Genomic DNA, 251,709 nt, shown 5'->3' on the forward strand with positions numbered 1-251,709 from the left:
AAGAGCGTCTGCTAAATGACTTAAATGTAAATGTAAATGTTATTGCTTTTGTTGCCGAAATGAGGAGCTTTGAGCAGCACAGTAAAACCTTTTTTAAGGTACATATTGTGCTCTTCTATTGTGCGTGCAATTATGTCCAAGATGAAAAAACTGTGTTTGTTGTTTGCAGTAACTTCTTTGTTGTTGTTGTCAGGGTTTGGTAGGTAACTTTCTAAATGTAAACCATTTTAATTACTAGTTACCTGTCCAAAAATGTAATCAGTAACGTAACTTTTGGATCACCCAAAGTCAGTAATGTAGGCCTAATCTGATTACTTTCAGTTACTTTTAAATTACTTTCCTTAATAGGCACAGGTTACGCTTTTCATCATGAATCTTGTTGAAGCAGCTCTGCAGAGTTGTCACTAGCTGGCACAGCGACAAAATCTTATTTTAAACCTAACCCTAACCACACTGCTCACCCTAATGCCTAACCTTAAATTAAGACCAAAAAACATATTTTAGTTTTCAGAAAGTTTTACAATATAGCGGAAGTCGCTCATTTCTGCCTTAAGGAGAAGACTCATCGCAATAAACGTCAACCTGCTTAAAACGCATTAGAAGAAGACAAAAAATGAATACTACCAATTGAAGAACATCTATTTCAGGACACCTCTTCAAATGAGTGGATTCTGCTATTTCAGCCACATTTGTTGCTGACGGGTGTATAAAATCAAGAACACACATACAATCTCCATAGACAAACATTGGCAGTATAAAGGCCTGTACTTAAGAGCTCAGTGACTCTCAACATGGTACTGTCATAGGATGCCACCTTTCCAATACGTCAGTTCGTCAGTTCACTAGAGCTTCCCAAGTCAACTTTATGTGCCGTAATTGTGAAATGGATTCGTCTATGAGCAACAACGACTCAGCCACGAAGTGGTAGGCCACACAAGCTCACAGAACGGGACCGCCGAGTGCTGAAGCGTGTAGCGCGTAAAAATTGTCTGTTTACTCAGTTGCAACACTCACTACCAAGTTCCAAACTGCCTCTGGAAGCAACGTCAGTACAAGAAGCACGTCGGGAGCTTCGTGAAATGGGTTTCCATGGCCGAGTAGCTGCACACAAGCCTAAGATCACCATGCGTAATGCCAAGCGTCGACTGGACTAAAGCTCGCTGACATTGTTTACTCAAGTGTTTCCTTAATTTTGCCAGTTACCGGTATGCCTACAGTCAGGAAGGCCACAGTTTGGGCAGCATGTGTGCCAAATATAGGCTACAGCTTGTTGTGTTGTGGCCATAGCCACATAATCCATAAAGGGTTTTGTAACATTTTACCCTGGCAATTTGACTGTTAAACTCAAGGGTACACTAGCAATGGATGCCAGCCCCAGGGCCTATGATTTCTTAATAGGGCCCTGCACAGGGGAGTTTAGAAGGGAGGAATTCCCTCACATTTTTATTCCATGGGCAGGAATCCACACTATGCAGCTGTTGCAAGAGTGGATTTTATACTCTTATATTCTTAAACGGCAGCAAACAGAACAAAATGGGGCTGGACCTACCTGAATATGTCCAATAGAAACTCTTGTTTAGCTCTATTTGCTTCCATTTGGTTCTTAAACGGTAAACGGTTTACTTAATGAATACACCCCTGGTCGCAAAAACAATAATTGATAGGCTGCTTAAACTTCTTCAATTCAACCATTATTGGGCTAAAATATACATATACATTTGTGAACAGCTATCCACAACAACCACAATTCGTAAGGCGCAAATATAGGTAAATGAGAGAGCAGCAACGTGCCTCGATTTCAATGCACTATGTAGCCTAGATATCAATAATAAGTGATATCCATATTGCCCGTTGTCACGTTCTGAGCAGTAAAGGGGTTCTTTGTTATTGTAGTTTGGTCAGGACGTGGCAGGGGGTGTTTGTTTTATGTGGTTCGGGGTTTGTTGGGCTATGTGTGTATGTAGAGGGGTGTTTGTTTAGAGTGTTCCGGGGTTTTGGTTAATGTTCTATGTTCTAGTCTAGTTTCTGTTTCTATGTTTAGTTGATGGGGTTGACCTTCAATTGGAAGCAGCTGCTTTTCATTGCTTCTAATTGAAGGTCTTATTTAAGAAGGGTGTTTTTGTCATGGGATTTGTGGGTAGTTGTCTCCTTGTTTAGTGTCTGAATACATGACATGACAGTTAGTGTCATTTGTTGTGTTTGTATACGTGTTTTGTTTGTTTTTTCCTTCTTTTTACCAATTAAAGAAGATGAGTATACACATTCCCGCTGCACCTTGGTCCAATCATTACGACACTCGTTACACCCATAGGCTACACCACATTCGTAAAGAGGGAACGCCAATGCCCCCTCAGGAGACTGAAAAGATGTGGCATGGGTCCTCATATCCTCAAAAAGTTATTCATCCTGACTGGTTGCATCACTGCCAGGTATGGCAACTGCTCAGCATCCAACCGCAAGGCACTACAGAGGGTAGTGCGTACGGCCCAGTCCATCACTGGGGCCAAACTTCCTGCCATCCAGGACCTCTATACCAGTCGGTGTCAGAGGAAGGCCCTAAAAGTTGCCAAAGACTCCAGCCACCCTAGTCAAAGACTGTTCTCTCTGCTAGCGCACGGCAAGCAGTACCGGAGCCCCAAGTCTAGGTCCATAAGACTCCTGAACAGCTAATCAAATGGCTACCTGGACTATTTGCATTGTCCCCCCCATTTTTTTATGCTGCTGTTACTCTCTGTTTATTGTCTATGAATAGTCACTTTACCTCTACCTACATGTACATATTACCTCAATTACCTCAACTAACCCATGCCCCCGTATATTGACCCCCTATATATTGTATACAGCCTCGCTACTGTTATTTTATTGTTGCTCTTTAATTATTTGTTATTTTGTTATTTTTCTATTTTCTTATTTGTATTTATTTATTTTTTACTTCAGTTTATTCTAGTAAATACTTTCTTAACACTTCTTTTTCTTAAAACTGCATTGTTGGTTAAAGGCTTGAAAGTAAGCGTTTCACTGTAAGGTCTACTATACCTGTTGTATTGGGCGCATGTGACAAATAATTTTTTTTATTTGATATGTTCTGGGATTCATCCAATGGCATTGAGGAGTTTACCACATCATTCACCAGCTTCATTAATAAGTTCTTCGACAATGTTGTCCCCACAGTGACCGTACCGTACGTACATATCCCAACCAGAAGCAATGGATTACAGGCAACATCCGCACTGAGCTAAAGGCTAGAGCTGCCACTTTCAAGGAGCAGGACACTAATCCGGACGCTTATAAGAAATCCCGCGACGCCCTTCGACGAACCATCAAACAGGAAAAGTGTCAATATAGGACTAAGATCAAATCTTACAAAACCGGCTCTGACTCTCGTCAGATGTGGTAGGGCTTGAAAACTATCACGGATTACAAAAGGAAACCCAACTGAGAGCTGCCCAGTGACACAAGCCTACAAGACAAGCTAAATGCCTTCTATGCTCGCTTCGAGGCAAGCAACACTGAACTATGCATGAGAGCACCAGCTTTTCCAGACGACTGTATGATCACGCTCTCCGTAGCGAATGTGAGTAAGAACTTTAAACAGATTAACATTCACAAGGCCGCCAGACGGAGTACCAAGACACATACTCAAAGCATGTGCTGACTAGCTTGGAAGTGTCTTCACTGATATTTTCAACCTTTCTCTAACCCAGTCTGTAATACATACATGTTTTAAGCAAACCACCATAGTCCCTGTGCCTAAGAATGCCAAGGTAACCTGTCTAAATGACTACCGCTCCGTAGCACTCACATCTGTAGCCATGAAATGCTAACACCATCATCCCAGAAACCCTGGACCCACTCCAATTCGTATACCGCCCCAATAGCTCCACAGATGGCGCAATCTCTATTGCACTCCACACTGCCATGTCCCACCTGGACAAAAGGAACCCCCTATGTGAGAATGCTGTTCATTTACTACAGCTCAGCATTCAACACAATTTTGCCCTCCAAGCTCATCACTAAGCTAAGGATCCTGGGATTGAACATCTCCCTCTGCAACTGGATTCTGGACTTCCTGACAGGCCGGTCCCAGCTGGTGAGGGTAGGCAACAACACATCCGCCACACTGACCCTCAACATGGGGGCCCCACAGGGGTGCGTGCTCTGTCCACTCCTGTACTCCCTGTTCACCTATGACTTGGTGGCCACGCATGACTCCAACACCATCACACAGCGGTCTAAGGCATTGCATCTCAGTGCTAGAGGCATCACTACCGTCACCCTGGTTCAAATCCAGGCTGTATTACAACCAGCCATGATTGGGAGTCCCATAGGGCGGCACACAATTGGCCCAGCGTCGTATGGGTTTGGCCGGTGTAGGTGTCATTGTAAATAAGAATTTGTTCATAACTGACTTGCCTAGTTAAATAAAAATGAAATACATTTTAAAAAGTTTGCCGACAACACAACGGTGGTAGGCCTGATCACCAATGACGATGAGACAGCCTATAGGGAGGAGGTCAGAGACCTGGCAGTGTGGTTCCAGGACAACAACCTCTCATTCAACGTGGGCAAGACAAAGGAGCTTATCATGGACTCCTGAAACAGATAGCCAAACACGCCCCCATTCACATCGTTGGAGCTGTAGTGGAGCGGGTCGAGACCTTCAAGTTCCTCAGTGTCCACATCACTAAGGACCTATCATGGTCCAAACACACCAACACAGTCGTGAAGAGGGCACGACATCACCTGCCGCTCGGGAGGCTGAAAAGATTTGTCATGGGCAATCAGATCTTCAAAAGGTTCTACACCTGCACCATTGACACTGGCTGCATCACTGGCTGCATCACCGTTTGGTATGGCAACAGAGGATAGTGCGTACGGCCCAATACATCACTGGAGTCGAACTAGCTGCCATCCAGAACCTTTTTACCATGCGGTGTCAGGAAGACCCTAAACATTCTCAACGACTCCAGCCACCCAAGTTATAGACTGTTCTCTCTGCTACCACACAGCTAACGGTACCAGAGCGCCAGTTCTGTGACCATAAGGCACCTGAACACCCCCAAGCCATAAGACTGCTGAATAGTTAATCAAATGGCTTCCCTGACTATTTACATTGACCCTGTTTATTATTTATTTATTTCTCCCTGGCACTGGCTCTATGCACACTCACTAGACTCTACCCACACACTCACTCATACTACACTGACACTCCAACTCACACACACACATACACACACACTCACTACATATGCTCGCACCCACACAAAACACACACACTCACACATAGACACACTTTCACACTCTTCCCATATGCTGATCAGTGGAGGCTGCTGAGGGGAGGACGGCTCATAATAATGTTTGGAGAGGAGCCAATGGAATGGCATCAAACACATGGAACCCATGTGTTTGATGTATTTGATACCATTCCACATATTCCGCTCCAGCCATTAATAGGAGCCTGTCCTCCCCAATTAAGGTGCAACCAACCTCCTGTGTGATATGCTAAGTCACTTTTACCCCTACCCACATGTACATACTGTATTACCTAAAATACTTCAACTACCTTGTACCCCTGCACATTGACTCGGTACTGGTACTCCTTGTATATAGCCTCGTTATTGTTTTTATTGTGTTACTATTTCCTTTTAATTTAGCTAATATTTGTCAACTTTTTTTATTCGGTGCAAGTGACCAATAAGTTTGATTTGATTTATGATCTCTAACTTTAGTCTTTTCAGATCTGACCCTCATCAATCCGTCAGTCTCATCTGCCCTCACTGTTTCACTGTCTCCATTTTGGAACATGAAGACCTTTCTAAGATATCAACTCATACAGACGTGTGTATGTTAACGCATGCACCACGTCTGCTCTAGCATCAGTGTTTTTACAATTATATTTGATTGTGTTAAACTTTGCATGATGTCTATTTTTGTACTGTCTGTGTGTGTGTGTGTGTGTGTGTGTGTGTGTGTGTGTGTGTGTGTGTGTGTGTGTGTGTGTGTGTGTGTGTGTGTGTGTGTGTGTGTGTGTGTGTGTGTGTGCGTGCGCACGTGTGTCGTCCCCCCGTCTCGCTCCACCGGCCCTCAGAATCGTTCATTACCCACACTCCAGTGGGGCGCTGTGTTTGGACAGTGGTATCTCCCTGATGGCCAGGGACGTCTGTTGGGCTCATCAAAACCCCAACACCACATATCTCCCTCCAAGTGCCTTCAACAGGTCCAGAGCCAAAGACAAGAGGTAGGAGAAACAACTTTTACTAGGTGTCTGGCTCAAATGGTGCTCTATTCCCTATGTAGTGCACTACTTTTTATATATATATATATATATATATATATATATATATATATATATATATATATATAGTGCACTACATAGGGAATAGGGTGCTATTTGGGACTTAGCCTAAGAATGTCAGACTCTAAATGGTATAGGTGCTATTGCTGCTGATGCTCAGTGTTGTTGGTCAATTCCTATTCAATTCAGGTGGAAGTGCATCAAAAATCGCTTTGTGTGTCCACGAGACTTTGAATTCATCCCCTGAATTGAAATGGAATTTACCCCTACCCTACTCCCAGTTGAGGCTGCTGAGGGGAGGATGGCTCATAGTAATGGCTGGAACAGAGCGAATGGAATGGCATCAAACATATGAAAACCATGTGTTTGATGTATTTAATACCATTTCACTAATACCGCTCCAGCCGTTACCACTAGCCCATCCTCCCAAATTAAGGTGCCACCAACCTCCTGTGCCTGCTGCAACTTTCTTTCTCCAAATGAGATGAAAATGTTGCTTTTGTCTGAAGTTTACTAGATCTGCGGGGACTTGTCATCTTAGCAAAGATCTTTATGTACAGTTATGGATTGCCTTTGTCTTATTTATGACTCCTTCCATCTGGTCAGGTCTCTCCAGTCTACTTGGAGGAAGGAGAGTTATGATTCTCTTACATCTTCCTTCATCCTCTCCTCCATCAATATTTTGATGGCAAACTCTAATTCTTGGCTTAGTTGCGCCAGAGGCAGAGTGCCCTGTTAAACTGTCATCGATGAGGAAAACAGTTGTTCTTCCCGTAACATACACATTACACCTTTCACATGCACATACTGCACACACACACACGCACTACATACACACAAAATGAACACGCACACAAAACCAACACACACACAGACATATACACGCACAGTGGTTGATTGGCTAGTGGAGTGTGCTTGGCTGCATTACATAGCAAAAGTCGGAAAAGAGGAATTTATTGGGGCTTTTAAATGTACAGTATTACGGCCATTGGTATTCCGAGGACCTATACTTATGGAACAACGTGCCTGAAGGCTGCTTTGTGAAGAGGGTATTACTGGAATTATGAGGAGCTGGAATTCCATGATTTTACACTGTATATTTAGATGACATAATCGGAGAGAGACAGACAGATGGACAGACACAGACAGACAGACAGACAGACAGACAGACAGACAGACAGACAGACAGACAGACAGACAGACAGACAGACAGACAGACAGACAGACAGACAGACAGACAGACAGACAGACAGACAGACAGACAGAGTGACAGTGAGGGAGAGAGATTGCAAACGGCGATACATTTGCATATGTTACGGCATGGTAGCAAATGTCTGATACAAAAATAACATCTCTGAATCAACATCAGGCTGTTTTCATTGTGTCAGAGAGAGAAAGGAAGAGAAAGGGAGAGAGAAAAAAGCCTTTGGTACTGCATGCATACCCTTTACAGTTGTGTGTGTGTGTGTGTGTGTGTGTGTGTGTGTGTGTGTGTGTGTGTGTGTGTGTGTGTGTGTGTGTGTGTGTGTGTGTGTGTGTGTGTGTGTGTGTGTGTGTGTGTGTGTGTGTGTGTGTGTGTGTGTGTGTCACTGACTGAGGTGACTATGTAGCCAGTCTACAGTGGAGCATTTGTATAATGGTCTGGTGCCATGTTAGTCTGTCTACATCACTAATGAAGGCTTATGGACAGAAACACCTGGCTGGCTGCCTTGGGCTGGCAGTGAGCACTGAGTGACTAAACAACACTTACAGTAAGAGGAGGGAGGGAGGAGGAGGGATATAGTGTGTGATCCACCATGATTACACCAGGCAGACAGTTATAGCAGACAGACAGCAGACGATCTTTAATCCTTACAGACAAAAACATCCCATCCCACCATCGCATCATATTGCCTGAGGGCTCAGTTATAGGACTCAACAAAACCCCCCTGGTATCCACCTCAGTACCCAACACCAGGACTACTGTAGTGTACCAACCTTGAAGGCCACCTTTTCCAGCAAGATGAATCAAAAGTAATGAGTCATTTATGTTTTCACCAGCCTTACATTATGGTATAGTCACATACATGTAACGCTGCATGTAGCAAAGTAAACACTGAGGTAACTGAAGAATGTCTGGGAAAGAAACCACCTGCTGCCTCTGGGGTTAAGAGGTCATAGTGTGTGTGTGTGTGTGTGTGTGTGTGTGTGTGTGTGTGTGTGTGTGTGTGTGTGTGTGTGTGTGTGTGTGTGTGTGTGTGTGTGTGTGTGTGTGTGTGTGTGCCTGCGTCGCGTCTACCTCACCCTGCATACTGAAATCATATCAAATTTTATTAGTCAGATGCGCTGAATACAACAGGTGTAGACCTTACAGTGAAATGCTTACTTACGAGCCCCTAACCAACAGTGCAGTTTCAATATTTGCATTGCAAATAGTCTGGGTAGCCATTTGACTAGATGTTCGAGAGTCTTATGGCTTGGGGGTAGAAGCTGTTTAGAAGCCTCTTGGACCTAGACTTGGCACTCCAGTACCGCTTGCCGTGTGGTAGCAGAGAGAACAGTCTATGACTAGGGTGGCTGGAGTCTTTGACAATTTTTAGGGCCTTCCTCTGACACCGCCTGGTATAGAGGTCCTGGATGGCAGGAAGCTTGGCCCCAGTGATGTACTGGGCTGTTCGCACTACACTTTGTAGTGCCTTGCGGTCGGAGGCCGAGCAGTTGCCATACCAGGCAGTGATGCAACAAGTCAGGATGCTCTCGATGGTGCAGCTGTAGAACCTTTTGAGGATCTGTGGACCCATGCCAAATACAACAGACCAATCATACCACCAACCAATCACCTGTTGTTGAAAAAACGTAACTGCTATGGCTTTTCAACCCCTGCCATGTCGTGGATTCAGAGCTTTCTGTCTAATAGAACTCAAAGGGTTTTCTTTAATGGAAGCGTCTCTAATGTCAAACATGTAAAGTGTGGTGTACCGCAGGGCAGCTCTCTAGGCCCTCTACTCTTTTTACCAATGACCTGCCACTGGCATTAAACAAAGCATATGTGTCCATGTATACTGATGATTCAACCATATACATATCAGCAACCACAGCTAATGAAGTCACTGAAACCCTTAACCTCTCTAGGGTAGGGGGCAGTATTTTCACATCCGGATAAAAAACGTACCCGATTTAATCTGGTTATTACTACTGCCCGGAAACTAGAATATGCATATAATTGTTTGATTTGGATAGAAAACACCATAAAGTTTCTAAAACTGTTTGAATGGTGTCTGTGAGTATAACAGAACTCATATGGCAGGCCAAAACCTGAGAAGATTCTGTACAGGAAGTGCCCTCTCTGACCATTTCTTGGCCTTCTATACCCTCTTTATCGAAAACAGAGGATCTCTGCTGTAACGTGACACTTTCCCTTCTGAGAGCCCATAGAACATTGAATGATGACTTTGCAGCCCCTGGCTGAAAAACAGTAGCACATTTGGATAGTGGTCGATCTGAGAACAATGAGACGGGTGCGCGCGTGCACGCGAAGAGTCCATTTTACATTTTCAGTCTTTGAACGAAAAAGACGTCTCCCGGTCGGAATATTATCGCTATTTTACGAGAAAAATTGCATAAAAATTGATTTTAAACAGCGTATGACATGCTTCGAAGTACGGTAATGGAATATTTTGAATTTTTTTGTCACGACATGCGTCCGCGCGTCACCGTTCGGATAGTGTCCTGAACGCACAAACAAAACAGAGGATATTTGAACATAACTATGGATTATTTTGAACCAAAACAACATTTGTGGATGAAGTAGAAGTCCTGGGAGTGCATTCTGATGAAGAACAGCAAAGGTAATCCAATTTTTCTTATAGTAATTCTGAGTTTAGTGAACGCCAAACTTGGTGGGTGTCAAATTAGCTAGCCCGTGATGGCGAGCTATCTACTCAGAATATTGCAAAATGTGCTTTTGCCGAAAAGCTATTTTAAAATCTGACACCGTGATTGCATAAAGGAGTTCTGTATCTATAATTCTTTAAATAATTGTTATATTTTTTGTGAACGTTTATCATGAGTAATTTAGTAAATTCACCGGAAGTTTTCGGTATGTTTGCTAGTTCTGAACGTCACATGCTAATGTAAAAAGCTGGTTTTTGATATAAATATGAACTTGATTGAACAAAACATGCATGTATTGTATAACATAATGTCCTAGGAGTGTCATCTGATGAAGATCATCAAAGGTTAGTGCTGCATTTAGCTATGGTTTTGGTTTTTGTGACATTATATGCTAGCTTGAAAAATGGGTGTGTGATTATTTCTGGCTGGGTACTCTCCTGACATAATCTAATGCTTTGCTTTCGCTGTAAAGCCTTTTTGAAATCGGACAATGTGGTTAGATAAAGGAGCGTCTTGTCTTTAAAATGGTGTAAAATAGTCATATGTTTGAGAAATTGAAGTAATAGCATTTTTAAGGTATTTGAATATCGCGCCACTCGATTCCACTGGCTGTTGACTAGGTGAGACGATTTCGTCCCACATACCCCAAAGAGTTGCAGTCTGTTTTAGAATGGGTGGCCAGTAATAAACTGGTCCTGAACATCTCTAAAACTAAGTGCATTGTATTTGGTACAAATCATTCCTTAAGTGCTATACCTCAGCTGAATCTTGTAATGAATGGTGTGGCTGTTGAACAAGTTGAGGAGACTAAATTACTTGGCGTTACCTTTGATTGTAAACTGTCATGTTCAAAACATATAGATTCAGTGGTTGCAAAGATGGGAAGAGGTCTAGCCGTAATAAAGAGATGCTCTGCTATTTTGACACCATACTCCAAAAAGCAAGTTCTGCAGGCTCTAGTTTTGTCTAATCTTGATTATTGTCCAGTCGTGTGGTCCAGTGCTGCAAGGAAAGACCTAGTTAAGCTGCAGCTGGCCCAGAACAGAGCGGCACGTTTTTCTCTTAATTGTAATCAGAGGGCTGATATAAATACTATGCATGCCAGTCCCTCTTGGCTTAGAGTTGAAGAGAGACTGACTGCATCACTTCTTCTTTTTATAAGAAACATTAATGCGTTGAAAATCCCAAATTGTTTGCATAGTCAACTTACACACAGCTCTGACACACCCACTTTCCCACCAGACATGCCACCAGGGGTCTTTTTATAGTCCCCAAATTCAAGAAAACATACAGTATTATGTAGAGCCCTTATTGCATGGAACTTCCTTCCATCTCATATTGCTCAAATAAACAGCAAACCTGGTTTAAAAAAAACAGATAAAGCAACACCTCGCGGCACAACGCCTCTCCCCTATTTGACCGAGATAGTTTGTGTATATGCATTGATATGTAGGCTACGTGTGCCTTTTTAAAAATGTATGTAGTTCTGTCCTTGAGCTGTTCTTGTCTAATGATCTGTATTATGTCATTCTATATTATGTTTCATGTTTTGTGTGGACCCCAGGAAGAGTAGCTGCTGCTTGTGCAACAACTAATGGGGATCCTAATAAAAGACCAAAATACCAATCACCACAATATAAATGACCCTTTACCCCACAATGCGTGGGCTAATGAGTGTGTTGGCCTCCACAAAATGAGAAAATTCATAATTCTTTCTGAAACAAAATGTTTTGCCTCTCACCAGAGGCAGATCTGTTGTTTCCCAACCCTCAAGGCTGTTGGTAAGGCTGTTGAAATTACCGATTTGAAGTTGATTAGTCTGAGTAACTAATGTTGTCTGTTTGTAACTAATGTTGTCTGTTTGTCTGTTTGTCTGTTGACAGGCTGGCAACTTATTCCAGGTACCAGAAGTTATTTCCACAGTCCTTTTACTGTCCTGGATCACCACTTCAACTGTTTCTCTCTTTATCCCTTATGTTTGTCATGCGGGATCAGATGCATCGTCAACTTCCATGTCCCACTTCACTAATACTTCTCAAAATGTCTCAAGCTTCTGGATCCATCTTCTGGATTTTTTTATGTCATTTTCCTTTCCTTTCTGAGGGGGGAATTATGGTATTATTATTTAACTCAATGTATCTGTAACATAAGCCTTCCCTTTGGTATTCAGGAGTGGAAATTTGAAGTTGTTGCCAAGGATGCTGCTGGTATTGTACCTTCAGGGTTTCTGTGGAATCTTAAAGAAAAACTGGTCTAAACTGGTCCAAGAGGAGTTTTCAGTCTCAGTTTATTTTCTGAGTCTCTGCCAGGATGGTCATCCTCCTTGCTATTATTTTCTTCACTCTTTACTCCATCTGATGTACAGTATCTGTCCATTTATTCTCCTAGAAAATCTGACATGCACAACTCTTACAAAGATATTGTCAAGGCTGTGGGTAACTGGTGAAAGGAGTCAGGCACAGGAGAGCTGAGATGCGTGGACAAGGTATTTAATACAAGAAAACACCAGTATTAACACAATACTATGGTGCTAGAAAAATACCGGTACCACGAAATAAACGGGCGTAATAACAAAACCCGGTAACAATATACCAGCCGTCAGATACAGCCTTACAATAAAACAAACACGCACACAAACATGGGGGAAACCAGAGGGTTAAATAATGAACCTGTAATGGGGAATAGAAACCAGGTGTGTAAAAAACAAAGACAAAACAAATGGAAAATGAAAAGTGGATCGGTGATGGCTAGAAAGCCGGTGACGTCGACCACCGAACGCCGCTCGAACAAGGAGAGGGACCGACTCCGGCGAAAGTCGTGACAGATATTCTTCCTTCAGAAAGTATTCACACACCTTTTCCTAATTTTGTTGTGTTACAGCCTGAATTTAAAATGAATTAGAGATTTGGTGTCACTTGCATACATACAATACCCCATAATGTCAAAGTGGAATTATGTTTTGAACATTTTTACAAATTAATAAAAAATGAAAAGCTGAAATGTCTTGAGTCAATAAGCATTCAACCCCTTTGTTATGGCAAGCCTAAATAAGTTCAGGAGTAAAAATGTGCTTAACAAGTCACATAATAAGTTGCAAGGACTCACTCTGTGTGCAATAATAGTGTTGAACATTATTTTTTTTATAACTATATAAGGGCTCAGGGCCAGACCCAGATGCAGACACTGGAGGCAGATGGTTTGAATATTTGATATTTATTAGTTCCAAAAGGGTAGGCAAGAGAATGGTCGTGGGCAGGCAAAAGGTCAAAACCAGATCAGAGTCCAGAAGGTACAGAGTGGCAGGCAGGCTCGAGGTCAGGGCAGGCAGACCTGTCAGGCAGGCGGGTACGGAGTCCAGAAAACAAGCAAGGGTCAAAACCGGGAGGACTAGCAAAAGAGAGAATAGCAAAAGTAGGAGCACGGGAAAAACACGCTGGTTGACTTGAAACAGATAAGACGAACTGGCACAGAGAGACAGGAAACAGGGATAAATACACTGGGGAAAATAAGCGACACCTGGAGGGGGTGGAGACAATCACAAGGACAGGTGAAACAGATCAGGGCGTGAACGACTACCTAATTTCTGTATCCCACACATATAACTATCTGTACGGTTCCTCAGTCGAGCAGTGAATATAAAAAACAGATTCAACCACAAAGACCAAGTAGGTTTTCCAATGCCTCACAAAGAAGGGCACCTATTTGTAGATGGGTAACAAAAAAATGCAGACATTGAATATCCCTTTGAGCATGGTGACGTTATTAATTACACTCTCGATGGTGTATCGATACACCCAGTCACTACAAAGATACAGGGGTCCTTCCTAACTCAGTTGCTGGAGAGGAAGGAAACCACTCAGGGATTTCATCATGAGGCCAAAGGTGACTTTAAAACAGTTGCAGAGTTTAATAATAGCTGTTATAGGAGAAAACTGAGGATGGATCAACGACATTGTAGTTATTCCACAATACTAACTGAAATGACAGAGTGAAAAGAAGGAAGCAAATATTCAAAAACATGCATCCTGTTTACAGTAAGGCACTAAAGTAAAACTACAAAAAATGTGCCAAAGAAATTATCTTTATGTTTTGAAAACAAAGCGTTATGTTTGGGGCAAATCCAACTGAGTACCACTCTTCATATTTTAAAGCATGTTGGTGGCTGCATCATGTTATGGGTATGCTTGTTATCAACAAGGACTAGGGAGTTTTCTTTAGGATAAAAGAAACAGAATAGAGCTAAGCACAGGCAAAATCCTGGAGGAAAACCTGGTTCAGTGTGCTTTCCAACAGACACTGGGAAACTAATTTACCTTTCAGCAGGACAATAACCTAAAACACAAGGCCAAAAATACACTGGAGTTGCTTACCAAGACGACACTGAATGTTCCTGAGTGGCCTAGTTACAGTTTTGACAAATCGGCTTGAAAATCTATGGCAAGACTTGAAAATGGCTGTCTAGCACTGATCAACAATCAACTTGACAGACTTTGAAGAATGTTTTAAAGAATAATTTGCAAATATTGTACCATCTAGGTATGTAAAGCTCTTAGAAATGTACCCAGAAACACTCAGAGCTGTAATCCCTGCCAAAGGTGATTCTAACATGTATTGACTCAGGGGTGTGAATATGAGATATTTCTGTACTTAATTTTCAATACATTTGAAAAAATGTGTAAAAACATGTTTTCTTTTTGTCATTATGTCTTATTGTGTGTAGGTGGTTGAGAAAAAAGTATTTTATCAATTTTGAATTCAGGCTGTAACACAACAAAATGTGGAATAAGTCAAGAGGTGTGAATACTTTCTAAAGGCCCTGTACACTCTGGGTGCTGTAGCCCAGCAGTAGTCAAACCACTTGGGCTGCTGATAAATCTAAAGAAATAACATTATCTGCTTTTTGTGGTCTGTCTTTTTTATTGAAAAAATACTAAATAAGCCATCCTAATTAAGTGCATGGCAGAGGCATCAGGAGTTTGTTTTAAGCAGCAGTCTGGTGTCTCATTGGACTAAGGGACCACAAACACCACACTGACTGTTGATCTGCCATTCATCTGCCATTCATTCGGTGAGGTGTGTTTTAGGGACCCACCGACTGGTGGACCAATATTTTTGCGCGATTCTACATGTAGAATTGGTTTGCACTCAGTTACAAATGACAGGCGGCACTCTGTTCAGAGGTGCTAAGTACTCTTGGCCGGCAAATGCTACCGGTGTGTCCGTGCCCAAACAGTCCTGGCCCCTCACTGAGAGACTGCAGCTGACCGCCTGTAGACTGCCTGTATTTTCTCTGTGGCCACTATGAGGCAGGGGGCCAGGGGCCATGGACAGGGCTGGAGAAAAATAGGATGCCTGAGGCCTCGTAACTTTATGTCAGAAAAAAACATTGGAGAGGTGAACGAACGTACGGTGGAAACACTGCTGGAGATTCCACAGTGAAACATGAAGTATATCCTGTTGAGCCAACCAGGGGAGTTTGAGTTTGATATTGTGGAACAAACACTTTTTAGTGAGTATGTGGTGAATTTGAGTTGGAAGCATAGGGGTGGATGACTGGGAAGGCGGGAGGGAATAGAAAATAAATCATCACTCAAGCAATGTTTTGAATTTGAGTCGACCGTAGCTGTGCCAAGAGTAAATATGCAAAAACCATTACTCCGTTCCCCCGAGGGGAGGGGGAGAGGAGATGGAGCGTCTGTTATTATCTTAGTGATTCTCCCTGCTACCTCTCATCTACAGATCCTCCATTCTCCCTATCATTAGTTTTTTTCTTTAATCGACTATCGTGTCTGAGCCATGTGGTTCCAACCTGCTCCCCTGTCCCTTCCCTCAGTCATAAACACGTGTGTGTGTGTTCGCACTTCACAAAACTGGCCCCCAAAACAAACTGACAGACAGAGGCAAGACATGTGGAATGTTCACCTGGTACAAAACAAGGTTCGTTTTTTTTCCAGATCACCATATCAAACCAAAGGACATGATCCCCTTTAGGGCTGCTCCCCCAGGGTCCAGATCCCAAGCTGGTAGCAGGCCAGGGAGAGGGAAGAGTAGAGTGGATGGCTAGCCAGAAGTTGAGCGGGAAAAGAGAGGGTGGTTAGCCAGAGGGAGAGAGGTTGGAGGAGAGGGGGAGAGGGAGAAAAGAGAGGGTGGCTAGCCAGAAGGAGGAGGGAGAAGAGGGTGGCTAGCCAGGGGGAGAGCAGTGGGAGGAGAGGGAGGCATGGAGAGAAGAGAAGTGGGAGGTGGGGACTCCTGTAAAACCCTGTCCCAACGTTCTGATATGAATCACGTTGTAATGAAAGCTTTCTGTTACACAAGAGTGGGATGATGTCCAGTCAAATATTCCCTAATCATCCCCATCCTTTAGCTAGATTTATGATGCCAGAGTGAAGCAGCCAGATAAAGAAAACTACGGGTTAGGGAGGAAGGATGGACCGTCTGCGTTCACCACATTCCTAATCCTAACCACCCTCCAGACATCCTGCCCTGGCAGAGCAGAGTGTCAGACTGCCCTCAGGTGTACAGGTGAACTGGTTTTCCCTTAGATCTGGGACCAGGCTAAACTGGGTTGGCCTGTTGTGGGGGGCAAAGGGTGGACGGCAGCTGGACATCCCAGACCTGTTTAGACTAAGGCAAGCAGACAGGATGCAATGGTGCATTCGCTGAACCTTAGCCCAGAGCTTACCTGTACTTCACACCTAATATGCAGGTGTATAGGAAAGCTACCTAACTGGTGATAAATCCAAGAGATATTGGACATTGTGTCTGGGGAGAGTTTAATCATATGGTGATTTCATTATATAAGTATCGGGTATAAAGGAAGTAAACACTGAGTAGCCATCGTTACTATGATAAAAAGGGGATCAGACAGACAGACACAAAGACGTTCAGTATAGACAAATACAACCTATGTTTTGATAAATAACTGCAGACAAACAACTATTACAGACAGACACAATAAAACATAGACAGAAAAAAACTAACTGTGTTAAATTCACTCTCCATCTTTGAACACATGGTGTCACACCCCCTAGCTACCCCCCCCCCCCATGCCCCATCAGATGTGCAGCCATGATCCTTGTCCCCTCCTACACTATGCTAGTTGACTGTATAAATATCCCACTTGCAGCGCGTTCTAACTCAGAGAACAACAGACAGTGACAAAAGACCAGAGAGACCTGAAAGGTTCCATCACAGGTCCTCTGATCCATCAGAAAGAAAGAAAGAAAGAAAGAAAGAAAGAAAGAAAGAAAGAAAGAAAGAAAGAAAGAAAGAAAGAGAAAGAAAGAAAGAAAGAAAGAAAGAAAGAAAGAAAGAAAGAAAGAAAGAAAGAAAGAAAGAAAGAAAGAAAGAAAGAAAGAAAGAAAGAAAGAAAGAAAGAAAGGAAGAGAACAACTCCTGAAGGACCAAGAGAGTGATCCTCCAGAATGTGGCTCCAGGTAGCCTTGTGTCTGACCTGCCTGGTTCTGAGCTCCCAGAGCCAGGACAGAGCCTCCCTGAGACGCTCCAATGACCACACCGGGCGCTGTCAGTACACCTTCACCGTGGACAACCCTGCCGAGGCGAGCTGCTCCGGGACCAGCGGAGGACCAGATATGGAGGGGGTGAAATCTCGTCTCACCCTGCTGGAGGCCCTGGTCAGCAGGCTGCTGGGGGGCAAGGTAGCCGGGGGAGAGGGTCCAGGGGCTGGGGGTGACAAGACCATCCAGGAAGCATACTCCCAGGCCATGAGAGATAAGAGCCAGCTGCAGGGGGACAAGGAGCAGCTGAACAGGCAGGTGCAGGGGCTCCAGAGGAGGGTGGACGAACTGAGTGCGGAGGCTGAGACACTGCGACAGAGACCCTGCCACCAGCACCAAGCCGCTGGAGCAGGACTCCCACTTCACAAGCTCAACCAGAGACCAGCCAGCGGTGAGTCTCTACTGTCTCACTTCATCACTTATAACCCACCCCTGAACTGTGTGAAAATGCATTATTATATATCATTTTAGAGAAAATAGTTCCTAAAGGGTTCCTCAGCTGTCCCCATAGGAGCCCTTTTTGGTTCCTGATAGAACCATCTGTAGAAAGCATTCTTCATGGAACCCAAAAGGGTTCTACCTGGAACCAAAAAGTGTTCTTCAAAAGGTTATCGTATGGGGGCAGCTGAAGAACCCTTTAAGGTTCTAGATAGCACCTTTTTTTCTAGGAGTGTATGTGAGTTAGGATCTGTGGAAGGTGAGTGTTTGTTTATCTGATCTGGTCAAAATCAAAGTGTTATAATGTAAACTGAGTGGAGTACAGGTCAGGTTTCAGTATGCACTGCTTGGTTGCATTAGCGGAATGGTATTTACCACACGGATGCTCCTTTTACAACTCTGTCACTTGTGCGTGTTGCATGTTAGTTTAAGTGTCTGAGATCCTTTGGGGAATGCAATAACTCTGTTAAATAGGGGGCCGCGCTGTATGTCAAATGACTGGGGCACATATCAAGATGCCTTCATGTTGTCAGTGTGTCATCTTTGAATGTGTTCAGGATTATTGATGCTGTATGTTTTGAGTTATTTAAGACTTCAGCCACCAAATAAACCATTGAAAAAAAATGTTATTTCTCTCTCTCTCGTCCTCTTAGACTCTCTCTATCAGGAGATGAAGGCAGAGGTGACTGAGGTCCCAGCATCACATCTCATTCAAGACGCTGGGCAGAACCACACAGGTCGTTTTTTGGGATTGTTTTTGTTTTTGGGAACAAAACATTTAGAATACAGATTATTGTATGGGACAATATACAAAGAAATGTTGAGAAATACATTTTTTATTGAGTAAATATATTTATTGGTTTCTTTTCATTGTGAAGAGAGATATGGAAAATGTAATGAATTGAATGTTATTTGTTGATGTAAAAATCTAAATGTACAGATTTTAAGGTTAGATTTGGGGTGGCGTCGACAGAAATTCCGGCAAAACAATGGGGTCCCTGTAAAAAAAGTTTGAAAACCACTGCTCTAACTTGTATCTATCTCCCCCTAGTGGCTTCTTAAAGTCACTATACACCAACTATACTGAACAAAAATATAAATGCAACACGCAACAATATCAAAGATTTTACTGTTACAGTTCATATGAGGAAATCAGTCTATTTAAATAAATGTATTAGGCCCTAATCTATGGATTTCACATGACTGGGAATACAGATATGCATCGGTTGGTCACAGATACAGTATCTTAAACAAAATGGGCCTCACAACGGGCCTCAGGATCTCATCAAGGTATTTCTGTACATTCAAATAGCCATCGATAAAATGCAATTGTGTTCATTTTCCATAGCTTATGCCTGCCCATAACAGAACCCCACTGACCAACACGGAACACTCTGTTCACAATGTTGACATCAGCAAACCGCTCGCCCACACAACGCCGTACACGTTTTCTGCGGTTGTGAGGCCGGTCGGGCATACTGCTAAATTCTCTAAAACTGCACGCTCCCTCAAAACTTGAGACATATGTGGCATTGTGTTGTGTGACAAAACTGCATAATGATCATGCTGTTTAATCAGCTTCTTGATATGCCACACCTGTCAGGTGGATAGATTGTCTTGGTGAAGAGAAATATTCACTAACGGGGATGTAAACAAATTTGTTCACAACATTTGAGAGAAATAAGCTTTTTGTACATATGGACTATTTCAGGGATCGTTTATTTCAGCTCATTAAACATGGGACTAACAGTTTACATGTTGTGCTTCTATTTTTATTCAGTGTAGAATGTATATGCACGTCACATCTAAAAACTAAAATAAATGAGAGATGATCATAAAGGTAGTGATCGTGATAATGAAATTTGAGAAAAATGTACTGTATATTTCACAAAGCACATATTCCAATTTACTTGGCATAATTCCCTTGTGGAGACAAAGATTGAATTTAATGTAACTACCCTCTATCTGTGTCCAGGCTGTGGTGAGCTGGTGTCTGTGGGAGAGCCCGTCCTGCACCGAAAGGCTGACAGCATCACAGGGAAGTACGGGGTGTGGCTGCAGGACCCTGAGCCCATGGCCTCTCCATACGGAAACAAGACGGTGTGGCGCATCGACACAGTGGGCACGGACGTCCGCCAGCTGTTCGCCTATGAGGACATGGAGCAGTTTGCCAAGGGCTTCCCCATGAAGGTTATGGTGCTGCCAGAGCCCGTGGAGAGCACAGGGGCCACCCTGTTCCGCGGCTCCCTCTACTACCAGCGCCGACGCAGCCGCACCCTGCTCCGCTACGACCTTGCCTACGAGAGCCTGGCGGCACGCCTGGACCTCCCCCACGCTGGCTTCCACGGCCAGCACCCCTACTCCTGGGGCGGCTACACAGACATCGACCTGGCGGTGGACGAGCAGGGCCTGTGGGCCATCTACAGCACCAGCAAGGCCAAGGGAGCCATCGTGGTGTCCCAGCTGGACCCTGAGAGCCTGGAGGTGAAGAGGAGCTGGGAGACCAACATCAGGAAGAACACAGTGGCTAACTCCTTCATGATCTGTGGTCGGCTCTACACGGTAGCCAGCTACATCACCCCAGACACCACCGTCAACCACGTGTTCGACACGGCCACCGGCCAGGGCCGAGGCATGGCGGTGCCCTTTAAGAACCACTACCGCTACAACAGCATGGTGGACTACAACCACGCCCAGAGGAAGCTCTACGCCTGGGACAACTTCCACATGATCACCTACGACGTCAGCTTGGGGAGACCCAGCAGAAGCAGCCAATAAGAGGAGGCTGGGCAGAGATGATGGACTGGTGTGGCGTGAACTCATACGCTGTTACTAGAATATTATCAACCAACAACATTACTAACAGCTTTATAATTAGATCACAGCGAGGCCTGTGCTACTCTGTCTACTAGAACGCATTTTTTCTACTAATGTAAATAAGTGAATGAATGAATGAATCTTACAATAAAATGAATGGCAGGAGATTCACTAAGGTGGAACTCCATGTAAACAATCTGAGATATGCTCTTCCTGTATTATATACGATGTATTTTACTTATTTTAATTTTAAAATGTACTGTACTGTCCATGTTGAGTCTATATTCAAGTTGTATCTTCACTATTGTGTATTATATGTGCTCCAATTACCATTTCTATGTAATTTTATCTCTCAATAAATATTAAAATGATAGAGATCCCTAAAGAGTTGTTCAGTCCAGTGGCACGCCCCCTCAGAGAGAGAGACACAGCTGCATGTGAGCTCTCACATTTTTCAACATTTGTTTTTATAAAAGGATAGATTTGGAGTTAGATAAACTTGGATTTTTCGGCAGGTACATATGCAGGATGCTACCCTCCACAGCATGGCCTTCGCTCCAGATCAAAACTCCAAATCTACAACCTAATTTTGACCAAAATTAACCCTAGAGATTACTGCTTCCAAGGTTTTTCTTTTTCCAAGCTATACGGAGGGTGCTCTAGCCAACAAACAGCAGAGACCTGAGGACAGCATCCAACCTGGAACTGAGTGAGTAGTGTTTGACCTGATGCTATTTTGAAAGCCAAGAATAAAAAGAAAAATGAAAAAATGAAACAAAGTACATTACAATGATATATTTGACTTTATGGGGACTGAATGCTGAGTTAAGGCTCCCAGGCTTGCAAGGACAGACCAGATACAAATTCAATTAGCACTAATGTGTGAAGTAAAAGGTGTCGAGGCCTTTGGGCCCAACAAGTGTCAGGAGTCTTTGAAACATCCTCTGAAGCCCCCTCCTGATGTTCAAAGACCATTCACTGGCATTTTCTACAAGAAATCTGCCTCCAGAAATAAAAGCTTCTCCAAGTGGGTGTGACACCTACTCCCGTTGCCTGCTGCACTGCTGCTTGGATTCCACCTGGCGATCTGTTCACCGTCTGCCCTGGCCGAATCTCCCCCTGTCTGGTACAGGTACCTCCACCACACGCACCCCTCTCTCCCAAGATTTTGCTCGCCTTCAGCACATACGCACTGTTGTGACGAGTGACTCTGAACTTACAATGGCTAGCCCCAAGTCATTATATATTTTATTTTTTTCTTGTGCATTTTGCTATTTTGCTATTTGCCTCATGACTCCTGCATACTTTGTTGACTACAAACTTTCTTTACCCAACCGTGGGACAGACTGTTCCCACACTCGGGACTCTGACTCTCTATTGGTTACACTGACTTTTGGCCTCCCATCCTATTCTAACCACCTCTCGCCGGCTTTGTATTCATGTTACCTGATGAAATTGCTGTATAATATGATCTTGTTGCCATCTGATGCACATTCAGATGTCATAAATCAGCACTGCAGAGCTCCCCTCTCCTATGCCATGCCTTGATTGTATTACTGCTGATGATATCTGGAAATGTGCATGTACATTCTGGCCCATCTACTGTTGCTGGTCCCAATTCTGACTTGTGCTCTGATATCTGCTTCACTGATTTCTGCTCTCGTAAAAGCCTGTGTTTTCTGCACATTAACAATAGAAGCTTAATACCTAAAATGGATCAAATGAAGGTGTGTGTTCACAGCTCCAATCCAGATGTGTTGGTCATTACTGAGACGTGGTTAAGGTAGAGTGTTTTGAATACTGATGTTAACTTTTCTGGTTATAACCTTTTTCGACAAGACAGATCTTCCAAAGGTGGGGGAATAGCAATCTTTACCAAGGATCACCTTCAGCGCTCGGTTGTCTCCACCAAGTCCGTCCCCAAACAATTTGATTTGCTGGTTTTAAGCATTAAACTTTCAAATAGCTCTTTGTTGACTGTTGCTGGGTGCTATCGTCCTCCACCAGCACCGGCCTGTACCCTACCTTCCCTTAGCTCTCTCCTGGCCCCTTACACTAAGTCTGAATTTGTCCTGCTTGGTGACCTAAACTGGGACATGCTTAAACCACCTGACCAAGTCCTAAAGCAATGGGACTCCCTAAGTCTTTCTCAGATTATTACCAATCCCACAAGGTATGACTCCAAACACCCAGAAAAGGCTACTCTCCTCGATGTTATCCTCACAAATAATCCTGATAGGTATCAGTCTGGTGTTTTCTGTAATGACCTTAGTGATCACTGTTTTACAGCCTGTGTTCGTAATGGTAGCTCAATGAAACGACCTGTCCTTTAATGAGCAAGCCTTCATGAACTGGCCTCTGTAAATGGTATAGAATCAGCTCTGTCGAAGATGCTTGGACCTTATTTTTTGATATTTTCAATGGTATTGTTAACAAACACGCCCCCATAAAGAAAATGAGAATTAAAAACAGGTTTAGCCCCTGGTTCGACCGTGATCTTGAAGAGTTCAAGAATTCCATTTGGCGAAAGGCTCGGCACACGCATACTCAGGCTGACTGGCTATCGTTTAGGCAAATGAGAAATAAGTGCACTCAGGCAATCCGGAAGGTCAAAGTTAGTTACTTTAAGGAGCAGTTCTCACTCTGGGGGTCTAACCCCAAGAAGTTCTGGAAAACTGTTAAAGACCTGGAGAATAAACCCTCTTCCTCATAGCTGCCCATGTCCCTAAATGTTGATGATGTGGTTGTTACTGACAAGAAGCACATGGCTGAGCGCTTTAATCACCACTTCATTTAGTCAGGATTCCTATTTGACTCAGCCATGCCTCCTTGCCCGTCCAACATTTCCTCATCTCCCACCCCTTCTAATGCGACTATCCCCGATGCTTCTCCCTCTTTTTCCGCTGCTCCGTTACAAAGTTTCTCCCTGCAGGCAGTCACTAAGTCCGAGGTGACTCAGTGACTTGACCCCAAAAACCCATCTAGGTCAGATGGTTTAGACTCTTTCTTCTTTAAGGTTGCTGCCCCTATCATCACCAAGCCTCTCTCCAACCTTTTTAACCTGTCTCTCCTTTCTTGGAAGGTTCCCATTGCTTGGAAGGCAGCCACAGTTCATCCTTATTTAAAGGGGGAGATCAAACTGATCCTAACTGTTATAGGCCTATTTCTATTGTGCCCTGTTTACCAAAAGTGGCTTTCTTGATGTCTATAGTATTCTTTTGGGTATGCAATCTGGTTTCTGCTCAGGTTATGGATGTGTCACTGCAACCTTAAAGGTCCTCAATGATGTCACCATTGCCCTTGGTTCTAAGCAATATTGTGCTGCTATTTTTATTGACTTGGCCAAAGCTTTTGATACGGTAGACCATTCCATTCTTTTGGGCCGGCTAAGGATTATTGGTGTCTCTGAGGGGTCTTTTGTCACGTCCTGACCAGAAAAGGGGGCATTTTCTTATTGTAGTTGGTCAGGACGTGACAGGGGTGTATTTGTTTTGTGTGTTTCGTTTTTTGTGGGGTTATGTTCTATGTTAATATAGTTCTATGTTTGTTCTAGTTCTTATATTTCTATATTTAGTTTATTGGGCTGACCTTCAATTGGAGGCAGCTGTTCCTCGTTGCCTCTAATTGAAGGTCCTATTTAGTTGGGGGTGTTTTTCCATGGGTTTTGTGGGTAGTTGTTCCGTGTATAGCTGTGTTAGCCTTACAGGACTGTTTTCGTCGTCGTTGTCGTCGTCGTCGTCGTCGTCGTCGTCGTTGTTTATTATTTTTGTTAAGTGTTCACGTTTTTCCAAATAAATAAGGAAGATGAGCATTCACGTACCCGCTGCGTTTTGGTCCACTTTTTACGACGCACCTGACATCTTTGGGCTGGTTGGCTAACTACCTCTCTCAAAGAGTGTAGTGTATAAAGTCAAAATATCTGCTGTCTCTGCCACTGCCTGTCACCAAGGGAGTACCCACGCTCTTCTCAATTTACATCAACAACATAGTTCAGACAGTAGGAAGCTCTCTCATCCATTTATATGCAGATGATATAGTCTTATACTCAGCTGTCCCATCCCTGGATTTTGTGTTAAATGCTCTACAACAAAGCTTTCTTAGTGTCCAACAAGCTTTCTCTACCCTTAACCTTGTTCTGAATACCTCCAAAACAAAGGTCATGTGGTTTGGTAAGAAGAATGCCCCTCTTCCCACAGGTGTTATTACTACCTCTGAGGGTTTAGAGCTTGAGGTAGTCACCTCATACAAGTACTTGGGAGTATGGCTAGACGGTGCACTGTCCTTCTCTCAGCACATATCAAAGCTGCAGGTTAAAGTTAAATCTAGACTTGGTTTCCTCTATCGTAATCGCTACTCTTTCACCCCAGCTGCCAAACTAAACCTGATTCAGATGACCATCCTACCCATGCTAGACTACGGAGACATCATTTATAGGTCGGCAGGTAAGGGTGCTCTCGAGCGGCTAGATGTTCTTTACCATTCGGCCATCAGATTTGCCACCAATGCTCCTTATAGGACACATCACTGCACTCTATACTCCTCATCTCTGTATACCCGTCGCAAGACCCACTGGTTGATGCTTATTTATAAAACCCTCTTAGACCTCAGTCCCCCCTATCTGAGATATCTACTGCAGCCCTCATCCTCAACATACAACAACCGTTCTGCCAGTCACATTCTGTTAAAGGTCCCCAAAGCACACACATCCCTGGGTCGCTCCTCTTTTCAGTTTGCTGCAGCTAGCGACTGGAATGAGCTGCAACAAACACTCAAACTGGACAGTTTTATCGCAATCTCTTCATTCAAAGACTCAATCGTGGACACTCTTACTGACAGTTGTGGCTGCTTTGTGGGATGTATTGTTGTCTCTACCTTCTTGCCCTTTGGGCTGTTGTCTGTGCTCAATGTTTGTACCAAGTTGTGTTTATACCATGCTGTGTTGTCATGTGTTGCTGCCTTGCTATGTTGTTGTCTTAGGTCTCTCTTTATGTAGTGTTGTCTCTGTTGTTGTGATATGTGTTTTGTCCTATATTTATATTGTATTTATTTTTTTCTTTTTAATCCCAGGCCCCTGTCCCCGCAGGAGGCCTTTTGCCTTTTGTTAGGCCGTCATGGTAAATAAGAATTTGTTCTTAACTGGCTTGCTTAGTTAAATAAAGGTTAAATACAAAATAAATTAAAAAAATTAAATTACATTTGAACAATTTGCACTGAGAATTTTCATGACCACACATCCAATACTAAAACTTGAGTATATAACTGCATGCTGAAAAAGCCACCAAAGCCTTGACATGCACAGTGAACTACAGAATATACCAGAGTACACAAAGAGCTAAGCGTTTCAGAAGAGACGATGCAGGTTTGTTTTTAACCGGTCATGTGGTGCCATCTGCTGGCCAGTAGTTGACATGTCTAGTATCATTTCAATGAGTTCTAAGAAATTAGCTATGTAGCCTGGAATCTGCATTGAGCCATATTCAGTGTGGATTCCAGGCTAACAACTACGTGCCTATAGAATAGTCCGTAGGTCTATAGCTTAGGTGCTGATTACTTCATCAACCTAGCCTGGAATCCATGTGCTTCATCAACACATTGCCACTTCATCAACATAGCAACCGGAACTATCGGACCGAGCTAGCTAGTATCTAATTCTGACCTCCATAATGGCTTGAACCAAGTGTTATGTAAACTGTTAACCCCTAGAGACATTTACGTTAGGATGGGGGGGGGGGTTCTACAGAATGTTGGCATGGGTGGGCATTCAACAACAATGGGGAGGGTAGATATTGCTAGGGTGTTACCACCGTGTGTGTGTGTGTGGTAACACTGTAAGGAGACTAATAATGACAGCAGCTGCTGTGCACACTAATGGAACTTTGCTTGGGGTGGGAATGGTACCATTTCACCCCCACACAGACAGAAACATACACGACAATAGGGCAATACCACAGCATCCTACTGTATATGGAAAGGGTCTCTTAACCAGGAACCATGCATGATTTTTATGTCTCTCATTCTCACGGTTTTACCAACATAATTTCACTTCCTCTCTGAAATAAATTATGTTGTTCGATACTTCCCTTCGTTTTATCCTATTTCAGTGTGAAAGTCATAGGTTGTCATTATCTAACACTGTCTGTCACTTACCATTTGAACCTGTGACACACAATTAAAACAATATATCGTTAATTCTTGCCCACACATCAAAAATATATATATTTTTCAAACGACAATAGCTATGGGGGCTATGTAAAGTAAATATACAGAAAAATAAATAGAGTGACAAAATGCACTATTAGGCTTTACATTTTCATCAACTGTAACTGAATGCCACTTGGCAATTCATAGAACAGATCGAAATACTGTAAATGCATTGCATACCACAACAAACATATATAAGGAGAAAATGGTAGTGGGGGGGCGTCACCACCAGCTGGGCCAGCAGGAAGTGGGCGAACATGGCAGCCAGCGTGGCGTGGCCAGATGTGTAACGACTTGTCTACACTAGCGCACGGTAAATGGATGCGTGCGGTTTAGGCCGCCCAGAGTAGCTCGCTTGTGGGTGTGCTGGAAGCATATGGCAGCAAGTTCGATTGTGCGTCAAGAATTCATCATAGCAAGTTTGTATGAAGGTCTGGTTATTAAATGGGTAAATACTTTAATCCATTCTCCTTTTCATTATGTTATTCACAGGTACATTTAAAGATGCTCTAAAACTCTCTGGTGACAAAAACGTTTCTTCCCTGTTTCCAATCGTCCACATGGCTGGGATAACCTATTCAAGTAAGTTAAGTAAATAACGTTGCATTTCGAAAATGTAAAAACAAAACATGTATTATTAGCTAACTAGCTACAGTGCAGGCTAACTCAAATGAGCTACTAATGTAGCTAGCTAACGTTAGCTATCTAGCCAACTTTACATACGTATAGATCGCTAGCTAAGTGAATTAAATATCACCTGCTACCTAACATCGTATTAGCTAGCTATCTTGATGTATTTATCACTGTAAAAAAACACTCAAAATGCATTTGTAGGTAGGTAGCTAGCTAACAGCCATGGAGAAGGGTGAACAGATAGCAGCTCCAACTGTCAAAGTGAGAGAGTAGGCTATTCTGGATAGGATATGGAGTTTTCTAGTTCCAGTCCCAATAAGTGAGGACAGTGATAATAGTAACATAATATTCAGTGCAGGTTAATTTTAGTATAATGAAGTCTGTTTCTTGTGAGGTTTTCTGTCCTCAGATACAGAAGCCTGTCTGCAGATGAAGAGGTCCCAATGACGAGCAGTGGTTCTCAGTCCTGGTCCTGGGAACTCAAAGGGGTGCACATTTATGTTTCAGCCTTAGCACTACACAGCTGATTCAAATGATCAACTCATCAAGTGGTATTTATGTATTCATTTGTGATGCTATCCTTGATATGATCCTGCTATTGTCACATGCTACACATGCATATATCTCTCCAATGTTATCATGATTTGTTATAAGGGATATTATACTTTAGTAATCCACAATGACCTGGTGATGTGAAAGTTTAATAATGACATTATCTTCCATATTCCTACAGATACCTTGTAACAGGACATTCTTTCAAAACGATTGCCTACAGTTACCGTGTAGGGCACTGCTCGGTTGGGTGACCAGGGCCATCTGGGACTGCCTCCTGGGGGAATTCAGGCGTGTGAAGGCTACTTGTGTCCTGCATAACATAATGGACACGAGGACCAGGAGGGGATCTGCAACCCACCGCCATGTGCCATAGGAGAAGTCTGCTGCTCTTCAGGATGTTTCAATGATGGGGTCCAACAACGCAGCAAGAGGCGAGAGAGCTTCACCTCCTACTTCTTTGAAGAGTGTGCTGTTCCCTGGCAACACCATAGACTGCACTATGCACAACCAAAGGCTCTTTTAAGAGCCATCCACATTGCAATAAGAGTATTCTTCCATTTACTTAGCTATGTCAACTGCAGTTATTCAATTCCCAGTTTCTCTCCTTTTAATTTCTACTTCTCAGGTGAAGGTGCCGTTTAGGTAAGGGTGTGATGTCTGTACAAAAACAAAACAGGCTATTTAAGTCTCCCATATTGAAAAAATGTAGAACAATTAGACACCCTATAACCTACACCTTCACACTCATGTATCTATCTGATTCATGGGTTGTGCAGTAAGCAGGCTCAGGTGTATAACTGTGGCTCCTTCCACCTTCAATGAATAGGCAAGAGGGCCAACCATGGAGAATAGTAAGACACTTCATTATTTCTATAACTGCGTTATATTGTTTGTCCTCGTAAGTCTGTGCATGTTTTTCCAGCATACATTAACTCTGCAGCCACTTAGTGGTGTGGACACCAGGTGAGGCCACACACACAGATTCCTGTTGAACACTGTCTCTTTAACTACCTTATTTTCTCTAAAAGTCTCTCCTTCACTACATCCATCTCTCCCCTTCTCCCTAAGTCCTCTAGGTTATATCAGCATGTGAACTGGCTACATAGAGGGCACAGCATGATCAGAGGTGAGAGGTCACTTGGTCGGGTCAACAGGAAGTATTATTAAAGAGATGCTTTACATTGAAATACAGATAGAGACGTAGTAGTCCCAGAGTTAATGATCCAAGGTCAGTTTAGCATTTTACCTTCTGATGATTAGGATGGCTGTTAGAATATATATGTTAAACATGCTATCGCCATCTGTCTCTTGTCTGCATGTATGTTTTGATGTGAGAGAGGATGCCAACCCCCGGTCCCATCATCACCACCTCACCTGCACTGAAGATAACTTTCGGGCCGACTGGGAGCCCAAGGCTGGTTAGGAGACACCACTAGAGACACTATGTTATTGTGATGAACTGAGTGATTATTAGGGTAGCACTGTGATTCATTAATCATATACTGTCTTCCCTGCTCCTCTGTTCTTACCTCTTTCCCTTTGTCTGTTACAGCTCTCTCGCCACCTCTTTCCTCCTGTTTTTATAATGCACAACAGATGTGCATTGAAGTACAGATTGAACTTGTATTTATAATATTACAATTATATTTATAATGCATGTTTTATGTATTTAACATTTGGATAATTAACTTCTTTCAATAAAGCATTTCACATTCTCTACTGGTTGAAATAAAGTCTCATTTGATGAAATACTCCACGAAGAAGGTAGGGGACATGTTGGAGCGGTTCTGGGCGGGAGGCCTCTGACAATGGAACAAAGTCTTCACAATCTGGACCAGGAGTAGAGCTGATAAGGGGAGGGGGAAGAGAGAAACAGAGTGAGCAAGGAAGAGTTGTTCAGTCAACAGGGTGTTTCAAGTCACCATACCACAAAAGTCATTACGGTAAAATATTGCCCCATACAAGGTTCTAAAGTCTTAAAAAGCAATTGATAGAAGGCCATCAATTGCCCATCCTGGGAACTCTTCCACTAGGAAAATATGACAAACCCTTGAACTCTAATCAACAACCCAAATGCAGTGCTATGTAAACGCATTGATACTGTTATAATCGTGAACAGCCGCTTCTGTATTTCCTTTGACTCTGCAGAGGTGACACTGTAAATCGTCAGGTTAAAGGCAGGGAACTTTCCATGGGCCCTGGTATTTGGCGCAGGCCCACCGCCATGCCAGCTACTACAGACCGACTCGATGATGGAGCCACGATTAAAATGGATACTGCTCTTTACCTACCACAGAACGCAAAATTAATTGGCAGGTATTATAAAGGATATTAATGCAATATCAGACACTTTTGTGAATTGATGAGCTTTTAGCCAATTATGCAGCTCTGTGTGTGACATTGTCCAGACCATAACCTAATGCAGCTTTAAAGGGATGGTTTCATTGCGGAGTAGACAGTATAAGGTGCTGATGAACTAGGGCACGGTGTCACGTCTGTTTGAAGGAGCGGACCAAAATGCAGCGTGTTCGTAGTTCAACATATTTATTAAATATGAAACTGAAATGCAATACACTTAAATTACTTGAAAACACAAAACAACAAACCGTGACGCAGAGAGGAAAACACACTAAAAAAATAATAACCCACAAACAACAATGAGAAAAACCCCTACTTAAATATGATCTCTAATCAGAGGCAATGAGGATCAGCTGCCTCCAATTAGAGATCAACCCCAAACAATCCCAACATAGAAATAGACAAACGGAACTTAAACATAGAAATAGAAAACATAGAACAACCCAAAACACCCCTTGTCACACCCTGCCCTACTCTACTATAGAAAATGACATCTTACTAGGGTCAGGACGTGACACACGGAGTGACCAGTGATCTCCACCTGCCTCACCAGGGGCAGAATGCTGCCACTGGAGGAGTCCTCAGAGACGCACACCCCTAGCCGCTTGGAGAGCCGCAGGTTGATGGCTAATAACAACCAGTATGTCCCCGGGGCTCGGCTCACCCAGTCTCTGGGTTAGAGCGTTCTAATCACCTGTAAAAGTACACTGGACAGGTATATAGAACATGTGAAAAAATGACCATAACAATCGTTCTAATCACCTGTAAATGCAGACTGGACAGGTGTAAAGAACACGTGTAAAATGTACTATTGACACTTGAAAAAGCAAGTGAAAAATGATAACGCGTCCAAATCACCTGTAAACGCTTTTTATAAATAGTTTTAGAATTTGTATCACCTGTAAACACACACTGGACAAGTGAAAAAAATCACGTCTACAAAAAAAATGACATTTGACACTTGAAAAATGATAATTATAAGTGTTAAAACCTGTTCCGGGTTAGACGATTTGAACCTGCTTTCATTAGTATGCTGCTACTGGTGCGCGGGTCTTCATTGCGACCATGCCAGGACTACTGCTAGGAGATGTGTTTCCAAATTTTGAGGCCGAAACCACTAAGGGCAAAATTAAATTCCATGATTTTTTGGGTGACTCGTAAGTAATTTTAAAGGCTGATATGACATTAAATATGCCATCGATTGAAATCACGTGTTGGAATTTTGGAATATACTACCTGAGATTCCAGTTTTCCGTTATATAATTTATGTTCTCTTTTCGATTTCACTATATCATTTGCATTCATTAAGGCACCTGTTTCTAAAGACATTAGGCCTAAATCATTCACATGTAAAAATAAAGGTTTAGTATAGTTTGGCAAAAGTCGTAAGGTTGATTATGCTGATAGCTGTCATATCCTACTGTACTCTCAAACTGTGTTGGTGTGAATTTTAATCTGATACCTAACGTTATTGGGTATAGCGAGGATGTGTTGGCATCCGGATTTGTTTCGTAGATATAATAATAAACAGCTATTCTTCCCCTATTTGAATAATATTTAGACATGTATCTTTACTCATGGTCTGTGGTTTTATTTGATCTAGGCCAGTTGGTTGTGTCAGTCTAACTAGGTTGAGACGTCAGAAAAAAACTGCTTGCTTGCAGCTCAAATCATTTGTTCTCTGAGCCCCCTCAATGAAAACGCTGACAACACTGAAATGTCAGTTGCTGCAACAAGACAAGATCTCTGTGGGCACACTTGAGGCCGTCTATATTTTTCTTCCTGGTTCTTTACATGATCAAATAAATCTTTAGGCTGCTTGGCATAATCGGGGTTAATATCAACATGTTTTATTAAATTGTATTAAACATTTCATTATTTCTTACCCTGATCTATTAAACATTTCATTATTTCTTACCCTAAAAAACAATAGTGCTCAAATAATATATGTAATGCAAAGACAAACTGTATTAAAAATCCTGTATTTTACAATTGGCTCAACAAGCAGCCAGGGCCAGGCGTATAGTGATGCGTAGAAAGGGTGTGTGTTGAGTACAGCACCAAAATAGTAGGGTGGTTAAGCTGATAAATCGTTCACTTTTTGATAAAAGCACCACATTTGGCAGAAATGCAGATTTATGTACCCTGAAAATGTGATGGACAGAGGAAGAGAGAGGAAGATATGGAGAGATTAGTAGGGGCCTAGCATAGGAATGTCAGCCTTTCTGTCCCGCTGCTCCTGTTTCTGTTTTACTGGAGCGGCTAAGCTGTAAAATTTGACTCAATCGTTCACTTTGTGATAAAAGCACCACATTTGCCACAGAGCTAGATTTATGGACCCTGGAAAGATTTAGATATGGAGTCACCACAGATTTAGGCCCCAGGGAGCTGTGGCAGCCATCTTACTAAATGACAACAGACTGAACCACTATTTCACAAACCTTCCATCTACAGTGCATTCAGAAAGTATTCAGACCACTTTACTTTTTCCACATTTTGTTACATTACAGCCTTATTCTAAATTGGATTAAATCGTTTTTTCCCTCATCAATCTACACACAATACCCCATAATGACAAAGCAAAAGCAGGTTATTAGACATTTTTGCAAATGTATAAAAAATAAAAAAAATGAAATATCACATTTACTGACGTATTCAGATCCTTTACTCAGTATTTTGTTGTAGCAGCTTTGGCAGCGATTACAGCCTTGATTATTGATAGGTTGTCACAACTTCTGCTGAAGTCGGTTCCTCTCCTTGTTCGGGCGGTGTTCGGCGGTCGACGTCACCAGTCTTCTCGCCATCGCCGATCCATTTTTCATTTTCCATTTGTTTTGTCTTGTTTTCCCACACATCTGGTTTTCATTCCCTCATTACGTGTTGTGTATTTAACCCTCTGTTCCCCCCATATCTTTGTGCGTTATTGTTTGTTGTAAGTGCTTGTGCACATTGTTTTCTGGTGCGCGACGGGTTTTGTACCCATATGTTGTTATTCTGGATGCCGGTGGTTTTGTTTACTAAACTGCTCCGGTTATTACCCAGTTCTGCTCTCCTGCGTCTGACTTCTCTGCCACCAGTTACACACCCCTTACTAGGTATGACGCTACAAGCTTGGCACACCTGTATTTGGGGAGTTTCTTCCATTCTTTGCAGATCCTCTCAAGCCCTGTCAGGTTGGATGGGGAGCGTCTCACTGTCAACTGCGTTTATTTTCAGCAAACTTAACATGTGTAAATATTAGTATGAACATAACAAGATTCAACAACTGAGACATAAACTGAACAAGTTCCACAGACTTGTGACTAACAGAAATGAAATAATGTGTCCCTGAACAAAGGGGGGGGGTCAAAAAAGTAACAGTCAGTATCTGGTGTGGCCAACCGGCTGCATTAAGTACTGCAGTGCATCTCCTCCTCATGGACTGCACAAGATTTGCCAGTTCTTGCTGTGAGATGTTACCCCACTCTTCCACCAAGGCACCTGCAAGTTCCCGGACATTTCTGGGGGGAATGGCCCTAGCCCTCACCCTCCGATCCAACAGGTCCCAGACTTGCTCAATGGGATTGAGATCCGGGCTCTTCGCTGGCCATGGCAGAACACTGGCATTCCTCTCTTGCAGGAAATCATTCACAGAACGAGCAGTATGGCTGGTGACATTGTCATGCTTGAGGGTCATGTCAGGATGAGCCTGCAGGAAGGGTACCACATGAGGGAGGAGGATGTCTTCCCTGTAATGCACAGCGTTGAGATTGCCTGCAATGACAACAATCTCAGTCCGATGATGCTGTGACACACCGCCCCAGACCATGACGGACCCTCCACCTCCAAATCGATCCCGCTCCAGAGTACAGGCCTCGGTCTAACGCTCATTCCTTCGACGATAAACGCGAATCCGACCATCACCCCTAGTGAGACAAAACCGCGACTCGTCATTGAAGAGCACTTTTTGCCAGTCCTGTCTGGTCCAGCGACGGTGGGTTTGTGCCCATAGGCCTGATTGGTAGCGTGCTGCAGAGATTGTCCTTCTGGAAGGTTCTCCCATCTCCACAGAGGAACTCTTGAGCGCTGTCATAGTGACCATCAGGTTCTTTGTCACCTCTCTGACCCAGGCCCTTCTCCCCCGATTGCTCAGTTTGGCTGGGCGGCCAGCTCTAGGAAGAATCTTGGTGGTTCCAAAGGCCAGCATCCCAGAGTTGCCTCTTCACTGTTGAAGTTGATACTGGTGTTTTGCGGGTACTTTTTAAGGAAGCTGCCAGTTGAGGACTTGTGAGGTGTCTGTTTCTCAAACTAGACACTCTAATGTCCTCTTGCTCAATTGTGCACCGGGGCCTCCCACTCCTCTTTCTGTACTGGTTAGAGCCAGTTTGCACTGTTCTGTGAAGGGAGTAGTACACAGCGTTGTACGAGATCTTCAGTTTCTTTGCAATTTCTCGCGTGGAATAGTCTTCATTTCTCAGAACAAGAATAGACTGACAAGTTTCAGAAGAAAGGTCTTTGTTTCTGGACATTTTGAGCCTGTAATTGAACCCACAAATGCTGATGCTCCAGATACTCATCTAGTCTAAAGAAGGCCAGTTTTATTACTTCTTAAATCAGGACAACAGTTTTCAGCTGTGCTAACATAATTGCAAAAGGGTTTTCTCATGATCAATTAGTCTTTTAAAATGATAAACTTGGATTAGCTAACACAACGTGCCATTGGAATACAGGAGTGATGGTTGCTGATAATGGGCCTCTGTACGCCTATGTAGATATTCCATAAACAATCAGCCGTTTCCAGCTACAATAGTCATTTACAACATTAACAATGTCTACACTGTATTTCTGATCAATTTGATGTTATTTTAATGGACAAAAAAATTGTTTTTCTTTCAAAAACAAGAACATTTCTAAGTGACCCCAAACTTTTGAACGGTAGTGCATGTAAATAAGGTATTTCTTTAATAAATGTAAAAATATTTCCCAAAAAATGTAACATGTAACATAACAACATGTGGAAAAAGAGAAGACGTCTGAATACTTTCCAAATGCACTGTATATAAAGTCATGGCTTATACTTCTTTAACTTTTGTAAAAGTCATGGCCTATACTTATTGGCCTGGATCTGTTTAAAATGTTTAACACAGAACAATACAATGAGTAGATAGGGAAATACAGCAGTTATTTTTGTAGGAAAACTAATATTTCTCAGACTGTGTGTATCGGAGGTGAGTTAGAACGCTCTATAGATGAGGTAGCCCTGCCTGCGACTTACAACCAGCTTCGGCCCAGAACAGAATATTATTTTGGTCTACTGATTAAGACGTTGGGTTCCAGAGAAAATAGCTACTAAAGCTACTTTGCAATGCAAGGAGCAAATACACTAACTTCAGCTGTACCTAGGAAAATACCCCAGCCATTGAGTTGGAATAGTTCACAATTGCTGTGGACAACAAATCTCTCAAGCTGTAATATTTTTTTTTTCAACCAGTTTCATGATCAAAAGTATGACCCACTAGTTTTTCTACTTGCATTTGAATATGTTCTGCTATTTCAACAAAGTAAAGGCTATGCCACAGTTCGGTATGCCATGGACTTTTGGTGGTGACTGAGGCAGCATCGGGTAAATGTGTACTTACTGCTCCCTAAGGGACCTCTAAAAGTGATAGGGTGTGCTATCTAAATATTTTCAGGATATATAAATCGAACTCTTTGCCAAATTTGGTGTTTATCAACAACAACAAAAAAATGACTGTGACTGCAATATTGTGTTACCAATAGTGGCCATTTTGTAAGATACCTGCCTTGGCCCCCAGGGGCCAAATCTGTGGTGGCTCCATATCTTAATCTTTTCAGTGTCAATAAGTCTAGCACCGTGACTAATTTATTGCCTTTTCGTCAAAGCAGTCCTTCTGAATTGTAACATAGTGTTAGAGTCGAGGGCCATTTTGAAAAAGGGCTGCCACGCCCCCAGGAGGCAAATATGTGGTGACTCCATATCTATATATTTTCAAGGTACCTAAATCTACCTCTGTACCAAATGTGGTACGTTTATCACAAAGTGAACGACTGAGTCAAATTTTACAGCTTAGCCGCTCCACAAAAACAGAAACACAGGAGCAGGGAGACAGAAAGGCTGACATTCCTATGCTAGGCCCCTACTAATCTCTCCATATCTTCCTGCCTCTCCCTCTGTCCATCATTCCCCCCCTCTCTCTCTGTAGCTGGGGTATCCTGTTCTCCCACCCCAGTGACTACACCCCTGTCTGCACCACAGAGCTGGGCCGAGCAGCCAAACTCAGCGACGAGTTCAGCAGGCGGAACGTGAAGATGATTGCCCTGTCCATTGACAGTCTGGAGGATCACCATGGCTGGACCAAGGTATAGGCTGTTCCCAAATGGCACCCTATTCCCTTTATAAGGCACTACTTTTGACCAGGTCAAAAGGGAATAGGGTGCCATTTGTGACACCCAGTTTTGAGTGTGTAAACCAATGACCAGTGTTTAGTAATGGACGGCTGTGCTGTGGTCCTGTAGGACATCTTGGCCTACAACAATGAGGAGTCTGGCTGTGCGTTCCCCTTCCCCATCATAGCAGACAATCAGAGGGAGCTGGCAGTGGCCCTGGGCATGCTGGACCCAAATGAGAAGGACAAGGACGGCATGCCCCTCACTGCCCGCTGTGTGAGTGTCAAAACATGCATACTCACACTCTCAGCCACACTTTCTCTCGCTTTCTTCCTGTTAGTATCTCTCTCTACTGGTTGTCAGTTTCCGGTAAGTCATTGCCCACCATGAGATCGTCCTCCTCTTTCTGGTGCTCTATTTTCCATAAACATTACTTATTCATGCTGATGCAAGCAGCCTACCTTCACTGGCTAGTATGAGTTAACTACCCCTCCCCCCAAGCCCCACCACCCCATCTGGCAAAAACACTCACTACCAAGGCCCCTTGCTGCATGATGTTATCTTTTTATATGAATCAATGAGGGTGATATCACCGCATGATGGCTGCCTGTTAGTGAACACAGCCCTTATCTGCTACACTCTCTCGCTCTATCACACCATACACACACTTTCTCTCGCCCGCTAACCATTTGCCATGTGAGTAAATGCATCCCCAGTGGTGTGAAGTACTTATGTAAAAATACTTGAAAGTACTACTTAAGTAGTTTTTTGGGGTATCTGTACTTTACTATTTATAATTTTTGACTACTTTTACTTCACTACATTCCTAAAGAAAATAATACATTTTTTACTCCATACATTTTCCCCGACACCCAAAAGTACTTGTTATATGATGATTGCTTGCCTAATGCCATCCCACCAAAGTGTGACATGTTTTTATGTCTCAGGTTTTTGTGATTGGCCAAGACAAGAAGCTGAAGCTGTCCCTGCTCTACCCTGCCACAACGGGGCGTAACTTTGATGAGATCCTGAGAGTGGTCGACTCCCTGCAGCTCACAGCAAAGAACCGGGTGGCCACCCCTGCTGATTGGCAGGTCAGTCAGCCAATCCCTGTCAAGCTCTATAACCTGACAGTAGAATTTGCAGCATCCTTCAGGAAGTATTATCAGTCAAATATAAATGGCAGCTTGAGTGACCCAATAGACAATAAGTTAACATCATCATTCATCACACAACTTGTTTTATTGTTCTCCAAATACTTAGAATCTATTGTCAGTCCAATATCAATTGGCATGCCACTTATGCCCATTTCTATTTTTTCTGCTAACTCCCCTTCTCATTCCCTCTCTCTGTCCAGCCTGGCGAGCGCGTGATGGTTCCTCCTAACATCCCTGAGGAGGAGGCAGCAGCCATGTTCCCTGCAGGGGTCTACACCAAAGAGCTACCCTCAGAAAGGAAGTACCTGCGCTACACACCTCAGCCATGAGGGGCAGCAGAGGATCACACCTATAGCACACAGCCTCCCACACAACCACAGAAGGAGATGATGAGGACAATTAATGAAATTGCCATTCTCCTTACGATGGTGGAGTGCTGATCATATCACAGATTGACTGGTAGCATTTTGCTGATAATATGGTGTCAGGACGCGTTCATGTTGCATTTGTTGTAGTACTCGCATCTTCAAAGACACATAGCTGACAACTCAATTTATTGAGTTGAATGTGTAGTTATCAGGTTTATGGACAGGTGTGCTGCCTTACTTCTAATTGCGAGACGATTAATAAAACGCCTTCAACAGCAACACAGCCTTTAGTTTCACTTCAGTGTTACTTATTGCAGTCAATAAAGCAACCGTAACCCGACACCTACCAACCTTGTCCGGAGGATCGGATCTCATGGTGTAACGGCTAAGGTGTTGGGTTCGAGGCCCGGTTGGAGTTAAACCTGAATTTGCTAAAATAACAGTCTCAGCCTGCCGCCATGAGAGACTATATGTAACATAGCTGGACAGAAATCAAATACAGGTCTGGTTGGTGCAAGATGTTCTGCCATTGGGTCTGGACGTGAACCAGTCCTGTTAACTCAGCTGTGTGGGATTTGAGCATTCCTCTGTGTCACCAGGACAACATCAGAGGAGATTATGGTCTTTGATCCTGTACAGCACAGGGAACTGGAACACACATTCCTCTATGGCCTGCTTGGACCGCAGGAGACAGAGAGGTTAGAGATGAGATCAGAGGTTAGAGATGTGATAAGAGGACATCAGAGAAATAATGTGTGTGATAGAGAGATCAAAGAGAGGACATGAGATAGGGATTCATGATAGCAAATAGGCCTAGGTGTGAAAAAGTGACATTGGGCACAATTTCAAATACTTATAAACTTGCATAATATTTGAAGATGACTGTTTTATTGCTTTTCACAGGTTGACTTTCTGTCAGTGCCTTTTGAACTCTTATCAGTGTACTGTGGATGGAACTGTAGGCCATATTAGATTTTCAGGCCAGGACTTCACATCTTATATACTGGAATATTGCATTCATTTCCTACATCTTCCCCCATGCGTCAACTCAAGATGGATAGTGTCACCACCATTTTGCATTTGATAAGTCACGTTCTAATTCAGACTCTTTTCTCCTAATAGGTGTATTGGGTAACTGTGTCCAGCTGATTTTCGGAATCAACTAATTTGGGGTGTCTGATATCATAGTTGTATCCACAGTCTCTACTTGATATTGCATTCAGTCTAATCCAACCTCGGTGTTGGGATTACTGTCTGCTATTTCAACAGGTTGGACAGTAGCACCTCTTGGTTCTCAGTCAGTCATTCATAAGGGCCATGTACTCCCTCTGGTGGACATGGAGGCGCAGGAACACAGAGTGCTTCTTCCTGTAAAAGCTAAGAGAGAGAACACAGTTCCTCTAGTCAGATACTAGAACATTATACAAACATTATTAGAATGACATCATTAGAACAAAATTACAAACTGACCTGATAACAAATATACTTTCATATATCAGTAGTGATGTTTCCAACATTAATGTTAATTCATCATTGTACCCAGCACATGCCTCCAGCACAACCCACAGATGTTTGACCAATGAAACCCAACACTGATGCAGGCCAGTCTCTCGTCTCACCTCCAGAGCTCGTGGTCAGGCTGAACAACTTTTCCCACTTTGGCCATTTTCTCCATCGCCTCCTAAAACATGCATTCATAAACCAAGCCGTGATCAATAAATTATACACATTGAGTTTTGATCTGGAGGGGTGAGGTTGAGAACAGCCCATGACCTCGTTTGAAAAGGGAAGGTTCAACTGTCTATGAAGTTTGTGACATACAGTACGTAGGAAGTAGAATTCTCCTTTCCTGGCCTTATAGTTATCCTTCTGTATAAGCTCTTTGGTTCACACTGCCCTGTCATCCCTAGTCTGTCATCCCTAGCTCAAATCCTCAGACAGCACCAACTGCATGAGCAGTTATGACTCCAAATGAGGGGACAGGTGCGACCCAGTCCAAACAATAATACACATTCTTATTTTTAGCACGTCTGGCTTACGGGGTGGGCCACTACCCGGTGTTCAGAGGTATGCTGCTGAATGCCAGAGAGACACCCCCAGAGCCCTCTCTTTAGATAGCTATCTAGCCACCTCCATGTCATCTCACCAGACTTTGCACAAGTCTCCTCCTTGAGACACAGCAAGGGAATCCGTGCATTTCTCCTTTACCTTAGTTCCTCTCCAGTAGATGGTAGTATGGAGTCAGGAATGAGCTGCTATGATGTCGAACTAAATATTCTACTGCTGTGTTTATTGTGTATGTGTGTGTTCTGCACTCACCAGTATGGAGCTATAATCATGGGAAGCACAGGCACCTAGGACTGCTGCTCCCACCAACACAGCCTCAGTCTGGGCAGGAAGCACCAAGGGCAACCCTGAGTTGACAACACGCAGTATTGTTAGATCCCTTCATAAGCACTCAAGTTATTTTACAAATAAGGAATTAATAGGAGTGTTTAACTCACTCTCTTCATAATGAGAAATATACATTTCTAAATAGTAATTCAGAACCTCAACTGAAATAATCTAGGTTAGTTTTCAGTGTGGGTGTTTCCCAAGTTCAGGTTACGTAGTACTTCCCGTTTCACATGTTTTACAGCGGCTGGACACAGACTAGATCACCCTCCATCACACACCTGTGGCATTGGCGTGAATCTGCACATAAAGAGGATTCTTACTCAACCCCCCACACAGGAAGAGGGTTGTGATGTCATGTCCTGCCTGTGTCATGGCCTCTAGGATATGCTGGGTGCCTAGCTGAAAGGAGAGAGGCAGGAGGGGATTGTTGCGATATAAAACCAACCAATCAATCTAATTAGTTTATAAAGCCCTTTTTACAACTTACAGGGAGGACGTACTCCTCTGGCTATCATAACAACACACAATCATTTAGGATAGGATAATCTAGGTACATATTTCAAGTAATGTCTGACATGTTTATATTAAAATGTAGTATTCAAGCTTTTTGGGGTTTCAGAAAAGCGCTATGGATTATTAGTAGTGAAACTCACAGCCAGTGCCTGTACAGTAGCAAGGTAAAGCAGGGCCAGGTCATCCAGGGTCTGGGACAATGGCAGCCCAACCACCTGTACACACACAGAGCACCTTCAGTACCACTTAGAAAAGCTTTGTTGGGCATTCATAAAGGATTCATAACAACTAAATAGATGCTTCACAAATCATTTATAAGCAAAGTCATACAGTTCTGGCATTTGACACTTTGGCTTAAAACCCTTCATTGGCTTTTATATAGTGTGATGACATTTGTTTCTGAATGATTTCCCAGCTCAGAGGGTCAGAGCCCTAGCCTGGTCCCAGATCGGTTTGTGCTGTCTTCAAATCAGATACTAATAAAATAAAAAGTATTTGTCAACGGATGTTTTCTTTACCGTGAAATACTTGCTTACAAGCCCTTCCCAACGATGCAGAGTTTTAAAAAATATTATAAAAAATAATAATAATTCACAGGTATGAAGCTATCTATATACAGGTATTACCAGTACCAGATCAATGTGTAGGGGTTCCAGGTATTACCAGTACCAGATCAATGTGTAGGGGTTCCAGGTATTACCAGATCAATGTGTAGGGGTTCCAGGTATTACCAGTACCAGATCAATGTGTAGGGGTTCCAGGTATTACCAGTACCAGATCAATGTGTAGGGGTTCCAGGTATTACCAGATCAATGTGTAGGGGTTCCAGGTATTACCAGTACCAGATCAATGTGTAGGGGTTCCAGGTATTACCAGTACCAGATCAATGTGTAGGGGTTCCAGGTATTACCAGTACCAGATCAATGTGTAGGGGTTCCAGGTATTACCAGTACCAGATCAATGTGTAGGGGTTCCAGGTATTACCAGATCAATGTGTAGGGGTTCCAGGTATTACAGTACCAGATAAATGTGTAGGGGTTCCAGGTATTACCAGATCAATGTGTAGGGGTTCCAGGTATTACCAGTACCAGATCAATGTGTAGGGGTTCCAGGTATTACCAGATCAATGTGTAGGGGGTTCCAGGTATTACCAGTACCAGATCAATGTGTAGGGGTTCCAGGTATTACCAGATCAATGTGTAGGGGTTCCAGGTATTACCAGATCAATGTGTAGGGGTTCCAGGTATTACCAGATCAATGTGTAGGGGTTCCAGGTATTACCAGATCAATGTGTAGGGGTTCCAGGTATTACCAGATCAATGTGTAGGGGTTCCAGGTATTACCAGTACCAGATCAATGTGTAGGGGTTCCAGGTATTACCAGTACCAGATCAATGTGTAGGGGTTCCAGGTATTACCAGATCAATGTGTAGGGGTTCCAGGTATTACCAGTACCAGATCAATGTGTAGGGGTTCCAGGTATTACCAGATCAATGTGTAGGGGTTCCAGGTATTACCAGTACCAGATCAATGTGTAGGGGTTCCAGGTATTACAGTACCAGATCAATGTGTAGGGGTTCCAGGTATTACCAGTACCAGATCAATGTGTAGGGGTTCCAGGTATTACCAGATCAATGTGTAGGGGTTCCAGGTATTACCAGTACCAGATCAATGTGTAGGGGTTCCAGGTATTACCAGTACCAGATCAATGTGTAGGGGTTCCAGGTATTACCAGTACCAGATCAATGTGTAGGGGTTCCAGCTATTTGAGGTAAATATGTACATAAAAGGCAGGGTGACTAGGCATCAGAATAAATAATAATAGCAGTAAAAAAAAAAGCCTAGAGTAGTGGCAGCATATGATGTGTGTGAAAGTGTGTATGTGTGTGTTGCCAACTCCTATTGTCATTGTCCTTGCCAAATGATGATAAGACTAGGCAAGATAGCATAAACAGATCTGGGAGCAGTCTATCAGAGCCCTGAGCCAGAGGCGGTCTCTCCTCACCGCGCCCCTCAGAGTGGGGTCTGCCAGGGGGGAGCGGTTGCCATGAAAGTCTGGCCAGACGTGGAGGCTGGAGGCCAACAGCTCCAGGGGAGCCCCCAGGTCTTTAGCCATGGAGGACAGGTGTCTGTTCAGGTAACTGTAGATATGCTCCCCACTGCAGGGAAATATAGGTGACATGTTACACTTTTTGAAACCTACTTTTTATTATGTTGCTGATTGACAGTTCTTTGTGTAGGAAGGTGGTTTCTCATTGGGAATCTATTTTGTAAAGTGTATCAAGTAATTGACTTCTCAGCTGCTATTGGAACTATGTAATGCCTTCGAGCAATAGTAAATCAATCATTTTCTCACAACAGAAGACGGGACAAAAATGTAAAAAATGTTTACGAGCGAGAGAAACTGTTTTTCCTATTGCCCAAGAAGTTTGTCAATTGACATGCCAGAACAGGTGATAACAGACAGTTACACCGTGCTCTTAGTAGGTTAGTGGGTTCAGATGGATTCTGAGCATTCTGGGCCTACATATCTGGATAGAGTATGCCGTTCATGTTAAATGTGTATTCTGTACTATTCCATGTGAAATGTATGTTGTTGTTTTAATGGATATGATTTTGCTGTAAATAGCTGACCCTTTCACCGCCTGCTCCTGTAGCTGAGGGTAGGCTACATGACCTTTCACCACATGGTCAATCTGAGGTAGGAGAAAAAATATACATTATGGTTTTGTGGATCTGGTTTGAGCAACCCTAGTCATCGAGGCTTACTGTGTCAGACAGTTCTCAGTGTATAATGCATATGTAGCAGATTACTGCAGGTCACAGTTCACACATGGACAAAGTCACAATTACAGGGTTGAGGCAATGCTGGTTTTCTTTCTCTCCTTCTGAGCAGGAGACTGAGACACCAGGTGTATGGGTTCTTGGGCCAATCGGTGACATGAATTGATCAATGAACTACTGGGTAGAGAAGGAAAAGCAGCAGTTCTGCAGGGCCATAGACCAGTAGTTGAATAGGCCTGGTCTAGTAGAGTAGGACCCAGGGGAGCAGAGCTGAACTGACCAGACTTCCAGTAGCACTCTGTCCTCCCTCGTTGAGCCACAACTCAGGCACCATGCCGGACAGGTACGGTCCCCACACACCCGGTACAAACAGGGGCCCCTGGCTGATCTGAACACATGGGGACAGAATAACACATAGAGGCTTCAACACAGCTATGGGCTTCAACACAGCATCAGGCCCCCTCACCTCCCCCTACTAGAGCTAGATTTTAAAGCTCATGACACTAGACTCCAGCTGAAGGAATGAAGAGGTTGCAGCAGGTCAGGGTCTACCCCTCATGATTGGTCACCAGGAAGGACTGCTGACGAATGGCATTGCAATACTATTCGCCATGCTAGATAAACATACCTGGCTAAGATGCAACCTGGGTTGTGGGTTGGATTCCTGCATGGGCCCCACATACTGAATATGTCTGTCACTGTCAATGTTCTGTAAGTCACTTTAAATCAAATTTGCTAAGTGGCACATATTATATTATATGACAACAGGAGCTGTTTAAGTCTAACCAACTCACCGCCATGTGACATGAAGATGTTCCACAGATCATGGCCATGCGCGACGTGATTGGCTGGTCCTCACAGGGCAGGGAGAACCCCCTCACGTCTGCACCAATCACACCTGGAACCACAAAACACACCATATTCTCATTATTTACATGGTTAAAAATGCGGGTAGGTCGTGTACCAAGAACATTTGTACATTTACATTTCTGTCAAGTACAGTATGTTGTGGAAAAAAATGTATTTCTCATTCCCCTGCCTACTTGACATTTCCACTACGTTTTGACCTTTTGCAAAGTTCACTGAGAATACCCAAAACACATGTATAAAAACAAAATAAAAAAATGATTCTAAGTTGTTCCTGCCATAACCTGCCCGTTGGAAGCTGTGCACAAGGCTTCTACTTATTCTCTTTTTATCACTAAGAACACATTTGTTTGACAAGCAGAATAAAACATCCTTTATGATTCCAAAACATGGGTTTTATAATAGCCCATGGGGAGACTGGGCCACAAAATGGAGGATTGTTAAATCAGTATCTTCACTCTTTGAAGTGAGTCTGTAACCTCCATGGTGGAATATAGTGTTGACATTTACTGCTGGGATAATGTTTGCCAAGCTGGTTCTAGTTTTAAATGTGGGAGGAGGTGGGGAAGAGGAGGCACACAGAGGTGAAGGAGCAGAGTGCATGTACATGTCTGACATGTACAAAAGTTTAGAACAGCACGGAGTGCTTTAAACTTTCACGTTTGACCCCATGCAATTGTAATCAGCAGAGGTCCCAGCAGGAGTCAAAAGTCGAAGTTCATGAGCAGTTTAACTGCCTAAACGAAACCAGATGACCAAGGTCTGGTTAGGTGACTGATCCAGGTGATGATAATAAACTCAAACAAACTGAGCTGCTCACAAAAACTTCTTCAGTTGTAATCTACATGTTTATTATATTCTCATCTATAAATTGTTAGCGGCAATATGAAGCACCAGTGGTATACGCAAAAACTACACATTTTAAAAAACAGGAGGCCCTTGGAATGAGTGTCTACCTAGGCCTCCAGCGTGGGCATCGATGAGGGAGGCTCCCACTGCGGTGCCCGTGTCCAGCCCCAGTTCGGCTGCAGCTTCTTGGGTAAGGCCTTCTCCCACTGGGCTCCCTGGACAGCAGGTCACATTGCCTAGGTGGGTGTGGAGAAACACACATTGGCTGCAGAGAACAACCACAGGTAGGTACTCCCATTGAGAAACCAAAACCAACCTGTACTGAGTTTGATATTTCTTATTTATCTGTAATTTATCCAGGAAAACTCCATTGATGTTGAAAACCGGTTTACTCTGCTCACCTATTTTGGAATGGTCGTTTTCCAGTAAGTCCTCCAAACCAATGGCTGTCCAGAAGCTGGTGTCCCATTTTTCTGTGGGGCAATAGGTCCACTTACAGACCACAGTACATAAGGACCTGAAGGATAAGGGAGAATCTGTCTGATACACACACTGAGACTGGTCAAGATACACAAACACACACACACACAAACCCCTCCTACCCCTCTCTCCTTCTGTTCTAAAGCTCACCTGGCCAGAGAAGCTGTGGCTTTCCAGGACAGGAAGTCAGGGAGGTCCAGAAAGTGGGCAGCGTCCCTCCAGCATGTCGCTCTCAGGTTCTGACCAAAGAATTATGGGTAGGGGGAAAATTACATAAAAACAGGGCAATAAACCTCAGCACTAGCCAATCAGCGGTGTCCAACAATAAAACTGTCTGTTGACTTATAGTGGGTGACCTCTAACCTCTTTCAGCCAGAGCAGCTTGGGGGGCTGCATCTCCGGTGACATTACCCCTCCCACCCTGCTCAGGACCCTGTGGCCAGTGCTGGTGATGCGTGCAGCCTGCTCTGCAGCGCGATGGTCCATCCACATCACCACGTTCCTCTCAGCCTCACCTACACACAGGGCAACAGAGAGGGGAGGAGACATTTTGACAAATACGTAGTTGAAACGTTGGACTCAATAAAACTGTGAGCATTCAACAGTGTTAGAGTATTCTATCTATTTTTAATAATTCTCTCACTCACCATCCAGGTTGACAGCTACAGGCTGAAAGTTCTGGTCCAGGACCACTAGGGAACAGGTGGCATCAAAACCCACCCCTCTGACCTGATTCCTCTGCACTCCCTGGGTCACTTTCTGTCATAGGAATATGGTGTTGGTTACATGTTGATGTTTATGTTTTGTATTGCTGCTAAATATGAGAAAACATTGCAAAACTGCAAAAAGTATTCAAAAAGGTCTTGGAGTTAGACATCATACTAATCTACGCCAATAATTAAAGACATTCCAAGAGAGTACATCACTTTGCAGAGCACTTTAGTCACATCTGAACAGAGTCTCTAACACCTACCCGGACTGTGCTACAGCACTTAGCCCAAATGTCAATGGATGACTGGACATAATGGTCTGAGTGAGGTTTCCAGATGGTGACCATCTCCTCTGCAGTGGTCTTTACTTGGCCCTCCCTGGTGACTAGAGCAGCCCTCACACTGGTTGTCCCCACGTCCACCCCCACATAGTACCACTCTACTGGGTCCGACCCAGCCATTTAAAACACCTGCAGGACAGAGAGAGCAGAATCATTAAAAATAGATCACTGGTGAAGAAGGTTTTCATGGCATGTCTAGAGATCTGTTTTTAGACATGCATATAGGTTATGGTCTAAAAGATTAAATCAAAACATACAAACCTATTGTGTTTCTTTAAAAAAAGATATAAGAAATAGTCAGGGTTGGGTATGTAATCCGTTACAGTTACATGTCCAAAATTGTAATCAGTAATGTCACTTTTGGATTACCCAAAATCAGTAACGTAATCTAATTACATTCCGTTACTTTTAGATTACTTTCCCCTTAAGAGGTATTAGAAGAAGACTAAAATGTATGTTACCAATTGAATGACATCTATTGCAGGATAAATCAATGTTAAAGTTTACATAGCTGGCCATATATGGATGTTAAATTTTACTTTATGGGTTGGTTATGTAGGCTTCTTCTAACCCATCACTTTCTACTACATATAATAATACGATTAAATTATGTCTTTACATTAAAAAACCAAAGTCTATCAGAATTCCAGTCATCCCAATGAATGTTATATCCCTTGATCTTCAAGAATAGGACTTGCACACTTAACCAGCGTGGCTACCACAGCATTTTGCAGCGATACGCCATTCCACCTGGTTTGCGCTTAGTGGGACTATCAGTTGTTTTTTAACAGGACAATGATCCAACACACCTCCAGGCTGTGTAAGGGCTATTTCACCAAGAAGGAGAGTGATGGAGGTGTGTTGGATGGTGGAAGAACATCACAGGGTCACCCGACCTCAACCCAATTGCGATGGTTTGGGATGAGTTGGACCACAGTGAAGGAAAAGCAGCCAACAAGTGCTCAGCATATGTGGGAACTCCTTCAAGACTGTTAGAAAAGCATTCCAGGTGAAGCTGGTTGAGAGAATGCCAAGCATGTTCAAAGCTGTCATCAAGGCAAAAGGTGGCTACTTTGAGGAATCTAAAATATATTTTGATTTGTTAACACTTTTTTGGTTACTACATGATTCCATATGTGTTATTTCATAGTCTTGATGGCTTCACTATTATTCAACAATGTAGAAAATAGCAAAAATAAAGAAAAACTCTTTAATGAGTAGGTGTGTCCAATCTTTTGACTGGTACTGTTATATATATATATATATATATATATATATATATATATATATATATATATATATAATTTATGAGTCCAAAATTGGATGTAGCAAAGTGCAGATTGCCCCTTAAGTCTATAAAAAGTGTCCAAGTTTGAGCATGTGTCCATTAGGATTATGTTTTTTGTTTGTCAGCATGAATTAGATTGAGCAATAAAAGCCCCACTTATATTCCATAGGCTGGGATCCCCACTATGCAGCTGTTGCATGAGCGCATTTTTCACAGTCTGTCCACTGGCTTCAAAAACGATGATTGATAGGCAGCTTAAACTTCTTGAATTCAACCATTATTGGGTTCAAATACACATTTAGATTTGTGAACAGCCATCCACAACAACCAGAATCCGTAAGGCGCAAATAGCTAAATGAGAGAGCAGGATTCACATCAATGCACTATGTAGATATCAATAATAAGTGGCATCCGTATCGCCGTAGACTACACCACTGCTGTCATCCTTCCCTCCAAGCGTTTATTCAAGTTGGATCATCTTTGGGTGCCGACAGCAGTCGCACCACTGGAAGACATAGCTTGGACTGTAGCCTACAAAAACCTATTCCTGCTCTTTTCCCGCGATCCATCAAACCCATTTGGCGTGTCATCATAGTTTCTCTGACTTCTGTTCAGACTCGCTCAACTGGAACAAATTTACATTTGCGCCTTTTTTCAATGCTGATTTGAATGTCATTGAGAAAACGGAGAAGTGTGATTTTTTGGTCGCAAACATCCTTTCTGAATTTAAATGTAATCCTCGAAGTAATCCTCGTTTTTCAAAAGTATCTAACCTGATTACAATATTTTTGCTGGTAATGTAACGGATTACAGTTACCATTTTGTAATCCTTTACATGTAACAGATTATATGTAATTCGTTACTCCCCAACCCTGGAAATAGCGTACTACGCATAAAACAGTATCGATAGATATTCACTAGCAACGGGATCATGTCGCCTACCTGTTGATAGAGTGTGAAAGTACTACAAGTATTGCACTATGCGTGAGTGATTGTTGACGTGATACAATGTTGCTTTTATATTTTTTTGGAATCAATTTGTTATATATAATTCCGGTCTCGGTTCAGTCTGCTACATTCGACAATTCATGGTGTAAAAAGCGACTCCCTAAACATTTGATTTAAACAGGGTCAACCCGACACGAAACTTTAACAACTTGCTCGATACATTACCTGACCTCGAAGATCACAATTTATGTCAATAACTTCCACGAAATCACTCTTTGATGATTAGCGAAATGTACTTTGATTTCCAACGGAACGCGTTAGTGACCAAAAATGGTAAGTCGTTGTGGTCTCGCATAGCAGGCCAGCTATGCGAGGGGATCTCGGTTTGGTTTGGTCAACTGAGAGTTTGTAACACTGGCAGCTCGTCATTGTACACACAAAAATCTGAATTTACACTAGCCACTAAATCAGATTTACAATTTTAGTTTAATTTCTAAAGTGAGGATATCAAGAAACCCCTATTTTATTACAGAGGGAGAATAGAGGAAGGAGAGGACAGAGAAACAGAGCAGCAGGACAGGAAGAAACGGATGGTTCTTAACAAACACTGTAGACATGTTTAACACACACGGGTGAGTGAGTAATCTAACTTTCCTGTTTATGATCAACACATGCTAAGTGAACTCTCCACATTTTGGTCTGAGCAGAGCACAGACAGGAAGAGTGTTTTCATGTACGAAGGGTCCATCGCTACAACAAAGGACAGCTTGTAGCAGCTGGGCCGGGTTCTAAACTAAACTCTTGATTAGAAACCTCCATGCAGTGGAAGCAGCTGGCTGAGCCAGGGGAGGAAGGTGGTGTTATCTAGAGGTTACCCATCAGGCCACTGGACAGGAAACAGGGACAGAGAAACAGGAAGTATGGCCGGGTCAGCGGTAGGTTGATAGAAAAATTCCCCGCTACAGTTATAAACACAGGTGCGTGCTGGGGGAAATGTGTAAACCTCTTTTATCTTCTATAGGGAGCTGCTGCTGAGGGACTGCTGTGAAACTAGTCTCAAGTACTACTTGCTTCATACAGAGAATGCATGAGTGTGTGAGGGAGGGAGGGCGAGAAAGAGAGAGAGAGCATGCGCACATGTTTTTGTTTTTTGGCCTGGTGTGTTCACCTGGTGTGTCCCTGTGACTGTGTACATGCTTGTGGGATTGGAACGTTGTCATTGAACCCATTTGTTGTTAGTATCATTATTGTGACAGGAGGAACAGACTTTCCTAAATATTCCAATCTGGAATTCCAAGTGAAGGTGTCAAATACCTCCAAATGCTGGTGGTTGTTGTGCCGTCAAGGCAACCTGAGGGAAAGCATGTCACTTCAGGGTTAACCTCAGTTTGTGGCCTGTGGCCGAGGTCTGTCCACTTATTTATAGTCAGGGTTAAATAGAATGTGTTGAATATTGCAAGGAGTGAGCAGACAGAGTTAAAGCTCACGGCAAGGCCCGAGCAGAGACACAATACCAGCACTATCAGTCAGACAGTTTGCTTGAGACTGAGGAGCACCACTTTGAAGCCCATTGAGCTCTACTGTAACGAGTTTCTCCACATATTGCAAGTCATAAATATAATAAACCATAGACTACATCTATTTGGGGAAATATATAATGAAAAATAAAGTTACAGAGTTGGCTCCACTTTACATTCAGTAATGGTAATACCTAGGCTATGTAGTTGCATGGTAGTAACCTTGTAATTACAGTGTAGGAAGGAACACATTGTTGCTACGGTTGCTTATTTGTTATACCTATACTCTGTACTCTAAACACCCCTTAAAATGTGAGGCACAAAGTTCCATTTGATATTCACTTGAACATGATCATTCCCCTTCATAACCAATGCATAAAGTATCACCTGAAAAACAAAACAACCCCCCCTGCCCACCATCACTCTGTCACACGCACCAGAAGTATATCACATTTCCATGCTTTCACCCACAAAGTCAAAGAGCAAAAGAAAGAAAGCAAATATTGTGAAAACTGATTTTAAAAGGTAATCTGGTCAACCTGACTGAGATTGGGTAACAAAATAAAGCGGGTAAGAAGATATTCAAAAACAAAACGTAATCCCAGAGGACAACGTTCCTTTTACTGCATTACCTAATCCCATCAGCCTTTGCGGGAGGCGGGAATATGGCTGGTTGTCAACGCAACGTGCATGTCATTAAAAAAGTAACGCCCATCACATCATCTCAAACCAATAGGAAGCCTGATACATGACATCATTGTTATTTTCAGTATAGCAGCAGCTTAGAAGTGGATAAAGTTCGTCTCCACGTTGGAAGTGGTAGAAACTACATTGTGTCGAGTCAGACACAGTATCTGCTTAGAGAAGAAAAACCTTATTTCAATAGGCGAATCGAATATTTTTTAAATCCTAATTGAAACAAAGACGCCTATCGATTGAGGAAGTAAAGTTATTTTCTTTGTTTGATACTATTATTTTATAAAGTCTCAAGAAAAGTTTCCACATCGGACATCAGGAGTTGTCCTCCGAGTTGAAATTCGAAAATTACTTGGCCGAAGATTGTAAAAAGATTGGGGACATCAGATTGCAATTTATCACTCCATATTGTTTATTGTAATTTCGACCTTTGATGTTTGGATTTTTATTCCAGCAATTATATTAGCGATAAAGACCCGTCAATTGATGCCCACCAAGATGGAAGCTACATTATATGACGAATCTGTAAATGGTCAGCAAGGCGCAGTGGGCGGATATCGTGGGTTTAACCCGAAAACCCTGAAGCAGAGCATGACACTCAACCTCAACGACCCTAAAATGTTTAAACCTCATCTGCGGGCGAAAGCTATCGACATCCTGACATCCCCTGATGTGGGATTATTAAAACTGGCTTCCCCTGAATTGGAAAGGCTTATCATCCAGTCCTGCAATGGGCTGACGACACCGACCCCAACTCAGTTTCTCTGTCCCAAGAACATCACCGACGAGCAAGAGGGTTTTGCCGAGGGATTCGTAAAGGCGCTCGCGGAGCTTCATTATCAACAGCATATGCCCAATGGCAGCTCTGACGCTCAAGCCAATGCTGCCAACGACATGGCACCCTCATCTACTGTGTCGGACAGTCCTATACCCTACAGCTGCACCGTGCGCCCCGAGCCACCTGAATACACAAACTTGGGCACTTTCAGTCGGGCTGTCAGCTCTGCGTCGTCACTTAACGGCGACAGACACTCCTCCACTAGTTACACGGCCGTCCCGTCCCAAATCCACATCGAGCCCCAGCGGCCATCCCAGCATCCACGGCTACAGCATGCTCGGCTACAGTCATTCAAAGAGGAGCCCCAGACGGTGCCCGAGATGAGCGGCGATACCCCTCCGCTGTCTCCTATCGACATGGAGAGCCAGGAGCGGATAAAAGCCGAGCGAAAGCGCTTGAGAAACAGGGTGGCTGCGTCCAAATGCCGGAAAAGGAAGCTGGAGAGGATCTCGAGGCTGGAGGACAGGGTCAAAAACCTGAAGACCCAACACACAGAGTTGGTCTCCTCTGCCAACGTGCTCCGGGACGAACTGGCACTGCTAAAACAGAAGGTCATGGACCACGTTAACAGCGGGTGCCAACTCATATTGACGCAACAGCTCCAGGCGTTCTGAACGGCCAAAGACTGCGCTTTGCGCGAGAGACATTTCAATATGGGACCAAACGCAGCTCCTAAAGGCATTACTTCGTCTTTGCGCCTGACAGAGTGGGGACAATCTAAACTTATTCGTGGAATAATTAGGCTAGTGGTGGCCAAGGCCAACAAACAGTGCCAGTGCCTGTTGCCCTATGAATTGTCTAGTATGTAAATAGCCCAAGTCTAGCACTGAGTTTTCTCACCAGCAACAAGTTGTACAATGTAACACTATATGAGACATTGCATTATTGACACACCTTGTGAAAGGACTGACTCACAGGTGTGTGTAGGCTAGGCTACTAGGACTGACACAACTTCCTTACTTTCTTAACATTTACACATTAATACCATTTTGTGAAAGGGGTATAACAAATGTTAGATCTGAATTAATACTTTATCATAACTGTTTTTATGCTTTTTATCCGAAATGTATGTATAAACGACAAATATGTGGAATAAAACTTCTCATTAAGAATATTGTCGCGGTTATAATTATTCAGAATGGGGTTTTCAATGTCGTTTTATTGACAGGGAAATAGGTCAATAGTTCAGCCTAGGATGAACAGTGAATTAATTCAATGTTTGTTGACAGTGAAATATGGACAGAGAGACCATTGAGTCACTTCTGTATAGTGTAATCGCTTGGTAGTGGACCGTACTCCTCGACAAACGATTGGACGACATCGTGTCGGAAATGAGCAGCAAGCAAGCCAAATATGGCAAGAGAGCTCTGTGAGCAGCTACCTTGTCTATGACGGGTGGGTGTTGGAAACACTCTTTTCACGGCACTTTGATACCCAAGTTACTTTTTCGTTGCAGGTTAGGAGAATTAACGTAGCAAGTTAAGGTTAGGAAAAGAGGTAGGATTCGCGAAAGTGTGCCTAAAATACGGTGTCCTGTTGAAAATGCTGGTCGGTAGTACACCTAGTAGTCGTACCAAAGATGGTGGATAAATTAAGATCGTTTACCATTGAATTTTTTTTTTGAGCATTATTAATTGCATTTTTTTGTAGGCAGAAACTCCGCTATGGTTCGTTGAACAAAGCCTACGGGAAAAGTGAGTTTTTGGATAAAAGCTTAAAATAAGGTGGGGTAAACACAGGTTTAGGGGAGCTTATACATTTTGTTCTATGAGATCTTCATCAGCTAACGTCGCTTTTTTACACTTTGAAGCATTTATGTAAGACCAAACCCACATAAAGGCTTCATAGTTCATAAAGGTCATGTTAACCTACGAACTATTCTTTCCCCATTAATTTTGCCCAAGGCTGAACAACCAGAGGTAAATCATTAGTTTTTTAGGACTACAAGCTCAATAGCAGCTGGGTCTGGCCTACTAAGTTAATTGAACCGAAAAAAAAACAAGACTGGAGTGTAGCACTTCCTCTTCAGTCTCTGGAGCTCAAGTGCACATGAGTAATGAGGGGAAACATGCTACACACCTATTCCCAAAGATGACACTTTCTATTCCACCATAGAAATAGATACTTTACACGATTTCATTATTTTACACCTTTAACTAGGCAAGTCAGTTAAGAACAAATTCTTATTTTCAATGATGGCCTAGGAACAGTGGGTTAACTGCCTTGTTCATGCAACCTTTTGGTTACTAGTCCAACACTAACCACTAGGCTACGCTGCCGCCCCATTGATAGAAATTACAATGGAAGATTATTTAGTAATCTATTTTAATTGAAGATTAAAATGGGCAAATTATGAACATGTAATAGGAAAAAATTTATTCAATAAAACTTGTGTTAACAGAAGTGTAATATTTTATTTTATTTCATTTTGCCATTTTTGACTTTGATATTAAAAACAATTGTTGGTGAAAAAAATACAAAATCATATATACATATTTGCATACATACTGTGATGCATGCGTCGCTGTGACAAATTACAGTAAACAAGGACCCAAGTGTAGTTCAGGCATAATTCTGCAAGAGCATGTCAATATCAAAATAAAAGGGGCCGCAATATTTGTTCAGAGGTATGGGAAATACAACAAAAGTTACTGACAAATTAACTGACAAAATAACAAACTCACCCGAAGGTCAGAAATGCACCCAAACTTGTTAACAGTGCACTTAAAAAAAAACAGTCAGAGGTTATGGGAGATATAGCTCTGTGTGTGCGCGTGTGTAGACATGTTAGTGCCTTAACAAGCCATGTCTGTGACCATACCACAACACTGGGACTTCCTTTCTTTCTCTACATTAGAGCACAGATCTGTGAGTCTTCCACACCGATATGCATCTAAGGCTGGGTTTACACTCCACCAAGCGTTCTAAAACGTTGACACTAGTGTAAAGTTGTGTTGCGTGGTGAATTGGTTGCAAAGCCCCCCTAGTGGAGTGTTAATCCAGTCTTAGAGATCATCCTCTCCCTCTCGCTCTGCTTCAAGGCAGGGTATAGGGCCCACATAGGTGCCTCAACACTGTTTTCATCTGTCCATTTGTCTCTGCCCTACCCAACCACGACCTGTCTGCGTGTCCACCTGACCGTCTGTGTGTGTCTCAGCTGACAAGCAGGCCGTCCTTCCCTGCGTGGCGTTGGCGGTGCACATGGTCCTGCTCCAGCTCCTCGTGACTTGGGTGCCACAGCCGGGAGAGGATACGCTCCATGTTCAGGGCATACATGGTGTGAGAGGGCATCACACCCCGGTGGACCTACATCAAGAAAAAACATATACATTAGCAATAAAGTAGTTTCAGTTTACATTTACGTCATTTAGCAGACGCTCTTATCCAGAGCGACTTACAAATTGGTGCATTCACCTTATGATATCCAGTGGAACAACCACTGTACAATAGTACATCTATATCTTTTTGGGGGGGGGTGGGTAGAAGGATTAGTTTCTTTTTTATTTCACATACATTTACATAAATACCTTCTGTTCAGCTTTGCCTTTTGACTAGACATAATAATGAGTTTGTTGAATGCAAGTGAAAAGGAAATCAATTAAAATGTAAATGTTTTTGGTTATAGGTATATCATGTGATGGTACAGCCAATTGAAGCTGCAATCTCCTCACCTGTAACGCTTCCAAGAGATCAAACATGCTGATAGGAGGGAGGGGTGCAGGGAGACTGTCACCAGAACAGGCCAATAGGAGAGCAGCCTGCTGCTCAGTATTGTCTGGTGACACCTGAGGGGGTGGACCCGCCGGGAGAGACGCACTGGGAGGTGGGCTGGGGGACAAGGAGAAAGACAGCGGGTCAGTACGGACATTGACTCAAGAGCATAAAGGTAATCTATTAGTAAAGGGGACTACTGCCTGGCCCCAACACCGCAAAGGAGTTCGAGGAATAATAAGAAAACCTTACAGAATGGTGCAAGAAGTATGCACTACGTTGCCCTTTTTGCACCTTGCCATTTGTAAATTAAAAATATGTATTTGACGGACCTATATCCAGTTATCCTTTTTGCAGGGTGCTGAACTGGCAGCTCTCCTGCCTCACCTAACTGTTACTACTGCTTCTTCATGCACATACAGCACAATAAGCTAGCTAAATGGCCCTTCAAGTTGATCCTGGAAGTTTACTTGGAACAGAACAATTGGTTACACTTTATTCTACAGTCGGCTGCTTACCAGGATGTCATTTTCTAATAATAGCATTGTAATTACGTTTCAGTTTCTTTGCAATTCATTGACACAAATAGTTAGATATTTAATTTAACATTCTTCTAGTTGATGTGAGGTAGATGACAGTGGAGAGCTGCAGACAGTTGTCCTCTGACTTCCTTACCATTCGGTGACGATTTGGTAGGCAGCCAGGCTATTCTTCAAGTAGGGCTGTGGGGTGACATGACTGCCGAAGGCGTAGGGGAAGTGTCCGTCACGCAGCCGGTAGGCCTTCCTCCTGGACACCACGGCAGTCAGCACATCCTTCAGGTGGTTCTGTGGTAGTGGAGGGGCAACAGGTTACTTACAGTAGTAACCTAGAGAATCCTGAGTGGACTGCTGATGTTGGAGGGGGGTACAAAGGGGGAAGACAAAGCATGTATCAAAGCATAAAATAATCTGTCCTAGGTTCAATCCCAATACACCCCCCCCACAAGTTTTGCACGATCCCGTGAGCCCCAGAGTCAGAGTGGTAACCCAATTCAACTTTGAGCGAGGCGTAGTGCCTCTTCAGCCCTCCAGTTGGCCTTCCAAACAAAGCGAAGAGAGATGCAGACTTCCTATCAAGTCACAGACCGAGAGGTTCCCAAAACTCCCAAGAAGTTCCCAAGGCTGGAGAGTTGCTTCCAAAAAAATTAAAAAAATAATTAATAAATAAATACTAGGATGGAAGCAAATGTAAGTAATCATAACAAATCATGCAAAAAAATTTTGTTAAGAGGAATATATTAGTTAATGTAGAAACAAACGACTATGCATATTTTTGTCAAAGTTAACTTGTGAAAATTGCTATTTATCAAGCTACAGTGCATTCGTAATGTATTCAGACCCCTTCCCCTTTTCCAAATTGTTACATTACAGCCTTATTCTAAAATGGATTAAATAAAAAACAAATCTCAATCTACACACAATACCCCATAATGACAAAGCAACAACAGGTTAAGAAATGTTTGCTAATTTAATAAAAAACTGAAATACCTTATTTAAATAAGTATTCAGACCCTTTGCCATGAGACTCGAAATTGAGCTCAGGTACATCCTGTTTCAACTGATCATCCTTGAGATGTTTCTACAACTTGGTTGGAGTCTACCTACGGTAAATTCAATTGATTGGACGTGATTTGCAAAGGTACACACCTGTCTATACAAGGTCCCACAGTTGACAGTGCATGTCAGAGCAAAAACCAAGCCATGAGCTTTGAGACAGGATTGTGTCAAGGCACAGATCTGAGGAAGGGTACCAAACATATCTGCAGCATTGAAGATCCCCAAGAACACAGTGGCCTCCATCATTCTAAAATGGAAGAAGTTCGGAACCACCAAGACTTTTCCTAGATCTGGTCGCACTGCCAAACTGAGCAATCGGTAGGAGAAGGGCCTTGGTCAGGGAGGTGACCAAGAACCCAATGGTCTCTCTGACAGAGCTCTAGAGTTCCTCTGTGGAGATGTGAGGACGTTCCAGAAGGACAACCAACTCTGCAGCACTCCACCAATCAGGCCTTTATAGTTGAGTGGCCAGTCGGAAGGCACTCCTCAGTTAAAGGCACATGACGGGGGGGGGCAGGTAGCCTAGTGGTTAGAGCGTTGGACCAGTAACCGAAAGGTTGCTAGATCGAATCTCCGAGATGACAAGGTAAAAATCTGTCATTGTGCCCCTGAGCAAGACAGTTAACCCACTGTTCCTAGGCCGCCATTGTAAATAAGAATTTGTTCTTAACTGACTTGCCTAGTTAAATAAAGGTTAAATGGATAAAATTAAATGACAGCCCGCTTGGAGTTTGCCAAAAGCACCTAAAAGACTCAGACCATGAGAAGCAAGATTCTCTGGCCTGATGAAACTAAAATTGAACTCTTTGACCTGAATGCCAAGCGTCACGTCTGGAGGAAATCTCGCACCATCCCTACGGTGTTTTTCAGTGGCTGGGACTAGTCAGGATCGAGGGAAAGATGAACGGAGCAAAGTACAGAGAGCTCCTTGATGAAAAGCGCTATGGAGCAGGTTAGGACCTCAGACTGGAGCAAAGGTACACCTTCCAACAGGACAATGACCCTAAGCACACAGCCAAGAGAAGGAGTGGCTTCGGGACAAGTCTCTGAATGTCCTTGAGTGGCCCAGCCAAAGCCCGGACTTGAACCCGACTGAACATCTCTGGAGAGTAGAGGTCGACCGATGATTTTTCAACGCCGATACCGATTATTAGAGGACCCCCCCCCCAAAAAACGATACCGATTAATCGGTCGATTATTTTTTATTTATTGTAATAATGACAATTACAACAATACTGAATGAACACTTATTTTAACTTAATACATCAATAAAATCAATTTAGCTTCAAATAAATAATGAAACGTTCAATTTGGTTTAAATAATGCAAAAACAAAGTGTTGGAGAAGAAAGCAAAAGTGCAATATGTGCCATGTAAGAAAGCTAACGTTTAAGTGCCTTGCTCAGAACATATGAAAGCCGGTGGTTCCTTTTAACATGAGTCTTCAATATTCCCAGGTATTAGATGTTTTGGGTTGTAGTTATTATAAGAATTATAGGACTATTTCTCTCTATACGATTTGTATTTCATATACCTTTGACTATTGGATGTTCTTATAGGCACTTTAGTATTGCCAGTGTAACAGTATAGCTCCTACCTGGGCTCGAACCAGGAACACATCGACAACAGCCACTCTCGAAGCAGCGTTACCCATGCAGAGCAAGGGGAACACCTACTCCAAGTCTCAGAGCGAGTGACTTTTGAAACGCTATTAGCGCGCACCCCGCTAACTAGCTAGCCATTTCGCATCAGTTACACCAGCCTAATCTTGGGAGTTGATAAACAGCGCAATGCTTGAAGCATTGCGAAGAGCTGCTGGCAAAACGCAAGAAAGTTCTGTTTGAATGAATGCTTACGAGCCTGCTGGTGCCTACCACCGCTCAGTCAGACTGCTCTATCAAATCATAGACTTAATTATAATATAACAAACACACAGAAATACAAGCCTTAGGTCATTAATATGGTCGAATCTGGAAACTATCATCTCGAAAAGAAAACTTTTTTTTCTTTCAGTGAAATACGGAACCGTTCCGTATTTTATCTAACGGGTGGCATCCCTAAGTCTAAATATTCCTGTTACATTGCACAACCTTCAATGTTATGTCATAATTACGTAAACTTTTGGCAAATTAGATCGCAACGAGCTAGACGAAAATACAGATTGTTATGAAAACTTGAAATCGGCCATTCCGATTAAAATCGGTCGACCTCTACTGGAGAGACCTGAAAATAGCTGTGCAGCGACGACACACACCCCCCCCCCATCCAACCTGACAGAGCTTGAGGGGATCTGCAGGGAAGAATGGGAGAAACTATAGCTAGCTATATGGTGTTTGACATGTGTATGAATGTAATTCATGGTGTTTAATGCGTTAGGGACTCCTGAGCAAACCAGGTTGTCACCTTGTGAAATCCGGTGGATGTGAAGAATCCAGCTAAAGCATTTACTGCAAATTGAATTAACAATTTTTGTAAGCTTGCCTTGGTCATTAAAAAAACAAAAAGTTTCAAATTCAAATCATTGATCTTCCTCGTAGTAAAGTTCGAGATTGACGATATTTGTCATGCAATGTAGCTGAAGTAACATAGCCAACTTCTCTTATGTGTAGAGCAGGATACAAAATATTACCTGTATTCTATGCATGTGAAGCTTTGTAGCCAATCTGTATATGGACACTAAAATGTTTGGTATAAATATTAATTCAGAACAGTAGTTTTAATTACTTCCACTGGTTAACCATTAATCCCCAAGAAATTGCAGAAAATGACAGTGAAGAAAATGCGACTGTTACTTGTCAAACTGTCATTATGGAATTAAAGTCCTACCACACTGAACCAAAGCCAGAAGATATGTACATTAGGGCACATTGTTGTTTTGCAGTTCTTTCATTTGTTGCTCATATGGTAAGAACATATGTTGCATGAGAAATATAAAAAAAGCAATTTTCTTTTATTTAACCAGGCAAGTCAGTTAACTAACTGCCCCTGAACAACTATCTTGCTCAGGGGCAGAACGACAGATTTTTACCTTGTCAGCTCGGGGATTCGATCCAGCAACCTTTCGGTTACTGGCCCAATGCTCTAACCACTAGGCTACCTGCCGCCAGTACAGGCATTGTGATAAACAAGGCACGACGTCAATGAATTGTGTGGTAAACAATCCTTTGCCGGTTTCTGCTGTGCGCCAACGATGAAAAGATGTCCCATTTCCTAGGGTTATGATCTCTCCCTACCACTAGTTTCTCCGTTTGAAGGATACTCCCCCACCGAGGGACACCTAAACGATGGGGAGGGGGGGGAAAATTGGGATTAAGCCCTAGACTGAAAACATGAACTCTACACCCCTTCTCATATCTTGTACCAGTATCGCCCACACATACCTCCACAGCGTGGATCATGGTGCTGACAGCGTCCTCCATGACATTGTCCAGGCCCAGCTCGAAGGCGGTGACCATCATGCGGGCCTCCAGCTGGCCACGGGTGGGCAGCAGCAAGGTATGGGCACTAAGTTTCAGTTCGTCCTCCTCACCCCCCGCCTCCCGTGGGCTAAAGGGCTGGGCCGCACTCAGAGGGTTCTGGGGCTGGAAACGATGCTGAAGATACAACGGGTCACACACAGCATTATACTTCAACAGAAAGATTATCTAAACCATATATTATTGTCACCTTCCATTATGCAAGGGCAACAATATTCTTTAAACACAACGGAAGAAAATTAGGAAGTATGATCACATTTGTTACACGTGTGTTAAGGATTCTGATAAACAAAAAACAAAAAAGTCTGCCCATATCAACACCATTCGTGCTGATCTCCACTGGCTACCTGTTCCTCAAAGAATTTACTATAAAATGATCCTCGTCTACAAAGCCCTAAATGACATCAGACCCGCCTACCTGTCTGACCTACTCTCCCCCTATGAACCTCCACGCACCCTACGTTCTAGCCACAAACTACTCCTGTGGCCTTTCCTCCCACGCCTATGGAACTCCCAGATAATCTTAGGGCTGTTCAGGGGGTGGGTATAATTTGTGGAACTTTCCAACGGGAATCTGTTCCAAAAACTTCATAAATAACAAGGTTGCCAACAAATAATGCATATAAAGTTGTATAGCGGCAGAATATGATACCGGGTAGGAAGTGGGCTAATTAATTACGTTTTTCACTCAGCATGTTTATTCCGAAAAATGTCTGTCCTCACTCTGGTAGCCAATTGACAAACATTAAGAATAAGCTACGCAATGTGTTGATGCCTATTCGGCAGCTATTTAGCTAACGTTAGGTGAATTGATCATGTTACTTTATATGCATTTGTTGGCAACCTTGTACTTTAGGAAGTTTTTGGAACAGATTCCTGTTGGAACGTTTCAAATTATACCCACCCGTTCAGACTGCTTTTAACCTCTCTTGGGTAGGGGGCAGTATTTTCACGGCCGGATGAAAAATGTACCCAAATTAAACGGCCTACTACTCGGGCCCAGAAACTAGAATATGCATATTATTAGTAGATTTGGATAGAAAACACTGAAGTTTCTAAAACTGTTTGAATGATGTATGTGTATAACAGAACTCATATGGCAGGCAAAAACCTGAGAAAAATCCAACCAGGAAGTGGGAAATCTGATGCTTGTAGTCTTTTCAAGTCATTGGCTATCTAACACACAGTGACTTAGGGTTCATTTTGCACTTCCTAAGGCTTCCACTAGATGTCAACAGTCGTTAGAACCTAGTTTCAGGCTTTTGCAGTAAACAGAGAGCGAACAAGAAGGCCAGGAAGTTGGTGACTCAGAAAATGACATGAGTTTTGTGGCACGCGTTCACGTGATGAGGTAGCTGTGTTCCATAACGTTTTTCAAGACATTGGAATCGTCCGGTTGGAATATTATTGAAGTTTTATGTTAAAAAGGCCCTAAAGATTGATGCTATAGAACAGTTGACATGTTTCAACGAACGTAAATAGAACTTTTTTTGACTTTTCGTCGTGAAATTTTTGCCAACATTTGGAATAGCTTACTGAATGCGCTAACAGCAAGGAGGTATTTGGACATAAATTATGGACTTTATCGAACAAAAACAACATTTATTCTGGACCTGGGATTCCTGGAAGTGCCTTCTGATAAAGATCAAAGGTAAGTGAATATTTATAATGCCATTTATGATTTTAGATGACTGAAATGGCAGGTATCTGTATTGCCTGGTGTATTTTTCTGAGCGCTGTACTCAGATTATTGCAAAGTGTGCTTTCCCCGTGAAGCTTTTCTGAAATCTGTCACAGCGGTTGCATAAAGGTGATGGTTTTCTTTGAATAAAAGTTTAATATTTTATCAACGTTTATGATGAGTATTTTTGTAAATTGTTGTGCTGATTCACCGGCAGTATTGGAGGCAAAATATTTTCTGAACATCACGCGCCAATGTAAAATGCTGATTTTGGATATACATATGAACTTTATCAAACAAAACATACATGTATTGTCTAACATTGAGTCCTAGGAGTGTCATCTGATGAAGATCGTCAAAGGTTAGTGCTTAATTTTAGCTGAATTTCTGGTTTTTGTGACCCCTCTCCTGCTTGGAAACTGGCTGTGTGGTTTTTCTTGTGTTGTCCCTGTCCTAACAATCTAACTTTATGCTTTCACCGTAAAGCCTTTTTGAAATCGGACAATGTGGTTACATTAAAGAGAAGTGTATGTTTGAGAACTTTGAATTATGACATTTTGTTGTTTTGAATTTGGCGCTCTGATTTTTCACTGGCTGTTGAATAGTGTGAACCGTGGGTGGAACGGTAGCGTCCCACCTGACCAAGAGAGGTTAAAGCAAGCCTTAAGACTAATCTCTATCGGCTGGCCTACCGTTCTTCCTAGACTGATTGTTGCTTTCATTAGAGATATCTATTTTTTTCTACCCTATTCTATTTTATGCACTGAGATTATTCTAGATAATGAAAAGCACTTTACAAAATTAATACATTATTATTATTAACAACTCACATCAAATTTCTGTCTGGAGGAGAACTTCTTCTTTCCTTTGGCGGGCTTGCCAGGCTTGGAGGCTGAGCCACCTGCCCATTGCAAAGATCCAGCACCCTCTGGAAAAGAGGATGAGGTTGCAGTCAGGTTTGTGGTCAAGACAGGGAGCCTAGTGATTACAGTGTTGGACTAGTAACCCGAAAGGTTGCAAGATCAAATCCCTGAGCTAACAAGGTACAAATCTGTTGTTTCTGCCCCTGAACAGGGAGTTAACCCACTGTTCCTAGGCCGTCATTTAAAACAAGAATTTGTTCTTAACTGACTTGCCTAGTTAAATAAAGGTAAAATAAAAAAATAAATACTGATGTGAGGAAACTGTATTAAGATATTGATACATTCTACATAGGAAAACCTACCTGGTGTGGAGATGATGATCTGACAGCGAGTGAGAATGGCCAGGAGAAAGTCATTGTGGACATGAACTGAGAGGGGGGGAAAATTGGTTGTTAGCTTTGAAATTGTATCTTTTTTTTGTTGCATTGAACTGTAGCTCTGGTCCATGCACATGGCTTTCACTTGCTGTTTCTTGGACATTAAAAGCATTTATAATTATTTAAAACCTTTCCTTGTGGTTGATCCATACTTGTATAGAGTGTAGGAAAATAGTCGTTGTGCAGACGCATGGCTAGTGGCGGTAAATAAAGTGCTCACATTACGTATTTTGGACTAACGAAACGACAGCTCACTAATTCAGAGAAAAGTTCATCAGCACTCTAGTAACATCTTTACTTTTATGAGTAACAAAAGTATAATGAAGCCAGTCAATAAAAATGTGGTTAATGGAAAGATGCAGGGCTCCACGGACCAGCTAGGTCCAACACACAGAAACAGAGAATGTCGAATAATATCTGCACTAACCGTTGTCTTGTGCCAAAAGGCGACGAGCCTCGATGTCAAACTCTTCCTTGCTTATCTTCTGTTTGAACCACAGTTTCAAGTTCGCCCAGTAACTTTAAAAGATATGCAATTGAGGAAATAAACATTTAGTAAGCTAGTTAAGGTTACACTGGTCACTGCATAGCCGTTTGCAGACAGCTAGCTAGCTATCTATTTGTAGACGTTTAAACCAACTTCCGAAATAGGAAAGTAAAACAAACATACCGTGTAAGGACAACATCAACCAACGGTAGCATACTTACTGTTTGACATTATCACCAATTGCTTCTGTTAAATTTTTCTTAGCAATTTCAAGCTCACTAGCATGGGCTGCCATAACGACTATAATTGTGTGACGCACTCAGATGTGTATAATGCCGCGTTCACAGAAACTCGGAAATCTGTGACTTCAGTGCGTTCAAAACAACTGGGAACTCGGGAAAACGATCTCCGACTGTGGAAAATAAATGTAAACAGTCATCAAATTCGGAATTCCAACTCCGGAACTCTGGCCTCTTTCTAGTGTTCCGACTTGAATATCACAGAAGTCATGATTTGACCACGTATTTTTCCCAATTCCCAGTTGTTTTGAACGCAGCATTGCTAACCCTGTGACGTAGTTATTCCGCTCATGCGCTGCATCTTCTTCTTCTTCTATACTCGGAAGTGTGTGCGTTAGCTAAAATTGTAACAGTACCACCTATGAACTTGGAATATAAGCAAACACACACCTGCAATTAGCCTTTTTTGCCAGCAGAGAGCACACGTGCCTCAGGAGACAGTGCTGTGTATTAATTATATCCCTCAGTGGCTGTGTATGAGCAGATATGATTTAGGTTTTACAGTCCAACATTGAACATAGCTATAGGTGCAATTTAGGTGGACCCATGTGCACGTTGCCATTAGGCACAGATCAAGAATCAGCTAAACTTACTTTATTTTAGTGTGGGACAATTTCCTCATTCTCAATTGATTGTTATTGGGTTAAATATTGCACTTTGTGATTCAATATGTGCCTGTTAGACAAATATACATATTTTCAATCCTGTGTATTATGTACAAAAGTTACCTTGGGAAAGACCATCTTTTCACCACTAAAAAATATGAAAATCTCAAGACAACGAGACATGATTAATACCCATTCTTGCACTCATAGAAGATCACTCAGTTTGGCTTTCACTTGCTGTTTCTTGGACATTAAAAGCATTTATAATTATTTAAAACCTTTTCTTGTGGTTGATCCATACTTGTATAGACTGGAGGAAAAGGGTCTATAAAGAAGCAAAATAAAATTCAGATGTACCTCTGGATCACTAGCCTACAGTATCACATCTAGGCTGTATCACATCCTGCCGTGTTTGGGAGTCCCATAGGGTGGTGCACAAGGCCGTCATTGTAAATAAGAATTTGTTCTTAACTGACTTGTCTAGTTAATTAAAGGTTAAATAAAACTATAAAATACAATTTAAAAAAAATACAGTGTCTAAATCCGACAGAGCAACACAATTATTTATAGGGCAATAAAAACTATTTAATTGACTATAATTCCTGACTACTTTTTTTATTGAGGACTATGGAACAATAATAAAATATAATCTGTGCATGTGATTTGTAACAGGTTCCTTAAAGAGTTTTGAGGGGTGGAGAAAGCATGAAATCATTTGCTAGGCTGTATCACAACCGGCCGTGATTGGGAGTCCCATAGGGCGACGTACAATTGGCCCAGCATCGTCCGGGTTTGGCCGGAGAAGGCCGTCATTGTAAATAATAATTTGTTCTTAACTGACTTGCCTAGTTAAATAAAACTAAAAATATAATAAATAAATGCTACATTCTTCATGTGTGTCCTTCACTTTCATAAGGGACCTTTTCTCCAGAGTTAAGTCCTTCTACATTCTGATATAATTTATTTAGAGACCTCTTTTTATATTCAAATGACCACCTTTGAGAGAAACTAAAACATATAAACACACACACACACACACACACACACACACACACACACACACACACACACACACACACACACACACACACACACACACACACACACACACACACACACACACACACACACACACACACACACACACACCGCAGTCAAGAAAGTTTAATAGTCCCCCATCCCAGTATCTTCCAAGTGATACCCTTCTCCCACACTCAAAATGATTTCCTCCCTTGGGATTTACGTCCCAAACATTTTGTCTAAAGACGTCTTTGTCTGCTAAGACCTCCACATGTTGTGTCCGTAGCCAAATAAACACAGCTGCCAATAGCCCTAAGATCAGGAGTTCTTCTAACAGGACTTCCAGGACCAGTGTTTTTGACAGAGATGGACTATGTATGAGAGAGAAATGTTCAAAGAGCCTTGCTAAAATAAAATTGATTGAGAGTTGTTAATAACAAGCGTGTGTATGGCGTATATGGGAAAGTTTCCTAGTTTAACCACAGATTGAATGTTTATGCCTGACTGAGAGAGAGTTGGTGTGAGTGAGACATATTCCATGCTCTAAGCTGCGATGGCAAGAGTGAGTATGTGTGTGTGATCCTGAGCGGGTGTCATCACCACACACCAATTCCAGGCACCCAGGCTTAGTGGATTTTGCTATTTCCTTTTTTTCTTTCCCTCCTTCCTTTCTTCCTTTCATTAGCAATTGAAACCTTATAATAGGAGGAGTTCTGTTATTCTTTAGGAGCACTATGACAGAGGTAGTAGGCAGGACAACCTACCACTCCAGAGGGAAAAACTCACCATCCCCCCAGGCTAGCTCAAACTTTCTGGACCAGCCTCCATCCTACTGTGTGTGTGTGTGTGTGTGTGTGTGTGTCTGCATGTATGTGTGTGTGTGAATGCCACAGACATTCACTAACCAGTTTGTGAGGCCAGAGAGCGAGAGAGACAGAGAGACCAGTACTAAGGAGAAGGCAGGAGAGTGAAGAGCATGCTGCTATACAGGAGCCACAACTGAGACTGAGACATCGGCCCCCACAAGCCTCTGACAAGCACCAGCAGAAGAAGCAAACAACGTTGAGACACACAGGCTGTCTTCACACATAGCTACAGGTGTGTACACACTTTTCTTTCCTGTGGCCTATCCTATCCTGTCCTGTCTGTCTTTTCTTAAACTTTGTTCAACAGATGCCTCAATGGCAAATTCCAGCTCCGGTATTGTTCAGACCAGAGATAGTTTGTAGATCTGTCATCTCCATGGATACGTGGTTGTTTATTTTCTGTGATTGCCAAATTGGGGTCTATTATATTTAAGTAATTTATTTTGTAGAAATGTCATTACAAAGGGCTTGTACTTTAATAGAAGCCTACCAGAACTGGCACCATTCACCACAATGAATTGTTCATTTATTTATTGTATTACACTCGTGTGAACATTTATTTTCTGTTTATTACCTCTTTAGTAGCTGCTATTAAAGGTGCATTAACTGTTATCAATGGTTTATTAACTTACAAACGTCAGCCATTAGACAGACACTAGGTAGGGAAAAAAAGACCGAGCAAACATCACCCCTGGGCCTGCCAGTGAATGGACAGACACACTTGAGTCACAACAGAACAGCCAGTGACCCACTGGCATTGGAGGGCATTCACCCCAAAGACTGGCACTGTCCTCTGCTAGCCTACTGTACTGTAGAACAGTCACCGCAAGTTTGACCTGTCTGGATGCAAACCGCCCCATTAATATTGATGAGCTATTGGTCTGGCTCTGCCTGAGTAGGAAAATGTACTTTGGATACTTTTTTTTATAAGTCAATTAAAAATGTAATGCTCTGACTGTGGCTGACTTGATGAAGACCAGCAGGCCTAGGGTGTTAGCGACAGACACATATAGCAGTAATAACACACTGTTAGATTAATAGTCCTATGATTCTCATACTGAGCCTTTTGTGTAAACATTGTCACTTATCTGAGTCTGTAATTGGGGTTTGGGACTAACTTTTAAGAAGGGTCAATCACTGAACCCAAATTATTGAGAGTGATTATGAATTAGTGTTTTTACTAAAAGAAGGAGAGAGACAGAGAGAGCTGATGGCTTATGTTCAAGAACCAAGTCTCAAATTCTAATATCACTTTCTAAATCTCTCCTCCAACTTTCCTTAAAACTATTCTTCATCTGTTAGTCTGTATTTGGGTGTTTTTGATTTGATTTGTCTGAAAGCCTGACACAAAGGAAATTAATGGATTTCCAGTGCTGTACTGGTAATGATAAATAACTAAATCAATAGTACATAAATCAAGAAAATGTTATGTTGTCTACTGCTCAAAGTCAGGCAGTAAAACAATGTTTCTCTCTCTTGACAGTGATAAAGGGAACAATTTTGTCACCACAGCCATTTTGGTTTAGGTAATGCTACCCCCATCCCCCTATTAAGTATTGTTGGAACGGGACCCTTCAATGCAGCTTAGAATATTTCATGAAAGACCGCAGGCAGAAATGATTGAGTGCCCCCACTGCTTTTTCCATCCAAGAGACAGTGAGTCCTTGCTTCCTCAGTATGTTTGAATCCAGGGGATTTGTTTTGATGGGTAGCCTATTGATGTGAAGTAGGTCATAATGTGCGCCTGTCAAAAGTGTTGGATGGTTGAGGGTTATTTAACCTTTTTGGCCCACATTCTCTGCAGACTCCATTCTAGTTGTGGTTTGGCTGAAATGCAACATCAGTCTAACGTTTGGCCTGCTGTTAGCAATCTGAATGCCCGGAGGCAAGCCAGGCTAACTATTGAAAAGGAGGGGTCTTTCACTTAACATGCATTTTTTAACAGCACCCCTCCCTGCTCTCCATTCGTTGCGCTGTCAAGACCAATAAGTTCAAAATGTGAGCCTCTCCTCTTAAAATAGATTCCCAGAAAACATTACTCATAAACCAGGAGATTCATGCTCACAGTCTCACACATCCAGCTATTTAATTCTGTACCAAATTCAGCCGGTGCCAAATGTCTGCATATTTAGGCCAGCCAGGAGAAATAGGATGAGAGTAAAATGGGTCAGTCTGAAACAATCATTGTCCTCCAACTGGTGCCCAAAAGGTGCACAGGTCTTTACGAGACTTTTTTATTTTATTTATAGTTGGGGCTACATGTTTGCCTTCCTTTAATGCCAAACAAAAATTCTCTTTTATGGAAGAGTACAGACTTTTTCTAACAGTATCCCTCCACATAATAATAATAATACAAAGGTTTTCTATAGCCCTTTTCTCAAATCTAAAGATACAACCTGGAAGCTTTTGGAGAAGCTTGATTAAGCAGGGGAGATGAGAACAGGAGCTAACCGAACACACCCAGACGTGATATAGCCTGGTTAGGCGCAGTAGCATGAAGGAACACCCAAGAGTAAGTGAACTGAAGCCAGAATTGGAGCTGTGATAACATATTTCTGCATGCCTGCTCTGCAGTGCACACACCACTGCTAAGAATTCAACCCCATATTGCCCCGCTTTACTGTCTGTGTTTTAGGTGCAACAGTGACACAGCCGTCAGCTGCAGATGAGCAGAAGAAGAGAAGAGTAACCAAGAGACTGACCATGGGGCCCAGAGCTTTATGCCTGTTTGTCCTGCTTGGGCTGTCTGTCTGGGGCAGCAGTGAGGGCCTCAGATCCCCCATCCTGACCCGGAGACGGAGGGCCCCAGAGGCCACGGGAGAACCACCCAAAAAGTGCTCGTACACCTTCCTGGTCCCTGAGCAGAAGATCACAGGGCCCATCTGCGCCAGCCGGGGCCTACACACGGACAAGGATCGCGTGACCCGTCTGGACGTGGCGGCAGTGAGGGACCTGCTCTCCAAACAGAGACGGGAGATGGACAACCTGAAGCTGGTGGTGGATGTGGATGGAAACATGGTGAATGAGATGAAGCTGCTGAGGAAGGAGAGCAGGAACATGAACTCCAGGGTGACCCAGCTCTACATGCAGCTGCTTCATGAGATCATCAGGAAGAGAGACAACTCTCTGGAGCTGGCTCAGCTGGAGGGACGCATTCTCAACGCCACAGCAGAGTCCCTACGCCTGGCTGCCCGCTACCGCGACCTGGAGGTCCGCTACGCCACGCTCTCCGCCATGGTCAACAACCAGTCGGTTCTGATTGGTGCCCTGGAGGAGCGCTGTCTACAGGTGTACGGCCGGCTGCAGGAGCAGCCTCCTCAGGGCCCACCGCTGGTACAGGTAGTGCCGGAGAACATACCGGTTAGCATCCCAAGGTTCACCAATGAGATCCAGAGGGACCATAGCCGGGCGTTCCCCAGAGACAGGGTCTCCCGAGTGGGACCGGCACCCACAGGAGGCACCCTGGAGCTCCGGACGGCTCCGCAGGGCAACTTCAGCACAGAGGGTGAGGCAACTGATTGATTGAGTCATTTGATAGATTGGTTGGTTAGTGGGTTGGGTGGTTGGTGGGATGGGTGGGTGGGTGGGTGGGTGGGTGGGTGGGTGGGTGATTGGTACCAAGGGTAAAACAGGTATTTCTAAATGAACCTCACAACCTCAGGCCAATGGGTGTATGAATGGAATAACCGCAGGTTCATTTTCTTCTTAGACTGAGTATTTATTATGAAACATTTGCATATCAGCTGGAACTAGGTTCAGCTGGAACTAGGTTTGGTACTGCTCACCAGAAAGAAAGACCTCGATGGAAATAAAAATGTTGTCTTGTCTGAAATCAGAAGAAAGAAAAGAGAAAGGAAATGCCTGTGCGATTCTACTCATCAACCAAAATTCCTGACACATTTAGAATAATAAAGCATGTGTGATTTGAAGGCAGCTCTGTATGAAAGCGAACCCTCTCCAGGACTGCTCCCTCGCATGCTAAGCATGGACAGAAGCCAGGCTGGAATGACATGGTTTCCTTCCCCTAACCACAAAGTAGCAGCACTTCTGGTTTACTTCACCACTGCTTGCTCAGGCTAATACAGACTAATACAGTAGCTACCCTCCTCTATAAACTAGGAAAAGATTAATCTCACATTAAACAATTTACCCACTGGGCAAAAACTGGTTGAATCAACACCGTTTCCACGTCATTTCAAGAAAAAAATTCAAGGTGATGTTGAATTAACGTGGAAAACTGATTGGATTTGCAAAAAGTCATCAACATAAAGGAACTTTGTATTTTTTCCACCCAAAGTTTAAACTAAATCCTGATGAAATGTTTTGACTGATTTCACGTTGAATTCACGTTAATTGACAACTCAACCAAATGTAAATCAAAACTAGACGTTGAAATGACATCTGCACCCAGTGAGTCACTGTTTTTAACTGTCCACATCTTCTCTAAGACAAATGTATAACAAATGAACTGTAGTAAGAGGTAAACTAGAATAATCAATGGGTTCTAAACAAAGTCACTGGTTTAGCTGCCTACATCTGGTTGGTGATTAAAAGTCTGTAACAGATACATCCCTCCATCACTTCCTCTGTTCCTTCATCCCTCCATCCCTCCATCTCTGCTTCCATCTCTCCCTTCATCCCTCCATCCATCCTGTCCCAGGTCCTTTCAGGGACTGTCTTCAGGCGCAGGAGGCTGGCCATAGCACCAGCGGTATGTACCTGCTGAAACCTGACGAGGCAGAGAGGCCCATGCAGGTGTGGTGTGAGCAGGGCCTGGACAACGGAGGCTGGACTGTCATCCAGAGCAGGAGGGATGGCTCCGTCAACTTCTTCAGGAACTGGGACGCCTACAAGGTGACAATGACAAAGACACCTCTGGCTGTCCAACCACTTCTTCCAAAACCTTTAAGCCAGAGACAACAATGGTGCCGTTATATGACCTATCCAAAGGAACTCATCTGGTCTGGTGTCTCGGGATCCTTTCCAAGGCCTGGACCCCTTGTGTTTTCACTTATGATATAATATAATGTGTGTTTCAGCATATACATGCTGAAGAGATTAAGTTTGAGATTGCCACTATGAAACATAGGAAGACCCAGCAGGAAGGTATGTTCCACCGCTCAATCTCCAACATTTACGTTCCAAACCACCACAGCTCTGCTAGCTACATCCATCCAGTACATCTTAAGGATGAACTGTATCTGTGTTGGCCTTGCTTCTTGCTTGATGATTTGATTCAGCGTTCCATGTAGCTCTGCCAGGCTAGCTAGCTTATGTTTAACTGGAACTTAATAACTCTCCTCGACATTGATTCACAACCACTCATCTATCTCCCACCACCAATCCACCACATATAAACACATACCCTAGCATACACATGCGAACACACAGACACACACACACACACACACACACACACACACACACACACACACACACACACACACACACACACACACACACACACACACACACACACACACACACACACACACACACACACACACACACACACACACACACACACACAGAGCACCAGTGGAGGCCCAGGACAATCATCATTCCTGGCTGGACTACTTAATTCACAATCAGAAACCAAATCAGACCACAGCCATTTAGTGTTGAAGTGCTCTGAGGAGAACAGCCAGATACAGATTGGTCATGGTTTTTCAGCACACACAGGGGGGCCAGTGTCATCACCATTAGCAGGGATTACAACTGTTGTTTGGGGTTGAAATATGAACAATGAAAGCCCCCATTTCTAAGATTGATGCTTATTATTTTCCAGTATGGATTCCACAATGTCTTTAGTTTCATCTGTATAGCCAATTTTAATTACAGTACAGTAATTCAATGTGAATATCAAATTATTGTTTGTCTTATATATTATTATGTCCAAAGAAGATTAATACTAACTTGCAGGATAATCAAAAAGTAAATTAGATGATTGGCTAAGATTACTGGTCTTGTCTTCCAAATGTACTTTTTGACAAAAGTTGATTTACAGTATTCCTTATTTTAACATTCCTCTTTTTAAACCACTCTGACTACAAAACCAATGGCTCATTTTTTATCTCTGTCCCCTCCTTTCTCAGAATGGATTTGGCAACATAGACGGTGAGTACTGGATGGGGTTGCTTGGGATCTACAACTTAGGGAAGCAGTCTGACTACAGACTTCTAGTGGAGCTGGAGGACTGGGTGGGGAAGAAGGTGTATGCTGAGTACAGCAGCTTTCACCTGGAGCCTGAGAGCGAGGGCTACCGCCTGAGGCTGGGCACCTATCAGGGAAACGCTGGTGACTCACTCAGCAGCCACAACGGCAAGCAGTTCACCACACTGGACCAAGACAAGGACGCCTTCTCAGGTGGGTCAATCAATCAATTGATATACTGTTGGCTAAACACCTAAGACATCCAGTAGGTCCTTAAGAACGCATATGAGCCAAACTCAATGGGATTCTTTTAATGGACTATTTATATTCTCTTGATGCAGGTAACTGTGCACACTTCCATAAGGGAGGCTGGTGGTACAACTCCTGTGGCCAGGCCAATCTGAACGGTGTTTGGTACTCCGGTGGGGTCTACCGCAGCAAGTTTCAGGATGGAATCTTCTGGGCGGACTATGGCGGAGGATTCTACTCTATGAAGGGAGTCCGCATGATGGTCAGACCCATAGACTGAGACTAGAGAGGGAGAACCATGACCATCCTAACCCTCAACCAACACATGTACAGTACTGCCTATCTCAACCCCACTCACAGACATTGACTACAAACATTGTGTGACCTCATTGTGTGAGGTGGCATAGTATTTCACATGTGAAGCTAATTTGCAGGCAGACGACAGGTTTTTCCTGCAGGCCTAGAGACCCTCAGCACTTCCTTTAGAAACTACTAATATCCAGGCATCACTGGCAGCACTAGAATTAGAGCAAGGAGTACCAGACATATCAGTTACAATGGAGAAGAAATCAAAACAACTGACCTATGGCATTGATACTGTATATCCATTCTAGACACTAGAGGTAAAATGTTGCCTATTTTAGAGGTGTGTAAATATCTTTAGTTATAATAACATCTTAAGAAAGCATTCAATCTACTTTGTTCCAACTTCTCCATCTTCTGATGCTTTTATGATTTATGTACCTTAAGATATTTTTTATATGTTTGAAATAAACCAGGCGCCAAGGTGAAGCTGTAACTCATTCAACAGAAAACATTGGGTTTTCTATTCACTATATTTGTGCATCATGCATCATGTATTGCGCTTTCACAGCTGACTTATGTACTCCAGGCTGTGTGGATGTTTTTCTAATTTTGCTGTTGATCAAATTTCAATACGAGCCAGAGTTAAAACAAGTATTAATGGAAAAAAGAAAAGGAATTATGGTTTGTTTTGTGTGGTTTTGGAGACATAAAAAATGCAGACGAAGCAGAGAGTTAGTGATAGGCATTGGAACAGCCAGCGAGAAACGCATTGCTGAAAGCCATACAGGACAGAGAGAAGGGAAGAAGAGAAGGAGAGGGGGAGGGAAGGTTGGGGGAGAGGGAAAGAGAAAGAAAAGTGGGAGAGAGGGGGAGGGGGGAACTGGAATGGAATCTGTCCAAATTTCCAAGGGATCTTTTTTTCCTTTACAGAGAAATGTACATTCTTTCCATATAAAAGTGCTTGGGCTATATGTTTTGGAATATATTTCATTGAAAAAGTCACGACTCCCTGTGGTCTGTAATCACCGGTAGAACAGGCTGTATCTGGAGGGAAACCGATCCCAGAAGAGGAGACCAGCTTGTTCCTCTCACTGATTGGTCTGCAACACACGGCACACTACATACACATCCATGTCACAAAACTTGAAAGTCAGTGGGAATTAATAAAAGGGACTGACTCATGACTGAAAAAAAGTATTATCATGAGTTTTGATGCTGCCTGAACAGCCCATTATCAGCCTGAAAACGTCATCCAAAGGCCACGGTAGCTGACGTTTTTCTCAATACATTGCATTCAATGAAAAAGATGAGTGTCACAGGGTTGTCGTTTATGTCAATACATTGGAGTAAACTGGGAAAGATAAGTGTCTACCAATTCAATCTGATGTCAATAAATTGCAGTCAATGGGAAAAGGTGAGTGTCACAGTGTTGACACGTGTGTCAATACATTGCAGTCAATGGGAAAAAAATAAGTGTCACAAATGAATACATCATGTTCAATGGGGGAAGATTAGCATCACAATATGGATACATAGAGCAATGCATCACAGACATGACACCCTCCTCTCTCTCTCCCTCCCTCATCTCTTTCTCAGACAGACATATCCACTCACAGACAGAGAGAGAGAGAGAGAAAGAGACAGACGGACGGACAGGCAAACGGACAGGCAGGGGGACAGGCAGGGGGACAGGCAGGGAGACAGACAGACAAACTTTAAACTCAACCGTAAACCTAACCATAGCTTCATGTCCACATCCCGGCTCAACCCAAATCTAGCCATAACTCTAGCCCTTCACATCTTGGCTCGGAGATGTGGACAAGAAGTTAGGGTTAGGGTTATGGCGAGGGTTAGGTTTGAGCCAAGATGTGGAAACGATGCGAGGGTTAGGATTAGGGTTGAGGGTAGGTTTAGTATAAGCTAGAGTTAGAGATGAAGCGAGGGTTAGGGTTGAGGCTAGATTTAGTATAAGCTAGAGTTAGAGATGAAGCTAGGGTTAGGGTTGCAGCTAGGTTTAGTATAAGCTATAGTTAGAGATGAAGCGAGGGTTGAGGCTAGGTTTAGTATAAGCTAGAGTTAGAGATGAAGCGAGGGTTAGGGTTAGGTTTGAGTCTAGGTTTAGTATGAGCTAGATTTAGAGATGAAGCGAGGGTTAGGGTTAGGGCTAGGTTTAGTATAAGCTAGAGTTAGAGATGAAGCGAGGGTTAGGGTTAGGTTTGAGTCTAGGTTTAGTATAAGCTAGAGTTAGAGATGAAGCGAGGGTTAGGGTTAGGGCTAGGTTTAGTATAAGCTAGAGTTAGAGATGAAGCGAGGGTTAGGGTTAGGTTTGAGTCTAGGTTTAGTATGAGCTAGATTTAGAGATGAAGCGAGGGTTAGGGTTAGGGCTAGGTTTAGTATAAGCTAGAGTTAGAGATGAAGCGAGGGTTAGGGTTAGGGCTAGGTTTAGTATAAGCTAGAGTTAGAGATGAAGCGATGGTTAGGGTTAGGGCTAGGTTTAGTATAAGCTAGAGTTAGAGATGAAGCGAGGGTTAGGGTTAGGGCTAGGTTTAGTATAAGATAGTTAGAGATGAAGCGAGGGTTAGGGTTAGGTTTGAGTCTAGGTTTAGTATGAGCTAGATTTAGAGATGAAGCAAGGGTTAGGGCTAGGTTTAGTATAAGCTAGAGTTAGAGATGAAGCGAGGGTTAGGGTTAGGGCTAGGTTTAGTATAAGCTAGAGTTAGAGATGAAGCGAGGGTTAGGGTTAGGGCTAGGTTTAGTATAAGCTAGAGTTAGAGATGAAGCGAGGGTTAGGGTTAGGGCTAGGTTTAGTATAAGCTAGAGTTAGAGATGAAGCGAAGGTTAGGGTTAGGGCTAGGTTTAGTATAAGCTAGAGTTAGAGATGATGCGAGGGTTAGGGTTAGGGCTAGGTTTAGTATAAGATAGTTAGAGATGAAGCGAGGGTTAGGGCCTCAATCCTTGACATAACCCTAGCCTTAATCCTCTGAACAATTTATACATCCCCCCACTACATGGCAGACAAGTAGGCCCCACTTGAAGCCCGACCTTGAGTTAATGTGCTTTCGAGGCTACAAACAAAATTTACTCATGGGATCGTTCAACAGACACTCCCAAAATGCAAGCCTACATCTGACCAGGTGAACTTAACTCTTCACAGTGAAAACTTGGTTTCATAGAGAACAAGGCTGTTCTTCTATAGAAAAGCATTACCTACAGCCCTCACATAACCATGACGCCCCCGTGATTGAGCTAGCTAACTGTCTTTGCACACAACCAATCGTGACCTTATAGAGATGCCCTGTGTTGAGGTTCAGCTTCCTGTGGCAACAGGGAGTGTCTTAATTAATCCTCAACATTGTCCTTTATTCTCTTCCTGCAGTTACACAAAAACACTGTCTTCCATCCTCTAGAACGTTCTATTCTTAATGTAAAGATTTGCATTGTTAAGGAAGGTCCCTAGGGGCCATACATTAAATTTCAGATTTGACAGAAAGTTACTTAATTGGGGTCTTATGGGCGGTTTAATCTTCCCAAATTGTAGATCATTTGTGACCGCGGGACCCGGCCTATGAACTTTGAAGTTAATAGACCCAAAAGCATTTTTGACCTCCATTGAACACAATGGTCTTGCAGTTCTAGAAACTAAGAGCCTTGTTATGAATTCTTGAATTCATTCTTATTCATTTGAAACTGTCTGTATCTGCCTGCAAGTCTGTCTGCATGTCTGTGGCTGTTTGTCGGAGTATGTCTGTCTGTTTGTGGGAGTGAGGGAGAGAGAGAGAGATGAGAGCAGGGGGAGGCAGAGAAAGAAGGGGGAGAGCGAAAGGAGGGGGGAGGAGAGAGAGAAAAGGGGGAGAGTGAGGAAGGGGGGAAAGAGGGGGAGAGAGAGAGAGAGAGAGGGGTGAAGGAGGGATGGGGAGGGAGGAGGGAGAGAGAGAGGGGATAGATAGAGTAGAGGAGGGGGAGGCAGGGAAAGAAGGAGGTAGAGAGAATGGAGGGAGGAAGGACAGAGAGAAGGGGGAGAGTGAGGCAAGGGGAGAGAGAGGGGGAGAGGGTGAAGGAGGGACGAGGAGAGAGAGGAAGGAGAGAGAAGGGAGAGGGAGAAAGAGATGAGAGGAGGTGGAGGAAGGTAAAGAAGGAGGGGGAGAGTGAGCGATGGAGAGAGAGAGACAGAGAGGGTGAAAGAGAAGGAAAGGGGGTGAAAGAAGTAGAGAGAAAGAAGAGAATGAGGGGGATAAAGAAGAGAGTGAGAGAGAGACAGACAAGAGATCAACCCTGTGACACTAATCTTTTCCCATTGACTCCAATGTATGGAGAAAAACATCAACCCTGTGGCACATCTATTCACATTGACTGCAATGTACTTAGAAAAACATCAAACCCATGACACACATATTTTCTCATTGATTGCATTGTATTGAGAAAAACATCAGCTACTGTGACATTTTACCTTTTTGCTAACACTTGCCAGGATGACATTTTCCTATGATATCACGTTGGTCTGAAGAATCATTGATACATAGTATTATATAACTACTATACACTACAGCCAGAGACTAAACAGCACACGCCCAATCATCAGGGTTTAATATAAAAGTGACATAAAGAAACCAGTTGGAAGAAACAAAACACAACTCTATTTACTGTTTTAAAGGCATGTTTATAAAACTGAGCCAATTAAACATGTTCACACACACACTAACTATTACAACAATTACTGAGACCTTAAAAGCCTATTGGAACAATTGACTTTGGACACTTTGCTTGTAATGGGCAAAATTGAACAATTCAGCAGCTTATTAACTAGGGAGACAACTAGGGAGAGGACGGCAAAAAGAGGTCATCCAAGGTCATTCTCTTTATGTGAGAAAAGGAAAGATGTCAGTGGTCTATATGTATAAGCCGATTGAGAATTAATATGATCTAGCATACATTCATTAGTATGAGACTTTCTGTCCCTCAACTGATTTGCATGGCTTGAGTCTTTTTGTGGGCCGTGTGCTATGTTATGGTACAGTGGGGAAGAGAGAAAGAGTTTTCCACCGGAGGCCTGAGGTACATTCTTTACAGATTCTCTAATATTTGCATTGGATGGCGCTGGGGCCTCTCTTAAAGGTGTGTAACTATGTATGAAGGAGGGTGGTGGAGAGAGATGGACCGACCACATAGAGCTCTTTCTGCAGCTGTTAAAATGCTCTGATTCCCCTGCCTACACTACTATTAAAATCACTGTATTACATTTGTGTGTGTGTGTGTGTGTGTGTGTGTGTGTGTGTGTGTGTGTGTGTGTGTGTGTGTGTGTGTGTGTGTGTGTGTGTGTGTGTGTGTGTGTGTGTGTGTGTGTGTGTGTGTGTGTGCGTGTGTGTGTGTGTGTGTGCTCACGTCCGCCATTTATGTAAAACAGACGCAGTGGATCCACCCTGAGTCTTCCCGTCACTCTGTCTGCACTATAAACCCTCAAACTTTACATAGCCAGTTAGCCACACACCTGCCGCCCTCCGACAAGAGAGCCACCAATGCAGGAGCTGGAAGGGAGAAGGTGAGATCTTTGGCCCCAGTGAGGAGACCACACTCAGGCACTGGCCACAGCCTGGCTCTGGGGACGGCTGGTGGTCCTCTGTGGGATCATCAGGGGTGAAAGGAGTCTTTGACCACCATGACGGTGCTAAACTCGGAAGACTTTCGGAAAAAATGTGTGGAACCTTCAACCACCAGGTTCCTGATGACGACAATTGCTCAGAGAGACATACACTGTTGGGAATCTCCATAGAGGTCCATTTATCTATCCCTACCAACGCAGTCCTCAAACGTGTCACAACACACCCACAACCAGCTAATGATATTAACCAGGGATGCAAATCCATACAGATGAGAAGAAAATAACCCTGAATAAAAATAGAACCATTTAGCTAATAGAGCTCATGTCTGTCTGGAGTCTGAACTGAGCCAGTTGAGATAAGTAACTCCTCCACTAAGACATAACGTTTTTAGATTGATCGTCACCAGTGAGAGCTGTAAAGTCTCACTGGATCAAAGGCAGCTGGAGGAGTTTGCCTCTCTCATTCAAATAACTCTAAAACGTGGTATGGTATTTCAGTGAGACGTGGAACACAGGAGCCTTTGCCAAGGCTTAATGAAATGTATTTTAATAGCACACAAGAGCAAATCTGAGCACAGAAAACGAATCCAGGGATAACAAATAAAAGCGAGACTTGAGCCATGAAAAGAGCTGTCTTAAATCTTAAAACCAAGTTTCAGCTGTAGTTTAGCAGGTATTTAGTCTATTAGACGTCTATTAGCTGTCCTTCAGAGGATATCAGTTGTCAGCAAGAGCTTTCCACAGTCCCTATGTCCTTAAACATAGGTATTGTGTTTGCTCCCTCATCAACCAAAGTGTGGCATGCATTTGTAGATGATTCTAGATTCTAGATAGATAAATCATTTTTCTCTCTTTTGCCAATCCCCCCCACCAAACCATTACTTTTATGGAGCCAGCTTTGTCACTTGGGAGTGGCTTATGTGTCTGCCTGCCCCAAATGTGACTACTTAATGTGTGACATAATAGGAAGGACTCAAATTTGGGGCAAGATGTCTGTTTGGCCCCTGGTAATAGACCCAATACTGCCCTCCTGCTCAGCGCTCAGCTGATTTTATGGACTAGTTAAGTCTGGAAAACAACAGTGTGGGCCTTATGGGCCAGCCCTGGCCTGGAGAGGAAAACTCATGAGCTAATGTGCTGAATTAGGGGTTAGGCTACTGCTGCTGCTGGAGTTGAAAGTAAAGGGAACAGTACCAAAGGGTTTAAGGGGAGCCATAGAAAAATCTAATTGTATAATTATTTTATGAGAAGTGATATTATAGTAAACTGACATCCCCACCCAGTGCATATATTCATCCAACCACCTTGGAACACTTAAATCTAAATTATTTGATATAATATTCTAAACCCAACACAATTAAAGGATGCGGGAGAGTATTTCTAGATGTAATATTGTTCATTTAAAATCTTCAACAAAGAGACAGTTCTTGAAGTTATGTATTGGGAGCAACTGAGCATCTTTTTGCAGTCATGAAGGGGAATCAACAGTAGTTTACCGGTAATATTTTTCCCGAGGCCAGTGGCCCCTCCTTGTGGCAAAACTAGTTACTAATCCCTTCTTCAAAAAATGTAAAAGATTGCTACAAACTAAGTTAAATGTACTAAAATGTCAAAGACTAAATTATTGTGCATTTCATTATCGAATGCAAATCAAATGCCATTTAATCGATCATGATGTAACATAGAACGTTATAGGGGAATAGCACCTGCTTGAAAGAGAAGTTGCCATTGGATGACATTTGACTTCTGCCGACCAATTACAAAGTGGTATTACAGTACGACGGCTAGTGGATCAACTATTTCTATGGGTCTACATCGTGGAGGTCTGGAGTTACACACCGTTAACTATCGATCAACTGCTGTCGCTGTAGCAACAGTAATTTGACTAGCAGTAGACACTGTACTTTGTAGCTTGATTTTACCAATGTCAACTGACGGAAAAAGAACGGAAGATACATGTGCATATCCACGACAGAAGATAGTCTTGCAATTTGAACCACAATGCTTGTTCTGAAAGTCATTTGATATTGCAAAGTGATGGGAAATATTTGTATTTAAAAAAAAAATGGTGAGTGAGTTATTAGGCTACCCCCTTCCCAGTTCCTTTTCGTATTGCCTTGCTGTCTCTGTCAAATAGTAAAATAGCAAGGGCATTGCTTTTGTTCACCTTGGTTGGTCAAGAGATCTGTAGGATTAGAGGGTGATTTAAAAGGACTAACTAATGCGCCATTACTCTATTCTGGTTAAATTTAGAAACAAGCCATGTCGCAATCGCATATCCTACTGTGTCACTCACAGTGTCATTGGCTCTGAACGTACTCTCGTTGTTTCGACATGAGAAAGTCATAACTAAGTACTTGTTGAATATATATATATATATATATATATATATATATATTTACACATTTTACAAGTTTTGAGTTATCAAATATTGATTGAGTAAAAGGTTTATTCTGAAAACTATTTAGCTTACAAAACACTTCAAACAGAGTGACAGATTCAGGTACCTAAAAGCCTAATCATTTTTCATCCATTTATCATTGCTGTATGGAAATGAAACATACCAAGTATCCATTCATGTCAAATGTGGTTGCATCAGGTGCAATGTCATGCACTGCAGAACCAAAGCCAGCTGTGTTTGACTGCAGGCTGAGGAGTCCTGTCCCGTGGCCCTGTCTGAGCTGTGTCTGGCCCAGGTGTGTCTCAGCCTGGACTCCCTCTGCAGTAAGCAACCAGATGGCTCCCTGAGGCTCAGCTGGGCCCCACTGCTCCCACAGGAAATGGCTGATCAGCTACTGCACAAGATGGCTGCCCAGGGTGAGTAGGGAGGGAGGGCGCCAGAGAATGTTCAACAACAAAACACACACAAATGGAATTAAATAAATGTAATGGTTAACAAACCTTTTATGGGTTTAAAGAAGGGAATTTCTATACAATGGGTTGATTTTACGTAATTTTTTAAAGCAAGATATTGTTGTGTCAACCTCCTGGTCATCACTGTTCTTGTCCACATTTCAGCCTTACCTCAAATTTTCACGTCTTTTTTCATCCCCTAGGCACGCTAAACGACAGAACAGTCGGTATCTTCCGCAGCTGTGAACAACTTCGTCTGCGCAGAGCTTGTGTCCGCTCCTCCCCCCTCTCTGCAGAGGCCTTCCGTCTGGCTCTCTGCCCTCACCGGCTGCAGGAGCTGGATGCTTCCGGGGTCCCTGGGGGCCTCACTGGTGCCCACATCCTCTCAGGCCTGGCCTCCAACCCGGAGTGCAGAGCCAGCCTGCAGAGGCTCACACTGAGCAGGCTCCAGTTGGGCTGGACGTCCCTGGAGGTGGAGGAAGAGCAGGTGGGCTTCAGCTCTCTGCAGGGCCTGAGGACACTCAACCTGGCCAACACAGACCTCACAGACCCCTTCCTCGAGGACATCTGTACTCTCCCACGGCTAGAGGTCCTGGACATCTCCAGCACCCCCGTCACGGAGCTGAGCGCCCTGCTGGGTTGCCGGCTTACCCTGAGATCCCTGACTGCCCACGGGCTGAGGCAGCTGGACATGTCACCCGCCAGGGTGATCTCCATCCTTAGCCAGCTCCACGCCCTCAGGCACCTGGACCTCTCTGACGACCGCTTCGCCTCTGTACCGCCATCCGCAGAGAATGACGAAGGGGGGGAGGGGGATGAAGCGGTGAGGCTGCTTCTGGAGGGGGGTTCTGGGATTCTCCCAGCACTTGTGTCTCTGGATGTGTCTGGAAGGAAGAAGGTGACTGAAGGGGCGGTCACAGCCTTCGTCGAGGGGAGGAGAGGGCTTTTGTTCCTGGGGCTTCTGGCTACTGGGGCTGGCTCCTGTGACGTTCTGTCTGGGAAGGACAACTTAATGGTGAGGTGACCGCCTGGGGGGGATTTTATTGTTAATTACAAAAAATGCCTCCTACTTCCTGCTGTCATTTACTTGCTTTGGTGGATCTGAGACAGCTGTGAAGGTGTAAGCAGTAGTTTCAGCTATGACCTATCCAGGCCTATCAGATATGTGCAGAGGAATGAGGAGTAAGTGACTGACGAATAATCTTCTTGTGTTTGTCTTCCAGGTGACCGGCGAGGCCAATGAGAAACAGATCTGTGAATCTCTGAGGAGGTACAGAGAGAGAGAGTGTTTCACACGCGAGGCCCTGGTCCATCTCTACCAGCTAACTAACGACATGTACGACCAGACCAGACCAGACATCCTGAAGGTAACGATCGGAATATGTCTGCATATGAAATGGCTGAAATTGTGGTTGTTGACATAAGCATTTATACAAAAAGCTTATGTACTGCTTATACATGTGTTATGTATGGGTCAGGAATGTGTTATGAAGTCCTTATGTAGGTACCCTTCTCTCCTTTCTGTAGCTGGTGTTGGGAGGGATGCAGAACTACTCAGAGTCTCTCCATGTCCAGCTGGTGGCCTCAGCCTGCGTCTTCAACCTGACCAATCAGGACATGGCTGTGGGCATGCCCCACCCCCTGCTCAGCGCAGTTGTGCATCAGGTGCTGGAAGCCATGAGAAGCTTCCCCAGCCACCAACAGGTACACACACACACACACACACACACACACTTTAACATGCATTACATGACCAAAAGTATGTGGAGACCTGCTCGTCGAACATCTCATTCCAAAATCATGGGCATTAATATGGAGTTGGTCCCCCCCTTTGCTGCTTTAACAGCCTTCACTCTTCTGGGAAGGCTATCCACTAGATGTTGGAACATTGCTGTGGGGACTTGCTTCCATTCAGCCAAAAGAGCATTAGTGAGGTTGAGTACTGATGTTGGATGACTAGGTCTGGCTTGCAGTCAGTGTTCCAATTCATCCCAAAGGTGTTCGATGGGGTTGATGTCAGGGCTATATGCAGGCCAGTCATTTATATATGGACCTTTCTTTGTGCATGGGGTTTTGTCATGATCTATGAGCAGAATAACTGTATTACCTCAAGGCCAGCCCCCTAGCAATTTGAGTTCCAGTCGATGAGCTTCAGCCTCTCTTCATTTGAGTAACAGCTAGCATGATGCACACACAGCAGAGGGAGAGAGCAATGACGTGGTGCACATATCTGCACATATGTGATGTAGTACACCATTTTCGGGGACCACTTTTGGCTTGTGAGCTCTACTTTAAGAACTACTGGCTAAAAAGTATACAAAAGTACAGGAGAATCCATGTAAGGGACAGGTCTCTTTAAGGGACAATTAAAAACATTCTAAACCACCACTGAAATCCTTTAGGCTTACTCATGACGCTGAAATCAACCAAACACAGCAACGTGAAGGAAGCTGTGCATATCTCCAACCATTAGAAAATTACTTGAAAAAATAATAACTAATAAATAACAAATACTGGGCTAATCTTAAAGCATAAAACACAAATTATTACACAGAGTTGGCTACTCTCTCTCCTGTACCCATAAAAAAAATCTAAGCCAAATACAATATAAAGTAATACTCTACTGTGTACCGGACGGCAGTAAGGATTGCCACCGAGCTCACATACCCACTCAACCAGGAGTACCCTACCAGCTCTGACTTTTTTTTACCAGGTAAGTTGACTTGAGAACACATTCTCATTTACAGCAATGACATGGGGAACAGTTATAGGAGGGGGGATGAATGAGCCAATTGTAAACTTGGGATGATTAGGTGACTGTGATGGTATGAGAGCCAGATTGGGAATTTAGCCAGGACACCGGGGTTAACACCCCTACTCTTACAATAAGTGCCATGGGATCTTTTAGTGACCACAAAGAGTCAGGACAACCGTTTAACGTCCCATCCAAAAGACAGCACACTACACATGGAAATGTCCCCAATCACTGCCCTGGGGCATTGGGATATCTTTTTAGACCAGACGAAAGGGTGCGGCCTACTGGCCCTCCAACACCACTTCCAGCAGCATCTGGTCTCCCATCCAGGACCAACCCTGCTTAGCTTCAGAAGCAAGCCAGCAGTGGGATGCAGGCCACGATACAGATCTTATGTACAGAAAACCTGCCAGAGCCCAGAAATCATTTGTCCCCACCAGTATCAGACAGTTAAACAAATAACTCTGCTCAACCCCCCCCCCCACTCTCATTTATCTGAACTGTATGAAATGTTCCTCATCCAATGGATTGTACAGTACGTACAGAGCCCTTGACTTTTTCCAAATGTTACGTTACAGCCTTATTGTAAAATTGTTTAAATCGTTTTTTCCCCTCATCAATATACACACCATACCCCATAATGACAAAGCAAAAACATGTTCTTAGAGATTTTAGCAAATGTATTCAAAATGAAAAACTTAAATATCACATTTATTGTGTATTGTGTGTCGATTGAGGAAACAATTTAATTTAATCAATTTTAGAATAAGGCTATAACATAACAAAATGTGGAAAAAGTCAAGGGGTCTAAATAATTTCCGTCTAAATAGTTTCCTGAATGCGCTCGTCCCCAATAGTTGTTTCTTGTTGTATTGCTTGTGATTTACATTGTTTTGTTGTTACAGGTTTGGGTTTTTCCATTTATGTTTTGAGGTTGGACTTTTAGCACATATAGCTCATTAGCACGTAGGGCGCAACAATTGGTGTCACCTCGTTAGTCAGTATGTGTTATTCCTGGGCTGGTTGCCATCTCAATAGTGGGAAGGTGTTTCACCTGTGCTGGCCCAGATGCTATTTAAGAGTGGCTGGCCCAGTTCTCCAGTTGTCTTGATAGATGCGGAGGGTTAACACCTTTAGTTGGCTCGCCCTATTTAGATTTCTAGACAAGCAAATACTTTTTCTGATTTTGTTTTGCTCCACCATTTTGGTTTGCTTCCTGTCTTTAAGTTTGGTGTGGGGTTTTCTTTTGTTTGCTTCTTAGTGGGAAAATTTAGTGGGCACTCACGGGGGGTGTCTTTTAGGTTCCAGTTGTTGTTGCTACAGTAGTCAACTTTCAGTGGACACCCCCATGAGTGTCTTTTAGAACCCCTCCTAAAACCCCAACTGTGACTCTTCGTTAGTTCCCCCTTCAGTTTGAGCAACATTATTTGGTTTTCTAGCTGGGGAACATAACAAAATGGGGGCTCATCCGGGACCTTGTTTCCCATGAGTATGTGCTGTGCCCAGATATTTGAGTGTTCAAAATACACTTTTGTGGTAGAGTTTCTACCCAGAGGAGTTATAAGATTGGTGGAATCATTTTGATAGTTGAATAAAAGCACAGGCTTGTAAAATAAACATAAAGCCATGGACTTTAAGCTGGAAGCATTTGTGGAAAACCCTACATGGGAGATGCTAGATAAATGTACAAAGCCGAATCTGACAGTCCAAAAGCAGTAGTCAGAGTTTATTGGTACTGCTGTGGTGGAGGAGGAAATCCTCTTGGAGAGAGAGGCTGATGAAAAGGGAGCTATGGGTAGTAGAGTACATCCCGTCGAGGTGCAACTAAGGGAGTTAGAACTAATGGCAAAGTTGGAGCAACAAAGATTTGAGCTTGAACAACAGAAATTAAAGTTGGAGCACAGGGAAAGACAAAATGAGCGTGCAGCCAAACAACAAGAATGAGAACGTGCAACCAGACTAGAACAAGAATAACATGCGCATGCCATTTGATTAAAAGAGATGGAGCTGGCAGCGCGACAAAGGGAGATGGATCTGGAAGCACTCCAAATCCATTCAGGCCATCCTGCACCCTCAACAGAGTTTGATCTTGGTCGAAACAGCCGACTTGTACCGCCTTTCAACGAAAAGGAGGTGGATGTGTATTTTACTCTGTTTGAGCTGATTGCCACATCCCTAAAATGGCTGTGAGATATTTGGTCACTGCTCCTCCAATGTGTTCTTTTGGGGAAAGCTCCGCAAGTGTACGCCGCTTTAATTCTTGACCAGAGTTCAGATTATGACAGTGTTAAAGCTGCTTTCCTTCGGGCTTACGAGTTGGTAACAGAGGCATACAGACAACGGTTCTGTAAATGACTAAAGACAGAATCACAAAGCCATGTTGAGTTTGCAAGGGAAGAAGCATGTCTTTTTGATTATCAAATCAAATTGTATTTGTCACATGCCCCGAATACAACAGGTACCTTCCCGTGAAATGCTTACTTACAAGCCCTTAACCAACAATGCAGTTTTAAGAAAATAGAGTTAAGGAAATATTTACTAAATAAACTAAAGTAAAAAATATAAATAAAGTTACACAATAAAATAACAATAATTAGGCTATATACAGGGGGTACCGGTAATGAGTCAATGTGAGGGGGTACAGGTTAGTCGAGGTAATTTGTACATATAGGTAGGGGTAAAGTGACTATGCATAGATAATAAACAGCGAGTAAAATCTTCAACATAGAAATGCTACTAAAAAGAGTTTACTGAAACTTGTTACAAATGACAGTCACCTATGATTCACCAAATTATATTTTGAAAGAGGAAGTAAAGTACTATAAGCATATGTTTTCGTTTGTCTCCTCCATCTCCTCTAACTGAAGCTAATTGTATGGATTTTTTTCTATAAATAATGTAAAATGAACAGCCATACAGAAAGACACATGTGAAGGTGAAATTACAGAGGAGGAACTTCTTGATGAAATTAAAGCCTTTAAGTCCAGGAAAACTCCAGCGCTGGATGGCATACCAATTTTTTATATACTCAGAGGACCGTTATTAGCATGTTTTAACCACTCCTATGTAAATGGTAGATTATCAGACACTCAACAAGAAGGTCTGATTCCATTATTACTGAAACAGGATACAAGTGGGAAATATAAAGAATTGGAGGCCCCTTAAACTTCAATGTGTGATGCAAAAATTCTCGCAAAATGTATAGCGCATAGAATTAAAAAGGTATTGTCTGACATTATTCATTCTAATCAGACAGGTTTTTTACATGGACGATACATTGGAGATAATATAAGGGAAGTACTGGAAACAATATAACACTATGAAAAATCTGGGAAAGCAGGCCTGCTATTCATAGCGGACTTTGAAAAGGCTTCTGATAAAGTACAACTGGAGTTTATGTATAAATGCCTGGAACATTTCAATTTTGGAGAATCTCTTATAAAAATGGGTTAAAATAATGTATAGTAACCCTAGGTGTAAAATTGTAATTAATGGCTACTTCTCAGAAAGTTTTAAACTGTCAAGAGGAGTAAAGCAAGGTTATCCACTATCGGCATATCTATTTATTATGGCCATCGAAATATTAGCTATTAAAATCAGATCCAACAATAATATCAATGGATTAGAAGTACAGGGCTTAAAAACTAAGGTGTCATTGTACACGGGTGATTCATGTTTTCTTTTAAATCCACAACTTGGATCCCTCCACAGCCAGATAATTTTTCTAACCTCTCTGGATTACAACCAAATTATGATGTGTGTAACGGTCGTCGTATATAGTAGACCAAGGCGCAGCGGGTTGAGTGCTCATTTTAACGTTTATTAGAACACTTAAATGACAAAACAAGAAAACGAACGAACGCACAGTATTGCAGGCTAAACACAGCAGTGCAAAAACAACTTCCCACAAAACCCATTACAAAACACCCCTCTATATAGGACCTTCAATCAGAGGCAACGAGGAACAGCTGCCTCCAATTGAAGGTCCATCCAATAACCCTAAACATAGAACTAAAAAGACTAGACCAGAACATAGAAATATACTAACATAAAACATAACCAAAAACCCCGGAACAATCTAAACAAACACAACTCTACCTAAACACATAGCTCAACAAACCCCGAAACACTCTAAACAAATACCCCCTGCCACGTCCTGACCAAACTACAATAACAAATAACCCCTTATACTGGTCAGGACGTGACAATGTGTACTATATTACGTATTTGATCACAAAAAAACTTTTACTTTACCATGTAGTTTACCAATAAAATGGTCTAATAGTGATGTGGATATACTCGGTATACATATCCTGAAAGAAAGAAATGATTTCACGCCAATACATTTTTATAGAAAGTTAGCAAAAATAGATCTTGCTACCATGGAAAGGTAAATACCTTTCTATTTGTGGAAAAATCACCCTGATTAACTCTTTAGTCATATTCCAGTTTACCTATTTGCTTATGGTCTTGCAAATAAGTAACCTAGCAAACCGTTTTTTGTATTATATGAGAAAATATAACATTTTATTTTGGAATGGCAAGCGAGCCAAAATTTAACAGGCCTATTTATATAATGAATATGAATTTGGAGGGCAGAAATTATTAAATATTAAAACATTAGACCTCTCACTATAGGTTTCAGTCATTCAAAAGTTAAACTTAAATCCAAGCTGGTTCTCTAGCGGATTAGTAAAAATGTTTCACCCTATGTTGAAGAAAGGCCTTTTTCCCTTTAGTCAGATTACAACCTTTCACTTTCAGTTATTTGAAAAGGAAATAATCTCCCAAATATCGCTATTTTTAAAGCAAGCCATAGAAAGTTGGTTGCAATTTCAATTTAATCCACCAGAAAAGACAGAACAAATAATACAATAAATATTGTGGTTAAACTCAAATATGCTAATTGATAAAAAAAAACATTATTTTTTAAATATATACACTGCTCAAAAAAATAAAGGGAACACTAAAATAACACATCCTAGATCTGAATGAATGAAATAATCTTATTAAATACTTTTTTCTTTACATAGTTGAATGTGCTGACAACAAAATCACACAAAAATAATCAATGGAAATCCAATTTATCAACCCATGGAGGTCTGGATTTGGAGTCACACTCAAAATTAAAGTGGAAAACCACACTACAGGCTGATGAACTTTGATGTCCTTAAAACAAGTCAAAATGAAGCTCAGTAGTGTGTGTGGCCTCCACGTGCCTGTATGACCTCCCTACAATGCCTGGGCATTCTCCTGATGAGGTGGCGGATGGTCTCCTGAGGGATCTCCTCCCAGACCTGGACTAAAGTATCTGCCAACTCCTGGACAGTCTTTGGTGCAACGTGGCGTTGGTGGATGGAGCGAGACATGATGTCCCAGATGTGCTCAATTGGATTCAGGTCTGGGGAACGGGTGGGCCAGTCCATAGCATCAATGCCTTCCTCTTGCAGGAACTGCTGACACACTCCAGCCACATTGTCTTGCATTAGGAGGAACCCAGGGCCAACCGCACCAGCATATGGTCTCACAAGGGGTCTGAGGATCTCATCTCAGTACCTAATGGCAGTCAGGCTACCTCTGGCGAGCACATGGAGGGCTGTGCGGCCCCCCAAAGAAATGCCACCCCACACCATGACTGACCCACCGCCAAACCGGTCATGCTGGAGGATGTTGCAGGCAGCAGAACGTTCTCCACGGCATCTCCAGACTCTGTCACGTCTGTCACATGTGCTCAGTGTGAACCTGCTTTCATCTGTGAAGAGCACAGAGCGCCAGTGGCGAATTTGCCAATCTTGGTGTTCTCTGGCAAATGCCAAACGTCCTCCACGGTGTTGGGCTGTAAGCACAACCCCCACCTGTGGACGTCGGGCCCTCATACCACCCTCATGGAGTCTGTTTCTGACCGTTTGAGCAGACACATGCACATTTGTGGCCTGCTGGAGGTCATTTTGCAGGGCTCTGGCAGTGCTCCTCCTGCTCCTCCTTGCACAAAGGCGGAAGTAGCGGTCCTGCTGCTGGGTTGTTGCCCTCCTACGGCCTCCTCCACGTCTCCTGATGTACTGGCCTGTCTCCTGGTAGAGCCTCCATGCTCTGGACACTACGCTGACAGACACAGCAAACCTTCTTGCCACAGTTCGCATTGATGTGCCATCCTGGATGAGCTGCACTACCTGAGCCACTTGTGTGGGTTGTAGAATCCGTCTCATGCTACCACTAGAGTGAAAGCACCGCCAGCATTCAAAAGTGACCAAAGCATCAGCCAGGAAGCATAGGAACTGAGAAGTGGTCTGTGGTCACCACCTGCAGAACCACTCCTTTATTGGGGGTGTCTTGCTAATTGACTATAATTTCCACCTGTTGTCTATTCCATTTGCACAACAGCATGTGAAATGTATTGTCAATCAGTGTTGCTTCCTAAGTGGACAGTTTGATTTCACAGAAGTGTGATTGACTTGGAGTTACATTGTGTTGTTTAAGTGTTCCCTTTATTTTTTTGAGCAGTGTATAAAAAAAGGTATAATCTTCGTAAATGATATCATAAATACCACTGGTGGAGTTATGTCATACATGCAGCTAACTAAAACATATGGAAATGTCTGCTGTAAAAAATTATTTTCAATTTACAGTCTGTAGAAAGAATGAGAATAGAAAGGTTCAGAACTTTTGTGAAACATCTCAGCACAGTTGAAAAATATATGGCAAATAGAAATCCAATATGGATGGTGTTAAGAGATAGATGGGAGGGGTTGAATGGAGCTGAAAGTTGGGACAAATAACAACAAGATAACTAAAACATACTGTGCCGTAAAACGTATATAGGTTAAGAACTTTTTTGAAAGAGCACAGTTTGAAAGATATGACAAATAGAAATCAAACCAGATGGACATCATAAATGTATGGGAGAGGTTGAGGGTAGAGGAAGGACAAGAGTTAAAAACAAACAAAATAAATCTATTGTAAAATAGACTGTGTCCATAACATTTATATAGTATGTATAAGCTGGAAATACAGGCCTAAGCGTTGTTGTTCACTAGATTGCTCCAATTGGGGGAGGGGTGGTAGGGTTGGAGGGTAATAAAGGAAATATATTTTTTTAAAGATGCGTATGTATGTGTATGTATGTATGTATGTATGTATGTATGTATGTATGTATGTATGTATGTATGACTGTGTCTTTAAACAGCTTGGAAAATTACCGAAAATGATGTCATGGCTTTAGAAGCTTCTGATAGGCTAATTGACATAATTTGAGTCAATTGGAGGTGTACCTGTGGATGTATTTCAAGGCCTACCTTCAAACTCAGTGCCTATTTGCTTGACATCAAAAGAAATCAGCCAAGACCTCAGAAAAAACATTGGAGACCTCCACAAGTCTGGTTCATCCTTGGGAGCAATTTCCAAATGCCTGAAGTTACCACGTTCATTTGTACAAACAATAGTACGCAAGTATAAACCCCATGGGATCATGCAGCCGTCATACTGCTCAGGAAGGAGACGCATTCTGTCTCCTAGAGATGAATGTACTTTGGTGCGAAAAGTGCAAATCAATCCCAGAACAACAGCAAAGGACCTTGTGAATATGCTGGAGGAAACGGGTACGAAAGTATCTATATCCACAGTAAAACGAGTCCTATATCGACATAACCTGAAAGGCCGCTCAGCAAGGAAGAAGCCACTGCTCCAAAACCGCCATAAAAAGCCAGACTACGGTTTGCAACTGCACATGGGGACCAAGATCATACTTCAAACCTGACTCAGTTACACCAGCTCTGTCAGGAGGAATGGGCCAAAATTCACCCAACTTATTGAGGGAAGCTTGTGGTAGGCTACCTGAAACGTTTGACCCAAGTTAAACAATTTAAAGGCAATGCTATCAAATACTAATTGAGTGTATGTAAGCTGAAATAAATTATTCTCTCCACTATTATTCTGACATTTCACATTCTGAAAATGAAGTGGTGATCCTACCTGCCCTAAGACAGGGAATCTTTACTAGGATTAAAAGTCAGGAGTTGTGAAAAACTGAGTTTAAATGTATTTGGCTAAGGTGTATGTAAAACTTCCGACTTCAACTGTACATGCATACATATACACGTGTATTGCAAAAAATATATACACTACAGTTCATAAGTTTGGGCTCACTTAGAAATGTCCTTGTTTTTTAAAGAAAAGCACTTTTTTGTCTATTAAAAATAACAACAAATTGATCAGAAATACAGTGTAGGCATTGTTCATGTTGTAAATGACTATTGTAGCTGAAACCGGTAGTTTTTTATGGAATATCTACGTAGGCATACAGAGGCCATTATCAGAAACCATCACTCTTGTGTTCCAATGGCACGTTGTGTTAGCTAATCCAAGTTTATCATTTTAAAAGGCTAATTGATCATTACAAAACCCTTTTGCAATTATGTTAGCACAGCTGAAAACTGTTGTGCTGATTTCAGAAGCAATAAAACAGCGCAAACTGGCTCTAACCAGAATAGAAAGGAGTGGGAGGCCCCTGTGCACAACTGAGCAAGTGGACAAGTACATTAGTGTCTAGTTTAAGAAACAGACGCCTCACAAGTCCTCAAATGGCAGCTACATTAAATAGTACCCGCAAAACACCAGTCTCAACGTCAACAGTGAAGAGGCGACTCAGGGATGCTGGCCTTCTAGGCAGAGTTGGGGAAAAAAAGCCATATTTCAGACTGGCCAATAAAAAGAAAAGATTAAGATGGGCAAAAGACCACAGACACTGGACAGAGGAATTCTGCCTAGAAGGCCAGCATCCTGGAGTCGCCTCTTCACTGCTGATGTTGAGACTGGTGTTTTGCAGGTACTATTTAATGAAGCTGCCAGTTGTGTACTTGTGATGCCTCTGTTTTTCAAACTAAACCCTCTAATTTACTTGTCCTCCTACTCAGTTGTGCACCGAGGCTTCCCACTCCTCTTTCTATTCTGGTTAGAGCCAGTTTGCGCTGTTGTGTGAAGGGAGTAGTACACAGTGTTGTACGATATCTTCAGTTTCTTGGCAATTTTTCGTATGGAATAGCCTTCATTTTTCAGAACAAGAATAGATTGATAAGTTTCAGAAGAAAGTCCTTTGTTTCTGGCCATTTTGAGCCTGTAATGGAACCGACAAGTGCTGATGCTCCAGATACTCAACTACTCTAAAGAAGGCCAGTTTTATTGATTCTTTAATCAGAACAACAGTTTTAAGCTGTGCTAACATAATTGCAAAAGGGTTTTATAATGATCAATTAGCCTTTTTAAATTGATAACCTTAGATTAGCTTACACAACGTACCCTGAATCTATTCTACCACGGCCAGAAATCTGCTCCTTTTATTCTCTGTCCCCAACGCACTAGACAACCAGTTTTTTTAGCCTACTCCTACTCCTCTTCTGTTCCTCGGGGGATGTAGAGGTTAACCCAGGCCCTGTGTGTCCCCAGGCACTCTCATTTGTTGACTTCTGTAACCGTAAAAGCGTTGGTTTCATGCATGTTAATATCAGAAGCCTCCTCCCTAAGTTTGTTTTACTCACTGCTTTAGCACACTCCGCCAACCCTGATGTCCTAGCCGTGTCTGAATCCTGGCTTAGGAAGGCTACCAAAAATTCAGAGATTTCCATCCCCAACTACAACATTTTCCATCAAGATGGAACTGCCAAAGGGGGAGGAGTTAGCCTGCAAAGTTCTGTCATACTTTCCAGGTCTATGCCCAAACAGTTCAAGCTTCTAATTTTTTTTATTAATCTCTCCAGAAATAAGTCTCTCACTGTTGCCACCCGTTATAGACCCCCCCTGTGTGCCCAGCTGTGCCCTGGACACCATATGTGAATTGATTGCCCCCCATTTATCTTCAGAGTTCGTTCTGCTAGGTGACCTATACTGGGATATGCTTAACACCCCGGCCGTCCTACAATCTAAGCTAGATGCCCTCAGTCTCACACAAATTATCAAGGAACCCACCAGGTACAACCCTAAATCCGTAAACATGGGCACCCTCATAGATATTATCCTGACCACCTTGCCCTCCAAATACACCTCTGCTGTTTTCAATCAGGATCTCAGCGATCACTGCCTCATTGCCTGCATCCGTTATGGGTCCGCTGTCAAATGACCACACCTCATCACTGTCAAACGCTCCCTAAATCACTTCTGCGAACAGGCCTTTCTAGCACAAAAACATCCAGTGGCGTACTGCACTAGCATCGAATAGTCTCCGCGATATGAAACTTTTCAGGGAAGTCAGGAACCAATACACACCGTCAGTTAGGAAAGCAAAGGATGGCTTTTTGAAACAGAAATTTGCATCCTGCAGCACAAACTCCAAAACGTTCTGGGACACTGTAATGTCCATGGAAAATAAGAGCACCTCCTCCCAGCTGCCCACTGCACTGAAGCTAGGAAACACTGTCACCACTGATAAATCCATGATAATCGAGAATTTCAATAGCTTTTCTCTACGGCCGGCCATGCTTTGTTCCTGGCTACCCCAACCTCGGCCAACAGCTCTGCACCTTCTCCGCTGTGCAATCCGGTTTCCGAGCTGGTCACGGGTGCACCTCAGCCACGCTCAAGGTACTAAACGATATCATAACCTCCATCGATAAAAGACAGTACTGTGCAGCCATCTTCATCGACCTGGCCAAGGCTTTCGACTCTGTCAATCACTGTATTCTTATCTGTAAGGCTTGTATATGGGAGGCGAAGTGCAGGAGAGTGCAGGAGAGCGGAGTATAATAAACAGGCGCACTTTAATACCGGTTAACATATGACAGCAACTAACACATACTAGTGCCAATAACACGGTCTAAAACAAAAGTGCAGCGCCTGATAAAAATCCACATAACAATAAACAATAACTCACAAATACAACATGGGGAACCTGTCAAGGTATAGGGGGCAGTATTTTCGATTTCGGATGAAAAACGTGCCCAGAGTAAACTGCCTAATACTCGAGCACAGAGTAAAATATTTGCATATTATTTGTAGATTTGGATGGAAAACACTCTGCAGTTTCTAAAACTGTTTGAATGATGTCTGTGAGTTTAAAGCAGAACTCATATGGCAGGCAAAAATCTGAGAAAAATCCAACCAGGAAGTGGGAAATCTGATGCTTGTAGTCTTCAAGTCATTGCCTATCTAACGCACAGTGACTTAGGGTTAATTTTGCACTTCCTAAGGCTTCCACTAGATGTCAACAGTCTTTAGAACCTGGTTTCAGGCTTTTGCGGTGAACACAGAGCGAACAAGAAGGCCGGGAAGTTGGTGACTCAGAAAATTACATGAGTTTTATGGCGCACGTTCACGTGATGAGGTAGCTGTGTTCCATAACGTTTTTCAAGACATTGGAATCGTCCGGTTGGAATATTATTGAAGTTTTATGTTAAAAAGATTGATGCTATACAACGTTTGACATGTTTCAGCGAACGTAAATATAACTTTTTTTGACTTTTTGCCGTGCAATTTTGGGCGCGCCTCCTACATTTGGAGTAGTTTACTGAATGCGCTAACAACGAGGTATTTGGACATAAATTATGGACTTTATCGAACAAAACAACATTTATTGTGGACCTGGGATACCTGGAAGTGCCTTCTGATGAAGATCATCAAAGGTAAGTGAATATTTATAATGCTATTTATGATTTTAGATTACTCCAAAATGGCGGGTATCTGTATTACCTGTTGTATTTTTCTGAGCGCCGTACTCAGATTATTGCAAAGTGTGCTTTCCCCGTGAAGCTTTTTTGAAATCTGTCACAGCGGTTGCATTCAGGAGATGTTTATCTATAATTCTTTGAAAAACAGTTTAATATTTTATCAACGTTTATGATGAGTATTTTTGTAAATTGTTGTGCTGATTCACCGGAAGTTTTGGAGGAAAAATATTTTCTGAACATCACGCGTCAATGTAAAATTTTTTTTTTTAATATAAATAAGAACTTTATCGAACAAAACATACATGTATTGTGTAACATTGAGTCCTAGGAGTGTCATCTGATGAAGATCATCAAAGGTTAGTGCTTAATTTTAGTTGTATTTATGGTTTTTGTGACCCCTCTCCTGCTTGGAAAATGGCTGTGTGGTTTTTCTTGTGTTGGCACTGTCCTAACATCATCTAACTTTATGGTTTCGCCGTAAAGCCTTTTTGAAATCGGACAATATGGTTGGATTAAGGAGAGGTTTATCTTTTAAATGGTGTAAAATAGTTGTATGTTTGAGAACTTTGAATTAGGAAATTTTGTAGTTTTGAATTTGGCACTCTGATTTTTTTACTGGCTGTTGAATAGTGTGAACCGTGGGTGGGACGGTAGCGTCCCACGCAGCCCTGAGAAGTTAAATAATAAATAAGTAATTGGTTGAGTGAAGCCAGGTGTGATAAGACAATGACAGAACAAATGGAAAATGACAAGTGGGTTGGCGGTGGCTAGAAAGCCGGTGACGTCGAACGCCGCCCGAACAAGGAGAGGGACTGACTTCGGCGGAAGTCGTGACATTATCGGCAGACTCAACAGCCTTGGTTTCTCAAATGACTGCCTCGCCTGGTTCACCAATTACTTCTCAGATAGAGTTTAGTGTGTCAAATCGGAGGGCCTGTTGTCCGGACCTCTGGCAGTCTCTATGGGGGTACCACAGGGTTCAATTCTCGGGCCGACCCTTTTCTCTGTATATATCAATGATGTCGCTCTTGCTGCGGGTGATTCCTTGATCCACCTCTACGCAGACGACACCATTCTGTATACATCTGGTCCTTCTTTGGACACTGTGTTGACAAACCTCCAAACAAGCTTCAATGCCATACAACACTCCTTCCATGTTCTCCAACTGCTCTTAAACGCTAATAAAACTAAATGCATGCTCTTCAACCGATCGCTGCCCGCCCGACTAGCATCACTACTCTGGACGGTTCTGACTTGGAATATGTGGACAACTACAAATACCTAGGTGTCTGGCTAGACTGTAAGCTCTCCTTCCAGACTCATATTAAGCATCTCCAATCCAAAATTAAATCTAGAATCGGCTTCCTATTTCGCAACAAAGAATACTTCACTCACGCTGCCAAACATAGTCATTTTTACGAGGGTATCCTACCAATCCTCGACTTCGGCGTTGTCATTTACAAAATAGCTTCCAATACTCTACTCAGCAAACTGGATGCAGTCTATCACAGTGCCATCCGTTTTATCACCAAAGCCCCATATACCACCCACCACTGCGACCTGTCTGCTCTCGTCGGCTGGCCCTTGCTACATGTTCGTCACCAGACCCACTGGCTCCAAGTCATCTATAAGTCTTTGCTAGGTAAAGCTCCGCCTTATCTCAGCTCACTGGGCACCATAACAACACCCACCCGTAGCACACGCTCCAGCAGGTATATCTCACTGGTCACCCCCAAAGCCAACACTTCCTTTGGCCGCCTATCCTTCCAGTTCTCTGCTGCCAATGACTGGAACGAATTGCAAAAAATCTATGAAGTTGGAGACTTATATCTCCCAAACTCACTTTAAGCATCAGCTATCTGAGCAGCTCACCGATCGCTGCAGCTGTACACAGCCCATCTGTAAATAGCCCATCCAACTACCCACCTCATCCCCTAATTGTTTTTATTAACTTTTTTTTTGCTCTTTTGCACACCAGTATTTCTACCTGCACATCATCATCTGCACATCTATCACTCCAGTGTTAGTTTGCAAAATGTTAATTACTTAGCTGCTATGGCCTATTTATTGCCTTACCTCCTTACTCCATTTGCACACACTGTATATAGATTTTTCTATTGTTATTGACTGTACTTTTGTTTATCACATGTGTAACACTGTTGTTTTTTTGTCGCAATGCTTTGCTTTATCTTGGCCAGGTCGCAGTTGTAAATGAGAACTTGTTCTCAACTGGCCTACCTGGTTAAATAAAGGTGAAATAAAACAACGTGCCATTGGAACACAGGAGTGATGGTTGCTGAAATGCTTTAACCTGTTAGTGCTGCATTTAGCTGTGGTTTGGGTTTATGTGACATTATATGCTAGCTTGAAAAATGGGTGTCTGATTATTTCTGGCTGGGTACTCTGCTGACATAATCTAATGTTTTGCTTTCGTTGTAAAGCCTTTTTGAAATCGGACAGTGTGGTTAGATTAACGAGAGTCTTGTCTTTAAAATGGTGTAAAATAGTCATATGTTTGAGAAATTGAAGTAATAGCGTTTCTAAGGTATTTGAATAACGCGCCACAGGATTCCACTGGCTGTTGTGTAGGTGGGACGAAATCGTCCCACTGGCACTAGAGAAGTTTCAAAATGCAGATGTTGATTTAGTTATGGATCCATAACGAATTACTATGGGAATAAATATCACTGATTTACAGAAATATTGGAACAAAGTTGTCTAATGAAGGCAAACAATTTAGAATCGTCCAATCCTCTTAGGCTGTAGCCTACTCCCGACCGTCACGTTGTACAGCGCCATATTTTCCATTCCATCCTAATGGAAACACTGAGGGTTTATTTATTTATTTTTCTTGGAATAGAAACACCATAATATTAATCAAATGAATTAAGCCAAATTTCTGGAAATCAGTCCCATATACTATGTTATTACAAAAAAAGTTTTTAATTATCTGGTAATGCCAATATGGAATACTATCAAATGCTTCTGAAAGATGCCCTCTGGTGGTCAAACTAGCACTAACATGCATTAACAGAAAAAATGGCTGACAATTAGTTAATGTGCCACAGAATGCTGCAGCAGCCCGCAAGGTGTGCTGCAGTATGACACAACTTTTAAAGGAGCAACCACTGTACTTCTCGAGCCGTTCAAGAATTACCTTCATGAAAGGGTTGCTACCTACATTTATGAGCACAAGGATCTCACTCTTGCGAAAGCTGCAGTTCTTGCAGATGAGTTTGTGTTGACACATAAAGCTACCTTCACAAACAAAGCACCCAGTAGTTATCCATACGTAAAAAGCAATCCCAAGAAGTCACCTCTTACTGCAAGATTACAGTCTTTTTCTACAGTGCCCAAAGATAAAGATTGGCAGAAAACAGTTTTTTCATATCCGCCAGTTTGTCATTGAGAAAGGACACATTGCCGTGAGAAAGGAGACATCGTCTCTGTGTCCTAAGTTGAAATAGAAAAATAAGCGGGAGAAAAGGCCATTTCTTCTTGTGGGAGCACTCCAGCCCATTAAGTCTCTGGTTGGGACTGGTGTATCTCCTAAACAAGATTTTGGATCAGATGTGTATGAACCCTTTGTTTCAGATGAGTTTGTGTCTCTGCAGAGTGGTGATGCTTTTAACCTCTATGGGCTAGGTGGGATGCTTGCATCCCACCTACTCAACAGCCAGTGTAATCCCGTGGTGCGATATTCAAATACCTCAAAAATGCAAAAACTTCAATTTTTCAAACATATGACTATTTTACACCATTTTAAAGACAAGACTCTCGTTAATCTAACCATACTGTCCGATTTCAAAAAGGCTTTACAACGAAAGCAAAACATTAGATTATGTCAGCAGAGTACCCAGCCAGAAATAATCAGACACCCATTTTTCAAGCTAGCATATAATGTCACATAAACCCAAACCACAGCTAAATGCAGCACTAACCTTTGATGATCTTCATCAGATGACAACCCTAGGACATTATGTTATACAATACATGCATGTTTTGTTCAATCAAGTTCATATTTATATCAAAAACCAGCTTTTTACATTAGCATGTGACTAGCATGTGACTAGCATTCCGACCGAACACTGCCGGTGAATTTACTAAATTACTCACGATAAACGTTCACAAAAACATAACAATTATTTTAAGAATTATAGATACAGAACTCCTCTATGCACTCGATATGTCCGATTTTAAAATAGCTTTTCGGTGAAAGCACATTTTGCAATATTCTAAGTAGATAGCCCGGCATCACAGGGCTAGCTAATTAGACACCCAGCAAGTTTAGCACTCACCAAAGTCAGATTTACTATAAGAAAAATGTTATTACCTTTGCTGTTCTTCGTCAGAATGCACTCCCAGGACTTCTACTTCAATAACAAATGTTGGTTTGGTCCCAAATAATCCATTGTTATATCCAAATAGCGGCGTTTTGTTCGTGCGTTCAAGACACTATCCGAAAGGGTAAATAAGGGTGACGAGCATGGCGCATTTCGTGACAAACAATTTCTAAATATTCCATTACCGTACTTCGAAGCATGTCAACCGCTGTTTAAAATCAATTTTTATGCCATTTTTCTCGTAAAAAAGCGATAATATTCCGACTGGGAAATCGTTTTTTATTACAAAGAGTGAAAGTAAAAGCATGCTATCCCCTCATGCACGAGCCTCAGTCTAATGGCCCTCTGATGGAGCACTTGCCAAACGCGCTAATGTGTTTCAGCCTGGGGATGGAATTACATCGTTCAGCTTTTTCCCGCCTTCTGAGAGCCCATGGGAGCCGTAGGAAGTGTCACGTCATGCCAGAGATCCCCTGTATTTGTTAGAGATGATCAAGGAGCGCAAGAAATGGTCAGACAGGCCACTTCCTGTAAGGAATCTTCTCAGGTTTTGGCCTGCCAAATGAGTTCTGTTATACTCACAGACACCATTCAAACAGTTTTAGAAACTTTAGGGTGTTTTCTATCCAAAGCCAATAATTATATGCATATTCTAGTTACTGGGCAGGAGTAGTAACCAGATTAAATCGGGTACGTTTTTTATCCGGCCGTGCAAATACTGCCCCCTAGCCCCAACAGGTTAAGCAGCCGGTGAAGATACTGTGAGACACTGGGGAAGCCCAGTCCTTCATTTTGGAGGGTGTTTTGCCTTTGTTGGTGCAAGGCGTGGAGATGGGTTATATGGAGGTTCCGTTATATAATGTGGAACTTGAGTCTGGTCTTATTTCTGGTTCTGTCGTCATTGGGGTGAGGACTAGCCTACCGGTGATGGAGGTCTCATTCATTTTGGGAAACAATTTGTATGGAGGGAATGTCGTGCCAAGTCCTGTCAATCGTAAAGAACCCAGAGTAGAGGAACCTGATGTTATCAGAAAAGTACCCTAGAGTGTTCCCAGCATGTGCGGTTACATATACTATGTCTAAGAAAATCACCAGGAGCAAGTCTAGTGTTGAGGAGGATGTCAGCGATCCCACAATGGTCAATCTATCTGAGACGTTTATGAGTGATCCTGATTTCAGTAAACCTCCTGAGTTGACCTCTCCTTTGAAAACCCCAAAGGTGAGCGAGTTTGTAGGACCACTGAAGGAAGAGAGGGTCCCTACAGTTGATACAATGTTTAGGAAGCAGTTGATTGTGGAACATATTAACCTGTCTGGGAACGTGGGACGCTTGCGTTCCACCCAAGTCAACAGCCAGTGGAATCGCGTCACGCGAAATACAAATACCTCTATATGCTATAACTTCAATTTCTGAAACATATGACTATTTTGCACCATTTTATAGATACACCTCTCCTGAATCGAACCACGTTGTCCGATTTCAAAAAGGCTTTACAGCAAAAGCAAAACATTAGATTATGTTAGGAGAGTACCCTGCCAAAAAAAATCACACTGCCATTTTCAAAGCAACTAGCATGCATCACAAATACCCAAAACACAGCTAAATGCAGCACTAACCTTTGACAATCTTCATCAGATGACACTCCTAGGACATCATGTTACACAATACATGCATTTTTTGTTCGATAAAGTTCATATTTATATATAAAAACAGCATTTTACATCGGCGCGTGACGTTCAGAAAATATTTTCCCTCAAATGCTTCCGGTGATCAGCGCTACAATTTACAAAATTACTATTCGAAAACATTGTTAAAATGTAATATTGTCATTCAAAGAATTATAGATTAACATCTCGTGAATGCAACCGCATTGCCAGATTTAAAAATAACTTTACTGGGAAATCACACTTTGCAATAAACGACGTGGTATGCTCAGAAAAATAGGCTAGGCGATACATGTTAGCGCCATCTTGGAACCATCTAAAATCAAATATACTATTGTAAATATTCCCTTACCTTTGATTATCTTCATCAGAAGGCACTTCCAGGAATCCCAGGTCCACAACAAATATAGTTTTGTTCGAAAAAGTTAATAATTTATGTCCCAATAGTTCCTTCTTGTTAGCGCGTTCCGAAGGCTACTCATAATGTACTGAAGCGGGCGGGACTTGTCGTCACGAATGTGCAAAAAATATATATTTACGTTTGTTCAAACATGTCAAACGTTGTATAACATAAATCTTTAGGGCCTTTTTCAACCAGAGCTTGAATAATATTCAAGGCGGACGATTGCATTGTCTTACTAAACGTTTTGGAACAAAAGGGTTCCCATGGGCGCCCGCGTCATAGTAGTAATGGCTCGCCCTCTGTGACCAACTTCCCAAGCCTCTCTTTGGGTCAGTTTCTACCATAGAAGACTCAAACCACTTTGTAAAGACTGTTGACATCTAGTGGAAGCCTTAGGAAGTGCTAAATGATTAATAAGTCCCTGTGTGTTTCAATGGCAAAGCTTGAAAGTGATTCCACACATCAGATTTCCACTTCCTGTTAGGATTTGTCTCAGGGTTTTGACTGCCATATGAGGTCTGTTATACACACAGACACCATTCAAACGGTTTAGGAAACTTTAGAGTGTTTTCTATCCAAATCTACTAATTATATGCATATTCTAGTTACTGGGCAGGAGTAGTAACCAGATTTAATCGGGTACTTTTTTTATCCGGCCGTGCAAATACTGCCCCCTATCCCCAACAGGTTAAAGATGTTTAACTCTCCCCTCTTTTTGCTGAGATGTGTCCAGAGGTGGAGTTTTATGAAGTTTGCGTGGGTTACTTTGACAGAGATGGTGTTCTAATGAGGACATGGCATTCTCGCATCACTTCTGGGCAAGACGATTGGCCCAGTGTATCTCAAATTGTAGTTCCAATTACGCTTTGACTGTATCTTGTGTAACTTCTTCTAGCCTGGTCTGAAACAAAATGGTGTGTCTTACTATAAATCCTGTTATGTTTGCCAACACATGGGTGAACCAAACCAAGCTGTGCCAGTTGCCACTTTGCAGCCTATTCCTGCTTTTGACTAACCTTTCAGCAGGGTTCTGGTGGATTGTGTTGGTCCTTTGTCCAAACCAAAGAGTTTCTGGTGGATTGTGTTGGTCCTTTGCCCAAACCAAAGAGTTTCTGGTGGATTGTGTTGGTCCTTTGTCCAAACCAAAGAGTTTCTGTTAACCATTATGTGCGCTGTCTCTCGTTTCCCTGAGGCTATTCCACTCAGGAAAATCACCAGAGGAAAATTACTACAGATATTGCAGGAGTTTCCACTTGAGATCGGATATGTCCGTGGTAAGGACAACATGGTTGCTGATTGTCTTTCAAGGGTGGGCAGTCGATAAGTTTTGTGTTTTGCATTTAGCCAGTGTGTAGCCCAAGCTCACAATTTATTTTGACTGCACGTTTTGATATTTTGGAGATTAGTTTTGTTTGGTTGCGCTCATTCAAAGGGGATGAGAGATATAGAATCATATGTGATTTCACCTGTTTCTCAACTTGTGAGTTTTAGTATTCTGTCTGTAATAAAGCCCTTTTGTGAGGAAAAACTCATTCTGATTGGCTGGGCCTGGTTCCCCAGTGGGTGGACCTGGCTGCCAAGTGGGTGGGCCTATGCCCACCCATGGCTGCACCCCTGCCCAGTCATGTGAAATCCATAGATTAGGGCCTAATTTATTTATTTCAATTGACTGATTTCCTTATATGAACTGTAACTTTGTTGCATGTTGCGTTTATATTTTTTGTTCAGTATATTTATTTATTTATGCATTATGTGGTGATGTTTTGCTGATGAGTTTCCTGAAAGGGACACAATAAAGAATTATTATAACCACAGCCTGTGCTTCCCCCTTTCCAGTTACAGAAGAACTGCCTGCTGGTGCTCTGCAGTGACACCATCCTTCAGGACGTCCCTTTTGACAGGTCAGTCTGTCCATAGCCTGGTGAATTGAAATCAATCTAAATCAATTAAATTGAAACCTTGAGTTATGTGTACAGATCTTAAGTTAGGGTTAAGTCCTAGGTGTTATAGGATCTCACTGCTGTGTCCCTGTCAGGTTCAAAGCAGCCAAGCTGGTGATGAACTGGCTCAGCGGTCACGTGGACCGGACCCTGCAGAGGATGGCTGTGGCCGTCATCTCCATACTAGTGGCCAAAGTAGGTCCCCACCCTTTTTTAAATGCATTATTTCCTCAACCTTAACATCTCCATACAAGTTGGCAAAGTAGTTCACCCCATACCCCCCATGGACCTGAATTTTTGACTGGGAATAGGGTTGATGTACTGGACTCCATGGGCAGTTGGCCGTGGCTTATGTTGCTAAGATCATTTGTTGAAACCGTTTGTCTGTCTGCAGCTGTCCACAGAGCAGACCACACAGCTGGGGGCTGATATATTTATTATGAAGGTAAGAAATCCGTATCCCTCCATTTTCCTCTCTCCCTTGCTTCACCTTTATCTCTCTACCCCTCACCTCACCTTTATCTCTCCCCCTCTCCCCCTCATCTTTATCTCTCCCCTCACCTTTATCTCTCTCCCTCTCCCCTCACCTTTATCTCTCCCCTCTCCCCCTCACCTTTATCGCTCTCCCCCTCACCTTTATCTCTCTCTTCATCGCTCTCCCCCTCACCTTTATCTCTCTCTTCATCTCTCTCCCCCTCACCTTTATCTCTCCCCTCTCCCCCTCACCTTTATCTCTCTCTTCATCTCTCTCCCCCTCACCTTTATCTCTCCCCTCTCCCCCTCACCTTTATCTCTCTCTTCATCTCTCACCCCCTCACCTTTTTCTCTCTCCCCGCACCTTCTCTTTTCCTTCCCCCCTCACCTCATCTCCCCCCCTCACCTCATCTCACCCCCCTCCCTCATCTCACCCACCCCCCACCTCATTTCACCCTCACCCCCACCTCATCTTACACTCTTCCTCTCCTCATCTCACCCCCTTCCCCCCTCACCTCACCCTCTCCCCCACCTCATCTCACCCCCCTCACCTGATCTCACCCCCTTCCCCCTCACCTCACCCTCTCCCCCACCTCATCTCACTCTCCCCCCTCACCTCATCTCACCCTCTTCCCCCACCTCATTTCATCCTCCCCCCACCTCATCTTACCCTCTTCCTCCCCTCACCTCACCCTCTCCCCCCTAACCTCATCTCATCCTCTTCCCCCCTAACCTCATCTCACCCTTTCTCTCCCTCCCCCCTTCACCTCACCTCACCTCTCTCTCCTCTCTCTCTCCCCTTCCCTGACCCCTCTTCCTCTCTCCCTCACCTCTATCTCTCCTCCTCTCTCCTTCTCCTTCTCTCGCTCTCTCTCCCCCTGACTCCTCTCTCTCTATTCCTCTCTTCACCCTCACCTCTATCTCTCCTCCTCTCTCTCACCCTCCTCTCTCTCCACCTCGCCTCTCTCTCTCTCTCTCTCTCTCTCTCTCTCTCTCTCTCTCTCTCTCCATCTCTTTCTCTCCGTCTTACCTCTAACAGCAGCTGCTGGGTATAGTGCAACAGAAAGCCATGGCAGGAGTAGTGGACTCCACTCTGAAGTTTGCCCTGAGTGCTCTGTGGAACCTGACTGATGAGACACCCACTGCCTCGCGACACTTCATCCAGTGTCAGGGCCTGGAGCTGTACGAGGAGGTGCTGGAGGTAGGAGAAGCACACACACACACATTTATAGTTGAAATAGTGGAAGCATTCAATGAATTGTCCTCTCCCTCTTGCCTTGCAGACTTACTCTTCTGAATCTTCTATACAGCAGAAAGTTCTAGGTCTTCTGGTAGGTCTTTCTGTTTCAACATGTTGCAGTTGTTTGTTTGTGTATGTCAGTGCTCTGATTTTCTACATTATCATTGTGCATATTATTTACATGTGTTACCCTTTGGGTTGTATGCTCAAGTCATAATTGCACAGAGAAAATGCATGTTTCTGTAATCAAAACAACTTCTGTTTTGTTTGAGCCAGTAAAGATAAACAAGGGACAGACACAACCACATGATAAAAACTGGAAGCATATATCTGTTGATGTTCCATGGTGTTCTGTCTCCCTCCACCCTGCGCCTGGGTTCATTAGGGCACACCACAGCCAAACATTTGAAAGCATTTGTAATAGGATCAGATAGTACATCCCTATTTTACTCTGTTTGGGAGCGTTTTCTTCTGTTTCATTTCTACTGAACACTACTCAGGGCCAGTATTTATAAAGCATTTCAGAGTGAGAGTGCTGATGTAGGATCAGTTTTGTGTTTTAGATCATAATGAATACGATTATATGGACAGGGGGACCTGCTCCTAGTTCAGCACTGCTACTCTGAGTCGCTTGATGAGTATGGTTCCTGGTCTCTCTGTGGTCCAGAACAACATAGCAGAGGTGGAGGAGCTGCAGGCAGACATGATGCAGGAGGACATGTTGGAGCATGTAGTGACCCTGCTCCAGGGGCCCCAGGTGGAGGTGGGGGTCAGCTACTTTGCTGGGGGCATCCTGGCCCACCTCACCTCCAGACAGGATGCATGGACCCTAGACCAGGGGCTCCGACAAACCATACTGGAACAGCTGGTACAGTGTGTGTGTGTGTGTGTGTGTGTGTGTGTGTGTGTGCATATCTGTGTTCTCTTAAGTGTTTTCTTTACTCCAATTACCTGTCTTTACTTTCTACAGCATGCTGCCATACTGACCTGGGCCCTCCCTGAGCGTGAGATGGTGTCCTACAGGTAAGACTGACTGCCTGTCTGTCTGTCTGAGCTACTCAGAGAAGCCATATATATCATATATCTGATCAGCGTCTTCATCTCTCTCTGGTCCCCTCTCTCTTTCTCTCTCTGTTCCCCTCTCTCTCTCTCTCTCTCTCTTCCTTTCTCTCTCTCTCTCTGTTCCTCTCTCTCTCTCTCTGTTCCTCTCTCTCTCTCTCTGTTCCTCTCTCTCAATTCAATTTGCTTTATTGGCATGACGTAACAATGTACATATTGCCAAAGCTTACCTTGGATATTTACAATATTAAGATAATAAGAATCAAAATTGTCAATGGGACAACAGTAACAACAGTAACCAAGGGTCAAAATAACCATACATTGAACAATAACAATAAGCATACAGTAGAGGACATGTGCAGGTTGATTGGTCTGTCAGACACTGTCCCTCATCTTATGGCAGGCAGCAATGTAGTGCGCTGCCAACCCACAGCTCTCTGTGTCCTCCCCCAACAGGACGGGTAGCCTATCCTCATCAGAGAGGTATTTGAAACCCTGAATAAGGGTTTCAAATGTGAGGAAATTACACTCTCTAATTGTTTTATATTTTTTACATTTTGTCAGGAAATGCAGCTCTGTCTCAGGTTCTGCTGTGGTGCAGTGGTTGCACAGCCTTTCCTCTACAGGGAGCCAGGTTTTCCTGTGTCTACCCTTCTCAATGGCAAGGTTGTGCTCACTGAGCCTGTACTTTGTCAAGGTTTTTCTACGGTTTTGATCAGTAACCATGGTCAAATAGTTAGCCACGGTGTACTGTCGATTTAGGGCCAGATAGCACTGCATTTTGCTTTGTGCTTGTGTTTCCCAATAAGCAATGTAGTTTTGTTTTGACTGTGTTGTAATTTGGTTTATTCTGATTGATTGGATGTTCTGGTCCTGAGGTTTCAGTGTGTTAGTAGAACAGGTTTGTGAACTCAGCCCCAGTACCAGCTGGATGAGGGGACTCTTTTCTTTGCTCGGCTCTTGGCATTGCAAGGCTTAGTAATGATATGAGAGAAGGTCACTGTATTTTAGATTTCCAAAACTTATTTGCTATTTTTTGAGTTTTTATTATTAGTGGATATTGGCCTAATTCTGCCCTGCATGCATTGTTTGTAGTTTTCCTCTGGACATGTAGGAGAATCTTACAGAACTCTGCATGCAGGGTTTCAATGGGGTGTTTGTCCCATTTGGTGAAATCTTGTTTTGCAAGTGGACCCCACACCTCGCTGCCATAAAGTGCAATTGGTTCAATGACACATTCAATTAGTTTTAGCCAAATTTTAATAGGAATTTCAATTTGAATTTGTTTTTTAATGGCGTAGAATGCCCTGCATGCTTTCTCTCTCAGTTCATTCACTGCCTCATTAAGGTGTCCAGTTGAGCTGATTTTTAAACCTAAGTAATTGTATTGTGTGCAGTACTCTATATATTGTGTACCAATTGAGAACTTTGGTCTAATTCCCTGAGATCTGGATCTTCTCTGGAAAATCATTATTTTCATCTTTTTGGGGTTTACTGCCAGGGCCCAGGTCTGGCAGTACTGCTCTAGCAGGTCCAGGCTCTGCTGTAGGCCATGTGCTGTGGGTGACAGCAGGCATAGGTCCTCTGCGAAGAGTAGGCATTTAACCTCTGAATTGTGGAGACTAACACCAGGGGCTGAGGATTTTTTTTTTTTTAATGTAAATATTGAAGAGTACAGGGCTCAGATTGCAACCCTGGCGAAGGCCCCACCCCGGTTAAAGAATTCTGTTATTTTCTTGCCAATTTTAATGCTGCACGTATTGCCAGTATACATTGATTTAATTATGTCATATGTTTTACCCCCTACACCACTTTCAATGACTTTGTAGAACAGTCCTGTAATGCCAAATATAATCAAATACTTTTTGAAGTCGATAAAGCAAGCGTATATTTTGGTATTATTTTGGTGGACATGTTTATCAGGGTGTGTAGGGTGTAAATATGATCAGTCGTGCGATGTTTTGGTATAAATCCAATTTGGCTTTTACTCTTTCTCTCTCTGTTCCTCTCTCTCTTCCTCTCCCTCTCTCTGTTCCTCTCTCTCTGTTCCTCTCTCTCTCGCTCTCTCTCTCTCTCTCTCTCTCTCTCTGTTAATCTCTCTCTCTCTCTCTGTTCCTCTCTCTGTTCCTCTCTCTGTTCCTTTCTCTCTCTGTTCCTCTCTCTCTCTGTTCCTCTCTCTCTCTGTTCCTCTCTCTCTCTGTTCCTCTCTCTCTCTCTCTTTCTGTTAATCCCTCTGTTAATCTCTCTCTCTCACTGTTCATCTCTCTCTGTTCATCTCTCTTTCTCTTCCTTCCTCCTTACTTATTTCCCTTCCTCCCTCAGGTCGTTCCGGCCATTCTTCTCCCTGCTTCAGACCTCTCAGCCTGCTGGAGTGCAGCTATGGGCTGTCTGGGCTATGCGTCTCGTCTGCACTCAGAATGGTGAGGGTGTGTGTGTGTGTGTCATTTACAGTACATGGTATCATTTGGGGAACTATTTCAATAACTTGAAGATAGCTGTAAGATACTGGGCTGTAGGCACATGCATAGTCCTTTGATCACATAGAATGTTTGTGGCCTGAGGAGGTGTTCTCTCACTAGTTGGTCTATATTATTGAGGTGCTTTAAATGCATTGTATATAATGTGTGATTATATTTCATTCCAGGTGTGCAGTACTGCCATATGCTCCAGGTGGAGGGGGCAGTGGAACTCCTGAAGACCTTGTCCTTTGACCTTGACACCCACAGCAACGTCAGAGGGATGGCAGAGAGCATCCTGGGTATGGTGGAGCGCCACCAGACCACCAGCAATCCCCTGAGAACACAGACAGAAAAGGGACATCATGGGAGGTCATGATGGATCTGTGACCCTTGACCCCTTAGTCACAGGTGGGAGGAGGATTTTAATTTTTTTTCTTAATTGGGTATTAGGAAAGGGTGTGTTTAAATATAAATTGGATATCTGGCATCTCTCTTTCTGTGTACAGTCTACTATATGTATTTTATAGTAGTTGCATTGGTGGGAATTAGGTAAATAAATATATATTAATATATTTGTTTAAATGCTCAGAAAGACACTTTTTGGCATCAGACTCCTCAATACCTAGCTGTAGAAACATTCTAAAAAATCACTGGAGTTGTTCTAGAAGTAAGTGACCTGGATAACTGCATAGTTGCTGCTTTTAAAAAGAATAGCAGAGCTATTTTTAGTTGAGATAATTAAAACAACTTTCAAAGAGACTAGAATAATCAGCTCTCCTAATTAAACAGGAATGTAACAACAAACCGTTGTACTGTGTGTTTGGAGTTTAAAATCCAGTCTCTGTCACCAGAGGGCTCTGAGGTGCTGCGTTGCTGAGTCTATACCGATGATGTATATAAACCCTGGATTGCTGATACAACATTTGTGTAACAAATCACATAATGAGGTGCATGGACTCATTCTGTGTGCAATAATAGTGTTTAACATGATTTTTGAATGACTACATCATCTCTGTGCCCCACACATACAAATATCTGTAAGGTCCCTCAGTCGAGGAGTGAATTTTAAACACAGATTCAACCACAAAGACCAAGGAGGTTTTCAACCACAAAAATCAGGGAGGTTTTCAACCACAAAAATCAGGGAGGTTTTCAACCACAAAGACCAGGGAGGTTTTCAACCACAAAGACCAGGGAGGTTTTCAACCACAAAGACCAGGGAGGTTTTCAACCACAAAGACCAGGGATGTTTTCAACCACAAAGACCAGGGATGTTTTCAACCACAAAGACCAGGGAGGTTTTCAACCACAAAGACCAGGGAGGTTTTCAACCACAAAGACCAGGGAGGTTTTCAACCACAAAGACCAGGGAGGTTTTCCAATGCCTCTCAAAGAAGGGCACCTATTGGTAAAAATTAAAAAAGCAGACATTGAATCTACCTTTGAGCATGGTGAAGTTATTAATTACACTTTGGATGGTGTATCAATACACCCAGTCATCACAAAGATACAGGCGTTCCTTCCTAACTCAGTTACCGGAGAGGAAGGAAACCGCTTAGGGATTTCACCATGAGGCCAATGGTGACTTTAAAACAGTTAGAGTTTAATGGCTGTGATAGGAGAAAACTGAGGATGGATCAACCACATTGTAGTTACTCCACAATATCAACCTAAATGACAGAGTGAAAAGAAGGAAGCTTGTACAGAATAAATATATTCCAAAACATGCATCCTATTTGCAATAAGGCAGTAAAGTAAAACTGAAAAAAATGTTGCAAAGAAATTAACTTTATGTCCTGAATACAAAGCATTATGTTTGGGCCAAACACAACACATCACTGAATACCATTATTTAGATTTTCAAGCATGGTGGTGGCTGCATCATGTTATGGGTATGCTTGTCATTAGCAAGGACTTTGGAGTTTTTTTAGGATGAAAATAAATGGAATAGAGCTAAGCACAGGCAAAATCAGAGAGGAAAACCTGGTTCAGTTTGCTCTCCAACAGACACTTGGAGACAAATTCACCTTTCAGCATGACAATAACCTAAATCACAAGGCAAAATATACACAGGAGTTTCTTACCAAGACAACATTGAATGTTCCTGTGTGGCCTAGTTAAAGGGGAGGAGTGCCAAGATGGAGGCATGGTGGCTTTAACACAGTGCCCCTATCAGTCATCTAGTGTATATATAAATCATTGGTCTATACCGGTCTCCACTCTCCTGTCAGAGGATGTGGCTGCCTCTGCACTCTATTCGCAGTCGGTGTTCCAATTCATCCCAAAGGTGTTCGATGGGGTTGAGGTCAGGGCTCTGTGCATTTCAATCAAGTTCTTCTACACCGATCTCGACAAGCCATTTCTGTAAGGACCTTGTCATGCTGAAACAGGAAAGGGCCTTCCCCAAACAAAGTTGGGAGCAAAGAATCGTCTAGAATGCTGTAGCCTTAATATTTCCCTTCACTGAAACTAAGGGGCCTAGTCCGAACCATGAAAAAGCCCCGGGCCATTATTCCTCCTCCACCAAACTTTACAGTTGGCAGTATGCATTGGGGTAGGTAGCGTTCTTCTGGCATCCGCCAAACCCAGATTCGTCCTTCGAACTGCCAGAAGCTTGAATCATCACTCCAAAGAACACGTTTCCACTGCTCCAGAGTTCAATGGCAGCGAGCTTTACATCACTCCAGCCGACACGTGGCATTGCACATGGTGGTCTTAGTTTTGTGTGTGGCTGCTCAGCCATGGAATCCCATTTCAAGAAGCTCCCGACAAACAGTTCTTGTGCTGACGTTAATTCCGGAGGCAGTTTGGAACTCGGTAGTGAGTGTTACAACCTAGGACAGACAATTTTTACAGCACTCGGCGGTCCCGTTCTTTGAGCTTGTGTGGCCTACCACTTAGCGGCTGAGCCGCTGTTGCTCCAAGACGTTTCCACTTCAAAATAACAGCACTTACAGTTGCCCGGGGCAGCACTAGCAGGTCAGACATTTCACGAACTCACTTGTTGGAAAGGTGGCATCCTATGACGATGCCACGTTTAAAGTCACTGAGCTCTTCAGTAAGGCCATTCTACTGCCAATGTTTGTCTATGGAGATTGTGTGGCTGTGAGCTCGATGTTATACACCTGACAGCAATGTGTGGCTGAAATAGCGAAATCCACTAATTTGAAGGCGTGTCCACAAACATTTGTATATATAGTGTACCTTGAAATATGACCCTCTGGAGTGGTGTACTATAGTGAACTTGCCAGAGGTCATTGGAACTCTGGGGGACAGTCTTGGGGGGGTCAAAGGTCACGTCCCCCTGGAGTGTGACATTACAGAGAAGTTCAAGTCGCGAGAAGGTTGTGAAAAAAAAGTTAATACAGACTTAGAGTAACACAGAACTTGTTGTGGATTTGGTTATTGTGATTTGATCCCTTTTCCCCTAATAATACTATCTTGCCACAAGGCTAATCTGAAAACAAGACTCCCTAAATTTTATCAGCATATCGAATGCGCTACCCGGGCAGAAAAAATTCTGGACCATTGTTACTCTGACTTCCGTGACGCATACAAAGCCCTGCCCCGCCCTCCTTTCGGGAAAAAGTGACCACGACTCCATTTTGTTGCTCCCATCCTGTAGACAGAAACTAAAACAGGAAACGCCCGTGCTCAGGTCTGTTCAACGCTGGTCCGACCAATCTGATTCTAAGCTTCAAGATTGCATTGATCACGTGGACTGGGATATGTTGCGCATAGCATCGGACAATAACATTGATGAATACGCTGATTCGGTGAGCGAGTTTATTAGCAAGTCCATCAGTGATGTTGTAACCACAGCAACTATTAAAACCTTCCCCAACCAGAAACCGTGGATTGATGGCAGCATTCGTGCAAAACTGAAAGGACGAACCACTGCTTTTAACCTCTCTAGGGAAGGTGGGACGAAATCGTCCCACCTACGTAACAGCCAGTGGAATCCTGAATGCTATTCAAATACCTTAGAAATGCTATTACTTCAATTTCTCAAACATATTACTATTTTACACCATTTTAAAGACAAGACTCTCGTTAATCTAACCACACTGTCCGATTTCAAAAAGGCTTTACAACGAAAGCAAAACATTAGATTATGTCAGCAGAGTACCCAGCCAGAAATAATCAGACACCCATTTTTCAAGCTAGCATATAATGTCACATAAACCCAGAAGACAGCTAAATGCAGCACTAACCTTTGATGATCTTCATCAGATGACAACCCTAGGACATTATGTTATACAATACATGCATGTTTTGTTCAATCAAGTTCATATTTATATCGAAAACCAGCTTTTTACATTAGCATGTGACGTTCAGAACTAGCATACCCCCCGCAAACTTCCGGTGAATTTACTAAATTACTCACGATAAACGTTCACAAAAAACATAACAATTATTTTAAGAATTATAGATACAGAACTCCTCTATGCACTCGCTATGTCCGATTTTAAAATAGCTTTTCGGTGAAAGCACATTTTACAATATTCTAAGTAGATAGCCCGGCATCACAGGGCTAGCTATTTAGACACCCACCAAGTTTAGCCCTCACCAGTCAGATTTACTATAAGAAAAATGTTATTACCTTTGCTGTTCTTCGTCAGAATGCACTCCCAGGACTTCTACTTCAATAACAAATGTTGGTTTGGTTCAAAATAATCCATAGTTATGTTCAAATATCCTCTGTTTTGTTCGTGCGTTCAAGACACTATCCGAAGTGTAAAGAAGGGTGACGTGCCTGACGCGTTTCGTGACCAAACAATTCTAAATATTCCATTACCGTACTTCGAAGCATGTCAACCGCTGTTTAAAATCAATTTTTATGCCATTTTTCTCGTAAAAAAGCGATAATATTCCAACCGGGAAACCGTGTTTTAGTATAAAGAGAGAGAAAATAAAAACATGGGGTCGCCTCATACACGCGCCTCAGTCTCATTGTCCTCTGATAGACCACTTACCAAAGGCGCTAATGTTTTTCAGCCAGGGGCTGCAAAGACGTCATTCAGCTTTTTCCCGGGTTCTGAGAGCCTATGGGAGCCGTAGGAAGTGTCACGTTACAGCAAAGATCCTAAGTTTTCAATAAAAAGAGTCAAGAAGCCCAAGGAATGGTCAGAGAGGGCACTTCCTGTACAGAATCTTCTCAGGTTTTTGCCTGCCATATGAGTTCTGTTATACTCACAGACACCATTCAAACAGTTTTAGAAACTTTAGGGTGTTGTCTATCCAAAGCCAATAATTATATGCATATTCTAGTTTCTGGGCAGTAGTAATAACCAGATTAAATCGGGTACGTTTTTTATCCGGCCGTGTAAATACTGCCCCCCTAGCCCTAACAGGTTAATCAGGACAAGGCGACCGGAAACATGACCGAATACTAACAGTGTAGCTATTCCCTCCGCAAGGGAATCAACAAGCTAAGCGTCAGTATAGAGACAAAGTAGAGCCGCAATTCAACGGCTCAGACACAAGAGGTATGTGGCAGTGTCTACAGTCAATCACAGACTACAAAAAGAAAACCAGCCCCGTCGCAGACCACGATGTCCTGCTCCCAGACAAACTCAACAACTTCTTTGCTCGCTTTGAGGACAATACAGTGCCAACGACACGGCCCGCTACCAAAACCTGCGGGCTCTCCTTGACCGCAGCCAACATGAGTAAAGCGTTTAAACGTGTTAACCCTCGAAAGGCTGCCGGCCCAGACGGCATCCCTAGCCGCGTCCTCAGAGCATGTGCAGACCAGCTGGCTGGTGTGTTTACGGACATATTGAATCAAGCCTTATCCCAGTCTGCTGTTCCCATACCCTGGGTCTCGACCCCGCTCTGTGCAACTGGGTCCTGGACTTCCTGACGGGCCGCCGCCAGGTGGTGAGGGTAGGAAACAACATCTTCACCCCGCTGATCCTCAACACTGGGGCCCCACAAGGGTGCGTTCTCAGCCCTCTCCTGTGCTCCCTGTTCACCCATGACAGCGTGGCCATGCACGCCTCCAACTCAATCATCAAGTTTGCAGACGACACTACAGTAGTAGGCTTGATTACCAACAACGACGAGATGGCCTACAGGGAGGAGGTGAGGGCCCTCGGAGTGTGGTGTCAGGAAAATAACCTCACACTCAACGAAGAAATTTGGCTTGTCACCAAAAACACTCACAAACTTTTACAGATGCACAATCGAGAGCATCCTGTCGGGCTGTATCACCGCCTGGTAAGGCAACTGTACACAACCGTAAGGCTCTCCAGAGGGTAGTGAGGTATGCACAACGCATCACCAGGGGCAAACTACCTGCCCTCCAGGACACCTACACCACCCGATGTCACAGGAAGGCCAAAAAGATCATCAAAGACAACAACCACCCGAGCCACTGCCTGTTCACCCTGCTATCATCCAGAAGGCGAGGTCAGTACAGGTGCATCAAAGCTGGGACCGAGAGACTGAAAAACAGCTTCTATCTCAAGGCCATCAGACTGTTAAACAGCCATCACTAACATTGAGTGGCTGCTGCCAACACACTGACTTATCTCTAGCCACTTTAATAATAAAAAATTGGATGTAATAAATGTATCACTAGTCACTTTAAACTATGCCACTTTATATAATGTTTACATACCCTACACTAATCATCTCATATGTATATACCGTACTCTATACCATCTACTGTATCTTGCCTATGCCTTTCGGCCATCGCTCATCCATATATCTTTTTATGTACATATTCTTATTCATTCCTTTACACTTGTGTGTATAAGGTAGTTGTTGTGAAATTGTTAGATTACTTGTTAGATATTACTACATGGTCGGAACTAGAAGCACAAGCATTTCGCTACACTCGCCTTAACATCTGCTAACCATGTGTATGTGACAAATAAAATTTGATTTGAGTATATTATTAATTGTTCTGAGTGAGAAAGTCCTGTTGGACTGCTATTTGTTATACAGATGCATGAGAAGTTTAGATATGTAACTAGTACAGTATGCCCACTGATAGCTGTTAGCCTGTACATTATGCCCACTGATAGCTGTTAGCCTGTACATTATGCCCACTGATAGCTGTTAGCCTGTACATTATGCCCACTGATAGCTGTTAGCCTGTACATTATGCCCACTGATAGCTGTTAGCCTGTACATTATGCCCACTGATAGGTGTTAGCCTGTACATTATGCCCACTGATAGCTGTTAGCCTGTACATTATGCCCACTGATAGCTGATAGCCTGTACATTATGCCCACTGATAGCTGTTAGCCTGTACATTATGCCCACTGATAGCTGTTAGCCTGTACATTATGCCCACTGATAGCTAATAGCCTGTTGTGATCAATATTAAAGTGATACCTGAGACAGATGGATAGAGAGAGAGATGGAGGGAGAGAGAGACTCATAAAAAGAAAGGCAGAGGGAAAACGACAGTTGAAAAAGCAGGGTCCATGGCCCCCAGTCAGAAATATCACAAAAAGCGAGAGGAATAAAGAGAGTGAGAGTGATAAAGGAGAGAGACTGATTGGAGATAAGGAAGTGGAACAGACAGAACAGACAAAGTGAGGAAAAAAGACTCCGCAAATATGTTTTAGGCTCTCGCCCGCACACACAAATACCACAGAGGAAATTGCAGATTTCTGTCTGTTCCAGACTGAAATATAATTGTACTTCTCACTCCTCTGTGAGAGCTTAGCGTGAGTAAGCATCTCGTTATCTCCCTCTCCCAGCCAACCCCATTGGATTAACATCATTCTGGACCAGTCTGGACACCCAGAATACTCTATCCAATATTTCAGAATACTCTACATTGAAAGACAGAGAGGGATATATCTGTGTGTGTGTGTGTGTGTATGTGTGTGTTTACACCATTAGGTCAACAACACGTGTAACTTATTTTAGTGTTAATCAAACAGCCAGTGTCCCTCTACAGAAGACTGTCAGAGAGACCAATCCAGTGGGAATTACAGAGAGGACAGTCAGAGAGACAGATACAGTGGGAGTTAGAGGACAGTTATAGACAGATACCGTGGAAGTTAAAGGACAGAGGACAGTCAGACATGGATACCGTGGGAGTTAGAATGACTGTATATATGGATGGACAAAGCCATCGATCACGGGACACCATTCATTTCTATGTGAAGATTCAATAACGCATTGAAGCCATGAAGTCGGTTAAGATGGTGTCTCATGGAGACATAACATGTACAGTTTAAGCTACTCCAGGATGATGTTGCAGGCTAGCTCAGTGCTGCCCGCTCTCATTGAGTAACTCAAGTTGAAGGCCGAACGGGGTAATTATCCTCATAACTTCTTCTGTGTGTGATTTTATAATAATCGGTTCAAGGACATACATCTGGTGTATTAGAAGCAATTATTAGTACTATTATTGTCTTCAAATTTGTATTTATTTACACAAAGATTGCCATTTTTTTCATTCATTATCATGGGGATCCTGTTTTCTGCTAACAATGCCTGCAGTACCGTGGTCAGCCTTGAACTTCCGTTGCTTCAATGAGAGTGGGCAGTTGTTCACAAGACAAAGCAGGAAACCTCCACAGGCTGTTCTGTGATGCACAAAAGGACACCACATCTCCGATCCAATGACTTTTATTGCTGTGGAAGGGTACAGAGTTGGCAGGCCCCCTGAGCCTGTTGAGCAGTTATACCACAGAGGAACCAACTGGGTCTGTCCTGCCCTACTACATCAATCAGTCATACTGTAAATCAGTCGTTCATTTGATTAATCAACCTGTGCTTTTTCAGATTCCCATGGTTTTGTGCTGTCAGAATAAGTCAGACAGACACAACCACATCAGAAAGGTACAAAACAGGTACAGAACACTCATTATATACCGTTGTATATGTTTACAATTGTAAGCGTAAGAGATGTTCACTTAATATAAGTTACAGTAGTTGTCTTCTGTCCCGACCCCAGCTTACGGTAAATCTATAGTGTTAATTTTGATTCTATCCAAGGAATTGTTATGAAGAAATAATGAAAAAGTCGGCACCCAGTTCTTAGTTGGGGTGGGTGTGTGCGGGTGGGTGGGTGTGCAGGTGTGTTTGTGTGTATTGGAGGGGGGGACATATGTATAGGCAAGGCAGTGAATCTAACTCTTGGCCCTTGCTGGCTCCATATAAGAACACAAACACATGGGTGCATGATGTCATTCCGCCTGCCACACCGCCGTAACCCACGTGACTAGCTAGCTCAGAGAGACAGCTGTGACTGTGTCTAACTCTAACAGCCTGCTCCTTCCTGGATCACATGCTGCTCAACCTCTCACCCACCCAATCAATGAAGCCACAAACAAGACCCGTGTTTTATGTGAGCGCAATATTCAGTAATCAACATAAATGGACCTCTAAGCTATCTTGGAAGATTCACAGTACCCCGTCCAGTGAATGACGAAGATGGTGTGTAGCTGGATTGGGGTCAGAGTGTGTGCGTTTGTGTTGGAGGGAAACTGGTTGAAAAGGGAGAGGGTCGTTCTGTGGTTTATTAAAACAGGGGCAGACGTGGTTATTCCTTGACATTCCTGCAGGGTTGTCGTGGCGATATAAGTTAGAGTTATAGCAGGTATTCTGTTGCAGCACCCTGGCCCTACCCTTCCCCTCTCCAAGTGCACCTCGTGCCTACCCTACTATTGCCTAAACAGAGAGTTTACCAGAACGTGATGTCCTCATACTGTAGCATATCTGGGTTATTACGCCTGGTATGTGGTTAAAAAGTGAATAAACAGACCTTGGACTAAACATGCATAGTGAATGCATGATTATATGTGTACTGTAGGGACCATGCAGGTATGGTACTGTAGCCACATACTATGGCTGTTGTATGACATGCAAGTATGATAGCAACCAGAAACCTGTGTTTGAAAATGTGCATTGAGGCATCCAAGCAAGCCTACATGTTGGGGCGGCAGGTAGCCTAGTGGTTAGAGCGTTGGTTACTGGATCGAATCCCCGAGCTGACAAGTTAAAAATCTGTCCTTCTGCCCATGAACAAGGCAGTTAACCCACTGTTCCCCGGTAGGCCGTCATTGTAAATAAGGTTTTGTTCTTAACTGACTTGCCTAGTTAAATAAAGGCAAAAGTTTTTTTTTAAATGTCCATGAGCACCCTCCAACCTCCTAGATAGACTAACAATATGTTAATGTCTGTTGGCATACAGTGGGTGATCATTTAAATGAAATGCATAAAGCTAGGGAGATAAAGTTTCTCACCCCCCCTCAAAAGAAACACACATTCCTGAGTCTCCTATTTGAGGGTTACAGTACTATGTTCATAGCACCAACATATCTCCTTGTTCAGACTCGCCTGGTGTTGACTAGAGAGAGACATAAACAGTGTCACTATAAAGGTCAGATAACTGTAGTAACATCTCTGCTTTGATCAGGAAACCAGCCCAACAGCCAACACTACCTCTAGTATTCCTAGAGAACATGCTCCCAGTCGCTTAGATGTATCAGAACAGAACTTCTGAATCCTGTCTATACATTAATGAAGTGCATTCATCTTGGGGGGGCACCTTGGACCCAAGTTTATCTCTCTAACACCCATGTGCGCCACATCCTAGTGTGTGTGTGTGTGTGTGTGTGTGTGTGTGTGTGTGTGTGTGTGTGTGTGTGTTTACTCCCTTTCTCCTTCCCTCCTTCCTTCTCACACAACCTCTCCAGCTGATCAATCCATTGTGTGTAATGGATATGTCCTCTTACAGCCCCTCAGAGCCACTGTAATCCAGCCACAAGCCTCTCCTTAGAGCAGCTGCTGTTGTTGGGATGAATGGAGAGACTCACCTCTACTAAGTTTATAACATTCGAGTCAGGATTAACGTCATAGTGCAGCCAGAGGACCAACAGGACAGGACAGTGAGAAAGTGTTGATCCACCTGATCTGAATAGCATTTAGCTTTAAAAGAAGCCAGTGCTAACGTCGTGGGATATAGAATGATGGATGGTCAGTACTATTCTAAGGGGGTTGGGTCAGATGAAAGCAACTGTCCCATAGTAGGACTAGTACTGTGCTTCATAATAATCATTACGCTTCACAGTAGAAGTGTTTTGTGTTATTGCTGTAGAATTGTTCTATAATTCAGTAGGTACTGTAAGATTTTTGGTGCAGTCAGTGCATGAAGAGACAGGTGGAGTGGACGGGACTCTGCATCCTACTAAACACGGACAGCAGGAAGGCTGGAAATCAATTATCATGTCCTGTAGTTCCCTGGCCCCACTGAGAGGCCGGTCAGAATAGCTCCAACAGCCAGCTGGGTTAAAGCCAAGTCCCTCAGCAGACAGGGCTCTACTTAGAGAGGATCTCTTGGCTAATAGTAGAGGGGAGTCAAACTCCCGATACAACACACACACACACAGGCTACCAAAGTGAGCACACACACACACACAGGACCAAAGAATTGAATCCTATTATTATAGTATATTAAAGGCCCAATGCAGCTGTTTTTATCTCAATATTAAATCATTTCTGAGTAACAGTTAAGTACCTTACTGTAATAGTATTCCATTAAAATGGTCAAAAAGAAACAAAAATAGCTTTTTAGCAAAAAACTATTTCTCAAGCAAGAATTTTGCCATAACTGTCTGGGAGTGGTCTGATTGAGGGGCCTAATTGGCGGGACCTAATGGGAGGGATATGTAACCTGAACTAGCTGTTATTGGCAGAGAGGTTTGGAAGTCACTTTGTTATTGGTCTATAACTTACACCATCTGGTGATGTCACCAAGCAAGCCAAAACTCCATCCATGCTGATTTAGAAGGTCCTGTTTAAATTGCATTTTCAACTATCAGTAAATAACACTGATCACATTTTGTCACACTTTTACAAACTTAGGTTCATCAGCTGTTGTACAATATGATACAAAACACTGTGCACTGGGACTTTAAGGAACTATGACCATTCAACTCTCAATCACCATGAAAATCAGGCACATTTCTGCGTTGTCTCTCTTCTGTATTTTATTAATCCCAGTGTGCTCTGCTTTGTAGTTTCTTCTTAACCTCTGCCATTTGATGACATCAAAGGTTTTGTAGTTCTGTAGGTTCCGAGGCACAGTCGGTAGGGAGGCTGTGGGACAGGGGGGAGTCATACCACCATGTGACCAGTGTTTTTCAAATTCCCATTACCTCGTGGGTTGGCATGGTGACCACCTCCGCCCCCCGTGCCAGGTCCTGTGTCCTGCTCAACCTCGTCATCGGGGTCCATCTGCTCGCTCTTCTTCTTGACATAGCGTTCGTACAGTACCATGACCACGCCGATGGCCCACGCTGACACCGTTCCGGCTGCGAAGATGACGAAGCCGATGGCGAGGAAGAACAGGTAGTCCCAGGAACCCAGGCCCTGGTGGCACCGCGACCGCAGCTGCAGCCCCAGCTCACCCAGACGCTGCCCCTGCAGGTCAGGAGGACCTCGGCACACCGTCTGGCCCTCATCTGGAAGAGAACACAGCACAGGTGGGGGTTAACTACAGTACTCTCATAAGTCCTGACCTTATTACTAATGAGTGTGTTTGTTTTTTGTTACCGTGTTTTTCTTTCTGCTTGCATTTTGAATTTATATGTGTCTATATGTGTTTCGATGTGTCTATTTTCTGTCATTTCTGTAATTCAGGGTTCATCTGTAGAAGAGAACTTGGTCTCAGTATGACTCTCTGATAAAATAAAGGTTAAATAAAAAGTCACACTAGTATTTTTATTGGTGATACACTAGGAGCCTATCAGTAGTTGTAATGATTGGAGCTCCAGAGTTTTTCTTGACCATGTCACCTGACCAGTAAAAACTCTGTGTCCTAGTTATATTAGTGAAGACCGTTTTGGTCACACTTTACTTGGATAGTCCCATATAGATGATATATAGATAGTTTGGTGATAGTATGACCATCTGTTGATAAGTAACTGCTTGCTACGGTTAGGGTTAAGTTCAGGGTTGGGATAAGGGTTAAGGTTAGGGTTAAGGTTAGGGCACAGGAGCACAGGAGCACGGGCTCGTGGTAATGGCTGGAGTGGAATGAGTGGGACGGTATCGAATACATCAAACACATGGTTTTCATGTGTTTGATGCCATTCAATATGCTCCGTTCCAGACATTGTTATGAGCCGTCCTCCCCTCAGCAGCCTCCTGTGGTTAGTAGATAGTTGAAATGTTGTTCACAGTTATTGAACATCTACTTGGGACTATCCAAAAAGTATTACCATCCTAGTAGACATTACAATTAGTACTGAGCCCATACAGTATTACCAACATAAGAACAACTTACTGCTACTATTATTATCAATTCCCCAACCAACAACTTCAGCATTTCTATTGAGCATGACTTTGTTTTTTGTTTTTCTATATAAAGCTGATGTGGAAAATATTCTTAATCAGGTGCATTTGCGTTAGTCGGTACTCTGCATACACATAATGATTGTTATTTATTTATTTTTATTTCACCTTTATTTAACCAGGTAGGCTAGTTGAGAACAAGTTCTCATTTGCAACTGCGACCTGGATAATGATGGAAATGTTATTTGAAGTGTTGAAGTGCGTAGGTAAGCCACCCAGGGAAGGTGATATCAATATTATATTTCATCAAATAGGGAGTTGTGGCCTGTTGAATAATTCAAACACATTACACGATATCGTTTTACATAACCTTCATGAGAGCTAGGTAACACACACTCCCTCCTGAAATATCTTTCAATTTCCAGCAAAAAATATAAATAAAATACCATGTAAGAAAACAGCACGTGCTAAATAGTTTTGTTTCCCTTATCAGAAAATAACAGAATAGGAGCTGCTGTCTGTTATTGGTGTGTTGTTGATATTACATTACACCAAATCCGAAGCTTTTGAATAATTCAAGCACATTTCAAACCCTACTGGATTTCACTGGGTAATTCTGTCTTTTGTGCCTGACTCGTACAGTAATCAGATAGAAGGGATTTTCTTCTGCTAAGCTGCATGCATCCAGCAGGCTCCTGGATCATGACTAAGACCCTCACTCACTCAGAAATCATGAATGTCAATAGACAAGGGGATTTTTGTTTCGGTTGTCAGAACCGGGAACTCCTGTGCTGTAGCATCAAAGACCAGACAGCTTACTCCTACTCTGCTGTGGAAGAGGAATAGACTACTATAAATGGGTTTTGGGGAGCAAATCATTTGATACATTATTATGGTCTAATCATAGATGCTAAAGACTCAAAGATGATCATACTGTGTGTATGGCTGCCTGGATATCATCCAGAAGTCTTGGTTTGTTAGGGGTCATTTTCTGAAGAAGAACAATGCCTGAAATGTGATTGCAATAACCAGAGTGTTGGAGAATTTCAACAGACATTAATTTGCTTTTGTTTTCGCAATTTTTGTGTTAGGGGGTTCTCTCGGGATCAGCTCAAAAGGCTTTTACTGTTTCTGCCTGGCTGACTGGCTGTGCTCTGCTCTGTATTCTGTGTTTCATGCCAGCAGACTTTGTTCACGCACTATTTACACTGGCATATTTTTCACCACAGAATTGGCCGGTTTTGTCCATATATTGTGCATGGATGGACTTATTGAGGAAATTGAGACATACATTTGTATACAGTTGAAGTCGGAAGTTTATGTACACCTTAGCCAAATACATTTAAACTCCGTTTTTCACAATTCCTGACATTTAATCCTAGTAGAAATTCCCTGTCTTAGGTCAGTTAGGATCACCACTTTATTTTAAGAATGTGAAATGTCAGAATAATAGTAGAGAGAATGATTTATTTCAGCTTTTATTTCTCATCACATTCCCAGTGGGTCAGAAGTTCACATACACTCAATTAGTATTTGGTAGCATTGCAGGTTATGTCGATATAGGACTCGTTTTACTGTGGATATAGATACTTTTGTACCTGTTTCCTCCAGCATCTTCACAAGGTCCTTTGCTGTTCTGGGATTGATTTGCGCTTTTCGCACCAAAGTACGTTCATCTCTAGGAGACAGAATGCGTCTTCTTCCTGAGCGGTATGACGGCTGGGTGGTCCCATGGTGTTTATACTTGAGTACTATTGTTTGTACAGGTGAACGTGGAACCTTCAGGCGTTTGGAAATTGCTCCCAAGGATGAACCAGACTTGTGGAGGACTCCAATGTTTATTCTGAGGTCTTGGCTGTTTTCTTTTGATTTTCCCATGATGTCAAGCAAATAGGCACTGAGTCTGAAGGTAGGCTTTGAAATACATCCACATGTACACCTCCAATTGACTCAAATTATGTCAATTAGCCTATCAGAAGCTTCTAAAGCCATGACATCATTTTCTGGAATTTTCCAAGCTGTTTAAAGGCAAAGTCAACTTAGTGTATGTAAATTTCTGACCCACTGAAATTGTGATACAGTGAAATAATCTGTCTGTAAACAATTGTTGGAAAAATTACTTGTGTCATGCACAAAGTAAATGTCCTAACCGACTTGCCAAAATTATAGTTTGTTAACAAGAAATTTGTGGAGTGGTTGAAAAACAAGTTTCAATGACTCCAACCTAAGTGTATGTAAACTTCCGACTTCAACTGTATATCGTGTATGTGGACACCCCTTGAAATGAGTGGATTTGGCTATTTCTGCCACACCTGTTGCTGAAAGGTGTATAAAATCGAGCACACTGCCACACAATCTCCAAGACAAACATTGGCAATAGTATGGCCTTACTGAAGAGCTCAGTGACTTTCAACGTGGCACCGTTATATGATGCCACCTTTCCAACAAGTCAGTTTGTCAAATTTCGGCCCTGTTAGAGCTGCCCCGGTCAACTGTAAGCGCTGGTATTGTGAAGTGGAAACATCTAGGAGCAACAACGTCTCAGCTGCGAAGTGGTAGGCCACACAAGCTTACCAAACGGGACCGCCGAGTACTGAAGCGTGCAGCGCGTAAAAATCGTTTGTCCTCGGTTGCGTCACTCACTACTGAGTTCCAAACTGCCTCTGGAAGCAACATCAGCACAAGAACTGTTCGGCGGAAGCTTATTGAAATGGGTTACCATGGCCGAGCAGCCGCACACAAGCCTAAGATCACCATGCGCAATGCCAAGCGTTGGCTGGAGTTGTGTAAAGCTCACCGCCATTGGATTCTAGAGTAGTGGAAACGCGTTCTCTGGAGTGATGAATCACGCTTCACCAACTGGCAGTCTGACAGATGAATCTGGGTTTGGCGGATGCCAGGAGAACGCTACCTGCCCGAATACATAGTGCCAACTGTAAAGTTTGGTGAAGGAGGAATAATGGGCTGGGGCTGTTTTTCATGGTTTGGGCTAGGCCCCTTAGTTCCAATGAAGGGAAATCCTAACATTACGGTATACAATGACATTCTAGATGATTCTATGCTTCCAACTTTGTTGCAACAGTTTGGGGAAGTCTCTTTCCTCAGCATGACAATGCCCCCGTGCACAAAGTGAGGTCCATACAGAAATGTTTGTTCTCGAGATCGGTGTGGAAGAGCTTGACTGGCCTGCACAGAGCCCTGACCTTTGGGATGAATTGGAACGCTGACTGCGAGCCAGGCCTAATCGCCCAACATCAGTGGCCGACCTCACTAATGCTTGTCGTGTCTTTGGCATCATTAAAACTGAAGACATATTTATCAAATAACTCTCTGTAATTATTATTACGCGATTAAACTGATTAATCGTGTAACGGTAATTAACTAGGAAGTCGGGGCACCAAGGAAAATATTCAGATTACAAAGTTATAATTTTCCTAATATAACTTTCAGATATCATAATATCTGATCTATTAGTCTTCGGATTAATGATATATTCGTTTACCTCATCAGTCTCATTCCAAATGTCGTAAATTGTTGGTTATCTGCACGAACCCAGTCTTCACTATGAGTCATCCATACATCAATTGTCTTAAAATCATTTATTTACTAACTAAGTAATTCACAGAAATGCATAACAAACAGTAGCTATGGTTACAAGGAAATTATAGGAGAATGTGCCCTAATGGGCTAAACCGGCATGGCGGCTTGTTAGACAAAAGGGTTGATAATTCTAACAATTGATATGCTAAACCTTTGCACATGAACGCTCACTCATTTGGGAACAATTGCAATCAATATATATATTTACGCTCAGTGTGTCGTCGGGATCTTTGTTGAAAAGTTTGTTCTGTTGGAGAGTTTTGTCCTCGCGTTCTCTCTCTCTCTCGGTTAGGATGGATATTTCAAAGTGTCATTCATTAATGTCATTATAGGACAGATGTTTCGTCGGTCTTCGCGTTCAATGATACCGAATTCCTAGCTGCAGACTAGTAATTAATATCAAAGACTTGTTATTATTCTGTCGGTATCAATAGTCTAAGAGTTTAACCACGTGGTATGGTTAAAGTTCAGAACGAGGAATGCATGGTCAAAACTTGGCCCTCTGTGTCACGTCCTGACCAGTAGAGGGTGTAGTTGGGTCAGGACGTGGCAGAAGGGAGTGTGTTTTTTTATTGTTTCATTGATTTTGGCCGTGTGACTTCCAATCAAGCACAGCTGTAGAGGGTTGTGGTTGATTGGGAGTCACACATAAGTTGCCTACGTTTCCTTTGTGTTTCGTGGGTAATTGTGCTTGTCAATGTGGTTGCACCTGACAGGACTGTGTTGGCTGTCAGTTTTTGTTGTTTTTGTAAATGCATAGTGTGCGTGACATTAAATATGACGAACCCTAACTCCGCCGCATTTTGGTCCACTTCTTCCATAGACAGCCGTTACACTCTGGTTATCGAGGTAAGCTGGTCTCCAACCTTTAGCCATTCGTAATGGAGGAATCCTCGGTCTCGTTCTAGATATATATTATAATATATTATATTCGGAATAACAGAAAAGGGCTGTCTCATGACGCCAGGTCCCGCCTGTTCATGGGGGCGTGCCGATGACTTGGTGAAACTTTAAACAGAAATACAATTCTCTCACATTAACATCTTACAAGCATCCCAACATATTCCAAATAGCTTTATCCTTATTCATTCATTTTATACAACCATTAGATGCAAGTCTCACAACTGAGGCTATTATATAAACAGCGCCATGGTAATGTGGCCGTATTGTCTCTCATGAATTTCACAAAATTGTACCAAACGGACCAGTTCGTAGCTGGATTCTTCACCGATCTTTTATACCTTCTCCAGAACATAAATGTTGTTCGGTTCTCCAGTCCTGTGAGGTGGAAGAATTCCTGGGTTATTTCTATGAAACCCACTCTGTCTCAAAACTGCGGCCATGTGGCGGGGCATTCTTTTAGGAATTTACGACCGCTCTCACAGAGCCTGGGTAGGGGGAGGTAGGGGGATGGTGCATAGAAAACCCAAAGAGGGCAACGTCATGACATGCTTTTGTTGCTGAATGGAAGCAAGTCCCCGCAGCAATGTTCCAACATCTAGTGGAAAGCCTTCCCAGAAGAGTGGAGGCTGTTATAGCAGCAAACGGGGGGACCAACTACATATTAAGGCCCATGATTTTTGAATGAGATGTTCGACGAACAGGTGTACGCATACTTTTGGTCATGTAGTGTATGTTGTACTAGTCTAATCTATTGAGTACAAATCTGATTGGAGCTGCAGAGGATTATATGGTGTATTGGAAGATACAGATCAAATAACAGTAATGTAATGTTTAATAGTAGGAAGAGATATTTTTGATTAACATCAAATGAATACTTAATTAGTGTTCCATTTTAGGAATTCACACACAGTATTCTCTTGATTTGTCTTAGTCTACATCACAGTCGCAATTTACCCTATGCTCTCTGTCTGGTGATATGAATAAAAGCAGGGGAGAGGCAGAACTGAACACAGTAAATAAGCAGGTGCATCACTGACGATAGAGTAGAAGGTGCTGCATGGTCAATCCTACGTCTGCATCGGCAGCATTTACGTTGATACTGCCTCTGCAGAAGTCAGGGCATTCATACTTCTTGCTCTCCACGGAGCAGCGCAGAGATATTATGAAGGAAGTTGTCAAGGAAGTGAGTTTGGGTTTATACAGGACCTCTCGCCCCCACCTACCGTCAACCAATTATGTCAATGCGGAGATTTACGGAGCCCTCCGCATTGTTACAAAATTTGGGAGGCACACAGCAATGCGGTACGGAGCTCAATTTGGCCTCTGCATGCCTCCAGAGGATCCGCAATTGCGTCACACCCTCCATACGGCGCCTCCGACCACATTTTCAGATCAAGCACAAATTGACTTTTAGGGATGACGGATATAGGATAATGACAGAGATGGGCCTGGATCTCCTGTTGTCTCCAAAGACATTCCATTTTGTCTTCAGATGCCCTGAGAGTTTTCAAACTAATTTAGCAGCACAGATGTGGGGAGTTTTCATGAAAGAGATACACACCACAATACACTTCAATAGTTATCTGATCTCGCCTCAGACCTCCTGACACCACTATAGTAGCACTCCTTTTAATAATACAACACACCACCCTCCTCTTCTCAGTGAACACTGTACTACTTCTACTTCTCTCCCTCTATTTAGCTAGAGCCCTCTCTCTCCCCAAGGCATGGAAGCCGCCGGCGCCTCCCCCTCAGGGTCCAACATCAAAGGAGAGGGTTCTTCTCCCCGTCCCATCCCCACACCACGCTGTTTCTATGATTTTTTTTGCAGACACTTATCCAGAGTAACTTTCAGGAGAAATTAGGGTTAAGTGTATTGCTCAAGGGCACATTGGCAAATATATCTCGCCTAAACAGCTCAGGAATTTGAACCAGCAACCTTTTGGTTACTGGCCCAACGCTCTAGGATACCTGCCACCCTAAAATACCCCTTCATTATGTAACTGCTAACTACAGGCAGTATGCTAATCTTTAGGAGGTGAGACAGCAGTGGAGAATCTGTTAGTTCTTTCTGTGGGTTTTTCTTCCCTTCCTTCTAGCAATGCATTATTTCTAAACTGCTGAGACGACAGACAGACAGTGCCTCTCAGAACAGGTGAGCTCCAGATGAGCTCTTTGCGTAAAACACTGCAGTCTGGAATGTGTGTGTGTGTGTTCTCCCTTGCTGCAAGCTTTCGCTTCAAAGGACACTCCAAATTAAAGCAGACAAAGGCAATGAGCAGCATGAAAATAGGACAGCTCTTACAGGACTAGTTTAGGATTCTGCCTGAGCTGCAGGGGAGAGGATGATGAGCTGGTGTGCGTGTGTGTGCGCATGTGCATGTGTGTGCGGGGGATGCCCATTAGTAAGTGTATCATGGTTTTAGTAATATGGCTGGCTCTTGCTCAGTGAGGTGCACTATAAATAGCTGCTCTTTTGTGTATTGACACATCCCAAAAATGCAGCAGAAGACTCCAAACTGAACAAATCCAAATCAAGTATTCGTTGTCTTCAAACCCCTTGACTTTTTCCAACATTTTGTTCCTCATCAATCTACACACAATACCCCATAATGACTAAGCGAAAACAGATTTTTTTTTTACATTTCTGCACGTTTATAAAAAATAAAAAAAACAGAAATACCTTATTTACATAAGTATTCAGACACTTTGCTATGAGACTTGAAATTGAGCTCAGGTGCATCCTGTTTCCATTGATCATCCTTGAGATGTTTCTACAACTTGATTGGCGTCCACCTGTGGTCAATTCAATTGATTGGACATGATTTGGAAAGGCACACACTTGTCTATACAAGGTCCCACAGTTGACAGTGCATGTCAGAGCAAAACCTAAGCCTTGTGGTCGAAGGAATTGTCTGTAGAGCTCCGAGACAGGATTGTGTCGAGGCACAGCTCTGGGGAAGGGTACCAAAACATTTCTGCAGCATTGAAGGTCCCCAAGAACACAGTGGCCTCCATCATTCTTAAATGGAAGAGGTTTGTAACCACCAAGACTCTTCCTAGAGCTAGCCACTCGGCCAAACTGAAAAATCAGGGGAGAAGGGCCTTGGTCACTCTGTCAGAGTGACCCGATGGTCACTCTGACAGAGCTCCAGAGTTCCTCTGTGGAGATGGGAGAAGCTCCCAGAAGGACAACCATCTCTGCAGCACTCCACCCATCAGGATTTATGGTAGAGTGTCCAGACAGAAGCTACTCCTCAGTAAAAGGCACATGACAGCCCGCTTGGCATTTGCCAAAAGGCACTTAAAGGACTCAGACGATGAAAAACAAGATTCTCTGGTCTGATGAAACCAAGATTGAAATCTTTAGCCTGAATGCCAAGCATCATGTCTGGAGGAAACCTGGCACCATCCCTACGGTGAAGCATGGTGGTGGCAGCATCATGCTGTGGGGATGTTTTTCAGTGGCAGGGACTGGGAAACTAGTCAGGATTAAGGGAAAGATGAACGGAGCAAAGTACAGAGAGATCCTTGATGAAAACCTGCTCCAGAGAGCTCATGACCTCAGACTGGGGTGAAGGTTCACCTTCCAACAGGACAATGACCCTAAGCACACAGCCAAGACAACGCAGGAGTGGCTTCGGGACAAGTCTCTGAATGTCCTTGCATGGCCCAGCCAGGGCCTGGACTTGAACCAGATCGAACAACTCTGGAGAGACCTGAAAATAGCTGTGCAGCGACGCTCCCCATCCAACCTAACGGAGCTTGAGAGAAAAATTGGAGAAACTCCCCAAATACAGGTGTGCCAAGTTTGTAGCATCATACCCAAGACGACTCGAGGCTGTAATCGCTGCCACAGGTGCTTCAACAAAGTACTGAGTAAAGGGTCTGAATACTTATGTAAATGTGATATTTCATTTTTTTTTTTTTTTTTTTTGCAAAACATTCTACAAACCGTTTTTGCTTTGTCATTATGGGTATTGTGTGTAGATTTATGAGAAGACAAACATGCTATCCATTTTAGAATAAGGCTGTAATGTAACAAAATGTGGAAAAAGTCAAGGGTTCTGAATACTTTCCAAATGCATTAATCTGTCAAAATACGAGAATGTAACAAAAAAAAGAATCGACCCTTATTCCAAACAGAATTTTGTTGCATTATGTAACCGGCTGGATTTGAACTGAGGTCTATTGCACACCATAAGACTGTTAGTCCACTGAGCTAAAGCCTATCTAAAGGCCTATGGAGCTAACCAAAATCTTTAGGTCTCAGGCAAGGTTACTGATCACATGAGTGTGGTTCCCCGAGCCACCTTCATTACATAGGCATATAGTTTGTTGATTAAAGTGGAAGCGGTTGGTGGAGCATGTGCAGGTGAACACGGGGAGATGACATTCACTGGTCATTTGACATCTAGACCCTGGGTTTTTTGGATTAAGCCTTAATTGCATGAGTGAATAAAGGAATAAGAGAAAGGCTCCTCAGTATGTATCTCATTTCAGTCCTGTGTTATCAGATCATATTCAATTGCTGTTATGGTTATTAGCCTCCACTGTCACCTGTTAACTCAATTAGCTCGACTAACCGGTGCCCCCGCACATTGACTCTGTACCGGTACCCCCTGTATATAGCCTCGCTATTGTTATTTTACTGCTGCTCTTGAATTATTTGTTACCTTTATTTCTTATTCTTATTTTTTTGTAGGTTTCTTCTTCTTTTTTAACTGCATTGTTGGTTAAGGGCTTGTAAATAAGCATTTCACTATAAGGTGTATTCGGCGCATGTGACAAATACAATTTCATTTGATTTTGATTTTAAGACACCCTAGGCCCTGTGATGCAGGCAACTGCACATGAAATGTAGGAATATATACATTAACACGTTTAAGTTTTTTCATTAAGTTTATTTTACTGCTGCTGTCATAAACACGGTGGCGTGTATTCCTGGATGCCAAGAAGGAAAAAAAACGAATAATTTATCGTTCCTCTCTCTGTGTGTCACAAATGTCCTTCATTTCGCAAGAGGCTGGATGTATCTCACTGGAGAAAGCATCAGAGCGAAGGAAACAGCACCGCTCTGTCTCAGTATGTGTAGTGTCTCTATCTGATGCTGTCTGGTCAGAAAGAGTTGTTTCCGCACGTAGCATTAAATGCAATGGAAGCCAGCGAGGATTTGGCTTCCCTTGATAAAAAATGAATAAAATAATAGCCAATCAGTGTTGAGCTAAACTGAGTGAGCTCTGCTATGAATAGTCCTGGCGCACCAAAAAAAGTGTCAAGGGAAGCCAGTTTGGATTTGACTTCAGACCAATCACATCACAGGCCAAATGTCATTATTGAAAAACGTTCATTGTTGCATCTAGTTTGGTTGTCCTCAGGGGGCTAGCTAGCTAGCTAGATAAAATCATCCCTTTCCTAAATGAACCTGGATGTAGATGGGGATTTGGACTTGTGGTTTTACTTCATTCTCCATACTGGCCAATGATTATAAAGAGATTCTGATCCAACCATAAAATAATACATTGTGCCCCTGGCATGAGAGCATGGAAGATCAACATTTTGCTAGATGTAGTATGCTAATGATAACTATCTGGCCTGGCTTATCGTTGCCCATGAAAGGAAGTTAGGCTAGCGAGGAAGTATTTCAGCCAGGTAGCCTAGGAGTATGACAACAAAAACTAAAAGCATGTAATGTATGACAGTCATAGACCATTTAGGCAACATGAAAGAGGAGAATGGCATTGGCGTTTCTTTACAAGCAGAGTGAGTCAACATGTGTGTTCTACTTGCACACACACGCACACACACACAAATCAGTACCTTGGACAGCCACATCATATTTAGCTAACGTTGATTGAACTAAATCGTTTTTGGTATCTTTTAGTTGTTTCTGTATTAGACTAAGCAGAGGTGATTAGAGTTGAAATGTTGAAGTGTAAATGGTGCTGGAATAGTGGAGTCAGCTCCTGTTTTCTTTGCGACTTGCGGTAACTCTCAGTGGTTCTAAATCAATAGTTGTTTAATAGTCCGAAAATGTGGGAAACATTACTTTCCTTGACCATGTTGTAGGTCATATACTGTTTGTTGCATGCAATATGTTTTGTGGACTTGTTCTCCGGTTTTGTAATGAAACAAATGTGAAGGTGTGGTTGAATATATTCTTCTTAATGTCTCAGCCTTAAGCATATATATATATATCACGGTGTCAAGGCATATGAACTAATAGTTTATAGGGTAAACAACGCAATTATCACAACACATAGGTTGTAATATGGCTTTTTTTCCTGGATTGGCTTCCCCTGTGATTTTACCCACGCACCACTACTGCATAAACAATATTCATATCAGTCTTTCCACATATTCTATTTGAAATGACTTTCCTAAATGTCTTAATTGTCTTAGTGTAGTAGATCTCATTCATGAACTCATAAATGAAACATGTAGTTGACCTATGTTATATGAAGTGCATGTGGTTGGGAAAGTGAAATGCTTTCAGTGAGCATTTCAGGAGCGTGTGAACATGGAAACATTCATTGAGAGAGGCCTGGGAAGTGCAGAGCTGGAGAGAATGGTGGTCCTCTCCTGCTATTGGTCCAGCCCCCATACTGACTTTGCAAATCCATATTGTATATCAATGTGTATGATGTTGGTATGATTTGTACAGCATATCACAGAATATAATCATAGTACCGTAGTAGCTATGTCCTATGGGCCAGCACATCTAACACAACCCTCACACAAATGAGAAAGGTAAGACAAAACCACCAAACTTACACAAACCATATAGAAAGAGGGAATTATCTGGATTCATATTTATATCTGAAGGTGCAGCTAGTTTTACCTTGAAACTTGAATGCCTCGATGTGAACCCAGAGACAGAGGTCCTCGTTATCGCAGTCGCAGCTCCAGGAATTCCCGCTGAGGCCGACCGAGCGCAGGGTGGGCAGCGCGATGAGAGAACTGATGTTGAGCACCGTCAGGTTGTTCCGGCTCACGTCCAGCACCTGCAGCGCCGAGTTCTTTGCGAAAGCGTCCGGGTGAATATCCAACAGGCCGGGGTTGTCCGTCATTCTCAGCATCACGAGGCTGGAGAGCGGCCCGAACGTCCTGTCCTCTATCCGCGTTAAGGTGTTGAAGGACAAGTCCAGGTAAGCAAGCTTCCCCAGGTTCCCGAATGTGGACATAGAAATCTCCGTCAAGGAATTGTTGCTACAGTCCAAGTACACCAAGTCCGACAGGTAGTTGAGCTGCAACGGCGGCAGCTCCACGATGCGATTGTTGGAGATGATGAGCTGCCGCGTGGCCAGCGGCAAGTCAGTGGGGAAGGCTGTGAGGTGCTGCCCGGCGCACTGGACCACCAGCTGGTCATCGCATACGCATCGTGCCGGGCATCCCGCTGTCAGAGCTGGGGATGGGGCCACCCCCATGACTAGGATCAGCAGAATGATGAGCCGCAAGGATTGCGCGCTGGGCTGCGGAGCAAGACGCATGACACTGGTGAGGACTTCATCAATTACGTTTGGACAAACCACGCCACATTATTCATTGATAGCCTATATCCTCTGCCAGTTAGGGCCTATCAGTTAGCCTAACGTAAATGCTATTAACTATTTCGAATTATTAAATTATAGTTACCTGATAATGAGGTTTGACGTTGGCCACTTGTCCTTGCAAGTTTGTGTAGTTCATTCCGAGAGTCGCCTCACGTTTTGGTTCCCGTGCGTATCCATTATAGTGGAACTGATGGACTCCAGACGCCCAAGCGCCCTCTCAGTTCCAATTCTCTGTAATTCGATTTGGTCGATTAGAGTGTTTCTTCTAGTATCAATCATTTTTGTGTAACAACTGCCATTTGAACTTAATATGCAGGAGAGTTCGTTCGCGCGTCCTAGCCTAGTGTTATAATAGTCTTTGGTCTCCTGCAAGTGTGGTGGTCTGACTGTCCTCTCTGAAACTGAGCCGCGAATGAGAATGTGGGCGGTATGGTGTGCTCACGCGTTGGATCGAGTGTGTGAGGAGAGAGAGGACGGAGCTAAAGAAAGCCTAAACAACTGGAGTCAAGCAGTCGCACAAGCTAGGAGAGGTTACCTAATTCTACCAATGTACCCAAATCGTTCTGGAAATGGAATGCCCAGGGTATAGCCAATTGTGACACTATAATGGCCCAACAGAACACTCTATCTCAATGTATTTATTTATCAATGAAATGAAATTACCTAGTGCCTATTTAAAGATGGTATGATGGTTATTACACTGTCATGAACTGTCGTGTGTGTGTGTGTGTCATATTTCAGTCTAGCCAGATGCAGGGTCATAAACTTAGAGTGCCAGTCTACTTGGGCATGGAGCCACATGCCACTATTTCAATATTATTGTTATATAACCTATAACATTGACATGGCAAGAGCCAGTTCACACAACTTTTCTCCCACAAGCGCACATACACATGGATTTCCCACTGCATCTCTCTCTCTCCCTGTATTCATGTGTAGGTGTTGAAGTGCTGATTCAGATTCAGCAGCATGGTGGGAGGACAGATGTGATGCCGGATTATAATAATAATTAATAATTCATTCAACATCTATAGCGCTTTTCATTACAAAAATAATCTCAAAGCACTTGACAGAAAAATGCCTGTCAACAACCGAAAGAGAGACAGACCGTGTCAGCAAGAGATAATAACGTCAGGGACAATGCATGAAATCAAGCCTTCATCCACAATTATGTCCCTGCTTCAAAAAAGAACAAAGAAGCATAACCAATCTGAGAGCATTTATTCACAATTTTCATAATGGGATATAGTCATGATCCTTTCTCTGAGACCAAAGTCAAAGCTTCTGCCATTCAGAAAGTGTACTTATGGCTGCTGTTTACTAAAGATATAGTGCCATCTAGTGATGTAGTATTGTTAAAATATTGCTAAACAGGATTCCCTTCCCTATGACCAACACTTGGAACGTATATTCAATGTTGGGCCTAGCAATTGTTTACATTTGATATTGAGAAGAATTAGTATGACATAATGTGTCAAACTGAAACAAAAACCAAACGGATGAAAACAAATGTAACTGGAAAAAAAACACACCAGTGAAATTTTTATTTATTTTATTTATTTCACCTTTATTTAACCAGGTAGGCAAGTTGAGAACAAGTTCTCATTTACAATTGCGACCTGGCCAAGATAAAGCAAAGCAGTTCGACACATACAACAACACAGAGTTACACATGGAGTAAAACAAACATACAGTCAATAATACAGTAGAAACATAAGTCTATATACAATGTGAGCAAATGAGGTGAGATAAGGGAGGTAAAGGCAAAAAAGGCCATGGTGGCAAAGTAAATACAATATAGCAAGTAAAACACTGGAATGGTAGATTTTCAGTGGAACAAAGTGCAAAGTAGAAATAGAAATAATGGGGTGCAAAGGAGCAAAATAAATAAATACAGTAGGGGAAGAGGTAGTTGTTTGGCCTAAATTATAGATGGGATATGTACAGGTGCAGTGATCTGTGAGCTGCTCTGACAGCTGGTGCTTAAAGCTAGTGAGGGAGATAAGCGTTTCCAGTTTCAGAGATTTTTGTAGTTCGTTCCAGTCATTGGCAGCAGAGAACTGGAAGGAGAGACGGCCAAAGGAGGAATTGGCTTTGGGGGTGACCAGAGAGATATACCTGCTGTAGCGCGTGCTACAGGTGGGTGCTGCTATGGTGACCAGTGAGCGGAGATAATGGGGGACTTTACCTAGCAGGGTCTTGTAGATGACCTGGAGCCAGTGGGATTGGCGACGAGTATAGGGCCAGCCAACGAGAGCGTACAGGTCGCAGTGGTGGGTAGTATATGGGGCTTTGGTGACAAAACGGATGGCACTGTGATAGACTGCATCCAGTTTATTGAGTAGGGTATTGGAGGCTATTTTCTAAATTACATCGCCGAAGTCGAGGATCGGTAGGATGGTCAGTTTTACGAGGGTATGTTTGGCAGTGTGAGTGAAGGATGCTTTGTTGCGAAATAGGAAGCCAATTCTAGATTTAACTTAGGATTGGAGATGTTTGATGTGAGTCTGGAAGGAGAGCTTACAGTCTAACCAGACACCTAGGTATTTGTAGTTGTCCACATATTCTAAGTCAGAACCGTCCAGAGTAGTGATGCTGGACGGGCGGGCAGGTGCAGGCAGCAATCGGTTGAAGAGCATGCATTTAGTTTTACTTGTATTTAAGAGCAGTTGGAGGCCACGGAAGGAGAGTTGTATGGCATTGAAGCTCGTCTGGAGGGTTGTTAACACAGTGTCCAAAGAAGGGCCAGAAGTATACAGAATGGTGTCGTCTGCGTAGAGGTGGATCAGAGACTCACCAGCAGCAAGAGCGACATCATTGATGTATACAGAGAAAAGAGTTGGCCCAAGAATTGAACCCTGTGGCACGGCACCCCAATAGAGACTACCGGAGGCCTGGACAACAGGCCATCCAATTTCACACATTGAACTCTATCAGAGAAGTAGTTGGTGAACCAGGCGAGGCAATCATTTGAGAAACCAAGGCTATTGAGTCTGCCGATGAGGATGTGGTGATTGACAGAGTCGAAAGCCTTGGCCAGGTCAAGGAATACGGCAGCACAGTATTGTTTCTTATCGATGCCGGTTAAGATATTGTTTAGGACCTTGAGCGTGGCTGAGGTGCACCCATGACCAGCTCTGAAACCAGATTGCATAGCAGCGAAGGTGCGGAGGGATTCGAAATGGTCGGTAATCTGTTTGTTGACTTGGCTTTCGAAGACCTTAGAGAGGCAGGGTAGGATAGATGTAGGTCTGTAGTAGTTTGCGTCAAGAGTGTCCCCTCCTTTGAAGAGGGGGATGACAGCAGCTGCTTTCCAATCTTTTGGAATCTCAGACGACACGAAAGAGAGGTTGAACAGGCTAGTAATAGGGTTTGCACAATTTCGGCAGATAATTTTAGAAAGAAAGGGTCCAGATTGTCTAGCCCGGCTGATTTGTAGGGGTCCAGATTTTGCAGCTCTTTCAGAACATCAGCTGACTGGATTTGGGAGAAGGAGAAATGGGGAAGGCTTGGGCGAGTAGCTGTGGGGGGTGCAGTACTGTTGACCGCGGTAGGCGTAGCCAGGTGGAAAGCATGGCCAGCTGTAGAAAGATGCTTATTGAAATTCTCAATTATAGTGGATTTATCAGAGGTGACAGAGTTTCCTATCCTCAGTGCAGTGGGCAGCTGGGAGGAGGTGTTCTTATTCTCCATGGACTTTACAGTGTCCCAGAACCTTTTTGAGTTTGTGTTGCAGGAAGCAAATTTCTGCTTGAAAAAGCTAGCCTTGGCTTTTCTAAAAAGTTGCACATCACGGGGGCTGTTCGATGCTAATGCAGAACGCCACAGGATGTTTTTGTGTTGGTTAAGGGCAGTCAGTCTGGAGAGAATCAAGGGCTATATCTGTTCCTGGTTCTACATTTCTTGAATGGGGCATGCTTATTTAAGATGGTGAGGAAGGAATTTAAAAAAAATAACCAGGCATCCTCTACTGACGTGATGAGGTCAATATCCTTCCAGGATACCCGGGCTTGCTCACTGAAATGTTTCAGGGAGCGTTTGACAGTGATGAGTGGAGGTCGTTTGACCGCTGACCCATTACGGATGCAGGCAACAAGGCAGTGATCGCTGAGATCTTGGTTGAAAACAGCAGAGGTGTATTTAGAGGGCAAGTTGGTTAGGATGATATCTATGAGGGTGCCCGTGTTTACGGCTTTGGGGTGGTACCTGGTAGGTTCATTGATAATTAGTGTGAGATTGAGGGAATCAAGCTTAGATTGTAGGATAGCTGGGGTGTTAAGCATGTCCCAGTTTAGGTCACCTAGCAGCATGAGCTCTGAAGATAGATGGGGGGCAATCAGTTCACATATGGTGTCCAGAGCACAGCTGGGGGCAGAGGGTGGTCTATAGCAGGCGGCAACACTGAGAGACTTGTTTTTAGAGAGAGGGATTTTTAAAAGTAGAAGTTCAAATTGTTTGGGTACAGACCTGGATAGTAGGACAGAACTCTGCAGGCTATCTCTGCAGTAGATTGCAACACCGCCCCCTTTGGCCGTCTATCTTGTCTGAAAATGTTGTAGTTCGGGATGAAGATTTCAGAGTTTTTGGTGGACTTCCTAAGCCAGGATTCAGACACGGCTAGGACATCCGGATTGGCAGAGTGTGCTAAAGCAGTGAATAAACAAACTTAGGGAGGAGGCTTCTAATGTTAACATGCATGAAACCAAGGCTATTACGGTTACAGAAGTCATCAAAAGAAAGCACCTGGGGAATAGGAGTGGAGCTAGGCACTGCAGGGCCTGGATTCACCTCTACATCACCAGAGGAACAGAGGAGGAGTAGGATAAGGGTACGGCTAAAAGCTATGAGAATTGGTCGTTTATGATGTCCGGAATAGAGAGTAAAAGGAGCAGGTTTCTGGGGGCGATAAAATAGCTTCAAGGTTTAATGTACAGACAAAGGTATGGTAGGATGTGAACACAGTGGAGGTAAACCTAGGCATTGAGTGATGATGAGAGAGATATTGTCTCTAGAAACATCATTGAAACCAGGTGATGTCATCGCATGTGTGGGTGGTGGAACTGAAAGGTTGGATAAGGTATAATGAACAGGGCTAGAGGCTCTACAGTGAAATAAGCCAATAAACACTAACCAGAAGACCAATGGACAAGGCATATTGACATTAAGGAGAGGCATGCTTAGCCGAGTGATCATAAATGTCCAAGTGAGATTCAGACAGCTAGCCGGGCCATAGGTAGCAAGCTGGCAGAAGATGGAGGGAGGTCTGTTTTTAGCCACCTCGTGCGTTTCCGTCTGTTGATTAGTGAGGTTCCGTGTGGTAGGGGAGACCAGTCCAATTGGCAAAATAGTTATAGTTATAGTGGCCCAAGAAAATTGTCCGATAGACCTATTAAGATAGCAGCCGATAAGACAGCTAACGATTAGCCGGCCGCAGATGGGCGTTCAGATTACGTTGCGACGGAGGGGCCAGTTGGATAACTCCCTCGGGCAGATAACGTCGGTAGTCCAGTCGTGAAGGCCCGATGGGGCTCCGCATTGGCAGTAAAACGGGTCCGGATAGGTGAACGTAGCCCAGGAGTGGCTGATGGAACTCTTCAGTTGGCTAGCTCCGGAATAATTGATGTTAGCTCCGGGACCGACGTTAGCCAATAGTCACTCGGGTAGCAGCTAGCTAGCTGCAAGATCCAGGTGTAAATGTCCAGAGCCTGCGGTAGAAATCCGGGGATATGGAGAGAAATAGGTCCGGTATGCTCTGTCGCACTGTACAAAACTGGCGATAGCTTTTCGAGCTAAGGGATAGCTGATGACCGCCAACCGTGGCTAGCTGAACTCCACCGTTAGCCAGTGAACTGGCCAGCCTCTGGCTAACATCTGGCTTGCTTCTGTTGTGGATTTCAGATTTGAGGTAAATAATACTTTTTTTTTAAATTGGTGAGGCGGGTTGCAGGAGAGTGTTTTGAGGTTGAGTTTTTAGAAAAAAATATATAAAAAGATATACGAAGAAAATATGTAAATATATATATACACGGGACACACAAGAGGAGAACAACGGACGTCTGACTGCTATGCCATCTTGGAATTAACACTTATCTTAACACAAATGAATTAACAGAAGTGAATAATGAAATGGTCCTATGACTAAACCCCCTCTAATCCATGGCCACACTTTATAGACGGATGAAATTACCTTCTGTAGATAAGAGCCAGCAGAATCACTCTATGAGTGATGAATGAATGGGAATGGGACTCTATGAGTGATATACAAGGGCAGTAAAACTGGTTACAGATTGATTACTTTCTATCAAAAACTGTAGTGAACATAAGGGAACTTCCCTCACGCACGACATTGTCACAATGACTAGGCTGAACAGAGAGCTCAAGGGGTTTGTGAGTCAGATATGGCCCTGTTTGAACTCACATAGGAAAATGAAGAGGTTGCACTCACATAAACATACTTTAAATAGGCTTGTGAAACACTAACTGTAAATAAAGTTATTCTATTAATTTCACTCTGTTTTATTATATTACTCAATGTCATGCTAAAACAGAATTGTTGGTAGTAGTCCTACGATCTGATACAGCCCAAATGAACTCTTCCCCACTAGGGGGAGGCACCACGCCTCTTCTGTGTGTTTATATATAGGACTGACTCCCTTACGAGTAGACGACACAGGATTACTGACTCAATTGCGAACATTATTCAGATCGTCATTAACAGGTAAATAACACTTATTTTACAAACAGTATTCAACGTTACGTATTGTTGCTGGATAGCTTATAATGTTGCACTTCTAGTTCTCCATTGGCTTCACGTTGGCCGTGTTCGAGAGGATCAACAACGCAATATATTGATTGACTGATCTACAAATACTAATGAGTAGTTATTTATGATGCAAGGTGATTTGTAAATCAGTCAGTCGGCAGTCGCCTGCAATCGTTTTGATGCTCTCAAACACGGCTTTTGTTTTGGGAGCTTTTAGCGTAGGGGTGTCAAACTCATTCCATGGAGGAACTGGTCGTGTCTTCCGGTTTTTGTTTTTTTCCTTTCGATTAAGACCTAGACAACCAGGTGAGGAGAGTTCCTTACTATTCAGTGACCTTAATTCGTAAATCAGTTACATGGGACGAGTGAAAGCCCGCAGACACTTGGCCCTGGGTGGAGTTAGGCATGTGTTTTAGCGCATCAAGTTCAACTGATATACTCGCTTGAAAATGCGAAGATATGCGCCTTTTACGTAGGCTATTGTTTATTTGTAACTTTTTTGTGCGCTGTACTACATGCATAGATGGTTTTTATTTTGTGTCACATTTTGAGAACTTTGCTGAGGGAAAGGGTTTTTGCAGTTTAGTATCCTAACAATAGGCTACAATAGGAAGAATAAGCACATTCCATATTAGCATGAAGCCTATTTTCCAAGACAATGGAGTATATTATGGTTTCAACGACTTGGCATTGATCTAATGTCATTTATTAATGTAGGGCCTACTAACTAATCAGTTTACTTATTGGACTTTCAACCAGTATTTTATCTAAGGTGAATGTGAAAGTGGGATTGACCAACTCACCTGTAGGCTATGTGTTTTTCTCTTGCAGCAGATCAGTGCCAGAATGGTTGTGCTGTCTAAAGAATATGGGTATGTGGTTCTCACTGGTGTTGCCAGCATGGTAATGGTCGCCCACCTCGCCGTGAAAGTTGGCAAAGCTCGCAAGAAGTACAAGATCAATGTGAGTTGCCTGGGACCTGGCCCACTGTGTGTCAGCCAATGAATCATCTAAAGCTTAAAGTAGGCTATAAAAACTCAGGATGGTTCCCCTGATTTTCTTTTCTCTGTTGGACAGTACCCTCAGATGTACAGCAATGATCCAGACTCTGGAAATATCTTCAACTGCATCCAGCGAGCCCATCAGAACACGTATGTACTATGTAGTATGAACATTTAGTATGTACTTCACAGAGGAAGCAACCAGATGTTTGTTATAAAAACCAAACATTTCTTGTAATATTAGGTCAAAGTTATTATTTTTTACTTTACAGCCTGGAGAGCTACCCTGCTTTCCTCTTCAGTCTGGCCATTGGTGGTCTGCATAGTCCTGTGAGTTCCACCATTTATTAATTTACTATATATATACTGCTCAAAAAAATAAAGGGAACACTTAAACAACACATCCTAGATCTGAATGAAAGAAATAATCTTATTAAATACTTTTTTCTTTACATAGTTGAATGTGCTGACAACAAAATCACACACAAATAATCAATGGAAATCCAATTTATCAACCCATGGAGGTCTGGATTTGGAGTCACACTCAAAATTAAAGTGGAAAACCACACTACAGGCTGATCCAACTTTGATGAAATGTCCTTAAAACAAGTCAAAATGAGGCTCAGTAGTGTGTGTGGCCTCCACGTGCCTGTATGACCTCCCTACCACGCCTGGGCATGCTCCTGATGAGGTGGTGGATGGTCTCCTGAGGGACCTCCTCCCAGACCTGGACTAAAGCATCCGCCAACTCCTGGACAGTCTGTGGTGCAACGTGGCGTTGGTGGATGGAGCGAGACATGATGTCCCAGATGTGCTCAATTAGATTCAGGTCTGGGGAACGGGCGGGCCAGTCCATAGCATCAATGCCTTCCTCTTGCAGGAACTGCTGACACACTCCAGCCACATGAGGTCTAGCATTGTCTTGCATTAGGAGGAACCCAGGGCCAACCGCACCAGCATATGGTCTCACAAGGGGTCTGAGGATCTCATCTCGGTACCTAATGGCAGTCAGGCTACCTCTGGCGAGCACATGGAGGGCTGTGCGGCCCCCCAAAGAAATGCCACCCCACACCATGACTGACCCACCGCCAAACCGGTCATGCTGGAGGATGTTGCAGGCAGCAGAACGTTCTCCACGGCGTCTCCAGACTCTCCAGACTCTCGTCTGTCACGTGCTCAGTGTGAACCTGCTTTCATCTGTGAAGAGCACAGGGCGCCAGTGGCGAATTTGCCAATCTTGGTGTTCTCTGGAAAATGCCACATGTCCTGCACGGTGTTGGGCTGTAAGCACAACCCCCACCTGTGGACGTCGGGCCCTCATACCACCCTCATGGAGTCTGTTTCTGACCATTTGAGCAGACACATGCACATTTGTGGCCTGCTGGAGGTCATTTTGCACGGCTCTGGCAGTGCTTCTCCTGCTCCTCCTTGCACTACCTGAGCCACTTGTGTGGGTTGTAGACTCCATCTTATGCTACCACTAGAGTGAAAGCACCGCCAGCATTCAAAAGTGACCAAAACATCAGCCAGGAAGCATAGGAACTGAGAAGTGGTCTGTGGTCCCCACCTGCAGAACCACTCCTTTATTGGGGGTGTCTTGCTAATTGCCTATAATTTCCACCTGTTGTCTATTCCATTTGCACAACAGCATGTGAAATGTATTGTCAATCAGTGTTGCTTCCTAAGTGGACAGTTTGATTTCACAGAAGTGTGATTGACTTGGAGTTACATTGTGTTGTTTAAGTGTTCCCTTTATTTTTTTGAGCAGTGTATGTTAGATTTGCGTACCATGCATCCCAGACTTTACAGCTAGATAGTCAGAGTACTCCATAAAGACACTCATCTGGATTCCCTTTTATTAAGACATTAAGACTCTTTAAGAGTCTTTTGTTTAACAGGGAGCCATTTGTGTTACAGCGCCTAGTCAGTGGACTTGGAATGACATGGGTTATAAGCAGGGAGATCTATGCATACGGATACTCCACTGGAGGTAAGACAATTGATAAATATGCTTATAATACAATAATTTATTAAAACAATATGGCAGCCTTTACTCAAGGGTTTTGTTCTATGTATTCCTTTCAGATCCTAAAAAAAGGATGCCAGGGTTATCCGGGAACATTGCTCTGCTGGGCATGATTCTGACTGTAGCCAACTTTGGCAGAACCCTGTTAGGCTGTGGTGACTGGGTGAGGCCTGGGATGAGACCAGGATGAGGTTCTTCGCTCCCTTTCCCGCTGCCATTCCTGCTACCATTCTTCAGTGAGAGGCACTGCAACCCCACCTGACCCCAGTCTATTAGTAGTTGTAGGATGTCCTTTGTGGGCATCCGTACTTGTGTATGATATGTACAGACAGAGTTCAGTAAACATTTGGAAAGAGATGACCACGGCTGTTAGTTTATCATCCCATAACTACCACACTACACCAACTCCTCCCAGACCCCCTCCTCAACACTGATAGGCCCAGATAAGCTGTTCATGGTGCTTCACCAGCTACTCTTTGTTAGAGTGTGGTATTTTTTTATGCATAATGTTGCCAAAACTGTATTCCACAGGAGGTTGGTGGCACCTTCATTGGAGAGGACAGGCTCGTGTTAATGGCTGGAGGAGAATTATTTGGAATGGCATCAAACACATGGTTTCCAGGTGTTTTATGCCATTCCATTCTCTCCATAACTGCCATAGTTAGGATCCGTCCTACCCTCAGCATCCTCCTGTGCTGTATTCTAAATTAAATTCTAATGTAGAAAATGACCATGGAAAATGGGCTTAAGTAACATTTCTAGGTTGTATCATGGACTTGTGTTTTAATGTTTGTATCCATGGGTGTGATGTGTGTGTGGAGAATAGGGAGATGTTATTGCTTCAGAAGAACCAGAGTGAACCAAGAGGTTAATGTGTGTGGTTGTCCTCATTGATCTGCATAGTTGTCCTAAGTTTACAACTTTTAGTAATTTAGCAGACTCTCTTATCCAGAACGACTTACAGGAGCAATTAGGGTTTAAGTGCCTTGCTCAAGGGCATATTGACAGATTTTTCAACTTGTTGGCTCAGGGATTCAAACCAGCAACCTTTTGGTTATTGGCAAAACTTTTGTTACCGCTAAGCTACCTGCTGCCCCATCACCTCTAAGCCTACATGCAGGCACAATAAATACTTTACTATTATCTTAGCCATTAGGCAATGTTCTGTTCGTGGTTGGGTTAGGGCTGGGGATTGTACTACACTGAACAAAAATATAAACACAACATGTAAAGTGTTGGTTTCATGAGCTGAAATAATAGATCCCAGAAATGTTCCATACACACTAAAAGCTAATTTCTCTGTTAGTGAGAATTTTCTCCTTTGCCAAGATAATCCATCCACCTGACAGGTGTGGCATATCAAGAAGCTGATTAAACAGCATAATCATTTCACAGGTGCACCTTGTGCTGGGGACAATAAAAAGCCACTCTAAAATGTGCAGTTTTGTCGCACAACACAATGCCATAGATGTCTCAAGTTTTGAGGGAGTATGCAATTGGCATGCTTACTGCAGGAATGTCCACCAGAGTTGTTGCTAAAGAATTGAATGTTCATAAGCTGCCTCCAGTGTCGTTTTAGAGAATTTGGCAGTATGTCTAACCGGCCTCACAACCGCAGACGACGTGTATGGTGTCGTGATGGCGAGCGGGTAACTGATGTCAACGTTTTGAACAGAGTGCCCCATGGTGGCGGTGGGGTTATAGTATAGGCAGGCACAGGCTACGGACAATGAACACTATTGCATTTTATTCATGTCCATTTGAATGCACAGGGATACCGGGATGAGATCCTGAGGCCCATTCTCGTGCCATTTAGCCCGCCGCAATCACCTCATGTTTCAGCATGATAATGCACAGCCTCATGTTGCAAGGATCTGTATACAATTCCTGGAAACTGAAAATGTCCCAGTTCTTTCATGGCCCGCATACTCACCAGACATGTCAACCATTGAGTATATTTGGAATGCTCTGGATCGACGTGTACGACAGCGTGTTTCAGTACTCGCCAAATCCAGCCACTTCGCACAGCCATTGAAGAGGAGTGGGACATTTATTCAGAAGTATTCTCACACATAATAGAGAGACATATTCGATCTTATACAAATGTAAGGAAGGTTTATAATGAGTATGTTTTAGTCAAACATGATATGTGTTTGGGTTTCTTGTGGTCAATTAGTAGTCTACAAATTATTTGTAATTATGTCCCGGACCTCCCAACCTTCCGCTCAAGAAGAAATCAGCCCTCGGCTGAATCTAGTTGATGATCCCTGTTTTAAGGTACCGTGACTAACAGATGCCAATCTGTATTACCAATCATGTGAAATCCATAGATTAGGGCCTAATGAATTTATTTTAATTGACTGATTTCCTTATGTAAAATCTTTGAAATTGTTGCATTTATATTTTCTTCAGTATAATTAACAATACAATAGCTCTCTGAACTTGTGAATCACTTCCTCATTATGCTGTAGAGTCAGAGGCACACAGCAAAAAGGGTTTAGGTTTTATTATTTAAAAAAGTCCTTATAACGTTCATTTTTTACAGTTAACCCTGCATCTGTATGTCAACCTCTTACATCACTTTTGGCACTTACAGGTAAATCACAAGTAAAACACTTAAACACTGTAAATATAATTTGTTGCAGTGCACGACAAAAATACATTTTCTTAAGGTAATTTTCAATCTAAATGTAACTTAAAATCTCATAGTTCTAATACATACTCTGTTGTTTCTGCATTTTATTATTTCCAATTAACTTAAGGATCCTTTTCTGAGACACTCAGAAATATCAAGTAAATAGTTAATAAATATCTAATTACATCATTTCCTATGGCTTGTAAAGAAATACTAAGCATACATTTTGCATTTACATTTTGATAATACTATACTTTGCACCATTTGTGTTTAACAATGTTTATTAGCTGATCACTTCCACTTGAAGCACCGCCGTCTCATCACCATTGGTGAACCTTTAACCCTTAACCTTTCTCCTCAAAGTAGTCTATGAATTGGATCTGTATCTATATGGCTTTGAATCAAGTCACGCTTATTGGAGGTTACCTCCTTTTTGCAGGAGTGGACTGAGACCAGAAATGGCCACTGGTATTTCTAACACACCAGCCCATTTTTTTACCTTGAGGCCCCCATTATTAGCCAGATCATCATCATTTTGCGCAAAAAACCCCCCCAAGTTAGACAGGCCCACTGGGTTAAAAATGGACCAGCCGCCCCTGCCTTTCTACACCCCCAATCAAATTAGCTTCTCTGCATTCGTTGGTTGACTGTTTTTCTGACTGTTTTGGGTTACATTTACAGAATGTTTACTGGCTATCAAGTAAGACCAAGGATGGGTGTTTTTCAACCCACTAGGCATTCTGGTTTGAAAGAGCACTTCAATCATATTTGGTCAGTTCAATGATTAGAATAGTTCTATAACATGGTTTATTGGAGACTGATAAACATTTAAATCAAGTACCTCTACAGTAAGCATCATTCACTCCCATTCCATTTTCCCTCGATCCTGGACTCAGGCAACAACATCCAACGTGGCATTGTGTCTTCTTCATACAGTACCAACTCATTTAGGGGCTTTGGAGACTGTGAGAGCACTGTGACTGTTTCTATAACACATTAAAGTGCAGCCTGTGCTGTGCATGACCTGTATCAGGAGGAGGGGGTGCATTACAAAGGGAACTCGTCTCTGAAGAACAAAACAGACCCCTGTGCAGATGAGACGTCCAAGAGTTTCAAAGGGAATATTGAGGGTGTTGGCCTAATGTTTAAACGGAACCTCTGATGTTGGCCTAATGTTGAAACCTTTCATGTTGGCCTAGATTTGAAACTCCTCATTGGGTATTGAAAGCCCTCTCATTGTTAACAGAACACAATCAAATTGGAAACTGCTCAGAAGGGGGAATCATAGGGAGTCAACATGGGCGCTGGCGGAGGGCCTCGAGTCCAGTCAAAAGCTTTGCCAGGATCCAAAATGGCAGCCCATTGGGTGTCTGCTGTGTAGCTGTGTTAAAAGAAAGGTTGACTGTTGTTGATGAAAAGTTTCCATCAGTAAGTGTAAGTGTATCTGGAAAGTGGCGTGTCTTCCATCAAGTCGTCCTGGACAGGAAGACAAAACAAGAGAGTCATAATGTTGCCAAACACTATATCACTTCAAATTAATTGAAATCATATATCTCACATTAACAACATGTCATGCCACAGAAGACCTGAATCTAACATGTCAAGTATAGTATGGTCACCATGGGTAGATCCTGCAGCCGGTGGAAGTCCGGGTGGTCGGTCCGTTGGCGGAACTTGAGGAAGAGGATGACAGAGACTACGGCTGTGGTGACGATGAAGACAGAGACCAGGCCAGCCAGCACAGGGTCCAGAGGAGAGTGGAGATGTGGCCCTTTGTCTGGAACAACAAGTTAACTGATTTAGTGATTGATTGGCTAATTAGTTTTGTAATTTGTTAACTGGATAATGAGTGAATAATTTGATTGGTTAATTGGTATATTATCACCGTACCCTCATCTCCAACATTGAGCTCCGATGGAACCTCCTGTTGAGGCGGGCTGACAGGGACATGGACTGGGGCAGTGGTCTGGGGGTGCTCCATGGTGAGGGGTTGGGTTGGGGGAGGGATCAGGGCAAGGGTGCTGGGTTGGACAGAGGACTGGATCGGTATTAAAACATGGGATGGAAGTAGGTTGGTATCTAAGGCAGGAGGAGTAGAGGTGGTGAGGTGGCCTACAGCGAAACCAGGGTGGGTAGTGCCCCCTAGGGTGGAGGGGTGGCTAGTAGTGCCCCCTAGGGTGGAGGGGTGGCTAGTAGTGTCCCCTAGGTTGGAGGGGTGGCTAGTAGTGTCCCCTAGGTTGGAGGGGTGGCTAGTAGTGCCCCCTAGGGTGGAGGGGTGGCTAGTAGTGCCCCCTAGGGTGGAGGGGTGGCTAGTAGTGCCCCCTAGGGTGGAGGGGTGGCTAGTAGTGTCCCCTAGGTTGGAGGGCAGTCCTGCAGGGGATGTGCTCTTCACAGGGGATGAGGAGGAGGAGCCATCTGGAGCGGCTGAGTGATAATCACATAGAAATATAATTACAACAGTATTACATACAGACAGTATTACACACTGTACATACAGTATCTCAATGGAAGATACAGATAAAGGTTCTGCAATGAGTCTTTTTTCATGTACCATCATTTCTGCTTCTCCTAAATGAGGTTCTACTCATTGTTATTTGAAAGCAAAAGGAGAAGAATGAGAGGGAGACAGATATATTGAAATCTGGATGGTATTATGTCATATTGTGTGTTTTGTCAGGCAGAAGAGGCATCAGATACAGCAGACTCGCTCAGCATTGACAGAGATAGTTATATTTGTTAAAACGACACCTCCTACATCAGGTTGCCACATCCCCCTCTATACCGCTCAACAACCCTCTACTCCCTGTTGCCAAGGCACACAGGTAGCCAGGCCCAGGGCATACCATGATAGAAGGGAAAGATGGAGACTTTCTATTCCCCTGGTAAGCTGCCTGATGGTGGGTGGAGCCTGAGGCAAGCTTCTGTATGTACAAACAAGCAGCTTTTGCAGAATGCGGCTGTCTATTTTCAGACTGAACACTATATAAACAAGCTACCAGCTGAGTGGTGGCTGAGAGAAAGTCACAGAGTAATATAATTACTATAGTATTACATAAACAGGACTACCTCAGGGTAACCATGGGGAATATAGACAGGCTTAATGACGCTGATAGAAGTGAAATATCCTTTGGGTTACAGTACCTGCGAGAGTGGCATTGTCTTGGGTGGTGGTAACAGTGTTGACTGTGTGTGCAGGTGGAGATGTGGTCATCTGATTGGTCACAGCCATGTCATCGCTGTCACCAGCGTCTGTAACAGAATCTGATTGGTGCAGCTTGTCGCTGTTGGTAACAGCTGGTTTGGTTGGGGCTCTATCCGCTTGGTCTGGTGAGGTCTGATTGGCAGGACCTGGCTCTGGCCCCGGATCCCCATCTTCATTGATAATTGGGAGGGCTTGGGATGCAGTAGACACACCCTCACGCTGGAGGGCAACTGGGATGAAGACAGGGGGCAAAGCAGTGCTCTGACCTACAAGAAAATAATGATGATGTCACAGTATAAATATAATGTCCTGGTTCTCCATGTTGTTGTGAATAGATGAATTACTGATACTGGAAGACAATTCAAAAAGCATAACTGGGAAATAAATATTTATTGATTCTTTTTCCTTTCCATTTAACCTGAGCAGGAAAAAGTCAGGGCTCTGGTCAGGCCCTAGTCATGATTTTTGGCATTTTCATGTATGTCTAGTGTATGTTCAAATGCCATTGAATTGATCATTGTTTTAGAGTATTGAGTGTTGAATAGATAATGTGCCAGTGGCCTGTAACACTGTGGTGTTATATAATTAGGCATCTGTAGCCTGGTGAGCATACATGGCTAATGCTGAGAGGGGGTACATCATTTCATCTTCCATTCTTATCAGCAATACTCATTGATCTGCTTGTTGATCATGTCATATGATATACTTATGTTATGAAATATTCCTAATAAGAGCAGTGGGCAAACAATCCAAATGCAATAGGCTGTACAAAAACATGTTTTCATTGGCTTACTGGAATATGAGACTACAGTACTGAACGAGTATGCATTTAAATAAGAATGCAATACTCACAAGAATAATTGATTAAGTATATCAAGCAGGGTTAGGTTAAATTCCAATTTAATTTGAAATTCCAATGATATTATTGAATTCACTAAGGAATTTAAATTGAATTTGAATTGTAAACACATTTAATCTTTGGAATTGAATTGGAATTCAATATTTGTACATTTCCCAGGTAATGGAATTAATCCACTTAGTATAAAAAAATGACTAGAGGATTTGTTTTAAATAATTTTAACTTGTATTTCTATATTTCCATTATAGCGAGGCTGTCTGAACAGTGAAATGATCAGCCTCAAACCCTGAGGGAATTGAATTCAAATTTGTGGAATTGTTTTGTTCATAATATTGAATTAGGAATGTAATTATTGGAATTTACCTAATATTGTAATTGTACGGAATTGAATTATCTCTGAATTCAAAGACTGGCCTGGAATTTGAATTTAATTAAATGGAATTTACGGGGAGAGGTAATAAAATTAGAATATAATTTGGGCAATTAACCCCAACCCTGATATCAAGCAAAATATCAGGCAAAATATGTTGAGAAATTCAAAGAATGTTCCTATTGGCCTCTTATGTCAGTAAAAATATCCTTACCTATAATAACCTCATAATAACCCGCACTGACAGGTAGCCCAAGTGTATGACCAGTCGATAAACACTGCCAAATGAGATTGGTAACATTACATTTACATTTAGCCTACATTATACAAATTGTCATCAGAATATCAGAATAACTGTCATCAGAATATTTTGTGATGATAAAGTAAGCTGAATGACGAGCACAAAATATATATTCTCAGCGAGCTGTCTATTCTAAACACAGCACACACACCGACACCTACCCTTTGTCTGCGATGATCTGGTAAGGATGACCAAAGCACAAACCACTAGATGCATTTCAATGTTCATTTCATGTGCCGCTTTCGTGGATACGATGATAAAACGTTCAACGGCTTTTAACGCCCGTTCTCGTCTTTGCTAGAGCGTATTCTTTGCTGTTCTTTCGGTTGGTTATCTGACAGAGAACAGCATTGCTAAAACTACAGAAGGGTCTGGCATTAGAGGATATGAAAGAAGGGGTGGGGTTGAAATGCCTATATGACGCGCGGTGCGCAATGTAGGACTAACGCACCGCGTAACACACAAAGTGAGTGTCTGCCCAGCTCCGTCAGGACGATGTCTGTCGATGTTAAAGGCCCACAGTGTATTCTGAATGTGTCACTGTCACGGTCTCACTTCCATTGCTTGCCCGCGACCGCCCTTCCCATTAAAGGGGGGCACGCTGCACCTCAGTCAGCTGTCACTGCATGCTGCGTGCGCTCCTCGTTGCTCCCTGATTAAAACAAGCATTTCTAGTCATTCCTTTATCAGAAAAACTGATAGGCCCTACACAGGTAGAGTTATGGATCTGTTTTAAAGATTCACTATGTTCTTATGCTTATGAGAAAATTATAAAGACCAACATTTCCCTCTTAAACATTTCCCGAATTAGCCTAATCTACCAACAGATGTCAGTGTTTCAATAGGCTCCTGTCACACGCTGCTAGACCTCTGGTTTGTGGTCAGCACTACGGTCAGCACAGGTGTCAGTCACAAAACGACAATGAATGCTGAATCCGTTAACGACAACTAACTTTTAACAAGTAGCAGGCTGGCCTTCTGCCAGGGGCCGCCTCTGTGTCATCAACAGCACTGTCTGATAGAGGGAGACTTTTTAAAGCCCACGGATCGCGGGCAGCAAGCGCAAAAATCTAAGAGCGGACATTAAAAGAAGAGTTCCCATTATACAGCTTGTCATCTACGGGATGGAGCCCCCTGACAGCTCCATGCAGAGCCCCGACCTCGTGTCGTTAGAATTAACCGTGGAAAACGTCGAAACAGTAAGTTGTCAAACTCATACAGTGCGCGAAAGAGAAGTGGTTCGTTTGATGCAGTAGGCTACCAACAATGACAGCTCTCATTAAGTCTGAAAGCAATTTGTTCTTCTCAGTCAAGTCTTTCTAAATATCTCATCAGCATTGGGGTTTTATGCTTTGTGACAATGATAATTATAAGGCCTCCATATTATTTACCAAATAGCCCAAATAGGCTACACAGATGTAGGCCTATTGGTTGACAGTTGGAAAAATGCACAGACTAATTACAATGGAATTTTGACCTTTAACAAATAGGCTACAGAATAGCTTTTGAATTCATATTTCACAATGGGCAGTTCATATGGAGTTAGCTAGTTCAATGGGACATAGAGGGAAGGGGGCTGTTGTAATATGATATCAGTTACAAACATACTGTGCTAATTATAACCACCACCATGTGCTTGGGATTAGTTGCCATTAGCAACAGCACTCACTCATGCAGAGTTGTCCATCCTGTGTGCTTTGGAGGCTGCTACACTGCTCCCCTCTTACATTCCTTATCAGTGACAGTCATGCCTTCAAGGACACATTGTATGATAAGGATTCCGGTCACTTTTTAATTTCCCTCCCTATTGTAAATTCAATTAATTGAATTGGAAATGTCCTCTCCTCCCTCCTCTAGGCCCTCCAGCAACTGTACTATGACCCGGACATGGAGCATAAGAATGTGGCCCAGAAGTGGCTGACTCAGGCTCAGACCTCCCGTCAGGCCTGGCAGTTCTGCTGGCCTCTGCTCAGCCCAGACAAGGTCCGCTCCACAGCACCATCCTACAAACTCCCCTGTACTTTCTACAGACTCTGTTGTGTAGTAATCATTCCTTTCCTGCTTGTATTTCACTCCATGACGACACTCATAAGAACACTGTATTCTTTTTACTATTACACCATTGTCAAAACAGCTTCCCGAGATCCAGTTCTTTGGCGCCAGCACCCTTCACACCAAGATCTCCTGTCACTGGGCCGACCTCCCCACAGACCAACACCAGACACTGAGGATGCAGCTCCTTTCCCACATCTCCCACTTCTCCTCTGGGCCAAAGATGGTGCTGACCAGGCTGTGTGTGGCCCTGGCCTCCCTGGCCCTCCACACCATGCCCCAGGGCTGGCCCCAGGCTGTGGCTGACATGGTCAGGGTCTACCAGCCAGAGAAGACTGGGGATCAGGGCGGAAGTCAGGGTGGGGCTGGGGTTGGTGGAGGAGGTGGGGCAGAGGAGGAAGTGAACGCCCATGCACAGTGCCTGGCCCTGCTGGAGCTCCTCACCGTGCTGCCAGAAGAGTTCCAGAGCTGCCGGCTGCCCCAGGCCCGTCGTGCCCAGCTGAGAGAGGCCCTGGCTGGGGAGTGGACGGCGGTATGTCCCCTGCTGCGCCAGCTGCTCCAGAGGCAGGAGGGCAACAGCCAGGTGAAGGAGCGGGCCCTACGGTGCTTGTCTAGCTGGGTGGGACTGAATTTTCCTCTGCATGGGGAGAGCGAGGGGCTGCTGCAGGACTGTTTTGCTGCTCTGTCAGACCCAGAGCTGTTTGACACTGCCGTGGAGACCATTGTCGGCTCTATATCCCAACCTGACTGCCAGAGGTGAGATAGACACACACACACACACACACACACACACACACACACACACACACACACACACAGAGCACTTTGATAATGAGTTGTTGTTGAGACGCATTATATTGACTCAGCATACATTTGTGCGTGTGTGTGTGTGTTCAGATACACTGATGCTCTGGTGAACTTGATGCCCCTGGTGCTGGGTCTCCATGACCAGCTGAAAGCCGCAGCAAGGGACGGAGACATGGAGACCTCCCATGGCATCTGTCGCATCGCTGTCGCTCTGGGGGAAACACACTCCAGGTACACACACCTTTAGGTTAGGGCTTGGGCTATGTTACTAGATAGTTAGTTTGCTAACTATCTAACTAAAGTTTGCTGATACTTAGTTGAACATCTATGAACCATCTGTGTTGTTAGTATTAAGTGATAACCAGTTTTCTTGGCTCATTATGGACCTGTTTCACCTCATCTCCCTGGGTGTGACTTTGTGGAACAGGACTCTTCTGGAACAGGTGGAACACTGGCAGGGATACCTGGCCCTAGTCAACATGATCCTATTCTGTACTGGCATCCCCGGGCACTACCCAGTCAATGAGACCACCAGCTCCCTCACACTCACCTTCTGGTACACTCTGCAGGTATGTACCCTACACCCTAACCTCTACACCCTAATCCTGGACACTACCCAGTAAACAAGACCACCAGCTCCTCCACCTTTTGGTACACTCTGCAGGTATTGGTGTAGAGTTTGGGTTAGGGTTAGTGGTTAAACCTACAATGCTGGAGAGGAGGTACCTCATCTGTACATTGTAGCATGGCCACTTCCTGATGTATACTTCCTGTGGTTCCAGGATGACATCCTGTCATTTGAGGAGGACAAGCAGGTAGTCTACCTGCAGGTCTACAGACCAGTCTACTTCCAGCTGGTGGACGTCCTGCTCCACAAGGCCCACTTCCCCTCAGAGCAGGACTACACTTCCTGGTCCTCAGATGACAAGGAGCAGTTCAGGATCTACAGGTAAACAGGAAGTCTACTTCTACAGAAGGGATGGGAGTTGTAGTCCTTGGAGGAGCTCTTTGATTTTCACTTGAGATTTTACATTATTTGACCCAAGATTTTGTTGTACGATGTATGTTATGCTTTTTCCAACACTAGTTTCTAGTCGACAGATCTGTTGAATGTTTTGACCAAAGTATTTCATTTTGAATAGAGCAGAGTGCCCAAGGCACATTGTGATTATACTGCATGTGTGTTTTGTGTGGTAGAGTCGACATATCAGACACTCTGATGTATGTGTACGAGATCCTGGGGGCGGAGCTTCTCAGTAACCTCTATGATAGACTGGGCCGACTGCTGATGGACACAGAGAGACCGGCAGCATGGCAGGTCAGTACAGCCACCAATTTACATAAATACAGCGATCACACAACGTGTCACACATACAAAGACATACACTACCATTCAAAGGTTTGGGGTCACTTAGAAATGTCCTTGTTTTTGAAAGAAAATAACATTTTTTGTCCATTAAAATAACATCAAATTGATCAGAAATACAGTGTAGACATTGTTAATGTTGTAAATGACTATTGTAGCTGGAAACGGCTGATTTTGAATGGAATATATACATAGACGTATAGAGGCCCATTATCATCAACCATCACTCCTGTGTTCCAATGGCATGTTGTGTTAGCTAATCCAAGTTTATAATTTTAAAAGGCTAATTGATCATTAGAAAACCCTTTTGCAATTATGTTAGCACAGCTGAAAACTGTTTTTCGGATTAATGAAGCAATAAAACTGGCCTTCTTTAGACTACTTGAGTATCTGGAGCGTCAGCATTTGTGGGTTTGATTACAGGCTCAAAATGGCCAGAAACAAATAACTTTCTTCTGTAACTTGTCAGTCTATTCTTGTTCTGAGAAATGAAGGCTATTCCATGCGAGAAATTGCCAAGAAACTGAAGATCTCGTACAACGCTGTGCACTACTTCCTTCACAGAACAGCGCAAACTGTCTCTAACCAGAATAGAAAGAGGAGTGGGAGGCCCCAGTGCACAACTGAGCAAGAGGACAAGTACATTAGAGTGTCTAGTTTGAGAAACAGACGCCTCACAAGTCCTCAACTGGCAGCTTCATTAAATAGTACCCGCAAAACACCAGTCTCAACGTCAACAGTGAAGAGGTGACTCCGGGATGCTGGCCTTCTAGGCAGAGTTGCAAAGAAAAAGCCATATCTCAGACTTGCCAATAACAGAAAGGATAAAGATGGGCAAAAGAACACAGACACTGGACAGGAACTCTACCTAGAAGGCCAGCATCCCGGAGTCGCCTCTTCACTGTTGACGTTGAGATGGTTTTCTAATGACCAATTATCCTTTTAAAATGATAAACTTGGATTATCTAACACAACGTGCCATTGGAACACAGGAGTGATGGTTGCTGCTAATTGGCCTCCGTACACCTATGTAGATATTCCATAAAAAAATCTGCTGTTTCCAGATACAATAGTCATTTACAACATTAACAATGTCTACACTGTATTTCTGATCAATTTGATGTTATTTTAATAGACAAAAACAAGGACATTTCTATGTGACCCCAAACTTTTGAACGGTAGTGTATGTATACATCCCAAAGCTATTTTGTCATGTTTTTTCCTGTGTGATTCCATCTCATCAAGCTACCCTCTCAGGAAAAAACGTCAAACTGTAACCAGTGCCTGCAACCTGGAGCAGGTTGTCAGTCAACCTAGCAGGGTAGTTACAAACAGCACAGTAATTAAATCATCAACATGTATTGATCACATATTTACTAATGCTACAGATATTTGCTTTAAAGCAGCATCCAGATCCATAGGATTCAGTGATCACAATATAGTAGCCATATCTAGGAAAACCAAAGTTCCAAAGGCTGGGCCTTATATAGTGTATAAGAGGTCATACAATAAGTTTTGTAGTGATTCATATGTTGATGATGTAAATAATATTTGCTGGTCTGTGGTGTGTAATGAAGAGCAACCAGACGCTGCACTTGACACATTTATGAAACTACTTATTCCAGTTACTAATAAGCACACGTCCATGAAGAAAATGACTGTAAAAACTGTTAAGTCCCCTTGGATTGATGAGGAATTGAAAAATTGTATGGTTGAGAGGGATGAGGCAAAAGATATGGCAATGCCCAACTGATTGGCAAACGTACTGCAAATTAAGAAATCATGTGACTAAACTAAATAAAAATAAACTACACTATGAAACAAATATAAATTATATAAAGAATGATAGTAAATAGCTTTGGGGCACCTAAAATGACATTTTAGGAAAAAAAGACAACTCGGCTCCTTCATTCATTGAATCAGATGGCTCATTCATCACAAGGCCCACTGATATTGCAAACTACTTTATTTACTTTTTCATTGGCAAGATAAGAAAACTTAGGGATGACAAACGCTGACACTATACATCCAAGTATATCGGACCAAATTATGAAAGACAAGAATTGTACTTTTGAATTCTGTAAAGTCAGTGTGGAAGCAGTGAAAAAATTATTGTTGTCTATCAACAATGACAAGCCACCGGGGTCTGACAATCTGGATGGAAAATTACTGAGGATGATAGCAGAAGATATTGCCACTCCTATTTGCCACATCTTCAATTTAAGCCTACTAGAGAGTGTGTACCCTCAGGCCTGGAGGGACCCAAGAATAGTAAAGCCCCCTTTACTGGCTCAAATAGCCGACCAATCAGCCTGTTACCAGCCTGTTACCAACCCTTAGTAAACTTCTGGAAAAAATGGTGTTTGACCAGATAAAATGCTATTTCACAGTAAACAAATTGATAACAGAATTTCAGCATGCTTATAGGGAATGACACTCAACAAGCACAGCTTGGCTGAGAGAAATTGATGATAAAATGATTGTGGGGGCTGTCTTAGACTTCAGTGCAGCTTTTGACATTATCGATCATAGTCTGCTGCTGGAAAAATGTATGTGTTATGGCTTTACACCCCCTGCTATAATGTGGATAAAGAGTTACTTGTCTAACAGAACACAGAGGGTGTTCTTTAACGGAAGCCTCTCAAATATAATCCAGTTAGAATCAGGAATTCCCCAGGGTAGCTGTTTAGGCCTCTTGCTTTTTCAATTTTTACTAACGACATGACACTGACTTTGAGTAAAGCCAGAGTGTCTATGTATGCGGATGACTCAACACTATACACGTCAGCTACTACAGCGACTAAAATTACTGCAACACTCAACAAAGAGCTGCAGTTAGTTTCAGAGTGGGTGGCAAGGAATAAGTTAGCCCTAAATATTTCTAAAACTAAAAGCATTGTATTTGGAACAAAACACTCAAAAAACCATAAACCTCAACTAAATCTTGTAATAGATCATGTGGAAATTGAGCAAGTTGAGATGACTAAACTGCTTGGAGTAACCCTAGATTGTAAACTGTCATGGTCAAAACATATTGATGCAGTACAAGCTAAGATGAGAAGTCTGTCTATAATAAAGTGTTGCTCTGCCTTCTTAACAACACTATCAACAAGGCAGGTCCTACATGCCCTAGTTTTGTCGCACCTTGACTACTGTTCAGTCGTGTGGTCAGGTGCCACAAAAAAGGACTTAGGAAAATTGCAATTGGCTCAGAACAGGGCAGCACGGCTGGCCCTTGGATGTACACATAGAGCTAATATTAATAATATGCATGTCAGTCTCTTCTGGCTGAAAGTGGAGGAGAGATTGACTTTATCACTACTTTTATTTATGAGGTTCAATGCACCGAGCTGTCTGTCTAAACTACTGGCACACAGCTCGGACACCCATACATACCCCACAAGACATTCCACAAGAGGTCTCTTCACAGTCCCCAAGTCCAGAACAGACTATGGGAGGCACACAGTAATAAACTCAGCAAAAATAGAAACGTCCTCTCACTGTCAACTGTGTTTATTTAGAGCAAACTTCACGTAAATATTTGTATGAACATAACAAGATTCAACAACTGAGACATAAACTGAGCAAGTTCCACAGACATGTGACTAACATTCATGGAATAATGTGTCCCTGAACAAAGGGGGGGAGGGGGGGTCAAAATCTAAAATAACAGTCAGTATCCGGTATGGCCATCAGCTGCATTAAGTACTGCAGTGCATCTCCTCCTCATGGACTGCACCAGATTTGCCAGTTCTTGATGTGAGATGTTACCCCACTCTTCCACCAAGGCACCTGCAAGTTCCCGGATAGTTCTGGGGGGAATGGCCCTAGCCCTTACCTTCCGATCCAACAGGTCCCAGACGTGCTCAATGGGATTGAGATCCGGGCTCTTCGCTGGCCATGGCAGAACACTGACATTCCTGTCTTGCAGGAAATCATGCACAGAACGAACAGTATGGCTGGTGGCATTGTCATGCTGGAGGTTCATGTAAGGATGAGCCTGCAGGAAGGGTACCACATGAGGGAGGAGGATGTCTTCCGTGTAATGCACAGCGTTGAGATTGCCTGCAATGACAAGCTCAGTCCGATGATGCTGTGACACACCGCCCCAGACCATGATGAACCCTCCACCTCCAAATCGATCCCGCTCCAGAGTACAGGTCTCGGTGTAACGCTCATCCCTTCGACGATAAACACGAATCTGACCATCACCCCTGGTGAGACAAAACCACAACTCGTCAGTGAAGAGCACTTTTTGCCAGTCCTGTCTAGTCCAGCGACGATGGGTTTGTGCCCATAGGCGACGTTGTTGCCGGTGATGTCTGGTGAGGACCTGCCTTACACTAGGCCTACAAGCCCTCTGTTCAGCCTCTCTCAGCCTATGAGCACTGATGGAGGGATTGTGCGTTCCTGGTGTAACTCGGGCAGTTGTTGTTGCCATCCTGAACCTGTCCCGCAGGTGTGATGAGAGAGCCATGACTACATGGAACTCTATTCCACATCAAGTAACTGACGCAAGCAGTAAAATTTGATTAAAAAAATATTAAAAAAAAACACTTTATGGAACAGCGGGGACTGTGAAGCAATACAAATATTGACAGACACATGCATACACACAATAACATACGCGCACTATACATACACATGGATTTAGTACTGTAGATATGTGGTAGTGGTGGAGTAGGGGCCTGAGGGCCCACCGTGTGTTGTGAAATCTGTGAATGTATTGTAATGTTTTAAGGCAATGTATAAATTGCCTTAATTTTGGCAATGTATAAATTGCCTTAAATTAAGGCAATGTATAAATTGCCTTAATTTTGCTGGACCCCAGCAAGAGTAGCTGCTGCTTTGGCAGCAGCTAATGGGGATCCATAATAAATACAAATAGAAATCTCACTCTCTAGCTGTAACGTGGGTCGTATCAAGGGGACCAAGGCGCAGTGTGTAGAGTGCTCATATTTACTTTTAATGAATATACTGTTTAACAAAACGACCGACAACAGTTCCGTCAGGTGACACACAAACCCAGGAAGAAAACCCCCTACTTAAATATGATCTCTAATCAGAGGCAATGAGGATCAGCTGCCTCCAATTAGAGATCAACCCAAACAATCCCAACATAGAAAAACTAGAATTTAAACATAGAAATAGAAAACATAGAACAACCCAAAACACCCTGTCACGCCCTGACCTACTCTACTATAGAAAATGACATCTTACTAGGATCAGGACGTGACAGTACCCCCCCCCCAAAAGGTGTAGACTCCGAATGCAACATAATCAAAACAACCACAAAACACAAAGGGAGGGTAGGGAGGGTGACAAAAGTCTATGGCGGCTCAAATGCAGTCCACGTAACCTTAACTTCCAGCATAGGAGGCGGCTCCGGTTCTGGGCGTACTCCCCGCTCCACCCGCTGATCCTTCTGCTTTATTACCACCTGACCGTGGATCGTCGAAGGAACCGGACTGTAGATCATTGCTGGAGGTTCCGGGCTGCAGGCCGTCGCCGGAGGCTCCGGACTGGGGAGCGTCGCCGGAGGCTCCGGACTGGGAGGTGTCATAATAGGTTCCGGACTAGTGACCGTTGCTCCATGCCATGGATCATCTCTACAGGTTCCGCGCCATGGAAAAAAATTGGGGGCTGCCTCTCGTTCTTCCCAGGTAGGCTCCGATATTGCTCGATTACCTGGCCCCATTTCAGTCTCTCCTCTCAATCGACTCCTGATGTGACCAGGTGTCCATTTCTGCCCGGGCACGCCGCTTAATCCAATCATAGTGGGTAGTTCTGTAACGTGGGTCGTATAAAGGGGACCAAGGCGCAGCGTGTAGAGTGCTCATATTTACTTTTAATGAATATACTTTTTAACAAGACAACCGTTCCGTCAGGTGACATACACTCAACAGAAAACAACTACCCACAAACCCCAGGAAGAAAAACCCCTACTTATATATGATCTCTAATCAGAGGCAACGAGGATCAGCTGCCTCCAATTAGAGATCAACCCAAACAATCCCAACATAGAAATAGAAAAACTAGAACTTAAACATGGAAATAGAAAACATAGAACAACCCAAAACACCCCCTGTCACGCCCTGACCTACTCTACTATAGAAAATGACATCTTACTAGGATCAGGACGTGACACTAGCTTCCTCTTTCTGGGACATGTTTTCTATTTTTCTTTTGTATTTTTCCAGGACACTGAGGCCCTTCTCTTTGGCTTCCAGGCTATAGCAGAGACCATAGACGTCAACTACTCTGATGTCATCCCAGGCCTCATCGGTCTGATCCCACGGATCAGTATAAGCAACATTCAGCTAGCTGACACCGTCATGTACACTATAGGTGCTAGCCAACATCTTAATCCAATTGTATTATAGTTTTCTTTGCTACCTTTCTGTTTGTTCTGACCGTCCCTCTTTTCCCTACAATCTCTTTTCCTGTCTATCTTCCTTTCTCTGTCTCTTTCCTTTATCTCCCACCCCCTCTCTCTCGCTGTCTAGGTTCTCTAGCGGAGTGGCTGGCGGACCATCCGATGATGTTAGGCAATGTATTACCCATGGTGCTCCAGGGCTTGGTGAAGGCTGAGCTGTCCGTGTCCAGCGTGTCCACTCTGAAGAGAATCTGCAGAGAGTGTCGTCACGACCTTGCCCCTTACACCCATGACATCATGACCGTGTCACAGGTCTCTGTGACAATAAGATTCACAAAGCATGTGATGATAGATGCAGTGTACTGTAGCTCAAAATGTGGTGCGTGGTAACTGTGCTGTCGTTCAATGTTGCTTTGGTTCTTTTTTTACACTCATGTCAAGCATTCTCTTCCTTTCACAGGACGTACTGGTCAAAGATATCCACAAGGTCAGTATAAATTCTTTGTCTTTGAAAGAAATTATCAAGTTTTAGACTGTTGCTGCTGATTGTTTATTTTCTGTAAATATAGGGATGGAATTTAAAACTATATTTGTGAATCCATGTGTGTGTGCAGAGCAGCCAGTGCATGTGGCTGATGCAGGGCCTGGGCTTCCTACTCTCTGCCTTGCCAATGGAGGAGATCCTGGGCAGCCTGACCACCCTCATCACCCCCCACATCCAGAGGCTAGACACGCTGGCACACCAGGAGGTAAGAACAAGGAAATTATGCTTATACAGTGCACTTGGTCTATGCAACCACCTAAAAGATACATGTGTTGGACACAGACTTACAATACAGTAAAATACAATGTAAATAGGTTCCATACTGTGGGTCTCTTTCCTGCCTGTTTTATCCTCCCACCCACTCTTACTGTAACCTTTGCTCCTAATGTATCTCTGTATTCAGTTTGTCTGGATCTAACCATCTCCCTCTCCATTTGTGTAGCCCAGCCCCACTGCCAAGCTGTCTATCATCCACATCCTGGGTATGCTGTCCAGTCTGTTTACTACGCTGGACATCAGCAGGCAGGACGAGGGGTCAGAGGGCACCACCCCAGCTCAGGCCAGGCCCAACCCAGTGAGTCTCCTCCCAACTCTGTCTTCCTCACATTATTTTGCCCTCTCTCTATCTTTCTACACTCTCCCACCTTCTCTCATTCCCTGCCTCCCTCTTTCGCTCTCTCTGTCTCAGAACCTCTCTCACCACCCATTACTACTGTCATCCTGTTTACTTTGTCTGTGCTCTGTCAGGTGGTGGTGGTCTTACAGCAGGTCTTCACATTGATCCAGACAATCCTCAGCAAGTGGCTCAGTGACTCAGAAGTGGTGGAGGTAAGTAATGTAATCTATATGTACATGAGAATGTTGCAACATTTAAATGGTTCTCTATGTCTATCTGAATATGTACTGTACATAGTCATAATGTTCTTCATTAGCCTGGAATCCGAAGTGAATATTGCTCCATTTCACGATTGTTTAACTTCTGAAGCAGTAGTGAAACGAAGTGATATTCAGATTGGATTCCAGACTAGATTCGCACTCTCTCACAGCATGTCTTCTCCCGTAGGCAGTGTGTGGGGTGTTTGAGAGGTCCGTAAAGACCCTCCTCAATGACTTTGCTCCCATGGTGCAACAGCTCAGTGAGATGCTGGGACAGATCTACAGCGCCTTCCCACAAGCCTCTGCTCTCGACCTCACACGCCAGGTGGGCCGCCACAGACCAACCATCCAAATCAGATTCAATGCTCCACAGGGTCGGGGTGAATCCCATTTCAACTCAGAATAATTTACTACATTTCATTGAAAAGACCCCATATAAAACAATGGCTGAATGGATTTAGTCACTGATAGCTTGCCTTACACTTGAAAAATGTGCCCACAAGGATTTCTATGAATTACTGAATCTCTTTCAGATGGTCCACATATTTGCGGGTGAGAAAGATCATTTCAGCCCCATCCAGGCCCTTATTGAGCTGGTCACATCCACCACCCTATCTATCTTCCAGCAAGGTAAGAGAAAGTAAATTGAGATTTGATTCTCACATCATCTTCCACATACAGTTGAAGTCGAAAGTTTACATACACTTAGGTTGGAGTCATTAAAACTCGTTTTTCAACCACTCCACAAATTTCTTGTTAACAAACTATAGTTTTGGCAAGTCAGTTAGGACATCTACTTTGTGCATGACAGAAGTAATTTTTCCAACACTTGTTTACAGCCAGATTATTTCACTTATAATTCACTGTATCACAATTCCAGTGGGTCAGAAGTTTACATACACTAAGTTGACTGTGCCTTTAAACAGCTTGGAAAATTCCAGAAAATTATATCATGGGTTTAGAAGCTTTTGAAAGGCTAACTGACATCATTTGAGTAAATTGGAGGTGTACCTGTGGATGTATTTCAAGGCCTACCTTCAAACTCAGTGCCTCTTTGCTTGACATCATGGGAAAATCAAAAGAAATCAGCCAAGACCTCAGAAAGACAATTATAGACCTCCACAAGTCTGGTTCATCCTTGGGAGCAATTTCCAAATGCCTGAAGGTACCACGTTCATCTGTACAAACAATAGTATGCATGTATAAACACCATGGGACCACGCAGCCATCATACCGCTCAGGAAGGAGACGCATTCTGGCTCCTAGAGGTTAATTACATCTAGACGTTCCGCTAGCGGAACACCTGCTCCAATATCCAATGATAGGCGTGGCGCAAAATACAAACTCCTCGAAAATCCGAAAACTTCCATTTTTCAAACATATTACTATTTTACACCATTTTAAAGACAAGACTCTCCTTTATCTAACCACACTGTCCGATTTCAAAAAGTCTTTACAGCGAAAGCAAAACATTAGATTATGTCAGCAGAGTACCCAGCCAGAAATAATCAGACACCCATTTTTCAAGCTAGCATATAATGTCACAAAAAACAAAACCACAGCTAAATGCAGCACTAACCTTTGATGATCTTCATCAGATGACACTCCTAGGACATTATGTTATACAATACATGCATGTTTTGTTCAATCAAGTTCATATTTATATCAAAAACCAGCTTTTTACATTAGCAGGTGACGTTCAGAACTAGCATTCCCACCGAACACTTCCGGTGAATTTACTAAATTACTCACGATAAACGTTCACAAAAAACATAACAATTATTTTAAGAATTATAGATACAGAACTCCTTTATGCAATCGCGGTGTCCGATTTTAAAATAGCTTTTCGGTGAAAGCACATTTTGCAATATTCTGAGTAGATAGCTCGCCATCACGGGCTAGCTATTTTGACACCCACCAAGTTTGGTACTCACCAAACTCAGATTTACTATAAGAAAAATTGGATTACCTTTGCTGTTCTTCGTCAGAATGCACTCCCAGGACTTCTACTTCAATAACAAATGTTGGTTTGGTTCCAAATAATCCATAGTTATATCCAAATAGCGGCGTTTTGTTGTGCGTTCAAGACACTATCCGAAGGGTAACGAAGGGTGACACGCCCGGCGCGTTTCGTGACAAAAAAAATTCAAAATATTCCATTACCGTACTTCGAAGCATGTCAAACGCTGTTTAAAATAAATTTTTATGCGATTTTTCTCGTAAAAAAGCGATAATATTCCGACCGGGAGTCGTTGTTTTCGTTCAAAGACTGAAAATGAAAACATGGAGTCGTCTCGTGCACGCCAGTCTCATTGTTCTCAGATCGACCACTTACCAAATGCGCTACTGTTTTTCAGCCATGGCCTGCAAAGTCATCATTCAACGTTCTGGCGCCTTCTGAGAGCCTATGGGAGTGTTAGAAAATGTCACGTTACAGCAGAGATCCCATGTTTTGGATAGAGATGATCAAGAAGGCCAAGAAATGGTCAGAGAGGGCGCTTCCTGTTTGGAATCTTCTCAGGTTTTGGCCTGCCAAATGAGCTCTGTTATACTCACAGACACCATTCAAACAGTTTTAGAAACTTTAGGGTGTTTTCTATCCAAAGCTAATAATTATATGCATATTCTAGTTTCTGGGCAGGAGTAATAATCAGATTAAATCGGGTACGTTTTTTATCCGGCCGTGAAAATACTGCCCCCTATCCATAACAAGTTAATGTACTTTGGTGCGAAAAGTGCAAATCAATCCAAGAACAACAGCAAAGGACCTTGTGAAGATGCTGGAGGAAACAGGTACAAAATTATCTATATCCACAGTAAAACGAGTCCTATATCGACATAACCTGAAAGGCCGCTCAGCAAGGAAGAAGCCACTGCTCCAAAACCGCCATAAAAAAGACAGACTACGGTTTGAAACTGCACATGGGGACAAAGATTGTACTTTTTGGAGAAATGTCCTCTGATCTGATTAAACAAAAATAGAACTGTTTGGCCATAATGACCATCATTATGTTTGGAGGAAAAAGGGGGAGGCTTGCAAGCCGAAGAACACCATCCCAACCGTGAAGCACGAGGGTGGCAGCATCATGTTGTGGGGGTGCTTTGCTGCAGGAGGGCCTGGTGCACTTCACAAAATAGATGGCATCATGAGGATGGAAAATTATGTGGATATATCGAAGCAACATCTCAAGACATCAGTCAGGAAGTTAAAGCTTGGTCGCAAATGGGTCTTCCAAATGGACAATGACCCCAAGCATACTTCCAAAGTTGTGGCAAAATGGCTTAAGGACAACAAAGTCAAGTTATTGGAGTGGCCATCACAAAGCCCTGACCTCAATCCCATAAAATATTTGTGGGCAGAACTGAAAAAGCATGTGCGAGCAAGGAGGCCTACAAATCTAACTCAGTTACACCAGCTCTGTCAGGAGGAATGGGCCAAAATTCACTCAACTTATTGTGGGAAGCTTGTGGAAGGCTACCCGAAAGGTTTGACCCAAGTTAAACAATTTAAAGGCAATGCTACCAAATACTAATTGAGTGTATGTAAACTTCTGACCCACTGGGAATGTGATGAAATAAGTAAAAGCTGAAATAAATAATTATCTCTACTATTATTCTGACATTTCACATTCTTAAAATAAAGTGGTGATCCTAACTGACCTAAGACAGGGATTTTAAATGTCAGTAATTGTAAAAAACTGAGTTTAAATGTATTTTGCTAAGGTGTATGTAATATTCCGACTTCAACTGTATTTCCTATTTGACATCTTTTTGTGTGTTCTCTATTCCATCTATTTTTCAGGCCCAAGGGAACATCCTGATATTGTTGAGTCATTCATGCAACTCCATGCCCAGGTCTGTCTTATTCTTATAGTCCCATTCTCTGTCTCGGAGATTACATTCTGGATAAATATTTGTGTGTCTATGTGTGTGTGTATCTTTAGCATCATTTATACCGGGCACTAACATGTGTCCTTTGTCCTGATCTTGTCCAGATTCCAATTGTCCCCACATTTTTGACAGGTGTATATGATCACAATCAAATCACAATGCATATTTGAATCATCTACACCTGTCAAATAATGTGGACACAATCAGAATGTGGACAAGATCAGGACAAAGGACGCATGTTAGAATCAGGTAAAAAGGTGGCTTATGTGTGTGTTGTTGACTCCATAGGCCCTCAAAAGGAAGCCTGACCTCTACCTGTCTGACCATCAAGATGTAAAGGCTCTATTCTACTGCGGTGAGCGACTTTGCCATGTAACCCACATTGTAATTCCAAGTGCACTGTAATGTGGTAGGTGTATACAACTGGTTCTGCACCAACTCTTTTTCAGGGGTCCTGTCACTGAAGTTCCCAGAGACACCTACAGCGAAGTCAGCCTGTATGTTCTTTGTAAGTTAAGTAGGTGCGATGATGACACATTACCAATCACTTCACAAATAACTTTACGTCTTGTACTATCCCATGAACGGAAGTCATAACCAGGGATGCAAACTGCTGAGGGCCCAAACAGGTTACACTTGTTTTTCACTGAAACATGCAATAAATCCCTGCTAGGGGGAAATGCAGGTTTTAACTAATTAAACAACAAATAATATGATCTCCATTATCAGTCTCTGTGTGTAAAATAAAAAGTGGTTAATGTGAACCTAACTCACAGCTAAAAAATGTAAAGAAAGGAATCCAATGTTATTTGTTGCCTAGACTTTACTGCAAATGACAATACACTTTACTGCAAAAAACAATACACTAATATTGCAGTTAGCCATGACAGCCTTTATAATAGAACGTTTGTGACCACACACATAAATGTTGCACTTGGGAAAAAAACACCTTAAAGTAGAAATAGAATGAAACAAACATGCATTCTATCTTTGCTCTATTATAGTGGCCACTATAGACATCGATCAAGTACACAAGGCTACATGTGTGCAAAAATAACGTTCACTGAGTAAAAAATGTAATAATGCCCCTTCACTCACACATGTTACTGTCAAGTTCAACACAACAAAATAAATATCTTTGGGCTACACATTGTTACATTGTACACTTTCTACCTGTGGACATCTGTTCTACGATGTGCCAGCAGAGCATGCTACCCTTTCAGGCAGAGAGTACACCTGGCATACCCCTGACTGAAAATGAGAACCAGGGACCCTTGCACAAATCAACAACTGACACCCACGAAGCATCGTTACCCATCGCGCCACAAAAGCCACGGCCCTAGCAACGCAAGGGGAACAACCACTTCAGGTCTCAGAGCGAGTGACGTCACTGATTGAAACGCTATTAGCGCGCACCACCGCTAACTAACTAGCCATTTCACATCGGTTACACTGACAAGGTAAAAATCTGTCGTTCTGCCCCTGAACAAGGCAGTTAACCCACTGTTCCCCCAGTAGGCCATCATTGTAAATACGAATTTGTTCTTAACTGACTTGCCTAGTTAAATAAAGGTTAAATATATATATTTTTTAATTATTCACCTAATTATCTCATTCGGAAAATGAACCACATATTTTAGAGGGAAAACATTTCAGATAGTTCATTAGCTAGTTAACATTTCACACAGATTGCCAGGGTCCAGTAAGCAACTAACGCGTTATAACTTGAGGAGAGGCAAGGAGTTGTATACCAGTTAATACTATAGCGAATTGGTTAGGTTACTAACATTAGCGCATCTGATGTTATAACGTTAGCTGTCTGACTATTAGCCAGCTAATTTCACACCATAAACTCAATTATTTGATCAGTTAAGTTGGCTAATGTTGCTCAACATTTCTCTGGCTAGCTAACGGAGAATTCAATCAAGCTAGCAAGATACTTAATGCTAACAATACTTGTTCCACCACACTTTCTCCCTCACCTCAAAATGTCCAAATGCCAGTTGTTTTTCGGTTCATGAAATACGCTTCATCACCTTCTCACCTACCTCTTCATTATCATTCAGGAGACGAGCAAACTGCCTTTCCTATAACGCGTTAGTTGTTTACTGGACCCTGGCAATCTGTGTGAAATGTTAACTCCATACTTTCCACTCTCCCGCTGTCTTTCCAGAGTGCACACTGATGGTGTAACTAGCAAATTGGTTGTCTTTTCTCTCTTCAGTCGCGTGCTGCATTCTGTTATGTGAACGATTGGCTGAGCCTTGGAAACAGCCAGTATTGCTCCAAACGCGTATCACTTGTTCGTCCTACAACCAGTAGTGACCCAAAGCCCCCACCCAAACTGTTCTCAGATCTACACAAAGCACGTAGGTCACCTATTTTGGATTCAAAAACGCGAATATCCCCGAAAGGTGACTAGTTTGCATCCCTGCATAACTCCTGTTTATTCTGCACCCCTCATGTCATAATGTGGCTGTTCCATACATCCTTCCTCCATACCTCCCCATCAGATGGAGTTGGTCTGTCATTGTGGAGACATCCCTCCTATTGGTCAGGTGCTACAGAGGGACGGGAAGCTTCTCGTACACACCATCCTGGAGGTAACCAACTGGTATCTCTGTTAGTGTGTGGGAAAGAAATACCCTCACGAGTAGGACAAGACTGCAGTCAGTGACTCAGTCCTCCAGACCAGTGGTTCCCAACCCCCTGTACTTGGACTATCCACAAGGGGTACTTGAGAAGACTCATGAGACCATAGGCTTACCGGTAAAATACAAATGAGGGGGTACTCCGGGCAGTCAAATTCAGTTGGTAGTACAGTAACTGAAAAAGGTTGGGAACCACTGCTCTAAGAACAATAGTGGCCAATGAATGGGTATAATTATGTTTCAGTCAGTGCTCACCCTTGGGATTCTTGTTACATCTTTCTCTCCCTCTGTGTCATCACCAGATGGTTGGAAGTCAGTCTTTCTGCTGTCTGACGGAGCACTTCTCTGAGGTGCTTTTCTGTCTGAACAGACATTGCCCTGTGCTGCTGGCCCAGTGGCTGAAGGAAGGACTACATGTCCCAGGGTTCCCCTCTGCCCAGGTCTCCATGGAGCAGAAGGACACCTTCAGCCAGCAACTCCTCAGGTAGTCTACACATCCATTCATGCACTCATTTGGCGTTCCAGGTTCTTTGTAGTCACACTGCTCTGACCTTCAGATCTCACTGTGACAGATGAATTTAATGTCTCAGGAACAATATCATTATGTAGCAGTCCTCCAAGATGCGCAAACAGCTATGTACCTGTTTGAACCCTTTCTGATCTACTCAAGATACATCTATCTCATTCACCCTATTTTTCCCAGGGAACAGACAAACAAGCGGCGTGTTAAGGAGATCGTGAAGGAGTTCTCGCTGTTGTGTCGAGGTCTGCAGGGCACTACTGGCTACTCTGCAGATTACTAGTGTGGCTGCAGTACTTGCCTTGTCTGAACCAAGACCTCCTGAGACCCAGGACCTGTTCAGGGGAACCCAGAGGATTGGAGTCCCCCGACAAGGACTTTGTGTGAATTGGATCAACTTTATGCTGGTGGTGCACTCACATGGCTGCAGTAGTATGTATTCTGTGGGGGGTTGAAGTACCAAGGTAAAACTGTCCCTGTGTTAATGTCATGGGATGTTACTATTGTTATGGCCATGTGAAGAAAGGCATCGTGGTTTCTTCAGAATAGTGATTAACAGTTGTTTGTCTGATCAAGTTATATCCTGCTCTGGACTCTATGGCGTAGGCAGTACAGAGGGAAGAAAACTCTAATCCGGCCCAAAGAGACCAGTGAAAACATTGGGTTGTGGTGGGCGATACAAACCTGTCTGTTTTGAAGGGTGATACTATCCAATATATATTTTTTAAAGCCGATTTTCACCCAGGTATTTAGTGGGATCTGAGAGTTATGATCATGTTATAAGCATGTTATGATCATGTTATAATCATGTTAAGATTGTGTTATAAGGATGTATAAGAACGTTGTAGGGATGTTTAGAAAGAAAATAATAAACAGATCTGAGTCTCTGCAGCTGCTCGGGCAGGCTGACTGTATTGGTGTACTCGTTTATTATCATGACATTCTGTTGGATTCTATGGTAGTTCAGATACATATTATCAAAATATAGAAAGTCCCCCAGGCCTCTCTCTCTGTTATGTAGGAAAGGCTGAGAAACGATACACCGTGATGAGAGGATTTTATATATTCAACTATTTTCGATTTTATATTAGTGGAGGTATATGTCTAAAGACAGGACTTTTTTCCTGACCAGTAGAAACTCTGGGCCCTGGTCAGGTCACATGGTCAGATAAAATAATAACTGCTGGCCCTAATGATAATTCTAAAACATCTCAGGACATCCACGACAGAAATATAGGACAGACGTTGTACAGAGACAACAAGCCCCTCACTCTAAGGCTGTGTTCGTTTTTAATCAATGACATCACTTTAGTGGGACAGCTGCTCGCAGGCTGGTGGTGGTTGGAGCTGTCCTCTGTAAAAAAGGTGGAATTGAGAAGTGAGGAGTTTGCTCGTAGTGATGGTTGGTGCTGTGGTGTACTGAGTTACAGTGGAGTGGTAAAGGGGGGTTTATGCGGGTTTCAAGGTGATGTCTCCCCGACCCCCTCTACTTTAGTCCTCCTCCCATTTCACTATCGTATCCTGGTAAAGAGATTCAACACCGACTTGGACTCCTGAAGGAAGAACACAACAACAAGGAAGTTCTTTATTTGACATAATCAAGCAGCAAACCTGTGACTGGCCAAATGAAAAAGAGCAATGACAAGATGTGTTCTGTTCACTAACCTTGGTGCAGCGTGTCTTACTGAAAACATTCCAGAAACGCAGAGTCTCGTCTCCCGCTCCCGTCACAATGGCCTCTCCGTCTGGTGACACAGCCTTGAGGAGAGGGAACAGAAAGAGTTGAATATCGAGTTTGTACTTTCTACTAGGGTTGCACAATTCTAGGAACTGTCAAAAAAGTCCCTGGTTTTACAGAAATCCTGGTTCCAGATTTCCTGCTTATTCAGAGAATCCTCCAACCGGGATTTCGGGAAAACCAGGGAATTTAATGAAAGTCCCAGGAATTTTGCAACCTTACTTTCTACATACTGAGGAAGGTGGCAAATTGGTGGTGGTGATGATGATGATTTGCTGTGTTATTCAACATTACAGACACCCAACTACTCCCCTCCATCAGTCTCACCAGGTAGAGAACTCTGTAGGAGTGTCCCGTCAGCTTGGCCACCTGGTTCAGAGACGGGTACTTCCACACCAGGATCTGGTTCTGAGAGTAGCCATGGGTGCTCACCTGAAACACATGATCGAGTGTACACCCATTCACTACTTATGAACACCGACCTGACTAAAATCCTTTACGATCAAAACACTGAGTGTTGAGTGTGCAATCCTTACTTCACTATTACAATATTTATTTCAGCCTAGTGTTCAATGAAAAGTGATGTGCGACGTTTGACTACATAATTCTACTCTGTGATGAAAGAAAATCGCTTAGGACCGGATACACAGAAAAGCTGTTGCTTTGGGAGCAGGTATTAAGTAAGTAGTGCCTCACCAGCTCATTGGCGTGCTTGGACCAGGCCAGGTTGCAGACCTGGGAGCCTGTGTCAGTGCTCTGCAGGGGCTGGCCTGTCAAGGTGTTCCAGAAGCGTAGGCAGCGGTCGGCCGTGCCCCCTCCGGACACCAGCAGCCCGTGCTGGTGGGGTGACCAGGCGATGGCCTTCACTGCAGCCAGGTGGTCACTGTACTGCTGCATCGGGAGCAGGCTGGAGTTGTTCCACACCAGCAGCTGAGGATAAGGGAGGGTGTGTTCAGTATCACAAATGTCGTTAAAATGTTTTGAAAGAGAGTTACGGATCCCGTTCAGTATTGTAAATGTTGCAACAAGTCGAGTTGAACTGAATGCAAGGGGGGGGGGGTTAGATTCACAGTGTTGAGAGACTGTCTGAAACTGTTTGAAAACAAACATCGGTGTTGGATTATTGGAGAAAATCATGTAGTACCTCCCCGCTGTCTCACTAAGTTTCTCCCTACTGAACAGGAGCCAGTGATGTGAATATGACCCTGAAGTGGTCCTGCTCACCTTGTTGTCGTTGCCCCCAGAGGCCAGGTGCTGGTGGTCGGGGGACCACTTGAGGCCACACACCTCCTGCCTGTGGCCCTGGAGCCTCCTCTCAGCGGACGGAGGGGTGCGGACGTCCCTCTGAAGGATCACACGGTCCCTGCTGCCTGAAGACAGCTGTTCTCCATTCCACGCCAGTGCTCCTGGAGAGTGGGAGAGAGAGAGTACATCCTCCATGTTACAGTCCCATTCCATCTGGTATTACCTAAGCAATTATATGTTTTATTTATTTTTTATCCAATAGACAGGCCGTGTCCAGAATCTGTCTTGCCTACTACTTACTAAAACTACATACTGTGTACTAATTGTACTACATACTAATTAGAACGTACTGTTTAGTAAAAATGTATGCAGTAAGCAAAACGATTAACATACCAGGCTTACCAATAGTGAGAATGTCTTCTAACATGGAATTTTAAATCATTCGTTAATTTTGGTACAGTGTCCCCTATATGACTATTAGCTGATTATCAACTGTTGTCAAACACACATGGGTCTGAAAATACTCTTCTCTTCCTCAATAACATGCAACAAATTTGTACCGTACTCAATGAAAATCTAAATGAGTATGACATCCTGGCATTTAAAGCATACTTCATTTTTGTAGTACTATAAAACATTCTATTAAACATACCTAATCATCCACTATTTACGCAAGTACGGATAATGGATAAAGAAATACAAGGCAAATATCAAATTGTAAAAACCAAGTCCTCTCAAAGGATAGATCTTGTCACACACATGAACATATACACACGGATACAAAAACATATCAAATCGACTCCTAAATCGACATGCATCACTGACCGACGCGAGCCGAGTGGCCTTCCAGACTGGTCAGCTTTCTCCCTCCAGCTGCGTCCCAGATCTGAACATAACCCTTATGGGTTCCCACAGCAACGAGGCTCCCCTGAGAGGATGGATACAACCCAGGCCAGTGAGTGACTAGATGTAAGGTAGATGATACATGTCTTGTTAAGAGTGTCAGTCTTCCTTTATGAAAACTAAATGTCCCTGTTTTTTTCCTCATAAAAGTATTTATCAACAGAATGATCACAGATATTGAGCAGGGCTGTAAACTCACCCTTTCATTCCAACACACTGATGTCACAGAGTCCCCGTCCACTGACAGGTCACACAGTCTTGTCACCTGCAGGGATAAATACATGGATAGAAAATAAGCAATAATAGAGGTTTGTGTTGTCTTGACATTGGCCTGTGGGTAAGGTTTATGACCCCCCCCATAAATACCTTTCTCCCTTCCCCTCCCTCTCTGACCCTACTGAAGGACTTTTGAATAGCCTTTGTTAAATATAGAGAGTCTGGGAACATCAAACAAGTGGGGGGAAAGGAATCATATTTCAGTAATAGAACCAGTTGGAAATATACCAGGTACTTAATGAATATGATGTCTGTTCAGTTGTCATCTAAGACATTATGACTGATGACAGGATGACAAACTGTATCTGGGAAAGTCTACACATTATAGTTATCAGATTCACATGGAATTGTTGTGCAATTTAAATGTTTGATATTGAAACTGTTTGTTAGGAGATTAAATGTAATTTTAGCTTCCAAATGAGAGAATTGGGTTTTCATAAGGAAAGCCCTGACCAATCAGTGGCCCGCCCCTGTGAAGAGACAGGGGTTATAAACGATGAAACACACCCTTCTCCCCTCGCCACTATATAAGTCAGTGACGAAATGTAACCAGTCTGTTCCGGGTACGTGAGGTCTGCAGCCTCTGCGTTAAAAGGACACACATGTCAAGTACAGAACTAAGCCAACCTCGGCATGAGCTTTGGTTGTGAATGGTATGAACTTTGAACTCTGATTCACTACAGAAGTGATACTTCCTAGCCGTTGAGTTAGCAGCGGCCGCTGTAGACGTGGGCTAGGAAAGGACGGACGACGTATCCAGTCTAACACACAACGAAGATACTACAACATATCCATTTTACCACCAGTGACATTCTTCCCGAGGACAGGAAGATCTCTGTTGGCCAACACGGCCAGCATCTACGACCAACCTACCGAAGCGCAGCTCAGAGTAAATATTTATTGCATTTTCCTTTTCCAAATGGGCGGTAATTTAGAACGCATACGATACTGTATTTAAAATGGCATAGCTGCTTTCTCTGTTCCTCAGTCTTCCCGCTCTTTCATTCAAGCCCAACCCCCTTTCTTTGTGTAACAAGCCGCCATGCCGGTTTAGCCCACTAGGGCACATTCTCCTATCATTTCCTTGTAACCATATCTGTTTGTTATGCATTTCTGTGAATTATTTTGTTTAATAAATAAATGATTTTAAGACAATTGATGTATGGATGACTCATAGTGAAGACTGGGTTCGTGCAGATAACCAACAATTTACGACGTTTGGAATGAGATTGACGGGAGGTAAACTAACATCATTAAAGGAGACTAATCGATCAGATATTAATATCTGAAAGTTATATTAGGAAAATTATAACTTTGTAATCTGAATATTTTCCTTGGTGCCCCGACCTTCTAGTTAATTACAGTTACACGATTAATCAGTTTAATCGCGTAATAATAATTACAGAGAGTTATTTGATAAACATGTCTTCGGTTTTAATGATGCCAAAGACACGACAGTCTCCCCTGGCCCCTCCCTCCCTCTCCCCTGGCCCCTCCCTCACTCTCCCCTGGCCCCTCCCTCACTCTCCCCTGGCCCCTCCCTCACTCTAACCTGGCTGGTGCAGGCGCTCCACAGGTACACACAGGCCCCCAGGCCCACAGACAGCAGGTTGCCTGCAGACCAGTCTACCAGGTTGAGGTAGAAGTCATCCTGCAGCTCAGGGGCATCGAGCACTTTGAAGGGGATCTTGGAGATCTTACGGGCTGGCTTCCGAGGGGAACGAAGGAGCTTGTGACTATACAAACATGGGAGTGAGGGAGGGGTAAGTTCCAGCGATAGAGGTCCATATGCTATGGAAGTTTATAAAAAGATTGGTGTGTATGGTATTTTTGCATTAGCAGACATGTATATTGGATGGATGTAACATACAGTAACTGTGCCTGTATATTGGATGGATGTAACATACAGTAACTGTGCCTGTATATTGGATGGATGTAACATACAGTAACTGTGCCTGTATATTGGATGGATGTAACATACAGTAACTGTGCCTGTATATTGGATGGATGTAACATACAGTAACTGTGCCTGTATGTTGTGGATGGATGTAACATACAGTAACTGTGCCTGTATATTGGATGGATGTAACATACAGTAACTGTGCCTGTATATTGGATGGATGTAACATACAGTAACTGTGCCTGTATGTTGGATGGATGTAACATACAGTAACTGTGCCTGTATATTGGATGGATGTAACATACAGTAACTGTGCCTGTATATTGGATGGATGTAACATACAGTAACTGTGCCTGTATGTTGGATGGATGTAACATACAGTAACTGTGCCTGTATATTGGATGGATGTAACATACAGTAACTGTGCCTGTATATTGGATGGATGTAACATACAGTAACTGTGCCTGTATATTGGATGGATGTAACATACAGTAACTGTGCCTGTATGTTGGATGGATGTAACATACAGTAACTGTGCCTGTATATTGGATGGATAGAAAACCCAACATCACACTTAAAGCCAGTTAAGGCTAGAATCCGTATTTGGTGAAACTTCCATGTCCATTTGGGATATTACAACAACAACAAAGAAGTTACTTCAAATCCCCCCCCCCACTCGTAGATTGTCGCACGTGGGATAGAACAGCAGAAAATATATACAGATTTCTTTTTTACAACGCCCACGCTGCCAGACACTCCTCTCCTCGGTTTCATCAACAAAACAATAACAAAGGGTCTGGGGCAAACAGTTGGGTGCTGTCTGGGTGCTGTTTCACCAAATGCAGATTCTAGCTTTAAAGGGACATTTAAAAAAATATAAACTTCATATTCATCATCTTCAGCACCACCATATGTGAAAATGCTGGAGATGATGAATATGAGGTTGAACAATTGTGAAATGTCCCTTTAAGGACAGTGGTTGTCACTAGTCCATAGAGTGGACTCATCCGTACCTCTTGTTGCTGAGTGGGGAGAGCGAGTATGGCGAGACTTCATTGCCACTGTCGAAAGGCACTCTCTTAGTGTGGACTGTGTACTATGGAGGAATAATTCAAATCAGAATGTTAATTGTGAGGATAGTTTGCCTCACTGTATATCGGCGGTTTTGTGCTGGGGCTCAGGGTTTCTCTCTCTCCGTCTCTCACCCTGAAGAGGCTGTGTGTGTCCTGGGAGAAGACGGTGTGGCGGCGGTCCTCAGTGTGGAGGTTTGGAACGCTCTCTATCCCCGCCCCCAGCAACTCGTTCCTCAGCAGTGCAGCATATGCCACAGTGTCTTTCCCCGTGTCTGACCCAGCATCCTTCGACCTGTGGTTATGGTTGGGAGATTGACAGTTCTCCTATGGAGAATGAGCAGGTAAATAAGGGGTTGAAAATGGTATTGCCAAAGTTGTGAAAACCAATGCACATGCGTGCACAAACAGACATATCAATGAGTATGTGAGAGAGAGACAGTGGCTGAGAGAGTATATCATTTGAGGTACACAATTGGAGGAAAGGTGTGTTGCTTACATTGGCATAGTGGAAGTTGATACACCAGTTGCTTCCAGCACGGATAGGAATGAATCGGTCCCCAGATTTGACACTGAGAGGACTGCAGGTTGCACCTCCAGACTGAAATGGTTAAACAAACAGTGTCAACATGTGCAATAGGCAAAACATTTTGTTGAATGCACTACTACACAAAGCTTTTCACTCTCCATACATGACAACCATCCAGATTGGTTCAAAATGGATTACTTGTTAGTATCTATCCAAACACATCTGTTTCTGTTCTCTCCCCAATCCTTTTGCCGGCAATTCTGTTTTTAATACCAGAAATACAGCTGATCGCCTTACTCACCTTAGCCAGCTGGCCGACTGGTAGGTTCTGATGGTTGATTTGCTTCAGCAGCCTTCTCTCATATTCCTGGTCCATTTTACAAGAGCACCACCACTACCAGCAACTCTGTCCAGTCCCCCCCCCCACCCTCCCCCCTTACACGTCACTGGCCTCCCATCCCTGGAGGAAATAAAATGTCAGAGTAGAGGTGTAAGACAGTTATCCTGGTTAGTGGTCAACCACACTTCTGACTGACACAAATGAAAAGTAGCAAGGCAAGCTGCCCTGACTGCACACCAGGAAGCTGCACTGATTGACTAGTTAGCTCCTGCAAGAATGCCAGATAACTAACCACATTTCGACTGGTAAATTAGAGAATAACTATGGTGACGTTTCAGGGTAAAATAAATATCGTCGCTGTGCAATAACTCTTCAAAAATGTGTGCTGATGTCAGTCACACCGTTGTCATGGTATCATCCCCCTACAAACAAACTCTGGCTGCTAGCAGCAATAATCAGCTGACGACACACAATACAAGAAAGGTCTTTCTTACTACTGGTTAGCGCAAGTAAAAAACAGACGTATCGCCATGTTTAGTTCTGGACAGACCACCCATAGCCTTTAAAATGCCTCAATCGCCCACGAGTTTGTTGACGTTTTCCCAATGACAAGGATAATTCCTGATTTTTGTCCTGAAGATACCAACACCATCAAATTGCCATCGCAACCACTGAGCCAACGATTTTTATAACTAAACCTTGCATTGCTCTATCTGTGACTGAGCTATAAAGATCGCAACTCTTGGGTGTTGTTTATGTCTGAATCAAGATGGCGACGATCAGCTGGACTGCAATAGACGCAGAGCTCAACAGCGACACGTGGCGTATGTTATAAGCACTGAGGTAGGTTATGAGAAATTGTTCATGAAAAGACAAACATGGGAATGCACACAAAATACTTAAAGTGTGGTAGTCTATTGCAAAAAGTAAACCATCATAATGATTTCACTAAACCAACATATCCTAATCCTGACACCCCCTTCCTTCTCCTGATTTATTTTATTTAACCTTCATCATAGTCAAAGATTTCAGTTTGGTGTAAATGTATTTGTAGTTTTTCAAATTCCCATAGGGTGGGGGCACATTCCCTCAGGGTTTTAGGCAGCTTTACTGCATAAGCAAGAGGAGGCTCATCAAGTGCATGCACAGATTTAGAAAGGAAGCGGTGCATTAGTGCCCCCAACCTCGGTGTTCAGACTGGACTCCACTTCCTCTGGGGAGGAGATGTTGAACTTCTGGAGCAGGGTGGTGAAGAAGAGGAAGAGCTCCATCCGGGGCAGTTGTTCCCTCGACACACCCTCTTCCCTAGAGTGTAACACAAAAACACACCCACAAGTTCAGTTTTTCTTATTCCATCTTGTTCTGAGGGCAGCTCTGCTTAGGGTGATTGGTTGGAATTCATATGATTGGTTGGAATGAGATGGAATAAGGAAAACTCCAATCTGCACAGAAACGTGCTGCTGTATCCAATGGATTGTGTCTATGAGGCCCAGGTCTATGTGTGCAATTGTATCAGCAACATGCATGTATCTTTCAGTGCCTGACTCTTTCCTGGACGCATATTATTAAGACATATTGCTGGACTAAAACACACTTTCAATAGAGATACTCCAATGAGTGTGGGTTTTAGTCCAGAAGAAGGCTTAATGTATAAGTACCTGCAGCAAAGGTCGTGAAAGCCTCCTTCCTCACAAATTTCCCATCAGCCACCAGGAAGTTCTCAGGTTCGAAGCTGTCTGGCGTCTTCCATTCATTCTGATCAGCCAATACAGAGGAGAGGAGGAACACCACCATAGTACCCTTCACACCAAATACAGCAGGACCTTATAATCATCCTCATCATGATCAGTAGTATATGGGGAGTTTCTCCCATTCTTCTCTGCAGATCCGCACAAGGTCTGTCAGGATGGATGGGTAGCGTCGCTGCACAGCTATTTTCAGGTCTCTCCAGAGATGTTCGATCAGGTTCAAGTCCGGGCTCTAGCTGAGCCACTCAAGAACATTCAGAGACTTGTCCTGAAGCCACTCATGCGTTGTCTTGGCTGTGTGCTTAGGGTCGTTGTCCGTTGGAAGGTGAACCTTCACCCCAGTCTGAGGTCCTGAGTGCTCTGGAGCAGGTTTTTAATCAAGGATCTCTCTGTACTTTGCTCCATTCACCTTTCCCTCAATCCTGACTAGTGTCCCAGTCCCTGCCGCTGAAAAACATCCCCACAGCATGATGCTGCCACCACCATGCCTCACCGTAGGGATGGTGCCAGGTTTCCTCCAGACGTGACGCTTGGCATTCAGGCCAAAGAGTTCAATCTTGGTTCCATCAAACCAGAGAATCTTGTTTCTCATGGTCTGACAGTCCTTTAGGTGTCCTTTATCAGAGTGACCATCGGGTTCTTGGTCACCTCCCTGACCGAGGCCCTTCTCCCCCGATTGCTCTTTTTGGCCAGGCGGCCAGCTCTAGGAAGAGTATTGGTGATTCCAAACTTACTCCATTTAAGAATGATGGAGGCCACTGTGTTTGCTCTGACATGCACTGTCAACTTTGGGATCTTATATAGATAGGTCTGTGCCTTTCCAAATCGTGTCCAATCAATTGAATTTACCATAGCTGGACTTCAATCAAGTTGTAGAAACATCTCAAGGATGATCAATGGAAACAGGATGTACCTGAGCTCAATTGCGAGTCTCATAGCAAAGGGTCTGAATACTTAAGTAAATAAGGTATTTAATTTTTTTATTTTTAATACATTTACAAAAATGTCTAAAAACCTGTTTTCACTTTGTCATTATGCGGTATTGTGTGTAGATAGATGAGGGGAAAAAATAATTTAATCAATTTTAGAATAAGGCTGTTACGTAACAAAATGTGGAATAAGGGAAGGGAAAGGGGGATACCTAGTCAGTTGTACAACTGAATGCCTTCGACTGAACTGTGTCGTCCGCATTTAACCCTTCTGAATCAGAGAGGTGCGGGGGGCTGCCTTAATCAACATCCACGTATAATTGTTTTGTGTTCTCAATGGACATTGTTCATTCGGGTGCGTTCGTAAATTCGCTTTGGCTATCTACTCCGATTTCAGAGCACTCTCGTCTGAGTGTGTCAGAGTGCAGAATAACTGTTGAATTTACGAACACTCAACACCCTTTGAATATGGCCGGTATCAGTAAACGTCGGCAAAAAGCGCTATTAAATTGTTGTCAGCAGCACAGTTAGTCACCAAAGCTCTGGATAACATGAAAACACCCTAACCAGCTATATTAGGGCAAGTGAGGTGTTCTCTCATTTGTGTCTGGAAGTAGCTAGCAAGCTAGACAACTTTAGCCAGTTAGCTTGGGTGCTTTACTGTCGTTTATGTCTAATTGCTGTTTACTGTATTACGACCAGGTGAAATGTGGTACCTTCAGTGTGGATTTATAGATTCTTTATAATGTAGTTGATAAAGTACAGGTAACTGCCAAAATAAAGGAAACACTTGATTAAATGAAGGATACAAAGTACTGTATATTGAAAGCAGGTGTTTCAACACAGATGTGGTTCCTGAGTTAATTAAGCAATTAACATCCCATCATGCTTAGGGCCAACAACATGATGAGCAAAGAAAATCGTTTTAGAGACATTTGTTTTCCTTCCATTAATGAGAACTCACTGTTTGATCATTTGGCCAGCGGTTCCATTTCACGTCAATACAGTGTGATACATGTGCGCTGTTGGCCAGAGAACTGATCTCTCTCGCTCGCTCTTGCAGTGCATGCTGGGAGTTTTTTGGAGTTTTGAGTGTTTGGTGTGGAGGGCTCTGTCCTAACTAACTTTCTAGATTCATTTCTTGGTCTTTTCTTTTCTATGGTGTACGGTTAACGCAATATTTGTTTTAGCGGTATCCACAGTCTTTTTTACAAAGTTAGGGTGGAAGAGGACAGAGTTTCCTGGGGTTTGGAAGGTGTGGTGTGCGCGATGGCTTCTCAGCCTAGCGTGGAGGAGACGCTGTCGATACGGCATGGATTCAGGTGTGTTCCTGAGAATGGAGTTAAGGTGGAGGTTCTGCTCGCGGTCGGTGAACAGGTAGGAGCTGAATTTATACATTCTGCTTCTAGAATGAAAAAAGCTGTGGTTGTGTTCATGAAAAGAGCTAATTTGGTTGGTAGACTAATTGCTAGCGGAATTTTTGTAAGGGATGTGTTGGTGACAGTTTCGCCCCTCTCTACCCCTTCGACAAGAGTGGTTGTTGCAAATTTGCCTCCGTTTGTTACGGACGATCAAATCAGGAAAGAGCTGTGTCGTTTTGGTAAGTTTGCTAGCGGTTTTCCTGCACTGTCGGCAGGTTTTCAGGCAGATGCCGTTAAGCACGTTGTTTCGTTCCGAAGGCAAGTGTTCATGTTCCTGAATAACAATGAGCAACAGCTAAATGTGCAGTTTAAAGTGAGGCATGGGGAGGGGCTCTATGCAGGGTTTGCCAGTACAGACAGTCTACGGTGTTTTGAGTGTGGGGATTTGGGGCATAAGAGCTTTGCGTGCCCACATAAAGGCCGTAGACAAGGTGAGGGTAAAAGTGCCAGTGGGGGAAATCGAGGTCAAAGTGCAGGGGGCAATGAGATGCAGACAGCAGAGGCTGGGCCTAGTCATGCCAGGGATGGTGGTGTAGATGAGGCTGGGCCTAGTCATGCCATGGATGGTGGTGTAGATGAGGCTGGGCCTAGTCATGCCAGGGATGGTGGTGTAGATGAGGCTGGGCCTAGTCATGCCAGGGATGGTGGTGTAGATGAGGCTGGGCCTAGTCATGCCAGGGATGGTGGTGTAGATGAGGCTGGGCCTAGTCATGCCAGGGATGGTGGTGTAGATGAGGCTGGGCCTAGTCAGGCTAGAGATGGTGGTGTAGCTGAGGCTGGGTCTAATCAGGCTAGAGATGGTGGGGTAGCGGAGGCTGGGTCTAGTCAGGCTGGAGATGGTGGGGTAGCGGAGGCTGGGTCTAGTCAGGCTGGAGATGGTGGGGTAGCTGAGGCTGGGTCTAGTCAGGCTAGAGATGGTGGGGTAGCTGAGGCTGGGTCTAGTCAGGCTAGAGATGGTGGGGCAGCTGAGGCTGGGCCTAGTTATGCTATGGAGGGTGGGGTAGCTGAGGCTGGGCCTAGTCATGCTATGGAGGGGGGTGTAGATGATGCTGGGTCTAGTCAGGTTATGCTAGTGGATGAGGAGAGTATAGTGGGGAAGTGTAAGAGACTAGGGGGGATGAAGGTGTCAAGCGGAAAAGGAAAAAAGGTGTGGTCAAAGGCACCATGGAAACTTTGCCTGTTGCTGGGGGGGATGCCCTGACCAGAGAGGAAGGGCAAGTGTTCAGGGTGGGAGATAGAGATGAGGAGGAAAGTGAGTCTGAGGAAGAGGATGAGGAGTTATTTTTTTCAGACTCCTCTTCAATGGGCCTGGAGCTGACAGCCAGTCAAGCAGAGGGATCTAAGTATACATTGAGAGAACTGACAAGGTTCCTGAATGAGACCAAAGGGAAAAAAGTTAATCTTGAGGCTTTCTTCTCTGATCCAAGAAAGTTTGTACGATCAGTACAACATGCTGTAAAAAATGAGGGGCATGGTGTCCTCTCACCCAGGAAACGGTTTAGGTTGAGGAAGTGGGTCACAACAGTGCGTAAGGGTTTACCTTCAGACACTGTTTAGATGTATAACTTCTTTCTGACACTGGGGCTTTTTGAGCTTTGCTATTGGTCTTTTTCTCTGCTGGCTTTTCTCCCACTTCTTATGGAGACTCTACAGATAGGCTCGCTCAATGTAAATGGTGCCAGAGATGCGGGAAAGAGGAGCGTGTTGGGTGAATATGTAAAACAAAAAAAGTACAGGTGCTGTTTCTGCAGGAAACACATAGCGATGTGTTGAATGAAGTCGATTGGGGGCTCTGGTGGAAAGGGGCAAGTGTGTTGAGCCATGGGACAAATCTTAGTGCAGGAGTGGCAGTCCTTTTTGCACCGGGTCTGTCTGTAAAAATTTGCTCCTCAAAGGAGGTGTGTAGGGGTAGGCTCCTTGTTGTTAAAGCAGAAATTAACAACATGGGTTTTGTCTTTATAAATGTGTATGCGCCTAACACAGGGAGAGAAAGAGGGGTTCTATTTGGGAGTCTTAGACAGGAACTCTCACAGGTAGCGCCTGAGGAGACGCTGGTGGTCGGAGGGGACTGGAACTGTACAATGGATTTGACAAAAGACAGAAATGGGGAGGAGCCTCATTCAGTGTCAGTGGGAGTGTTAAGGGACATTATTAATCAGTTTGACCTAGTGGATGTTTGGAGAACTAAACATCCAAACACAAGACAGTACACATGGGTGAAGGTTTTTGGGGCTAGGGTGAGTGCAGCCCGACTTGATCATTTTTATATGTCTAGGAATCGGAGCAATAGGCTGTTGGGCGCTACCATTCTCCCAGTGGGGTTTTCGGATTATCACATAACCATGGCTCGGCTGTCTATTTCACCAGGGCCCCAGCAGGCATCCTATTGGAAGTTCAATGTAAAGCTCTTACAAGATGCCACTTTTTGCGCAGGTTTCCAGACCTTCTGGGAAAGGTGGAGGCAGCGAAGAGAGGAGTATGAGTCTGAGTCAATGGTGGGATCCAAATTTGGCTTTTCTGTCAACAGTACACAGCTCTCTCATCCTCAGAGGCTAGGAGAGTATTGGGGGAACTAGAGCGGTGTATTAGCGAGATGGAGGTACAGATGGTGGGGCAAGGCAATGTAGGCCTCCAGGCTAATTTAGCTGAATTACGCAGGGCCCTGGGCAGTTTTTTCCAGGTTAAAGCAAAGGGAGCACTTGTAAGAGCTAGATTCTCCATGCTCAAGGAGATGGATGCTCCCAGCTCCTTCTTCTTTGGTTTGGAAAGACAGAGCAGTGAAGCCAAGGGTATGCATTGTCTACGGCTGTCTGATGGGCGGGTGACCTCTGTGGTGGGTGAGATGCGGGAGCGGACTGTGGAGTTTTATATTGAGTTGTATAGGGCAGAAGTGTGTGATCCTTTGTACGCTCAGGTCTTGTTCGCAGGACTCCCTAAGCTCTCTCTGGCACAGAGGGATGAAAATGACATTCCTCTGTTGTCCCATGAACTGGCAGAGGCCGTAACCCAGGTGTCCCCGGTCGTGTACCGGGGGTTGATGGACTCCCAGTGGAGTTTTATAAAAAATTCTGGGGAATAATTGGACAGGACTTCTTTTGCGTGAGTGCGTCGGGGTAGGAGAGTTACCGATGAGCTGCCGTCGGGCGGCTCTGACTCTCCTGCCCAAAAAAGGGGACTTGTGTGAACTGGAGGCCTGTGGCATTACTCTGTGCGGACTACAAGATATTTGCCAAGGTCCTCTCTAACAGACTGAAGTCCCATTTGGACTCGATAGTACATAAGAACCAAACATATTGTGTACCGGGACGCTCAATCACGGACAACTTGTTCTTAATTAGGGACATGTTGGACTTGTCGAGAGGTTCTAATGTGAACTTTTGACTGGTCTCTTTAGATCAAGAGAAGGCTTTTGATAGAGTGGACCATGACTATCTGTTTAATGTGATGTTTGGGAAGAGTTTTTTTTGACATGTGTGAAGCTGTTGTATAATGGGGCGTCATGTATGGTTAATGTGGAAGGGGGGCTCAGTAGGCCAGTCTGGGTGAGACGGGGGATTAGACAAGGATGCCCTCTCTGGGCAGTTATACACACTAGCCATTGAGCCTTTTTTAGGACTGCTACTCAGGAGGCTGCAGGGAGTGTGCTGGACAGGCATGGAAATGGTGACAGGAATAGCAGTGTCAGCGTATGCAGATGATGTTTCTGTGATGGTCAGGGATGGTCAGGATATGCAGGCACTAGAGACCAGTCTGAAGGTGTACGAGGGAGCTTCATCAGCTAAGGTGAACTGGGGCAAGAGCAAAGCTCTGTTATGTGGGGCATGGGGGGATAGGGCTCCTCCTCTGCTTCCAGGGGGTTTGCAGTGGGGTTGTGAAGGGCTTAGTGTTGGGGGTGTACCTGGGCTCCGAGAAGTGGGTCAGGAAGAGCTGGGAGGGGCTGTCACAGGCAGTGGTGTCAAGACTGGCCAGGTAGAGGTGGCTCCTGTCCCAAGTGTCATATAGAGGGAGGGTGCTGATAATTAACAATCTGGTGACATCTTCCCTGTGGCATAAACTGGCTGTCCTCAACCCCCCCCCCCCCGCCGGTCTGCTCGCAGACCTGCAACGCAAGCTGGTGGACTTCTTCTGGTCGGGCCATCACTGGCTGAGGGCGGCAGTGTTGTACATGACCGTCCACGAAGGAGGACAGGGCCTGGTGGAACTGGAGAGCAGGATGGCTGCTTTCCAGCTAAAGGCGGTGCAGAGACTGCTGTACCATACTGATGTTGGCTGGAGGGAACCAGCATGCGCGCTGCTGAGGAGAGCTGGCGGATTAGGGTTGGACCGGCAGCTGTTCCTCATGAAGCTGGAGAGGCTGAGTACAGCAGGTCTCTCAGATTTTTACTCTGCAATGCTGAGGGCCTGGCAGCTGCTAAGGCACATACGAGAAGGGGGTGTGGAGCCTGGGCTGTGGGTGTGGGAGGAGCCTATATTCCACAACCCAGCCATTCCTTTGCGATCGGTCCTGTCGGCCACCCTGCAGAGGCAACTGATGGCAGGGGGTGTACAAAGGCTGGGTGACCTGAGACTGCTGGGAGAGGAGGGGTGGAAAAGCCCGGAAGTCTTGGCACAGCAAACAGGAATAACGTCTCTTAGGCTGCTGGAGGGATTCCTGGAGGAGGTCCAGGAGGCACTGTCTGAGCCGGTAAGGGGGATGTTTGAGCAGCCAAAGGGAGAGGGGCCACCAGGTTTTCCGCCACTGCAGGTGACGGCAGAGACTGGAGACTGGCAAGGGGGTCTGGAGGACTTGTTAGATCTTAACACTCCGAGCCTGGGGGAGTTTGAAGGGGTGGGAGGTAAAGCCCTCTACAACCTCTGCGTTAAGGTTAGGAATATTAGGAGCCTAACAGGAGTGAAGGCGCATCAGTGGCAGGGGGTATGTGGGGCAGAGAGTATGGTGGGTTTTAGATGGAGGGGGCTCTACAAACCCCCAGTACCAAAGAGGTCAGGGGACCTCCAGTGGAGGGTCCTTCATGGAGCCCTGGCCACTAACAGCTGGCTGGCACGGGTTGAACCGGGAATCGGGCAGGGGTGTCCTTTCTGTAAAATGAAAGAAACTGTGATTCATGTGTTTTCTGTGTGCACTAGGTTAATGTCACTAATGTCTCTGTTGGAATGTCTGTGTGAGAGGTTGGGGGTGGTCTTTACTGTTGGGGTGTTTATAATGGGATACAGGTATTCAAGTAAGGAGAAGGGAAAATGTGTTTTGTTGAATTTTCTGTTTGCTCAGGCAAAGTTAGCTATTTGGCTAACAAGGAGGAACAGGGTCAAAGGTAGGGGGATAACAGACCCTTTACTATTGTTTAATGGGATGGTCTCTGCGCGCCTTAGGGTTGAGTGTGAGTTCTATAAAATGATAAAAAGTGTGGAGATATGGTGTGTTGGGGGGGCTGTCTGTATAGCTGGGGAAGATGTTTTGGATATACGGTTGTAGGAGTGGGTATTGTTTTGAGTATTGTGATGTTGGTTTGTATCATGTGGTAGCTGGAAAGGTGAGTATGGTACATGTATGCATTACGGGATGTATTTTTGGTTTAATTTTTAAGGGGGGGTGGTGAGTTTTAAATGAGAATGTTTCAGTAAACTCGCTCTCTCTCTCACATACGCATACATCGCTGACTTTTTATTGATCAGTGGTTGGACTATTAGATGAGTGACTTTTAGGGCAATAAACAAACATGATGCTGTTGTTCATTTTGTTGGGCTTTTACAATTTTGCCGATATTTTTAGAGCCCGTTGCACTGTGAATGAGGAAATATATGATTGTTTCTCCCTCGAGTATTGTGAGAAACCCCACGCTTGCTCCGGAAATGCACGTGAGAACTATGCACATTTCTCCCAAACAATATTGGAGAAATCAGACTCTTGCGTTTACATGTCAGGACTGTTCTCTTGGTATTTAACCATGCCTCTGGACTTTACACATCTCCTGAAATATGTTACGTTAAAGACTCTGGTGACTATGGATTCTCGTTCAAGTGCTGTCTGTCAATCCAAATGTTGTAACCCTCGATCTAGACTTTCCATTATCTTGCTGCTTCTATTGTCTGAAAATGTGCAGTCTAACCCAGGTCCTGATATTGTTACCCCTGCCGAATTAAGTAGTCAGAGTGGCCTGAAGTTTTTTCATATGAATGTAAGCAGTCTTCTGCCGAAGCTTGATTTTGTGAATATATGGATAAAAACTGCCGACCCTGATGTATTTATGCTTTCTGTAACCTGATTTAAAAAACCTGTTACAGACAAAAATATTGGCATAAATGGTTACAATGTTTTTCGTACAGATCGTAAATCTACGGGTGGTGGTGTTGCTGTATACATAAAAGACAAGTTCTCGGTGGTCGTTCTGACTTCTGTTTCTAAACCTAAGCAATTTGAATATCTGTCTTTGAACCTAAACCTTGGCTCATCTTTAAATATTGTTGTATCTTGTTGTTATAGACCTCCATCTGCTACTGTTGGCTCTCTGGATTGTATTTTCGAATTCCTATCACAGAATGTCAATTCTGAGTTTGTCCTGATGGGTGATCTGAATCAGGATTGATTAACATCTAGCTCTGATCAACTCAAAATCCTATGCAATACCTATAATCTCACTCAGATTGTCAACAGTGTAACTAGGTTGAATATAAAATATCCTCTTTGATTTGATCTTAACCAATACTCATTGTTTTAATGCTTCTGGTATTTTTGCAAATAACATAAGTGATCACCGTGCTATTGTCTGTGTAAGAGATGGTAAAATTCCTAAATCTCCACGTGTCATTACGAAAAGAAACTGGAAGCGGTTTGATATTCAAGGTTTTTTACATTATATATCTAGCATTGAATGGAATATAATGGAATTAATCCCTGATGTTGAACTAGCCTTTTCTTACTTCCACAACGCATTCCAGGATGTATGCAATAGGCATGTCCCTTTTAAAAAAATTCAGGATTAATGGCAGAGAGAACCCTTGGTTTACTAAGGAACTTAAATCATAAGGGAACGAAATGCTATGTGGGCTAAATCAAGAGGGACTGATTTGGCAGATGATTGGATGGCTTTTAAACGTCTTCGAAATATGGGTGTGGCTATGATCCGTAAATTGAAAGCCAACCACTACCTGAAATCTACTTCACATAATTTAAATAATCCATCCAAATGTTGGCAAGTTGTGAAGGGTTTGGAGTGCAAAAAAGATACACAGCTTCCTAAATAATTGTTGGTAGACACACAGATTGTAACTGAGAGAACCTCCATTCTGAAAGCCTTGAATCAGCATTTTTTTAGATAAAGGCAGTTTATTTGAAAAGGTCAAAGGTATAATTGTGCCCCTTATGAATTTACCTGACATCCCTGTATACTCCTTCACCAGGTTCTCCTTTTCATCCTTCTCTGTTTCAGAAGTGTGTAAAGCCCTGAAAGAAATTGATGGAAAAAATCCCCATGGCCCTGATGAACTAGACCCTGCTTCCTACACCTAGCTGCAGACATCATTGCTCCCCCTTAACATGTATTTTTAACCTCGCGCTTTATGTTAAGGAAATCCCCAAGTTATGGAAATCTGCTTTTGTACTGCCTCTCCTGAAAGGTGGAGATCCTTCGCTACTTGACAACTATCGACCCATATCAAAATTGTCTGTACTGTCAAAGGTACTGGAGTCCTTAGTAGGCAGCTAAAGGCCTACTTCCAAGAAAACAACATCTTAAATGGAATGCAATCAGGTTTTAGGTCTGGCCACAGCACTGTCTCAGCAACATTGAAGGTTTTAAATGACATCCACTGTGCTCTTGATAAGAAGTTACATTGTGCGTCTGTCTTTATTGATTTGTCGAAGGCTTTTGACACTGTGGACCATGCTGTGTTAGTGCAAAGGTTAAAATGTTGTGGAATTACTGGTCATGCTCTAGATTGGTTTATAAATTACTTATCAAACCGTACACAATGTGTAATGGCGGATGGTTGTAAATCTGAGTCCATAGAGGTGCGCTCAGGTGTTCCGCAAGGTTCCAATTTGGGCCCACTGTTGTTCATTTTGTATATCAACAACATTGGGGATCTTATTGAAACAGCAGATGTTCATTTTTATGCAGATGATACTGTTCTTTATTCAAGTGGTAGTAGTTTATCTTTAGCTTTTGAAGATGCCCAAAGAGCATTTAACATCATACAACAGAATCTGTATGATTTTAAAGCTGGTTCTAAATTCAGGTAAAACAAAATGCATGGTATTTTCAAATGCCAGGCATGTTACTAATCATGTCATTGCTACATTGGCTGGACATACTATAGAGCAAGTTAAAGTGTACAAATATTTGGGTGTGTGGGTTGATGATACGCTGAGCTTCACTGTGCATGTAGAGAACTTGATAAGGAAGTGTAACCGATGTGAAATGGCTAGTTAGTTAGCGGTGGTGCGCGCTAATAGCATTTCAATCAGTGACGTCACTCGCTCTGAGACTTGAAGTAGGGTTTCCCCTTGCGTTGCAAGGGCTGCGGATTTTGTGGCGCGATGGGTAACGATGCTTTGTGGGGTGTCAGTTGTTGATGTGTGCAAGGGTCCCTGGTTCGAGCCCAGGTTGGGGCAAAGAGAGGGACGGAACCTACACTGTTACAGAAGCTCATGCTGAAAATAGGTTTTTATTACCGGCATAAGGCTTGTTTTTCTTTTGAGGCCAGGAAGGAGCTGGTACGATGTACATTACTGCCAGTTTTAGATTTTAGTGATGTTATATATATGCAGGCCTCAGCCACTACCCTGAGAGCACTTGATTCAGTGTATCAATCAGCCCTCAGGTTCATGACAAATCAGAAACGTCTAACACATCATTGTGATCTCTACAGCACTGTTGGCTGGTCGTCATTGACCTTGCGTAGGCTTAAACACTGGTATACCCTGATTTATAAGGCCATATTGGGTAAAATGCCATTTTATCTCTGTTCTTTTTTAGTCAGGTGGTAAATAAATACCAATTACGGTCCCACTCTCATTTGCTTCTAACAGTACCAAAAATTAGAACAGGTCATGGTAGAAATAGTTTTAGTTACTCACCTCCATGGTCCTGGAATTCTCTCCTGAACATTTAAAATGTGATGATCTAGTTTCGTTGGTGGAGTTTAAACACTTGATTTGATGTATATATCATAGAGTGCAATTGTTTTTAGGCCAGCTGTTTTTAGTCAAGACTTTCGTGTTTTTAACATAAAATGTTTTTGTTGTACTGTATGTGTGTTTATAGTTTTGTTTAATGTTGTGTTAGTGTATGTAAGTTGTTTTGTCTGAAACATTGTTCCCCTGCTGCTATTGGACCAGGTCTCTCTTGGAAAAGAGATGTTATCTCAATGAGGAAAAACCTATTAAAAAAAAAGTATAAAAAAAGCCCAGTTACCCATTATTTTGGCCCTCATGGCTAGAAGATATCTCAGTGACTTTGAAAGAGGGGTCTCAAAGGAGCATAGGGGGTTTAAAGTGTGTGTGTGTCTGTCACCAGATCTCAACCCAATTGAACACTTATTGGAGATTCTGGAGCGGTGCCTGAGACAGCGTTTTCCACCACCCTCAACAACACCAAATGATGGAATTTCTCATGGAAGAATGGTGTCGCATCCCTCCTATAGCGTTCCAGACACTTGTAGAATCTATGCCAAGGCACATTGGAGCTGTTCTGGCGGCTCGTGGTGGCCCAACACCCTATTAAGACACTTTATGTTGGTTCTATCAGTAAGGTATTCTGAGTTTCGATGCCAGCTTCCCCACATATGGCGACCTGCGATCAAAGCATCTGGCTCTCAGGATAATCCCCCAGAGACGAGGCCCTTCCCCAACTATTTTAATAAATGTTTATACTTGCCTTTTGTCTCTGTTCTTCATTCAGTTAGCCTGTCCTCGATTGAAATACACTTTCCTTACCTAGTCATTGTGTTCACAGTATCTCTCATTTTATTTTTTCAACTAATAAAAAGCTCTTGAAAGGGTAAACGCCTTCTCACCTTGTGTAGATACATGTGAGGGAGTTTAGCATCCATATCAAATAAATTGCCCATGAGAGGCATAGCTCGTGGTCCTGGAGGAAAGTTGGCGGGCTTCCTGTTCTTTAGGTAGTCAGTGACCAGAAAGAAGATGCAGAGGAACACCAGTATACCCTTAATGTCCAGTCCCTCCATCACAGACTGGAGTAACATGGTGAGGGTGGCTTAAAAACAGAAGGAAGATCAAGGTTAAAGTAAAATCCTTGAAAAAAAATGTAAACCGTGACGTTATGCTTTTTAAAAAGAATAAACCGTCCCTCTTTCCCACTTACAGATTCCTCAATGACTGCTGGGGTCGGTGGATTCAAAACTCCACTATCAAACTGATTGGAGGGAGAGAAACCAATAAAGAGCCATACAGAAGAATCACATGGGATTGATCAGTGATGGCCAAAGTCCAGAGCACCTGTGTTTGTGGAGCCCCATTCTTGTGCTGTCCGAATAGCTGAAGTGATCACACGAGATGAACTAGCATGAAATGTAAATAAGACATACATTTGTTCTGTTGTACAGAATTGTGACTTTAATCAAACAATGCTGTAAGACTGGATATTTTCAAAATGCTAGAAGGGTTAGGTTCAAAGTACAAATTACTTAAACCAGGGGCGCAACTTTGGTTTTAGAAGTGGGGGGGACAACTTTTTTTTATTATATTTTTTATCCAGTCGGATAAACACTCCAAAAAGTCTATCCGACCGCTCGGAGGCATCCGCATGGTCCTAAAACACACCGTTGCCTCATTTTGTATCACATTCCAATGATAAAACTGGGGGAACAAAAATGTAATTTCAGAATGTGGGCACATTGAAGCTGTTCCCAGTGAAATTTGCGCCCCTGAATTAAACTATTAAAGGCCCATTGCAGTCAATAATGTGATTTATGTATGTTGGGATGATATTGTGAAAATTATGATAATGCCCTTTTAGTGTGAGAGCTGTTTGAAAAGACCGCCTGAAATTTCAGCCTGTTTTGGTGGGAGAGAGTTTTGGCTTTCCATGGTGACATCACCATTCAGTAAATTAGTTAATAGACCAATAAGAAAGAGAATAAGAGAACCTCTCTGCCAATAACAGCAAAATTCTTGCTTGAGAAATTGCTATTTGCTAAGGAGCTATGTTTATTTTTCACCATTTTAATTGAAAACAAAAAATCACAGTAAGGTACTTAATTGTTACCCAGAAATTAGTTGATATTGAGATAAAAATGGCTGCATTGGACCTTTAAGAAAGTGGGGGCACTGTAACTATAATACTGTGTATGCATTATGTTAAGCATGCAGACAGTGCTCAGTAAGTCAGTGTATCATACAAACTGCCGTTGTGCCCTTAACCTGAAACTTCTCCAGTGGCGCTGCACCATGGCTGACCCTGTGCTTCCAACCCCTCGAGGGTGTGTGTGTTTGACTTGGGAGGGGGTAGGGTTAAAAGCAAAAAGACAGATTTCCATATGGACTGTAGGAAAATGGACAATAAAATGTATTCCTCTTCTTCTCCAAAACGGAACTAAAGTGGTGGTGATCCATCACCATGTGGAGGCACAGATAGTGAAGGGTTTAGGGGACTGGATGGCCACTCCCTGGGGCTCCAGGCTTGGTGGTTCCTCTCCAGGGGATGAAGAGATGGTGAACCTCTGGAGGAGGGAGGTGAAAAAGAGGAAGAGCTCCATGCGGGCCAGCGACTGCCCCAGACAAGCCCTCTTTCCTAGGAGCAGAGAGAGGGAGAGAAACGGGTATACGCAGGGTACAGGGACAGAGTTATTATTACTGCTACTGTATCACATAACACAGGCTTTGTAGGCAGGCTGGTTTTTTCCATTTTGTGAAAGCTAGAGTAGAGTTAGTAGAGCTACATTGTATGTGGGTGGAATTTAGAGCAAGAGCGGATGAAATTGAATCTAGGGACCGACCTGCAGAAAATGGGAAAAAAGCCTCTCTTTTCCGGAAGTGACCATGCACGTCCAGGAAGTGTTGTGGGTTGAAGTGGTCTGCCGTCTCCCATTCTAACTGGTCACGTAACACTGAGGAGAGGTTGACTATCACTTTAGTGCCCTATGGAGGGGATGATGAGAAAGCATGCTTGAAATAACCTTTTGAAACCATAGAACTTCAAACAAAAAATGTAAACATCACTTCCATGGGATGGTGGTATTTTCCATAATGTAACAAATACACAACATTTTATTCACCAGAGCTCTCGCATTAAAACAGCACTAAAGAAAGTGCGGAAGTTCAGGACAAATGAGCATATCTTCTAACTCCCCGACAGAGAAATGAATTTAGGTGATACTGTACAGTCTATCTCACCTTGGGTATGAAATATCCCCCCATGGTAGCATCTTTGCTTGACATCCTGATATTGAGAGGCAGTATGTTGGCCATTCTCTGTGTCTCGTGGATCACAGCGTCTGTGTAGGGCATGCTCACCCTATCAGCAAGGCAGGGCTGGCGAGACTGGCCAATCACACTTTTGATCTCCTCCTGGACATTCTCTGGGAAGATGAAGAGGGATTCAAATGGCTTAGAACTCAGTTATGACTCAACTTAGTTTTGTTGATGTGCTGTTTGGTCAGAAAGTGGTTGTTTGTTGGTTGGCTGTAGCTGCTTAGTTATTCAGAGGCTGTTTGTAGGTTGGTTGGTGTATAGCATAGCTTTAAGAATTGGATATACTGTATACAGTGAGCTCCAAAAGTATTGGGACAGAGATAATTATTCCTTTTTTTGGCTCTGTATTCCAGCACTTTGGATTTGATACAATGAGGTTATAGCGCAGACTGTCGGCTTTAATTTGAGGGTATTTTTTATCCATATCGGGTGAACAGTTTGAAAAATACAACACTTTTTGTACATAGTCCCCCCAGTTTAGGGGACCAAAAGTATTATGAGAAATTCACTTAAGTATTTAGTCTCATATTCATAGCATGCAATGACTACATCAAGATTGTGACTGTACTAATTTGTTGGATGCATTTTCTGTTTATTTTGGATGTGTTTCAGATTATTTTGTGCCCAATAGAAATTAATGGTAAATAATGTATTATGTAATTTTGGAGTCACTTTTATTGTAAATAAGAATAGAATATGTTTCTAAACATGTCTACATTCATGTGGATGCTACCATGCTTACAGATATTCCTCAATGAATTGTGAATAATGATGAGTGAGAACGTTGCAGACGCACAAATATCATACCCCCCCACACACACACACACAAATGCTAGCCTCCCCTGTTATTGCAATGGTGAGAGGTTAGCATGTCTTGGGGGTATGATATTTGTGAGTCTAACTTTCTCATCATTATTCACAATAGAAATAGAAATGAATTGACCATTCATTTCTATTGGGCAAAAAATAATCTGAAACACAACCAAAACGAACAGCAAATGCATCAAACAAATTTGTAGAGTCACAAGCTTGATGTAGTTATTGCGTGCTATGAATACGGGACCAAATACTTAACTTTTTATTATTTTAATACACAAGTGAATTTCTCCCAATACTTTTGGCCCTCTAAAATGGGGGGACTATGTATGAAGAGTGTTGTAATTTCTAAACGGTTAACCCGATATGAATGAAAATACCCTAAAATTAAAGCGGACAGTCTGCACTTTAACCTCATAGCAATTATATCGTTTGAAGTCCAAAGTGCTGGAGTTCAGAGCCAAAACAGTGACAATTTTTTGTTGTTATCTCAAAACTTTTGGAGCTCACTGTATGACTCTATTCTATAGAGCACTATACCTACCCTGAACATCAGGGTACTTCAACATGTAGAGCAGAGCCCAACGTAAAGTGTTGGTGATGGTCTCTGTTCCAGCCTCAAACAAGTCCAGACTGCAGTACACCAAGTTCTCTGAATGGAACCCAGCCTCGATGTCCCTCTTCTTCTGAAGGAGGTATTATCAAATACAAGGACAGGATGAAACATTGCTATCAACTGTCTCAGATATTGTACCTAAAAGGCCCATGGCAGTAGTCAAAAGCTTTTATGACTGTTGAGACCATTAACCTGTATGGGCTAGGGGGCAGTATTTTCACGGCCGGATAAAAAACGTACCCAATTTAAACTGGTTACTACTCTTGCCCAGAAACGGGAATATGCATATAATTAGTAGATTTGGATAGAAAACACTCTAAAGTTTCTAAAACTGTTTGAATGGTGTCTGTGAGTATAACAGAACTCATATGGCAGGCCAAAACCTGAGAAGATTCCATACAGGAAGTGCCCTGTCTGACAATTTGTTGTCCTTCTGTTGCATCTCTATCGAAAATACAGCATCTGTGCTATAACGTGACACTTTCTAAGGCTTCTATTGGCTCTCTAAAGCCGCCAGAAAGTGGAATGGGGTGTCTGCTGTCTCTGGGCAAAGTACAGCAGCAGAGTTTGTAAGTGGTCAGCCTGGGGACAGTGAGACTGAGATGCGCGTTCACGAGACTTCTCCATTTTTTTTCTTTCAGTCTTTGAATGAATACAACGTTGCCCGGTTGGAATATTATCGCTATTCTACGAGAAAAATAGCATAAAAAATTATTTTAAACAGCGTTTGACATGCTTCTAAGTACGGTAATGGAATATTTAGAATTGCGCTCGCGCGTTACCCTTCGGAGAGTGACCTGAACGCACAAACAAAACGGAGGTATTTGGATATAACTATGGATTATTTGGAACCAAAACAACATTTGTTGTTGAAGTAGAAGTCCTGGGAATGCATTCTGATGAAGAACAGCAAAGGTAATCCAATTTTTCTAATAGTAATTCTGAGTTTAGTGAGCCCCAAACTTGGTGGGTGTCAAATTAGCTAGCCTGTGATGGCCGAGCTATGTACTCACAACTAATACGTGTATCACTTTACTGAGCTGCATATAGCAGAGGAGGCTGGTGGGAGAAGCAATAGGAGGATTGGCTCATTGTAATGGCTGGAATGGAATCAATGGAACGGAGTCAAACAAGTTGTTTCCATGTGTTTGATGTGTTTGGTACCATTTCATTTATTCCATTCCAGCCATTACAATGAGCCCATCCTCCTCCTATAGCCTTGTTGCATCATCTCATCAGCACAGGGGAACCCACCTGAACCAGAGGGTTGCCTATCAATAGCATGGACTCCTGGCTCAGTCGCAGACGGTTCTGGAAGTCTGTAGCGTTGTAGTCAAATCGCTTTCCAAACACCAAGAATCCAATGCCATTTGCAGCAGCACTGTTTATTATGAGTTGGGGGTTGAAGGGCCCTCCTGTTGGGTTACATTTAAGTACTGTTCTTAAGTAGACACTTTGTTAACTTTGTATTACGTAGAACTTGAAATGCACAATGTACAGTTACAAGAATAAGGAAAATGTGCTTTCGCCGAAAAGCTATTTTAAAATCTGACATAGCGTTTGCATAAAGGAGTTCTGTATCTATAATTCTTAAAATAATTGTTATGTATTTTGTCAACATTTATCATGCGTAATTTAGTAAATTCACCGGAAGTTTTCGGTGGGTATGCTAGTTCTGAACATCACATGCTAATGTAAAAAGCTGGTTTTTGATATAAATATGAACTTGATTGAACAAAACATGCATGTATTGTATAACATCATGTCCTAGGAGTGTCATCTGATGAAGATCATCAAAGGTTAGTGCTGCATTTAGCTGTGGTTTTGGTTTTTGTGACACATATGCTTGCTTTGAAAATGGCTGTGTGATTATTTTTGGCAGGGTACTCTCCTGTCATAATCTAATGTTTTGCTTTCGCTGTAAAGCCATTTTGACATCGGACAATGTGGTTAGATTAACGAGAGTCTTGTCTTTAAAATGGTGTAAAATAGTCATATGTTTGAGAAATTGAAGTTATAGCATTTTTTAGGTATTTGTATTTCGCGCCACGCGATTCCACTGGCTGTTGACTAGGGTGGGATGCAAACGTCCCACCTAGCCCAGAGAGGTTAAAGATGGCAAGTCAATATTCAAGTTAATTTCATGACTGAACATGTTGCACAGGCAATAAAAGTGACAATATACTGTACATACACAGACAAACAAACTGATATACAGGCATCACCTTGTCTATTTCGCCGATGTAGGAGTCAATGTAGTCCCGGTGATCAAAGGGATCCCAGTCCTTCTTATGTTTCTCTATTTCTTTTCTCAGGAATGGCACAATCTTTGCATAGTTGGAAAGAATCGTCACATGGGGACCAGAACGCAGCCCAGGCAAACGCTTGAACAGCCATGGAAATACATCATACAGCTAAGAGAAAAAGGAGACATAATTATTTATGCTGCAGTAGTTTATGTGTCGGGGGGGCTAGGGTTAGTCTGTTATATCTGAAGTATTTCTCCTGTCTCAGCCTCCAGTATTTATGCTGCAGTAGTTTATGTGTCGGGGGCTAGGGTCGGTCTGTTATATCTGGAGTATTTCTCCTGTCTTATCTGGTGTCCTGTGTGAATTTAAGTATGCTCTCTCTAATTCTCTTTTTCTCACTTTCTTTCTTTCTCTCTCTCGGACGACCTGAGCGCTAGGACCATGCCTCAGGACTACCTGGCATGATGACTCCTTGTTGTCCCCAGTCCACCTGGCCGTGCTGCTGCTCCAGTTTCAGCTGTTCTGCCTGCGGCTATGGAACCCTGACCTGTTCACTGTGATTACTATTATTTGACCATGCTGGTCATCTATGAACATTTGAACATCTTGGCCATGTTCTGTTATAATCTCCACCCGGCACAGCCAGAAGAGGACTGGCCACCCCTCATATCCTGGTTCCTCTCTACGTTTCTTCCTAGGTTTTCGCCTTTCTAGGGAGTTTTTCCTAGCCACCGTGCTTCTACACCTGCATTGCTTGCTGTTTGGGGTTTTAGGATGGGTTTCTGTACAGCACTTTGATATATCATCTGATGTAAGAAGGGCTATATAAATACATTTGATTTGATTTTTGATTTGATAATTATATATCCTGAAGTTGTGCTTCAAAGAAAAATGTCAGATGTATACTAGGGGCTAATGAGAAGGTATGGTGTATGGTAAACACAACTAATACGTGTATCACTTTACTGAGCTGCATATAGCAGAGGAGGCTGGTGGGAGAAGCAATAGGAGGATTGGCTCATTGTAATGGCTGGAATGGAATCAATGGAACGGAGTCAAACAAGTTGTTTCCATGTGTTTGATGTGTTTGGTACCATTCCATTTATTCCATTCCAGCCATTACAATGAGCCCATCCTCCTCCTATAGCCTTGTTGCATCATCTCATCAGCACAGGGGAACCCACCTGAACCAGAGGGTTGCCTATCAATAGCATGGACTCCTTGCTCAGTCGCAGACGGTTCTGGAAGTCTGTAGCGTTGTAGTCAAATCGCTTTCCAAACACCAAGAATCCAATGCCGTTTGCAGCAGCACTGTTTATTATGAGTTGGGGGTTGAAGGGCCCTCCTGTTGGGTTACATTTAAGTACTGTTCTTAAGTAGACACTTTGTTAACTTTGTATTACGTAGAACTTGAAATGCACAATGTACAGTTACAAGAATAAGGAAAATGCACTGAAGACTCTTAATTTGTATTGTAAAGTCACAACCAGAAATCGTATTTTAATATTTTTCACTGTAAATTGGGATTGGTTTGTTTACAGCAGCTCACCCATTTCCTGTTGGAAGGCCTGACACAGGAAGCTACACTCCTGCTGCACATGAAGCTCCAGGGTTCTCTTCCCCTCACCAAAGTGTTTTAGGTGGGCCACCAAGAACTGCCGTTGCCTCCTCCATCTGTATCCATTACTTACAGAGATTCCTTTTGAAATAGAGATGCATGGTTACTTGAAAATAATTTTAATTAAACAGTAACAATGGTGAGTGAAATTATATATGAAAATGTAAATAGCCGATCTTACCACAGTCTTTGAAAACATCACTAAAGAGAGGGGATGCAGGTCGGTCTAAAAAGTTATCTCCCTGAGTCATCAAAACATCCTTCACCATCTTGTACCCAGACACAAACACCACCTTCTCCCCACCCCACCGAAGGCTGAAAATATTGCCGAACTGTTCAGCAACCTAAAAACAATCGCAGAAAAACTTAAAGAAGGATCTTTGTAACAAGAAACAAAACATTATTTGCATAAATTGATCGGCCTTGAATTATTTCATGTTGTATGTACAGTACCAGTCAACAGTTTGGACACAAAAATCTCAAATTAGACCAAAGGACATATTTCCACCGGTCTAATGTCCATTGCTCGTGTTTCTTGGCCCAAGCAAGTATCTTCTTCTTATTGGGGTCCTTTAGTAGTGGTTTCTTTGCAGCAATTCTACCATGAAGGCCTGATTCCTGCAGTCTCCTCTGAACAGTTGATGTTGAGATGTGTCTGTTACTTGAACTCTATGAAGCATTTATTTGGGCTGCAAATTCTGAGGCTGGTAACTCTAATGAACTTATCCTCTGCAGCAGAGGTAACTCTGGGTCTTCATTTCCTGTGGCGGTCCTCATGAGAGCCAGTTTCATCATAGCGCTTGATGGTTTTTGCGACTGCACTTGAAGAAATTTTCAAAGTTCTTGAAATGACTGACTGACTGACCTTCATGTCTTAAAGTAATGATGGACTGTCGTTTCTCTTTGCTTATTTGAGCTTTTCTTGCCATAATATGGCCTTGGTCTTTTACCAAATAGGGCTTTTTCTGTATACCACCCCTACCTTGTCACAACACAACTGATTGGCTCAAACGCATTAAGAAGGAAAGAAATTCCACAAATTAACTTTTAACAAGGCACCTGTTAAGTGAAATGCATTCCAGGTGACTACCTCATGAAGCTGGTTGAGAGAATGCCAAGAGTGTGCAAAGCTGTCATCAAGGCAAAGGGTGGCTACTTTGAAGAATCTGAAATCGGAAGTTTACATACACTTAAGTTGGAGTCATTAAAACTTGTTTTTCAACCACTCCACAAATTTCTTGTTAACAAACTATAGTTTTGGCAAGTTGGTTAGGACATCTACTTTGTGCATGACACAAGTAATTTTTCCAACAATTGTTTACAGACAGATTATTTGACTTATAATTCACTGTATCGCAATTCCAGTGTGTCAGAAGTTTACATATACTAAGTTGACTGTGCCTTTAAACAGCTTGGAAAATTCCAGAAAATGATATCATGGCTTTAGAAGCTTCTGATAGGCTAATTGACATAATTTCAGTCAATTAGAGGTGTACCTGTGGATGTATGTAACGCCCTGGCCACAGAGAGGGGTTTTTAGTTCTCTATTTTGGTTAGGCCAGGGTTTTCCATGGGTGGGCGTTCTATGTTTATTTTTCTATGTTGGTTTGTTTCTTTGGTTGGCCGTGTGTGGCTCTCAATCAGGAACAGCTGTAGTTCGTTGTTGCTGATTGGGAGTCATACATAGGCAGCCTGTTTTTCCTTTGGGGTTTGTGGGTGATTGTTTTCTGTGTAGAGTTAATCCTGACAGGACGGTTTGGCTGTCGTTTCTTTTCGTGTTTCGTTTGTAGTGTTCTTTCATTTATTAAAATTCCTAATGATGAACACATCCTGCGCTGCACCTTGGTCTCTTTCTGACGACGGCCGTTACAATATATTTCAAGGCCTACCTTCAAACTCAGTGCCTCTTTGCTTGACATCATGGGAAAATCAAAAGAAATCAGCCAAGACCACAGAAAGACAATTGTAGACCTCCACAAGTCTGGTTCATCCTTGGGAGCAATTTCCAAATGCCTGAAGGTACCACGTTCATCTGTACAAACAATAGTACACAAGTATAAACACCATGGGACCACGCAGCCGTCATACCGCTCAGGAAGGAGACGCGTTCTGTCTCCTAGAGATTAATGTACTTTGGTGCGAAAAGTGTAAATCAATCCAAGAACAACAGCAAAGGACCTTGTGAAGATGCTGGAGGAAACGGGTACAAAATGATCTATATCCACAGCAAAACGAGTCCTATATCGACATAACCTGAAAGGCCGCTCAGCAAAGAAGAAGCCACTGCTCCAAAACCGCCATAAAAAAGACAGACTACGGTTTGCAACTGCACATGGGGACCAAGATCGTACTTTTTGGATCAATGTCCTCTGGTCTGATGAAACAAAAATAGAACTGTTTGGCCATAATGACCATCGTTATGTTTGGAGGAAAAAGGGGGAGGCTTGCAAGCCGAAGAACACCATCCCAACCGTGAAGCACGGGGGTGGCAGCAACATGTTGTGGGGGTGCTTTGCTACAGGAGGGACTGGTGCACTTCACAAAATAGATGGCATCATGAGGCTGGAAAGTTATGTGGCTATATTGAAGCAACATCTCAAGACATCAGTCAGGAAGTTAAAGCTTGGTCGCAAATGGGTCTTCCAAATGGATAATGACCACAAGCATACTTCCAAAGTTGTGGCAAAATGGCTTAAGGACAACAAAGTCAAGTTATTGGAGTGGCCATCACAAAGCCCTGACCTCAATCCTATAGAACATTTGTGGGCAGAACTGAAAAGGTGTGTGAGAACAAGGAGGCCTACAAACCTTACTCAGTTACACCAGCTCTGTCAGGAGGAATAGGCCAAAATTCATCCAACTTATTGTGGGAAGCTTGTGGAAGGCTACCCAAAATGTTTGACCCAAGTTAAACAATTTAAAGGCAATGTTACCAAATACTAATTGAGTGTATGTAAACTTCTGACCCACTGGGAATGTGATGAAAGAAATAAAAGCTTAAATAAATAATTCTCTCTACTATTATTCTGACATTTCACATTCTTAAAAGAAAGTGGTGATCCTAACTGACCTAAGACAGGAAACTTTTACTAGGATTAAATGTCAGGAATTGTGAAAAATGGAAATATAAACTTTTTAAATGTAAAAAAAAAAAGTTTAAATGTAAACTCAGCAAAAAAAGAAACGTCTCTTTTTCAGGACACTATCTTTTAAAGATAATTCTTAAAAATCCAAATAATTTCACAGATCTTCCTTGTAAAGGGTTTAAACACTGTTTCCCATGCTTGTTCAATGAACCATAAACAATTAATGAACATGCACCTGTGGAACGGTCATTAAGACACTAACCCTTACAGACGGTAGGCAATTAAGGTCACAGTTATGAAAACTTTGGACATTACAGAGGCCTTTCTACTGACTCTGAAAAACACCAAAAGAAATATGCCCAGGATCCCTGCTCATCTGCGTGAACGTGCCTTAGGCATGCTGCAAGGAGGCATGAGGACTGCAGATGTGGCCAAGGCAATAAATTGCAATGTCCGTACTAAGACAGCACTACAGGGAGACAGGATGGACAGCTGATCGTCCTCGCAGTGAAGAAATAAAACGGTGAATAAAGTCTGGAATGCCAGATGTCTTTATAAAAGTAAGAGAGTGACGACTTATCGATACAGGTACAGCGGGAGAAACGTTTTTCAAGCAGAAATTTGCTTCCTGCAACACAAATTCAAAAAAGTTCTGGGACACTGTGAAGTCCATGGAGAATAAGAACACCTCCTCCCAGCTGCCCACTGCACTGAGGATAGGAAATTCTGTCACCTCCGATAAATCCACTATAATTGAGAATTTCAATAAGCATTTTTCTACGGCTGGCCATGCTTTCCACCTGGCTACCCCTACCACGGTCAACAGCACTGCACCCCCCATAGCTACTCGCTCAAGCCTTCCCCATTTCTCCTTCTCCCAAATCCAGTCAGCTGATGTTCTGAAAGTGCTGCCAAATCTGGATGCCTACAAATCAGCCGGGCTAGACAATCTGGACCCTTTCTAAAATTATCTGCTGAAATTGTTGCAACCCCTATTACAAGCCTGTACAACCTCTCTTTCGTGTCGTCTGAGATTCCCAAAGATTGGAAAGCAGCTGCTGTCATCCCCCTCTTCAAAGGAGGGGACACTCTTGACCCAAACTGCTACAGACCTATATCTATCCTACCCTGCCTTTCTAAGGTCTTTGAAAGCCAAGTCAACAAACAGATTACCGCCACGCTCAAGGTCCTAAACGACATCGTAACCGCCATCGATAAGAAACAATACTGTGCTGCCGTATTCATTGACCTGGCCAAGGCTTTCGACTCTGTCAATCACCACATCCTCATCGGCAGACTCAATAGCCTTGGTTTCTCAAATGATTGCCTCGCCTGGTTCACCAACTACTACTCTGATAGAGTTCAGTGTGTCAAATCGGATGGCCTGTTGTCCGGGCCTCTGGTAGTCTCTATGGGGGTGCCACAGGGTTCAATTCTTGGGCCAACTCTTTTCTCTGTATACATCAATGATGTCGCTCTTGCTGCTGGTGAGTCTCTGATCCACCTCTACGCAGACGGCACCATTCTGTATACTTCTGGCCCTTCTTTGGACACTGTGTTAACTAACCTCCAGACGAGCTTCAATGCCATACAACTCTCCTTCCGTGGCCTCCAACTGCTCTTAAATACAAGTAAAACTAAATGCATGCTCTTCAACCGATCGCTGCCTGCACCTGCCCGCCCGTCCAGCATCACTACTACATCACTACACATAACTGGACGGTTCTGACTTAGAATATGTGGACAACTAGTGTCTGGTTAGACTGTAAGCTCTCCTTCCAGACTCACATCAAACATCTCCAATCCAAAGTTAAATCTAGAATTGGCTTCATATTTCGCAACAAAGCATCCTTCACTCATGCTGCCAAAAATACCCTTGTAAAACTGACCATCCTACCGATCCTCGACTTCGGCGATGTCATTTACAAAATAGCCTCCAATACCCTACTCATTAAACTGGATGCAGTCTATCACAGTGCCATCCGTTTTGTCACCAAAGCCCCATATACTACCGACCACTGCGACCTGTACGCTCTCGTTGGCTGGCCCTCGCTTCATACTCGTCGCCAAACCCACTGGCTCCAGGTCATCTACAAGACCCTGCTAGGTAAAGTCCCCCCTTATCTCCGCTCACTGGTCACCATAGCAGCACCCACCTGTAGCACGCACTCCAGCAGGTATATCCCTCTGGTCACCCCCAAAGCCAATTCCTCCTTTGGCCGTCTCTCCTTCCAGTTCTCTGCTGCCAATGACTGGAACGAACTACAAACATCTCTGAAACTGGAAACACTTATCTCCCTCACTAGCTTTAAGCACTAGCTGTCAGAGCAGCTCACAGATCACTGCACCTGTACATAGCCCATCTATAATTTAGCCCAAACATCTACCTCTTCCCCTACTGTATTTATTTATTTATTTTGCTCCTTTGCACCCCATTATTTCTATTTCTACTTTGCACTTTCTTCCACTACAAATCTACCATTCCAGTGTTTTACTTGCTATATTGTATTTACTTTGCCACCATGGCCTTTTTTGCCTTTACCTCCCTTATCTCACCTCATTTGCTCACATTGTATATAGACTTATTTTTCTACTGTATTATTGACTGTATGTTTGTTTTACTCCATGTGTAACTCTGTGTTGTTGTATGTGTCGAACTGCTTTGCTTTATCTTGGCCAGGTCGCAATTGTAAATGAGAGCTTGTTCTCAACTTGCCTACCTGGTTAAATAAAGGTGAAATAAAAATAAAAATAAAAAACAACAACCGCACAGGATCGGTACATCCGAACATCACACCTGCGGGACAGGTACAGGATGGCAACAACAACTGCCCGAGTTACACCAGGAACGCACAATCCCTACATCAGTGCTCAGACTGTTCGCAATAGGCTGAGAGAGACTGAACTGAGGGCTTGTAGGCCTGTTGTAAGGCAGGTCCTCACCAGACATCACCGGCAACAACGTCGCCTATGGGCACAAACCCATCGTCGCTGGACCAGACAGGACTGGCAAAAAGTGCTCTTCACTGATGAGTTGCGGCTCTGTCTCACCAGGGATGATGGTCAGATTGTCATTTATCGTCGAAGGAATGAGCGTTACACCGAGGCCTGTACTCTGGAGCGGGATCGATTTTTGAGGTGGAGGGTCCGTCATGGTCTGGGGCGGTGTGTCACAGCATCATCGGACTGAGCATGTTGTCATTGTAGGCAATCTCAACGCTGTGCGTTACAGGGAAGATATCTTCCTCCCTTATGTGCTACCCTTCCTGCAGGCTCATCCTGACATGACCCTCCAGCATGACAATGCCACCAGCCATACTGCTCGTTCTGTGTGTGATTTCCTGCAAGACAGGAATGTCAGTGTTCTGCCATGGCCAGCGAAGAGCCCGGATCTCAATCCCATTGAGCACGTCTGGGACCTGTTGGATCGGAGGACTTGCAGATGCCTTGGTGGAAGAGTGGGGTAACATCTCACAGCAAACACTGGCAAATCTGGTGCAGTCCATGAGGAGGAGATGCACTGCAGTACTCAATGCAGCTGGTGGCCACACCAGATGCTGACTGTTACTTTTGTTTTTGACCCCCCCTTTGTTCAGGGACACATTATTCCATTTCTGTTAGTCACATGTCTGTGGAACTGGTTCAGTTTATGTCTCAGTTGTTGAGTCTTGTTATGTTCATACAAATATTTACACATGTTAAGTTTGCTGAAAATAAACGCAGTTGACAGTGAGAGGACGTTTCTTTTTATTCTGAGTTTATTTGGCGTTTGTAAACTTCTGACTTCAACTGTATAAAATATATTTTGATTTGTTTAACACTTTTTTGGTTACTACATGATTATATGTGTTATTTCAAAGTGTTGATGTCTTCACTATTAGGTCCTATGATTGAGTGTAGTCTGGCCCAGGAGTGTGAAGGTGAATGGAAAGGTACTGGAGCAACGAACCGCCCTTGCTGTCCCTGCCTGGCCTGTTCCCCACTCTCCACTGGGATTCTCTACCTCTAACCCTATTACAGGGGCTGAGTCAGAGGCTTACTGGTGCTCTTCCATGCCGTCCCTAGGAGGGGTGCGTCACTTGAGTGGGTTGAGTCACTGACGTGATCTTCCTGTCCGGGTTGGCGCACCCTTGGGTTGTGCCGTGGGGGAGATCTTCGTGGGCTATACTCGGCCTTGTCTCAGGATGGTAAGGATGAAGATATCCCTCTAGTGGTGTGGGGGCTGTGCTTTGGCAAAGTGGGTGGGGTTATATCCTGCCTGTTTGGCCCTGTCTGGGGGTATAGTCGGACGGGGCCACAGTGTCTCCTGATCCCTCCTGTCTCAGCCTCCAGTATTTATGCTGCAGTAGTTTGTGTCGGGGGGCTAGGGTCAGTCTGTTATATCTAGAGTTTTTCTCCTGTCTTATCCGGTGTCCTGTGTGAATTTAAGTATGCTCTCTAATTCTCTCTCTCTTTTTCTCTCTTTCTTTCTCTCTCTCGGAGGACCTGAGCCCTAGGATGATGACTCAGGACTACCTGGCCTGATGACTCCTTGCTGTCCCCAGTCCACCTGGCCGTGCTGCTGCTCCAGTTTCAACTGTTCTGCCTGCGGCTATGGAACCCTGACCTGTTCACCGGATGTGCTACCTGCCCAGACCTGTTGTTTTCAACTCTCTAGAGACAGCAGGAGCGGTAGAGATACTCTGAATGATCAGCTATGAAAAGCCAACTGACATTTACTCCTGAGGTGCTGACCTGTTGCACCCTCGACAACCACTGTGATTATTATTATTTGACCCTGCTGGTCATCTATGAACATTTGAACATCTTGGCCATGTTCTGTTATAATCTCCACCCGGCACAGCCAGAAGAGGACTGACCACCCCTCATAGCCTGGTTCCTCTCTACGTTTCTTCCTAGGTTCTGGCCTTTCTAGGGAGTTTATCCTAGCCACCGTGCTTGTACACCTGCATTGCTTGCTGTTTGTGGTTTTAGGCTGGGTTTCTGTACAGCACTTTGTGACATCAGCTGATGTAAGAAGGGCTTTATAAAAACATTTGATTGATTGATTGACTATTAGTCTACAATGTTGAAAATAGTAAAAAGAAAGAAAAACCCTGGAATGAGTAGATGTGTCCATACTTTTGACTGGTACTGTATATGTCATTACCGTATAGCCTAAGGTATAAGTCCGTGTAATATAGTATCCAACTGTTACCTTGTCGATGTCCTGGTAGCCAAACCCAATGAAGACATTTCCCAGGAAAGGTAGAGGCCATGGTCCAGGAGGGAACTCAGGTGGGTTTCTGTGCTTCAGGAAGTCCACCAGCAGTAGGAACAGAAAGATCACAAGCAGGCAGCTCTTCAGGTCCAGACAATCCAGAGATAGTAGCATGGTAGGAGGCAGCTACAGCAGGACTGTGACAGACACTAGGAGGCTGTGGGACACTGGCAGCATGCTCCTTCCAAAGTTCACCTCCGGTTTAAATTCTTTCAAGCCAGAGTTTTGTTTTGCTATTCGAATCAAATCCGAAATTAACTTAAAGATTTATGATATTTGAGGTTTCTCTTTCTCTCTCCCTCTCTTTCCGTAATTAAATATTTGCTTGTGCTACTCCCCTTCCCCTCTTTATTTTTTCTCTATTTCTCCCTCTTTTATTTATTCTGTCCTTTCCTTCAGTAGTTTGTTGCCAACTATTCAGGAGTTCAAACCCTTATGTAAGAGCTGCAGAACAAACAGCCAGCAACACTGAAACAGGAATGGCAGAAAAAGGAGGGAAAGTAAGGAGGAAAAGAGAAAGTGGGAAAAGTTCCATTAGCAAAGATTATTTTTGATTCCTTTCAATGGGTGCACTACAGAAAAACATACAATAGTATACATACTTGTCTGGTTCCTCTATACGTTGGAAGATTTTCACGTTTTGGGCCCATGGAGTTTTATGGGCGATTTCACAAAGTTCTATTGAGGAGGCACCTGCAGACATGTACCCATGCATATTCAAATCCTACCACTTGGTGGCACTCTATCTCTAGAATGATGGTGACTTCCTCTCTGTTGAATTTAGAGCTCTGAACCAGGAGGTCAAATCAAATCAAACTTTATTTGTCACATGTGCCAAATACAACAAGTGTGGACTTTACAGTGAAATGCTTACTTACAAGCCCTTAACCCAACAGCGCAGTTCAAGAAGAGTTAAGAAAATATTTAGGTGGCAGTATTAGAGGGGAAAACTCATCAGGAATATGCGTGTGCTTGCATGTGTGCGAACGAGTGTGTGCACTAGGTGAATGTGTATGCATAAGCGAAAGAGAGAGAGAGAAAAAAAAGTGAGCAAGGAATCTGTCCCTTAGTTATATTTCAGCATATAAAAACTGTGACCTAGGCTGTGCCTTGTTTGCATATGACCTCAGCTCCAACGCCTAAGGCTAAACAGAAAAACCATCCATTATTTAAAGCGGTTAACCACACTCCCAAATTACAGTGACTTTGGGTTCCCTTTCGCCAGATTTAGTGGTTGTGTAGTTCCCCCTCTTAAGTTACTCTGTTTTGTTTTCGCTTAACATTTATGACAGCAAATTGAAATAAGACTTTTAAAAATCACTGCGTTTTTGTCTTTCAAGCTTCTAGTCATGAAATCTATGCAGCCTACTCAAACACTTTTTATAGCTACTGTTTACATGCCTCCTGGGCCGTATACAGCGTTCCTCACTGAGTTCCTGGAATTCCTATCGGACCTTGTAGTCATGGCAGATAATATTCACATTTTTGGTGACTTTAATAGTCACATGGAAAAGTCCACAGACCCACTCCAAAAGGCTTTCGGAGCCATCATCGAGTCAGTGGGTTTTGTCCAACATGTTTCCAGACCTACTCATTGCCACAGTCATACCCTGGATCTAGTTTTGTCCCGTGGAATAAATATTGTGGATCTAAATGTTTTTCCTTATAATCCTGGAGAAACGGACCACCATCTTATTACATTTGCAATCACAACAAATAAGCTGCTTCGACCCCAACCAATGATCATCAAAAGCTGTGCTTTGGCAAAGTGGGTGGGGTTATATCCTGCTTGGTTGGCCCTGTCCTGAGGTATCGTCAGACGGGGCCACAGTGTCCCTCGACCCATCCCTGTCTCAGTCTCTAGTATCTATGCTGCAATAGTCTATGTGCCGGGGGGCTAGGGTCAGTCTGTTATATCTGGTGTAATTCTCTTGTCTTATCTGGTGTCCTGTGTGCATTTAAGTATGCTCCCTCTAATTCTCTCGCTCTCTCTCTCCTTCCCGGAGGACCTGAGCTCTAGTATCTTGCCTCAGGACTACCTGACCCGATGATTCTTGGCTGTCCCCAGTCCACCTAGTCGTGCTGCTGCTCCAGTTTCAACTGTTCTGCCGGCGGCTAGAGAACCCTGACCTGTTCACTGGACGTGTTAACTTGTCCCGGACCTGATGTTTTTGACTCTCTCTCTCTCTCTCTCTACCGCACCTGCTGTTTTGACCTCTGAATGCTTGGCTATGAAAAGCCAAGTGACATTTACTCCTGAGGTACTGAGCTGTTGCACCCTCTACAACCACTGATTATTATTTGACCCTGCTAGTCATCTATGAACGTCTGAACATCTTGAAGAACAATCTGGGTTTAAATGGCCATGTACTCTTATAATCTCCACCCGGCACAGCCAGAAGAGGACTGGCCACCCCTCAGAGCCTGGTTCCTTTCTTCTTATGTTCCTGCCTTTCTAGGGCGTTTTTCCTAGCCAACATGGTTCTACATCTGCATTGCTTGCTGTTTGGGGTTTTATATATTTTTCTTCATATCTTTTTAAAACTTCTAAATACTAAATAAATCTTCCTAACTAAATAAATCTTCCTAAACTTCTAAATACTCTCCTGCAACCAGCCCCACCCAATGTGGCGTGGATCTGTTTTTTTTTCTAAAGTATTTCTATTTACTTCGGATCTGGAATCCCTCAACTGAAGCTAGACAGCTAACTACCTACCAGATATCAGTCAGCAAACCACTGCTAGCAGTCATCAGCTAACCTTCAGCTCGAAAAGCTCTCGCCAGTCCGTACAACGTGACTCAAACCAGAGCATAACGGACCTATTATTTTTCTCTCCATATCCCTGGATTCCTACCGCAAACTCTGAACATTTTCATCTGGATCTTCGCAACTAGCTAACCACAATCCCGGGTGACTAGTCCTGGCTAGCGTTTCCATCCCGGAGCAAGCACCAATTAGCCTGAAGCTAACCTGGCTAGGACTCCTGGGCTACCACCGAAGCCCACTCCTGGGCTACAATATCCGGACCCCTTCTACTGCCGGTACGGGGCACGGAACCCCGCCAATCCTCTACGACTGGAATTCTGACATAATCTGCCCAAGGATTCCAACAGGCCCATCAGGCGCGACGTCCGCTGAAGGCCCATTCTGCTAACCGCGGCCTGCTAGCTACCTAGAGCTACTTGGAACCCTACTAATCCACGACTGGTCTATCGACGTCACCGCAAGAAGAGGCAAAAACAGACTTACCTCCATCGCGACGTCCCCCAAAGGCCCTTCTGCTAACTTGCTAGCCCCGGTCTGCTAACTTCTTGCTTGCTAAACCGGTCTGCTAACTGCTAGCTTGTTGGCCCCGGCCTGCTATCTGCTAGCTTGTTAGCACCGGCCTGCTAACTGTCTGAATCGCCGTGTCCCCAGCCAGCCTAACCACTCACTGGACCCAGATTTTCACTTGGCTACGCATGCCTCTCTCTAATATCAATATGCCTCGTCCATTACTGTCCTGGTTAGTAATTACGGTCTTATTTCACTGCAGAACCTCTAGCCCTGCTCAATATGCCTTAATCAACCATGTTGTTCCACCTCCTACATATGCGATGACATCACCTGGTTTAAACGTCGCTAGTGACTATATCTCTCTCATCATTACTCAATGCCTAGGTTTACCTCCAATGTATTCACTTCCTACCTTACCTTTTTCTGAACACTATGCCTTGAATCTATGCTATCGTGCCCAGAAACCTGCTCCTTTTACTCTCTGTTCCGAACGTGCTAGACGGCCAGTTCGTATAGCGTTTAACCGTACCCTTATCCTACTTCTCCTCTGTTCCTCTGGTGATGTAGAGGTTAATCCAGGTCCTGCAATGCCTAGCTCCACTCCCACTCCCCAGGTGCTCTCATTTGTTGACTTCTGTAACCGTAAAAACCTTGGTTTCATGCATGTTAACATTAGAACCCTACTCCCTAAGTTTGTTTTACTCACTGCTTTAGCACACTCTGCCAACCCGGATGTCTTAGCCGTGTCTGAATCCTGGCTTAGGAAAACCACCAAAACCCAGAAATGTCCATCCCTCACTATAACATTTTCTGCCAAGGTAGAACTACCAAAGGGGGCGGTGTTGCAATCTACTGCAAAGATAGCCTGCAGAGTTCTGTATTACTATCCAAGTCTGTACCCAAACAATTCGAGCTTCTACTTCTAAAAATTCACCTTTCCAGAAACAAGTCTCTCACTGTTGCCACTTGCTATAGACCACCCTCTGCCCCCAGCTGTGCCCTCGACACCATATGTGAATTGATTTCCCCCAATCTATCTTCTTAGCTATTGCTACTAGGTGACCTAAACTGGGACATGCTTAACACCCTGGCCATCCTACAATCTAAGCTTGATGCCCTCAATCTCACACAAATTATCAATGAACCTACCAGGTACAACCCCAAATCCGTAAACACGGGCACTCTCATAGATATCATCCTAACTAACTCGCCCTCCAAATACACCAATGCTGTTTTCAATCAAGATCTCAGCAATCACTGCCTCATTGCCTGCATCCATAATGGGTCTGCGACCAAACGACCACCCCTCATCACTGTCAAACGCTCCCTAAAACACTTCTGCGAGCAGGCCTTTCTAATCGACCTGTCCGGGGTATCCTGGAAGGACATTGACCTCATCCCGTCAGTAGAGGATGCCTGGTTATTCTTTAAAAGTGCCTTCCTCACCATCTTAAATAAGCATGCCCCATTCAAAAAATGTAGAACTAGGAATAGATATAGTCCTTGGTTCACTCCAGACCTGTCTGCCCTTGACCAGCACAAAAACATCCTGTGGCGTTCTGCATTAGCATCGAATAGCCCCCATGATATGCAACTTTTCAGGGAAGTTAGGAACAAATATACACAGGCAGATAGGAAAGATAATGCTAGCTTTTTCAAACAGAAATTTGCATCCTGTAGTACAAACTCAAAAAAGTTCTGGGACACTGTAAAGTCCATCGAGAATAAGAGCACATCCTCCCAGCTGCCCACAGCACTGAGGCTAGGAAACACTGTTACCACCGATAAATCCACTATAATTGAGAATTTCAACAAGCATTTCTCTACGGCTGGCCATGCTTTCCACCCGGCTACCCCTACCCCGGTCAACTGCCCGGCACCCTCCACAGCAACCCGCCAAAGCCCCCACCATTTCTCCTTCACCCAAATCCAGATAGCTGATGTTCTGAAAGCACTGCAAAATCTGGACCCCTAAAAATCAGCCGAGCTAGACAATCTGGACCCTCTCTTTCTAAAACTATCCACTGCAATTGTTGCAACCCCGATTACAAGCCTGTTCAACCTCTATTTCATATCGTCTGAGATTCCCAAAGATTGGAAAGCTTCCGCGGTCATCGCCCTCTTGAAAGGGGGTGACACTCTAGACCCAAACTGCTACAGACCTATATCTATCCTACCCTGTCTTTCTAAGGTCTTCGAAAGCCAAGTTAACCTGTTGGGGCTAGGGGGCAGTATTTGCACGGCTGGATAAAAAAATGTACCCGATTTAATCTGGTTACTAATCCTACCCAGTAACTAGAATATGCATATACTTGCTATATTATAAATAAAGGTGAAATAAAAAACTTAAATACAAATTTAACAGGCTATTTGTTGGCCATTGAATAAACATCAAGTGAAATGCTATGGTTGCTGGGGCCATTCCAAAACAGAACCTGATGATGTTCCCAAGTTCTCGAGATATTGGAGAGGACATCAGCAGTATAGAATCGCACCATGTAGAGATACACTGTACATTTATATGCTATCTCTACTCTCGCCCCTTTACCCTCTCCACTCACTTTATCCAAATATAAAGCTATAGGTCAATGCTCCTGTCATGGCATGGAGTGAGAATGATTGACAGCTGACAGGACAGCCAGATAACACCCTGGTTATAAAGTTGACCCCAGATTTAACCTTTTAGCCCAAGTCCTGTCGTCACCACACCCCCTCTCTCCGTCAGACCGAACACCCAATCCAAACACATTTACTCAGCGCCCTGAGGAATTGCCTCTCCCCCTAGCCCACCTATTAGTAGACAGTTGTGCACCCTGTGGAGATGACCCTTGACCCCTCAGAGGCTATAGATAACCTCAGTGCAATGTCATTAAACAGACACTCACTCCTTGTCAGCGCAGCATTGTGGCATATATGTAATACATCTAGGGTACGTGATAAAACTGATTTATGTAAAAGGTATGGTGGTGAGTGACCCACCGGCCATCACTACTATCCAAATTACATATACTATATATACAAAAGTATGTGGACACCCCTTCAAATTAGTGGATTCGGCTATTTCAGCCACACCCATTGCTGGCAGGTGTATAGAATCGAGAAATCTCCATAGACAAACATTGGCATTAGAATGGCCTTACTGAAGAGCTCAGTGACTTTCAACGTGGCACATTCATAGGATGCCACCTTTCCAACAAGTCAGTTCGTCAAATTTCTGCCCTGCTAAAGCTGCCCCGGTCAACTGTAAGTGCTGTTATTGTGAAATGTAAAATGTGAATTGGAAACGTCTAGGAGCAACAACGACTCAGCCGCGAAATGGTAGGCCACACAAGCTCACAGAACACTACCGCCGAATGCTGAAGCGCGTAGCGAGTAAAAATCATCTGCCCTCGGTTGCAACATACAATAACATTCTAGACGATTATGTGCTTCCGACTTTGTGGAAGGCCCTTTCCTGTTTCAGCATGACAATGCCCCTGTGCACAAAGGGAGGTCCATACAGAAATGGTTTGTCAAGATAAGTGGAAGAACTAGACGGGCCTGCACAGAGCCCTGACCTCAACCCTATTGAACACCCTTGGGATGAATTGGAACGCAGACTGCGAACCAGGCCTAATCGCCCAACATCATTGCCCGACATCACTAATGCTCTTGTGGCTGAATGGAAGCAAGTCCCTGCAGCAATGTTCAAACATCTAGTGGAAAGCCTTCCCAGAAGAGTGGAGGCAGTTATAGCAGCAAAGGGGGGACCAACTCCATATTAATGCCCATGATTGACGAGTGTCCACATACTTTTGGTCATGTAGTGTATATACAGAGCGAGAGAGAGAGAGAGAAAATACTTTATTTATCCCACAAGGAGCTGTGTAAGCAGTGTGATTGAGTTACAGACATGTCCTACATACAACAAAAACTTGTAAAAACATAATTCTTATAAACATGACTTTGACTTATAATAATTAGGTAATGGTTTGATTTAAAATGTAGGTTTAGATGAATAGTTAAAGCGTCATTATGTCTGAGATTCTAGCTGATATATGGTTGTATTTGACCAGACACAGGAGGAGAACAGCGGGTTGTGACATTCATTCCCACCCTCCTCTTTGTGTAATGGAGGGATTTTCTTTCCCAACGTCTCCTGCTGGAACCCTATTTCCGGATCATGTCGTTCATTTACTTAGAGAGAGAGAGAGGGAGAGGTTGGAAAGGGAGTGTGGAGATGTGGCACTAGTGAGAGAGAGTTGCAGGAGAGCTGGATCAAGTCCCTAACAAGCCCGAGCAACAGACTTGACCAAAATAGCCCAGTCAAGCATTTGCTTCTGGGTAACATGAATGTAAGTATGATGATGGGTGTAATGACACTGGAGGAGATTGGGCATGTCAAATAAACTGTTGTTAATGCTGTCTTTCTTTGTGTCTGTCTGTCTTTATGTTTGAGTGTGGGGCTGTCGTCTTATTGGCTCTTAACCAACCATGCTATTTTGTTAGTTTTTTCGAGTTGTTCGTAACTTGTTTTGTACATAATGTTCCTGCTACCGTCTCTTATGACCGAAAAGAGCTTCTGGACATCAGAACTGGGATTACTCACCTCAAATTGGACGAGGATTTCCTCTTCACTGAGTCGGACGCGAGGGATATACTACGGACACCCGACCAGGCCCAGATCCCCGTGATTCGCTGGAAAAGGAAATGTAGGTTTCGCGGAAAGAGATCAGGATGCCTTGTGAGGATCAAGAGATGAGTGGCTATTCTGCCCTTGCCTTCCATTCTGCTAGCTAACGTTCAATCGCTGGAAAATAAATGGGACGAACTGAAAGCACGTATATCCTCCCAACAGGACATTAAAAACTGTAATATTATGTTTCACCAAGTCGTAGCTGAATGATGACATTAAGAACATACAGCTGGCGGGTTATACACTCTATCGGCAGGACAGAACAGCACCCTCTGGTAAGACACGGGGCGGGGGCCTATGCATATTTGTAAACAATAGCTGGTGCACGATATCTAAGAAAGTCTCAAGGTTTTGCTCGCCTGAGGTAGAGTATCTCATGATAAGCTATAGACCACACTATCTACCTAGAGAGTTTTCATCTGTATTTTTTGTAGCTGTCTACATACCACCACTGACCCGAGGCTGGCACCAAAAAAAACGCACTCAATGAGCTGTATTCCGCCATGAGCAAACAGGAAAACGCTCATCCAGAGGTGGCGCTCCTAGTGGCCGAGGACTTTAATGCAGGGAAACTTGAATCAGTTTTACCCAATTTCTATCAGCATGTTAAATGTGCAACCAGAGGGAAAACAATTTCTTACAAGCAGAAATTAAAGCAGGAAGCACCAGTGACTTGGTCTATAAAAAAGTGGTCAGATGAAGCAGATGCTAAACTACAGGACTGTTTTGTTAGCACAGACTGGAATATGTTCCGGTATTCTTCCGATGGCATTGAGGAATACACCGCATCAGTCACTGGCTTTATCAATAAGTGCATTGAGAAAGTCGTCCCCACAGGGACTGTACGTACATACCAACCAGAAGCCATGGATTACAGGCAACATTCGCACTGAGCTAAAGGGTAGAGCTGCCACATTCAAGGAAGCGGGACTCTAACCCGGAAGCTTATAAGAAATCTTGCTATGCCCTCCGACGAACCATTAAACAGGCAAAGCGTCAATACAGGACTAAGATCAAATCGTACTACACCGGATCCGACGCTCATCAGATGTGGCAGGGCTTGCAAACTATTACACACTACAAAGGGAAGCACAGCCGAGAGCTGCCCAGAGACACGAGCCTACCAGACGAGCTAAATAACTTCTATGCTCGCTTTGAGGCAAGTAACACTGAAACATGCATGAGAGCATCAGCTGTTCCGGACGACTGTGTGATCATGCTCTCCGCAGCCGATGTGAGTAAGACCTTTAAACAGGTCAACATTCACAAGGCCGCTGGGCCAGATGGATTACCAGGACGTGTCCTCCGAGAAAACACTGACCAACTGGCAAGTGTCTTTGTTGACATTTTCAACCTCTCCCTGGCCGAGTCTGTAATACCAACATGTTTTAGCAGACCACCATAGTCCCTGTGCCCAAGAATACTAAGGTAACCTGCCTAAATGACTACCGACTCATAGCACTCACGTCTGTAGCCATGAAATGCTTTGAAAGGCTGGACATTGCTCACATCAACACCATTATCCCAGAAACCCTAGACCCACTCCAATTTGCATACCGCACCAACAGATCCACAGATGATGCAATCTCTTGCACTCCACACTGCCTTTTCCCACCTGGACAAAAGGAACACCTATGTGAGAATGCTATTCATTGACTACAGCTCAGCGTTCAACACCATAGTGCCCTCAAAGCTCATCACTAAGCTAAGAACCCTGGGACTAAACACCTCCTTCTGCAACTGGATCCTGGACTTCCTGATGGGCCGCCCCCAGGTGGTAAGGGTAGGTAACAACATATCCGCCATGCTGATCCTCAACACGGGGGCACCTTAGGGGTGCGTGCTCAGTCCCCTACTGTACTCCCTGCTCACTCATGACTGCATGGCCAGGCACGACTCCAACACCATCATTAAGTTAGCTGATGACACAACAGTGGTAGGCCTGATCACCAACAACGATGAGACAACCTATAGGGAGGTCAGAGACCTGACCATGTGGTGCAAGGACAACAACCTCTCCATCAACGTGATCAAGACAAAGGAGATGATTGGGGACTACAGGAAAAGGAGGGCCGAGCACGCCCCCATTTTCATCGACGGGGCTGTAGCGGAGCAGGTTGAGAGCTTCAAGTTCCTTGGTGTCCACATCACCAACAAACTATCATGGTCCAAACACACCAAGACAGTAGCGAAGAGGGCACAACAAAACCTATTCCCCCTCAGGAGACTGAAAAGATTTGGCATGTGTCCTCAGATCCTCAAAAGGTTTTACAGTTGCACCATCGAGAGCATCCTGACGGGTTTTATCACTGCCTGGTATGGCAACTGCTCGGCCTCCAACCGCAAGGCACTATAGAGGTTCGTGCGTACGGCCCAGTACATCACCGGGGCCAAGCTTCCTGCCATCCAGGACCTCTATACCAGGCCGTGTCAAAGGAAGGCCCTAAAAATTGTCAAAGAATCTAGCCACCCTAGTCATAGTCTGTTCTCTTCACTACCGCACAGCAAGCGGTACCAGACTATTTGCATTGCCCCCCCCCCCGCCCACAACGCTGCTGTTACTCTGTTATTTTCTATGCATAGCCACTTTAATAACTCTACCTACATGTACATAATTACCTCAATTACCTCGAGACCTGTGCCCCCGCACATTGACACATTGACTCTGTACCGGTACCCCCTGTATATAACCCCGCCATTGTTATTTACTGCTGCTCTTTAATCATTTATTATTCTTATCTCTTACTTTTTTTTTAGGTATTTTCTTAAAACTGCATTGTTGGATAAGGGCTTGTAAGTAAGCATTTCACTGTTGTATTCGGCGCATGTGACTAATACAATTTCATTTGATTTGATTTGTCCTCATTGGGTTCCAATAGGCTTCCTGTTGTTGGCCCATCCTCACCAGAACAAGAACAGTCATAAGAACAAACACACCAACAGGCCTATATTGTCAGAGGCAGGAACATTACAGCAGAGGAGCCACTTACTATGTGACCTATAGAATAGAATAGGCTCTTCCAGGTCGCAGTGACACTCTCAAGTTGAGGTAACGTGGTACAGGTGAGAAATGAAGAACAGGAAGTGTACTTCTCCTGTGGGGTTTTATAAGCAAATGTAATAACTATTATTGGAACATGCTGTGTTGTACCAGCTGCATCCATGATGTCATTGACTTTAGATCTGTCTGGGAATCAAGCAGCTTATGTTCCATAAATCACATAACTCATGGTCATACCGCCTTCACTCTAACTCTATGTAGTGACTGGTGGTTATATCAGTTGACTTTAATCAAGTATATTCTGTTCTGTTAACAGAATGTTCTGTAACACTTTGTTTTAGTGTTCCATTTTTCTGAAATGGCCTAAAATATTTATTTAGGCTATTGGAAGAAAACACTACATCAGATTAGCCCTACACTTTATAAATTAAAGTGTAGTCATTTAGCAGACACTCTTATCCAGAGCAATTATGATTAAGCGCCTTGCTCAAGAGCACATCAACACATTTTTCACCTACTCGTCCCAGGGATTTGAACAAGCAACCTTTCGGTTACTGGACCAACGCGCTTAACCGTTAGGCTACCTGCCTCCCCACACTGCCTGACACAGTCATATCTCATTGGGTCAAACTTGAAAGGTTTGACTAGTATCCTGAATTACACTCCTCTTCTTGCACAGTTTGAATACTGTACAGTATGCATATTCCACAAGGTCGTATGTATGTACTATCATGACATCACCAGTCCAAAGGGTCACACAAAAGTCAACATCAATTGATGGCTAACGACATCATGGAGTCTTCCATGACGCATTTTCCACCCAACGGCCTTCCTACAGGTCAATCCCAGTAAATGACGCAGAAAGTGAGTTAAGTCATTACTCTTAAGTGAGTTAAGTCATTACTGATTTACTTAGACTAGTCATTACTAGTGTTGCGTCTCGATTGCTTGTACTGGAGACCCATGTAATCTCCTGTACTGTCTATCCTCTTATTGTTTAGGCTACAGCATCAGCCCCCTAACTCCCTAAGACATGTTTAAACAACTTCCTGAGGCAGGGTTTCCCAAACTCGGACCTGGGGCCCCCCCTGAATGCATGTTTTGTTTTTTGCCCTAGCACTACACAGCTGATTGGGAAACCCTATCCTAAGGTATAGGATGTAATTAATGTATTTGTGTGTATGCGTATGCGTGTGTGCACATGCTCTATTTTGTCAGCAAAATGTCAATCCATCTTTGCAGAGTTATTCCATATGATCTCTCCAAATACACAGGGCTTGGAAAACCATCTGGTTGGCTGTTGTCAAACATGCCACTACCAACAGTACCATGGGACCACCATTTGTTAAGAATCCTAGAGAATGTGGGAGAAGGAGGTTCACTGTACTATAGTACCCAGTCCCAATTCGCTCCCTCCCCCACCCTTTTGGCTCTATCCCTCACCCACAGTGTCTGCAGATACAGTATAAAGGGTCTGGAAAGTCATAAAACATAAAGTAATGGAGCTTCCGCCATATTGCTTCCACCTTACAGATCTGCAAACATGGTAGAGTTAGGGCCTAAAAGGGAAGTGGTAGGAAGTGAATTGGGAGCGGCTGTAGACAGAGTTAGAGCTAGTTTGGCACCCATGCCCAGCACTGTGGGCCAAGGCTCATGTTGCGTGCTAACTGGCTCCCTCCCCCATCCTCACACGCTATCCCGCTCTGCAATTATACGCTGCTGCTCCCACCCAAACATGCAAGAATAGGTCTCCTCAGTCAACAGACAGACCATTTCATTCTGTCCTCAAACCATGACATCATGACCGTTTGGCTAAGCCCGAGGATTCAGGCTTAATTTAACTTAGTCAGGAAAGCTAGTGACTGTGTCACACGACATACACCACAATGTGATGGGGTGAACAGTGATATTCTACAATGTTGAGAGAGATACTAACACACATCTTAAACATTGCACTAATAGAGAACACTATTATCTTTGGCCAATACACTAATGTGAACTTTTCAGGTTGGAATGCCCAACCACAACAGTTGAAGGATTTTTCAACACCTGTGTGTGTGTGTGTGTGTGTGTGTGTGTGTGTGTGTGTGTGTGTGTGTGTGTGTGTGTGTGTGTGTGTGTGTGTGTGTGTGTGTGTGTGTGTGAGACAGACAGACAGACAAGACAGAAGTGATGGCAGCAGCAGCACCTCAGCCCGGCCCTTATAACAAAGAACTATGGGTCTCTCTCCCTGCAGCTCTCTCTCTCTCTCTCTCTCTCTCTCTCTCTCTCTCTCTCGCTCCCACACACTCATAAAAAAACCACACAGAGTGGCAAGCCAGGCCAAGAGGGGAGAAATGGAGAGAAAAGAGCCTATTTAGACCAACCCTCTCATGTCTTCCAACTGACCTGTTCAATGGGTCAATCCTACAACCCTCCACTCCTCCCCCGTCTTCCCCACCAACTTGAATCATCTCCAACACCAGGGGTATAGGGTTAGAGAGAAGTCACTTATCAGACCCCAAGTCCTTGTAATGGAGGGGTTTCAGGCCTGTGGGGATAGTGGAGGGGTTTCAGGCATGTGGGGATAGTGGAGGGGTTTCAGGCCTGTGGAGATAGTGGAGGGGTTTCAGGCATGTGGGGATAGTGGAGGGGTTTCAGGCCTGTGGGGATAGTGGAGGGGTTTCAGGCCTGTGGAGATAGTGGAGGGGTTTCAGGCATGTGGGGATAGTGGAGGGGTTTCAGGCCTGTGGGGATAGTGGAGGGGTTTCAGGCATGTGGGGATAGTGGAGGGGTTTCAGGCCTGTGGGGATAGTGGAGGGGTTTCAGGCCTGTGGGGATAGTGGAGGGGTTTCAGGCATGTGGGGATAGTGGAGGGGTTTCAGGCCTGTGGGGATAGTGGAGGGGTTTCAGGCATGTGGGGATAGTGGAGGGGTTTCAGGCCTGTGGGGATAGTGGAGGGGTTTCAGGCCTGTGGGGATAGTGGAGGGGTTTCAGGCATGTGGGGATAGTGGAGGGGTTTCAGGCCTGTGGGGATAGTGGAGGGGTTTCAGGCATGTGGGGATAGTGGAGGGGTTTCAGGCCTGTGGGGATAGTGGAGGGGTTTCAGGCCTGTGGGGATAGTGGAGGGGTTTCAGGCCTGTGGGGATAGTGGAGGGGTTTCAGGCCTGTGGGGATAGTGGAGGGGTTTCAGGCCTGTGGGGATAGTGGAGGGGTTTCAGGCCTGTGGAGATAGGGGGAGGGGTTTCAGGCCTGTGGGGATAGGGGAGGGGTTTGAGGCCTGTGGGGATAGTGGAGGGGTTTCAGGCCTGTGGGGATAGGGGGAGGGGTTTCAGGCCTGTGGGGATAGTGGAGGGGTTTGAGGCCTGTGGGGATAGGGGGAGGGGTTTCAGGCCTGTGGGGATAGTGGAGGGGTTTGAGGCCTGTGGAGATAGGGGAGGGGTTTCAGGCCTGTGGGGATAGGGGAGGGGTTTGAGGCCTGTGGGGATAGTGGAGGGGTTTCAGGCCAGTGGGGATAGGGGAGGGGTTTCAGGCCTGTGGGGATAGGGGAGGGGTTTCAGGCCTGTGGAGATAGGGGAGGGGTTTGAGGCCTGTGGAGATAGGGGGAGGGGTTTCAGGCCTGTGGGGATAGTGGAGGGGTTTCAGGCCTGTGGGGATAGTGGAGGGGTTTCAGGCCTGTGGGGATAGTGGAGGGGTTTCAGGCCTGTGGGGATAGTGGAGGGGTTTCAGGCCTGTGGGGATAGTGGAGGGGTTTCAGGCCTGTGGGGATAGTGGAGGGGTTTCAGGCCTGTGGGGATAGTGGAGGGGTTTCAGGCATGTGGGGATAGTGGAGGGGTTTCAGGCCTGTGGGGATAGTGGAGGGGTTTCAGGCATGTGGGGATAGTGGAGGGGTTTGAGGCCTGTGGGGATAGGGGAGGGGTTTCAGGCATGTGGGGATAGGGGAGGGGTTTCAGGCCTGTGGGGATAGGGGAGGGGTTTCAGGCCTGTGGGGATAGGGGAGGGGTTTCAGGCCTGTGGGGATAGGGGAGGGGTTTCAGGCCTGTGGAGATAGGGGGAGGGGTTTCAGGCCTGTGGGGATAGGGGAGGGGTTTGAGGCCTGTGGGGATAGTGGAGGGGTTTGAGGCCTGTGGGGATAGTGGAGGGGTTTCAGGCCTGTGGGGATAGTGGAGGGGTTTGAGGCCTGTGGGGATAGGGGAGGGGTTTCAGGCCTGTGGGGATAGTGGAGGGGTTTCAGGCCTGTGGGGATAGTGGAGGGGTTTCAGGCCTGTGGGGATAGTGGAGGGGTTTCAGGCCTGTGGGGATAGTGGAGGGGTTTCAGGCATGTGGCGATAGTGGAGGGGTTTCAGGCCTGTGGGGATAGGGGAGGGGTTTCAGGCATTTGGGGATAGTGGAGGGGTTTCAGGCCTGTGGGGATAGTGGAGGGGTTTCAGGCATTTGGGGATAGTGGAGGGGTTTCAGGCCTGTGGGGATAGTGGAGGGGTTTCAGGCATGTGGCGATAGTGGAGGGGTTTCAGGCCTGTGGGGATAGGGGAGGGGTTTCAGGCATTTGGGGATAGTGGAGGGGTTTCAGGCCTGTGGGGATGGGGGGGGGGGTTGTTTCAGAGTGTGTGAAATGGCAAAGAGAGGGGTCAGAGGTGAAGGTCACTCACAACACAGGGGGGATAATAAATCCTGTAACCGTGGCGACAATGGTCGCTCTCCCCTTGACAATGGTGCCATTGTGAAGGGAAACTGCAGAGTGTATGGTGGAGCTAAAGCCCTAATTGGAGTTATAGAGGGGTGATGGCTGCTGTGTTGCAAAGAGATAATCATGCTTTATCCTGGCTGCTAGTTCTCCCAGTCAAAATGTGTGTGTGTGTGTGTGTGTGTGTGTGTGTGTGTGTGTGTGTGTGTGTGTGTGTGTGTGTGTGTGTAAGAAAGAACGAACAAAAAGGCCAGCGATGACCTCAAATCAGATCATCTGTCCTGTCAAGCAGACACTCAGCTGGTACATGTTTCAGTGTTGAAATACCATGACTGTCTCAGTGTCACCTCTGGTAGTTAGAATATGGTCCTCTGGACTGCAGTGACAAGTGATGAGTAGATAAGGTGGTATGTGGGGAGACAGACAAATACAGACAGGCAGACAGACAAATACAAACAGGCAGACAGACAAATACAGACAGACAGACAAACAGACAGGAAGGAGAGTTTTTGAGTGGAAGAGAAAAAGAGGGAGAAAAAGAGAGAGAATGGGGAACATAATGTGCTGTATATGTACTATGTATGTCATTCCTGCTGAAATATACTGTTAATGTAGTCATTCTCCAATGCAGTTGGTCCTTTTCTTCTCTACATTGGTTTTTCCTTTTGGCTTGTTTCAGTTATTTTGTGACCTCCTTAGAGAACAAGCTATGTTCCCAGGCCCAGCTATTTGAAGCTCATAGTTTTGGTCATCCAACATTTCATTCTGTTCCAACTCAAGCAGCTCAGACACTGTCCCCACTCATACACTGTCCCCATTTCCACAATGGTAGGGTCCTGAGGACCAGACCATAGCCATCCTACACTTTGCCCGCAGTCCAGTTGCCTCTGGCATCGTCACTGCATGCTTTGTGAGCTGGTCTGGCAGCAGATCAGGGAAACCCCACAGCTACTCGGTGGAGAATGCAGAAAGAACACCCTATCAAGTACGTTACAGACCGTTCTGCATCGCTTCAATTGTGGTAAATAGGTCTACACACACACACACACACACACACACACACACACACACACACACACAGCAGACTTGAGACATGCTGCATTTATGTTTTGATCACGTGGACTGGGATATATTCCAGGTTGCCTCTGAGAATAACATTGACATATACACTGACACAGTGACTGAGTTCATCAGGAAGTGTATAGAAGATGTTGTTGCCACTGTGATGATTAAAACCTATCCAAACCAAAAACCGTGGATAGATGGCAGCACTCGTGCAAAACTGAAAACGGGAACCACATTTAACCATGGCAGGGTGACTGGGAATATGGTTGAATACAAACAGTCCAGTTATGCCCTCCGTAAGGCAATCAAACAGGCAAAATGATCAGTACAGAGACAAAGTGGAGTCGCAATTCAATGGCTCAGACACGAGATGTATGTGGCAAGGCCTCCAGACAATCACGGACAAGCTAAACACCTTCGCCTGCTTTTGAGGATAACACAGTGCCACCGATGCGGGCCGCTCCTGAGGACTGTGAGCTCTCGTTTTCGTGGCCGACGTGAGGAAGACATTTAAGCATGTTAACCCTAGCAAGGCTACCGGCCCAGACAGCAACCCTAGCCACATCCTCAGACATTATCAGACCAGCTGGCTGTAGTGTTTATGGACATATTCAATCTCTCCCTATCCCAGTGTGCTGTCCCCACTTGCTTCAAGATGTCCACCACTGTTCCTGTACCCAATAAAGTGAAGGTAACTGAATTAAATGATTATCGCCCCGTAGCACTCACTTCTGTCATCATGAAGCGTTTTGAGAGGCTAGTTAAGGATCATATCACCTCCACCTTAACACCCCTATAGCTCCACGGGAGATGCAATCGCACTGCACAATACCCTATCCCATCTGGACAAGAGGAATACCTATGTAAAAATGTTGTTCATTGATTACAGCTCAGCCTTCAACACCATAGTACCCCCCAAGCTCATCATTAAGCTCGGGGCCCTGGGTCTGAACTCCGCCTTGTGCAACTGGGTCCTGGACTTCTTGACGGACCTCCCCCAGATGGTGAAGGTAGGCAACAACACTCCACTACGCTGATCCTCAACAAAGGGGCCCCACAAGGGTGCATGCTCAGCCCCCTCCTGTACTCCCTGTTCATCCATGACTGCGTGGCCATGCACGCCTCCAAATCAATCATCAAGTTTGCAGACACACAACAGTGGTAGGCCTGATTGCCAACAGCGATGAGACAGCCTACAGGGAGGAGGTGAGGGCCCTGGCGGAGTGGTGCCAGGAAAATAATCTCTCCCTCAACGTCACCAAAACAAAGGAGCTGATCGTGGGCTTCAGAGAGCACACGCCCCCATCCACATCAACGGAGCTGCAGTGGAGAAGGTGAAAAGCTTCAAGTTCCTCGGCGTAAACATCACTGACAATCTGAAATGGTCTACCCACACAAATAGTATGGTGAAGAAGGTGCAACCACGCCTCTTCAACCTCAGGAGGCTGAAGAAATTCAGCCTCCTAAGACCCTCACAAACCTTTACAGATGCACCATGGAGAGCATCCTGTCGGGGTGTATCACCGCCTGGTACGGCAACTGCACTGTCCGCAACCGCAGGGCTCTCCAGAGGGTAGTGCGGTCTGCCCAATGCATCACTGGGTGCACACTGCCTGCCCTCCAGGACATCTACAGCACCTGGTGTCAAAGGAAGGCTAAGAAGATCATCAAGGACCTAAGCCACCCGAGCCACGGCCTGTTCACCCCGCTATCATCCAGAAGGCAAGGTCAGTACAGGTGACTTTTTCAACATTTTGTTACGTTACAGCCTTATTCTAAAATAGATTAAATAAATATAAATCCTCAGCAATCTATAATCTACACACAATACCCCATAATGACAAAGTAAAAAAAAAATGTATACATTTTTGCTAATTTATTAAGAAGAAAAACCTTATAAGTATTCAGACCCTTCACTATGAGACTCGAAATTGAGCTCAGGTGAATCCTGTTTCCATTGATCCTCCTTGAGATGTTTCTACAACTTAATTGGAGTCTACCTGTGGTAAATTCAATTGATTGGATAGATTTGGAAAGGCACACAACTGTCTATATAAGGTCCCACAGTTGACAGTGCATGTCAGAGCAAAAACCAAGCCTTGAGGTCGAAGGAATTGTCCGTAGAGGTCCAAGACAGTATTATGTCGAGGCACAGATCTGGGGAAGGGTACCAAAAAATGTCTGCAGCAATGAAGGTCTCCAAGAACACAATGGCCTCCATCATTCTTCAATGGAAGAAGTTTGGGACCACCAAGACTCTTCCTAAAGCTGGCCGCCCGGCCAAACTGAGCAATCGATGGAGAAGGGCCTTGGTCAGGGAGGTGACCAAGAACCCGATGGTCACTTTGACAGAGCTTTAGATTTCCTCTGTGGAGATGGGAGAACCTTCCAGAAGGACAACCATCTCTGCAGCACTCCACCAATCAGGCCTTTAGAGTGGCCAGACGGAAGCCGCTCCTCAGGAAAAGGCACATGACAGCCTGCTTGGAGTTTGCCAAGAGGCGCCATCCCTACGGTGAAGCATGGTGGTGGCAGCATCATGCTGTGGGGATGTTTTTCAGCGGCAGGGACTGGGAGACTACTCAGGCTTAAGGGAAAGATGAACGGAGCAAAGTATAGAGAGATCCTTGATGAAAACCTGCTCCAGAGCGCTCAGGACCTCAGACTGGGGTGAAGGTTCACCTTCCAACAGGACAACAACCCTAAGCACACAGCCAAGACAATGCAAGAGTGGCTATTTTACAATAGTTATATTTTGTTTGTTTTTACTCCTGTACTTCCTCTAACCTCAACCTCTCCCATCTATTTCTTTCACAAAAGTTCTGAACCTATATAGGTTTTACGGACATAGTATGTTTTACATTAGTTATCTTGTTGTTATTAGTTGTTATTATTCCCAACCTTCAGCTCCATTCAACCCCTCCCATCTATCTCTTAACACCATTCATATTGGATTTCTATTTGCCATATATTTTTCAACTGTGCTGAGATGTTTCACAAAAGTTCTGAACCTTTCTATTTTCATAATTTCTACAGATTGTAAATTAAAAATAAGCATTTTTGCTAAAAGTATTATTATATTATTGATGAATTGACTATGACTTTTCAGATCACCCAGTAGTGCTATCTGCAGAGTTCGCTCCAGGTAAATGTTACAATTCTTCAGCCATTCCTGGACCTGTGACTAAAAACAAGCTACAAATGGACAGTTCCAAAACAAATGATCTAATGATTCTGTCTCTTCGCAGCAAAATCTGCAGAGCTGGGAAGGTTGCCTCCCCCATATATATAACACTCCATTGGTTGCAAGAATTTTGTATAAATTAAAAGTTTTGAATCCGGCGTCATTTTGCATATAAATTCATAAACCATGTGACATGGAATCGGTACATCGTAAATCTCTTCCTGACTATTTTGAGATTTTCACTGTACAGTTGCAGTAACAGCCTATCCCATTAAGGCTTTCAGTATCAACCTATACCTGTAAGCCTGCGATTAGCCTCCACTGATCTCATCAGGGCTGCCTAAATCTGAGGACCAGAGCCCACAGGAGCCCACTGGTTTATCCCTGCCAGAGTTACACACACTTCTCACTCACACTGATAATACACTTAAGCATAAGAGGGAGGGAGGTAGCCTAGTGGTTAAGAGCATTGGGCCAGTAACTGAAAGGTCGCTGGTTCAAATCCCAAACTGGCAAAATGAAACATCTGCTCTTGAGCAAGGCAGTTAACCCCCAACAACAACTGCTCCCTAGACATTGATTAAGGCAGCCCCTCTCTGATTCAGAGGGGTTGGGTTAAATGCGGAAGACATTCTGGTTGAATGCATTCAGTTGTGCAACTGACTAGGTATCCCCTTCCATACACACACTGAGTAAGCATTTCACTGTTAGTCTACACCTGTTGTTTACGAAGCAGGTGATGAATAAGATTTGACATGTTCACACACAAAGTCATATATAAAATGTCACTGTAGTCCCCTTATACATTGTCTTGATGTTTGCACGCCACAGACACACTCAGGGGCAATGCCATCTCTCCCCCTATACAGATCCAGCATTGATGCTAGTGTTAGCAGGGTAGGGCACTGGAAGTGAAACATGATGTCACAAAGGTCAGACCCAGAGGCCATGAGGCCACATTCTGTGTACTGATTGACATGAGGAATTTGCAGGGTGAGTGGTGGGGGATGGGCAGCCACTGACAAGCCCTGACAGACTAGCACTAAGAACCCACAAAGAGTACACACATGCACGTACGCACGCACACATGAACAAACATAGACACACACAAACTTGGACACATACACACCTGTCAACTGGAGGTCGAATGCTTCACAAGCCCTCTGCCTGGCGTGGGTGGCATTTTTCTGCTATAAGTAATAGTTTGCATAAGGAATGCAAGTTCCACTAAGAAAATGCAAATAATTAAAATACAGTACATTAGAGGGTGTACTAGATATACACGTGTGTGTGTGTGTGTGTGTGTGTGTGTGAGAGTGTGAGCGTGCGTGGCAATGTGCGTACCTTTGTGAGCGAGCATGAACGTGTATGGGTGTGTGCATGCATGTGTTGTGTTTCTATGACAGAGATGGTTAAAGTAGATGCAGGCTCAGAGGGACTAGTGGACACTGGAAAGACTCAGAGGGACTCGTGGACACTGGAAAGACTCGGAGGGACTAGTAGACACTGCAAAGACTCTGGAAAGACTCAGTGGGACTAGTGGACACTGGAAAGACTCGGAGGGACAAGTGGACACTGGAAAGACTCAGAGGGACTGGTGGACAATGGAAAGACTCAAAATGAATAGTGGACACTGGAAAGATTCAAAAGGAACAGTGGACACTGGAAAGACTCAGAGAGACTAGTGGACACTGGAAAAACTTGGAGGGACTGGTGGACAATGGAAAGAGTTGGAGGGAATGGTGGACACCATAAAGAAACAGAGGGACTAATGGACACTGGAAAGACTCAGACAGACTAGCGGACACTGGAAAGACTTTGAGGGACTGGTGGACACCATAAAGAATCGGAGGGACTAATGGACACTGGACAACTTCTTCGCTCGCTTTGAGGACAATACAGTGCCACCGACACGGCCCGCTACCAAAACCTGCGGGCTCTCCTTGACCACAGCCAACGTGAGTAAAACATTTAAACGTGTTAACCCTCGCAAGGCTGCCGGCCCAGATGACATCCCTTGCCGCATCCTCAGAGCATGCGCAGACCAGCTGGCTGGTGTGTTTACAGACATATTCAATCAATCCCTATCCCAGTCTGCTGTTCCCACATGCTTCAAGATGACCACCATTGTTCCTGTTCCCAAGAAAGCTAAGGTAACTGAGCTAAACGACTATCGCCCCCTAGCACTCACTTCTGTCATCATGAAGTGCTTTGCGAGACTAGTAAAGGATCATATCACCTCCACCCTACCTGACACCCTAGACCCACTCCAATTTGCTTACCGCCCCAATAGGTTCACAGATGACGTAATCGCCATCACACTGCACACTGTCCTAACCCATCTGGACAAGAGGAATACCTACAGTGGGGGAAAAAAGTATTTGATCCCCTGCTGATTTTGTATGTTTGCCCACTTACAAAGAAATTATCAGTCTATAATTTTAATGGTAGGTTTATATGAACAGTGAGAGACAGAATAACAACAAAACAATCCAGAAAAACGCATGTCAAAAATGTTATAAAATGATTTCCATTTTAATGAGGGAAATAAGTATTTGACCCCTCTGCAAAACATGACTTAGTACTTGGTGGCAAAACCCTTGTTGGCAATCACAGAGGTCAGACGTTTCTTGTAGTTGGCCACCAGGTTTGCACACATCTCAGGAGGGATTTTGTCCCACTCCTCTTTGCAGATCTTCTCCAAGTCATTAAGGTTTCGAGGCTGACGTTTTGCAACTCGAACCTTCAGCTCCCTCCACAGATTTTCTATGGGATTAAGGTCTGGAGACTGGCTAGGCCACTCCAGGACCTTAATGTGCTTCTTCTTGAGCCACTCCTTTGTTGCCTTGGCCGTGTGTTTTGGGTCATTGTCATGCTGGAATAACCATCCACGACCCATTTTCAATGCCCTGGCTGAGGAAGGAGGTTCTCACCCAAGATTTGACAGTACATGGCCCCGTCAAATGATGAGGTGAAGTTGTCCTGTCCCCTTAACAGAAAAACACCCCCAAAGCATAATGTTTCCACTTCCATGTTTGATGGTGGAGATGGTGTTCTTGGGGTCATAGGCAGCATTCCTCCTCCTCCAAACACAGCGAGTTGAGTTGATGCCAAAGAGTTCCATTTTGGTCTCATCTAACCACAACACTTTCACCAGTTGTCCTCTGAATCATTCAGATGTTCATTGGCAAACTTCAGACGGGCATGTATATGTATTCTTGAGCAGGCGGACCTTGCGGGCACTGCAGGATTTCAGTCCTTCACGGCGTAGTGTGTTACCAATTGTTTTCTTGGTGACAATGGTCCCAGCTGCCTTGAGATCATTGACAAGATCCTCCCGTGTAGTTCTGGGCTGATTCCTCACCATTCTCATGATCATTGCAACCCCACGAGGTGAGATCTTGCATGGAACCCCAGGCCGAGGGATATTGACAGTTCTTTTGTGTTTCTTCCATTTGCGAATAATCGCACCAAATATTGTCACCTTCTCACCAAGCTGCTTGGCGATGGTCTTGTAGCCCATTCCAGCCTTGTGTAGGTCTACAATCTTGTCCCTGACATCCTTGGAGAGCTCTTTGGTCTTGGCCATGTTGGAGAGTTTGGAATCTGATTGATTGATTGCTTCTGTGGACATGTGTCTTTTTTACAGGTAACAAGCTGCGGTTAGGAGCACTCCCTTTAAGAGTGTGCTCCTAATCTCAGCTCGTTACCTGTATAAAAGACACCTGGGAGCCAGAAATCTTTCTGATTGAGAGGGGGTCAAATACTTATTTCCCTCATTAAAATGCAAATCAATTTATAACATTTTTGACGTGCGTTTTTCTGGATATTTTTGTTGTTATTCTGTCTCTCACTGTTCAAATAAACCTACCATTAAAATGATAGACTGATCCTTTCTTTATCAGTGGGCAAACGTACAAAATCAGCAGGGGATCAAATACTTTTTTCCCCCACTGTATGTAAGAATGCTGTTCATCATCTACAGCTCAGCATTTAACACCACAGTACCCTCCGAACTCGTACCCTCCAAACTCGTCCCCGCCCTGTGAAACTGGGTCCTGGACTTTCTGAGGGGCCGCCCCCATGTGGTGAGGGTAGGAAACAACATCTCCACTCCGCTGATCCTCGACACTGGGGCCCCATAAGGGTGTGTTCTCAGCCCTCTCCTGTACTCCCTGTTAACCCATGACTGTGTGGCCATGCACGCCTCTAACTCAATCATCAAGTTTGCAGATGACACTACAGTGGTAGGCTTGATTACCAACAACGACGAGACGGCCTACAGGTGAGGGACCTCGGAGTGTGGTGTCAGGAAAACAACCACACACTCAACGTCAATTAAACAAAAGAGCTGATTGTGGACTTCAGGAAACAACAGAGGGAGCACCCCCCTATCTACATCGAAGAGACAGCAGTGGAGAAGGTAGAAAGTTTTAAGTTCCTCGGCGTACACATCACGGACAAACTGAAATGGTCCACCCACACAGACAGCGTGGTGAAGAAGGCGCAGCAGCGCCTCTTCAACCTCAGGAGGCTGAAGAAATTTGGCTTGTCACCAAATACACTCACAAACTTTTACAGATGCACAATCGAGAGCATCCTGTCGGGCTGTATCACCGCCTGGTACGGCAACTGCTCCACCCACAACTGCAAGGCTCTCCAGAGGGTAGTGAGGTCTGCACAACGCATCACCGGAGCAAACTACCTGCCCTCCAAGACACCTACACCACCCGATGTCACAGGAAGGCCAAAAAGATCATCAAGGACAACAACCACCCGAGCCACTGCCTGTTCACCCGCTATCATCCAGAAGGCGAGGTCAGTACAGGTGCATCAAAGCTGGGACCGAGAGACTGAAAAACAGCTTCTATCTCATGGCCATCAGACTGTTAAACAGCCATCACTAACATTGAGTGGCTGCTGCCAACATACTGACTCAAATCTCTAGCCACTTTAATAATAAAAAATTGGATGTAATAAATGTATCACTAGTCACTTTAAACAATGCCACTTTGTATAATGTTTACATACCCTACATTACTCATCTCATATGTATATACTGTACTCTATACCATCTACTGCAGCTTGCCTATGCCGTTCGGCCATCGCTCATCCATATACTTAAATGTACATATTCTTATTCATTCCTTTACACTTGTGTGTATAAGGTCGTTGTTGTGAAATTGTTAGATTACTTGTTAGATATTACTACATGGTCGGAACTAGAAGCACAAGCATTTCGCTACACTTGCATTAACATCTGCTAACCATGTGTATGTGACCAATACAATTTGATTTGATTTGATTTGGAAAGACTCAGAGGGACGAGTGGACACTGGAAAGACTCAGAGAGACTAGTGGATGCTGGAAAGACTCAGAGGGACTAATGGACACTGGAAAGACTCAAAATAAATAGTGGGCACTGGAAAGAATCAAAAGGAATAGTGGACACTGGAAAGACTCGGGGGGACTAGTGGACACTGGAAAGATTTGGCGGGACTAATGGACACTGGAAAGACGCAGACAGACTAGTGGGCACTGGAAAGACTCTGAGGGACTAATGGACACTGGAAAGACTCAGATGGACTTGTGAACACTGAAAAGACCCAGAGGGGCTAGAGGACACTGGAAAAGCTCTGTTCTCTCCTTCCTGGTGGGAAAATGGGGTGCTGAGGTTCATCACCTTCTCCACTATGGAGTAGAGGTCAAAAGATGCCTGCCATAAACCACTGGCCACCAACAGAGAAAGGCCTCTGTCCAACACAGGCCTTGTTCAACTAGGCTATATTTACTGCCACAACGTTTCAAGACTAGATGGCCCTTTGGATTGTAGCCTGGACAGAATGTATATGCCTTACAATGCTTTTCTGTTCTTTAAAAGGACAGAAATGCACATATTTGTGTCAATTGTGTGTATTTATCATGATCTTAGATGTACATTATAAGGTCAAATGTAATAGTACTGTAGTAATAGTGGTAGGCCTATACCTGCATATTAATGATGATCTAATTGCAATTAACAGCATATTACCACATATTACCGCTATGTCCAATTTATATAACTGATCAGGCTAGTAGTATCTTGTAACATTTAAACAGCACCTGGAAAGCCATTCATATTGGTTATTGTTGTTCATTTACTCATCGATCAGGATCTATCTGCCTGTCCATGCCTTTGCAATGCTGAGAATAATTATTGAAAATAAACAATTTATCTGTGTGCATGGTAGTTCATTCCATTCGTGTCGTCAAATAAATCAGCAAATTACCTTGCATTGAGATCCTTCAATGAAATGATAGGGCAGGGAAGGTACCACTTCCAATTTATGGGTGCGGTTATCACACAATACACCCACTAATAATCTTCTGTCAAAATAATCTTCTGTCTATAAGGCTATATAGGCTATAATCACTCAAATACAAGACAACATGATACTATTTCAGATTTACATCAGAAATGTATACTATTTTCTGTCTGTCTGCTTTAAGCAATCCGCCTTGTGGGGCAGCCCTCCCTTTGAAAGTGGTGTCTTTTGGTTTCTCCCAAGATGATGTTCCAGATCCCTTTAAAATCTCCTGACTGCTACCTCTGCGCGATGAAGTTTGGAGCGGCGCCGACAAAGCGATACTGACAGACGTGGCTGGAAATGACTATTTTTTTTGCAGAACACTTTCTGTGAGTAAATGTATTTAACCAATTACGAGTTTGGCGCAAATTATATTCTCCGAAATTGGACTAATGGACAATCCTGCTACTGGCTGTCTAATCTGAAATTGGCCGCATATGTTCCTAAAACGACTCGCCATTATGATCCTTTCACTCTGGTGCAAGTAAAACTTGTATTTCTCACGCATCGCAAGACAGGGAAAGATACCTCACAACAAGACGGTTTGCAATATAAACGTTTGGAACGGGATGTTTTATCCCTCTGAAGTCATATTCTACATCGAAATGGATCAGGCACCTCCAGGTATTTGTTGGATCTGTAATCATTATGCATATTATCATATTAATCATCACTTCCAACGATGATAGAACGTTGACATTTGGCCAGTTGTGCACACACAGGTGTCTGTGCTGGTACATTATTGTGTGTCCTCTCTATGGGCTTTGCCCAGACATGCAAAGTGCAATTCGCTGCTTGCCAATTACGTAATACTTTTCTGGTGGACTTGCTTGACGCGGTGGTTTTGCTCTTTGTCTTGCTTCGTGTTACTAAAGAGATATATCAAAATTAAACATGATATTTTTGGTCGTAGGTTGGTGAAATACTCTGTATCGTATTATTATGTTATAACGCATTTTACCAGCGCGTGAACAATGTTGAGTGGAGAAGAAATTCCGCATGAAACGACTGCTTTGTTCCCCTTTCTCCTCTAGTCTACTGTAGCCGACCATATTTAATTCGTACGCAAGCACTGAAAGCCTACCAACTTGTCGCATGATTTATTTTCAAACTACAAATTCACGTGTAGCCTATCCTACTTGATGTGATATTGTAATAGTTTAGAATATATCACATCGTGTGATATTTTTCATTCAGTAGTCTCTATAAGCGATTACAGTGAATGACATGGTGCATTGGCCTGGTTTGTGTCAAAGAGAGGGACAATTCCCTGTATTGCATGAACTGAAATACCTAATTAATGTATCTTTATATGTGCTTTTATAAACTCTATTCCTCATGATACGGTATTTGTGTATTAGCCCCTAGGCTACTTTACATCATGACACAACCTCCAGAGTGATGGGCACAGTCACACATACACACACGTACACACACGTACACATACATACAGTTGAAGTCGGAAGTTTACATCAACCACTCCACAAATTTCTTGTTAACAAACTATAGTTTTGGCAAGTTGGTTAGGGCATCTACTTTGTGCATGACACAAGTAATTTTTCAACAATTGTTTATAGACAGATTATTTCATTTATAATTCACTGTATCACAATTCCAGTGGGTCAGAGGTTTACATACACTAAGTTGACTGTGCCTTTAAACAGCTTGGAAAATTCCAGAAAATTATGTCATGGCTTTAGAAGTTTCTGATAGACTAATTGACATTATTTGAGTAAATTGGAGGAGTACCTGTGGATGTATTTCAAGGCCTACATTCAAAGTCAGTGCCTCTTTGCTTGACATCATGGGAAAATCAAAAGAAATCAGCCAAGAAGTCGGAAGTTTACATACACCTTAGCCAAATACATTTAAACTACGTTTTTTTACAATTCCTGGCATTTAATCCTAGTACAAATTCCCTGACTTAGGTCAGTTAGGATCACCACTTTCATTTAAGAATGTGAAATGTCAGAATAACAGTAGAGAGAATTATTTATTTCAGCTTTTATTTTTTTCATCACATTCCCAGTGGGTCAGAAGTTTACATACACTCAATTAGTATTTGGTAGCATTGCCTTTAAATTGTTTAACTTGGGTCAAATGTTTTGGGTAGCCTTCCACAAGCTTCCCACAATAAGTTGGGTGAATTTTGGCCCATTCCTCCTGACAGAGCTGGTGTAACTGAGTCTGGTTTGTAGGCCTCCTTGCTCGCACACGCTTTTTCAGTCCTGCCCACACATTTTCTATAGGATTGAGGTCAGGGCTTTGTGATGGCCACTCCAATACCTTGACTGTTGTCCTTAAGCCATTTTGCCACAACTTTGGAAGAATGCTTGTGGTCATTGTCCATTTGGAAGACCCATTTGCGACCAAGCTTTAATTTCCTAACTGATGTCTTGAGATGTTGCTTCAATATATCCACATAATGTTCCATACTCATGATGCCATCTATTTTGAAGTGCACCAGTCCCTCCTGCAGCAAAGCACCCCCACAATATGATGCTGCCACGCCCGTGCTTCACAGTTGGGATGGTGTTCTTCGGCTTGCAAGCCTCCCCCTTTTTCCTCCGAACATAACAATGGTCATTATGGCCAAACAGTTCTATTTTTGTTTCATCAGACCAGAGGACATTTCTCCAAAAAAGTACGATCTTTGTCCCCATGTGCAGTTGCAAACCATAGTCTGGCTTTTTTATGGCGGTTTTGGAGCAGTGGCTTCTTCATTGCTGAGTGGCCTTTCAGGTTATGTCGATATAGGACTCGTTTTACTGGGGATATATATACTTTTGTACCTGTTTCCTCCAGCATCTTCACAAGGTCCTTTGCTGATGTTCTGGGATTGATTGCACTTTTCGCACCAAAGTACGTTAATCTCTAGGAGACAGAACGCGTTTCCTTCCTGAGCGGTATGACGTCTGCGTGGTCCCATGGTGTTTGTACAGATGAACGTGGTACCTTCAGGTGTTTGGAAATTGCTCGCAAGGATGAACCAGACTTGTGAAGGTCTACCATTTTTTTCTGAGGTCTTGGCTGATTTTATTGAGATTTTCCCATGATGTCAAGCAAAGAGTTTGAAGGTAGGCCTTGAAGTACATCCACAGGTACACCTCCAATTGACTCAAATTATGTCAATTAGCCTATCAGAAGCTTCTAAAGCCATGACATCATTTTCTGGAATTTTCCAAGCTGTTTAAAGGCACAATCAACTTAGTGTATGTAAACTTCTGACCCACTGGAATTGTGAATTATAAATTAAATAATCTGTCTGTAAACAATTGTTGGAAAAATGACTTGTGTCATGGACAAAGTGGATGTCCTAACCAACTTGCCAAAACAAATAGTTTGTTAACAGGGAATTTGTGGAGTGGTTGAAAACAAGTTTTAATGACTCCAACCTAAGTGTTTGTAAACTTCTGACTTCAACTGTACATACATACATACATACATACATGCATGCATGCATGTATGCATGCATGCATGCATACAGTAGGTGTGCAGGGTGAATTTAGCTGAGTCTAGTAGGAATCCAGGGTTTCAGCTTCTGCTGCCTGTCTGCCATAGTGCTTTTGCACCTGTCTTGTGCTTATTTTACAGTTGTTAAAAAAAGAGAGAGCGGAGGAAGCGAGAAACCCGCATTTCCTCTTGACTGAAGTTATGTGCAATTCTGCTACAGGTTCCTGAAAGGCACTACTGTCCTGTAGTGAAACATATCTCCTTTCTCCTCCTCTTGATGTGGTCTTCTCCCCTCATCCCCAACCCCCTCTTGTCATTTTTGGAGAGATCCAGACGTTTTTTGTTGTTTTTAGTTTTAAAATGTATATGGAAAAGTTAAAGCTGCAATATGTAACTTTTCACATATAAATGTGATTCTCTACACTATACTTGCTTGTTTTGTCTCATAAACGGAAAATAGGGGAACTATTAGAATTTTTGCAACCGGGATATAGCAGAGCGATTTCTGCATAGTGCACCTTTAAGAGAGTTTAGAAAGTCTGAAAAATGTAATTGTTTTATATATGATCATAACTTTAGAATCCTCCCTGAAGATGGATGGTTTATGGTTTTGGGCGGTTGCAGTTTGGACACTGGACAAGCAGGGGATGTAAAATGTACCCCACTCAAAGTTTGTCTTACATTTGCACTTTACTGACAGACCAGTGAAAATGGGCAGAATTTGCAGCATTTACATTTGCTTTAACTTCATTGTTGGTTTTTCTGACCTGTTGAAAAATATGTAAAATCTATTTCCCCTGCAAGAAAAAAAATATTAAAAGCATACTGGAGTTAGCCGGCTTTGTGTGTGTGAACCTACCCTCTTTTTCACTGACCGATCTTGTCCTCCGTCTTTGTTTCAGAGCATGTGGCAGTCTGGCATGTTGTCAGTCCTGATATGGTCGATCTGGGCCATTAGGACAGAAACTGTTATCAGCTGGGGACATGCCTAGACTTGTCTGGAGATTTGACAGTGTCTGGAGAGAGTGTGTGTGTATGGGGGGGTTGAATAGAGATGCACCCCCCCACTTGTGCTGAAACAGCTTTTTCTTACAAACTGTCATCCTGATCTGATCTCTCTTTCTTTCAGCTCTCCCTCCCAGGTCAGCCAAACCCATTACCTCCTTCATGAACGACAACTGCCTAAGGGAAGCCCCAGTATATCCCCTGCAGGATGCCGAGTGGTACTGGGGAGACATTTCCAGGGAGGAAGTCAACGAGAAGCTCCGCGACACACCTGATGGTTCCTTCCTGGTTCGTGACGCTTCCACTAAGACACAAGGAGACTTCACGCTAACGCTGAGAAAAGACGGGCACAGCAAGCTGATTAAGATATACCACCGTGAGGGGAAGTATGGCTTTTCAGAGCCCCTGACCTTCTGCTCTGTAGTGGAGCTCATCTGGCACTACCAGCACCATCCTCTGGTGGAATACAACGCTGTACTGGATGTCATGCTCACACACCCCGTGTCCCGCTTCCAACAGGTAGGCAATAGGCACCTCTCATCTGCTATTTCAAGACGGTCTTCAAAGAATGCAATAGAGTTGAGTTGACATTTGTCAGGGAAGGAAATTTGCCTTTGGTTTCGTAACTAAATTGAAGACAATCATCATACACAGACAACAAGTTTATGTCTGCTGGACCAGCCGTGAGTTTCATAAATGTATTAAATATGTATGTCTGTATCCAGGATGAGCAGGTGAAAGTGGACAGTGTTGATGTGGCCGGGAGGAAGCTACAGGAGTACCACAGTCAGTACCAGGAGAAGAGTCAACAGTTTGACTGTCTGTACGAGGCCTACACTAAAACCTCACAGGAGATCCAGATGAAGAGAACTGCGATAGAGGCCTTTAACGAGACCATGCTGATCTTCGAGGAGCAGTGTCTCGAGCAGGAGCGTTATGGGGAGGAGTGTGAGAGGAGCATTCGATCTAAGGGAACAGAGAAGGACTTGGAGAGGTGAGTCTGGTAACTAGTCTGGTTGCATCTTGGTCTATCTCACATGGAATGTGAGACGTATGCTCATAGTGTGGATAGATGGATGTCTTTTTATTGTTTCCTCCCTCCGACTTGCATGCAGCTGTGGTTCAGCTCAGGCCAGTGGCACTACCCCTGACCCTTCTTTTGACCCCTCATGACCTTTGCCCTTTGCCCCCCAGATTCCTGATGAACTATGAGAAGCTAAAGTCTCGGCTGGGGGAGATCTATGACAGTAAGGTCCATCTGGAACAGGACCTGAGGACCCAGGTCCAGGACTACAGAGAGACAGACAGGAGGATCAACAGTCTCAGGCCTGACCTCATAGAGCTACGCAACATCAGAGACGAGTACCTAAAGTACATTACAATACTTCTATTTTATTCTATTCTATTAAAGTCACTGTTAATGAAAAGTAGCTTTTTTCAAACACTTGGCACAGACATTCATTTTTTGTCTCTTTGCTTTTCAGTTGGCTGAATCACGAAGGTGTGCAACAGAAACGCATTAACGATTGGCTGGGGTTCCAAGACAATAGCAGTGACAAGTAAGTATTTCACATTATAGACCTAAATTGTTATAATACTTCTTAATTGTATTTAGTTGTGGTAAGAAATGCTTGTAGTGCTTATAACTGTTTAGAACTTATTCAATACTAATGTATAAATAGTATGCACACTACTTACTTATCATTTACGATTCTTATCAATTATTGTTAAATGTTCTTTCTGGTGTGTGCAGCACCTACGTGTTGAAGGGCGAGAGTGAGAGACTGGCACACCATGACGAGGGGAGCTGGTTCGTGGGCGAGCTAAGCAGGACGCAGGCTGAGGAGATGCTGATGGACAAACCCACCGGAACCTTCCTGATCCGCGAGAGCAGCAAGCAGGGTTGCTACGCCTGCTCCGTAGTGTGAGTGTCCTCTTCCTGTGAAAAAATAACAATATGTAAATGGTCATGAAGGAAGGTAGACTAGGAAGAATATGGGAATACTGCTACACTGTTTTATAGGCTCTTGTTAAGTTACTTCACTGTGATCCATGTTCCCAAGGCTACACTGGTACTAACCTATATTTTTATTTTGTATCCTTTCAGTGTTAATGTAGAAGTGAAGCATTGCATGATTTATAGCACGCCACGTGGCTATGGCTTCGCTGAGCCCTACGACCTCCACTGCTCTCTGAAGGAGCTCGTTCTGCACTACCGCCTCAACTCCCTTGCACAGCACAACCAGGCTCTGGACGTCCGGCTGGAGCACCCTGTCCACGTCACTCCTGTCTCGTCAGCCTTGGCACACACAGCCACAGAGGACTGCCTGCTACAACAGACGGAGGAACACCACCTTCTACAGACTCAAACTAAACTACCTGCTGGACTCCCTGCAGCCGCTCCGGAGATGTAGATTAGTCAGCTGTGGGGCGTGTTTGCGTACTGTAGCATCCTACAAGGATTACTTTAGGGTGGACGTGTTTGCGTACTGTAGCTATCCTACGAGGACTACTGGAGGACGGACGTGTTTGCGTACTGCAGCTATCCTACGAGGACTACTTTAGGGTGGACATGTTTGCGTACTGTAGCTATCCTACGAGGACTACTTGAGGGCAGACGTGTTTGCGTACTGTAGCTATCCTACGAGGACTACTGGAGGACGGACGTGTTTGCGTACTGTAGCTATCCTACGAGGACTACTTGAGGGCGGATGTGTTTGCGTGCTGAAGCAACTTGAGGGCAGACGTGCTTGCGTACTGAAGCTATCCTACGAGGACAACTTGAGGGTGTTCTTTTCTCGAAGAAGAATGTGTGAAATTTGCACTAGGATGATTCCAACGGATTGGTGAATGTAATTTCACTTAATTGGAACTTTGACCGGAACTTGAATGTCAGCTAGGACTTTGTTTTTTTATAAGATTCTGTTTGCTATTTGTTTTTTTGTACCCATTTTTCACCTTTTCTTTCATGGGATTTTATTTGTTTTAGTGGGCCTGGTCATCCGGGAGATGACTGACTACATATACTACGTCACAATATGTCAGGTGCTGTTTTTTATTTGGACTTCTAGGGTCCCATTTTGACAACACAAGTACTGGTGCTAATGTAAAATGAGACTGTAATGCACCCAATACCTTGGAATTTAGAATTTATTTCAAAACATTTTAATTGTTGTGATGTCCATGCACAGAAGATCATAAAAGTGGATTTAGAATATAATGGTACAGAAAAACAAGATGGCTAACTCAGTGGCGTAGCTAGCTGTGGTATACATACCAAACATGTTCTGGGTATTTCAGTACATAGTCATGCAAATATAGGAACTGATGTGGCGCATCTTGACAATAGCGCAGTTTTTTTTTTTTTTGACAAAATATAACCCAGTTACCAGTTGATATGTACTGTATGTAGCATAAACAATTTTCTGGATATCCTTAGAATGACATTTTCCATATTGTATCCAATAACCAAAGCACTTGCTATTAGTGATAAAGTATATATTCCGACCAGAAAATTACATTTATGGTGATGGCGGAAAACACACCACACGTGCTTGATCAAAACATAAATTGAAGTACTGTATATTATATTCTGTTATTCAAAGTATAAGCTTTTTGTATTTTTTGATATTATATATTTTCTGAAATATGCCACAGAAGATGAAAGCTTGAGGAAAGTGCAATCCAACAGTATTTGTAATTTTAGAAATTCATTATTATAATTATGGGGGGTCATCAGCTTTTGCCACAGAAATGCACTAACTTTTAATTGGTGGCGTTATTCATCTGATGACGTGACCTTTTAAGAACATTGTGTGAACTGCCAGAGATGCGGAAGTGTACATTCTGTCTCTATTACTTGAACTGTGGCATTGCTCAATAAGAGCGATTAATATTTCCTCATGACATGTAGGCCTACATAGCTTAAGAGGAAAATAATACATTTTGCTCTTGGCACATATGTCAAGTTTGAGGACAAAAGACACTCTGTATTGAGATACTGTAAAACGTTTGTGGTTGGTTTGATGGAGGGTGTTTTAGTCATTCTTAAAAACTAGACAGGAGCATTGAGGAAACTCCTGGGGCGACTTTAAGCAATGTGAGATTCTCTTTTTTCTTGCTGAAGACAATAAACTGATGAGGGTTTTGTTGAAGTTGTGTTGTCCTTGTTCCACTTCTTCCAAGTGTGTGTTAATGCAACCAATCAATTACAATATATATCTTATGAAGACATCACTATGCCTTTAAATTTTGCTGCCAATCCTACACACGAGGCGGGAGTGAAATCTCTCACCCGAGCAGCTGCTTATGGACAGATCATCCCCCCAGCCTCAGGACATCCTTTCACCTCTATAATATCCTGGTGTGATGAGAGTGATTGAGAAGGGACATAGGGACATAACACATGAGTCAATCAGAGACAGAGAGAGAAAAAACATGGCGACATGGGTCAAATGAGAAAGAAGGGATGAGGGTTTCCATTAGATAAGATAGCCACAAAGTCAGATTCTACAAAAAAGATCTTTGGTGTTAATTTAAGGTTAGGGTTAGGAATAAGGTTAGAAGGGTGGTTAAATGTAGGGTTAGGGTTAGGAATAAGGTTAGAAGGGTGGTTAAATTTAGGGTTAAGGTTAGGAATCAGGTTAGAAGGGTGGTTAAATTTAGGGTTAAGGTTAGGGTTAGGAATAAGGTTAGAAGGCTGGTTAAATTTAGGGTTAGGGTTAGGAATAAGCTTAGAAGGGTGGTTAAATTTTGGGTTAGGGATAGGTTTAAAGTCAAATTTGAAAGCTGCGAAGTTCAACTTTTTGGGAGAAGACAAAATTCGCATAGAAATGTGATAGATCTTTCATTCTCATTGAAAGCAAGTTTAAGAAGCCAACCTGGTCTCAAAGCACGTAAATACAAGATACCCCATTTAATATATGTTACGTTTGGTATGGTTACATAAGACAGATGGTTACTTGAGGCAAAAATGACGGACAACCTTAACATTTTCGCTAATTAGCAACTTTTAAACTACTTACTACTTTTTAGCTACTTTGCAACTACTTAGCATGTTAGCTAACCCTTCCCCTAACCTAACCTTAACCCGTTTAGCTAACCCTTCCCTTAACCCTAAGCCTTTAACCTACCTAACTCCTACCTAACCTTAACCCCTAACCTAGCTAACGTTAACGAGCTACAGTAGCTAACGTTAGCCACCTAGCTAGAATTTGTAACATATCATACGTTTTGCAAATTCGTACACATTTTGTACGTTTTGCAAATTAGTAAACATATTGTATATTTTGTAAATTCGTAACATAACGTAACATAATCACTCAAAATGAGTGATGGAAATGTATACATACCATACGAAACGTAACATATCATACTAAATGGAGTATCACGGATATACGTACAGAATAATACGAAATGCTCTGAGACCAGGTTGAAGAAGCAGTAGATCTGTTCTATGTTCATTATTTCTATGCTCTCTGGTTTTGCATACCGGTTTAAAACAGCTGGAAATACTATATTTTTGGTTATCGAAAAGCAATTTCACAGTGGTTTAGATGGTACAATGATTCTTTACACTATAATTGCTTGTTTTGTCACATAAACTGAAGTTTATGTTGCAAACTATTACAATTTTAGCAACCAGGAAATGGAGGAGCAATTTTTGCATAGTGCATATTTAAGAAGAGAAATTGTAGAAATGGGCAGGGTTTAGAGAGTGGACAGGACAGCCTGCTTGGCGGGAAGGATGGACCAGATGCAGTGGAGTCAGGACAGCCTGTATGTTCTCACTGCAACCGTGCCAGCCACCATGAGCTGCTGCTGACTCACTACCAGGGTGTGTGTGTGTCTGCGTGTCAGTGTGTTCCTGATTATAAAGTGGACAGAAGGCAAAGCATCACCGAGACAGATTACACGAGACAGATTGCACAGGTTAATTTTGCACTGCAACACCGAGTGACAGAATGACAGCTCCGATTACACCTCCAATTTAGCCCTTCATTTTCGTCCCAACTTCACTTTATCAGTTTGAGCCTAATAATCGATGCTACCTGGTTTGAACTCTCTGACTGACTTGACCTGAAACTGTCTTCCCGCCATAACCCTCATCTCTTTCCCTCATGGCAATATTTGCACATTTGCATTCTTCCATTGATAATCCACGTACTGTTTTATTTATTTTTGCAATCCCTTGCTTTCTTACTATCACCATCCCACCTTCGAAATAACTTCAGAGCAAGGAGTGCTTGAGGAGAATGAATTACCTTTGTAGTAACACCTAAAATACTGTTTCCACTAGTTACTACAGTCACAAAGTAAAAATGGTCTATATCGTAAAAAATAATGAAAACAAAAATGTGCTTTTTGGTTTTAAATTAAGGTTAGGGTTAGGCATAAGGTTAGCAGTGTGGTTCATGTTAGGTTTAAAATCAAATTTTGAGCCGAGGAATATAAGAAATAGGCGGGGTTTATGACTTTGTGGTTTTGGTAACTAGTGACAACCCTAAACTACACCGTCAAACATGCTCTCAGGCATTGGCAATTGAGCCAATGACGGCCCTCTTCCCTCTGTCTCTGTCTGCCTCTCCGGTTCCACACCAACCTGGTCCACCAATGAAACGGCGAACAGATCTCTGACTGGCAGCCAATCAGCAGCCAGTTGCTATGTTGGAGTCAGACTGTAGCCCAGTGACTGACACTGGTGATTCTTTCCTTTCACCAGCATATATACACTTGGATGGTTTGTGGAAGGCATGAAAAAATGTGGTTAGTTATGTATACATTGTCTGTTTTGTAATACTGCAGAATCTTGAAAGTCCCCAAACATTAAACAAAAATTGTCCTAACTGCTTCATGACATCCAGTCAATGCTCACACAATTACAAAGAATAGGGCTATCCTCGTTATACAATTTGTTTTAATGTCATTTCAACCCAGTAAAAATCTTATTTTATTAACTGTAATTTTATTATATACATGCTTGCTTAGATTTTTACTTGTTTTATCAATTTTATCCAGGCCTGCTGTGTATTTTATCACTACTGTGCACACATTGTTCCATTGCTGAACCGTTCTTGCCGCCAGTGTTGACTGAATCATTTATCCTATTTATTTGGTATTATAAACTGGGTTGTTCGAGGCCTGAATGCTGATTGGCTGACAGCCGTGGTTTATCAGACCATATACCATGGGTAGACAAAACATGTATTTTTACTGCTCTAATTACGTTAGTAACCAGTTTATAATAGCAATAAGGCACCTCGGGGGTTTGTAGTATATTTCCAATGACTTGACCTGAAACTGGCACTCCGCGTTGTGTCGTGCTTAGAAGGGCCCTTAGCCATGCTATATTGGACATATACCACACAACCTTGGGCCTTATTGCCTAATTATAAACGAGGTAGTTTGGGTCCTGGATGCGGATTGGCTGAAAGCTGTGGGGTATGACACAAAATTACTTGTTTACTGTTCTAATTACGTTGGTGACCAGTTTATAATAGCAATAAGGCAACTCTGGGATTTGTGTTATATGGGGTTGCATCGTGCCTAAGAACAACCCTTAGCCAAGGTATATTGGCTATGTACCACACCTCCTCGGGCCTTATTGCTTAATTATATTAGTCAAGTGACTGTCTATCCCAGGGCATTACTACCTCAGGGATCTAATTTATTTATAAACAAAATCTATAAGCAAATAATTAACTGTTTATAGACTACTTAGAATCCCTTCATTAAGTTTTACCATGAAGTCTTATATTGTCCCATGTTTATGTAACCTTACATGGTTGTTTTCAGGCTTGACCTTTTGGCAAAGGCTACCTCTGGCATCTCTGGTCAGGTAGAGGGTTTTGGCCAGACGTTCTGCTGGTTCAGCAGGGGTAGTAGGCTACTACCTCCTGCTGACTGACCGCCCTATGCTTGCTAACAAACCATCCAGGGGGATTCTAATCCAGCAAATAAGATCTGTAGGAGCTAGTTTGGCAGCCAGGGGATCCATCTTTCACACACTGTCCTCCTCTAAATAAACCTCATAACCCTTCTTCACTCACCCTCATCATATAATTATATTAATTCATGTATTTATTTATCCAGGAAAATCCACTTACAATTGCCACAGTTTACCCGGAAGTCCTCTTTTCCATCCCAGTTACTCTCACGAGTCTTACCTGATCAGTTTGAGTCCACTTGCACCGAGTATGACCTCTGATTTAACTACGGAACCCAATTGGCCCGGGCCCCCTCATAATCCTCATAAAATTATCTCACCTCTGTCTGTGAACAAGAACCTCCGTCCACCTCGACAGTCAACCGTGTAAAGGTGTTCAGCTCTGAAAGATTAATATGGCTGGCCACTGGACTGACACAGGGCCAGTGTCACTTGGATGTGGCCTGGGATTGGAAACCATTAGCTACATGCAGATGGCTGGAGGGCCACTGGGGACTAATCACGGAGGAATTAGAGCTGGAAGTGTAAGGATGGCAAGGTCAGCCAGGAGGAGTAAGAGGATATAAGACCTATAGTCAGACGAAGATACTCTACTGATGATATCCCCCACAAGGCCACAGAACAGACTACATTTGATATTAGGGAGATACACGAGATACAAAACCTCACTGAATGGATATCAGGTGTACCCTGCACCTGAATGGATATCAGGTGTACCCTGCACCTGAATGGATATCAGGTGTACACTGCACCTGAATGGATATCAGGTGTACACTGCACCTGAATGGATATCAGGTGTACACTGCACCTGAATGGATATCAGGTGTACACTGCACCTGAATGGATATCAGGTGTACCCTGCACCTGAATGGATATCAGGTGTACACTGCACCTGAATGGATATCAGGTGTACCCTGCACCTGAATGGATATCAGGTGTACCCTTCTGCCCTGCATCTTAGAGACTGCTGCCCTATGTCCATAGAGTCATTGAACACTGGTCACTTTAATAATTTTTAAATACCGTTTTACCCACTTTATATGTATAAATTGTATCATGGCTCATCCTATATAACTACTGCTGTACATACCTTTTCTATTCTAATACTGTCCATACTTTCTATATTCCCTATTCTGGACCGAAAGCTAATTTCCTGCAATTCTGTCCATTTTGCCATGGAGTTTTGTACTGTGCATTTAAATACAGTATTTGCGACATAGCTCATTCTAATATTTGTACTACTGAACAGTACATTGCATTTTAGTTACACTGTTAATACACACCGTATATTTATTTCTATACTGGATTCTTGACATAGCTCACTCTAATATATCTACTGCTGTACATATCATTCTTGTGTAAATTAATTTGCTGTATATACGTGTAGATTGCATTTGGATTACTGTTACAGTGCTATTTGAATTGTTAATTGAATTTGTTCCACCATTTCTTGATTTAATTTATAATTTCAAAACATTTGACATTTTACTGCGTTGTTAGGAGCTAGTAACATAAGCATTTCATTGCACCTGCTAAACTTTGTACGCAACCAATAAACTTTGACTTGATGTATAGATTCAATTTATAAAGGGCTAACTAGTGAAGAAGAAGAGGGATTTGAAGATCTTCTTTAAATCGCATTAGCTAATTGAACCAATTTCTTGATTGTCTTGATTAATTGACCTTTTTAACCTTAAGGTTAAAGAGGAACAGGTTTCAGACACCGTGAACAGGGTTCCAGACAATCAAATCATCCAAATGTCCCAAAAATGAAAGAAGTAATGGGTTGGTGGGCTAGAAATGTCCACCCTGTGTCTGTCAGGCCAAAGAAAGTCTATTTAACGACAGTCAATAGGTTCAGGTTCAAAAAGTAAATTGAATGAATTCACTTTCCGTACAGTAGCCTATGTTCTACAAAACCCATTAACAAGCTTGTTATAGGCTTACTGTCCTGATTCTGCTCTAATTGACATATCTGATTAGCCAGTTGTTTCACACAGTTAATGGCCATAATGTTAATAGCTTAAGCACTAAGCAGGGGCTACAGGCAAGTGTGCAGTAAGTGCATGTAGGGGCCATGTAAAGCCTCAAAACCGTCTGATCTCGCAAGCTTACATGAATGGTTCACAACCAATAGCGCAGCGGAAATCAGTCTGGTGGATTATATACAAGGCTAGGGTCCATGACCTCTTAAACCCTATTTAAAAAATGTGAACACTCACTGTGTGCCCTGTCATTTAACAATCAACAGCACTGTGGGCAAATTATAACCAAACTACAGAAAAGATAAAGATATTGCAAACTATGGGCCATGTCTTGCTTTTCCTTGAACAAGTG

The 251,709-nt window shown here is 43.5% G+C and overlaps 14 protein-coding genes and 2 long non-coding RNA genes across 28 annotated transcripts; 10 read left to right on the forward strand and 6 right to left on the reverse strand.

Moving 5' to 3' along the window:
* The first annotated feature begins 17,289 nt into the window (after positions 1-17,289).
* Positions 17,290-21,313, forward strand: LOC106569415 (myocilin). Its single transcript, XM_014140755.2, has 3 exons — positions 17,290-18,076; positions 18,777-18,860; positions 20,099-21,313. The coding sequence occupies exons 1-3, from the start codon at positions 17,593-17,595 to the stop codon at positions 20,899-20,901; spliced, it is 1,371 nt and encodes a 456-aa protein (XP_013996230.1). The 5' UTR covers positions 17,290-17,592; the 3' UTR covers positions 20,902-21,313.
* Positions 21,314-27,387: 6,074 nt separating this feature from the next.
* Positions 27,388-30,048, forward strand: LOC123726686 (uncharacterized). 3 transcript variants are annotated; one of them, XR_006758801.1, is made up of 3 exons: positions 27,388-27,535; positions 27,634-28,325; positions 28,508-30,048. It is a non-coding gene; the product is annotated as an uncharacterized lncRNA (long non-coding RNA). The 3 variants fall into 3 exon arrangements; XR_006758800.1 differs by having other exon boundaries at positions 27,388-28,325; XR_006758802.1 differs by having other exon boundaries at positions 27,388-28,262.
* A 1,637-nt stretch (positions 30,049-31,685) lies between these two features.
* LOC106569414 (peroxiredoxin-6) lies at positions 31,686-38,878 on the forward strand. The gene is made up of 5 exons (XM_014140754.2): positions 31,686-31,844; positions 36,891-37,047; positions 37,204-37,350; positions 38,022-38,168; positions 38,432-38,878. The coding sequence occupies exons 1-5, from the start codon at positions 31,753-31,755 to the stop codon at positions 38,558-38,560; spliced, it is 672 nt and encodes a 223-aa protein (XP_013996229.1). The 5' UTR covers positions 31,686-31,752; the 3' UTR covers positions 38,561-38,878.
* Positions 38,879-39,465: 587 nt separating this feature from the next.
* fggy (FGGY carbohydrate kinase domain containing) lies at positions 39,466-50,176 on the reverse strand. 3 transcript variants are annotated; one of them, XM_014140662.2, is made up of 16 exons: positions 49,770-50,069; positions 47,462-47,668; positions 47,136-47,247; positions 46,852-47,003; positions 46,639-46,727; positions 46,410-46,525; positions 46,116-46,244; positions 45,087-45,190; positions 44,573-44,680; positions 44,143-44,204; positions 43,514-43,667; positions 41,650-41,724; positions 41,275-41,395; positions 40,919-41,013; positions 40,219-40,280; positions 39,466-39,976 (listed from the first exon to the last, which is right to left on the reverse strand). In XM_014140662.2, the coding sequence occupies exons 2-16, from the start codon at positions 47,657-47,659 to the stop codon at positions 39,898-39,900; spliced, it is 1,656 nt and encodes a 551-aa protein (XP_013996137.1). In that variant the 5' UTR covers positions 47,660-47,668; positions 49,770-50,069; the 3' UTR covers positions 39,466-39,897. The 3 variants fall into 3 exon arrangements, with proteins under 3 accessions (XP_013996137.1, XP_013996138.1, NP_001133658.1); NM_001140186.1 differs by having other exon boundaries at positions 39,468-39,976; positions 50,001-50,025; XM_014140663.2 differs by lacking the exon at positions 40,219-40,280 and having other exon boundaries at positions 50,001-50,176.
* A 1,906-nt stretch (positions 50,177-52,082) lies between these two features.
* Positions 52,083-53,938, forward strand: LOC106569413 (transcription factor AP-1). The gene has a single exon (XM_014140753.2). The coding sequence runs from the start codon at positions 52,475-52,477 to the stop codon at positions 53,438-53,440; it is 966 nt and encodes a 321-aa protein (XP_013996228.1). The 5' UTR covers positions 52,083-52,474; the 3' UTR covers positions 53,441-53,938.
* Positions 53,939-55,220: 1,282 nt separating this feature from the next.
* tada1 (transcriptional adaptor 1) lies at positions 55,221-65,575 on the reverse strand. 2 transcript variants are annotated; one of them, XM_014140752.2, is made up of 8 exons: positions 65,300-65,575; positions 65,019-65,110; positions 64,517-64,582; positions 64,122-64,219; positions 61,515-61,727; positions 57,213-57,364; positions 56,498-56,654; positions 55,221-56,132 (listed from the first exon to the last, which is right to left on the reverse strand). In XM_014140752.2, exons 1-8 carry the CDS (start codon positions 65,371-65,373, stop codon positions 55,980-55,982), a joined length of 1,005 nt encoding a protein of 334 aa, XP_013996227.1. In that variant the 5' UTR covers positions 65,374-65,575; the 3' UTR covers positions 55,221-55,979. The 2 variants fall into 2 exon arrangements, with proteins under 2 accessions (XP_013996227.1, XP_045550195.1); XM_045694239.1 differs by having other exon boundaries at positions 65,262-65,327.
* A 2,161-nt stretch (positions 65,576-67,736) lies between these two features.
* Positions 67,737-75,062, forward strand: LOC106569411 (angiopoietin-related protein 1-like). 2 transcript variants are annotated; one of them, XM_014140750.2, is made up of 6 exons: positions 67,737-68,100; positions 70,238-70,380; positions 70,504-71,373; positions 72,529-72,722; positions 73,964-74,234; positions 74,363-75,062. In XM_014140750.2, the coding sequence occupies exons 3-6, from the start codon at positions 70,572-70,574 to the stop codon at positions 74,548-74,550; spliced, it is 1,455 nt and encodes a 484-aa protein (XP_013996225.1). In that variant the 5' UTR covers positions 67,737-68,100; positions 70,238-70,380; positions 70,504-70,571; the 3' UTR covers positions 74,551-75,062. The 2 variants fall into 2 exon arrangements, with proteins under 2 accessions (XP_013996225.1, XP_013996224.1); XM_014140749.2 differs by lacking the exon at positions 70,238-70,380 and having other exon boundaries at positions 67,739-68,100.
* A 6,894-nt stretch (positions 75,063-81,956) lies between these two features.
* LOC106569408 (protein zyg-11 homolog) lies at positions 81,957-111,818 on the forward strand. The gene is made up of 14 exons (XM_014140747.2): positions 81,957-82,240; positions 82,821-82,989; positions 83,229-84,040; positions 84,249-84,392; positions 84,553-84,729; positions 105,679-105,743; positions 105,878-105,977; positions 106,177-106,227; positions 107,296-107,457; positions 107,540-107,587; positions 108,164-108,364; positions 108,467-108,519; positions 110,878-110,975; positions 111,200-111,818. Exons 1-14 carry the CDS (start codon positions 82,238-82,240, stop codon positions 111,388-111,390), a joined length of 2,274 nt encoding a protein of 757 aa, XP_013996222.2. The 5' UTR covers positions 81,957-82,237; the 3' UTR covers positions 111,391-111,818.
* Positions 111,819-123,105: 11,287 nt separating this feature from the next.
* On the reverse strand, positions 123,106-136,874 carry LOC106569407 (leucine-rich repeat-containing protein 52). Its single transcript, XM_014140745.2, has 3 exons — positions 136,423-136,874; positions 135,629-136,259; positions 123,106-123,452 (listed from the first exon to the last, which is right to left on the reverse strand). The coding sequence occupies exons 1-3, from the start codon at positions 136,474-136,476 to the stop codon at positions 123,106-123,108; spliced, it is 1,032 nt and encodes a 343-aa protein (XP_013996220.2). The 5' UTR covers positions 136,477-136,874.
* Positions 136,875-142,944: 6,070 nt separating this feature from the next.
* LOC106569406 (microsomal glutathione S-transferase 3) lies at positions 142,945-147,002 on the forward strand. Of its 3 annotated transcripts, none has more exons than XM_045694241.1 (6): positions 142,945-143,058; positions 143,935-144,066; positions 144,181-144,254; positions 144,377-144,434; positions 146,022-146,094; positions 146,190-147,002. In XM_045694241.1, exons 2-6 carry the CDS (start codon positions 143,950-143,952, stop codon positions 146,318-146,320), a joined length of 453 nt encoding a protein of 150 aa, XP_045550197.1. In that variant the 5' UTR covers positions 142,945-143,058; positions 143,935-143,949; the 3' UTR covers positions 146,321-147,002. The 3 variants fall into 3 exon arrangements, with proteins under 3 accessions (XP_045550197.1, XP_013996219.1, XP_045550198.1); XM_014140744.2 differs by lacking the exon at positions 142,945-143,058 and adding an exon at positions 143,212-143,409; XM_045694242.1 differs by lacking the exon at positions 142,945-143,058 and adding an exon at positions 143,361-143,575.
* A 1,619-nt stretch (positions 147,003-148,621) lies between these two features.
* On the reverse strand, positions 148,622-153,952 carry LOC106569405 (salivary glue protein Sgs-3). Of its 3 annotated transcripts, none has more exons than XM_014140743.2 (6): positions 153,659-153,952; positions 151,907-152,233; positions 151,088-151,189; positions 150,656-151,057; positions 150,385-150,542; positions 148,622-150,241 (listed from the first exon to the last, which is right to left on the reverse strand). In XM_014140743.2, the coding sequence occupies exons 1-6, from the start codon at positions 153,723-153,725 to the stop codon at positions 150,191-150,193; spliced, it is 1,107 nt and encodes a 368-aa protein (XP_013996218.1). In that variant the 5' UTR covers positions 153,726-153,952; the 3' UTR covers positions 148,622-150,190. The 3 variants fall into 3 exon arrangements, with proteins under 3 accessions (XP_013996218.1, XP_045550196.1, XP_013996217.1); XM_045694240.1 differs by adding an exon at positions 153,411-153,474 and having other exon boundaries at positions 150,656-151,189; positions 153,659-153,840; XM_014140742.2 differs by having other exon boundaries at positions 150,656-151,189; positions 153,659-153,940.
* Positions 153,953-154,361: 409 nt separating this feature from the next.
* LOC106569400 (importin-13) lies at positions 154,362-173,494 on the forward strand. Its single transcript, XM_014140734.2, has 21 exons — positions 154,362-154,696; positions 155,355-155,480; positions 155,632-156,305; positions 156,447-156,587; positions 156,784-156,925; positions 157,139-157,305; positions 157,554-157,674; positions 163,923-164,070; positions 164,229-164,410; positions 164,559-164,585; positions 164,713-164,847; positions 165,085-165,216; positions 165,390-165,470; positions 165,706-165,843; positions 166,052-166,148; positions 169,321-169,373; positions 169,698-169,764; positions 169,859-169,917; positions 171,923-172,012; positions 172,363-172,544; positions 172,764-173,494. Exons 1-21 carry the CDS (start codon positions 154,622-154,624, stop codon positions 172,861-172,863), a joined length of 2,937 nt encoding a protein of 978 aa, XP_013996209.1. The 5' UTR covers positions 154,362-154,621; the 3' UTR covers positions 172,864-173,494.
* fzr1b (fizzy/cell division cycle 20 related 1b) lies at positions 173,460-181,365 on the reverse strand. The gene is made up of 13 exons (XM_014140738.2): positions 181,076-181,365; positions 180,543-180,701; positions 180,212-180,313; positions 179,848-180,039; positions 179,656-179,738; positions 178,295-178,478; positions 176,666-176,731; positions 176,389-176,491; positions 175,543-175,724; positions 175,015-175,248; positions 174,646-174,750; positions 174,246-174,338; positions 173,460-174,133 (listed from the first exon to the last, which is right to left on the reverse strand). The coding sequence occupies exons 2-13, from the start codon at positions 180,615-180,617 to the stop codon at positions 174,092-174,094; spliced, it is 1,461 nt and encodes a 486-aa protein (XP_013996213.2). The 5' UTR covers positions 180,618-180,701; positions 181,076-181,365; the 3' UTR covers positions 173,460-174,091.
* Positions 181,147-201,029, forward strand: LOC106569404 (uncharacterized). Its single transcript, XR_001320490.2, has 3 exons — positions 181,147-181,424; positions 195,007-195,212; positions 200,860-201,029. It is a non-coding gene; the product is annotated as an uncharacterized lncRNA (long non-coding RNA).
* Positions 195,233-211,208, reverse strand: LOC106569401 (cytochrome P450 2J2). 2 transcript variants are annotated; one of them, XM_014140737.2, is made up of 9 exons: positions 210,695-211,208; positions 202,593-202,755; positions 202,343-202,492; positions 201,978-202,138; positions 200,770-200,958; positions 198,473-198,611; positions 197,035-197,219; positions 196,638-196,779; positions 195,233-196,432 (listed from the first exon to the last, which is right to left on the reverse strand). In XM_014140737.2, the coding sequence occupies exons 1-9, from the start codon at positions 210,869-210,871 to the stop codon at positions 196,254-196,256; spliced, it is 1,485 nt and encodes a 494-aa protein (XP_013996212.2). In that variant the 5' UTR covers positions 210,872-211,208; the 3' UTR covers positions 195,233-196,253. The 2 variants fall into 2 exon arrangements, with proteins under 2 accessions (XP_013996212.2, XP_013996211.2); XM_014140736.2 differs by having other exon boundaries at positions 198,473-198,614; positions 210,695-211,201.
* A 25,927-nt stretch (positions 211,209-237,135) lies between these two features.
* Positions 237,136-245,581, forward strand: LOC106569403 (phosphatidylinositol 3-kinase regulatory subunit gamma). Of its 2 annotated transcripts, none has more exons than XM_014140741.2 (7): positions 237,136-237,298; positions 241,552-241,946; positions 242,153-242,421; positions 242,622-242,798; positions 242,912-242,986; positions 243,181-243,351; positions 243,535-245,581. In XM_014140741.2, the coding sequence occupies exons 2-7, from the start codon at positions 241,590-241,592 to the stop codon at positions 243,839-243,841; spliced, it is 1,356 nt and encodes a 451-aa protein (XP_013996216.1). In that variant the 5' UTR covers positions 237,136-237,298; positions 241,552-241,589; the 3' UTR covers positions 243,842-245,581. The 2 variants fall into 2 exon arrangements, with proteins under 2 accessions (XP_013996216.1, XP_013996215.1); XM_014140740.1 differs by having other exon boundaries at positions 237,199-237,593.
* The last annotated feature ends 6,128 nt before the right edge of the window (positions 245,582-251,709 follow it).

The sequence above is a fragment of the Salmo salar genome, chromosome ssa14 (genome assembly GCF_905237065.1).
Source record: "Salmo salar chromosome ssa14, Ssal_v3.1, whole genome shotgun sequence".
Lineage (NCBI taxonomy): Eukaryota > Metazoa > Chordata > Actinopteri > Salmoniformes > Salmonidae > Salmo > Salmo salar.

Excerpts from the sequence above, each read along its gene's own strand:
- LOC106569401 (XM_014140736.2), bottom strand. The coding sequence starts at position 210,871 with ATGCTACTATCTCTGGATTGTCTGGACCTGAAGAGCTGCCTGCTTGTG. Across the intron at positions 200,959-201,977 it reads TAGGCAACCCTCTGGTTCAG|CTGTATGATGTATTTCCATG; the intron begins GTGGGTTCCCCT and ends TTTTTCTCTTAG. Across the intron at positions 198,615-200,769 it reads ACATCGGCGAAATAGACAAG|AAGAAGAGGGACATCGAGGC; the intron begins GTGATGCCTGTA and ends TACCTCCTTCAG.
- tada1 (XM_014140752.2), bottom strand. The coding sequence starts at position 65,373 with ATGGCAGCCCATGCTAGTGAGCTTGAAATTGCTAAGAAAAATTTAACA. Across the intron at positions 61,728-64,121 it reads CCTCCAGACAGAAATTTGAT|CATCGTTTCCAGCCCCAGAA; the intron begins GTGAGTTGTTAA and ends TTGTATCTTCAG. Across the intron at positions 57,365-61,514 it reads CCATGATCCACGCTGTGGAG|AACCACCTGAAGGATGTGCT; the intron begins GTATGTGTGGGC and ends CCACTACCACAG.
- fggy (XM_014140662.2), bottom strand. The coding sequence starts at position 47,659 with ATGGCTGGGTCGGACCCAGTAGAGTGGTACTATGTGGGGGTGGACGTG. Across the intron at positions 45,191-46,115 it reads TGCCCACGCTGGAGGCCTAG|GTGTGATTGGTGCAGACGTG; the intron begins GTAGACACTCAT and ends TTGTGGTTCCAG. Across the intron at positions 41,725-43,513 it reads ACCCCACTCTGAGGGGCGCG|GTGGTTGGGCTGCCATTGTC; the intron begins GTGAGGAGAGAC and ends GTGTGTGTACAG.
- LOC106569414 (XM_014140754.2), top strand. The coding sequence starts at position 31,753 with ATGCCAGGACTACTGCTAGGAGATGTGTTTCCAAATTTTGAGGCCGAA. Across the intron at positions 31,845-36,890 it reads CATGATTTTTTGGGTGACTC|CTGGGGTATCCTGTTCTCCC; the intron begins GTAAGTAATTTT and ends CTCTCTCTGTAG. Across the intron at positions 38,169-38,431 it reads CCACCCCTGCTGATTGGCAG|CCTGGCGAGCGCGTGATGGT; the intron begins GTCAGTCAGCCA and ends CTCTCTGTCCAG.
- LOC106569403 (XM_014140740.1), top strand. The coding sequence starts at position 237,539 with ATGTTTTATCCCTCTGAAGTCATATTCTACATCGAAATGGATCAGGCA. Across the intron at positions 242,987-243,180 it reads CAAGACAATAGCAGTGACAA|CACCTACGTGTTGAAGGGCG; the intron begins GTAAGTATTTCA and ends TGGTGTGTGCAG. Across the intron at positions 243,352-243,534 it reads TGCTACGCCTGCTCCGTAGT|TGTTAATGTAGAAGTGAAGC; the intron begins GTGAGTGTCCTC and ends GTATCCTTTCAG.
- LOC106569415 (XM_014140755.2), top strand. The coding sequence starts at position 17,593 with ATGTGGCTCCAGGTAGCCTTGTGTCTGACCTGCCTGGTTCTGAGCTCC. Across the intron at positions 18,077-18,776 it reads CAACCAGAGACCAGCCAGCG|ACTCTCTCTATCAGGAGATG; the intron begins GTGAGTCTCTAC and ends TCGTCCTCTTAG. Across the intron at positions 18,861-20,098 it reads CGCTGGGCAGAACCACACAG|GCTGTGGTGAGCTGGTGTCT; the intron begins GTCGTTTTTTGG and ends ATCTGTGTCCAG.
- LOC106569413 (XM_014140753.2), top strand. The coding sequence starts at position 52,475 with ATGCCCACCAAGATGGAAGCTACATTATATGACGAATCTGTAAATGGT.
- LOC106569405 (XM_014140742.2), bottom strand. The coding sequence starts at position 153,725 with ATGAACATTGAAATGCATCTAGTGGTTTGTGCTTTGGTCATCCTTACC. Across the intron at positions 151,190-151,906 it reads AGACAATGCCACTCTCGCAG|CCGCTCCAGATGGCTCCTCC; the intron begins GTACTGTAACCC and ends ATTATCACTCAG. Across the intron at positions 150,543-150,655 it reads GCTCAATGTTGGAGATGAGG|ACAAAGGGCCACATCTCCAC; the intron begins GTACGGTGATAA and ends TTGTTGTTCCAG.
- LOC106569400 (XM_014140734.2), top strand. The coding sequence starts at position 154,622 with ATGGAGCCCCCTGACAGCTCCATGCAGAGCCCCGACCTCGTGTCGTTA. Across the intron at positions 156,926-157,138 it reads CCTTCTGGTACACTCTGCAG|GATGACATCCTGTCATTTGA; the intron begins GTATGTACCCTA and ends CTGTGGTTCCAG. Across the intron at positions 169,374-169,697 it reads TCATGCAACTCCATGCCCAG|GCCCTCAAAAGGAAGCCTGA; the intron begins GTCTGTCTTATT and ends TTGACTCCATAG.
- LOC106569406 (XM_045694241.1), top strand. The coding sequence starts at position 143,950 with ATGGTTGTGCTGTCTAAAGAATATGGGTATGTGGTTCTCACTGGTGTT. Across the intron at positions 144,067-144,180 it reads GCAAGAAGTACAAGATCAAT|TACCCTCAGATGTACAGCAA; the intron begins GTGAGTTGCCTG and ends TCTGTTGGACAG. Across the intron at positions 144,435-146,021 it reads TTGGTGGTCTGCATAGTCCT|CGCCTAGTCAGTGGACTTGG; the intron begins GTGAGTTCCACC and ends TTTGTGTTACAG.
- LOC106569408 (XM_014140747.2), top strand. Across the intron at positions 107,458-107,539 it reads TGTACGAGGAGGTGCTGGAG|ACTTACTCTTCTGAATCTTC; the intron begins GTAGGAGAAGCA and ends CTTGCCTTGCAG. Across the intron at positions 110,976-111,199 it reads TCTCGTCTGCACTCAGAATG|GTGTGCAGTACTGCCATATG; the intron begins GTGAGGGTGTGT and ends ATTTCATTCCAG.
- LOC106569411 (XM_014140750.2), top strand. The coding sequence starts at position 70,572 with ATGGGGCCCAGAGCTTTATGCCTGTTTGTCCTGCTTGGGCTGTCTGTC. Across the intron at positions 72,723-73,963 it reads GGAACTGGGACGCCTACAAG|AATGGATTTGGCAACATAGA; the intron begins GTGACAATGACA and ends CTCCTTTCTCAG. Across the intron at positions 74,235-74,362 it reads AGACAAGGACGCCTTCTCAG|GTAACTGTGCACACTTCCAT; the intron begins GTGGGTCAATCA and ends CTCTTGATGCAG.
- LOC106569407 (XM_014140745.2), bottom strand. The coding sequence starts at position 136,476 with ATGAACTACACAAACTTGCAAGGACAAGTGGCCAACGTCAAACCTCAT. Across the intron at positions 136,260-136,422 it reads ACGTCAAACCTCATTATCAG|CCCAGCGCGCAATCCTTGCG; the intron begins GTAACTATAATT and ends CTTGCTCCGCAG. Across the intron at positions 123,453-135,628 it reads CGAGGCATTCAAGTTTCAAG|ATGAGGGCCAGACGGTGTGC; the intron begins GTAAAACTAGCT and ends GTTCTCTTCCAG.
- fzr1b (XM_014140738.2), bottom strand. The coding sequence starts at position 180,617 with ATGGACCAGGAATATGAGAGAAGGCTGCTGAAGCAAATCAACCATCAG. Across the intron at positions 178,479-179,655 it reads TCCCCACTCAGCAACAAGAG|TCACAAGCTCCTTCGTTCCC; the intron begins GTACGGATGAGT and ends ATGTTTGTATAG. Across the intron at positions 176,732-178,294 it reads GGAGCGCCTGCACCAGCCAG|GTGACAAGACTGTGTGACCT; the intron begins GTTAGAGTGAGG and ends TTATCCCTGCAG.